General features: G+C 46.3%; 1 protein-coding gene across 2 annotated transcripts; it reads left to right on the top strand.

Annotated features, from left to right (window-relative positions):
• The first annotated feature begins 21,862 nt into the window (after positions 1–21,862).
• Positions 21,863–210,621, top strand: TIGAR (TP53 induced glycolysis regulatory phosphatase). 2 transcript variants are annotated; one of them, XM_069628301.1, is made up of 7 exons: positions 21,863–22,035; positions 122,923–122,960; positions 132,384–132,505; positions 176,288–176,365; positions 180,408–180,518; positions 190,334–190,543; positions 208,350–210,621. In XM_069628301.1, the coding sequence occupies exons 1-7, from the start codon at positions 22,004–22,006 to the stop codon at positions 208,395–208,397; spliced, it is 639 nt and encodes a 212-aa protein (XP_069484402.1). In that variant the 5' UTR covers positions 21,863–22,003; the 3' UTR covers positions 208,398–210,621. The 2 variants fall into 2 exon arrangements, with proteins under 2 accessions (XP_069484402.1, XP_069484401.1); XM_069628300.1 differs by lacking the exon at positions 208,350–210,621 and having other exon boundaries at positions 21,866–22,035; positions 190,334–197,556.
• Positions 210,622–288,358: the final 77,737 nt, after the last annotated feature.

The raw sequence follows: 288,358 nt of genomic DNA on the forward strand, positions 1-288,358 counted from the left end.
TATCACGCAAAACTCTCGAAGCGCAGGGATCCTCTGGCGCTGTTTAAACAGTTTCCTATACAAAGGAGTTAGATGTAAAGGTGGGAGGCAGAGTAGTATGTGCTCCCCTGCTTTATTCTGAGAGCTCTCCTGTCAACTTGCTCTCCTTAGCAAGTTGAACATGACGATCTCATTCACAGACAACAGCATTGTCTGTGCCACACCAGGAAGGTGCTCCATGAGGGCGATGCTTGGAGTACATGCCACATGACATAGTGGTACGAGGAATTCCCGTTGTCCAAGACATATTCATAGCAGTGCTTGTGCAAGTAGTGCCAAAAATTACCAAGGCTTGCTGGAGAGTGGCAACTTATTTAATTTTCCATCCTGTAGTGTCCCCAGAGTTAGCGGCAGGCACCATGCTGTCCCTAGATCAGCACGTTTTGGTGGAGTCAGCAAAAATAAGTGTTGTCCTCAGTAAAGACGGCCAGGGGTGCCAGTGGAGCACTGTACTGTGTATTGATCCCACTGTGCCCCTCAAATAATTGACAGATGCAGGACATTTTGAGGACAGTGTTGATGATAGGGAGATAATACTTGAGATTAGTATCCCCTGCGGTATCATGGTGCAGTATAGGAGAATGCAGAGCCCCCTACTAGCCATTGTCGCACCACCTCTCGTCATCCAGGGTGACTTAGAGCATGTACCAACACAAATATGGACAACTAACCAACACGATGTAGGGCTACTAAAAGACGTGACCCCAGTGCTGATCACACTAAAGAATGGAACAGTACTACCCTGAGTGAGACAATACCCACTATCAAGGGAGGCAGAAGAAGGGATAAAGGACACAATAAATGCTATACCGCGCCAAGGGATCGTAGTGCCCTCTACGTCACCATGCAACATGGCCATATACCTTGTCAAAAAGGCGACAGGTGTAATTGGAGTAATTGGAGAATGATCCAGGATCTCTGCCCACTTAATGACGTAATACGAAAAGAATGTCCTCTAGAACGGAACCCAGCCTTCATTTTTTGTGCATCCCCAAAAGAAGCGACACACTGCATGGTCGATTTACAGAACGCCTTCTTCTCAATACCATTGCACCCAAACTCACAGTACCTCACAGCATTTACACATGGTGGGAAGCACTATGAAGACAAGCGTTTTCCGCAGGGGTACTGTGAGAGGCCAAGCATATTTAAGAGATACTGCAGGAAGACTTAGGTAACATCCATGTGTGCAGCATGGTCATCCAGTATATGGACGAATTGCTAGTATGCAGTGACAGTGAGCAAAACTGTCGCAGGGATTCCATCACCCTGCTGCAACTGTTAGCCCGCAAGGGATATAAGGTTGACAAGGCCAAGCTCCAATACTGCCAGCTTGAGGTACTCTATTTAGGACAGCTCATTTCACCAGAAGGCAAGAGAATCATACCTGACAGAGCAGCAACATTGCGCGCCATGCCCAAGCCAGTTACAGTAAAAGACATGCAGAAATTTCTGGGGTTATGCAACTACTGCAGGACTTGGATTCTGGACTATGCAGCATACACAAGACCACTCTTACAGGCTCTCAAGGAAGCACAAAAAGGCAGCCATAAGCTAGAATGGACAGCAGACATGATCCAAAGTTGTAATGACCCAAAAGAAGTGATTTCCACAGCCCCAGTTCTCGCCACTCCAGAGTACATGCAGGAATTTTACATATTTTCACACTCAAATGGCACACTTATGACTGCAGTACTGACACAGAAGAGCATGATGGGCCATAAGCCACTGGCCTACTACAGTGGTACTCTAGATTCAGTGATGCAAGGACAGTTTGCATGCACACAAGCTCCTGCTACAGCTGCCTTTGCCATTGAGAAAAGCTCCACAATTGTGATGGAGTGCTCAGTAACATTGTACGTGTAGCACTCAGTATTTGCGATTTTAGAAAGATCGAAGCCCCCCCTCACCATCCAGACAGCATTGGCGTATGAGATTATCATCACAAGCCCAAATGTCCATGTTGTACGATGCAAAACAGTTAATCCTGCCACGTTTCTAACGGAAGCGTGCACGGGCAAAGATTTGGAACAACACGACTCCGCCACATATGAAGGAGAAGAGGATGACATACCCAAAGCCAAAGACAGTCCATTCTAAGAGTGTGGGGTGCTCTTAGTTGACGGGTCAGCAACAATTGACCAGGACACAGGACAAAGCCATACTGTGGTTGCAGTGGTGCGCTTTGAAGCGTTGGAGTATGAAACATTAGTAATTAAAAGACTACCTATACACTACTCAGCACAAGCAGCAGAGCTCATAGCGCTCATAGAAGCACTGCAGCCATCTATTCAGACTCAGCATATGCACCACAACGGTGCATGCTGGTCTCTAGCGCTGGAAAAGAAGGGGATTCTGACAAGCAGACAGTTCACCCGTGCAACATGCATTGATACTAAATGCCCTGGTTTCTGCCCTGACAGAGCCATCTCTAGTGGCAGTCATCAAATGCACCACCCATACCAATAGCAATTATGAAATTTCTTTGGGAAACGCAGCCGCAGATGCAGCAGCCAAAGCAGCAGCGTACTTCCCAGTGTCCATACCTGCTGAGTACGTTGTCACTACCATTTCAACAAGACTAGAGAAGGACCCATACACAACACTGCCCACAGCACAAATAATTGAGCTCCAATGTAGAGCACCACAAGAGGAGAAAGACATTTGGCTCAAGCGAGGGTGCATACAATCGCCAACTGATCTCCTATGGAGACAGCAATGCACAGGCAAAGCAGTAATGCCCATTGAACTACTGCACACAGCATTTGAGCAATTGCACTACCCCGCTCACAGTTCGAAGCAACACATTGCAGCAGACATCCAGGAGTACTGGTTCACACCGAACCTTCAGGAACACCTCGCAACGATGGTTGTACAGTACACAAAATGCCAAATATTCTGCACTGGCATGCTGCTCCGCACATTACGAGGGACCCTACCCTGCCCCATTGGGCCATTCCGCAAGCTCCATAATGACTAGTCAGAAATGGGGGAGAGCTGAAAAAGTGAGCTTGATATCTTATTGTAGTAGTGTGCCCCTTCTCCCAGTGGGTTTAGGCTGGCCCTTGTGCCCACCCAGAAGCAAAGTGTGCCGCAAAATTCCTGCTCTGTGAGATCTTTCCCCAATGGAGGGTTGCAATGTTTTGAGGTCCAACAATGGCACCAACTTTTTTAACAAGCTCTTCAAAGAAATCATGGCACTACCCTGCATCAAGCACCACATGTGCTCAATTTATCACCCCCAAACAAATGGCATTGTGGAATGAATCAACAGACTTCTCAAAAGCAAGCTTTCAAAACTTTGCACCACCCTAAAAAAGATTGGGCTCATTGTTTGCCATTGGCCCTGTTCAATTTGCAGACACAGCCAAGTAAAGACCACAACCTCTGACCACACGAAATAGTAACAGGCAGGCACATGCACACGGCCTTCTCCCCTGTCAGGAGGGCATCAGCTGCCCATAGAACTGCAGCAGTTCTAGACAAGGATTTCAAAGACTACTTGACGGATTCAAAAAGTGCAATCAAATGCATCTTGCGACAGATCCTCCAGATACTCTTCAAAACAGCACCGACAAACCTGCCCAAGACACGGCACCCACCCAACCATTGTTTCCGGGGGAGCTAGTATATGTTAGGAGCTTTGTGCACGGGTGGAACAACCCTAGGTTCCACAAGCTTTATGAAGTGGTGTTTTCCACCCCTCCTGCAGTAGAGGTGAAGGGGCTTCGCTATTGGATACACCTCTCGAGTTCTGCAAGGCACCACCAAATTCCACACCAGTGTCCTTGAAGAAATAAACTAGTCTACCTCACCATACTTAGCTTAATGCTGCCAATATAAGTGCATGTACAAGCTAACAAAAATGCATTGCTGCTAAAAGCATAAACTCTGTAAATTAAACAAACTCTCCCTCTCTTCGTCCTCCCTCTCCCTTCCCACTCTGCCCTCCCTTTTCCCCACCTGTTTTATTCCCATTACAGGAAGAAGAAAATGGAGTGTTCAACATCAAACTATTCATTGCATAGCAATAGAAACGTTATTAGTTCTACTAGATTGCATTCATATAGCTGCGACTTGCACTTTACCGCTATCCTTTTCACCATACTTGTGTTTTTGTTAGGAATTTATTGGGGTTCATCTTTTATCTGGGCAGGCCATCTAAAAGAGGGGGAGGGGGAACCTAACGAAAAGCACACATCTCCTTTACACCCCCCTGAATAAATGTACACCTTTCAATATAACCAAACTGCTAAACACAACTGTATATATGTACAATATGTACCAAACAAGTAGCACCACTGCCTGAATGAGCGTATGCATGAGTAAAATGTTTGAAATATTACTTCACATGAATAAAAACCTCCTTTGTAGTGTAAATAGTAGCAGTAGTATCAATGTTAGCCGTAGTATACCAGCAAGGACGTACATATCACACCATGATAGAATGAAAAGACAAGTGCGCAGGCCCAAATATGATGCATACCATGGTCTAGGCCTGGATGCTATTGCAGATATTTGTCATCCCGAGCACGCAAATAGTTGGTATTCTGACATGAGTGCGGTGGGAAGACAAACAACCAATAGCAGTTGCTATGTATGCTCATTGATACTGCATGCATCAGGGGTACCCAAGGTTTTAGTACCACAAAAAGTCCTAATTATAAAGGCACATGGCCTGGTTCATCTTGCACTATTGTAGGCTAAAAGGCACCTTCCAGACACACAGCTTGTCAATCCAGATGCCCTGAATTGCAAGAACAACCCGGCGAACATCAACTGCTTAAAACAGCTATATTTAGCAATTGACGGAGTGAAATATGTAAACAACAAGTGGCAAGAAACGATGCTCAGTTGCCGAGCTGAAGGCCTCCTGGGATGCGAAGAAACAAAACGGGGCATTTGTAGAAAGAACTTGTGAACAAATATGGACAGAGAACGTCACAAAACAGACATGTATTGCAGCAATGGAGTAGCCAGTGAAAGTGCACCGAGTGGAGAGCTATGAACTATGTTTCCACAGCAAAGGAACTGTCTTTGATGGCTCCAAGGAACGATGTAACAGAACATTATTGTTTCCAGATCTGAAGAGGGGCACGGCAGTACTGATGGACTGCTACTGGGTGTGTGGCCAACAAGCGTATCTACACCTCCCACCATCATGGAGGGGCTATTGTTTGCTGGCCTCTCTACACTCAGCGCTACTAGTAGTCTCAGAAGAACACCTAAAAGGGGGGCCAATGTCTAACGAAGCACCAACATTGTCCCCAAGGATCGCAGAACAAAACCCACTGCCACAACCACAATTTCGCATCCTGCCGGGGAAGAACCAACATGACCACCTGCGAATAAAAAAGAGAACATCGAACTGTCTATCCAAAGACTCATCAGCACTGCTTGGCAAAATTCCCAAAAGTGGTTTAGCTCAGCAGAAACTTTCTTTGCATCACTTTTGCTACCCGGCGTACAAGCACGAGCCAACGCCAAATGGCTGCAAATTGTGTGCTGGGAATTGGTCGAGTCGGCAAATGACAATGAGCAGGGGTTCGTGTTCACATTCAACCTTACATGGCTGTGCAGTAAACGTAGGATCAGCGGAGAAACCTGAATAGGCCCAAAGTCTCAGGGCAGATGAACCTACGCTGCTAATTCTCACAGAAACATCCCTTTGATATTCAACTGTTGCAATTACTTATTATCCCAGAGCGAATGCGCCATGAGACCACACCAGGCTCCTTGCGATGCACATTCATCGCAGCCAGGCCAGCAGCAGACTCCAACCCCCCCCAGCCCACCAGGAGTAATGGCACCCATCACTGACCCAGTCCAAGAACCCCTGCATTCCGCGATAGTGGGTGACCTCAGAACACCACCCATGAAATCAATGGTCATAAAAGATCTAAACGAACACGACCATTTCACCTTATTCCATAAATACACCCTTTGTAATACAAGGTACATGGAGGAATACATTATAGTTAAAAATGAGGGTGGAAGCCTTGGGTGTGGAGAGTGCAATATGAACCAAGCGAAGAATGTGTGGTCAGCATGAACGTGTTCCTCCCTCTGTGCCAGCCCCCAAGTTTCCCAGGTGCTGCCATAATGATTTAGAGGTATTATCTTGCAATAGCAACTTTGTAGTAGCAACAAGTGAAGCGCCTGACCTTCAGTCCTTGGAGAGATGAGCCCAGCTTACCCCATATGAAAGACAGATGGGCGAGACTGGAACCAATCGCAGCCTGTCATCCCCTATGAAACAGGCCCATGTGTAGGGTCTCACCAACCAACCATGCAGATGTTTACCATATGCTAATGATGCGTTGATGCCTTTTATTTATTTATGTACCCCTAGAAGGCTGAATGTTCTCGAGCACCAGGGATCTTTGCTTGCACTCTTACTTTTTGTACGATTAAAACGTTTTCTACTTGCAAGAAATCTCTTGGCCTTTTTTCGCTAGCAGGTTGTATTTTTTCTGGCATGAGCGTACAGGGGCGTGCCTTCAGTATCAGGAAGACAATATCCACCTGTATCATGTGCCAAGCAACAGGACAGGGGGATCCACCCCCACCTTTCTGCGCCTTGGAGCAAGGTCAGCAATGACTTTTGTTCCCTGTCCAATGGACAATACTTGATGTCCTTGTGCTCTACTTCTAAAGCTACTCTGAAGTAGAACCAGTACACTCTACTACTGAAGGGGCCATCATTCTTAAGCTTGAGAAGATACTAACAGCCTATGGGAGTCCCAGATGAGCTCAAGACACCCTTATAAGGGTGTGAATTCCAAGAGTACCTCAAGCGCCTAGGAGTCCATCAGCGAAAAATTACTCTGTGCCGGCCACATGCCAATTGTGTGCGGACCATGTATAAGGTAATCTGCATGGTTACCAGTCAAATGGTCGAAAACATTTGGTCGACAGACAATTTGGTCGACACCATTTGGTCGAATGCCAAATGGTCGAATTTTTTTTTTTTTTTTTTTTTACCCATTTTTTGGTTTTTTTTTGGGGGGGTCCCCCCCGAACCCCCTTTTTTTTCTTTTTTATTTTTTTTCCCCACACGAAAACCCACAAAACACATATATATATATAAAAAAAAAAATTCGACCATTTGGCATTCGACCAAATGGTGTCGACCAAATTGCAGTCGACCAGTTTGTTGTCGACCAGTTGACTGGACACCAATCTGCATCACCAAAGAATTCCAGCTGGACATAGGTTATTAAATCTATCTATTACACCACCCCACATATGTAGACAGAGTGCAGTTCAGTGGGATTACTCACAAACCACAGTGTTAGCACAGCCATCCCCACACTGTCAATATCTGATTGTTTTGCGCGAGAGACATGTGAATATTATTTGCCACTGCAAGGTTAAAAAGCTGTAAACCAGGAATAAAGACAATACCCCTGGCAATCCCTATTGGGGTACAGCACATGAATGCTACTTCCCCTGGTTCACAACTTGGAGCAAGTATCCTTGTCTGGCAACTGGAGATATTCCGATATGGGGGATTTTGATCTAGGAAGATAAGAGACACAATGATAAGTGTAGTCAGTTATGTCCTCGAAGTCCCCACTCCTCTTACCCTCACCTGTATATACTCATGAAAAAGGGTTGCGGACCAGACTTCAACTGGTAGGGAAAACTAGGTGGAAAACACAGTATCATTCTGACAAGGCATTAAAATGGAGGGGGGGGAATCAATAGGATAATCTCTCTGTGAGATTCAGAATCTCCTTCTGTGCCTAACTAAGAAATAATCCTTATAGAGTAGACAGGAATTCTCTGGTAGATTGAGCCTGGCAAAGAGTCAGGAAGTCTTCTTAACAGGGATGGCAGGATGCATCTGTTGATCAGACCCGCACCTGTGGATCCTGTTCTGCTTTATGCGGTGGTTGGGAAAGGCGCCTTTGTCTTTCTGGTGTAACTGACGCGCTTCTTTGCCTGGTGCTCCACTGCAGATGCCAACTTGGGGACAGGCATCAGGCAAAGGAACACTTCAGTCTCCTTGCATTGCTTGGACGCTTCTCACAGGGGATTCAGTGGGTGTTGTGGCCCGCAGTAGAAGGCCGGGGCATAACACACACGCTCATCCTGGGCTCCAACCGCTTGGTTACAGAAAGCTTGGATGCACAAAGTCGACAAGCAAATGATCACATGAGCATCGATCAATACCTACGAGAATCAGACATTGCAGTTGGAGGGTTAAAGTCCTCATAAAGAACTGTCATAATCGAGGAAAGTCAGACATATCATTTGGAGCAACCCGACTAATGGTAGTCCACTGTCAAGGGACACCAATAATGACAGACAATGTTCAGTGGGCCATTGCCCAAAATGCACTCCAACTCAAGAGTCTTGAAGCACCGTGGACAGAACCCAAAAGAAGAAACCCAAATACAGATGTTGGCGAACCAGATATGATGGAAAGTGCACGAACGTTTATCAAAACTTCAGCCCAGACATCATTAATGATAACAGCACAGAAAATAGCTGAAGAGAGCACACAGACAGAAACACCTATTCCACTGCAAGAAGACAACAGCAAATGCGAGCATCACCATCACCTCCAACGAGAGTGGTGACCCCAGGCCAAGCTAAAGGACTATGACCTCAGCCTCTTGCATAGCTGTCAACCTTTTCTGTGCCCAGGACAGGTGAAAAATGGAGATATGCATTTTGGCATGTGAGTGCCCTGTAATGTCCTGTTTCGATTGTTATGTTCGTGGGTTGCAACCCACGTGTAATGTCCCTTTTCTATTATCATGTTCGTGGCCCAGAACCCATGTGTTTGATTTGGGCGGGGTATCCCGCCATGCGCCAGTTTGCGCTGGACCAGTAAAGGTGTACAAGCTTCAGCCAATGGCTCTGAGTCTTATTTGCCTTCCAGCTTTATTTGTCTCATCAGAATTGCCTGTGTATATTTAACAATGGCCATGAGGCACCTGCTACACTGAGCAATCAACGCGAATCGAGCACGCCTTTGAAATTTCCGTGACTGAAACTTCAGACCGGCGGATCACACTGCCTACACAAGGCCCAGGACAACACGTGGCCGACCGTTTCACACGCCGCGGACGGAGAGCAAGCCGCATATACCTGCTAAATTGCACCGACGCAGTGGACAGTGCTGATCGCATACCACAGTGCAACACCACACGTACACAGCACAAGGTGCCTTGTACAACGCAGATCGTGTATCACTGTGTACAATCATACGCGCACCGTGCAAGAAGTCAAATATCAGATACAGGCCCTGCTTTCATGTGCGGGAACTGCACCGCCATGGAGGTATCATTAATACACAGGCACGGCTCTCATGTGCTTTGAATTGCACCGCCACAGAGGAAACATTTGTTTTACATGTGCAGCAGGCTTCATACTGGAACGCTACAAACAGCATGACCAAGTGCTGACATCACATCATTGCACCCAACATCAATCTACGTATGAGGAGAAGTCTTTCACACGCTGGCACATGTTCTCTCTCATCCGGCAGTGAGCACCAGGCTCCATACGTGCCAGGAAGGACCTGACTGTCATTCTGAGGCCACCCAGCCAACGATAACAGTGAACAGTAAGCAAATCAAGACAGTCTGCCACAGTAAAAGTTTTGAAAGCCCTGTGCCTCAGGCCTGTGCCCCCGGAAAAGCTCCTGCCACCATGTCTGGCAATGAGGCTGACAGGAGGCTGCAGAGCCCTCAATCCAGCGCCACACCTTGCCACCCCACGCCCAAAGAAGAAAGTGGCACTGTCTCTACAGCTGCAGGCCATGCAACATTTTGACATCTCTGACACCAGCAGTTTGGCACCCAGATGGGCCAGGTGGCTTAAAGAACTGCAAATCTATATTGATGCGACAGGAGTCAGAGAGGAACGGCATTTAAGAGGAGTACTAATTCACTTGCTTGGCCCGGTGGTGAGAGACATTGGGCCTCATTCCAAGTTTGGAGGTAAGTACCAGTCATTACCGGCATGGTGCAAATAGCGTGTCCGAGCTGGCAATAGACTGCTAAAAGCAGCCTATTACGGCTTCACGGGCACAAGATTTGCGCCATGCCGCAAAAGGGCTCCAAAAAGCCCTTACCGGCATGAAGCGCACCGAACATAACACTACCGGCATAGAGTAAAGCGGCAATAGCGGTGACTGTAAATAGCGGTGACCGTAATCAGTGGTGACCGCTATTTACAGTCACCGTTAAATAGCGGAACCGGAAACAGCATCATCGCACAGGAACTGGAAGGAGCACAGCGGCCATCTTTAAAAACACAATCCATTGCCATCCTCACCACACAGGACCCGGAGCCATTTTCTGATTGCAGACATCGACCATCAACACCAGCATCATGCCAAAAGCACCAAAAAAGGGAGCTGCCCGCCTCAGAAAGGAGCGCTTCAGCCCGGATGGGCTCCAGATGATGGTGGATACTCTCCACGAGCATTCAGACACCATTTTCAGCGGTGACATGCGGAGGGTGGCGGTAATTAAAAAAAAAGAGATCTGGGCCATGGTAGCACAACAGGTGAGCGCCGTGGGCAACACCCCCTGCACCACCAAGGACTGCCGAAAACGGTGGGACGACCTGCAGCTGAGGGTGCAGAGCATCTCTCGGCCAACAGAAGCCAGGCCCTGGAGACAGGAGGATGGCCAGGTTCCCCCATTAAATTGATGCTGTGGGAGGAGACGTGTGCGGCCATGATAGGCCCAGAAGCCATTGAAGGGGTTGGCGACATGCAGTGCGGGGCAACGTCATCCGTCGATGCAGGTGAGTGTCCAAAGTCAATAATGGCAATGCATTTGTTATGAAAGTCAATGCTAAGGGCTGGGCAAGGTGTCACGTCAATGTTGGCCAAACCCCTCCGCCCCACTTAAATCATGCCGAAACAAGTGAGACCCAGGCTAATGCCAGATGCAAGGGTGTAACCTATATGGCACATACCACACGAAGAGCCCCATTCCGTGAGGCACACAGGGCAGTTGATGTAAACAGTGTGCATGTGAGCCAGCACAGTACCTGGCCAACATGAGTGACCCAGACATATGCAACAAAGAAATCTCTTGTCGGATATGCAAAAACCAGATGGAAACAGAAAGTTTGTATCATTTTACAATGTCATGTCCCGCCCTTGACCAAGAAAGAATTGTATGTCGATCCTACTTTGAGTGCGTACATAAGACAATGAGCCTGGAACAAAGATGGGCCTGGATACTGGCAGGGACCGAGAAACTAATGATCTACATAATCTTTCACTTTTGGAAGAAGATTATGGAAAGAATTGAAACTGTGAACTGATTGAAATGTATAACTTAAATGTAAGAAGTTTGATAAGAAAAAATGAAAAGTTTAATTGAAACTGAAACATTTTTAAATAAAAAAAAAATTAAAAAAATATGCATGCATTTATCATCCAAGCATAGATCAATGTGCCGCTCACCACCCAAATGGCGACAACCCACTAGAATCCCATTGTGATATTGTAGGCATGTCCAAATGCTGACTCTCAAATCATCGCTCATGCCGTCTCTCTCTTCCATCCCCACGGGCAGCGAGCATGACAGTGAAGACAAGGGAAGCAACCGGCCCAGTACCTCCAGTGGCCAAGTCAGGGCCCGCGTCTACCTGCAAGCAGGAAGACACCGCAAGCCACACCACCGGCTCCAGCAAGGCCCATGGAGGGTGCACAACCCCCACCTCACCCCTACCCCACCCTGCACTGTAGCAGGACACATGCCCCACGCCGCACTCTGAGGAGTCCAGTGTGGCTGGGGAGATTGCAGCCATGGGCCCCCTCAATGTTCCCGACAGCCCCTCATCTATATGAGGAGCAACTGAGGAGGACACTGATGAGATTGTCCACACTCCTGATGCCCAAACCAACCCCCAGGTCTCAAACAGTGACTCTGGTGAGACTGATACACCAGGGCGTACAGGGCAAGGAGCTACACTGGAACATGCCAGTCCTGTATCCACTTCCCTTAGCGAAGCACCAGAAAGACATGCAAGCCAAATTCCCAGCGGGCCAACCACATCTGACACATCAGCCATTGATGCCGAGCGCTCTCAGCAGCTCACAGGCCTCATAAATGACCTCATCCGAGACAATCGGGAGGCCAGGGAGGAGTGGCAGAATGAACTTAGGGCACTGGGTGAGGTCATCACAGTCAGCACAAACCGGCTCTGCGAGGTCCTTGGCCGGATTGCAGATGCCCTGGAGGCAGCACCTCCTGCACGACAGCCCCAGCCGGAGGACACACGTCTCAATGCTCCTCCACCTAGACCAGCCCGCTCCGTCGCTCACAATGTACATCACGCCACCAGGACATGCCTCCCCCTGGCTCTGGGAGTGCACAGTGACAATGCTGACATAAACATGTGGTCCTTATGGGACTGGTGTGGGGTTGTTGTGGTGGGAGGGGGAGGGGGTGAGGGTGTGTTTGGGAGTTGTGGTGGGAGGGGAGTGAGGGTGTGTTTGGGAGTTGTGAGGAGAGGGTGAGGGGGGTGAGGGTGTGTTTGGGAGTTGTGGGGGGAGGAGGAGGGGGGTCAGGGTGTGTTTGGGAGTTGTGGGGGGAGGAGGAGGGTGGTGGAGGTTTTGTTTTTCACGTTTGAACCTTCTAATTCAATACACCGGTTGATCATCAAAAAAACAACAGAGTGGACATTCATCATTGCGCATGTGTCATTTAATGTTTCACAGTGCATAGTGTACATTTATCCCCACACCCAGTGCCCAATGTCCTGACATCCTCACACCCTCTGCTGACTTGTGTGTCAAAAATATTGTCCAATCAATGATTACTATTGTCCAATCAATGATTACCACACGGCACGCCCCTCCTGTGCATCGGCAACGTGATGCTGTCCTGCCACTTCTTTCTCCTCCTCCCCCTCATCATCATCAGGTGGTAGCAGCTCCATGTCAGGGGGAAGAGGTACGTTCCGACGGATGCACATATTGTGCAGCATTACACATGCCATGGTGATCTTGGCCACCTTCTCATGGCTGTAGATAAGTGACCCCCCGACCGGTTGAGGCAACAACATCGTGCCTTCAACAGGCCAAAGGTCTGCTCAATCACCACATGTGTAGGGGTATGGGAACGATTGTAGTCCTCCTCGTGCCTGTTCTGTGGGTTTCGGACAGGGGTCATGAGCCACGGCTTTAAGGGATAGCCACCATCACCTGCATGAGAGGGGAAAGTGTTTGTACATTCATGGCGGACAACTGTACTAGTCTTACATGGCAGCAGGTAATTTCTGCCCATACACACATGTCCCTGGATGCATTGGCCCCATTTCTAACCCCGCTATGTGTCCTGTGCAATGGGATTATGGAGTGGGTAGCATCCTCATTATGGGTTATGGTGTGCACTCACATCTTTTTGCACGTGCATCGTATATGCATGCAGCAGTGTTGGAGTGAAATCATTGATGTGTTGTGTTCTGTGAGATTTGGTAGTAGGGAGTGTTGGCTGTTGTCAGTAGCATATTCGTACCACGCTGTGGTATCCCTGTTGGGCTCAGTTCAATGCACTCCCAGGGATGATTCTCCGGTGTGATGATATGCTGGAGGCAGCGACATAGTGCATTTGCAGTGCATAGTGCTAGATGCCCTTACGATGTGTGAGGGCCGCCGATGAGTGGTGCATGTGTTGTGGGATGTGGCCTGTTCACCTGTTAGTCATGTAGTGTTAGGTGTCGGCCTTACTTCATCACTGTGGGATTTGGTAGTCATGTGCCCTTTCACTGGCTCTGGGGCACAGTGTTCGGTGAGGTGCACATCATGCACTGGCGTCAACATTTCCACCCAGGTGGAGTATGCATCTCCCCCCCCACTTCCGACCCAGGTGGAGTATGCATCCCCCCCCACTTCCCACCCAGGTGGAGTATGCATCTCCCTCCCCACTTCCCACCCAGGTGGAGTATGCATCTCCCCCCCCCCACTTACCACCCAGGTGGAGTATGCATCCCCCCCACTTCCCACCCAGGTGGAGTATGCATCTTCCCCCCACTTCCCACCCAGGTGGAGTATGCATCTCCCCTCCCACTTCCCACCCAGGTGGAGTATGCAGGCACCCACCTCACAACCCCGATGCACTGCCATGGCCCAGTCAGGCAACTCACCAAGCAGACAGGCACGTCGTCCAACATGTCGCTCCATATAGCGTGGTAGCGTGGAGTTCCGCAGGACCAAAGAGTCATGAGTTGATCCTGGATATGGGGCAAAGCAATGTCTGATGATCTTGCTCGCATTGCATACCATCTGCATGTTGATGGAGTGGTATTGCTTGCGGTTGCGATACGCCACCTCCATGGCATGCGGGACCACCAACTCCACGTGGGTGCAGTCAAGGGCACCTATACAATTTGGCATGCCTGCCAGTGCATGGAAGGCAACTTTTTTATCGAATATCTCCCGGGGAGTCCGTGGTAGGTATATGTAGTCCCTTGTGTGCTTGAGGAGGGCATCCAGCACTTTGGTCAGTATCCGGGAAAATAAGGTTTGTGATATGCCATGCATGTGACCCACTGTGTGCTGGTAGGTGCCTGTGGCAAGGAAGTGGAGCACAGACACTACCTTCAGTAGAGGGGGGATGGCGGTGCGTATTTCTATGAGGCTCACTATGTCGTTGTGTATCAGGTCCACTATGGTGGTGATCGTGTCACGGTCAAGCCGATACAGGGTGTGGATCTGCTCTGGTGTTAGGTTGAAGGGGGTGTCTCTTATGCGAGGGATTGGGGGCTGCCGGCGTGGTAACGGTGGCTGCACTGGTGGGGCATGCTGGGCCTGTCTCACCCTCCTTCTCCTCCTGTGTATCCTCTGTGGTGGGGGCAGTGGTTGTTGTTGTTGCTGTTGTTGTTGTTGTTGTTGCTGCTGCCTTGCAAGCAGGGCCTCCAGCTCCAGTAATGCTACTGCTATTGGTATCATCTTGGTGTGGGAGGGGGTGTGGTGTGTGGGTGTGCTCCTTTTGTGCTGTGCCAGACTCCATTGCCTCCACCTGTGCTGATTGTGTGCACCTGTGGCTCTTACAAACACTGCTCAGGGTTCTTAACACCTTCTCGGAGATGGCGGTAATTACTCCATGCCGGTATGGTACTTTTCGGGCTTCAGGAGGCCGTTATTTGCATGTCCCCATTATGTGGGATCAGCTCCGGTTTACAGCATGCCACTAATATCGGCATGGTGTATCGCGCGCGCGACCCTAGACCCTATTTACGGCATCGTACTTTACGGTGCCATAAATAGTGGTCTGGTTGGTCAGAACAGCCTGTAGCGGTAAGCGATGCCTGTAATCCTTTACCGGCATCGTTTTTCCCTTACCTTCAACCTCGGAATGACCCCCATTGTGTTCAAAATGCTAGAAAATAGTACCGCCATGTTTCAAGGGGTAATTGATTCACTGAATAATTACTTTGCGCCATTGCGGAACGTAGATTACAAGAGACATGTTTTTCATGCCACCACCCAAGATAAAGGAGAAAATATGGACAATTTTGTGATGAGATTATGAAAACGTGCCAAATATTGTGACTTTGACAGATATTCCATGGAAGAAGCACTCAATTTGCAGGCAATAGCAGGCTATGAGCCTCCCCAATTCCGTAAGAAATTGCTTCAAAAGAGCAGAACCCTGGAAGAAATTCTCCAGCTAGCGAGAGCAGACTCAGTGTTATCACTACAGACAGAATCACTTGGCAACATTGAAATTACACAGTACGCATCTTCAGCCACTGTGTGCCCCATTCGCACACCAGAAAATTCAGCAGAACAAAAACAATGCTACAGATGCGGGTAGAAGTTCCCACACGTCGGCCCATGCCCGGCCATAGGACACCACTGCGACAAATGCGGAGGTGAGAATCATTTACAGTCAATCTGCAGGAACATCAGATTCTTTCAACCAGTGGAAATCAGCAGAGAGTCTAGGACACAGGATGATCATTGCTCAAGGCTGGATAGCCCACAACACAATCCGCAGTGATCCCCCACCAATAGGAGGCGCAGCTCCCATAGCGACACACGTGAATCATCGCACAGAGACAGATGGCGCGAAGAGAAAAGAGATCGCTACAGGAGCAGGCAGGACTCGCAACGACGAGCCCTGAGACAAAAAGTTAGATAGTTGGAGGAATTTCCATGACGTCAACGAGACTTACACTCCTCCTCATTCAGTGGTGATGGAAAGTTAGGATACGTCCATGCCATAGGGAACAGCAATGCCACAGAATACAGCCCGACATTATTACTACAGCTAAATGGACAGAGCTGTGAATTTCTGATCGACACCGGAGCCACAGTAAATGTGATCAGCGAGGGCACCTACAAGTCCCTAGCAAGCAAGAAAGAATTAAGCAAAGCCGACACTCAGATCTACCCATATGGGTCGAACAAACCCCTCAAATGCCGAGGCATGTTTACAGCCACATGTCAATACAAGGACAAATGTCTGAAAGTTAAAATCTACATCATAAAAGGAGAAGTACCAGGAGGAAGCATACTGAGCTTCCGGTCAGCCATGCAGATGTGCCTCATACACATAATGTACCAGATCATGTCTGCATATACGACCAACCCGAAGGACATGATACCGAAAATGTTTCCATCGTTGTTCAAAGGAATGGGGAAACTCAAGGACAAACAGATCAAATTAAACATAAATATGCAAATACTACTGGTTGATGTTCTGCTCAACTTATGCTTAGTTCAAAATGGCGCGGGAGCACAATGCATTCTGGGAGTGCTCGGAGCCATGTTGGATATTTACTTCACTCCGCAGTGAAAGGCTGCACACATTTTGCTGAAGTGTTAGATTCACAGTGCTGAGACAAACATGTTTTTTTCAAACTTGGTATGCAGTCAAGGCCATTTCTGCTGGGAAAAGCTAAAGTTGTTTTGACTTGCTACTGTTCTCCGTGGAGCATGTTTTTTCTGAGTTTTAGAGCACGGAGGCACTGCATTCTTTGGGGGGGGGGGCTCTCGATTGACCCAGCTGGCAACCGACGGCTGTTCCTCAACTGCGCAGGTGCAATTCCAGAAGGTTCGAGAATTAACTCCTTTTTTTGGAGTGCCTATATAGGCGGAAACCTGGAGGGGTCAGATGAGACTTCAGCCAGAGAAGGAAGCTCCGTCTGGTCTTCCTGTGAGCTGTGGCACTCTCGTCCTGGCTGTCCTCGGGGTCTTCCAGCCGTAAATGGGCAAGATGAAGAATGATAATACGCTCACGTTGATGTATTCTTTCTTTGACTTCTTTACTTTTTCTGTGATCTATGTCCATGTTAGTTTTATAAGTTATTTCTATGTACTTGTAATCTTTGAATAAATAGCCGTAAAGAGCTGATTATCTTCTAAAGTGTGCGTGGCTGTAAGTTATTGTGTGTCTGTTTTTGGGTTGAAGTATTTGCTCTATAATTGCATTGGTGATTTATGGTAGTTCCGTGCACTTTTCAGAGGAGAGCAATACAGTTGATCAACACTACAGGGGCATCCCCCCTCAATATTTAGAGACATGTAGAAAATGAAATCCAGTCCCTGTTAGAACAAGACATAATTGAACCTGCATCAGGGCCCACCCCATGGGTGTGCCCCATCGTGCCTGTGCCCAATAAGGAGAACAATGCCAGCATACAGATGTGTGGACATGAGGGCCCTTAACGTGGCAATAGAAAGGGAACGTCATCTCGCACCCCGGATGATGGACATGATTTTCAAAATTAGACTTAAATAAGGGCTATCACTAGTTCCAACTAAACCCGTCCTCCAGATACAACACCACATTATCTATGCACCTAGGACTGTTCAGGTACAAAAGGCTTAGTTTCCGGGTATCATCAGCAGCTGAAATATTTCAAAATAAAATTCACCAGGTCATCAAGCATATTCCAAATTGTTTGAATTATAGTGATGACATCTTGATCTTCGGCACCACGCAGGAAATACACGATGACACCCTAAGGAGAGAATGCATTGCCTTTGAGGATGCTCATCTCACGCTGAACCCCGACAAATGTGAACTCAGTAAGTCGACTCTAAAATTCTTCGGACACATATTTTCAAGCATTGGCCTACAACCTGACCCCGAAAAGGTGCAAGCACTGGTAGAGGCTCCCACACCTAACTCAGTTTCCGCAGTACGATCATTGCTGGGAATGATGAGCTACTGTACACAATACATCCAAGACTTTGCGTCAGTGAGCACACCCCTTTGACTACTCACAGGGAAAAATCCAGAATTCTACTGGTCCCACGAATGTGAAGAAGCATTCCATGAAATCAAGAAAAGCATTGCGTCAACATCCTGCATGGCATACTATGACCCAGATCTCAACACAGAACTGACATTTGACGTCAATCCCTGTGGCTTAGGGGTAATATTAGCACAGACACAGCCAAGAGCCTCCCCTAACTCCCCGAGGCGCATTATAGCATACACGAGCCGCAGCCTCTCAGCAATCTAATGTGCATACTCATAACCGGAGAAGGAAAGCCTAGCGGTTGTATGGGCGTGTGAACACTACCACCTCTTCCTTTATGGATGCCCATTCACCATTATCACTGGCCACCAGGCCCTTGCCACAATCTATGGCAAACCAACAGCTAAGATGCCACCGTGCATCGCAAGGTCGGGGACTCAGGCTGCAAGAATACTCCTTCAAAATCATACATCACCTGGGGAAAGACAACAACCCAGCAGACTTCTTGTCCAGGCACCTGCTCCCAGCTCACGATGAGTGCCAGTCCATTAAAACAAACCAATACATACATTACTTAATAACCAACGCACTCCCCAAATCAATCACGAGTGCCCAAATGAACCCCTGAAAAAGGACCACCTACTCCTCAGAATACAGGAATGCCTGAAATCAGGTCAGTGGCATGTCAAGACCACTCAAGGACAACCCATGTTCCCAGAGGAAGAGAGACATTTTCACACTTTCAAACTAATCAGACACACTCTATCCATGTCTCCGGAAGGGTTCCTGCCGAAAGAAAACAGAATTGTCATCCCTGCAGATCTACAAGAGCAAGTGCTCACACTAGCACACTCGGGACACAGGGGAGTTGTGTCGACGAAATGACAACTTAGAACCAAGGTATGGTTTCCCCAGATGGACGAGAAAGTAGAACAGCTACTAGGCAAATGCATTGCGTGCAAGGCAGTCACCCCAGGTACCTTCCCACAGTCTCTCAAGATGTCATCAATACCAGCGCAGGTATGGAACAAAATGGTTGTGAACATTTTTGGTCCGCTGGCCAACGGCAAGTACATGCTTGTAATCATCGGCGAGCATCCAGATTCCCAGAGGTGCATCTCATTTACTCCACCGACGCCCATACTGGCCTTAGACAAGACATTTGCGGACTATTGAATTCCAACCATAGTGAAATCAGACAATGGTCCCCCTTTCAGCAGACATGACTTTGCCATGTTTGCAGAACATCTCAGCTTTCAACATCGCAAGATTTTGCCTCTGTCGCCACAGGCCAATGGAACAGTGGAGAGAGTCATGGGAACCTCAGACACACTCTCCAAGTCTGCTCCATTACCAATGGTTCCTTCATGCAGGCCATATGCACTCTATTAAGGGACTACAGAAACACACCACACAGCTCAACAGGAGCATGTCCCTCGGCTTTAATGTTTGGACGAGTGGTAAGAACCACACTGCCACATAATCCAAACAGCATTCTTCCTGACACTTATATCGACATGGCACGGTCAAAGGACAAGGAGAGCAAAGCAAAGATGAAGTAATATGCGGATCTAAGAAAAAAGGTAAAACCATGCAACATCCAGATAGGGGACCAAGTACTGGTAAAACAATCATAAAATGGCAAAGATGTTAATGCCTTCAAGCCTCAACCAATGACTGTGACACACATTCAAGGGTTCATGATAACTGCTGCCAGCCCCTAGGGCACCATCACACGGAACTCATCATTCCTCCAAAGTTTCAAAGGTGACAAAACCCAGCAGAGCACCCACCTCACTAAAGAAGAGGACTCTTCTGACCTGGACTCTGAGTACAGAGGAGAAGACAGAGATGCTGATGATAGCGCCAGTGACTGCACTGTTAGTGGCGCTCCACCCGCCGGCATTCCCTCACGAAGAGTGATATGCAAACTCTCAAGGTGGATAGAAGAAATGAACTAACGGACCCCAGGTCTTGTGTTAAGAAAGGGGGAGATGTAATGTCCTGTTTTGATTGTTATGTTCGTGGGTTGCAACCCACGTGTAATGTCCCCTTTCTATTATCATGTTCGTGGCCCAAAACCCACGTGTTTGATGTGGGCTGGGTTTCCCGCCATGTGCCGGTTCGCGCTTGACCAGTAACGTACAAGCTACAGCCAACAGCTCCAAGTCTTATTTGCCTTCCAGCTTTATTTGTCTCATCAGAATTGCCTGTGTATATCTAACAAGCCCATAGAATTCATACATGCCGACCCTCCAGATTTAGGTGGGAGACTACTGATTTTAAGATGAAAAGATTGCTATTTCTTTCTTACTCCCGCCTGAAATAACTAAAACCCCAATGCAATCCTATGGGGAAATTCCTGTCTCCCGCTTTCGGGAGAAGAATCTCCCTCCTAGGTGGTCGAGAATGTTGGCATGTATGGGAAATATATGGGCGGGTTATAAGTTTGGCAGGTGAGTGAACAAATGCCATGGCGGGTGACTCCCGCCAGAAGTGTGTGAGTTCAGAGGTCTTCTTTAGTTGTGAGTAAAGACCACCTGAAAAGATTACACACTAAACACTATCCACAAGGTACTTTTCATTTTTAGAGGGATGTTATATATGGTACGACGTTGTTTCATCGACAGTCGTTTTTTCTTTGGGTGTTTTTCCAAATACACTTTTGCCGAAAAAAATCAACATTGGGGGGGTGGGCAGATAAGGGTTAGGGGAGGTAGGAAACAGGTAAAAATAGGTGGGGGAGGTGGGACTTTTTTCAGTAACATGCATTTGTAAAAACACCTGTTGTAAAAACCATTATGCATAAGCAATTGAAAGGGCCTGGCTCCAGAGAGCAAACACACACATGCAACACCCACCTACAAGCAAGTGACGGTATAGTCACTGCGTGCTAAATAAAGAGGCATGCTACCACATGAACGGGAACACTCCGGCAGTGCAACCAGTGACATCGGCACACGGCTCAACTCACATGCTTTTGGCGGGTGTCACCCGCCACTTAGGCAGCTCTCTCACCTGCCAAGCTCCCTACACACCCATAGTAATCAATGGGCTTTCACCCGCCAAATACAAAATCGGGTGTTTTCACCTGCGCCAGGCCTATAACAGGTTGAGAGCTATGCATCAGTCTTCACACTTGCTATTTATGCAGTGCTCTTACCCATCCTGTATCACATGCAACATAACAAAAACGAACATTTGATTTCAAATTGTGTTTGATGTTCTGCAACAGAAAGAATTGACTCTAAAAATGTTCAACTCCGTGCATATACGAGTAAACAAATCAAGTGTGTGGGCTATTGTCTTCATTTAGAGAAGAAAAATCCTGTCACTTTTTGTTCCTCTCAAGATGCTGTTTATAAACGTGTTTCACATTTACTGGCACAAACATATTTCACTATATTACACGTAAAACCGCCAACCTCCAATTGTGAGTCAGAATAATATTGGTTAAAAAGTACAGAGCTCATTCAGAGCGCTCCAATCTGGCGCAGATAAAGGGAAACAAGCTTAAGCCGAGAAGGAAATCGACGACGCCCAATCAGATATTATCTTTTAGGGCACATTAGAGCCTGTTTCGAGCAGCCAATGAGGATGAAGTTAACATGCGCTCGGGGGAAGCGGCTTGCATGTGTAGTTTTCACTGGCAGGGCAGTAGTTCAGGGAAAGCTCTTTCTGTCTGGCTGCAGTGCGGCAGAAATCTGAGAAGCAGACAGACACACCAGAGGGGGATGCGGGACAAGTCTCCAGCACCTTTACAGGCACCATGGTCCGATTTGCGATAACCTTAGTCAGACAGTAAGTACGGAACCTTTACAAGTGACTCCGCAAGACAGGTCTTAAAGGTTAAAGGGCGGATTTAAGACCTGTGTAACGTCGAATTCTGCTCATCGTCGAAAAATGCTTAGGCTGCTACTGCGCATGCGTGAATTTCGATGGCAAAGCAAAATCCGACGGTACTGTAACGTCGGATTTTGCTTACCCGTCAGAAAATGTTTTCTGGTCTACGGGGCAGCGGGGCAGGGGCAGGTGCAGCGGGGCAAGGAGCAGGGGCAGCTGTACATTAACCCTATGTTTCCACAGGGCATATTATTTATTTTAACCCTATGTTGTGCAGGGCAGTGCATTAACCCGTCAGAAAATGCTTTCTGCTGTCAGAAAATGCTTTCTGGTCTATGGGGCAGCGGGGACAGGGGCAGGTGCAGTGGGGCAAGGAGCAGGGGCAGCTGTACATTAACCCTATTAACCCTATGTTTCCACAGGGCATATTATTTATTTTAACCCTATGTTGTGCAGGGCAGTGCATTAACCCGTCAGAAAATGCTTTCTGCTGTCAGAAAATGCTTTCTGGTCTATGGGGCAGCGGGGACAGGGGCAAGGGGCAGCTGTACTTTAACCCTATGTTTCCACAGGGCATATTTATTTTAACCCTATGTTGTGCAGGGCAGTGCATTAACCCGTCAGAAAATGCTTTCTGCTGTCAGAAAATGCTTTCTGGTCTACGGGGCAGCGGCAGGGGCAGCGGGGACAGGGGCAAGGGGCAGCTGTACATTAACCCTATGTTTCCACAGGGCATATTATTTATTTTAACCCTATGTTGTGCAGGGCAGTGCATTAACCCGTCAGAAAATGCTTTCTGCTATCAGAAAATGCTTTCTGGTCTACGGGGCAGGGGCAGCGGGGACAGGGGCAAGGGGCAGCTGTACATTAACCCTATTAACCCTATGTTTCCACAGGGCATATTATTTATTTTAACCCTATGTTGTGCAGGGCAGTGCATTAACCCGTCAGAAAATGCTTTCTGCTGTCAGAAAGTACTTTCTGGACTACGGGGCAGGGGCAGCGGGGACAGGGGCAAGGGGCAGCTGTACATTAACCCTAGGTTTCCACAGGGCATATTATTTATTTTAACCCTATGTTGTGCAGGGCAGTGCATTAACCCGTCAGAAAATGTTTTCTGCTGTCAGAAAATGCTTTCTGGTCTACGGGGCAGCGGCAGGGGCAGCGGGGACAGGGGCAAGGGGTAGCTGTACATTAACCCTATTAACCCTATGTTTCCACAGGGCATATTATTTATTTTAACCCTATGTTGTGCAGGGCAGTGCATTAACCAGTCAGAAAATGCTTTCTGCTGTCAGAAAATGCTTTCTGGTCTACGGGGCAGCGGCAGGGGCAGCGGGGACAGGGGCAAGGGGCAGCTGTACATTAACCCTATTAACCCTGTGTTTCCACAGGGCATATTATTTATTTTAACCCCATGTTGTGCAGGGCAGTGCATTAACCCGTCAGAAAATGTTTTCTGCTGTCAGAAAATGCTTTCTGGTCTACGGGGCAGCGGCAGGGGCAGCGGGGACAGGGGCAAGGGGCAGCTGTACATTAACCCTATTAACCCTATGCTTCCACAGGGCATATTATTTATTTTAACCCTATGTTGTGCAGGGCAGTGCATTAACCCGTCAGAAAATGCTTTCTGGTCTACGGGGCAGCGGGGCAGGGGCAGGTGCAGCGGGGCAGGGGCAGGTGCAGTGGGGCAAGGGGCAGGGGCAGCTGTACATTAACCCTATTAACCCTATGTTTGTTTCCACAGGGCATATTATTTATTTTAACCCTATGTTGTGCAGGGCAGTGCATTAACCCGTCAGAAAATGCTTTCTGCTGTCAGAAAATGCTTTCTGGACTACGGGGCAGGGGCAGCGGGGACAGGGGCAAGGGGCAGCTGTACATTAACCCTAGGTTTCCACAGGGCATATTCTTTATTTTAACCCTATGTTGTGCAGGGCAGTGCATTAACCTGTCAGAAAATGCTTTCTGCTGTCAGAAAATGCTTTCTGGTCTACGGGGCAGGGGCAGCGGGGACAGGGGCAAGGGGCAGCTGTACATTAACCCTATTAACCCTATTTTTCCACAGGGCATATTATTTATTTTAACCCTATGTTGTGCAGGGCAGTGCAGCCTAGCATTAACCAGTCAGAAAATGCTTGCAATGGCATTTTTTGACAGTGTTTTTTGTAGCCAACCATATGTTGTACGGAGCAGTCAGCATTAACCCTATGTTAGCAAGTTGTGTTATCAATTTTAAACCTGTGTTGTACAGGGCAGTGCAGCATTAACCCTATGGTGGCAATTTTGTACCCTATGTTACATCATTTATGGTGAGATTGCAAAATCAGACGGCAGCCTAAGCAAATTCTGACGGCACATAAAATGCAATTTTCTGCTGCCCTGCAAAGCCGCCTGGAGGAATTGTGCCAATATAACCCTATGGTGGCTTGGCGCCGTCCTTCCCGGGCAACTGGAGCTGTGCCTCAGCATTTTTAACCCCATGTTGCATCATTTCGCCAGCCTAAGCAAATTCTGGTGGCGAATCCGCTGTGGAATCGCAGGTATTGAGTCCTTTCATTTTTTCTTTTGTTCTTTTAGAGTATTAAGGCTGTTTTTGCTTAGAAGTTTACACATTTTACTGTTAATGTGATGATTGTTTTGCAAAGGTACATTTTAACCAAACACAATAAAAAATGTTTTTTTTTAAAAATGGAGTCTTTTCCTTTCCCCAGCTGTACAACCTGCAGGCTTGTCTGGGCCCATTTTTAATTCCAAGCCCCCCCCCCACCCCTTTTGGTGTTATCTATTGTGGCGGTTGCCCTCCCCGGGCTTTCATTTTGCCTTTAAAGTTTAGCCTCCCTGGTGATTTTATTCTGGTTCTGGGCCTCTCGGACCCCTCTAGCCTCATGGGGGGGGGGAGGAGGGGAAACCTCTTTATGTAATGTCTTTGAGGCCCGGTCTTGTGGTGATGAGGTGCTGGTGGGTCCCCCTCCTTCTCAACCGGGCCTCCTTTTGTGGGACCTATTTTCTGCAGCTACTTGGGGATTCTCTCCTCATGGAGGTCATGGGGCTATACCTGGCGGGTTGTCTCTCCTGAACCAGGTCTGCAGGGCCCCTAGTCCTTTACATCCCCCGCTTTTAGGGGGAAATGTCTCCCAGCGACCCCCCTGCCTGAGGTGTCCGCTTTGCCCCTCTTGATATTAGAGGCTTCATCTCCTGTGGTTGCCACAGTTTGTCTGGTTAGGCATGGCTGCCCCCACCTCCCTCCCCCCCGGATGCTCCACCTTAGCTCCTTTATCCTGCTCTGGGGAACCGTGGTGTCTGGCGTCACTCTTGTGGGCCCTTGATCGGATTTTGCCAGGGCCTCCACGGTGCGGTGCCTTGGCCCTTCCTGGCCTCAATCTTCTCCTGGATGGTTGGTGTGGTGGAGGTTGTGAGGTAGTCCTCTTTGTATAGCTGACTGCTCTGTGGTCCAGAGCCTCCTCCCTCCCTTGCTATGTCCTACGGTATCTTCCTCTGTGTGTTTGCATTAATAGAGGTGCCTCACCTGTTGCACTCGTCTGGGTTGCACTTGTCGGGATCCTTATGAGGCTCCACGGGTGCTCCTGCTATCCCCCTGTTGCTCTCCTCTATGCTTGCCCCTTCAAGGCTCCTGCTGTCCCCCTTGCTTTCCTCTACGCTGGCCCCTTTAAGGCTCCTGCTGTCCCCGTGTTGCTCTCCTCTACGCTTGCCCATTCAAGGCTCCTGCTGTCCCCCTGTTCTTCTCTACGCTTGCCCCTTCAAGGCTCCTGCTGTCCCCCTGTTGCTCTTATCTACGCTTGCCCCTTCCAGGCTCCTGCTGTCCCCCTGTTGCTCTCCTCTATGCTTGCCCCTTCAAGGCTCCTGCTATCCCCCTGTTGCTCTCCTCTATGCTTGCCCCTTCAAGGCTCCTGCTATCCCCCTGTTGCTTTCCTCTATGCTTGTCCCTTCAAGGCTCAGGGCTGGCTCCGGCTGCTTTCCCACTCATAAGGCACTGGATGGACAGAGAGGCTATTTGCAACAAAACTAGCTGCTTGGGTGCTGTAGGCAGATGAAAGTGTCTGAATTGCCTGGGCCTCCCTTTCACGGCCCGACAGAGGAGATGAGTAGTGCCTTTGAAGGGTTAGTCTTGCCCAAACTATGTAATGGGATGCTAATGAACCTGCTAATAAAACAACTACCCTTTTGTGAGGGTCCAATAATTATTGATATTGAGCATTGATTTCTAATACTTTAAGGAATGAAGCAAGCACACTGTGTTGTGATATGCACTTAGTTAGCAGGCCACACCATTTTTAAAATGTTCGTAGGTAGGCCACCCCCATCAGGTAGTAGACCATGGCCATCATGCAAGACACCCCCCCAAATGAGCCCCCACCACCTTACTTTCTTACCCCACTTAACGCCCTGGGAGTACTTGAAGCATATATCGGTAACATATAAAACATTCTTGCAGAGGGCTGGTTGTGGGTTCTCCGGATTCGAAGCACCAAACTCAACGCAGGTCTTGGATAGTCTTTCACTGAAGGAAAATCGTAAAGTACATGTACCCATAGTAAGTCTGCATAGCACCATGGATGACACAGTGACTGTGTAGACCTCTAATGATCTACCATCGCCAAAGCCTCAGATACCCATAACCTTACCTGCCATTGCCCCTCAAGGTAGGGGTATATTCAGTCTTGCCCCACAAGGGAGGAGTACACCCAATTTTGATCAATCCAAGCATTCGGCTCTCCTCCAAATGGCCGACCTTATGGCCAACATTGCTAAAGAGCTGCTACTTTCTAAGGACCCATTTGACCGTGGCTTTTTGTCGGGTGCATTAAACGATTGGGTAGCAGACCTATGGGTGCCGAAATTGAACTCTCCATCCCAGACACATGGGCATGCTAGCGCTGATGCTACAGGCAGCAAGGGTAAACACTGCCAGCCAAACTCTTTCACAAAGGGAAAGGACAGATCAAGCCCCTCAAACTGACCTCTGTATTGAGGAATCCCTGAGTTCTATCGGGCCAATATTGGCATGCAATGAAAAGGCAAAAATCCCTAGCGTAGACTTATTACAGGAAACTGTTCCTTCCTTATCTCTGCATGAGCTGAGTGCTGGCCATAAAGAGGTTAAACATCCCACAGTCATGAATGCCAAATTGAAAAGCACTTCCCTATGAAATCTGCCAGTAAAAAAAAAAAATAAAAAAATAAAAAAATCACATATGCCTAAGATAATGGACTCGAACACTCATGACTTTGTAATGGATCAAAGATATTTCATTATAACGAACATTCAGAAAACTAAAGAAAAAGAGCCCCAAGAAGCCCTGTGCAATAAGGTTCTCGCTTGGTTGTGCCACAGAACTGTCCCAGGAGTAGTCGGACTCAAGGACTTAATGATCATTCGGAGGATAGATCTGAGTGACTGGTGTCTGCTACCCAATTGTGACTGCATTTTGGTGGGCTGTGGGGCCAGCATCTTGCCTGCTTTTCTCAGACGATGCAAATATCTACCCAAAGGGACCTCAAACTGTAACATTATTCTTAGAATTTAGATCTTCAGAGAGTTTCTTATGGTTCTTCCTCTTCCTGATTATTGTTAACATGCTTACTCTGATTTTCTCAATACTTGAACTGCAGTTACTAAGTGGATGGTGATTGTTATGTCTTGCCCATTTTGCTCTTATCTTGTTATCGCCCCTTATATGTATTTATGTTGTTTGTCTTGTCTGCGCCCTTAAGCCTCCGGGTTCTCGGGTGCGCAATACAAATTCAATAAAGTAAAGTAAAAGTGCTCAAACACCGCCTGGGGACTGTATGGGAACCTGACGCATAAAGTGTTGCTAAGTATCACACACCAGGTGAAAAGTGCGGCTTCTCTCTCGTGCAATTATCGCACCATTGACGAGAAGTCCTGTCCCGCCTCCCCTCACTGAAACAATTACACTCATTCTGAAAACAACGCTACAACTGACTGCACACTACACATCCCATCTCGAAAAACCGCAGCTATCTGGACAATTGGAGACACTCACTGCCATCCTTGCATCCTTCAAGGACACATCATATGTGCCTGGCTGCTCCTCCTTTACCTGACAATCATTAACTGCTCACAGCAGGACACAACTGTATTAGTTCCGGAGGCAAGTGGCCTTCATAGACTCATAGTTGGCTAGCCCAACCCTCCGATTGGGTTTATAGCTCTTTGGTGACTATTAGCCAATTAGGAGGGCCGTTCTGTTTGGGATATGAGGCACACTGTGGCAAATCAACTTCCGGTGCACCAGTGGTGCAGAGATGAATATCGGTTTCTAAACCATCAAACAACCCCACAACCTGTAGTATACCATAAGGGATCTGAATAGATTGGAAACATAAGCAAATTATAAACCTTGTTCAATTTTGGTAACATGGACGGAGCGGCATGCTTATCTGTGAATAGTCGTGGATCGTTGGTTAGTTGCAACACAGCGATAATACAATTATTACCCAATGTCTTTGCTTTGGGTAATAATCGCTTCGTGAAAGCGAGGCGAGTGGAAAGCATCTAAAAGTTCCTCCGAGCCTGTTTTTGCCATTTAATTGTATTAATCTGTGCTCCGTGCCTCAGTGAATCCCTCTCCCTGCCTTCCCCACCAGCTTCCTCTTCCTGTTCCCCGCCCGTCTCCCAGCCCGCCCACCTCCCTGATTGGTCAGATCACTAGTCTTAACGGATATGAGTTTCTTGACCTACTATCCGCCAGTTGTCGCTGGTACCCCCGCCCTTATTTCCCTTGTCATCACTGTGTGCCCACAACCCCTTAGGTCCCAACGTTTCACTGTGTGCCCAGACTCCCTGGTTCACATCTCGTCACTGCCCCTCCAACAACCTCCGGTTCAGTGTGATGCTGCCAGCTTCTCGCCTGGTCCCCTAAGATATCGCCATTGACCCCATGCCCCTCTCGTGTCCCATGTTGTCGCTGTGTTCCCCCAGGCCCCTCTGGTCGGCCTTGATGTCGCTGTATACCCCCAGCCCCTCTGGTACTGTGATTTCTCTCTGTACCCTCTGGTCCCCTGCATGCTGTTGCGGTTTGCCCCCACCCCCGGTCCCCTGCGATGCCCCTGTGTACCCAACCCCTCTGGTCCTCGTTTACAGTTCCCAGGCATGCCCTCCTGTCTGTGCCCTAGCACCTGCACTGTCTAGGTGTCTCTAGACCGAGTGCAGTAGCTAGTCTTCACATTTGTGCTGTTCATGCCCTGTGGGAGTGTCTTTGCTTTCTCCCTCTTTCCCTCCCTTGTCATCGAATGCCTTTGAAGCGCATTGCGCTTAATCGCCGTGTGGATGGAACATCATATCATATCACTATGCTTACTCTCTACTCTACACATTACACAATTAGAGTGCACCTATACCCCTCAATCAATTCGGCCAAGCTGCTCACATATGACCACTACCCCACAAACACGTCATCACTCTAATAAAAAGCAGCTATATACCATTACAAACCGGCCTAGCTGCACATATAAGCATCCTACAGGCCTAACGCAGCCAGAACCCAGTCTGGGTGTACACCCACCAGACTGCACACATATCATCAACACCTCATACACCCCAGTCAAAAATGTCATAAAACGGATGCAAATTATATATACTGTATAGCTTATGAATTCGTTCTTTAGCACTACCAAGGAGTTCTCCAGGATGAAGTTTCAAGGCACAGCCAAATAGTTCCTACTGGATAGTATGTGATGTTCCATCCCACTCTGTTGCTCCTGTCAGCAAGCATAGATGTATAAGCCCCCATTTGCTTTATTGGCCCACATTCTGTATAGTTGAAGGCCATTTGAAGTTACGCTGATTTGAACAATGTTAACACAAAGAAGCAAAGTAGTAGAGAAGCAATCAAGTTTTACGCTGATCATTTTATTCTTTACAATGAAATATGTATTAACAGAAAATAAACTGCAAAAACCAGCAAGAACATTTATTTTTGGACAACTTCGAAACAATGGCACTCAGGAGGTTGGTGCGAAATTCAGGTCACCCACACAAGCCAACGTTGAATCCTCCAATGAGGATGACTTCTCTCTAAGTGTAAAGAGATGAAAAAGTAAGGCTCAAAGATTGGGATGCATACAATAGCCACCAAAATGTAACGTATGACAGCATGAACATATTAATCAATAATGTATTGGGTATTTATAATGCCCATATACAGCAAATGGTGCATCAAGGTACATATATTTATAATAGTAATGTGAAATTCAAAATTACAATGTACATGTCATCAGAGTGAACTGGACCTTCCAGCCCTCTAAGATGAGATAGCAATACCCTTGAGATAGATGGGGATGCAGAATTGTATTCAAACATCAATAATCGAAACAACTCAGGTAGTTGGCAAAAGTATAAGTGTTTTAATATCAATTATCTAAAACAGGAATGATAACGGACATCAGCAGATGTCTCTCATCACTATCTCAAAGCGTTTAATTAAAAAAATGACACCTTTATAGTAAATATTCGTCATTGATGACGTTAACCTGTGTATCACTCATGTCATCCTACGTGGGAAAACTTAAATACCTACGGGTGAATGCGATAGGGTCTAAACGAATCATCTAGGTATACTATCCATACTCGTTTGGGCAGTGAAATAAAGTGATAGGCTTCTTAACATCAGGTGGGGCAACTAAGCCCTTCCCTAAAATGTCACTATAAATGTCACTAAATATACAACGTCTAATTGGCTACACAACTATAGGACCCTTGATCATGCGGTCCTTTATCATCGGTAACTTTCCAACCTCTGTCAGTACCCTCCCAACCTATGTTAGCAGCTCTCAGGCTGAGCGTCCAGGTGCAGATAAGCTAGTCTTAAACACAGCTTCCCAACAATTAACATGTTCATCCATCATCACCTCAGTGGTCTGCTGTCAATTAGGGAGTTGAACTCGTCCTTGGAAATGTTCCTTGCTACTGAAGAATTGAGGGGAGTGAAGGCACACTCTGCCTTTGTGCGTAGGTGTGACCATCATGCTCTTCCGACTTCTTCTCCCCACGTGACTAAAGACCACGAAATTGAGCTTTCAGAATTCAGATTTTCCGGACTAATGTCCAGGAAAGTCATCATTGTATAAAAAATGTATATTTTATGCGGCTAGTAGTTTTGACCATTGTTCCTGAATACATATTCCTAAATTTCACAATTTGCATCACATTGTATCAAAAAACTCCCACTTGTGTACAATTCAACCAGTCTGTTACAAAAGGAATGAATTGCCATTTGCAACGGTGGGTCACTTTTTCATTGGTGCCTGAGACAATGTTATGCCCCAGGCCAACCTCGTGGCCAACCATGCTTGGATAGTGTCATACATTCTGTTGATGTAGCTTTAGTCTTGGTCATAAATCCCTGAGAGGGGAATGAGGATTTGGGTATCATCGGCATATTTGGTATAAAATATGTCCAGAGCGTGGTTTTGTATAAATGTTGTAAAATGTTGGGGAGACGCATGAGCCTTGAGGGACCCCGCAGGGAACTTGAGTTGGATGGGCAGCAGTGCTTCCAGCATAGACACTGTGTGCCTGCAAGAAATTAGGCAATCCATTTGGTGGACTTGGGTGAAATGTTGGCAGCTAAAGTGAGGTGGTGGCAGAGTGTTTGGTGGTTGACCAGGCCAAACGCTGCCGATGGATCGAGAAGGAGGAGGGCTAGGTTGCCAGTGTCGTGGATATCGTCGAGTTGGTTTTTCAGGTCAAGGAGGAAGTATTCTGTGCCATGGACAGGTCTGAAGCCTGACTGGTGAGGGCTGAGGATGTTGTGTTGTTTCAGGTAGGCTTGTATTTTAATGTATGATATGATATGGTATGGAATTCATAACGCGCCTATACACAAGTGTTTCTAGGCCAGACAAGACAAGGATGGGGAAACAGAGGGAGGACGAAACAACGATCTTACTAGGCCTTGTCATTTAGATCACGCAAGTGCAGGGAAGGGGATGTAATCAAAGGTGCAGCCAGCGGGTGGCTCAGTGCAGGTAATCAAAAGTGCAGCCAACGGGTGGCTCATAAGTGCAGAGCGAAGGGGATGTAGGGTTACAGATACAGACCCCAAGTGCTGGGGCAGCCAAAAGGCAGTGCAAGGTGCAACTGGACAGGCAGGGACCTGGGCCCAACTTCAGAGGGTGACCAGTGAAGCAGAAGCAAAGAGGAAGATCTTGAGTTGCTTCTGGGACCAGAGGTAGTTCTGCTCAAGTTTGAGAGAGGCAGGGAGGCTGTTCCAGAGGGAGGCCCCAGCCGAAGAAAGAGATCTGCCCCCAACTTTCTGCTTTGAAAAGCGACTGACCCTCAGAGAGTTGGAGGTGGATGAGCGGAGAGCTCGAGAAGGTACATGTTTAGGAAGAGAGAGTTGTAAGTAGTGCGGTCCCAGTCCCCAGAAAGACTTGTGGACAATGCAGAGGGTCTTGAACTTGATCCTTGCCACCATTGTGGGCAATGTAGGCAGCAATGGTAGATGAGTGTTCAAAATGGCTGCGCATCGACGCCATGTTATCCTGGCTCACATTTTACACACTAGCATTACAAAGCCGTGTCTCCAGGTGTCACAGGTCCTCTGTCTGTTACGCAGGGGCAGCACAAACTTGTGCATCCCCATAGGGTTATGGCACCTGCACTATAGTAGTACACAGGACACAGTAACCCCTCCGGGATAGAGGGTTAGGGTCTGTTGGATTGGATAGGCACAGGGAGGTAGGGTAACCGGAAAGAGAGTTAGGTAGAGGGTGTGGAAAGCAAGGGGGAAGTAGGGTAAGGAACAAGTTACTTACCTGTAACTGTTGTTCTCTGTCGTCGGGCTGGGAATCCTCGGGGAAAAAGAAAAAAAAGTTTCACTTTTGTTTATAAACTGTCTTTCTCCTATAAACCAATGTCTGAGCTATGGGTCATACTGCCACCAGCCAATGACTGCCCTCTCCCTAAACACCTCCTCTGGCAGCCATCCTCAGATTTGGTAGCACGTAAAGTGGCAGTATGACCAAGAAGAGCCCCAGAGGGGCAGGAGGGTTCACATGTGATTCAATGCCAGACCCATGCTGGAGAACAACAGTTACAGGTAAGTAACTTGTTCCTTCTCCAGCATGGGGTCTAGCATGCATTCACATGCACATGAATAAAGAATACATAGCCCGGGAGGATAGCTCAGCGGCAACGTGCGCGCCTTGGAAGCAAAACGATACGAAGCAACACAGGTTCGATTCCCGGGTCCGCGCTTAGAAACCTCTGGGTGTTTAAGCGCGTTATAAATACGCAACTAAGACAAAAAAGAAAAACAATTATGCAACCAAAAAAAAACAATTCCTGTAACAGCGCCTCGATGCCCGTGGGCTGTGTGAGTGCTTTAAAAATGGAAATAAATAAAATAGCAGTACATACATACAGGCAAGGCTCAACAGAAGGAATTACTCTTACCTCCTCACCTTCAAGCAACCAGGTTGCGTAGCACTGCTTGGCCGACTCTGTACTCCTCTCTGAAATCCCTGTCAATGCAGTAGAATTTCGTGAAGGTGTGGGTAGACCTCCACGTAGCAGCCCTGCAGAGGTCTAGCAGGGGCACAAAAGACAGGAACGCAGTCGTCGCAGCGATCGCTCTGGTGGAGTGGGCTCTCGGACGGCCAGCCAGCGGTTGGTTTGCCAACTAGTGACAATGGGAGATGGAAGCCTTGGACAAGGCCTTCCCATGGTTCACAGGACCAAAGTTAACAAAAAGCTGAGAAGCCATCCGGAAACTCTTCGTGCAGGCCACATAAAACTTCAGCCCTCGAGCCACATCCAGTGAGTGCAAAGTCTTTTAAGCTGGCAACGAAGGCGTCAGAAAAAACACAGGCAACACCAAGGGTTTGTTCACATGAAATTCGGATGGAAACTTGACCATGAAGTAGGGGTGCGTCCGCAGCACCACCCTCGTCTCGTGGAAAGTGAAATAAGGCTTTTTGCAGGACAGGGCATGGAACTCACCTACTCTCCTGGCAGAGGTAATGGCCACGAGTAAACCTGTCTTCCAAGAAGGAACTTGAGCAGAGCTTTATGCATAGGCTAGAAAGGGGCCCCGTGAGCCTAGTCTGCACCACGTTGTGTTCCCACACCGGGGCAGCGTCTTCACCGGCGGGAGCGATCGGAACAGTTCCCTAATGATCTCCATGACTAGATGGTGCGACCAAAGCAAAGACTGTCCTGGAGCCCTGTTGTAGCGGGAGATAGCCGCCAGATGCACCAGGATGGCGACGTGCGCCAGCCCTGACGTAGCCAACGACAAGTTGGAAGGACTTGTGGGCCGTGACCGTCAGAGGGTTAATCTTCTGTGATCAGCACCAGGTCGCGAAACGCTTCCATTTGTGTCTGTAACACTTCAGAGTCCACGACTCCCTGGCCTTGGCGAGGACCTCCCTGCAGTCCGCAGGCAGCTCCTAACCACCGAACTCGAATGCTGCAGAAGCCAGGGCTTCAGGTTCAGCGATCTTGGGTCGTGGTGCAGTATTGCGCCTCCTACCCTGGCGAGAAGATCCACGACCACTGGTAGCTTGACTGGAGGGGACGCGGACATGCTGAGAAGGTCCGGGTACCAGATTTGCTTCGGCCACACTGGTGCGACGAGGATCATCCTGAACCAGCACTGTTTGAGTTGACCGATGACTTGTAGTAGCAGCAGCAACTGAGGGAACGCATACAGGAACAGGCCTTCCCAAAGGGAAGGTGAATGCCTTCCCCATGCACCCCGGCTGGGGGAAGCTGATGTTGAACCTCCGGCACTCGGTGTTCATCGCCGTCGATAACAGATTGATGTGAGGACTGCCCCACCTGAGGAAGAAGTTGTCCACTTCACCCTGCAGAAGCTCCCACTCGTGGCAAGAGCGCAGCTCCCTGCTGAGGGAGTCGTCAATGTTTTTGACTCCCGCCAGGTGAAAAGGAAGGAATACGTTACTTACCTGTAACTGTTGTTCTCCAGCATGGGCCTGGCATGGATTCACATGCTCATGAATATTCCCTGTCATCAGGCTGGGAATCCTCGGTAAAGAAAAAACCAGTATCAGTTTAGTTTCTGATCTGTCTTTCGTAGTAATAACCAATCACTGATCTCTGTGTCATACTGACCACAGCCAATGACTGCCCTCTCCCTAAGCCCCGCCTCTGGCAGCCATCCTCAGATTTGGTAGCACGTAAAGTGGCAGTATGACCAAGTGAAGAGCCGCAGAGGGGAAGGCGGGAGGGTTCGCATGTGAATCCATGCCAGACCCATGCTGGAGAACAACAGTTTCAGGTAAGTAACTTGTTCCTTCTCCAGCATGGGGTCTGGCATGGATTCACATGCTCATGAATAAAGAATACATAGCAGTACACATGCACAACCACGGGAGGTGGCAAAAAAGGCTCAACATTAAGCAATACAACAACTCAACATTAAGCATCTCTTACCTCCTCACAAGGCTCACCTCAGGCGAACAGGTTGCGCAGCACTGCTTGGCCGACCCTGGACTCCTCCCTGGAATCCCGATCGACGCAGTAGAATCTTGTGAAGGTGTGCGTCGACCTCCACGTAGCAGCCCTGCAGATGTCCAGCAGGGGCACACCAGACAGGAACGCCGTGGTAGCAGCGATCGCTCTGGTCGAATGGGCTCTCGGGCGGCCTGGCAGCGGTCGGATTGCCAACCGGTGGCAGTGCATGATGCAGCCGGAGAGCCATCTGGAAATGGAAGACTTCGAGAGAGCCTTCCCCTGGTTCACAGTCCCAAAATTCACAAACAGCTGTGACGTCTTCCGAAAACTCTTTGTGCGGTCCATGTAGAACTTCAGCGCTCTAGCCACATCTAGCGAGTGCAAAGTCCTCTCAGCCGGCGACGAAGGCGACGGGAAGAACACTGGCAACACCAAGGGCTCGTTGAGGTGGAAGTCCGATGGCACATTGGGCATGAAGGAGGGGTGCGTCCGCAGCACCACCCACGTGTCGTGAAAAGTTAAGTATGGAGGCTTGCAGGATAGGGCCTGGATCTCTCCCACTCATCGTGCAGAGGTGATGGCCACGAGAAAAGCAGTTTTCCACGACAGGAACTTCAGCGGTGCCGAATGCAAAGGTTCAAATGGGGCACCCATGAGCCTAGCCAGCATTACATTAAGCTCCCAAGCCGGGGCAGGCGCCTTCACCGACGGGAACGATCTGAAAAGTCCTTTCATAAATTCCTTTACAAGACGATGCGACCATAGGGGCGCCCGTCCCATCGTCCTGGTATATCTTGAGATGGCAGCCAGGTGTATTTTGATGGAGGCGTGGGCCAATCCCGCCTTGGCCAACGACCGCAGGTACGGCAGCACTTGAGGGGCCGTAATCCGTAGAGGGTTGATCTTCTGTGCCTGGCATCAGACAGAGAACCTCTTCCACTTATGTCCGTAACACTTGAGAGTTGAGGACGCCCTGGCTTTTGCGAGAACCTCTCTGCAGTCAGCCGGGATATCGTACCCCCCAAACTCTAGTGCCGCAGGAGCCAGGCCTGCAAGTTCAGAGACGCCGGGTCGTGGTGTTGGATGGCGCCTCCTTCTCTGGAGAGAAGATCCGGGTCCGCCGGTAGCTTGATGGACGGGGACGTTGACAAGTCCAGAAGTTCCCGGAACCAGATCTGCCTCGGCCACGCCGGTGCGACGAGGATCATCCTGCACCGGGACCTCTTGAGCTGGTTGATTAGTCGAAGCAGCAACGGAAACGGAGGGAACGCGTACAGGTATAATCCGTCCCAGGGGAACGAGAACGCATCGCCCATGCTTCTCGGCTGGGGGAACCTGCTGGCGAACCTCTGACACTTTGAGTTCGTCGCTGTTGCGAACAGGTTGATCTGGGGTTTGCCCCATCGTCGGAAGAGTCGGTCCACCTGATCCTGGCGCAGTTCCCACTCGTGACACGCGCGCAGCTCCCTGCTGAGCGAGTCGGCGATGGTGTTTCTTTCTCCCGCCAGGTGGAAGGGAACCAGGAACATCCCCATGGCTACCGCCCAGTGCCACAGATCCTGTGCTTCCTTGGAAAGGGCTGGGGATCTGGTGCCTCCCTGCTTCCGTATGTAAAACATCGTCGTGGTGTTGTCCGTGAAGATCCTCACCACCTTGCCTTTGAGGGACGGGAGGAACGATCTGAGAGCCCAGAACACGCTCGAAGCTCCAGGATGTTGATGTGCAGAGACTTCTCCTCCGGAAGCCAGAGGCCTCTTGCGTGGAGATCTCCTGTGTGGGCGCCCCAGCCTTCCAGTGAGGCATCCGTAGTCACCGTCACCTGGTACGACGGCGTCTGGAAGTCCGTGCCCGCCGTGAGGTGAGCTCGAGAGCCCCACCATTGAATCGCCCACCGGAACGCTTCGTTGAGAGGGATCCTGTCTTCGAAGGTGCCCGTCGCCTGCATCCAACGGGCGTCGAGGAATTCTTGAAGCGGGCGCATCCGTAATCTGCAAAGGCGCACGAGATAGATGCAAGAGGACATCATCCCCAGGAGAGAATTGATGGACCTTACCCTGGCCACGTCCGTGGCTAACAGGCGTTGCACCTTGCCCAGAATGGTCTTTGTCCGTTCCTCCGACGGTGCCGCCAGGCGCCTCACTGTATCGAGCTTCGCTCCCAGAAACAGGGCCACCTGCGACGGAATCAGGTGAGACTTCGGGTAATTTATGGCAAATCCCAGTTCTGTGAGTAGCCGGACGGTGCTCGCAGTGTGTCCGACGGCGAGTTCCCTTGTCTTTGCGCGGATGAGCCAGTCGTCCAGGTAGGGGTAGACGTGAATCCCCTGCAGACGCAGCCGTGCAGCCACCGGCGCCAGGCACTTGGTAAAGACCCTGGGCGCCGACTTCAATCCGAACGGCAGAGCTTTGAATTGGTAGTGGCGTCCCTGGACGACGAACCTGAGAAACTTCCGGTGACTTTTTAGGATGGAAACGTGAAGTACGCATCCTCCAGGTCCAGCGACGATAGGAAGTCGCCTTCCTCCAGCTGCCCCAACACGTGTTGTAGAGTGACCATCCTGAACTTTTGTGACCTGATGTATTTGTTCAAACGACGAAGGTCCAGGATGGGGCGCCAGCTGCCTGTCTTCTTTCTGACGAGGAAGTACCTTGAGTACACTCCGGAGCCCCGGAGTCTCTTGGGGACGAGCTCGATGACGCCTTTTCTGAGCATCGCTCGTACTTCCAACAGGAGTTGTTGAACATGAATCTCCTTCCTGGCCACAGGTGGAAAATGGGGGCACTTCCTCAGTAATTCGATAGAGTGTCCTCTTGCCAGGGTATCCAACACCCAACGGTCGGTGTAGATGGTCTCCCACACGCCGACGAACTTCATCAGCCGGCCTCCCACCGGGGTGTTTCGGTGGGGGCCCGACACCACGGCCGGTTCAATCTTGCTTGGAGGTGGTGGCCTTACCGGCCTGGCCTCCCTGCTGACGGCGGCGGGACCCTCCCTGCTTGCCGCCACCCCTGTATGCTTCTTGAGACGAGGAGCGTGCCGCTTGGCGGTAGGACGATGAGCCACCGCTGGATCCCTTGGAAGCCCCTTGTCTGCCTCCGGCGCTCCGAAAGGGCCGTCGCTGCTGGAGGGTTCCTAGAGCTCGGGCCGTCTCCGTGTCAGTCTTTATGGCCTGGAGCGATTCGTCCACAGCCTTGCCGAACAAGTTGTTGCCGTCGAACGGCATGTCCAAAACTCTCGTCTGGACGTCTTGACGGAAATCAGTTGCTCGGAGCCAACCTCGTCGTCGCAGGCAAACCCTGTTGCCTAGCTGGTGAAAACCGGTATCGGCGATGTCTCTCGCCACCGTTATGGCGTTGTCAGACGCCACCTCGCCTTCTTGAAGTATTTCCAGGGCCTCGGCCCTCTTGTCGTCCGGCAGGAAGTCCAAAATGGGGGCCAGTTTAAACCATAGTTCTCTGTCGTAATGGGCGACGATATCAAGGGCTTTGGCCGCCTTGATTGTCGTCGCCGCCGAGATAATCCGTCGTCCCATGACGTCTAATTTCTTTCCCTCGCCGTCCGGTGGGGAATTTGCTGTTGAGGCTCCTGAGCCTGCGTCCTTCGTAGCCGCCACCGAGACAACATAGTCTGGCATTGGCTGGGCCCTGAGACACAGGGGAGCTGTGTCGGGGACCCGATACTTTTTCTCGTATCGGTCCCGTTTGGCCGGTGCTGTGGAGGGGTTCTTCAGCACTGATAGGCCTTCCTCCCAGATGTCGTCGATCAGGGGCACCGCGATGACTGATTTTCTCTTGGCCTCCCTGCGCTAAAGGAAACCTTCCTTTTTGCGTTCTTCTGGGCAGAGTTGGAACAACTCCAACGCCCTGGATATCATGGCATGGAACGAGCCAATTTCGTCGGGCGGGGAGGCCCATGGGGCGGGAGACGGAAGGTCTGTTCCGTCGTCTACACCGTCGTCGTCGGAGCCCGTCGTCGTGCCTACCACATCGTCGTCACCCGGTTTGGGAGAGGATGAGGAGGGGACCGTAGGTCTTGCGGGAGCGACGGGAGGAGAGGGATGGATCCGTCGTCGCTTGTTCAGAGGGCTTTCTGACGGGCCAGGTTGGGGTTCCTCCGGCCTGGGCCGTGGTAATCTCGTTCTGATCTCAGAGCATAGGGACTGGATCGCCAACAAGATGGCCGCCGAGCTATCCGGAGGCTCGGGTTCCGGCTGCACTGGACGGGAGGGCTGTTCATCCTCGTCGTCCTCATCCTCCTCGATTACGTCCAGGGGATCCTCCTCACGGGATCGAACCTTCTCGAAGCGAGCTTCGAGGGTTTTCACAACCTCAGTCAGTTCCTCCTCTGAGGCTGATTCCGAGCTCGAGATGTCCACCGTGCCCCGCCCCCTTTTTTGTCACGGGGGTCTTGACAAAGGGTTGAAAAGAGGATTCCCTCCTTGGTGGCAGGGAAACTCTGGTTCCGGAGGTGGCCTCCGTCGGCGGGGTCTCTGCCGGCATGGCCAGAGTCGCTGCAATCGCCTCGATAGAGGTCTTAGCTTGGTGGGTAGGGGCCTTGACCACCCTAGGCGCGACTGGGGCCTTCTCCTTGGGGGGAGGGTCAACGCCTCGAACCCCCTCATCCGAGCTCGGACGGGGCTTCTCCCGAAGCTTACCCGGAGCCTCAGACTTTCTCTTCCCCGAACCAGAGCGCTGACTCGTGGTTGACGGTACCGGGGAGGAAGCGCCCTGCTTGGCGACCAAAGAGCCCGACCTTTCGGCGCTCCCGGAGCCCGCGGACTCGCGGTGCTTGGCCTGGTGTTGGGCCCCCGTCGCCGGGGCGCCCGCACAGGACTTAGAAGCCCGCTCGGACCCTTTTCTTCTTCTCTCCAGCCTTCTCCAACCAGCTGGCAAGGCGGGATCGACGGTCTTTCATGGTCCGCTCCGACATGTTCTTACAGAACTCAGTCCTTCTCTACATGCGTCTTATCCCCGTGGAGGCAGTAGAGGCACCTCGAATGTTCGTCTTCTTTAAAGACATTTTGCAACCCGCATCCAGGGCAGTTCCGAAACAGCTTGGATCTGGGCGACGAACCCTTGTCCTGGGCCATGTCCAAGTAGGCCACAAGTCTTCTAGAATGTTCCAAGAAGTAGATTCGATGAAGTCTTCACCCTTGAGGGGCGTAGAAGTTCCGAAACGGATCCCCGTTAACGGAAGAATGAAACAGTGGAGCTTGAGGCTCGAACCGGAAAAAATGAGACAAGTCTCTTGAAAAAGCGCAAAAAAGTAGCAAAAAACCTCGAGAGCTATGCACGAGGACTCCCAACACAAGAACGTGCGGTAAAAATCTGAGGATGGCTGCCAGAGGCGGGGCTTAGGGAGAGGGCAGTCATTGGCTGTGGTCAGTATGACACAGAGATCAGTGATTGGTTATTACTACGAAAGACAGATCAGAAACTAAACTGATACTGGTTTTTTCTTTACCGAGGATTCCCAGCCTGATGACGGGGAATATTCATGAGCATGTGAATCCATGCCAGACCCCATACTGGAGAAGTAACTTGTTTCTTCTCCAGCATGGGGTCTGCCATGGATTCACATGCTCATGAATACAAGAATACATAGCAGTACACACATGCACAACCACAGGAGGTGGCAAGGCTCAACATTAAGCATTTCAACAACTCAACATTAAGCATCTCTTACCTCTTCACCAGGCTCACCTTCAAGCGAACAGGTTGCGCAATCCCGGTCGACGCAGTAGAATCTTGTGAAGGTGTGCCTCGACCTCCACGTAGCAGCCCTGCAGATGTACAGCAGGGGCACACCAGACGGGAAAGCCGTGGTAGCAGCGATCGCTCTGGTTGAATGGGCTCTCGGACGGCCGCGCAACGGTCGGTTTGCCAACTGGTGACAGTGCATGATGCAGCCGGAGAGCCATCTGGAAATGAAAGCCTTCAAGAGGGCCTTCCCTTGGTTCACAGGGCCAAAGTTCACAAACAGCTGTGACGTCTTCCAAAGACTCTTCGTGCGGTCCACGTAGAACTTCAGCGCTCTAGACACATCCAGCGAGTGCAAAGTCCTCTCAGCCGGCGACGAAGGCGACGGGAAGAAAACAGGTAACACCAAGGGCTCGTTGAGATGGAAGTCCGACGGCACCTTGGGCATGAAGGAGAGGTGCGTCCTCAGCACTACCCTAGTCTCGTGGAATGTCAGATATGGAGGTTTACAGGAGAGGGCCTGGATCTCTCCCACTCGTCGTACGGAGGTGATGGCCACAAGAAACGCCGTCTTCCACGATAGGAACTTCAACGGTGCCGAATGCAAAGGCTCGAATGGCAGACCCAGGAGCCTGGTCAGCACCACGTTGAGCTTCCACACCAGGGTCAGAGCCTTCACTGACGGGAACAAGCGGAACAGTCCTTTCATGAACTCCTTCACCAGGCGATGAGACCACAGCGACGACAACCCCAGAGTTCTGGTGTAGCGGGAGATCGCCGCTAGATGGATTTTGATGGAGGCATGAGCCAGCCCTGCCTTGGCCAGCGACAGCAAGTACGGCAGCACTTGAGGGGCCATAATCCGCAGAGGGTTGATCTTCTGTGCACGGCACCAGACAGAGAACCTCTTCCATTTATGTCCATAGCACGTAAGAGTCGAGGACGCCCTGGCCTTTGCAAGCACCTCCTTGCAGTCCGCCGGGATATCGTACCCTCAGAACTCTAGTGCTGCAGGAGCCAGGCCTGCAGGTTCAGCGATCCTGGGTCGTGATGTCGAATGGCACATCCTTCCCTGGCGAGAAGATCCGCATCCGTCGGCAGTTTGACTGGGGGGGGACGCTGACATGTCCAGAAGGTCCAGGAACCAAATCTGCCTCGGCCACGCCGGTGCGATGAGGGTCATCCTGCACCAGGACCGTCTGAGTTGACTGATGAATCGCAGCAGCAACGACAATGGTGGGAACGCATACAGGAACAGGCCGTCCCAGGGGAATGAGAAGGCATCGCCCATGCTCCCCGGCCGGGGAAACCTGCTGGCGAACATCTGGCACTTGGTGTTCGTCGCCTTCGCAAATAGATCGATCTGGGGACCATCGTCGGAATAGGAGATCCACTTGATCCTGCCAAAGCTCCCACTCGTGGCACAAGCGCAGCTCCCTGCTGAGTGAGTCGGCGATGGTGTTCTTTATTCCTGCCAGATGGAAGGGTACCAGGAACATCCCTTGGGCAACGGTCCAGTGCCACAGATCCTGCGCTTCCTTGGATAGGGTCGGGGATCTGGTGCCCCCCTGCTTCCTGATGTAGAACATCGTGGTGGTGTTGACGGTGAAGACCCTTACCACTTTGCCCTTGGGGGACGGAAGGAACGACCTGAGGGCCCAGAACACGGCTCGGTGCTCCAGGATGTTGATGTATAGTGACCTCTCCTCCGGGAGCCAAAGGCATCTCTGGTGTGCGCTCCCCATCCTTATAGGGAGGCATCCGTCGTCACAGTTTCCTGATGTGCCGGGGTCTAGAAGTTCATGCCCGCTGCTAGATGCGCGCGGTTTCCCCACCACCGGATCGCTTGGCGGAAAATCTCATTGAGGGAGATCCTGTCTTCGAAGCTGCCCGCCGCTTGCATCCAACGGGCGTCAAGGAACTCCTGCAGTAGCTGCATCCGCAACTTGCACAGACGCACGAGGTAGATGCACAACGACATCATGCCGAGCAGGGACTTGATGGACCTCACCCAGGCCACTTCCATGGTCAACAGTCGTTCTACCTTGCCTATGATGGCTTTCGTCCTCTCCTCCGACGGTGAAGCCAACTGTGCCACTGTGTCGAGTCTGGCTCCCAGGAACAGGGCGTCTTGCGACGGTACCAAGTGGGACTTTGCAAAGTTGATCGAGAATCCCAGTTCTGTGAGCAGGCGGACGGTCTTCGCTGTGTGATCGAGTTCTCTTGACTTTGCTCGGATGAGCCAATCGTCCAGATAGGGGTATACGTGGATCCCCTGCAGCCGCGCCGCCACCGGTGACAGGCACTTAGTGAAGACCCTTGGCGCCGACTTCAACCCGAAGGGCAGGGCCTTGAACTGGTAGTGCCGCACTTGTAAGAACTTTCGATGTCCTTTTCGTATGGGGATGTGGAAGTAAGCATCCTCCAAGTCCAGCGATGACAGGAAGTCGCCTTCCTCCAATTGTCCCAGCACGTGCTGAAGGGTGACCATCCGGAACTTCTGGGACTTGATGTATTTGTTGAGGCGGCGCAGGTCTAGGATGGGCCGCCAGCCGCCGGTCTTCTTTCGAACAAGGAAGTACCGCGAGTATACTCCGGAGCCCCGGAGCCTCTTTGGGAAGAGTTCTATTGCGCCCTTTCTCAGCATTACTCGTGCCTCCAGAAGCAGCTGTGGCACATGGTTTTCCTTCCTGGCCACAGGTGGGAAACGGGGACACTTTCTTTGGAACTCCAGGGAGTGCCTGTTGGCCAGCACCCAACGGTCGGTGGAGATGGACTCCCACACGCTGATGAATTTCGCCAGCCGGCCTCCCACCGGGGTGCTCGGGTGGGGGCCCGGCGTCACGGCCGGTTCAGTCTTGTTTTCTCATCCTCTCCTGTCTGCATTTCCTCAGCTGTGTTGCTGTCCTCTGTATTACCTGGAACTTGCATATCCTGATGGTCTGCAGCTGTGCTATCCTGCTGAGTCACTTTGTCTCTAAATAGCTTTATATGATTAATATTAATCATTTTCCTCAAGTCTTGTCCTTCCATTGTTGTTAGGTACACTTTCTTTCCCTCCAAAGACCTAATTATGTAAGGTCCAAGGCACTTAGTTTCCAGTACACCACCTTTGCGACTTTTATTCCTGGCATTCAATAAAAGTACCTTGTCACCAACCTTCACAGGCATATTTCTGCTCCTCTTTAAAACTCTTTTCTTATAAGTGTCCTGTTGAGTACGTTGGGCAACACCAACATTCTCTGCTACTCTTGCTCTAGTTTCCTTTCTTTTTACATCTTACTCTTCTTTGCCTTTAACGTAATCACTCTCTTCTGCCATTATAATCTGATCCAGCTTAAAATAAAGTATTGTTACACAACTTATTTAGTACTTTACGTCAATAGTTAATGATGTATAATAAAGACATGCTACAAATGGCAAGGTTATTTGATGCAACAGCCCAGATTAGGCTCACTGCCCGGGACGGGTACAGTGAAATCAGCAGTCTCGCTGAAGCCAAATCAAAGCAAATGTGCTGCACTTGACCCACTGCCAGCATTACTTCAATGAGTCCCATATATGTGCTCGTGGTGCAGCCATTCGCACTGCCACTGTACGCCTGATCTTGTCCTACCAAACTTGCAAGGAACTTCTCACTTTGTAAAGTACAAAGGTGATACATAGCACCCCAGAAGAGAAGGATGACAGTAAATTAATGCAACACCAATGCTTTAACCTGGATGCCCTACAAACATTCTTTTGAATTTTGTTCTCATTTACGATTAACACCCATATCGTTTTAATGTTAATGTTCAATTTGGAAGTCTTACTCCAATATAACAGAAGTATTAGGTCAAAAGTGGTTGAGGGTGGGGAAGGGAATCGCCTTGCAAGGGATGGTGGGCTGGGGAATATGTAAAACTATGATATTTTCAAAAGGCACCACAAAATAAAGCCGGGACTTAAAGGTTTTTTTGTGTTCACTATTTAAAATGCGGTACTGTGACATAGAACTAATCACAGGACATGGTACAAGTTTTTGCACAATAGGTTTCAATACAACATGGTTCTACTTACAGCGTAAGTGACAGGCAATTCACATGGAAACACTGCTTCGCGCCCATACATTAGTTGAAAAGGAGTGAAATTGGTGGAGCTGTGCTTCTTGCTTCGCAACGAGAAAAGGATGGGTAACAGAAATTGGTTCCAATTATTCTGCTTCTCATTCACTACCTTTAGGAGAGCCCTTCGGTGGAAATGAAAAGAAAACATTTCAACATGGTTTTAATATTTGCATTTTTTTTTTCTTGTTGTACGACACATGCAGTATTCACTACAGTAAAAACATTGAAAAATGTTCACTCCCTTCCATGTTCGATGAGCACTAAAGAAAGACACAGGCATCCCCAGTGAGACAGAATAAATGTTCCTTACACAGACATCACTGTAAGAGAATTAATGAAATACTTCCACAATAACTAGCTAACCACTGCAGTGAGAGGTCCACATCATTCTCACCCCACACTGCCATCTGACCCAAACCAATTCTTGACCTAAACTCCTCATTGTACCTTGCCCTTGCAAAACCCACAACTAAGAAAGGTTTACCTATGTATACTGTTTGACCATCTAGTCATCTCACAGGAGCCATGGAGCTCTGGCTATCCTGCGTTACTGCTTTTCTCTCTGGTTGGGGAGGGGTAACCCCACCATGTCACACCCCATGACCACCACTGGCCGCTATGTTGTTTTGCCTTCCTAAGGGTGAAATGGTTGCGAAACAACAATGGGGAACGTATATTAGATATTCCAAACAGACCAGAGATTACCTTTTGATGTTGTGGTTAGTTTTCTCATCCAATCCATTGGTCTGGGGGTGATGGGCTGCTGCCACGCTGCGTTCTATTTGTAAGCTTTTACATAAATCAATATTTAACTGCAATGGAAACAGAGGTCCATGGCATAGTTAATGTTAAGTGCTGTTTGGTTCAACTGTGCACAATGGAGTTAAAAAAAAACTAAAAAACTCCTGTACATTTGTGATATCAAATCTTTTATACAAATAAAAAAAAAATGGATTCCACTGGATGGACTCCTAATACACAAATGGGAATGGGGAAGGGCCATGGTTCAATGGGGAATTACCGCCCCGCCAACCTTGGAATGGGGTGGTAATTCCCCATTGAACCATGGCGGACCCGTTACAACACCGGCACCAACCATGGTGCTAATAGCGCCATGGTTTAGCGCCGGTGTTGTAATGAGGGCCAATATGTCTATCTGGTACTACCAAACCGGTTCATACACTGCTTACCCGATTTACAAATTCTGTCCCTTGATCCGACAAAATCCTTTGTGGGCAACCTTGCTCATATATCATGGTAAAAAGATTTTTCGCTACCTCCACCGCAGACTTTGATTGCAAAGGATACGCATACACCCATTTTGAATAATAATCAGTAGCAGTCAAGATGTACTGATAGCCTTCAGATGTACGTGGGAGGGGACCAAGCAGATCAATCCCAACCAGTTCCCAGGTTTTGGAAACCTACATTTGGGAAAAACATAAATGCAATCAGCAGATTTCATGATGCAGATGACACAAAAAGTGTAGGATGCTTTCGTTGCATTGAAATGTTTGAGACATCTTTGCTAATCTGTATTTAAGAAACTCTGTTCATTAAAATGCAGCACATCAATGATATGGGCCCCAAGGTAATAACCGTTAAAGAGTGGAATTGAAACTGCATAATTGAATTGAAGCTGCATAATAACAAGATGGACACAAGTTAGGTGTAGAAAGCAAATTTAAAGATTTTAAAAAACGCTGCAAGAGACATGCGACTGAAAGATGGATAGCTCTCCAAATCGTTCAGAAGAACACATTATTAAACTTCGTAAAGGAGATGGAGGAACACCATAGGAGAAACATAGACAAGTAGAAAGATACTAACTGGGGTAGCAAAAGAGGGGGGCATCAAACAGGAAGGGGAGACAGAATAAGAGAATAGCGCAAGAGAGATAAATATTAGTACCAAAAAGGAGGGAGCCACAAAACACGAGGGACATAAAGACCAAGAGAGGTTTGGAGGGAGAGGCAGACTAGAAGAGAGATACAACATAGGACAGAGTAGCAGGGAAGAACCACAATAGGTGGGAGAGACAGAAATACAGAACCACAGGTACGGATGACGACTAAAGTAAAGGGGGATACTGCTACCATTAATATTGTTAAAAAGTAATTCTTTGGAGGTTAGTCCATCTTTTTTTTTTACATGACTTTACCTTAATGCTGTGTAGGACAGGATCCACATTGAAGATGTCACTACCTTTCTGGCATTCTTCACAAGTAGATACCTTGGATGAAAGGGTAAAGTTACTTCTCCACTAAAGAGCTATAGATGGAAAAGGTAGGCGAAAAGTTGCTGGTGTACTTCCACTCTCTATTTTTGTACTAATATGCATTCACTGAAACCTTGATATTTCCTTTTCCATATATTCTAGTACATTAATGTATGCACCCTACATACTAACCAAATCAGTATTAAACGTAAGCGCAATGCACTGCTACTTCACTATCCACAAAACACTACAAGATTAACTCATAAGTGTCAGACTTACAACGTAAAGTCTATGTGTATATGCACGTCATAAAATAATAGTAACAAAACACTTACCCATTCATCAATATGATTGGACATGCCTAGCCAATAAAAACGAGAAGACAAGGCGTTTCTCGTTTTCACCATGCCTGTGTGGCCACCAGATCCTAAAGCATGAACTTCTCTAAATACTTTCATTGCTTCTGCTAGGCTAGTCACAACTTTCTGCATCCTGCCTTTCGATGATCGGTACAGACTCCCATCTAAGTACAGAATAAAAGGTATTAAAGCGATGAAAGAGTAGCCAAGAAATACATTTTTTGATGGTGCCTTCAACTGAAACATTGTGCATCATAAAATTACTCAAGTTCACGTGCTACAATCAATATCTTTTTGCCAGTGACATTCTCAGGCAGACTTAAATGTACTCGATGTTGTCCTAGTCTAAAAAATGGCTGCAAACAAGATGGTTGCCTGATTTCTCCGGCCCCTGTGCTGCATAAGTGAGGAGTAATAGGGGAGTAGTTGAGCCACTACCTTGGTGGTTTGGCCATTAGGCCCGAATCTTCCAAAATGGGTGGCCGAATGCCGCAAGAAGAAAAAGGGAGGTAGGGAAACAAGAAGGGTGGAGGAGGGAAGGTGGGACAAAAGAGGGAAAGAAGGAACAAAAAAGGGAACGAGGGCCAAAAAGGGAAAGAGTTGGACAAGGGGAGCAGAAAGAAGGGTGCAGGGGTGGAGCTACATGCAGTACATCATCACAAATGGATCGGAGGAAAATACTGTTTGCGATCACAGGAGTAGGGGGGCTTCCACGATGGGACAATAGTTAATTGGAAGGTAGCGACATTGAACATGAAGGGGCTAAACTCCACAAACAAAAGATCTCTCACTGGGAAGATACTGCTGAAAGTCAAACTAGCAGTGCTATTCCCCTCAGGAAACACACTATAGAAAGAGGATGGAATACAGTCTAAAAAGGTAAGAGGTGGGAGAAACTTACTGGGCCTGCCCATTGGGGATGAGGGGAGGGGAGAAATCAAAATGTGCTATAATATGTTGAATACAACAGTAACGTGTTGTGAAGATGTAAACACTTACACACATAAAAATATCTAAAAAAATACAGTTAGGATTACCTGCATTTGTCCAGCCTAATACCACTATTAAACAGATGCCAGGTGTGTTTTTTTTCAACATTTCACTTGCCTTTGCAAAAACACGTTTTACTAGATACTTTAAGGATGTTACATATGTTATTTGCTTATCACAAGAAATCCCAAAATAGTCCACTTGCAACACATGATCACTCTTTCAGTACTCATATTGGTGCCACACATGCACAGTATGAAGGCAAACATTTCCAATTACTTACTTAAACACATAGGGCCTCATTAGGAGTTTGCCGATAAGCGTAAGTAAAATTGGAACTCACCCTGAATTGTGAACACGCAAATATACCCACCTTTTACAAAGAAATTGGATGCATAACGTTTCAGGTTCAACCTTTGTGGGCCTGTAAAACCATCTGGAAAAACTTTGCGACTAAGGAAGTTCAAAACGTCTCCTATTTTTGCTTCAAAGTTTACAAAGCTGTAAAACAATTGCCAGGGTGTCACATCACTTTAAAAAGTGTCTGCATGCAGTTAAAACAATGCCATCACAGAAATTAAATTAGGTCAGAAAAACAATCCAAAGCCGGGATATTTTTCTCAATTGCTATTAGTATGATATGATATGGCATTTATAATGCGCAACGAGCCAAGGGAGGGAAAGGGAAGACAGAGACAACGATCCTAGTAGGCCAGGTGAGATTGAGATCGCACAAGTGCAGGGAAGGGGGGAAAAGGGGAGAAGTGCAGAGGAAAAGGGGAGGGGGCAATGCAGAGCACAGGATAACAAAAAAGATACATAAGACCATAAATAAGGACAATAAATTAGTGGAAGTGTCGCCAGCTGGTAGCAAGTGCAAAGGTACGTGCAGACATCAGATGTCAAGTGGCAGTAGGGCTACAGAAACAGTCTGAATGCAAGGGTTGCCAGGGGGCAGTACAGGTATGCAACTGGTCGCGAGGGAACATGGGCACCGGATCATAAGGTAGCCAGGTAACCAGTGCAGTTTCAGATTCAACCAGCACATCAGCAGGAACAGGAGGAGAAAAAGCAGAAGCAAAGGGGAAGGTGTTGAGGAGCTCCCGAACCCGGAGATGGTTCTTCTCAAGTTTCAGATAGGCTATTCCAGAGGGATGCCCCAGCAGAAGAAAAATATCTACCACCAACTCACTGCCTGTAGAATCGACTAACCCTGAGGGTGTTGGACGAGGATGAGCGAAGAGCTCGAGAAGGAAGATATTTAGGAAGAGAGAATTTAAGGTATTGACGTCCCAGGCCCCAGAAGGCCTTGTGAACAATGCAGAGGGTTTAAAACGTTATCCTCGCCGCCACTGGGAGCCCGTGCAGACATTTCAGTCCTGGAGAGATACGATCCCTGGGCTTGAGGCCAAGGACAAGTCTTGCAGTCCTGTTTTGGATGAGTTGCAGAGAGTAGAAGCAGGCAAATTTAGAAAGAGGCTGTTGCAGTAGTCCCGCCTAGAGAGAACCAGAGCTCTGGAAACAGTGAGATTCTGGGGGAAGGAGAAGAAAGGAAGAGTACATCTGAGAAGGTGCGGCTGTAATAATCATAATAATCATATAATTATGAGTTCTGCAAGCATCACCAGCCCATCAACAGCACAGGGGTAGAGCGTTAAGGCCCTTGATTAACTCAAGCATGTAAGTCATATACCAGGGTGTTACCAGCCTCTGAAGCCCTCTGAACATGAAAGTATTGCTAAATTTCACTAACTAATTCAATATTAGTAAATGTTCCCTGATCTGTCATTGCCCTGTATATAAGTGGTTTACTCCCTGTGCACACTACCTATTGCATTACTGTATTACATATGTGCTGCCAAGGCATACCTCTGGTGTACAGTCTCTACGTTCTGGCATCTTGCTCCGGAAGCTGGCTGGTTTTCTTCCAGGGTCGGGACAGAGAACTGAGGCTGCAGATCATTCTCTGAACTAGCACAGACATTTTGGAGACTGCCCTGGTCTGTAAGAAGAAATGAATGAAGAGTTACATTAACACTTTCATTCCCAACAAGACCATTTGTATAGTTTTTGAAATACCAAAATAAATGCAGCAATTAATAAAGACATTACACAACAGAATATGTGTCAAGGCCAGTGTCAGGTTGGAGAGCTTGGGAACCGCTGCAGCAATGATACAAGGGATGGCAACATTTGGCTTGATAATGTCCCCTCATCCCCTCTCCACGGCAAGCTGGTTTGATTAACTTGCCTGCCAGATCCCTGTATCGCACTAAAAAAGCATCCATAACATTCCACCTCATAGTAATGACTCGGATTCATCCACACTCACCACGCCTACTTACATGGTACATGGTAGGTATGCATTTCTTAAACATAAAAGATCATGAACACTGCACAAAGCAATAGCTTCGCTCAGACATCTGTCACTGATCATTAGCACTACAATTCAGCTAAATGAAAACATCATTAAATATCGTTAAATATCAGTGCATTTAGCAGCCTGTTAAGAGTGTGGGAAAGCTTACTGGCGGTGTTATTAGCATCCGAGGTCCCCTGCATTAGGCTCTGCTGAAACGACATCCTTGCACAAGATAAATACAGGAACGATCTCACTTCTTGCTATTTCTTCACTCACACTCTCTGTTGAACTGGGGAAATAATTCGATTAACACAAAGTACAAAAGACAGAAGTACAACACCAGAGTAAGTTAAAACAAATTCCCACAGTCAAAAGTCCTCTCCCGTTATGTGGTCTCTGGTTCTTTTTTTTTTTAGAATCCTGAAAATGGAAATACCCAAGTCTCATAACTGAGCATGTGGTCATGATATGATATATGATATGGCATTCATGACGCACCTATACACAGGTGTTTCAAGGAGTGACGAGACAAGGGAAGGGAACTGAGGGAAGACAGACAACGATCCTCCTAGGGCAAGTGTCATTCAGATCGCGCAAGTGCATGGGAAGGAGCGGGTTGAGAAGTGCAGGGTGGGAAGGGGGAAGAGGACAGTGCAGCACATGGAATAAGAAATAATAATAGGTATATGTACGGCCAGCAGGTGGCAAGTGGAAGGGTAAGTGCAGACAACAGGTGTCAAGTGCTGGTAGTGGGACTGTTGGGATACAGAAACAGAGATCAGAGGGCGGCCAGGCAACCAGTGGAAAGTTAGTGTCAGCCAGGAAGTCAGCAAGGGAGAGGAGATGAAAAGGCAGAACCAATGTGACAATGTCAAATGTTCAATCTCAGAGTCCCTGTGATGGGTTGAAGGTCAAACTGTTGACATGGAATGTACGGGAATTAAACAATCACATGAAAGTTAAGAAAACCGGCAATTATATTGCCAGGCATAATCCCCAAATACTAATGCTGCAAGAAACCCATAGAGTGGGAACGAGTAACGCTCACATACTGCCTAAGTGGGGTCCTAGATGCATTGGAGAAAACATACACAAGCACGCAAGATAAGGAATTACTGGCTGACATGCACACACACCTTCAGGAATTTGATACATTGGCCATAAGGGAGGTCCGATACGTGGCAGCTATACGAGCACGCAGATAAGGGGAGGGTAACAAGGCTGGTAGAACGCTTTCCAATTTACTTAAGCTTAACAAACCACCTTCTCCAGCATGGGGTCTGGCATGGATTCACATGCTCACAAATATTCCCCGTCGTCCAGCCGGGAATCCTCGGTATAGAAAAAAATCAGTATCAGTTTTGTTTCTGATCTGTCTTTCTTAGTAGTAACCAATCACTGGTCTCTGGGTCATACTGCCCCCAGCCAATGACTGCCCTCTCCCTAAGCCCCGCCTCTGGCAGCCATCCTCAGATTTTTACCGCACGTTCAAGTGTTGGGAGTCCTCGTGCTGTAGCTCTCGAGCTTTTGCTTCGTTTTTGCATTTTTTCAGGAGATTTTTCTCATTTTTCAGTTAAATAGAACCTAAAGCTCCACCGTTTCTACATCCCATCAACGGGGATCCGTTTCATAGTTTTCTACGCCCCTCAAGGGTGAAGATTTTGTCGAGTTACGCTTTTGGAGGATTCCAGAAGTTCCGAGGCCTACCCCGGACATGGCCCAGGAGAAAGGAAGCTCGACGCCCGGGACGCTGTTCAAGACCTGCCCTGAATGCCAGCTTCAGAATGTTTTCAAGGAGGACGAGCATTCGTTATGCCTCTGCTGTCTCCATGAGGACAAGACGCACACGGAGAAGGACTGTGCGTTTTGTGGGAACATGTCAGAGCAGACCATGAAGGATCGCCACCTCCGTCTCGCCAACTTGCTGGAAGGGAAGAGCCCGTCAGGCGAGAAGAAGAAAAAGAAGTCTGAGCGGTCTTCTAAGTCCTCTGAGGGTGCCCCGGCGACGGGGGCCCAACAAAAGGCTAAGCACCGCGAGTCCGCGAGCAACGGGAGCGCCGAACGACCGGCCTGCAGCCCCTGGCCCGGGCCGCCTTGGAGCCTCCACCACTCCGCATTAGAGCTTCTCCCTCCGGCGAGGGTCGGGGACGGCGCCGGGGCTCCCCGGCACCACCGCCGGGCTTTCGGGGGGCCGGTTAACCCACTCGTCCCTCTACTACTGTTGGAAGTAAGGGCGATGCTCAAGGACGGTGCCATCAAGCTCGTCCCAAAGAGGCTTCGGGGCTCCGGAGTTTACTCAAGGTACTTCCTCGTAAAAAATAAGACAGGAGGATGGCGCCCCATCCTGGACCTGCGGCGACTGAACAAGTACATCAAGGCACAGAAGTTCTGTATGGTCACCCTCCAACACGTGCTGGGACAGCTGGAGGAGGGCGATTTCCTGTCATCGTTGGACTAGGTGGATGCGTACTTCCACATCCCCATTCTAAAAAGACACAAGAAGTTCCTCAGGTTCGTGGTCCAAGGGCGGCACTACCAGTTCAAGGCCCTACCGTTCGGATTGAAGTCGGCACCCAGGGTGTTCACCAAGTGCCTCGAACCGGTGGCGGCACGGCTTCGCCTACAGGGGATCCACGTCTACCCCTACCTGGACGACTGGCTCATCCGGGCAAGGACAAGGGAGCTCGCCGTGGAGCACACTGCGAAGACCGTCCAGCTTCTCACGGACCTGGGATTCTCCATCAACTTTCCAAAATCCAACCTGGTTCGGTCGCAAGTCGCCCTGTTTCTGGGAGCCAAGCTCGACACAGTGGCGCGGCTGGCCTCGCCGTCGGAGGAAAGGACCAGGACCATTCTGGGCAAGGTGCAGCGTCTGCTGGCCACGGACATGGCCAGGGTAAGATCTATCAAGTCCCTCCTCGGGATGATGTCCTCCTGCATTTATCTGGTGCACCTTTGCAGGCTTCGGATGTGCCCCTTACAATAGTTCCTTGACGCCCGCTGGGTCCAGTCGACAGGCAGCTTCGAGGACAGGATCCCTCTCAACGAGACGTTCCGTCGGGTGATCCAGTGGTGGGGTACCCGCTCCCATCTGTCGGCGGGCACGGACTTTCAGACCCCAGCTCACCAGGTGACGGTGACGACGGACGCCTCCCTGGAGGGTTGGGGAGCGCACTCCGGAGATCTTCACGTGAGAGGCCTTTGGCTCCCGGAGGAGAAGTCACTCCACATCAACATCTTGGAGCTCCGCGCAATGTTCTGGGCCCTCAGGTCCTTTCTTCCGTCCCTCAAGGGCAAGGTGGTGAGGATCTTCACCGACAACACCACCACAATGTTCTACATCCGGAAGCAGGGCGGAACCAGGTCCCTATCCAAGGAAGCCCAGGATCTGTGGCATTGGGCCGTCGCCCAACGGATGTTTCTGGTGCCTCTTCATCTGGCAGGAATAAAAAACACGATCGCCGACTCACTCAGCAGGGAGCTGCGCTCGTGCCACGAGTGGGAACTACACCAGGATCATGTGGATCGGCTATTCCGACGATGGGGCGAACCCCAAATCGATCTCTTCGCGACGGCAACAAATTCCAAGTGCCAGAGGTTCGCCAGCAGGTTACCCCAGCCGAGGAGCATGGGCGATGCTTTCTCGTTCCCCTGGGACGGCCTATTTCTTTATGCGTTCCCTCCGCTGCCATTGCTGCTCCGGCTCATCAACCAGCTCAAGAGGTCCCAGTGCAGGATGATCCTCGTCGCACCGGCGTGGCCGAGACAGATCTGGTTCCCGGACCTTCTGAACTTGTCAACGTCCACACCAGTCAAGCTGCCGACAGACGCAAACCTTCTCTCCACCCTACACAGCTGGGATAAGGCTATCCGTAGCAGAGGGGTCAAACTAGGTCTGGGCCCACTATCCCCTATCACGCATAATCCAGATTTCTCACCTGGCCTTCACAAAAGATTCTGGGACGGCTGGAACGAAGCAGACACATTGTCCCTAAAAGATATGTATCAGGACGACGCCCCACTCACCTTCGAAAGATGTAAAAATAAATTTGGCCTTGTCGAAAACCACAGATTCACATATACTCAATTGCGTCACTGGATCTCACACCCAGAGGTAAAAAGAGCAGGGTTACGACCCCCGGTAGGCCTAGAACTAACAATACGGGAGGGCACACATGAAAAAGGGATCACTAGACTATACAAGCTACTGGATAAGGCGCAAACAGACGACTCCCTCCAGTACATGAAAACATTTCTACCGTTGAAAGTCGCCCAAATACATGCCAAATCAGAACTGGAATTAATTTTGCAACAGAGTCCAACGGGAGGATTCTTTGTATGGTTTCATTGATAGAAAATGTTGCCAGTCCAGGGCAACTGCCTGAAGGTGGGCAACCATGGGGACAGGGGCAACAAGGACCGAGATGGGTAACACATGGGAGGAGAGGGTGCAGGGTGGGAGAACAGTGATGGGTAACGCAAGGCAGCAGGGGGTGGGTAACACATGGGAGGAGAGGGTGCATGAAGGTGGGCAACCCTGGAGACAGGGGCAACAAGTTCAGAGATGGGTAACACATGGGAGGAGAGGGTGCATGAAGGTGGGCAGCCATGGAGACAGGGGCAACAAGGTCAGGGATGGTTAACACATGGGAGAAGAGGGTGTATGAAGGTGGGAAACCACGGAGAGAGTGCAACAAGGACAGAGATGGGTAACACATGGGAGGAGAGGGTGCATGAAGGTGGGCAACCATGGAGACAGGGGCAACAAGGTCAGAGGGTGGCTAACACATGGGAGGAGAGGGTGCATGAAAGTGGGCAGCCATGGAGACAGGGGCAACAAGGTCAGAGGGTGGGTAACGCATGGGAAGAGAGGGTGCATGAAGGTGGGAAACCACGGAGAGAGGGCAACAAGGACAGAGATGGGTAACACATGGGAGGAGAGGGTGCATGAAGGTGGGCAACCATGGAGACAGGGGCAACAAGGTCAGAGGGTGGCTAACACATGGGAGGAGAGGGTGCATGAAGGTGGGCAACCATGGAGACAGGGACAACAAGGTCAGAGATGGTTAACACATGGGAAGAGAGGGTGCATGAAGGTGGGAAACCACAGAGAGAGGGCAACAAGGACAGAGATGGGTAACACATGGGAGGAGAGGGTGCATGAAGGTGGGCAACCATGGAGACAGGGGCAACAAGGTCAGAGGGTGGCTAACACATAGGAGTAGAGGGTGTACGAAAGTGGGCAACCATGGAGACAGGGACAACAAGGTCAGAGATGGTTAACACATGGGAAGAGAGGGTGCATGAAGGTGGGAAACCACAGAGAGAGGGCAACAAGGACAGAGATGGGTAACACATGGGAGGAGAGGGTGCATGAAGGTGGGCAACCATGGAGACAGGGGCAACAAGGTCAGAGGGTGGGTAACACATGGGAGAAGAGGGTGCATGAATGTGGGCAACCTTGGAGAGAGGGCAACAAGTTCAGAGATGGGTAACACATGGGAGGAGAGGGTACATGAAGGTGGGCAACCATGGAGACCGGGACAACAAGGTCAGAGATGGTTAACACATGGGAAGAGAGGGTGCATGAAGGCGGGAAACCACGGAGAGAGGGCAACAAGGACAGAGATGGGTAACACATGGGAGGAGAGGGTGTATGAAGGTGGGCAACCATGGAGACAGGGGCAACAAGGTCAGAGGGTGAGTAACACATGGGAGGAGAGGGTGCATGAAGGTGGGCAACCATGGAGACAGGGACAACAAGGTCAGAGATGGTTAACACATGGGAAGAGAGGGTGCATGAAGGTGGGAAACCACAGAGAGAGGGCAACAAGGGCAGAGATGGGTAACACATGGGAGGAGAGGGTGCATGAAGGTGGGCAACCATGGAGACAGGGGCAACAAGGTCAGAGGGTGGGTAACACATGGGAGGAGAGGGTGCATGAAGGTGGGCAACCATGGAGACAGGGACAACAAGGTCAGAGATGGTTAACACATGGGAAGAGAGGGTGCATGAAGGTGGGAAACCACGGAGAGAGGGCAACAAGGACAGAGATGGGTAACACATGGGAGGAGAGGGTGCATGAAGGTGGGCAACCATGGAGACAGGGGCAACAAGGTCAGAGGGTGGGTAACACATGGGAGGAGAGGGTGCATGAAGGTGGGCAACCATGGAGACAGGGACAACAAGGTCAGAGATGGTTAACACATGGGAAGAGAGGGTGCATGAAGGTGGGAAACCACGGAGAGAGGGCAACAAGGACAGAGATGGGTAACACATGGGAGGAGAGGGTGCATGAAGGTGGGCAACCATGGAGACAGGGGCAACAAGGTCAGAGGGTGGGTAACACATGGGAGGAGAGGGTGCATGAAGGTGGGCAACCATGGAGACAGGGACAACAAGGTCAGAGATGGTTAACACATGGGAAGAGAGGGTGCATGAAGGTGGGAAACCACGGAGAGAGGGCAACAAGGACAGAGATGGGTAACACATGGGAGGAGAGGGTGCATGAAGGTGGGCAACCATGGAGACAGGGACAACAAGGTCAGAGATGGTTAACACATGGGAAGAGAGGGTGCATGAAGGTGGGAAACCACGGAGAGAGGGCAACAAGGACAGAGATGGGTAACACATGGGAAGAGAGGGTGCATGAAGGTGGGAAACCACAGAGAGAGGGCAACAAGGACAGAGATGGGTAACACATGGGAGGAGAGGGTGCATGAAGGTGGGAAACCACGGAGAGAGGGCAACAAGGACAGAGATGGGTAACACATGGGAAGAGAGGGTGCATGAAGGTGGGAAACCACAGAGAGAGGGCAACAAGGACAGAGATGGGTAACACATGGGAGGAGAGGGTGCATGAAGGTGGGCAACCATGGAGACAGGGACAACAAGGTCAGAGATGGTTAACACATGGGAAGAGAGGGTGAATGAAGGTGGGAAACCACGGAGAGAGGGCAACAAGGACAGAGATGGGTAACACATGGGAGGAGAGGGTGCATGAAGGTGGGCAACCATGGAGACAGGGGCAACAAGGTCAGAGGGTGGCTAACACATGGGAGGAGAGGGTGCATGAAAGTGGGCAACCATGGAGACAGGGACAACAAGGTCAGAGATGGTTAACACATGGGAAGAGAGGGTGCATGAAGGTGGGAAACCACGGAGAGAGGGCAACAAGGACAGAGATGGGTAACACATGGGAGGAGAGGGTGTATGAAGGTGGGCAACCATGGAGACAGGGACAACAAGGTCAGAGATGGTTAACACATGGGAAGAGAGGGTGCATGAAGGTGGGAAACCACGGAGAGAGGGCAACAAGGACAGAGATGGGTAACACATGGGAGGAGAGGGTGCATGAAGGTGGGCAACCATGGAGACAGGGGCAACAAGGTCAGAGGGTGGCTAACACATGGGAGGAGAGGGTGCATGAAAGTGGGCAACCATGGAGACAGGGAAATCGAGGTCAGAGATGGTTAACACATGGGAAGAGAGGGTGCATGAAGTGGGAAACCACGGAGAGAGGGCAACAAGGACAGAGATGGGTAACACATGGGAGGAGAGGGTGTATGAAGGTGTGCAACAATGGAGACAGGGGCAACAAGGACAGAGATGGGTAACACATGGGAGGAGAGGGTGCATGAAGGTGGGCAACCATGGAGACAGGGGCAACAAGGTCAGAGATGGTTAACACATGGGAAGAGAGTTGTGTCAAATGAGCAGACTTTTAAATATGCTTGCCCGAGTCCTGCACCATCTGGTATGCTCCCTTTTGTCTACCACCCCTTCCACTCAAATGGCCCACGTAAGAAGAAAGATCAAGGAATGGGCTAAACGATGCCACCAGCATGGGAGGAGGCAAACTTCACAGAAGACAGTACAGTAATGTAGGAGATATTAGATGATTTGACCAGGATCACTGTATTGTCTGCTGGCAAAGCCAGGATACAGGCATGAATGCTTTGGTTCCAAATTTGGATACTTATTCATTTCTTTGACTGACAGTGTATGCTCATCGTTGGAGGTGATTGCCAGAGTTTTACAACACCCCATTTGAACAAACCCATTTCTAGACCTTCACCATAAGGATGACATGTTCATTTTTATAGCAACCCCTATCTGGTGCAAGCACGTTGCTCATAATAAGAACTTTTGCTCTGCAAGACCAAGTATATGCAGAGGCATGTTTACATAGGAAAGGCTCAGCCAGCCTTACAGGAATGTGCTATTCTAATCTTGCAAAGGAACACATATCTCTGCAATGAGTGTTCACACACTGAGCCAACTTCTTAACCATTGTGACACTGAATTTACCAATATGCATTTCAAATTTGGCTATTGTACCAGATAGACATAATTACCACAGGAGTAAAGAATGCTAGAGGAGTTGTGCAGCAAGGAACAAACACACAAAATACATATACCACAGTGAACACAGAAAGCATCACATGATGAATTGATCGAGGCAGAATGTACTTGCCAAAACAGACAAGCAATAGGTTTAGAGCCTCAGCACCATGCCATAAAATATCCTTATGTGTGCTATTTAAATCTGGTGAACAAAGGAATCTTACTTATTTAGATCAGGCAGTCTTGTGGGGGCCCCCTCCAAGGTGGGGGCTCTGGGCAAGTGCCCCTTTTGCCCTCCCATAAAAACGTCTCTGAGTGCAGGCCAGCAGGGAACATAGTTCCACTCCCTTAAACAGCAGGTGCAAGTATTTGGTGGTGATTATTGTGTAGGGGAGGAGACGTGATGATGATGGGGTTTGTGGGGAGTGGGTGCAGGCCAGCTGGAACATAGTTCGACTGCCTTAAACAGCAGGTGAAAGTGTTTGGTGGTGTGTACGTGGCTAGCACATTTGATTGCTGGCTAAAACCTAACAAATAGATGTCTTAAGGGGCTCAGACATTCTGCTTCCTAGTGGGTGAAACATTTAAGAAACACAAGGTCTATTTTCAATTTCTACAAATAAAAGATTGATATTTATGTCAATCAATAGAATTTGTCTCACATGAAGCCAATTTCGGCACAATTTCCAATCTGCCCCTGGGGCATCCAAAACACCACTGGTAGCCTTTTTTTTGTTTTTAAAAAGAACAGTAAAGCCATCAACAAACACATTGGTTAAAGGAGAGTTCCGGGACTTTTTTTTTATTGTCCCTACGGTTCGGCCATGTGTTTTTAAGCATAAATCGGTAGATCGTAGAAAACTTTCCTATGGACCATACCCGACTTTTCGTCCATTAACGCACTCGAAATCAGCCGCCATTTTCTGATAATCCTATCACTTGCCGCATCGCCCTGGCTCACCTGCTTTTGCGGCACTAAATCAAATCCCCCGCCCCTGAAACAGACTTTATCAAAACATTCATATTCCCCGCCTCTATCCGTGACGTGACTGTGCTGCGTAGGCAAACGCGCCCAGGCGTCTTCTACGCGACTCCACACAGAACCCGGAAACCAACACAGATCAGCTCACAACACAGCGCGCCACAATTCGCAATATGAAACTGTACTTTTAAATCAAACCGCAAGATTGTAAATTTGGTAAAGTACATTTATTTGACATCAAATGTTTAGAGAATATTCAGCGATTTTCTTTTTTATTTGCTCTCGATCCAAAATAGTTCGTTTCGAGGCACGCGATGTTCCTTTGCTGTACACAGGGTCTTAGATCATCTCACAATACAGCGCCACAATTCGGAATATCAAACTGTGGTTAAAAAGCAAACTGCAAGATTGTACATTTGGCAAAGTACATTTATTGGACATCAAATGTTTATAGAATATTCAGCGATTTTCATTTTTATTTGCTCTCGATCCAAAATAGTTCGTCTTGAGGCAAGCGATGTTCGTGTGCAGTAAACAGGGTGTTGGTTTACGATAAAATAAGCTCTTCGGTCGCACTGATAATCGCATGGCTGTTCCAACAACGAGGCACTAGGCCACCACAACGGTCTGTATGTTGCATCTAGCCGTTAGTACCGCGTAAGGGCATACTTGTACTTGGCGATCGTCCCATAAAATGGTCAGGGTGGTAACGTTGTTCACGCGGAGAAGCAACTGGCGGTTAAAGAAGCCGTCCGCCGGTGTCTGGTACTCGTGACACATGCAGTAATGCATGATGTACCTGTTTGAAAAACATAAACAATGAAATTAGTCTCACCATCAGATCTTTATTAAAATTATTCATTTTATATATTCGGTCGGGAAATTATTTCATAGCTAGGACAGTGCAACTGGGTTTTAAACGTCAAGGGGGGGCTGTAGGATACTGAGACAGTCCCCCAGTGCAGGGGTTGACAGGGAGTGCAGGTGGAGAGTGGAAGGGCCCAGGACCGAGATCGCAGACAGTGGACCAGTTGTAGCAGGGGAGAGGGAGAGAGAAAGCAGAAGCAAAGGTTTTGAGGTGCTTCCGTAAAAGTAGACGGTTCTCCCCAAGATAGTGCGCGGTACAAAACAACATGCCACATAGAACGAACAAGTACAACTTAACCCGTCTTTAAAGCTACTGTATAGTAATTAAATTGCGGTATAAACTCATCTAAAGAGTTACTTACATTATATTTGCATTTTCCATTGCGTCTGTGCGTAGGGCAGCCCCGAAATACCACTCCTTCTATGCCGACGTTATTTCTTCTAATGAACGAACATGAAATGGCTTTCGTTTCTGAAATTATATTCATTATCGTTTCTTACGTGGTCCAGGCCTGTCAAGGTCAAAATACAATAGAACCTTATTCTGAGTCGTGGGCCATTCTGGCACCCGAGAAAAAATCAAAGCAGCTGACCTTCACTTTGAACGAGCACACATTCCTAGTTCGCTACATTCAGTGTAAGGCATTCTCACAGGACTTGAAATTTACACTCCATCTTTGCATTTTGTCTGCGTGCTTTGCAGCCACACAGAACCATAAATACGGAGAGATTCTATATTTATTGAAAAATGATTTATATTACTGTTTGGTTTAATTTAATGCGCAAATGAACAAGGTTGGATAGATACACATATTCAATGGGCCTGCGACATGAGGAGACTTGAGAGAACAGACAATCAAATTACAATCATTTAAACCGTGATGTGTATTTCTCAATGAGTTCTTCTTTAGGTGGACATGGAACAGATGCAATGTTGGGTGGCAATGCAGTTGTCCCCTGCACAGGTTCGTTCACAACTCCATTTATGTGCCTATCTAGGACGTCAACAATAAGTTTCTCAATAAACTCATATTGCATATCCTCAAACACTGGTTTGATCACCCATTGTTTACTTCTTTTAGTGAAGGCCTTATTGTAGCGAAGCGTCCCTAAAGTTCCGGTCGTCCTACTTTGTTGACGGCCAACATTATGGTTATGTGCCAAGACCGCTAAAAGAGTCCGATTTATCATGCCCTCCATGCCAAAATGCAATCGTTTTGGCCTGTACTTGAGGCACATATTGTGGAACACCTCCAAATCTCCTGTGTGGCAGAATTCCGTGAGTCCCCTCAAAGCTTTTGTTATAGTTTTATCAAATACAATCTTTTCAATGGCTTTGTGAGTGGGTGATGAAGGAATCAACCACTTCTTCTTCCGTGCCTCCTCTGTGGACAAATGGCCATGTTCACAATTGTGGAAATGTTGGTTCGTGTTCCATCGGTGAACGTTTGTACAGCGTGGCATTACTGACCGCCATTTTTCCAGTAGAATTTCCAACGACCCTCCACATGTTTTTGAGCTCCACCAAAGATGGTTGCTGATTGACTTGGACCACTGTGAAATACCTTGCAATTCTTTTTTTTTACCTGCAGCCGACAATTTTTTATTGATTGATTTTGCAAGATGCCAAACGTCAAATTGGTGATTTATATTTTTGTACTGTTCTCTCATTGTCTTGGCAATTGAAACATGTCTGTCCGTGGCTATCAGGTCGATCACCATTCCCCGCGATTGTAGTTCTTGCAATGATGCTACAAAGCCAACTTTCTCCATGGCCACTGAGGATGTACTTTGTGACACCTGCACGACCACCGAACTCACAATTTTCTTACTTTCCATGTCCTGAAAGTGGTAGGTGCAGTACTTGGCTGAAAATCCTGGGCTGTCGCACTGTCCATCACCGGCTAGCCTGAACCGTTTGCCCGCGAATGTACTATCAATAGACATTTTTTCCATTCTCCAAGCTTCGCTAATGGCTGGAAATAGATAATCGGTTTGGTATTTGTAGAACTGAGTTTTCGCAATGAAATGGATTCCCACAAACTGAAAGAAAGACTAATTTTTTAAAACTTGAACCACTAAAAAGTGCAGCCGCTGCACAAAGTAGATTGCCTGCTGGCAGTTGTCCCAGCATAGGTTGTGCAGACCATGTGAAAGGATGATATTTTGTACAGGTGGAATGTATTTTAAGGTTAGTGCCTCGAATTGCACGAGTCACATTAATCAATGGCTCCCCACATACTTCCCCACCAACCAAATGCCCACATTTCATCCGAATAATAATATCAATCAAACAACTATCGAATACAATGAATTTGGCCTCTTTCCTTATACTGTCACTCTGCATCCCAGCTGGTTCGGCCTGTAACGTTGAGGACATGTCACTCACATGAAAGGTAGAATCTCTGATATCGTCTTCCGCTATGTTCAGTGATATTGATGGTGTTTCATTGTCGCCTACTTCATTCTCTTCCATTGCAACATCTGTTCCTTCTCCGGCGATGGGTGAATAAAACAATTTCTTCAACTTTCTCGCGGTCTTAGTTTTTGCAGGTGTGGATTCTGTGAATTGATCTCCGACTGCATCCGAACTACCAGGAGGACATTCACTATCAATGGCTGGTGGTGGTATAGCTCCGTTGTCAATCACTTCATATTCTTCCCATTGGCACGATGCTTCTCCAGTCTCAAGTCCCTGCCAAAAGGTTTGACAAGCAACATCTCTCGTTCGCTTCACTGTCTGTGTAGATCTAGTTCGTACACCCACTCACAACTAGAGGACAGATTGGAAAAGGGGTGTTCAGTTTAAACACAACTTACAGTATTGAACTATTAACAGTGAAAAACAACATAATATAGTGACCAGGACACTAACCTTCTTTTGCTTTCTTTTCTTTGAAACTTTCTTGCCTCGAACTTCAACATCAGGACGCTGTTGCTCCGACTCGTGTGTATATGTCTCCACTTCCTCTTGCGCTGCAACGACTATGTTTTCCTGATAAGCACATCCATCACGCACTGACGCTCCATCGACTCCCTGAAACATAGAACTTTCATTAGTATGTATAATAATATCGAAAACACAAAATGTACTTGGGGACCAATACCCACGTACATCTCAATAGCAAAACACGAATGAACGCTTTGTGTAGAACATTCAAACGACAATTATTCACGCATTGTTGATCTAGTTAGATGGAACTGTCAAGATCCATACCTCGGGCTCCTCATAGACTTCCATTGATGATATTATTGAAGATGATGCTTCAGTGACTCCCTGAAACACAGTAATTGCATTAGTATGGTTTTCTATTTTGATAAAAAGAACATAAAGTGTGTGCAGGCGTCAACGGCTCATCTAAATAGACCTGCACAAATGATCAGTTGTCTAAAATAAATAATGGATATCTAAATATGATTCGATTTGCTCGATCGTTGGAAGTGTCACCACCCAGAAATCTGCATCAACTACTAGGGGTGATGTTCTTGTAGAAGAAGCTCCGTCATCTCCCTGAAACATAGTACTTGCGTTAATAAAGAAGGAAGTATAGCGGATGTAATCACGTCATATGATCTCGCTTGATCGAGCTGTCAGTATCCATACCTCGAAATGCATAAGAACATCAAGGGACGATGTAACTGCGGTGCACACTTCTGCAAGCTGTTGCGCCGACCCGTAACTGCACGCTCCCCCTTCTTCTTGGACTAATGCTCCATCGACTCCCTGAAACATAGGACTTTCATTAGTAATGAACACAATATTGAAAAAAGAAGACACATACGAGGGCGACGACAGAAGGACATATCAATGGCTAAAAACGAAAGAAACATTGTGTGTAACAATCACGCTACAAGAATGCAAGATCTGATGATCTCCATCGATGGAACTGTCCTGAAACGTACCTCGAGCATCTGAGTGACATCAACGGTAGTCGTCAATACGTTGGACTCCTCAGCATCTCCCTGAAAGACAGTACTTGAATTATTTTGGATAACAATAATTATAACTGAAAACAAAGACTAGAGGACGAGTACAAGGGTGTACCATTAGGTAAAATAATTACACGATAAATTAAAACTATTGATTTACATGCCTAAAACAAGTCAATGGCAGAATAGCTAAGTAAGATTACCCGATAGGCGCTTGAAGTGGCTGATGACTGCAATAACGACACGGATGGAGAATCTTTCGCCTTCATATTGAGTGGATACATAAATGGGGAAATTATTGTTAGCTAATGCTACACACTACCGCAAGGCCGAGAGATAAATACGTAAACTTGACTCACCAGTGGAGGGATGTGGACGAATAGAGTGGGAATAGCAGTTGAGAGCAATTTTCGCCTCGCTCGCGGTGTGTTCTTCTTTATTAGCAATGATGTGGAGTACATGTCAGAGGTAAAGTGCCTGCTGCAGATGCGGTATCGATCACCCCTCTTGTCCGCAAAGACTTCTAGGACTCTACTTTCAAGCTCAGAGGGTGGATATCCGCAATATCGGACCCATTCTCTTATCTGATCTATTGTCTTAGGGAAAACATGCATTATAGTACCTTCAGATTTATTATGGGTCTTCGAAGGGCAACCGCCAATGGAACAGGCAGGCATTGTGGAAAGTTCTGAAAAGTAAAGATCAACAATTCTCTATGAATACCAATGTGTTAAAAAATTAAATGACACATAAAAGGTTCAATGCAAGGTATGTTTTGGTTCTTGGAACTATACACGTTATTCACATGCGGATAAGTATTTGAATAACTTTAAAAAAATAGAAAAATAATTTGACTAAACTCAGAACATGTGACTAGTTCCTTGCATGTACTGTCTTGAACGAAAAGAAATTGGACGCAAAATGAGTATGGTACATGGCCTTACCTTGACGAGCAAACAGTTAGATGCAGGGATCAGAGTAGTTTCTTGTCGAAGAACAGGGAGCAGTTCACAGGTTGCAAACTGACGAGTTTCCTCGAAGTGGTCACGGAAGTTCACAGAGACGAAGAGCAGATAACCAGCACCTTCACGGGTTGACTAGCAAAGTGCAAAGAAGTTCTCATTATAAATATGAAGTGGGTTATAAAGAATTCGAAACAGGGGTGTGTTTGTGAATGAATGACGTGTATGAATCACGTCCAGCGTGAGGGGGGATGCTTGGCAGGAGACACGGGGTCTGGCGGTAGACATGGGAACAACAACCCATGCTCTATAGACCACTTTGAAGTGTACATGGTCTTTGGCACCTCTTGGCATTTATCGCTCCCTGACAGCTCCACTTGCCAGCGCAAGTACCCCGGTGCGAACTGCCTTTGATAGGGCGGGGGGTGGATTGGGGCGGTGGTCGTGCAGACAAGACACAGGAAGACTCGTGAATGGAGACACACTTATGTGGATTGCAGGGGGCCGTCCAGCGTGAGGGGGGATGCTTGGCAGGAGACACGGGGTCTGGCGGTAGACATGGGAACAACAACCCATGCTCTATAGACCACTTTGAAGTGTACATGGTCTTTGGCACCTCTTGGCCTTTATCGCTCCCTGACAGCTCCACTTGCCAGCGCAAGTACCCCGGTGCGAACTGCCTTTGATAGGGCGGGGGGTGGATTGGGGCGGTGGTCGTGCAGACAAGACACAGGAAGACTCGTGAATGGAGACACACTTATGTGGATTGCAGGGGGCCGTCCAGCGTGAGGGGGGATGCTTGGCAGGAGACACGGGGTCTGGCGGTAGACATGGGAACAACAACCCATGCTCTATAGACCACTTTGAAGTGTACATGGTCTTTGGCACCTCTTGGCCTTTATCGCTCCCTGACAGCTCCACTTGCCAGCGCAAGTACCCCGGTGCGAACTGCCTTTGATAGGGCGGGGGGTGGATTGGGGCGGTGGTCGTGCAGACAAGACACAGGAAGACTCGTGAATGGAGACACACTTATGTGGATTGCAGGGGGCCGTCCAGCGTGAGGGGGGATGCTTGGCAGGAGACACGGGGTCTGGCGGTAGACATGGGAACAACAACCCATGCTCTATAGACCACTTTGAAGTGTACATGGTCTTTGGCACCTCTTGGCCTTTATCGCTCTCTGACAGCTCCACTTGCCAGCGCAAGTACCCCGGTGCGAACTGCCTTTGATAGGGCGGGGGGTGGATTGGGGCGGTGGTCGTGCAGACAAGACACAGGAAGACTCGTGAATGGAGACACACTTATGGGGATTGCAGGGGGCCGTCCAGCGTGAGGGGGGATGCTTGGCAGGAGACACGGGGTCTGGCGGTAGACATGGGAACAACAACCCATGCTCTATAGACCACTTTGAAGTGTACATGGTCTTTGGCACCTCTTGGCCTTTATCGCTCCCTGACAGCTCCACTTGCCAGCGCAAGTACCCCGGTGCGAACTGCCTTTGATAGGGCGGGGGGTGGATTGGGGCGGTGGTCGTGCAGACAAGACTCGTTTGCCGTAGGGCCTCACCAAGGAGAGGCCATCTAACTGCATGTAAGAGGCAGGCTGCAGGATCTAGTACATGGAAGGCAGGGGGGTGAGTTTATAAATACCTCAGCCTCCCAGGAGAATATATGGGTGCAGTTCACCCTGGAGACCCTGAACAAAGTGGTGTGGTAAGTATTTTTGGGGGAGGAGGCAAGGCCGGGAGGCTTGATGCCAACCCGCAAAATAACATATGTATGTCTGCTGCATATGGGTTCAACGGTTATGTGGATTGAAGGTGGGCGGCCAGCGTGAGGGAGGATGCTGGCCGGAGACATGTGGTGTGACAAGACAAGGCACAGGAAGACTATTCAATGGAGACACACTAGATTCATTTAAAAAATCAAAACAACCATTGTTAAAATATATGTTGGGTTTTATTTTAGATCTTAATTTCAATTGAGCATAAATAATAAACATTACACATTGTAAAGTTGCGGTTGCAGCACATCCCGGGAAAAGCCGCGGTATTGTCCACTGTCGCTGGGGAAATGTTGTCTAATGGCAAGTACCGCACAGGCAGGTATTACTCTCCGAACGCGGTGTCCGAGCCTCCCGTGAAGCCACCAAGTGAAGCAACGATAGGCCACCAGCCTGTACCACCTGTGAAAATGAAAGATGCAAACTGTATTAAAATGACAACTTTCTTATCACTGTCGATTCAGGTACAAAAATGTCATTCTGCTTTGAAAAAAATTCTATCTAGAAAATGCACAACATGGAACCAATTTACATGCATTCGAATGATATGTAGATGTAGTTTTATATGTGGGAGACGACCATGAAATAGTAGTGGCATCACTGACATCACAACCAGAGTATACTTACTCGTTACTCGGATTACGCGGACGAACAGTGCCGCAAAGTTCGTGCATAAGCACCATCATCATCCTCAACACTGTCCGTGAGAGGCAGGCTTCCCTGAACTCTGGCAGCTCGGTGATGCATTGCGGACTTGGCTCGCCTTCCGAAATGTAGGCCAAGCACCCGGAATTTTCACGGCAGCAGCAGTTCTCCTCCTCAGTTGGCATTAGCTCGCACCGATTGCACGTGCACCAGGTGGAGACGCCGTCCATGCGACATGGTCCAGGCTCTTCATCCGTTGACTGGTCCTCCCAACTGCCGTCCGAATCCCCATCGTTTTCGCGTGCTTGCCTTTCCAGTAGTTCTTCCTCGGTGTACTCGGGCTCGTACATATACGGCATTATTGTAGCCATTGTGTGGTAAAGAAAGTAAAATAATTTATAGCGGTGGTACTGGTATCTGTCCACACGGGCTACAATCAACGAAGGTAGCTGACCAGAGCACAGAAACGAGTCACAGAATACTCAAAGTAACACAGCGAGAGTAATGGAATCGAAAATCTGCTGCTGTGTGTTGTGAAACGGTGTGTTTATACTTATTGAGGAAAGAGGCGTCCTGCCGTTTCCATGGCGACACTTCATTAGCTGAGGCGCAGCGATTGTTGACACGAAACGTGCTTTGGCGTTGGGAAATGGGCGGTACGCGTCTGCTGATGTCAGGCTCAGGGGCGGGGGATTTGATTTAGTGCCGCAAAAGCAGGTGAGCCAGGGCGATGCGGCAAGTGATAGGATTATCATAAAATGGCGGCTGATTTCGAGTGCGTTAATGGACGAAAAGTCGGGTAAGGTCCATAGGAAAGTTTTCTATGATCTACCGAGTTATGCTTAAAAACACATGGCCGAACCGTAGGGACAATAAAAAAAAAAGTCCCGGAACTCTCCTTTAACAACCAGCTTTCTTGCAATACACATATTTCTGCCAGATGATCCAGTCCTTCCTTGCTGTTTGTAAAGTGTCTGTCCCCCCTAGCATTACAGAAAGTTATAGTAATTAATCAGGGTTTGGCCATGTGTTTAGATTGCAAAATCAATGGAAGCCAAGTCCATTTGACCGCCTGCTGATTACACTTTACAACCATCAGATCTTACTTTGAACTGACTACTTTCCACCCAACGTTTGTGCTTGTCACCTTTACAATTTCGAAAGCTGTTTTAGGAAGCTTTCTTTTGCATATTCACTTTGGGTGGCCCCGCTTAGTTCATACCCCAAATTCAAAAGACTCATCACATGCGAGTATACCAGGTTAGTTACAACAGCAGATGTACCACCTTTTATAATTTCGACATACTTAAAGTCCTGTAAAGCTAGCATATGTAGCATGGCAATCATCGAAAATAAGTGTAAAATATGTGAAGGACTGATTTGAACAGTTATCAACCGTTGAAAAAAGATCTACTATAAAACAGCAGGTGCAAATGTGTGGAAGATAGGGTGCAGCAGGGAGCAGGAGCGTGGCAGCATAATATTGTAATAAAAAGGAAAGGGAAGCAGGACATAAAGAACATAGGGAAAGGTGCAGCAGGGAACATAGACATAAACAGCAGGTGCAAGTGTTTGGGTGCAGCAGGGAGCAGCATAATATTGTAATAAAAAGGAAAGGGAAGCAGGACGTAAAGAACATAGGGAAAGGTGCAGCAGGGAACACAGACATAAACAGCAGGTGCAAGTGTTTGGAGGAGAGGGTGCAGCAGGGGGAAGCATAATATTGTAATAAAAATGAAAGGCAAGCAGGACATAAAGAACATAGGGAAAGGTGCAGCAGGGAACATAGACATAAACAGCAGGTGCAAGTGTTTGGAGGAGAGGGTGCAGCAGGGGGAAGCATAATATTGTAATAAAAATGAAAGGCAAGCAGGACGTAAAGAACATAGGGAAAGGTGCAGCAGGAAACAGACATAAACAGCAGGTGCAAGTGTTTGAAGGAGAGGGTGCAGCAGGGGGAAGCATAATATTGTAATAAAAATGAAAGGGAAACAGGACGTAAAGAACATAGGGAAAGGTGCAGCAGACATAAACAGCAGGTGCAATTGTTTGGAGGAGATGGTGCAGCAGGGAGCAGCATAATATTGTAATAATAAGGAAAGGGAAGCAGGACGTAAAGAACGTAGGGAAAGGTGCATGCTCACTTACCTTCAGTGTTCACTGAAAACACAACGGTGCAAACAAATGGGACCCGACCCTTCTATATATACACTATGGTCGGGGTGGGGCGGGGTGATGCTCGGCATATTTAAAAAATGCCCTTCAGTGGTTGGGGAGATGGCATTTTCAAAAAATGCCCTTCAGTGGCACTTGGGGGGGGCGGAGGGGTCGCGGAGCGGGCTGGGCGGAGGGGGCGCAGAGCGGGCTTCAATGAAGCAGTGAGGATGGCATTTTCAAAAAATGCCCTTCAGTGGTTGGTGGCGCTTAGGAGGGGCGGAGGGGCCGCGGAGCGGGCTTCAGTGACGCAGGCATGGTTGCAGCGCTTGGGGTGGTTCGGGGGCCGCACTGTATTTATTTAAACGTAACCGTTTGGGGCCGGGGGCGTGTAGAATTCTTCACAACTCACCCGTCGAAAAATGCTTTCCTGACAGTCGTTACTGCGCATGCGCACCAACACAGCACATGCGCAGTAGCACCCTAAGCATTTTTCGACGGATGAGCAGATTTCGACGTTACACCGGCATACCCACCCCCCCCCCTCCCAAGTCCAAAGCAGAGTATGTATTTTCACCACCTGTCGGGATATCCTAGAATATTGTCAATGGAAAAGAATAAGACTGCCAAGAAAACCCAGGACGTTCTCATACATTGACCTTTCTAGCGCCTGAGTGACATTGCACTAAGCTGTGGGCGCTAGACGGTTGGAGGTGTCACGTTGGAGTACACGCTTAGTTTAAAACTGAGGGCCATTCTTAATACTGGTAGTCCAAATGAAGCGTTTCTCGCCAGCAAGGCAGGCATCATGCTAGTGACACCCGAAGAAGCTATACGCACGGGTGATTCGCTTTGCTTTTAAGGGTCCGTGAGACTGAAACGTGAATTCGGTGAATTGTGCGTTTATGTTTTGTTTTATTTGTGTGTAGTGCATGGGCATCGGTTAGCAGTAAATTAGGATGGGGGTCAGGTTCTGTCCCTCTGAGGCAGAATCCAGCCCAACTTGAACTGCTCGCTGCCTATGCACTGATATGCAGCCATATTACAAGAATCAAACTTGAAACAGCGAGATGAGTGATTTGAGGGTTTGGCTTGTACGCCACCAAATCATCCCGTGTTTCATTGTTAATTCTACAAAATATCAGCCATAAGGTTCTTGCACATAAAGGCATTGTGGAAGGGAAGACTGCTGTTTTTTTTTCAAATTGCTGATGAAAAGACTTGGCATACACGCTGGCAAGTGTGCACGCTACCAGTGCGAATAATGCATATTTTTTTTTCTTGAGCTTTTGTTTAAAATCTCTCTATATTGATGGCGATAACACTGGGATAGCCGGGGACTTGAATATTCCTCTTGATACTATATTATACTAATCGATAAGTGGATAAACACCACGTTTATTAACTAGAACATCAATTAAGTGGATGAGTAGGATCTTAGACCTCTGCACGAATGCTTTTTCAGAATCCTGCTATTCCTGATGAGCAAGACCCTTGTACCATTGGTACATAAGACCATGAATAATGTAACAATCGCAGGCTATGTCCATTTAGAGCTACCTCCTTAATGGCAAACAAAAGGCCTCAGACAAAGAGGAGGTCCTTTCACAAGTACTTATTAGTTCAGAGATTATGCAGGAAACAATGGAACAAAATCTTCATGGCAACCAGGGTGGCATGTCATGGGACTCACTGAAAGCATATCTTAGAGCCGGAGTCTGCGACCTGTGGCTCTTTGGGTGTGTTGGTGGACTACGACTCCCATGATCCCTCGCCATTCAATTATTGTTAGGGCTGATGGGAGTTATAGTCCAAAAGGTCTGACGAGCCAAAAGGTTGAAGACCCCTGTTTTATCTCATGAGCCAGTACATTGAAGCCGCACAAATATCTCTTGTTTACAAGAGAAGATTAAGCCCTACAGAGATGGGGTGTATCAGCCACTTTTACTCCTTTAAATAATGGCAAATACCTAAAAAAAAAATATAAAAATGGGTAGTAAAAATACTCCCAACAAAAAGGGAACCAGAGGTAGAGGCTTTCACCCTGCTTTCACACACAGCTCTAGGGATACGTTTGAATCAGTGGTGCCACAGGAAGAAACTACTATATATTTTAATGTGCATGAATAACTAGGTGCACATAAATATTTATTATAAAAACATTTCTGTTATGTAGTTAAAACATAATTTTACTCGCTTACAAAATACTCGCATTGGGAATGGGACTTTTTTCTTCTCCCTAAAATATATAATTTCATTCCCAACTTCAAGTTGTAAAATACTCCAAGTTTAAATTCTTATCTGGAGGTCTGAGAAGACTCAAGAGTTTAACGAGCGCATACTGACATGACTCTTTTGAAGGCAATCTAAGTTGCTTAATCAGAAGATGTGATTTTGTATTGAATTTCTAGAGCGCACTAAAACCACAAGTGGTTTTGTCCCACTACTCTAGAATCAGCAAAAATGCACGTAAAGCCATGGAAAAGCAAACTTGAAAATCCAGGTCTTCAGTTTGCATCAAAACGTGCAGACGTAAGTGCCATTATCATCTCCATTAGACGATAGTTCCTCTGCTTTGTGGTAAGAATTGAGAATTCACACTATCCGCCATCCTACTGCGAGCCAGGTGGAATCTGAGCACCATCAGGGAATCTTGGCTAGAAGACCACAAGACTCTTCATAGAATGTAAAGCTTGGATAGAAAATGGGGCCCGATTTTGGCTAAGCAACATAGAGAATGCGTAGGGATTAACCATAATCGATTGCTTATTGCACAGTCTGTGAAGTCTGAGTTGTGTGCAGGGAGCGGCCGAGTTCCATTGGTGATCTGGCAGCCCCAAGGTGAAGTGACCTGGCACTATCCAGCCACAACTATATTAAAGTGGAAGACATTATAATAACTTATTCTGGCCGCTACTGTTGAAATTGGAAAGATCTGACCTCAAACCCGATGTGGGTAAAAACGAAAGGCTGATCTCTGGTTAATTTGGGGGTAGTCAGAGTTCTGAGTTTCATCGAACCTAAACCCAAGGTTTTTAACATTAGACATCAGGGTCTGGTGGCGGCACCATAAAAGAGCGACAGAACTGGGAACCTCCGATTAAGACATCAATGCCAAACACCATAAACTTGTTTAAGGAGAGAGTTATTACTCCACTAACTCACTATTTCTGACATACACCATTTTGAACTGGGAGCCAACGGCCCCCGCTCCCTGCCAAGACAGATGATAGGTAGGGTTCGTCTTCATAAGTACTGAAAGAAAATCTAACTGAGGCCACCACTAAAACCAGCGGCTGCACGCAAACATTTAAGATCGCTGGGGAAATGGAATTCCCCAGTGAACCTCTCTTGCCAAGGGCAAGGGATTGGCAAAAAAATGGAATAATGAAACAGATTATGTGCGGTCTGTTAAAGACGATTGCCAGGCCGGAACACAGTTCCTGTTAACTCGCAACAAAAAGATTACTCAAGAAAATGTTGTCGTCGGCGTGTTGAAGGCAGCTGACCGGTCAAGTATAACCAAGCCCCTGACACCGCCTCCATCCATCCCCATCTGATTTATCGTCCCACACTGTCACTTGTACAGATTATGTCCCACGATGAGAGCAGAAACCTGTCTGAGACTACTTGATGCAAAAGCATTCCTCATTGTTCCATGCTGTATTTCTGCAGGCCAGTTTTGCTAAAACCTGCCTTACCACACCTACGTTCGGCACTGTGGCAATACATCATGCTTTCTTGCACTACTCCCACGGGTACCTTAATGTAGACACCCCAGGTCGATAAAAGGGTGAGCCTCCACCTGTGTGGGGTACCTCCCATCAACCCCTGTTCTGTCTTTGCTCCTGTGAAGAGTGGGGGACCCGCCCATCTTCCCACCTCCCCCTTCAGCGTTCACCACCCACGCCCTTCTCGTTAATGGTGCTTGCTGTCTCAGGCCTGTGGTCTGGCCGCACCCGTTTCCTGATCCAATGTGATGCATGCAGGATTAGCAAACACATGCGCTAAAATATTGATAGACTACCATCCAGCAAAGATGGTTTGCTGGAAATGGATATTTAGAAAAAGTGGGTTATTCCTATTTATTCAAGAAATTGGGACAAAGCAGGCAAAAGGAGGCAGGCCTGTGGTTTGAAAGATGATCCAGCCTAGGCTTAGTTAAAAGAGGCCCAATGATATCCACCTTCTGAGCTTCGTGGACCTGACCGTGCAACTTGGAGTTCATGATCGTAACTAGCTTCTTAGAAACCACTGTAGGGTAGGATTTATAAGAATCCCTACGTGACGGGGATCCAGATTCAGATTCAAGTTATCTGGACGTTGTAGCAGATCGTAATAGGAAATTGCTAAGAAAAAAATCACAGTATGGGGGAAATGCTTCGAGGTCAGGGTGGACTTGGACTCAGTTTGAAGAGGCAGAGTTCGGAGGCAAGTTGTTCACACGGTTCCATTGAGGATGCATGTGTTCACCTTTGTTCGAAAAGAGTTCCTTTCTTAGGCTAGCTTCAAGCGCCGTACTGTTGACTAGTGCCAATATTAAGCTGCTACGATTGCTACTTTTTATACTTGTTTTTTTTTTTATAGGGCGCGTGCTTCCACAGAATAGGAGCTGAACAGCGGCAGAAACTTTACGTCAGATGTTGCCAACAACCGTTTCAAGATGGAGGGTGTATTTATTATCAAATCTGAGCTGTTAGAATTGCTACATAGAATACCACAATTGCATATGAAAAGATATGCCCTGGTGACCATTTCAAATAATGGGCTATGGGATTAATCAAGATCATGAGTAGTTTTACTCCTGAGTTATAAAATAATTTCCATCAGTGGATATAACTACAATCCTGGCAACTGGCGTTTCTGAATCAAGTAGCAAAATATTGCAGAACTTGTAATGTGTAGTACCATGGGTGATGAACACTGGACTTCGAGACAACAGAACTGATATTAAACAGTATGTACTCCTGTAATGCTATTAAAAGTCGATGCGGTGGGAGGAATAAATTATCAAACGGAATAGTGCACTAGAAAAGATGGCGTCTTGGTTACCAGGCACACAGCAAACATCCTTGCTGAAAGGCCCGCAACGTGGTAACACTGGGACAAACGCACAAGAAAATTCCATTGCACGTGGACATAAGGTAAAAAGCACAAGTATTTTAGGAAACTGTGCACAGGAAGGATGATCTATTCTGAATGTGATTACATTTTAAAAGAATGCAATTGAAACAACTAAAGGAAGTGAAAGTGGAGGGTAAATGATATTCGTTAAAATTGATGACCATGTATGAAGCCTGCTCAAAGTTTACCAGTACACATTATGGGTTAACCGTTGAGTTAAACTCTAAGAGATCTGGCACCCTCCATGAGTTTTACACACATAAATATTTGACCATGGTAAAAGAAATCACAATAGAATTAAAAAAAAAAAAAGTTCCTATGTAATACCCCTAATCAGCAAGATTAATGCTGTATCCAAGAGTGGCCACTAATGGTAGCTGATGAGAATAACCTCATGGCTGATGAACGCTGGAAATGTCCTCCAGCTATTTGGCCAGAGGTATATGAATTCAGAGTGCAATTATTGCTGGACTTGTGTAAGGAGTATAGTTTGCATCCTCAAATGGTTTATTTTTCCGTTGAAAAGCCATGAATGTTTTATTTGAACATTGCCTATTTCCGTCCATGTTGGATTAACACAATTTGAGCTAATGGATGAACAAAACGGCTACCAAGACTTGGCTCTTTCATCTTCTTTCAGCCCAAAAGGGTCCATAATAAAAACAAATGTACACTAACTCCTTCATTGCTATTACTAGTATCATTGTCTCAGACAAAGTTCACATGCTCGCCGTCATCTTTACCCCCAACCTAGCCAGGGCTCTTTGCATCAATTTTCTTGTAAGTAGCAGTAATTATTTTTTAATCTTATGGATTCGGCTTGGGCCTTTCTTATCAGAACATCACTGTGCAATCTTTACTCGTACTATCGTTTGTGCCAAGATGGATTACTTTATACATTTATTTGAGGGTGCTTTTCAAATCCAGGTTTTTTTTTGTGGCAGCCAAGATTGTCACATCTCCTCCAAGGCAAGTAACGACTCGAACACCAAAGTAATCCAAAAAGGTGCGTACACCAAGCAGGAAGTAACAGTTTTATTTAGGCCCAGACGCAGTTGATGGCACGGTTCAAAAAGCACAGTGAAACAGAACTGAGTGAAGAGAGCTGTTGACGCCGCTGTTGGGCCCATTCCGCTGCGGCTAAGTTCTCCTGGGAACAGCCGACTTGCAACATTTCTCCAGCACGCTGCTGCAGCTGCACGCTTGAGAAATTCATGTTTGCTCGGGGCACAAGGCATGTGGCTGCGAGAAGACACATGTTTTACTTAGTGACCTATACTACAAAAATGGCTGCTAGTTTGTTCATATTGTGCTACAATACCACTTCTACCCACTACTCCTGCCCCATACCCCACTTAGTGCTCCCAATCCCTACTCTTCCACACAGACTTCTCTGGCTGCACCTGCACACACGGTGCATATGTTGCGCAGCTGTCCTCACCTCTAGGAGTGCCCAGTCCCTTCCCTGCTGCATCCCCATCATCAGTCACGTAATTGATAGGTGTGCCCCTTTCACAGCATAGGATTTGCACCTTTACCGCAAGGCTATCAACCCACATTTCTGTAAATGAATCAAATTCAAGCTGATGACACTTGTTCCTAAGGGCCAGTTCGACAAATCCCCACTCTAACTGAATGACCGGGTTGCCTTGTATTCTCTGGCCCGTTCTCTTCGATCCAGTGATTAGGGCACCTTGGCTCTCCAGTTCAGGGGATTTCGGGCCATAGCCAGATATTTCCAGGTCCAAGCAGTGCAGGCCTGAAACCCTGTCCCTGAGGAAATGCACTTGACATGGATTTTATGCGTTTTAGATACAAATGAAACTTTTTTTTCTAGATGGATGGCCAATTGCTGTAATCCTCAGTCGTTGCCGGAGTGGTTGCAAGTGCTGTACAATTGAAGGGGAAACATATATACTGGTATCAGTGGAGACATTTTGTTATGGCCAGTCTTTTTTGGGGATATACGAACAGTGACCATCCTCCAATCCAGTGTAAAAGATATTGGAAATAGGGGGTAAAATATGACTTCTTTTAAAAGTAGACCATCAAGTTATGTGAGCCATCCAAAGAAATCAATGATCAGAAAAAGTCTTGGATGCCATGGATTTTTCAAAGTTTGATTATATGTGCGATTGTATTAGTGCCCTAGGCGGTGAAAAAACCCAGTAAGGTTGATTGGTTGAAGGGATGTGACTCCAGAGTTAAGCTAATAATAAAACACGTGAAAGGGAATCTGTTGCGTAATGGGGTTAACCTTGAACCAAAAAGATCACACCAGGGGAGTTGATGTAATAAAGGAGTACGCTTAAGGAGGATGGAATTAAATGCTTAAATGGGACAGATTTATACAATCAACAATGCCTGTTAAAAATGTACTGTTTGATCCGAGTATGAGCCTTAAATTAAATGAAGTATAATGGAATGGTACAAAATGACTCGGGAATGAAATGAATTGGGAATGTTTTAAATTAAATTGTTAATCAAACTGTATGATGTATTTATATTTAAATGAAATAGGGTATTGTTCATGTCTGTAGCTTTGTCTGAATGTTTGGGATAAACGTGTTGCTTTGTATATTTGATGTTAAACGGATTATTTAAATATGTTATTTATATAGGTGAAATAATGTATAAATTGTAAAGTTTTGATAGAACTATATACAATAAATGCATTTAACAATCATGCTAAATCACTCCTAATTAAAACCTTGAGACATGCAAGGAAAGATCCTTCAGAGATCCCAGAACCTATCAAGGTGGCACATTTAAACATCCTAGGATAGACTGGAAAACCATAAATGGAGGATTAGAAGAAGATAAACAGAGAACATTGCATGAGCCACAAAGTGGAGGAAACGCCTGAAGGCTATAGATCACTCACCACCTAAAATCATGGAATCCCACTCTAAACTTAAAACGAAGGACTAAATACAAATTCTCAAGATGAGTTGGGGGGGGGGGGGTTGGGGGGGGTGTAAATGAAACCCAGTAAAGCAGTGGGACAGATTAATTTACAGTAACTTTAATGAAAAAGAAATCCTCAATATTGGTGAGTGAAATTGACTCTGGTTTGTAACCTATAATATTCTTTGAAATTATTCATAGCTTCTGGAAAGGGGGCATTATGATTCCTATTTTTAAATCTCGAAGTGGGCAGTACCCCAACTTCCACATGATGGCACCTTAGAGGCCTTTATCTAAAATCATTACAAAACCTCGAATGGGGTTATTTAAGTAAAAGAAATGGCCTGAGAAAAAGTAATCATACCTGTAAACCATATCGGTTTTTGTAAAAGGTGCTTCCATGTTTAAGATTTTAGTAAGAATAAATTATTACTAAAAATAAAACGGGGGAAAATAACTTTGATTTTCTATATTTCTGAAGGCTTTGATGTTAACCGAAATCCACTTCGGCAGAAGTTATCCCCTTAGTGGATTTCATAGACCTTATTAGCCTTCAGAATATAACTGCATTTTAACCACTGGACCAGGTTTGTTATATGTGCAAAGGAGTTTTTATCAGCTAACAGTTTAATTTAATATGGTCTACAGTAGAGTTTAATTTTGGTGCCCTTTTTGTATAATGTTTATCCTGCAGATTTGCTTAGGGGTATGGTATGGCATGAAAAATAATCCACCTAGGAAAAATCAGTCTTCTCTAGCTGTCGTGTGCAAACAAGACTGTGGTAACTGATTTTATAGTTTTGCAGTACTCTCTATTAGTTGTGATAGTTAAAATACCAGCGTAAGGCAGTGCTACATTTTAATGGTAGACTGAATAAAAAAGGGTTTGTGAATAAGCGGAGACACATAGGGCCCTCTCAAAATTCTATTAACATTTGATTCGAGTAACGGATTTGACCGAAATTTCTAAAGTGATTAAAAGTCTTCACCCCCTACCCCCGCAGACAAATTTCATAAGATTTGTCAAAAAATAAGTTAAGTATCAATTTCTTTGCGTCCTAATTCTCAGTAATTTTCCCATAGACAAAAAGGGTCAACCTTTTTCCAAGCGCACAGCCCAAACCGCTGGACGGATTTGGATCAGGCCTGGAATAACTTGGGCATGAAACATTCAAGAGTGCTTTGCTTGGTTTGGGGTTATTCTCTGCAGTAGATTAGACTGAGCAAGGGGTGCCACCCACCCAAACAAAAAGATCTCCGATGGTGTATTGCAGGATGATGGTTTTCAGAAATGAAACCACTGCAATCTTGTTTTTCTCTCGCTGCGATAGATATTCGTGGCTATAGCCGAGGATATGGGGAAACTGAAACAGAGTAAAAAGCTATTTGCAGATCAAGAAACCTGGAAATGCCATCAGGCTAGAGGTGGGTGGGGGGGGGGCCTAGAGGGCACCAAGTGAAATGTTGCAGTTGGTGGGTGTTTATGGACTGAGTTTGCAGCACAAACCATTCCATATCCTCCTCTATAGCCTCGACTAGCTGACATCTCAAAGTAAACTGCGTCACAGAAAACAGTGTGTGTTGTGGGGAGGAAGGCAGAGGGCCGGGGAGGTGAGGAGGCCATCTGAGGGCAAGCTGGCACAGATGAGATGAGGGGGAAACTTGATGAGGTGCTGGGGGAGGGAAGCATTATTTGTTTTGCCCCGTTTTGCCGAGATTCACAGCTACAAAGCACTATGGATAACCGTGGGTATGTGTAGCTTGGTATCCGTGGTTACATTTCAAACCTTTTTTTTTGTAAAGATATTTTTATAGCTATAGTGACGTTGGCAGTGAAAAATCACTGGCCATGGCCTCCCATCCATGCAGTAACGGTTACATGTAATAATGTCCCGCAAAAATGTCACAAGAAAATTGTTTTTTTGTAGGGACATTACATTTAACATGTGGGGGACACTGCTGCAACCCTGACCCCATATATATGGTCGTCATATATAATGTTGCCCCAAACATTTCCCGACAACATTATGTATGGGGACAATATTGCATGATACTGCAGTAACCAGGACCGACTCTGCTTCGCAACAAATTGAGGAAGGGGCCAGTGTCCTCAGGCTATGTTGCCATATAAATGAGCAAAACTTACAAGACCATTTGTAGGAATGAGCTGGCCCTTTCCTTGCTTTGAAGCTAAGCAGGGCCAGCCCTCTTTGAAGCTAAGCAGGGTCAATCTCGATTACTGCATGGATGGGTGACCACTTTATTTATTTTAAACCGTGCTACAGTTGCACTCTGAGACAATTGTTTGCCTTTTGCTGAATTGCATTCTGGTATTTGTAGTCTCACAGTGAAGATGGGGGAATAATGCCACAATTGTACACTTTTGCCTAACCTATTTCTATAAGGTTTTATAGATTTGGTGATACTATGATCTGTATACTTTTCAAGTTAGCTTTATAACGCAGAGCATTGTTGAAAGCCAGACATGGGGACAGGAGGAGTGAGGATGGGAAATGATTAGAGGGCAGGTAAGCCATGAGTATTTGCCTACGGTGTGGCAAGATAGTTTGCAATCCTGGACACTGGTGCAGTTATTTTCCCGATTGTGGCTGCTTTTCAGGGCACCAGTAAAGGACACATATTGGTGTACAGCGAAGCTTTTTTTCAGATGTTGGATGCAACCCCTTGGGTTTTTTGAGGTTTGTAAGCTTGCTGAAGTATTTGGATACCAGAATTTTACTCGGGTTGTCATGTTCCCATTGCAGACGCTTAACCGCTTGTAGGTGCAACACTTGTTTCGTGTTGGGATTTTGGTTTCCATGGAATATTTAACTTCAGATTGCTGGGTTTAAAAGGTGAGCACCTTTTACACTTGTCAGCATATTTATTGGAAGATTTCCCCTCTCAGGTTATTTTTATGGTGTTCATTACTTTTTTTAAACATCCAATGCTTTTTTGTTTTGGGCCCTTTCTTCTAAGGAGAAGGTCAATTGAACTACATTTGTATATTTCACTTTAAAATATACGGTCACTTACTGTGCGTATATTCATGGGTGCCAGCTTTTGATTTTCGCTATGGGGCAAATATTCCGTGAGCATATGTTTTTCTTGCAGCTGATCATTTTTACCCTTCACAACAGTCACCAAGAGACCGACCATAAAACAAGGGGCTTGTAGCACGCTGCTTAACCAAGTGTGTGATACTCGACAGATAATTTAATCGCACAGGGCATTAACTAAAATTAACTAAAAACATTGAGTTCTCGAGGCCTGCAATCTTTTATACATAATACAAAAAATAGATATTTTTCCAGCTACAGTGACATCAAGGGTGAAACATCAGTGGTGAACTGGGTCTCCCATCCATGTAGTAAGCTTCAAAGTGAGGAAAAGGACCTCCCCGTCATGCCAGTGTGCCTAATAAGTGAGGCAAAGTTACAAGACCACTTGGAGCAACGTGGTCTGAAGGGGCTGGCCCCTTCATCACTTTGAAGCTAAGCAGTACTGTGCGTATATTCATGGGTAAACCTAATAAAGTATATAAAGGTAGAGCAATTACAGATTATAATGTGGAGCAGTTGATCAAACAGATGTGAAATAATGTTAATTGGATATAAAAGCATGAATAAAAATAGTAGAACAAGTGCAATAATACAAAACGTAGTACAGTATTAGTTAATTTAGACACTCCAAGAGTAAGGCAATAACTAAAATAGTGACTACCCTATATGAGTCTAGGAAAAACTCTTCTAAATGGAGATCTTCTTGGTTTTCATATGGACATATGTTTTTTATAGTCTCCAATCTTATGTCTGAGGCACTATGCTCAATATTCAGTGCTGATAGCCTAAATCCTTTGGTTTAGGCTCTTTCTCGACATGTTTCTGTTCATTATCCTTAAATGGTGAACATTCCTCAGGAGATTTATTGATGTCACTACTGATGACTGGACTTTTGCAATCTTGGTCCGGTCACTCATTCAATAAACAATTGGTACCAAAAACTGCTCTCAACAGTGCAGGCTGTGGGGAAAAACAACATACAGCAGTGCTATTTGTACATAATAAAGAATTGGAGATGTTAATTCATCTCCATGCCACAATACAGTATATTATTTATCTTAGTTGGCAATTGGGGGTATTGGTAGAGTGTGACAGGGCCAAGATTGTAACAGTCCAGTTATCAGTAGTGACCACATCGAAAAATCTCCTAAGGAATGTTCACCATTTAAGGAAAATGAACAAACATGTTGAGAGAGCCAAAACCAAAGGATTTAGGCTATATGCGCTGAATATTGAGCATAATGCTTCAGACATAAGATTGGAGAATATTAAAAGCATATCTCCCCATAAAAACCAAGAAGACCAATATTTAGAAGTTTTCCTAAACTCATATAGACTAGAGTCACTATTTTAGTTATTGCCTTACACTTGGAGTAGGAGTGTCTAAATTAACTACTAACATTATTGTACTGTTTTGTATTGTACTTTTTCTACTATTTTTATTCCGTTTTTATATGTAATAAAACATTATTTCACAACTGTTTGAACTGCTCCAGATTATAAGCTGTAATTGCTCTTCCTTTATTCACCTTAATAGATTTTCCCACCGTGAATAGTTAGAGATCACATGTTGTAGCGTAACGGTTGCGACCCGGATATCCCTCGCTTACCAATGTATATTCATGTGTGCCAGCTTTTGATTTTCACTATGGGTGTAGAAAGTACCTGGGCATATGTTATTCTTGTAGCCAGTCATTTTATTTCCCATTTCTGTGCTGCTTAAATGTGGTTAGTTGGGGTTGTGCGATGTAGCGCAAGTCACCAAGAGGCCGGCCATAAAACAAGGGGCTTGGAGCATGGGACTGGACATTTCAGCATGGCCAGTTAGGCGCATGCGTTTATGACTCTACCTTTTCGCCACAGGTTCTGTTTGGGCGTGCCAAGTTAGACGCAGCCAGTTGAGCGCAGGGACCTCTTCGCGCAGGGATGTTTTGGTGCAAGAGGTCGCAATTGGCATACACCTGCAGGCACTTTGCATTTTGTAATATGGATTAAAAGCTAAAATACTGCCACATTATAAAACGGAATGTAACGTGTATTACACCGTCCCCGGGCAACATTATTAAACTGAAAAAAGAAATAAAAACACATTTGCGCTGAACACTGCCTTCGAGAGCCCTAGCCTGCAGGAGTTTGAGACGCAGCACTAACCATTATGCTACAATGATATTGTTTGGATTCTCACAAGTTTCATACTTGGCCTTTTACAATTGGGCAAATTAAATTGTAGGCCAAGTATGAAATGTATGCACCTTAAAGCACTAAGCCATTGTGGCATAGTGGTTGAATGCTGGTCCTTGAACTCTGGCAGACCAGGGATCAAGACTGTTTTTATTTTTTTATTTGAAACATTATAGTTCGGTAAACGTGCTGTATTCTGGACTATGTAGTCCCAACAGGCATGCCTTTGATCCATGCAGCCTCCTTCATGGAAACGTTACCCAATCACTGCATTTTCTTTTTTGGTCACATACATGGAGATACCAGTGCAATGCCATAGGGGGAATATGCTGCTATACGGGACTGGGTCTCCAACCCTTTTGAATATTCTGGACCAAGCTTTTACCATATTCCCCACAGGGTCAATGTCTGGTGTCCCTGTAAGACTTTGCGAATACTAACAATCAGATGTCGGTGGGGAGGCTGGTTCTCTCGGTCAGTAAACCAGAATCTCGCAAATTGGGCGTGTGCTAGTTCGATATCCAGCGCTGTGAGGCCTCTAGTATCGTACTGTTCCGACATTTTCGGCCAACTCATTATGCTTACCCCGCCTCTCCTAACAAAAGTCGACATCATTGACCGAGTTTTTGTAAAGAAGGCCCTCCATGAACCATATCGGTATATTGAAAAATAAGTATATCTGTTTAGGCACCACTATCATTATCAGCAATGCTATGCGGCTGTCCCACTCGCCTGTGTCTCTGCAGGAGCGATGGACGAGCCTCCCTTGACCCAGAGTCTTCACTTCCCCTGTTTCACCAGGGGGAATACCTTGATCTTTAGTAGGAGGTGCACTCCATCCTGCATTCGCAGGAGCGCGATTCACTCATGTGATTGGTGCCAATGTCTGTAGGCTGAGTTCAGATGCCAAACGCTGTTTTATGCCTTCACAGCGAGGCCGAGTGTTCAAAGCGTCAGTTTCTTCACTGGCTAGAAAGTCGTTCCCACAAGTGCACGTTGCGCTGAGAATGTTAAGAGTGTGTCCGTTTTGTCTTTGTTTGCCGGTATTTTTGTAGGCGAGTGGCGCTGCGTGTAGAAGCTAGCTGCTGGTAGGTTTGCGCAGTGCCTTCAATTCGAGCGTGCCTGGTAATGTCTCTCCCTTTCCCTTGCAGGAGAAATTATGTGGTATAGCGCCTTGAGTCTGGGTTTAGCGCTACGGGAAACTTGGTGGTTGGGTAAGTATACACAGAGGCTTTTGGTAAGTATGCACCGCAAGCGCAGTGAAATAAGTGTCCGCGTTATTGGGTCGAGCGCAATGAATAATGTCTCTTATTTCTTTTGCAGGGGTTTGTGCGCTCGTACAACTGACCTGGATTGCAGCATCGCTGGAAGATTCGGTGAGTATGTGCAGCGTTCCTAATGTGCGCGTGTTAACGCAGTTCTTTATTCTTACAGGTGCCGGTGTAGAAATCCTCTCTTGACTGGAGATGGCTGCGGCGTGGAGTAAGAATGGAGGCTCTTCCGGAGCGGGTAAGCAGAAGCAGGATGATCCGGAGCAGGTAAGCAGAAGCAGGATGATCCGGAGCAGGTAAGCAGAAGCAGGATGATCCGGAGCGGGTAAGCAGAACCTGGCTGATCAGAGCACGCAAGTGTGTTGCTGATACAGCTCACAGTAAGCAACATGAAGCACTGGAAGAATCTTAGGTGTGGCTTATATAGCCAGCCACACCCATACACTAGAGCACTCATGAATCATCATGCACTTCCTGTTTGGCAACAGGAAGTGGTAACCAGGAAGTTACTACTAACACTAGGAAGGAATTAAAGGAGGGATTTGCTATGGGTTCTTTGTGTGCCTATGCCAGGCCTGCCAAGCCTCCACCCAGCTTGCCCCAACTACCTGCCTGATTCCCATGACAGTCTTCCCCCTCAAGACCCCTCCCAATGGTGTATACGAGGGTTTTGGTTTCTCAGGATGGTCCTGATGGAATTTCCGCACCAATCGGGTGGCATGCACGTGTGTGCTGGGTTCTCAGGATCTTTCCCGGGGTCCGTACCCCTTCCAGTCAGGGTCTTTCATACTTGTTTGGAATCTAATATGTTCTTGACCTCATATTCTGGTGCTTCTTCACCCACTTGTATGGGTGCGGGAGGTGTGGAAGTTTGGGTTCCTGGGTGTGCTGGTTTTAATAGTGACACGTGAAATACGGGAAGTATACGCATATGTTGAGGTAATGCCAGTCTCATGGCTGCTGAATTAATTACTTTTTCAATTGTATACGGGCCGATGTATCTAGATTTTTTGGGACCCTTTAAAGCAATGTGTCTAGTTGCCAGCCAGACCGAGTCTCCCACTTGATAGTCTGGGGCTTTTTGTCGATGGCGATCAGCGTTTCTTTTCAGTGTTTCTTTGGCTTGCTGTAGGTTCCTGCTGGCTTCTCTGGCAGCTTTCGTGATGCTGGCATGTAGATTCTTTACTGCGGGCATTTCAATGTTTTCTGGCAGTAAAGAAGGGTGTTGCTTGGGTTGATGAATGTGTTGAGTTGTTGTAGGCATACTCCACCATCCATAGAATTTCTGTCCAGCTTTGGCTTGTTTGGTGTAATAGACAGCGCAAATACTGTTCCATGGTCTGGTTTGTGCGCTTGGTTTGGCCGTCCGTTTGAGGGTGGTGACTAGAAGACAGACAGACTTGTGCCCTGGCAAGAGTAGAATATTTTTTCCAAAAACGAGGTACAAATTGGCTGCCTCTGTCAGAAATGATTACGGTAGGGAATCCATGTAACTTGACAATTCGGTCTAGAAAAACCTGCGCCAGGGTCTGAGCTGAGGGAATACCTTTTAGAGCTATGAAATGGGCCATTTTGGAGAAGAGGTCCACTACTACGAGGATGGTATTATAACCTGAGTTGGGAGGTGTGATGCTGGAAATGCATCGGAGGGACAGGGCCTCCATATCTTTGTCATTTACTGCCTTTTTATCGTGTGTTCTGTCGTGTTTTCCGCGCAGGAGTTCATGTGGGACTCCTGGCGGTGCAGCTCTCTCTTTTGGTTTGGTGAACAGACCCATGGGATACCCTAATGGCACCCATGGGTGGGGGGTACAACCCTGTGCCCCTAGTGTATGTCTTTGGGCACTGTGGGTGGCCCGCAGAGCAGGGTATGGGCTGGTGGCAGCTCCATGCTGAATTTGACAGGTGCTCAGAGTATCCTCCATTTTGGGATACCCCGGCCCTGCCATTGGAATCAGTTGATTCCTGATGGAAAACAAGATGGCCCCTGTGGCCTCATGCTTTCTATTGCCTGTTACCTTGTTTTCCCAAAGTCCTGGGAAGCCCTGACTATGTCCTTTCCCCCTGACTGGCTGTTGGGTGGAAGTTCCATATATGGTGTTGTGAAGTCCAAGTCCAGACTGGCTGGATCCTTCCCTGTGACTGTATGTTGTGGGTACGCCCTGTGGGTGGGACCTGGGTGAATGGAGTGTGTGACCAATATGCACTTCTTGTTGTGGCTGACTGGTTTCTGGTATGAGAGACGAAGACTGAGACAGCCCTGCCCGAAACTGGCCTGAATGCAGTGTGTAGTGTTGAATGGCTGGGAACTTGTCCCAATCCACATTCCTTGTTGTGAGTGTCTGAGAGGGAGGAGGAAGGCCTGAATGCACTGTGTGCCTGATTGGCTGACTGACTGCATGAATGCCCTTCTGTATGATTGGCTGTTGAGAGTGACCCAGCAGTGTGGATGAGAGACAGGATATTATATCTGGGGACCTCTCACCACTGGAAATTGTTCAGAAGCTGTGTCTACACTTGAAGAGTAAGTGGAACTGCTGATCCTCGACGCCCAGCTGGATGAAGACTTGCTGTTGCATTTGCTCTGACCTGATCTGAAAGCTGCCGAATTCGTCAAAGTCTGATCCGAGAGAGGACCTGGTAAGGCACCCTCTTCCCGTGCTCCGAGGGACCATCGAGCACCGCTAACCTTTGCCGAAGCTCCCTGGAAGTCAGACCCTTGAAAGGCTGCCGACCCGAGACTGGACCACTGAGGAGAACGAAGTGAAGCACCCGGACTTCGCCGCCGTCGAAGTCCATTGCCGTCGACCAGGGTTCACAGGTTTGTGTAACCGCTGGAGGCCCATCGAAGTTGGGTTGCCCCAGAAGAGGGGACCGCTTGACGCCGTGCCGCCGATGACCGGAGCCGCCCGCTCCTTTGCCTAAAAACATTTGAATCGAACGACTCCCTGGTCCGCAACGTCGGAGAAAGTAAAGGCCGCCGATGCGCAGAGGAGAATCCGCCAGTGGGTTTCCCGCCACCCAGAGACCACAAAGATTTTGACTCGACGCCCTTGCTGGGCCACAGTTCTTCAGAAACTCTTTGCGGTCCTGAACAATCAATTGCCATGGTGCCCCGCACACCTCCTCCTCGCAGGACGTCGCCGCCGAGCACTGCCTGGATCAACGTCGTGGTCTCGGCACCCTCAAACTTCTCATCGTCGACGACAAGTTCACCGTCTTCGATGCCTCTTGACGATCCGTGGCTCCTGCTTTAAAGGGAGTCACTCAAGAAGGATCCGTCGACGCTTCTTCGAAGAACTCTACTCCACCAGGTACATTGGGGGGGGGGGTAAAAAACATTGTAGGAGGAAATAAGACTATTGAGCAATATATGGACTGGGCTTGTGCTATGTCTTTATTTTACAGGTTGCCCAGGTGGGGGGAATCTCCACACAGAACTGCGCTTAAAGGTAGAGACCAGTACTCTGCCTATTGTGTCAACCATCTTGCTTTCCTTCCTACCTCTATTGCTGGTTTTCTCGTTATTGATCTGTGTGACATTTTAACCGTAGTTGATGCACTTCAATGAGATTTGATAATATTGGTGGTACCACTTTAGAATTGTATATATTTGCCATTGTTGATTTCCGAGTACACAGTGCGTTATTGTGATAGTGTACATACCTATGAATATTAATTATATAAAGACTGTTTTCAGTAATACAGTGTGTGGACATTCCTTTGTGGGGGTTCGGGGACTACACTGTACTTAAGAACCAGCCTGCATCACCTCCTGAGATGCTAGGCCTTGATTGCTCGTCCATTGCTACCGAATAGAGAATCTTGGCTGGGGTCCTCTGTGCCTCTCCTCTACCATATAGAAAGCAGGAGTACAGACACCCCCTAACAGTATTTTTACAGGAGGTAAGTCAGTGACGAAGTCCATTGATACTGTGTGCCAGGGCGTTGGTGGAATGGTGATTGGCTGAAGGAGGCCGGCTGGTTTTTGCCTGGATGTTTTGTATTGTGCACACACCTCACAGGTGCTAATGTAGGTGGCAATATCCTCTCGCCAAGTTGGCCACCAATAAGATTTGCTTACTTTCTTCATGGTTTTGGCTATACCCGGATGGGCTTCTAAAAGCGAGTCGTGGAAGTCTGATATGATTGCTTTTTGCAGATCCTTAGTTGCAACGTAGAGGCGTTTTTGGTAGTATGGTAGTTTGTCTTGAATGGTTAAATCGGGCTGTGGGTGTTGCAGTATTGGGGCTGAGGTGAATTTTTCCTTGAGAGCTCAGAAAGCTTCTTCCGCTGCTGGTGTCCATTCGAAACTTTCGGTGTTTGCGCAGCAAGGACGTTATTGGATGTACAATATGTGAGAATCCTGGTATGGAGCGTCGATAAATGTTTGCAAACCCTAGGAAACTCTGTACTCCCTTTACAGACTTGGGTGAGGACCAAGTGAGGATTGCCTCCACTTTTCTATTGTCCATCTTGATCCCCTGCTGTGTCAGTACATATTCCAGAAATTCCACCTCAGTGACGTGGAAGGAGCATTTTTCTAGCTTTGCGTACAGTTGGTTTCTCGCAGTTTGCGGAGTACAGCTCGCACGTGGGTTACGTGTTCTTGGGGAGTGGTGGAGTAGATCAGAATGTCATTGATGTAGACGACTGCGCAGACATCGAGGATTTGCCGTAACTCCTCATTCATAAAATGCTGAAAAGCAGCCGGGGCATTGCAAAGCCGAAAGGGCATGACCTGGTATTCATACAAGCCATAGCGGGTACGGAACGCAGTCTTCCACTCATCCCCTTTCTTCATGCATACCAGGTATATGCGTCGCGTAAGTCTAGCTTGGTGAAAATCTTTGCTTGTCTCACCTGGTCTATGAGTACTGGTATCGGAGGTAACGGGTACTTATTTTTTATGGTGACTTGTTTAGGGCCCAGTAATCAATACACGTTCTTAAGTCCCCCTCTTTCTGCGGTACGAAGAGGAGTGGGCAGGCGGCTGGTGACTTAGATGGTCTAATTAAGCCATTGGCCAAGTATTGATCCAAGTAGGTCCGTAGATGAGCTTTTTCTTCCTCGAGTAATGCATAAATGCGGCTGCACGGTACTTGTGCCCCTGGTTGCAGGTCGATCTGGCAGTCGTAAACTCGATGTGGTGGTAGTATATTAGCTTGCTCCTTCGCGAACACATCCTGGAACTCATGGTATTCCTCTGGTAAAGTGCCCACCAAGCCTAAAGCTAACAATGGGCTTCCTTGGATCCCTTTGTTGTCGTAACAAGAGGCGCATTCCGTGGAAAAGAGTAGGTTCGAGCTCGCCAATCTATCTTTGGGTTGTGCGTCTCTAGCCACGGTATCCCAAGAATCTGCTGGAATTGGGATGCAGCGATAAGGTCGAATCTAATACTTTCCTGTGGCCATCTTGGCAGATTAAGGTGATGGTGGAAGTACACTGTGTTACTGGTCCCGAAAAGAGTTGTGTGCCATCCACAGCTGTCACGCTTTCTACGGTATCCTTACGGTGGAATGCCAATCCCAAGGTCATTGCAGTGTTTATGTCCAGGTAGTTCCCAATAGCCCCACTGTCTATGAAAGCCTTGAGGGCATGCATTCGGATGGGCTCTGAAGGGTCTACCAAAACCACAGGAATACTGAAATGTGAGATCTGAGGGCTCCGTTCCTGGCTCGACAGACCAACCTCTACATCTGCCGGGTGTTGGAGTTTTCCGCTACCGCACGTGTCTTCCCATCTAGTACCCCCATTGTCTTCCGTGGGGGTTTCACTGTGCAGTTCCGGAGGAAGTGACCAGATTGGCCGCAATATAAGCAAAGTTTTTCCTGACACCTCCGTTCACTCTCTGCCTTGGTGAGTGGTCCCCTGAGAACACCCAATTGCATGGGCTCTGAGTGTGATTCTGAAGCCTGTTGATGGGACGCTTCCTTTGGTCGGACATGCACTGGTCTATGCTCTGATCTGGTTCGATCGACCTTGCGATCCTGTAACCGGTGGTCTAGTTGCATAGTTAGGTCGATGTATTCACTGCAGTTTTAGGGAGGATTAACTACTTGCGCCAAGACATCTTTTAATTCTCCTCTGTCCTTGATGAAATAACGTTATTCGTTTCTCCTCTGACCAACCTGATTCGGCTATTAAGCAATTGAATGTGGTGACGTATGAGATAAGATCCTGACCACCCTATCGCAGAGAGAGTAGCTCATCATCCAGGGCCTGACCTCGAGTCCGATGGGCAAATAGTTTTTCCAGTTCACGCTGAAAACCTGGGTAATTTCTCAGTCAAGGGTCGTATCTAAGCACTAACGGGATGGACAGTCCGCTGCGTGCCTTCCTAAATAGGAGAGGACGAAAGCTACTTTTAGCTTGGTCGTTCAGAAAAGTGTCTGGTTTGCATATGAAATGTAGCCGGCATTGATTCATGAACGTTCCAAATTTCTTGGGATTCCCAGAGAAGCGTTCCGTGGGTGCTAAAGGAATGTTGCCTGGAAGCAATAGGTGTGGCTACAGGTGCCACAGTAGGCTGCCCATGAGGAACTCCACCTGGTAGGGGTGCTAGACCAGCTTGGGTCTGTAAGAGCTGTCTTGCCAAATCGTCTGTTTTGTCCCTGTTGACTACCAGTTCACGCCTTAAGGCATTTGTCTCAGAGCGGGCTGCATGCACTTCGGCCCGAAGTTCACCTAACAATAGGGAAAGCTGGTCTACCTCGGAGGTTTCCATCACTTGGACAGAGGTATTGAGGATGGCTTCGTGTTCTGTCACACTCACCTGTGTCTCACTGCAGGAGCGATGGACGAGCCTCCCTTGACCCCGAGTCTTCACTTCCCCTGTTTCACCCAGAGGAATACCTTGATCTTTAGTAGGGTGTGCACTCCATCCTGCATTCGCAGGGGCGCGATTCACTCATGTGATTGGTGCCAATGTCTGTAGGCTGAGTTCAGCTGCCAAACGCTGTTTTATGCCTTCACAGCGAGGCCGAGTGTTCAAAGCGCCAGTTTCTTCACTGGCTAGAAAGTCCTTCCCACAAGTGAACGTTGCGCGGAGAATGTTGAGTGTCCAAAATTGTCTGTATTGTCTTTGCCGGTATTTTTATGGGCGAGTAGCGCTGCGTATAGAAGCTAGCTGCTGGTAGGTTTGTGCAGCGCCTTCAATTCGAGCGCGCCTGGTAATGTCTCTCCCTTTCCCTTGCAGCAGAAATGATGTGGTATAGCGCCTCGAGTCTGGGTTTAGCGCTACGGGAGACTTGGTGGTTGGGTAAGTATACACTGAGGCTTTTGGTAAGTATGCACCGCGAGCACAGTGAAATAAGTGTCTGCGTTTTTGGGGCGAGCGCAGTGAATAATGTCTCTTCTTTCTTTTGCAGGGGTTTGTGCGCTCGTACAACTGACCTGGATTGCAGCGTCGCGGGAAGATTCGGTGAGTATGCGCAGCGTTACTGATGTACGCGTGTTAACGCAGTTCTTCTTTATTCTTACAGGTGCCGGTGCAGAAATCCCCTCTTGACTGGAAATAGCTGCAGCGTGGAGTAAGAACGGAGGTTCTTCCGGCACAGGTAAGCTGAAGCAGAATGATATGCAGCGGGTAAGCAGAAGCTGGCTGATCTAGAGCACAGCAAGTGTGTTGCTGATACAGCTCACAGTAAGCAACACGAAGCACTGGAAGAATCTTGGGTGTGGCTTATATAGCCAGCCACATCCAAACACTAGAGAGCTCATGAATCATTATGCAACAGGAAGTGGTAACCAGGAAGTTACTACAAACACTAGGAAGGAATTAAAGGAGGGATTTGCTCTGGGTTGTGTGCCTATGCCAGGCCTGCCAAGCCTCCACCCAGCTTGCCCCAACTACCTGCTGATACCCATGACAGCGGCCGTATGTTGTTACTGGCAGGTTGTTGCATAGTTCGATTTTGGTTTCGAAATGGCTCATAATTGGTTGTATACAGGGTTTGGCAGTCGGTTGCCACTTTCACCCCGCGATATCTGGCCCTATTCGGAGACTGGCAGAAGCCCATTATTGGTCCCATATTGGTCGCTCCTCGTGTTAGTGGTATAAGCTCAGATTTGGTGGGGTTAATTCTGTATCCCGAGTACATGGCGAATTCATACGGGCTAGGTTGATCCCGGGGTCTTAAATGTATAGAAGTGTTGTCAGCGTATAGTGATATGAGTTGGGGGGGGGGGCTTATCTGTACCCTCCAGAGTGTTTCCGATGTATCAGAGCCATAAATTCAATGGTGAGGGGAAAAATAAGGGGAGATGGGGGGCAGCCTTGCCGTGTTCCCCTGCGAAGAGGGAACCCGGGTGGGCGGGTGTGATTTGTCCTGACGGCTGCACAGGGGTCCTTGTACAATAATTGGATGTAACTCAGGAACTGGGGCCCAATCCTAAACCGACCCAGGACAGCAAACCTGTATTTCCATGACACTGAGTCAAACGCTTTCTCAGCATCAAGGGAGGCTGCGATCACCTTGGCCTTGGGTTGCAGCTGGGATATTATTGCAAATAACCTGTATAAATTCAGGGAAGTGGATCTGGCTGGGATGAATCCCGATTGGTTGGGGTGTACAAGATGATTCAAATGAGGTATTATCCGGTTTGGTATGGCCTTGGCAAATACTTTTGTGTCTGAATTAATTGGAGAGAGTGGGCAATAGGATTAGGGCATTTGTGGGGGTTTGTTAGGTTTGACTGAGATGACTGCCTCCCTTAATGATGGAGGGAGCTTCCCAGCAATGGTTGCCTCTTCCCATAGTGCCAATAGTTTAGGGGCAAGTTCTGTTAGGTAAGATTTGTAGAAGTCAATAGGGAGGCCGTCCGGCTCTGTGGCCTTTCCTGTAGTGAGGTTGAGGTCTTTAATCACCTGCCCTATCTCTTCAGCGGTCAGAGAGGGTTCAAGTATAGCTCTGGTTTCGGACGAGAGCCTGGGAAGAGGGACCGAATCAACACATATGGTGAGCTCGTCCTCAACAGTGTCTGCGTTGTCGTACAGCTTTGTACTCCATGAACACCCTGTTAATCTTTCTCCCTGTGCATGTTTTCCCATCCGTTCCACACACACACACTTGATTGGCTGCATGTAATTTTCAGATTTGATCAGTCTGGAAAGAGATCTACTGACTTTGTCTCCTTCCCCGTATCTCTGGGCCCTAGTCGGGTTGGTAATATACAGGACTTCATGGTCTGCCAGTCTGTGGAATTTGTCTAATTGTGTACAGAGTAAGGCTAAAGACGTTTCTTTGGGTATTAATGCATATGTGATCTCCAGTGACCGTAGCTGAGTCTGTCGTTGTAATTCTAATAATACCGGGAATTATCCAATATGGTGCGGGGAAAGATGGAGCAGTGTACGGGACATAATCTGGAGAGTATAGCCAGTATTCTATGCGTGAGCAAGAGCCCAGAACCGAAGAGTAGAAAGTATACTCCTCCAACCGGGGATGTGTCTTCCTCCAGGCGTCGCTGAGGGGTAAATAATTCATGCATTGAAGGATTGCATGTGCTGCTATGCGTACGGAGGAGTCCTGGAGGTTCTGTCCAATCATGGGTTAAGTATGGCATTTAAGTCCCCGCCCCATAGTGTCCTAGTGGGGATATTGGCTTGATTATTTTAAGGTAGAATCGGGGTCATTCATGTTCAGGCCATATGTATTGATCAGGATGGTGGAATGTCCATGTATGGTACCCCATACAATCACATATCTCCCCATTGTGTCACTCTTTGATCTAGTTATCTGGAAGCCCTGGGTTTGGTGAATTAGGGTCACTACCCCCTTGATTGCGATGAGTAGTCTGTGCCCAATCTCTCTGGCCCCCAGCTGCGGGCAAAAGCATCCACTACTTTGTGTAGGGCATGGGTTTCCTATAGCATCAGCATCTGAATGTTGTGTTTTAGCATAGGCTTTTATTTTGCGCACCTTGATGGGGCTGCTCACACCCCGGCCGTTACATGTACGCAGTCTATTTGGGGGTTCAGGTCTAGCCATAGTCTATGTGGGTGCTGTTTCTCTGTGTAGAACCAATCGAGTACCAAAAGAATGTAGTTCTCCATGCCTGATAGTCATATTTTCTATTTTTTAAATCCTCAACTCCCCCCCCCCCCCCCCCCCACCCGAGAGCATCAAACGTTCAACAGGTTCGAACCACACTTTAAGGTTTGGTTGAACTAAGAGGGCCTTTTTTGTTATCGCTTTGAAAATTGTTGCTCACTGGACATCGGAAAACAAGCGACTGGTCGTCGCTAATGTCAGCCATTGTCTGGTGGAATCGGGATATTCTGGTCAATCTAGGCATCTTCCCGGGTTTCAAAAAAGTGAGCTCTGCCGGCATGTTGCACCATGAGCTTGGCTGGAAACAACATGGCATATGGAATTTTTCTTTCCCTGAGGGCTTTCTTGACTTGGTCGAAGTTGCGTCTAGCCGCCTGTACTCCAGTGGACAAGTCTGCGTATATGTGGATTGAGGCTGAATCATATTGCAGGGTACCCTTTTCACATGCCAGCCAGAGGATTTGGTCCGGTAGTTAAGTAGCCTGGCGTGATTATGTGTGGTGGGGCCCCTGGTTTGGGAGGTGGGGCCAGGGAATCTGTGGCTGGCTCGCTTAACCAGGAAGTGGGGTGAAAATTGTGCATCCGGAAATATAGCTCGTAGTGCCTCTTCGAGAAAAGTTTCCATAGGGATGTTGAGGGGTCTCTCGGCCACACACACCACTCTAATGTTGTTTCGGCGGGATCGGGTTTTGAAATCTTCACATTACACTGACCACCTTTAAATCTTTCTTAATTTTCGCAATGTCATTTCCGTGCGTAGTGACTCTGTCCTCTAGCTGCCCCACCCGTTTTTTTGCTGTGGTTATCTGGCTGCTTTCCTTCTAAATATCCAATCTTAGTGAAGATATTATAGTGCCTATGTCCATTTTGGTGTTTACTGCCGTAAACCCGGCCTACATTGCCTCCATGTAGGGGTCCATGGTATTTTCAGTGGGTGTTTGTGCACCCATGGGGGGGTCCTGGGAGAAGGCAGTCTTCTTTAGGTCGTAGCATGTTTGTAAATGCATCAATGGGCCCTTTTTACCACCCTTCGGGCCTCTGCGGGTCATATTTGGTAGTATGCCACTGGAGTGTTGCAGTGTTTTTCCAGAGCAGGTGGTGGGATTACCCTTGTCTCTCATGTATGGTGCCCTCAATTGTGGGGTTGTTCGTTCCAAATTTCAGGGTTGTCACTGTCTCATGCATGCAATGCTTTTAGGGCTGTATAAGGTTCTCCCTTCCTGGTGTCAGCGTTTGATCTGCCTCACGTGCTGAGTCGCTGCGTTGGATTACCTCTACATGCCCCTGCTTGGCGCTGTGTGAGTTCCCAGCTACTCGGGTCTGCCGCCTGGTATGGCCCTGGGGTTCATCTCGGGCTCTGCACATTTCCCTGGTGGCTTTAGGACTAGGGGGTGTGTCCATACCTGCTGCAGTCCTCCCCCAGCCTGTGGGTGTTGTCGCTTCTCCCCAGCCGTTTTCCAGTGGATGGCAGTGATGGTGGATAGGGTGGCCAGTGCGGATGTTCCCGTGACCCAGGGGAACCCCAGAGAGTTGCGTGTCCTGTGTGGGGCCGTTGGCAAATGTGCCTCATAATATTCGTTCCGGTGCGGCGCGTTGCCTCCCCGCCGCCCGGGTTTAGCTGGTAGCTTTGGGCGCGCAGCTGCTCTCTTGGTGATGCTGCAGTATTTTACTGTGTTCTGGGGATCGTTGCACTTCCAAGGTTGGAGGAATGGCAGTATGAGTGTTCTGACGCCCACCACTCACAGACTCGGTATTCTGCGGTCCTTTACTGTGCAGGATTTATTACCCAGGATCTTGTGCAGTGCGTAGCTCGACAGGCAGGTAGTCATTCTCGTTGGTGCACAACAGCGCCTCCATAACTGCATGATTTTAAGAAGGTATTTTGAGCTGCACTACCAATGGGTTAATAATAGTTGCATGTCTTCCAATGCACGTGAGCCAGTGCAAAAAAGACTTCCTTTGCAGCTCAGGTGAGGGGCTTACCACACAGTCCCATTATTCCCTTTAATATATTGCACTACTTTTAGACTTTGAAAACGACAGGGACAAGTAGACATCACTCCTCTCATCCCCTTATTCTCACTTTCCCCAGCCCAAACATATTTTACTCCACCCTCCCCCTCGACACCTTCCCCTGATTCTACACTATGTTCCTCCTACCTTCAATAACTTACTGCGATTCAACCTGAACAAATAGAGGTGCAGGAGCAATTGTGAATATAGCCAAGTTACAATCTTGTATATATTGTGTTATGCCACACGACCCTTGTTATTTGTAAGATGATCATTATGATTTCCTTTTTACTTTGCATTTTGGGACTTGTGGTACAGGACACTTGATGGACAAAACCAAACTGCAAAAACTGGATGGGCATCTTATGAATTACGTGGAGACACACTTGCACTGCATACATACACGGGTGCACACGCACTAACACTCGACTTTACGGAGCAATTGCACACTGCACGCACAATCCCTTACAAAAAACTTCACAGCATGTATTTCACAGCATGTACACACACATTGCATGGACACCCTCTCAGATGACATGCACACCCTCACACCCTCACACCACACATTCCCCCTTACACTCCACATATATTCAAAAAAAGAAAGGACTACACCGTTGCTGGGCAACATTATAAAACAGAAATAATGAAATTTAAAAAATCACATTTATGCTGAACTCTCATCAGAAAACACTGGCCTGAAGGAGTTTGAGACGCAGTACATAACCATTATGCTACAATTATGTTATTGTTTGGATTCTCACAAGTTTCATACCTAGCCTTTTTATCATTGAGCATATTAAATTATAGGCTAAGTAAGAAATATATGCAGCATGAAGCACCAAAATGTATGGCCTTGAACTCTGGCAGACCAGAGTTCAAGCCTGTATTTTTAAAAACATTTTTATTACTTTTTTTATTTTTAAACACCGTTTTAATTAAAAGACAAGCAACGCAACTGGGAGGTGATGAGGTTCTGTGATCTTATTTGGCATTAGGGCGTTTAGACGTGGCTGCAAGGTCCGCCTCGTCCAAACATCCATCGCTCCAAAATAACAGCGCCGGAATAGCTTTTGTGACAAAGGTTGTGGCCAAATGGGCACTGCAGCAGAATGGCCACACCATATCCGGCTGCGCCAAAATGATGGTGCTGAAAAGCAGTTTACTGCTTGGAGCACGCTGCTTAAATGAAGTGTGTGCTCCATGGCAAATCTAATCTCACTGCGCATTGCCTGAAAACTTTTTCAAAGCCTGCAATTCGAACATCACGGCTAGTGGTCTGGTAGCGTTTTAAAATGGACAGTGAACATGGCAAAAGGATGTGCCCACTGCCCATGGCCGAAGTTCCCAGGTCTGGAATCATTCATAAAAAATCTATGGAATAACAAAACATTGTAACAAAACCTTTTCACATTCACAGAAAAACATTAGTTGCAGGGACGTTAAGGTGAGAATTTAACACAACAAATCCCCTGAAATTCAGCTAAAGCCACCTTAACTCTGTGCTCCCTGTTGAACAGCCTATGACCACAATGATGACATCACAGGTCACATCATTGATGACCTCACTAATTAAATTACAAAAGTAACTGCCATTAATCGTGGCCTTCAGCCATGGTCAGTGTGCCTGGCCAACATGAATGGGTACTAGTCATGGCCTTCAGCTACGGACAATGGTCACAACCTTTAACTATTTGCACCAAATATTTTAAAACACAAACGGGCTACCAACTGTAGATTTTGGCGTTTACCAGTAGATACAGCTTTCAACCTTCCACTGTATATTATATACAGTGATCAGGCACTAGCCATGGACTTTAGAACAATACTCGCTACAACCTTTGACCGTGCCCCCTATGTATTCTCTCATATATATATCGGCCGTACCCACTTTGTATTATACAGCTCTAACCAGCCACTAGCTATGGCCTTTGGGCGTGCCCACTCTATTATATACACTAACCAGCCATGGCCTTCAACACAATACTAGGCACCTGCCATGGCCTTTGGCTGTGCCAACTGTAAATTCTACCACATTATTGGGCACTAGCTATGGCCTTTAGCCCTGGCCACTGACTACAGCTTTCAACGTTGCCCACTGTATATTTTAAAACGGTGATGGGCTACTAGGCATAGCATTTAAACAATGCATATTGGTATTTCTTTTATTTTAATTACATTTTTTTAACACTAATCAACTACTAGCTATGGCCTTTAGTGCTGGCCAGTGACCCCAGCCTTTGTCATGGCCAAGTCCACGGGCTAAATTGTTAAGGTAATCAAGATTTTCATGAGCTAACCTATTGATGTTTTTACAAAAAAAGAAAATGTTTAACCTTTCAATCTACATATATCGGAATACAATGGCGTGATTTGCAAGGACAAGACAAGTAGTGCAATACTATCAAGCTGTATATTTTTTTTATACATTTATAGTGAAAAAGGGAGATAAAAGCAGAGATAAAAGGAATAGGAAAAAAAGAAACCATCTTAGCAATGTCATAGAAGGGGTTAGAAATAATAAAGGAACACTAATGGTTAAAGAATCATGCAGCTCATATTAAAACAATCCCCCCTTCGCAAATGGGATCAGATTAATGTTAAACCTAAAACTGGCAGTTCTTAAAATGTCAGCATTGCCAATATGACTGTAATACGATGTCCACTAAAAAACTCCTAATATTTCAGGTGTTAAAATGTTCAAATCATCAAACGAGTGCTAGAAATGCAATTTCTGCAGTAAATGCTAGCTATTTAGTTAAAATATGCTTTAATATTTCTGGTTCGGAAATGTCCAATGACGACCGGCTCCGTCTACCGGTCAGCTTTTAGCCTGGGTCCTATATGATTTCTCGTGGGCCATAAATCAACCCTGAATCGAAGGTACATCGTTCTATTTTTAGGAGCAGGACTTTTAAGAGATCTGATTTGTTCAAGGGTTTTAAAATTAAGTGCCCATTCTTGGAAGCTTTTATACTTTTGAGACAAATTGCCACGTCGTTTGCCAGTCATATCACCAGTTTGTTTTTTGCTTTTGTCGGATTGTTTGTTAATAAATCTGGTAAAATGTCTGCAACCTTCATGTATTTACTGGCTAAACATAACCAAGGGGAAAAAGAATTATCAGTGTTGGGAATCGTTAATTTTGCTATAATTGATAATGGGGACTCTGACTGAGCTAGCATGACATTTCCTATATAAGATTTTCCAAATGACAATACTACTGAGTGATCCCATTTCATACCTTAGAATTTCCATTGGTTGGCTAGATGGTAACACCAAAACCTTTTTTCCAGAATAGACCTCCCAGTGTTTTGTCCCTTTTATAGATTCTACTGCATATGTGAGAATTGGTGACACTTTTTGTTTATAGTAGATTAATACAGGTTTATGGGAACATTTTCCACATTTTCCATAAAACATCTAATAAAGCTATGGACCGATCATTTTGTTGGATGTTGGTGATCGCCTTTTTTAAAAATGGGGATGATTACAGATGTTTTCCAGGTAGGCAGTATTTGTCATTTATGTAATGCATTTGAAAATATATTGTGTAGAATATCTGCCCCAATGTCACGTTGCGCCTTAGGGGCCCTGGAGCCACTTAATTTAGCTATTTGTAGGAGGATGTCCTCTCGATCAAAGCTGAGGGTTGGGTCTCCCAGATGCCCATTTGGGTAACCAGATTATTACCATATATACCATACAACTCTTCATAATAATTGATTGAGCTAGATTCCTGCACTGCATTGGTTTGGATGGGATGCTGGTTATGATGCAAGGCACTATTTAACATTGCCCAACACTATTGTTGGACACAATGGTTTTGAGCATGTGCTCACCATCTTTCTGCAACATTGAGTGCTTGATGAGATTTCTGCCAGTTAGGATATTGAGTCTTACATTTCTGGGCAAAAGGCAATCTTACAGCTATTTCATAATGTGCAATTGCCCACAGTTTTTTCTGAAGATTTTTTTGTTTGCTTAATTCAGTATCAAAGATGTATTTATGCCTAAAGCATGGTTTTGGATTAAGTGATGGACATACCCTGAATAAACTCATAATTGCAACATAGCGACACTCCAAGTCAGTTAATTCGGCATTGAGTATTACATTCCGATCCAACACATGTGTATTAAGAAGGGAGGAATATCTCCTTTTAGGGTCCCATTTGATCAACTAGATCTCTTTCATGAGAGCCAGCCATTTATTTGGCAGTTTCAGTAAAATTTGTCATCTAAAACTGAATACAGTTGACATTCAAATCGCCTGCAATTAGTACATGTAAAATCAGCATTTCTCTGCCAACCAGATCCAACATATCAGATACGCCTTTAAGAAATAAGTGGTCAGGTTTAGCTGCATGATTCCAGTAGATGTTAAGAAGAGCCATGTCGCCAAATGTCGTTTTCTACTTTACCAGTTTGCTATACGGGTTAGGGGAAGCCCACGGAATTTAAAGTAAATTGAAGTTCAGCCTTCACCACCACTAGGAGGCCTGCTGAGGGACGGCACATAGATCCTCTGATGGCGGGCAATAAAGATAAAGCATGGCCTTCCCACACAGGGGCGTCCAAGAGCCAGTTTCTTGCAACATAACCATATAGGAGGATTTGAAGGATAACACCTTAATGATATAGATGGGCTCTCGCCTGCCACAACATATTCCCAATTACACCTGATTGAAACCATAATTTTACAAGACTAATATCTGCTATCTATAAACTCAAATTGGGAGATATCATAGGATTGTATTTCTTCTAGAATGTGTACATCACTGAAGACCTTGAGAATGCTTGATCTATTCAAAACATATTGTGGCAATGGGTTAGGTCTACATTGTAAAATCGGCATATGATCATTTTTTACATTGAAAAGTGAGTTCGATCTTATTACAGGAATGAATGTACTTTCTGTTCTGCCAAAAATGGCTTCCCTTTGTTTATTACAGCATTTAAGTCCATGCTTGTTTGAGTTTTATTAGTGTGATGTGAATTTAAATAGTCTACATAAAATGTCTTGAAGGCAACTGGAGCTTGACAGTTTCTCTCTATTTCATTCTTTGCTCTAATGTTGTAACACAGGATTTATTTTACCATAATTTGAGATAGTTCATCTTGTCTTCTTTGTTAAATCGATATTGAATTTTAGGTTGACTAGCAGTAGAAGGGGTTCACTATTAATAGTGGCCAGTTGTTCTAATTTCTCAGCTGCTTCAATAAGATCATCTAATTGATTGATATTTTATTTCTATCGCGCTCGTACACAAGTGTTTCAGAGCGCGACAAGGCAAGGGAGGGGAACAGTGGAGAACAAAACAGCGATTTTACTAGGCCCAATGACTTTGAGAACACGCAAGTGCATGGGAGAGGGGGGAGGGGAAAAGTGCGTGGAAGGGGGAGAGGTGGAAAGTGCGAAGCAGAGGAGAAACAGATAAATAACAAAAAATAAATAATAAAGGCAACAAACAGTGGTAATGCAGCCAGCAATTTGCAAGTGCTAGGTTTAAGGCAGCAGACAGGGTAGGTCCGATAAGTGCAGGAAGAAAAAAGGGGGGCTGTATCTAGTGGTAGCTCTTCTACTAGACGTGCAGAATCGTAGTTTGTCCGGAGATGTTAGGATTCATATCCATTTCCTTGAGACTGCTGGCGTACTTTTTGGTGGCAGTTTTTGGTTCATGGATTTATTTTTTTTGTATAGGTTTTTGCATACTTTTTAAACATGTTATTTTGGCTGTCAAAAGTAGGTTTTGTAAACCTTCAAATTAAGATCATCTTCTACCCCAGTGATATCATTTGTTAACTGGGAGTTTGATGTGTGAACATGAATAACTTTGTCAATTGATTTATAGGGCGCAATACTCTTTTGACGGGGAATTCGGCAAGTAGGAGGAGCAAAACACGTTCTTATTCTAAAAGGTTATTATGTAACTCATTAGTAATTGATTAAGCGGGTATGGAGTCGTTTTTACCAAACCTGTGCTCCATAAAGCTTTATCAAATCAGTTTGATAAAGTCAATTTGTCCAATATTTTATATAATTTAGCCAAAGACAGTAAAGCTGTGCTCATGGCTGTTAAAGTAACCTCTACCAATGTCTATCTTATGGTTCGCCAGCCTCCGTGGAGCGGGATTGGCGTAAGAGGCCAATGAACATGTAGATGAGTCTAAGGAATTCTCGCAAAGTATGGGTGATTGGGAAAGATCGAGATGCCTGACAGGTGTAATGATATTCCGCAAGTTCGGAGTTTGGGTATCTGGTACTAAGATTACCCCAGTAGCAACTTGGTCTGCTGGAATGTTACAGGAGGTTCCTCTTCATACCTTGAATTATTTGGGTTACTGGGTGATGCAGAAGCAGAATAAGCTATAGGTAGGAGGGTGTTGGATTTAGCGTTCGTTTCATGTACGGTTGATAGAAGATTGTTCTATTGCACGAGCGTGGGATACAACAGAGTTTAAAATAGAGCTGACTATTACGGGGATGTTGGGCGTAAGAGCAGTGATTTTAGATTGTTCAGTAGAAACCTTTATATTTGGTGTGGGGCAATTGACAATTTCACTGTGTTATTGTAAACTAATAGGGAATTGTTCCACAGACGTCAGGGCCTTTGTCGTCAGGTTGTCCGATATCTCACATCTATCGGTAGTGATTTGCCTTCCGAATTGCTCTGCAATTGTGGATTCACCTGGATTGCACCTGTAGCCACAGTTCTCTTTTCAGGGCTCTTGAAACTACAAAAGTTCCTGATCTGTTAATGACCTGGCTCTTACATTTTTCAACGTTCGAGCGTAGGGCATCATTAATCGTAGATCCCTTTGAGGGCATTGCTGTTTTTAGGTTTTTAGAGTGTATAAATAACTATACTGTACTGTGGACCACCCTCCACGCACTCAAAACAACAAAGTGATACAAACAAATTAGGACTTGCAGTAGACAGCTGGCTCAAAGGGCCAGATCCACAGTCGCCAGCCGCAGGCTCCCCACACACACACCAAACAGCAAGGTGATGCAACCAAATTGATTCCACAAAAAAATGGCTGGCTCAAAGGCCCAAACCCACAGTCCCCAGCCGTATATTTGGTAACAAAGATTAACACCGATTCTAATAAATAAAGATTAATTGATATCTGACCCAGCAGGCGGGTGGTTCAACGGAATTATCCTGCAGTCACAGCAGGGCCGTTTGGTAAAGGGAGCTCAAATGGATGTTATGCAGACTGGTTTGAAAACGACCAATATAACACAAGTTCAATCAGTTTATAGTTGGGGAAAGTTTGCTGAAGTTGGTCGTTTCAATGTGCTAAGCATATAGCGTTGTTTCAGCAAAATCAAATTAACAAGGTAAGGTCGAGCAGAGTAAAATGTCCTCCGTTCCGCCTGCGACTGGCTCAAAGGTATGGAATCGCAATCGCCAGCTGTCTGTCTGATCAGTAGGGCTTACGGAAACCAAGGAGCTAGTGGTTCAAAGGGCCTAGCCTGCAAACACCGACAACCCAATTACTGAAGGCAGCTTAATAGATCACAGAGGAAGTTATTTGAAGCAGCCAGTCGTGGTGAAGAGCACCACGGTCAGGTGTCAACCTGATTATTGGGCATTAAGTCAATGCACGTGTAAGTGCACAGTCGCAGATGTTTGTTCAAAAGGCAATGTTAGTTACCCGGAGCGAGGAACTCAAGCATTCAAAGGCAGTTACTAGGAAAAGGTTGCTGATGGGAATATAGCACCGAGTGCACTTTCTGATAGCAGTTGGAGTAAACAAACCGGCGGCTCAAAGGCATGAGCCTGCAGTCACCGCCGAATAAATATAATATTTTGCTTCTTGTTCTGCAGTAAGCGAAATCGAGCAAATTAAACATGGTTTTAAAAATACTCAACATAACGTGTAGGGGTGCCACGTCTGCGCACCAAACACTTTGCTCCACACTTAGCACGAGCCCGTGATTTTATAGGGAGGTACTTCCTTAAAGGGCAAGCATATGATGGAATAAAGTTAATCCCAGCAGATAGAACGCAATTCAAAATTCGAAGCCAAAGTATTGCACACAAGTAGTCTGTGATCCAGCTCCTCACTAAACAATTTGCTCCACACTTCGCGTTATGTCCAATTCCATTATTGATGTAATACATACCATATAATTAGTGATATGATCTGTGATGTCATCATTGTGGTCATAGGCTGAGCAACAGGGGGCGCGAAGTAAAGGTGGCTTTAGCTTTTGTTGCATTAAGTTCTCACCTTAACATCCCTGCAACTAAAGTTTTTTTTACCTTGAATATATATTATTGGCAAACACATTCTTATGTGAAAAATACGTTTTTATTTCTTACTATATTTTGAAATATGAAGGAAACGTGCTACAAACTTGTGGATGCCGTTGGTTACAGTATATGGCCAGAAGACAGTCCAATTACTTGCTTATGAAATGGTCAAGTTATTCAATGAGGGAGGGGTGGGTAAGTCAAGTTGAAAGATGTTTGTCTTAGTGCAATGAGGTTATGGATACGTTTTAAAATTGGAGCAGCTGTAGTGAAATTGTGGTGGCTATGAAGTATGCCTCTTCGTGGATATTAAACAGACTATATGAATATGTGCGAAGTGATTTAGGGATGCAGATTTGGTTAGAGAAAACTTCACTACTGCGGGACTTGAGGGCTTCGAAGCTCGGATTCCTGATGAGTTTTCTGGATATCCCTCTTTAATATTCATGAGCAAATATTTGCATACATTTAGAATCATTGTATGCAAATGTTCTCATGAATACAACCCAGCATGGATCCATCGATTTGGACAACCATTGTGAAAACTCCGATGGATCCCCGTGCAATTACCAGATTCTTACTGGAAGAAGCTAGTCCAACTACAACAAAAATGGCTGTGAGGCCGAAAAATACCTTTTGTTGGGAATGAAGAAAATGTGGGCACCTAAGGGAAGGGTGGATCTACTTATCTCAACTAACTACATAACATTAAGGAATGGCTCTGCCTGAGGCCTGGCAATAGGCGAAGCATGCCTACCTACAAATACCTGTGCATAATCACTTGAGTCCAGCTTGGTAGTTGTGAAGAAGACCGGTGGGGGGTGTCTGTACTTCTGCTCTCTATATGGTAGAAGAGAGGCACAGAAGACCCCAGCCAAGACTCTCTATTACGGTAGCAATGGTCGAGCAATCAAGGCCTAGCTTCTCAGGAGGTGATGCAGGCTGGTTCTTAAGTACAGTGTAGTCCCCAAGCTCCCACAAAGGAATGTCCACACACTGTATTGGTTAGAACACAGTCTTTATATAATCAATATTCAAGGTTATGTACACTTGTCATAATAACTCACTTTGTACTCAGGAAAATCAACAACGGCAAATATATACAATTCTAAAGTGGTACCACCCTTTGTATTAGATCTCATTAAAGTGCATGAACAATACTGTAACAATGTCACACAGATCAATAGAGTGAAACCAGCAATAGAGAGAGGAGAGAAAATAAGATGGTTGAGCAATAGGCAGAATACTGGCCCCTACCACTAGGCACAGTTCTGTGTGGAGATCCCCCCACCTGGGCAACCTGTAAAAAATAAAGATATAGCACAAGCCCAGTCCATATATTGTTCTGAAAGTCTTATTCCCTCCTATAATGTTTTTACCCCCCCAATGTACCTGGTGGAGTCGAGTTCTTCGAAGAGGCGTCGACAGATCCTTCTTGAGCGACCCCCTTTCAAGCGGGAGTCACGGATCGTCGAGAAGCGTCGAGGAACTCGGTGTTCGGCGACGGGGAATCGACGGCCCTTCTTGAATGCCTTCCCTTTCAAGCGGGAGACACGGGGCGTCGAACGTCCGTCGACGAACAGGGTAGAACGGCGTCGATGAGGCGGCAGCTTCGTCCGAGCGGTGCTCGTCGGCGTCGGAGCGTCGGCGTCCGGCAAGGCAGAGGCGTGCGGGGCACCTCGGTGACAATAGTTCTGGACCGCAAAGATTGTGGAGACAGAGGCCCAGCAAGGGTGTCGAGTCGTTCGAGTCTTTGTGGTCTTCGGGTGGCGGGAAACCCACCGGTAGGTTTCTCCTCGGCGCGTTGGTCGTCCACGACTTTCTCCGGCAGGATAAAGCGGTCGATGGAGCGGACGAGGGAGTCCTTTAATTCGAATGTTCTTAGGCAAAGGAGCGGACGGCTCCGGTCGTCGGCGGCACGGCGTCAAGTGGTTCCCACGGCTGGGCAACACAACTTCGACGGGCCTCCAGCGGTTACACAAACCTGCGAACTCTGGTCGACGGCAATGGACTTCGACGGCGTCGATGTCCGGGTGCTTCACTTCGATCTCCTCGGCGGTCCCGTCTCGGGTCGACAGCCTTTCGAGGGTCTGTCTTCCAGGGCGCTTCGGCGAAGATGGAGCGGTACTCGATGGTCCCTCGGAGCACGGGAAGAGGGCGCCTTACCAGGTCCTCTCTCGGGTCAGCCTTCGACGATTTCGGCAGCCTTCGGATCGGTCGAAGCAAATGCCACAGCAAGTCTTCTTCTTCCAGCTGGACGTCGAGGATCAGCAGTTCCAGTTACTCTTAGAGTGGAGACTCAGCTCCAGGATGTTTCTGAACGTTCCTGAACCATTACCAGTAGTGAGAGGTCCCCAGATATACTATTCTGCCTCTCATCCACACAGCTGGCACACACTCAGCAGCCAATCATACAGAAGGGCATTCATGCAGTCAGTCAGCCAATCAGGCACACAGTGCATTCAGGCCACACTCCTCCCTTTCAGACACTCACAACAAGGAATGTGGATTGGGACAAGTACCCAGCCACTCAACACTACACACTGCATTCAGGCCAGTTTCGGGCAGGGCTGTCTCAGTCTTTGTCTCTCATGCCAGAAACCAGACAACCACAACAAGGAGTGTATATTGGTCACACACTCCATTCACCCAGGTCCCACCCACAGGAGGTACCCACAACATACAGTCACTGGGAAGGCTCCAGTCAGTCTAGCTGGGCCTTCACAACAACACCATATATGGAACTTCCACCCAACAGCCAGTCAGGGGGAAGGGACAGAGTCAGGGCTTCCCAGGACTTTGGGAAAACAAGATAACAGGCAATAGAAAGCAAGAGGCCACAGGGGCCATCTTGTTTTCTATCAGGAATCAACTGATCCCAATGGCAGGGCCTGGGTATCCCAAAATGGAGGACACCCAGAGCACCTGTCAAATTCAGCATGGAGCTGCCACCAGCTCATACCCTGCTCTGGGGCCGCACACAGTTGCACAAAACATACACTAGGGGCACAGGGTTGTACCCCTACCAATGGGTGCCATAAGGGTATCCCATGGGTCTGTTCACCAAAGCAAAAGAGAGAGCTGCACTGCCAGGAGTCCCACATGGACTCCTGGGCAGAAAACATGACAGAACACACGATAAAAAGCAGTAAAGGACAAGGATTCAGAGGCCCTGTCCCTCTGATGCATTTCCAGCATCACAGTAGTGAGTATGAAAAGGCCTCTTAACTGCTTTGTGTCAGCAGAGAGCTGCTTTGTGAGGGCAGAGTGGCAAGCGCTAACAAACGCTTGTAAAGAAACACATTGTGACATGACTCTGCAATCCAAAGCCCTAAAATTAAGCCCAGTCGTAAATATAAGTTTCAGCCATTGCGGATGGAAGGGTCTGACATCAATCCTTGGGAAAGAGCGAAACTGACCTAATGAAATAACTTATACAGAAGATCATTTGCACATGGAAAGTAGAGGGAAGGATCCAGACAGACATTACTAGGCACAGATATGCTAGACCGTTGCTGGGATCAGCCGGAGCACTTTGTAGTAAGGTTACTATTTCCCCCTGCACACCCCTCTGCCCCCAACAAGCAATGTAACGAGATAGGAGGAGAGAGAGAACATTTTTACAAATTTACAAATTGTGGCGCAGGGAGCTGGGGACATGTCTGCAATAAAGGAAAAGTGGTATGTAAGTCCTGGCCAGGTCTTGTCTGTTTCCTTTACAGAACTACCTGCCAAGTCAGCGCTACAAGAACCAGGATTGAAGCCACAAGATAAATGTGGGGCTCCGCGCATCACTCGTCAATCACAATAGGTCATTGCGAGACAGCAACCCATTGCTACTGAAGAACAGGACAGGTGACCACGGGACCAATGGTAAATTGGGCAGGGATGGTGTAGGTTTGGTTGGGCTAGACCAATCCCAGCCACACAGAAGATGGACAAATGTTTTTCAGGTGAGGCCATAGGTGGAGTTGGTGGACCAAAATAACGGGTGGTGGATGGGGAGTTGGGGGGGGGGTGTGGAGTGTTGCGAGGACTGTAGCGGTGTTGGTAGAGTGTGCAGGTACATTTTTTGTCTAGCCTATTAGATGGCGCTGAAAGCGCTACCTTTAAGCCAAAACTATTGTCATTAAATAAGTGCTTTAATATAAGAATTTTTAAATATGGGCTTTTGAAAGAGCCTGTAATGCTTTTCCACATTTCAGGTGGGATACACAGTTGTTAGGTTATTGAATCCCTCCCATTCCCTGCCCCTAGCCATGCTAATCCCTATGACTAATCACACCCGTTCCTGCCCATCTCAGAACTCTTTGAGCTCTTCCATGGAGGCAGCCATCTTGGATTACTGTCCCTCAGGAAGCTTTCTGGAAACAATCCGATGCCATCTTTGAATAGGAAAGATACCGTGCATCTTCCAAATAAAATGATACATTGAATCATGAGACTATAATCTTTAAAAAAATATTTAATGTAATTTGCAATACTTTCAACAGCAGTAATTCTGTCCTTTCTGCGTCTTCATTTCCTTGCTTTTTTAAATATAGCTAGGGCTGTTGTTCGTCCATTTTAATTGCATCCATGTCTTACAACATAAAAACAGCGATGTTGTGATACATGTAGTCTAGTGCTTGAACCTTTACTGGCTCAATGATTGCCTCTGTTAGCTGAGAAGGGTCACGCAGATGCTTGTCCCGCAATCCAACTGGTTGTGCTAGGCTTCACACACACATTTTCTGGCTCACTCCATCTCTATTTTTTTCCTTTGATCCATTCTCTTTCCGTTGTTTTCCTTGCCGGTTGCTGTAAAGTGTTTAAATAAGAAGCTTGCAATAAAACATGAAACCCCACAGTGCTCATGTCGGAGGGAATCTCGGAGTATTTATCCTAAAAATAGGTAAAACAAAGTTTCTGTCATACTATTTTTGGTTCACATAAGTATTTATATATTTGTCATTTCAGTTTACAATGTGAGTTGTGTACAAAATCCTGCGAACCCGGAGGACAGTGTTCAAAATCCGTGTGCACTGTCCTCTGTGTGTTCGCGGGATTGTGTTCGCCTACAGTATTTCATGCTCCCTACTGCCAGCATATGCCGCGTGTCAGACAGCGGAAGCTAGCGATCGAAAGTGTGAGCAAAATCTTGCGAACACACAGAGGACAGTGCTCGCAGATTTTGTGCCCTATCCTCTGTGTGTAAATAGTAAAATACGCTAAGAATAGTCGAAAAGACTTTAATTTCTATTAAGTGCGTAATGCTCATGCACAATCAGGCAGTCATATTATATTGACTGTATTGTACCAAGTGTTTGTTCAATATGTGTAAGCATGATGAGAGTAGTGGCATATTGTTAGTTCAGTGGCTTTCCTACTGCCTTGATGATCTCGGTTCAATTTGTAATTCCTGGACAGCCTTTTCTATGTTGGCTCATAATATATGAATGTATGAAACCTATTTTACAGTGAACAAATGTTTTTAAAATTCATTAAGTAACTTCAAAATGAAATAGATTAAAATATGTCAGATGAGAAAATGGCACCATTCACCATTTCATATAGTTCAGAGACAGCCATCTGGAATTTACATCCAGCCTAGTGGGGTTATTACATTGTCTATTACTATTCCTTTCTTTGAAACATGGAAGTCTAAATATATCAACTGAAAAAGACGGTGAAGGAGATAGATATCTATCTCTAAATGATCCGACCGCAAGGCTGTCGGGACTACACTGCACTGATGATCCCTAATAAGGGTGACACCAGGTATGTAGTTGCCCTGACAACCTTGCAAAATGTCTGTCTTGGGTTAAGCTATGTATAAAATAGCACTGCAGAGAAAAAGGTTTGCATTTGGGCTAATGTGCATACCCACAATGCCTTGCTGTTGTGGCTCAGAGCTGGAGGTGTACCTCCACCAATGGCTGCTATAGGCGCTGTGGAGTGTGTGATTCTGCTCAAATGGATTTCCTACTTTCTGGATCCTCCTGCTGTGATGTCTTTGCAGAGGATTATTTAAATTATAATCAACTGCGTTGATATCCCAACAGGGCAAATGGCATTTCCACTGCCAGGCATTGTGTTTTTTTGTTTTTGTTTTCTCTTTTGCGTAGCTGTGCATTGAGATGATTTATAAATGGAAGCATTTATATATTTATGTGCGTACAGCTTACTATGGTTTGTGTAGTATGCAAGCCATCTTTTATAAACATATACATAGAAATATGTATGTTACATATTTCTATGTTTATAAAAGATGGATTGCATACTACACAAACCATAGTAAAGTACGCATACAAATATATAAAATGTTTGGTACCTTAATATGGGTTGTGCATGTTTTTAAGGTCGCGCCCATCCCACAAGCCACGCCCCGATTTCTTACCCCAGGTCCTGATTGTGCTATTGTTGCGTCCTCTTCAAGGCCCCCTTCTGTGGGCAGAGCTCCCAACCCCCCCCCCCCCATCTTCTCGGAGCGAGGTGTTTGCAGGGGGAGTGATAAGAGGGTCGTCCAGACAGCACAAGCGCATGTACCCGTTCTTGTGCTCAGCAACCAGCGCATTGTCTAGCATCACTTTATTAATATAATCTGACATCTGCTTGGCCCCCTGGAGCCCTCTCGGCCATAACATGAAAATACTAGGCTGTCCCTTGGTATATGGGCCTGTATCCTCGGCAATGTGCGCTATTCGACCCAAGCAATATAATGTAGGGTCAACAGGTCACGCTTCACGTGGTTGTTGACATTACATTTCGCTATAATTCTGTTAAACGCCCAAATTAAAATTAAAGTCCCTGCAAAACAAACGGAACAAAAACAATCCATCTGATTTATTTCCATGCGATAGCACAAGTTGGGAGGAGACTGACCAATATACCGGAGAACAGAGTTGACATCATCTTAAACGTTTTTGCATGAACAAATTATGTTCACTCTTGGAGACCCTTGTTGAAAGTTGGCCTACTTATGGCGGGTGATTGCAGACTGTTTTCCACATATTCATTTTCATTAAGCACAACTCTTCAACTATCCACTAGAGGGCGGTGCGAAACCAAATGATGCTATTAAATGTTATTCCTTTCCTAGCAATGAGATTACCAGCATGAGATTCAATTCCCATTGCCATTTTAGCGATTCAATCGTTCAATTCCTTTTTATTCTTCATAACTAACAATCTTTGCTTTTTGTTCAGGTTCTCACATTAATATCAAATGTCAAAAAACTCAAGCCAGCACCTCCAGCCTACAAATCCACCATCAGCACTGCCATAGATACCATCGCCCCTCTACAAAAGAAAAAATCTAAAAATACCAAACACTGAAATACCTGGTTCTCAGCAGAACTAAAAGAATTACGAACCAAAAAACACAAAGCCCTAAACCTATGGCAAAGCGCGCCCAACGCATCCTCGCTATCCTCCTACAAATCACTGCCACCCAATACAAATCCGCGTCCTACAATGAAAGAATCTCCAACGCCTCCTCTGAATCCAAAGAGCTTTTCGCCATCTTCAAGGAACTATCCACACCGGCTACTAAGTCGCAAGAGATTGTTAAGGACCAAGCTTGGCGTAACACCATACAGTCCGCCCTCATAAACAAAAAAATTGAACTCCTCCAAGCAAAAATCATAGACCACCACAAAAATCTCACTCAATCTCACTCAAGCACAACCTATCAGCATCCCACACGGAAACTGTGACTGAGAACACAAAGACTAAGCTCTTTACTCCTTTCAAATTTAGAGAAGTTTCAGAAAAAGAGGTAGTAGACATCGTCAACAGAATCAAACCTTCTAATTGTAAAGGCAACGCCTGCCCCGCTAAACTAGTTAAAGACTGCGTAGAAACACTAGCACCATTTCTTAAAACCTTCATCAATGCGTCCTTCAACTCAAACTCAGTCCCAACCAGCCTAAAAGAAGCCTGGGGGTGCCCTCTTCTCAAAAAACCCACTCTAGATCCCGAAAACGCCAACAACTATAGACCCATCACAACCGTTCCCTTCCTGCTCAAGATCCTCGACAAAGTTGCTTATACACAAATACAGGAATACCTGGAAGAAAACCGCATCTTAGGAAAAAGACAATCGGGATTCCGCCCGGGGCATGGGACCGAATCAGCCCCATTAGACCTCAAAATCCAACTAACTGACATCATGGACAAAGGCAAACCGGCACTCTTGCTCCTGCTAGACTTATCTGCCGCCTTTGACCTGGTCAATCACGATATTCTAGGCACGCAACTCAAAAATGAAGCCCACTTCTCGCCAGAAGCCATCTCTTGGGTCAAATCATTCCTCGAGGGACGACTTATGAAAGTCTTTTTTCAAGCGCTACCCCCACCACCATCCACTGTGGCGTCCCACAAGGGTCCTGCACTGCACCCACCCTATACAACCTCTTCACCCTCCCACTGTTCAATGACTTGGACCGTCGCCACATAGCATACACCAATTATGCTGACGACACGCAAGTCCTGCTCCCTCTCACAGGGGTCTATGAACAAGACGCAGCAGCACTAACCAAGATCTATACAGCCATCCAAACCTGGATGGCAGCCAACGGCCTCTGCCTAAACGGGGACAAAACAGAAATCCTACTAGTTGGCACCAAAGAAACACTAAAGAAAACTCCCACCGCAGTACAAATCCTTTAACATAGATAACTCTACCATCACAGTCTCCACTGCAGTAAAAACGCTAGGAGTATACCTTGACTCCACTCTCTCCATGACACGGCAAGTCAATGCCATAGCCTCCTCTGCCACACTCACCACGAAGATAATCAACGCTGTTAAACCCTTCCTATCCACTAAAAACTGCCTAGCCATAGCTAGAGCCACAGTAGGTACCAAATTGGACTATTGCAATGCTCTCTTCCTGGGCAGGTCTGCACAAAACCTAAAAAAAATGCAAGTCACACAAAACAATGCTCTAAGAGCAGCCCTAAGCATCCATAAAAGGGAGCACATCACCCAAGCCAGGAAAGAAGCCCACTGGCTACCAATAAAAGAGTGGATACTATTTAAATCCATGGCCATCACCCACAGATGCCTCTCAGCCAAGGCTCCGCCCTATCTTTCTGAAAGAATCACCCTTAACACATCTATTAGACCCACAAGGTCACACATGACCAACCAGACCTACGTACCGACATTCAAAAGAAGCAAAGCCGGGGGGGCTAGCTTCCAACACTTAGCACCCACAAACTGGAACGCTCTCCCCACAGCGCTCAGGAACGAAAACTCTTACCATGTCTTCCGCAGACTACTCAAAACCACGCTGTTTAACTAACTCCACCCCACGTCCTAACTGTTTTTTCACAACTGTATATAAATAAGCACAACTGTATATAAACATGCATATATGTTCAGCAATGTATCTATATCCAAACCATGTTTGCCTGTAAGAAGTAAGAATGCTTTCAGCGCCACAATGCCCCTGGGCAGATGTGCGCTATACAAATCCAAATAAATAAATAAAATATTTTGCACTGTTCCCCTTTAGCTGGCTTTAAACTGTACGCATTTTGGAAATCCATTCCTTGAATATGCTTTATTATCGAAGTAGTTGTAGTCTAGATTGTAAACCTAGCACCCAAGATCTGTGGTTCCCAATCAGCCTATCTCGGGTTCTGCATCCGCCAGCTTTTTTCACCCAAAAGATCCATTTTTCGAGGGCACTGTTTCTGATGCCCAGTTTCATCTGCATTCCTTATGCTTGTAGAAGTTCCAATGCCAACCTGAGTTGTATTGTTTACAATGTTCAATCATATGGCAATACTGATGCCCCCACCCTTTCCCCCCCGCCCCCAAAACCCCCTTTCATCACTCTTAAAACGTTCATCGCCTTGCTGGCAAGAGACCCCTTTGGCACATTGGACATCCATACTTTTATTCAAGCACGTTTTTTGGTTTTGTTTTGGCAGTCCACTCTTAATCCCTCTATTGGCTTGTCCAGCTACAGAAGCCACCAGCTACACTTAATGATGCGAATCAGATATGGGGGTGCGACGAGTTAATGGGTACGCTTAAAGTGTCTGAGGTGGCATCGGGTTTTCTTTGCTATGGCCCAGCATTCACCACTCCCCACCAGTTGTTTGGGCAGATATTTGCCAAATGCTCTACAAGTTATCCCCTCCCCGCTTTAAGGTTGCGGGGCTCACCCTGGAGTTTAGTGGCGTTTAGTGCTTCTGGTATTCTATACACCAGTACCTCTTTCTAGGTTAAGTACATTTAACACCTGACCTCTTGACAAGAGAATATATAAGCGGTCATAATTATGCCATACCACAAAATGGGTGCAAGCCATATCTACAAATATGGTCCACTGATCTAAAGGTGGGTCCCAGAACAAAAGTGATTCTGCTGTACCACATTATGGATCTCCAAACCCCTGCCCACAAAGCGACTGATCAAATTTGGGTTTCATATGCTGCCATTTTGAGACAGGCTCTGCCCCCCTAACCCCTGCCTCCTTCCCCCATGGCCACTATATGGACTCTAGGACAGGACGAGTCCGTTCAGGTTCTGGTCCCTTCAGCCGAGGGAACTTTAGTGCAGAGTAGCAGGTCCAGGTCCTTAGCAAGAGTAGCCACCCGCCCCCATTCCCCCTTGGAGTGGGTAGGGAGCAGAGCTAGACTACGCCGCCTTCATCTTAATGGATTAGGGCTTTGAAAAGTTAAATGCTCCCAGAAATGGTCCAAATGAATTCTTCCTTAAGTGTTTGTCTGAAAGTGAATTGGAGAAGGAGTAGGAGACTCCCTCTTTAAAGTAATGGGTAATTGGACAAAAGCAATCCTGCCTTAAGGGGTCCAATCCCTGTCATTCAGACAAGTGTTCTTTTCCTTCTGACATCACACCCAAAGTGCTTTGTGCTAAACGAAGTGGAGGGGAAAGGGAGAAGTAGAGAGTAACACGATTGTGCAATCTTTCTCCAGCTATCCCGAGCTTCCTCTGTCTACACAAACTTTGCCCTCTTCCTTTGTTCATGGCATCAAAGACTCAATTTTGGTTTGTTATGCACCCGGCTGTGTGAGCCTAGACCTCTTGAAATCCTTGTGTCCTTTTGATTCCAGTTTCCCAGGACCACTCATGCTGGGAGGCTGTTCTGTTGGAGAAAGGTGTAACTAGACCTCACAAAGGATCGAAGGAGAGTCCTGGCCATGCATTCTCCTGCCATGTCACTTGGCAGGGCCAGGCTGTCTGAATCCACATACCCTTCCACAAATGAGCTGGGCTGACTGTGCTGATGCATTTATGATAACAATTTGAAGTTTATGATATGAAAGGTTATTTATAACGCGCTTAGTACCCAGAGGTTTCTAAGCATGGACCCAGGGATCGAACCTGTGTTGCTCAGTGTCGTCTTGCTTCCAAGGCGAGCACGTTGCCCCTTGAGCTATCCTCCTGAGCTTTAATAAGTATAAGAGACTAGCCGCCATACCGTAAACTCTAATATGACTTGTATTTAAAGTTTACAACTGCTGCCTGGATAGCAACTTCCATAGTGGTGAGGTTTGAGAGCGGAAGTACATATCTTAATTGCAACCCCTGCGCTAAAGTGACTTGGCTGTCACAAAGCTGAGGGCACCTGTGAAGCCTAAACCTGCTCGGTGCCACTGGAAAGCAGGCACTGTAGATCAGAATACTGTTTCAGCAGGGCACATGTATACACAATGGTTTTGGCATGGAGTTTTCTGAGAGAGGTGTTCTGATCAGCAGATCACTCTTTTCGAGACGGAATTACCCACATAATTTTATTCTTGATACAAATAAAAAATGCCAGTGCTCCTACACCCTTGTCAGATGGCAAACCTTCACACGCCCACCCCCAGCCAAAAAGATGTAACCTTCTAAAGTCTGGTTCATACTTTTAGTGAAAATATTTACTGAGGCCAGCTTCCTTGGAGTCCTACGGCACAAGTTGTGTTTGAGGTCTATGCCGAATCCCTGTAGGGATATGACCCAATGCAATAACTTGAGATTCTGGCCATGCATGGTCATAAGCCACCCAAGAGGTTTGTGGTCTGTTTGTACAGTGAAGTGAGACCCAAAAATCTAGGATTATGTTGTGTACCACCCAAACAACTGCAAATGCCTCCTTTCAATTGTGCCCCAGTTGCGATCTCACTTGGTCAAGTGGGTACTTGGGTCCGCATGAGGTTGTTCTATCCCATCAGAGTTCAGTTGTGCACACATTCCAAATTCACAAGCATTTATTCTGGATAGTGAATTCCTGCCCATAATCCGGGATCTTGAGAACTGGTGCCTGGCACAATGCATCTTTCAAACTCTGGAAGAATGTCTGACAGGTGTAATGGAGTAGTATTGGGTTATATATGTGAACAATTGGGAGGCCCTGTTTTGATGGGCCCAAAATATACATACTTTACTTAATAATATTTATAATGTGCAACCAGAGACCCGGAGGCTTAAGGGCACACACTTAAAACAATAAATAAAAAAACATACATACAAAAAGACAAGAGGGGAAATAGTTAAAAACCACAGCATAGGCAAGGATGCAGAGTATTCCCTCATCATTACTACATACTGCAGTAAGACAGTAATTCCTGGCTTATCCTCCAATGCTGTCACAGGGATAGGAGACAATGAAAGCTACAAGCTGACCGATTCACTAACGTAAATGTTGTAACCATACATGTGCATCCACTAGATATGAAGCGCATATGCACTCAACATGAAGAAAACACTAGGTCAAATATGCGTTTATACATGAAGAATATTAACATTGCGACCATAAAGATATGAAGAATATTAACATAATCAATATGTTGGCCAAACGCAACACAAACGGTACACTAGTAGAACTCAATGACATAGAAACGCAATAGTAATGGGCAGCCATCTTTTCTAAAATGGACCCCAGCATGTTTCCGAGCTCTCAAGAACATCCAGGCTTCAGAAAACTTAAAGGCTAAATTCACAGAAACCTATGCAAACTCGAAAGGCTCAACAAGCACAAAATATAGTTAAATGCCCGAAACTTCAAGCTTGAAATGCGAGGAAATGATTCTCCCATGGGAGGAGGGGTTTGTCCAGAACACCATGTGCATAGGCTCTGGCAGTAAAATGTAATGCAGAATAAGAATTAAATGGCCGAAAATACAAATCTCAACAATAGTTTTTATAACTAGACTTGACACTAAGTAAGAGAAAATATAGGGAGGGACAAGAGAACTAATCTGAGATCAATGGAATGATGTTCTAGTGTCTGTTCGGCTTTGGGTTCCCGGGCCTTGCCTCCCGTTATCTTCAAGGCACATAGAATCCAGTTGAAACTTGTATTTATAGTCATTTTGTATATTTGCCTGCCAAAGCTTCACTAAGAGCTTTTTTTTTGATGGTCAGCACATGGTCATGTCAGAAGTGGGTGGGTTTTCATTTCAGGAAATGTTTTCCCAGTAAGGGAAGGACAATGTATTTAATCCATAAGGGCCTGAGGAAGTGCCAGATCGGCTTTTGGGACCTGCCCCAAATGTAACAAATGAGGATTATGCTTATAAGTGTGTCATTGTATAAAAATGAAAGCCTGTCATGGGCAGTATTGAGAACCTTTTTAGTAATGCTTCTCCCAGCTGCTGGGGTTCAATAAATGTCGGTTTTCTGCACGGTACCTACGTATCCATAGAGTATTTTTTATCAGGTTATATCTGCAAATGGATCCACCTTTACACAGGTTACAATCCAGGTGAACTTCTTCTGCAACCTTTTCGAGGTGACCTTGTTGTGGGATAGGGCAAGTGCCCCATACCTCTTGATAAAAGGACTTTAATCAGGCCCAGGAAGGTTCTCGCTTGAGTCTGGGTAGTGGGGATGGCCCAATCCATTACTGACTAGACTTTGACATGGTGAGGCTCTTTCTTGCCGCCACCCACTTGGTGTTCCAAGAAAGTCAGTTCCCTTTGCCATCTGGCACTTGGAGGCCTTGCTATTCGAGCCAGCCTTCTGCATGGCTTGAAGCAACGGTTTCAGATGGGGATGGATGGTCTTGCCAGGTATGACTGAAAAAAATGCAACAACCTGAATGTAGGCAATTAAGTGTTCTAGTCATCATAGTACCATGTTTAACATCCTCTGAAAGGTGGTGGGTCCTTTCTTTAACCCAAAGACCACAACATTACACTGACAGTGCCTTTGTGGAGTGGAAACTGTTGACCTCTCCTTCGCTTGACCAGTTAGGCTGACCTCCTAGTACCCTGCTGTGAGGCCAAAGGTGCTCATGAATTTGGCAGTGCCTACTTTGTCAATTGGTTTGTCTGCCCTTGTTTTGAGGTGTGCATCCGTTTTGGTGACAGAATTGAGCCCTCTGTGTAGTGCTCAAAAGCAGACTTCAATTCTCTCGCTGCAGGACCTTTTCGGGACCAGCACCACTGGGCTGACCATAGGGCTGCAGGGTGACTCAATAACTCCCAAGTCCAATGTTTATTGGCATTTTCCTCCTGGTTGGTGTCCTTGACCTTGTCGGACACCCTGTGAATGCTACTCTTCACTAGCTTGCTTTTCCCAGTATCGATGTCATGGATGCACCAATCAATCTTTCCTGGACTCGGTGAGAATAAACCTGCAAATTGGCCTAGTAGATGCTGGAAGAGTGGGGGCACCCATAGCAGGAGATTGGGATGTCAGGGTTGCCTACAGTGGAGAACCAAAACCTGGGATGGAGGCACAGTGGTTTCAGACCTCAAAGATCTACCAGAACAAAGTTGCTTGTCCTCAGCTAGAGGTTCTACTCGGGCTGACATTTGCCAAGACAGTGCAACTATCCCACTATGTGAAACTGCCTAAGCAGGAAGGTACTATTAAGCAATAACAGTTATCACGCAAGATGTGTGCATTGCAAATATTGGTCACTAGTGTGCCCTCATGACAGATGTTTGAAGGGGAATAGCATATGCTGTTCCTGTGGGTGCAATGGCTGTGATCTGTCCTATATCCTTTGGTCGAGAGTCCAAGAGTTCTGGATTGAGGTCGAGAGCCTCTTGAGTTAAATCCTGGTGTTGAAAGTGGAGCCAAATGCCTCAGGGTAAGAAAATATTGCTTGGTGAGCAATGTCCAGCTCCTAATTACTGATTGGTTGAAGTATATTAGGTGGCCATGAAAAAGGTAATGCAGTTAGATTTGCTGTCCATGAACCTAATACATTTCTAGATTTGGTGAGGTGGCTCCCTGGAAGGGACATTGGATGCATTAATGGTAGTTGGTTCAGAGGACAGACCACTTTGCGAACAGAATGGGCAAGAAGCTTGTGCCCCCCAACCCCTCCTGCCCACACCCCAATTTGGCTTTTTTTCTCAAAGTATTTCTTGTGTGGATTATGTCCTTGGAGAACCAAGCACCGTATTCTAGTATTGTCTACGCTGTTTTGTGAAATGTGAATCCAGAATTTAAAAAGAGGGTATTTTCAAATATAATTTAGTTTTTAGTGTGACTGACAACTTCCTAAGGTCCTAAGCGTACATTAATATTTTCCCTGAAAGCTCTGATAAGGTCCTACACAAGTGTGACTCTGTGGTCTATTAAAGACGTGCTTCTAAAATAACATTTGATCTGAACGTTTTTTAATTTCTAAAGACTTTAATTGTCTCTGAACCTATTCTTGTTACAATAACCTAATCGGGCCATAACGTGGTTAAGACTATTTGTATCCCCGTCGTTGTAAAATGCTTTGTTTTTTGTCCCTAGCTACTGTAGTAGTTTCTAACCAGTAGTCCTACTGTTTCTGGAATTGTCTTTGCCTGAAAGCTTTTGAAATGTGCTTGTTTCTGTTAATGTTCATGTTTAACTATGTGCCCGGACAATCTACCAAAGCGGAGCTAAAGATATCCTACCCTATGAATCGTCTGTCTGCAGTAGGGTGATAATAGAAGTTTGGTTCTGCTGCTTTAGTAACCTTTTTCTTGTTGTCATGGTGACTTCTGGAAGGCAAGGGGCTAGGCCCCCAAAGACAACAGGAGCCAATGACTGGAGCATGCACTGCAGTGCTGGTCCCGGAGGTAGTACACTGAGAATCCCACTGGGTGTCCATCAAATCCCAAGCCTCATATGTTGCGTACCACACAGCTGCCAAGAACCCCAGCCCCCTTTCGTGCGCTCCAAGAAAAAGTGACTTGCATTCAGAAAACGGAAGAATAATTTGCGTAAGTGGCCAGTGAGCAGGGCTTCACAACACACCTTTCCCAGCAAACCTGGTCGTTACCTTTTTTAAACTGACATGCACCCAAATAAAGTTTGAAACGTATCCCTGGGACTGAAAGGGAGAACACCTGGTCAAGACAGCCAAGGAGAAGAGCACCTGAACAGAGAGACCCGAGTTCACCCCCCCTCCACCCCCACCACAGTGCAACTATGTGGTGCCATCGTGAAGTTGAATGGCAATGGATGCAAGATTGCCTGACTCAAAAATGGCGGAGTGTGCTTTTGACCTATTGATAAACAACCTGCACCCCTGCCTGCTACTCGAGCACATACACGTGTGGAACTGGTAGTGCAATGTGGGGCCCGTCAATGGGCCCATTTCCAGTTGTCACACGGGTGCTCTAGAGTGAAGGGGGAAGTGGGAGGTAGACCGACGGAGTGGCTGGGTGGGGGAGGGAATATAAGTACTTTGGGATCCAACTTTTCTGAAGAGTGGGGCACTGGACCCCCTTCAATCGACGTAAGGTAACTTGAGAAAGTGGTGCCTGGTAGCTTACTGTCCTGGAGGGCCAATGCAACAACATGCCATTCAATAACGACCTCGGAGCAAGATAGAAGTGCTTGAGGGCACTATAGAATCCCACTGACTGTAAGTGACTGTTGGCCCTATGCAGAATTATCACCCTAACGTAGAAAGGGAGGGATGGGTTCAGGCATACAGCCTAAAGTAAGTAGGGCAACCAGGTAACATCACTTGCTTTTCTATCAGACCACTGTTTCTCTATACACACATTCCCATTTCAACTGGCCTGGAGTCCCCTGCGTATCCTTGGCCGTCATACTGGCGTTTGCACCACTCATGGGGTCCTATGTATTGCTTAGCCAAATATATAACATTGTTAGATAACATTAACATTTTTTGCATTGATTTGTTTCTATTTTGTTGCAGTGGAGAAACAAGATACAACAAGGAAAGACTTCTACAAGGTTGGTTTAATATCTTCTTTCCAGTACTAAAATGATGTTGTTTGAATCATTCGGGGCTTTCTTCTGGTTCCTTCTGTGTTTTGGTCCCTACCTCATGCCATAGACCATTAGTTTGTTTGATTTTTTATGAGCCTTTTTGCTATGAATTGGTGTCTGACTTAGCCCAAGACTTGCTGCTGAGCAGATACAAGGCACCCCTCACTTCTGTGTCGCTGAGTGAAAGATCTGCTTCCCTCACACACGTCTGAAAAGGACAACCACTGCAAACCTCGGTGTCTGCCTCACGCACCCTCGGCCAGGCAGCTTCCATGCATCATACTTGCCTGTTGTCATTCATGATCCTAAGAGGACCTGCTGTAATTACAGAAACGTGGTTCATGGACACTCTTTATACTTCCCTTTTACAAGATGCCATCATGTTACCCCAGGCAATTCCAAAATAGGAAGGGGCAAAGAAAGGCATGCCATGGTCTACAAATTCCACTAATGAACTATCACATGGAAAATCCCCATGCAGAACCTAGGAGCTGTATGGGCTCTGCTCATCAATGTCCCATTGACTGTTCATAAGCTGGGGTAAATCTTGATTTCATATTGCAAGCTACTAGCCAGGAATATAAATTGCACGCCCTCTCAATTTTCCAAATACATGCAGCACACAATTTTCTTCTTGCCAAGAGTCAATCACTAACCACTGCACATTTTGAGAGCTGTTAATGAGAGCCGGCTACCTTCCTCAAAACACATTCTATGCAGCTTTTGCCCCTTAACACCCGCATATTTATTTCAAACCTCTCTGACCGAGAACCCCATCCATCTCTGACCTACAGGCTGTTTTCGTCTCTCCAATAAGGACTGTGGACTGATTGGCACCAAATGAGAAACCGCCCAAAGCACTGTAGATGTGCCATCTGTTGACTTTGGGCAAAACTGTACAGTAGTTTTGCAGTAACTTGACCGAGAAGGGGATGTCACCAGACTCAACATTTTTTTAATGTTGATCCCGCAAAGCTTTTAAGAAATGAAAATGTACAATTATTTTTGTTTTGTTTGTTTATCCTCTATGCTAGTGATTACCTTGTTAATCCTGCGGAACGCTGATCAAAGTGCTCAAAATGTTTGGAGAAGGGCAAAGGGGTGGTTTCATATGTCCTTTTTAGTTAATTTCAAATGAATTGATATGTAATAAAGTAAAAAGGGAGGGACAACTTTATAATCCAGTTCTTAAAATTATGTAGAATGAAAACAATGCGAGTATCCGCCCTGTAGTCTTCTAGCGATTAATAACTGAATTGTAAAATTCCCAAAAGTACATATGGTCACTGTGATTGGATGCTGCCTGTCGGATGTGAAACCCTTAGCTTTTCTGGTATCTAATGTTAAAAGGAGGCAGGTAATTATGTCCCTGAAAGGGGGGTCTGCCAATTTAGCCCCCGCCCTGTCATAATGCACCATGCCATAGTTCTAATGCGCACATGTGCCTTGCTGTAACCAGTCTTATGACCGCTAGTCCCCCAGCTTTGCATTGGCACCAAGCAAGTTCAAATGCCACCTGTGCATCCCTGACAACTGCTAGGATGCAGTTGCTCCATGCAGTGGTATATTTTTAATCTTCTGCACCTTGGTTCTAAATTGTAATAATTGTATTACCCTTGTTTTGGGACATGTCAGGTAAATGGCTCTGGTGTTAGTCCGTTCTCTGGTGTGTCGTGTGAAAGTTATTGTTGTAAAGAGGGGGGAGGTGGCAGTAGTTTTGAATGTCCTACATGGTAGGATTGGGAAAAGGTGTTGAAAGAAGGGGGATATTACATCTCACCCGTCGGTGTGCCACTCCCATTCCCTGAGGACCTCCATACAGCTGATCCTCCCTCACTGATCCACCCCCAGGAACTGGATCCAATAGCGATGGCCGTGTCCTGGCCTCCTCGATGGCAGTCCCCGGGGACTAGCTAGGGAGACGCCTACAGATTTTTCACACAACCCAGCAATTTGTTATCACACCAGTGTTTGCTCTGTGAGCAGGGTTTCAGTATGTCGATGACTGATGTACATTGGTGTCTAGGCTTACTATCTCGACAACAGCCATGACTACCCTGTATACTACCCCTTTTGATTCTCCAGCAGGAAGAATTGCCTTACTCTCAAGTCACAGCTCCTCAAAACATGAGCCAAATGGGAGTAGGGGAAGAGGGGTTCATGGGCCTCTTGTTTTATTTCAAGAAAGATGCCATCCCTCATCTCCTAGGCCATGAGCCCAGGTGATCAGCTTTGTAGTTAACCTTGTGCAATGTCTTGTGTCTGGGAATATGCGTAAGGAGTGAGGCAGGTGTCTTATCTTTTCTTCGCTAATGAATCGACCGTGTTTTGCAATTATGGGTCTCGTGGGAGAGAACCACTTTTGGATTTCTTTATTGGATTTTTTTTTTATTTTTATTGGTGTCTTTTCCTCAACGTGCAGATCCTCCCTAATTTCTTATTTACCTGTACGTTTTCTTCGTGTTGAACGTACCTGTGCTTCATGTCTATTGGATTCATATGTATGTTTCTATCGTCTATCTGGCTAGTCTCATCATCTTTAGCTCACATTGTGTTCATCAATTGCTTCACTTGTGTGGGATATGGGCGGTATGGTTGCCTCGTGAATAACGATTTTCACCTTTGTGTTATGAAAGTAAGAGTGCTGTAAATCCATTTTTTTGCTTCTGTGCTTGTTTTAAATTGTTTGGGTCATTTCATCCTGTTCGCTTTCCCCAAACATCCTTTTATAATAGTTGTGTGTTCTTTAGTAGTTTCATTTCAGTGCATTTAAACTTTTTCATCCTTCTGCTTTCTGCTATCGGCAGAGTTTTTTTTTTTCTGTCTATTGCGCACAAATGCCTCGCGGGTCACCTGATCTCCCTGTGATGCATTTATGTGCCAGCAGACTCGCCTGTGCAGAGGGCACGTCTGATGCCCCCCAAAGATGCACAAATGCAAGCCCTTCTGCCCGCTAGTGTACCAGCTGGGCTCTGGGCGACTCTTTATCGCCCTTAGCTAGTTTTCCGGGGAAGGTGTCTGTCTCGTAATGAATTTGTGGTATTGGACCCTCCTGAGACCTCTTTTCCTGCTGGTAATTCCTTTGAGACTCCAATCAGTCCTATCAGCGTAGAAAAACGTTTGCATTGCTTACTTGTCAATGCCCGCTCCCTTGTTGCTCACCACAGGTCGTATTATGACTTATTGACCGAGCATTTACCTGACTTGTCGTGGTGTCAGACCTGGCTGAGGGACTCCTGTGGTTCCGAAATGGTGGAAATACTACCAGACTACAAATTACATGGTCTTAACCAGCTGTCTAACCACCCTGGTGGTGGTTGCACTTATTTAGAAGTCAGAGTTGAGGTTAGCCCCCCACCCTCTGGTGCACTCCAAGATGGAGGCTCTTCTTGCTTGTTGGACCATTGCTGCCTCTTTTACTAGGCATATTTAGGTTGATCAGCCCTCTCGCTTGGATTCATCCTTCTATGACCTATTTGCAGAACTGATAGCTGACCTTCAAATTAAGTTTTCAAAACTACTGATTGTAGGTGATTTTAATCTTCAATATAATTGTGCTCCTGACTTGGCTACTGCTCCTTTCATTGAGGCTATGAGAAGTTTAAACTGCGTGCAGCTGGTTCATGAACCTACTCACCGTTTGGGTAACATCCTAGATCTTGTTTTTTCTTATCCACTGGTCTGGGTTTTTCCATTTCTGCCAATCTTATGGTCAGATCATATGGTGTTTCCCTTTTCTGGTCAGGTTGCAATTGTCTGCTCTACCACCAGTTTTCCTAACACCTTAAAGATAATTGCTGTTCAGTTGAGAAGGATATTACCTCTACTATCATTAAAGAATGTGGCAATCTCCTATACTGACACGGGTCCTTCTGGCTTCGCTTATCTGAATGCCCCTTTGCGGTCCTGTAAGGCGCATAGCCGTCCTTCAGCATCCTGGTTTAAAGATCATTTGAGATCCCTCTGGCTACTGCGCCGTCAAGCCAAGCGTAAATGGCACTCGTCCTATTGTTCGGCTGATGAGCTATTTTATCAGCATTTTACGAAGACAATCGAGCCATTTTCACAGCGAAGTGGTCCTTCACAGAAAAGGTTGAGGGTGCTCTTAATCAACCCAAGGCGCTTTTTACCTTGGTTTGCACACTGTTGTCCAGTGACTATGCCGTTGCAGGGATGGTCCCCTTTCAGGCCTTAAGCGATTCTCTCGCAAACTTTTTTTAAAATTCAGAATATCACATATATTCGCGCTAACATTTCCACTTCAGACTTGAGGCCGGCTCTGAGGCCTTGATCCTGTCCCCCTGGGACTGTTAAAGATTATTATGCCTGAAATTGCTTCTTGGGTTACCCAAACTGTTATCTCCTCCTGGAACACCGGACAGATTCTATCAAAGCGCAAACGTGCCTTGATTGTCCCGCTTTTGAAAAAGCCCACTCTTGATCCTTGTGTTCCGGGTAACTTTTGTGTCTCTTCTTTCTTCCTCTATGAAGCTTTTGGAGTCAATGGTTTCCCCTTGGTTGAGCTCATTTTCTGGAGGACTCCCATTTCTTTGACTCATTCCAATCTGGGTTCCGTCCAGGGAGGATCACAGAGAATGTTTTTGTCTCTGTTGTGAAGAAGGCATGGTATCGAGCAGTAGACATAGACACCATGGATACAAGTTTTGAAAATGTATTCACACTTTTGATCGGGACCGTAGAATTCCTAACTGGCCCTAACTCTAAAATGGGAGTCATCTCAACCATTAAACAATAACAAATACGTCCAAGTCAGTCTGGTCAAAATAAAAAGGCCTATACTTAGAAAACCTAACCTTGCCCATCTTCTTAGAATTACAAAGATCTTTACAAAATTAAAATAATGTCTCCAAAAGGAAATGTCAGTATGGCTTCAGCACCAACTCCCTTCCCCAGGTCCAATCCCACGGGGTGTAGAGTTTCTCAAAAAACAAAGGATGGGTGGAGGGCACAGTTCTCAGTCTTTGGCTTACTGGTACAATTCAACAGTTCAATCTTAGGCTTTCAATTGCTGGTAGTTCAATCATTTCTTTTAGGCTTTGCCCACCTTGCCATCAATACTCAGTTCATATATTCTCATTTTCTCACAGTTCTGCACCGCCTTCCCTCTGCTGGGCTCGAATCTGCCTCATCTGTTGGAGTTCCCGTCCCCACATTTTATCTCGTATATCTTTTCACTGTCAAAGAATTTACGTAGACCTCTGCATGACCACTTCGGCATCTCTTTAAACAATTCTTCAATTCACAATCCCGCCTTGTGGCGCCAATACTTCTTGGTACTTATGATTTACTTATGATTCTCACTCTTTAGTCTGCCTTCTTGGCCTTTTCAGAAGTTAATGTTTAATAGCAATACCTCCTTGGTATTTGTAGTTCTTATTCTCGTTTAGTTTCAAAGTTCATATTCGGCACCAATTGCCTCTTGGTACTTGTACTTGATACTTGTAATATAAGAACTTTGGAAAAAGGCCAAGAAGGCAAGAGAAAGAGAATAAGAACTACAAATAGGAATTTGTAGTTTTATTCTCTTTCTCTTGCCTTCTTGGCCTTTTTCCAAAGTTCTTATATTGTACTTTTGCCCTCTTGGCATATTTCACAGTTCACAAATGCCACTTTACTCTTATTCAACTTTCTTTCCTTATCGCAGTTCCCTTTTGATCTCCGCTTGTAATATCTTTCAAAATTCAGAACATTTTGCAGAGACTTTTGAATGTGCGACTTCATCTCGCAGGACCACTCTGCTACTTTGTATCCTTGTCTTTCAACACTTGTTCTCTTCATCTGTGTTTTTTATTGGCACAAGCGCAACTTTCAAATTACTGTCACTTTCCCTTTAACATCAACCAGACTTTAGTTTCCCTTAATAACTCACCGACTATGCTAATTGGGTTTCTGTCATCTCTTTCCTGCAGCTCAAGGCCCTTAACAACGCCTCTTTTGCTCCTCCCCAACCCCGCCTTTCACCCCAGAGCGTCACAGGCTGCTTTCTGGCAACTTGAAGGTTTGTTTCCTCTGCTCGCTCTGCTTTGCTCTTCAAATGCTTACGGACTCCCGAAAGCATGAAATCTTGACTGGCTTTCTCTTGATCCTCTCAACTGTCGCTCTAACGGTTGTCCTTTCACCTTCTCTTCCGAGGCTGATGCGAACCAGGCTGTAGATGTTCCTTCTCGTACCCTTTTATCTTCACTGGGAGTGTTAATAAGTGGCAGGTGTACATTGTTAGAGCTATGTGCCTGGCCTCATTATAGGGATAGGGCCAATGCAAGTCATGGGAGGTAATCTTTCTAACCTCATCTCTTATCTTCCTTGGTGCAATACATTCCTCAAGGTGAAATGGGGAGGAATTATGGGAGTTGTTGTTTCCCGTAAAGTAAGCAGAGCTGGGGGTTATATGGGTTGTGGAAAAAGGGATACCATGTCTAACCATTGAGTGCTCCTCCCCCCACTCCCCCAAGGACCCCATACCCAGGTGATCCTCCCTCGCTTGTCCACCCCCAGAGTCAGGATCCAAACTCAATGGCCTTTCCCAGGCCACCTAAGTATGGGATCCCTGGGGACTAGGTTGTGAAACATGCTCTGGATGATCTTGTCTGTTTGGCGACCAAGGTGGGGTGGGTGCGCTTATTCTTTTATCTCTTAGTGACCTTTGACATGGTCGACCATACCATCTTGTTGGACTGTCTTTCTGCTGTGGGACACTCGGGCCCTGTCCTCTTATGGTTAGTCTTTTTATTCAGGTAGAGATCCAAGTCTCTCTCCCTATCCCCCTCTCTCCCACTTTTGATTTTAATGTATACAAGCAGCTTCTTGTTGGTCTTGTCCACTCCCATGGCCTCTGTTGCGACTTCTTACGCTGATGATACCCAGAATATTGTTGGGCTTAATCTGGTGGAACCTAACACTGCATCTCAGTTTAGGGGTTGCTAGGAGGCTGTGGGTCAGTGGGTGAGCCACAACTAGCTAAAGTTGAATGGGGACAAGACAGAGGTCCTGGTGGTTGGTCCTACTTCTACTTCTACTTCCTCAATTTGGACTCTGCTCTTCTGACCCCTCTCATTTTCCTGTTGCTGTTACAGATTTGGGTGTGAAAATCTCTTCCACCCTATCGATGGAGGCTTGTTGCTGCCATCTGTCAGGCTCAGCGATTCTATCTTAAGATCTTGCAAAAGGTTTGACCTTTTTTACCTTCATCAGTGCATGCTCGTGTTGTGGTTTTCCTGCTTCTGGGTCAGATTAACTACTGCAATTTGCTATATCTCGCCCAGCCCAACTATCTCATTCAAAACAAAGGAGGGGTCTGGGACTCTCTCTCTACCAGTACGAACACAGCCCAATGACCTGTTCTTGGGTGAATAACCCCTGGGAGAGACTCTACCAAGTCTTTAGCTCACTGGGCAGGACAAAGACTGAAATGCGGGGACCTTTCTTCTCTGTGAAAAGAACAGTGAGCTAAAGACTTGGTTGAGACTCTCCCAGCTGCCATCCACCCATGAACAAGTCAATGGGCTGTGTTCGTGCTGGTAGAGTCCCCCCCCCCTCTGTTTTACAACTCATTTGTTGACTTCAGCTTTTACAAAATCTGGCGGCGAGAGTAGCTACTGGTACTCCCTTTGGGTCACATATTTCACTTGCGTTATTTGCACTGGCTTCCAGTTTGGAAGCATATTGAATTCAAGGCTCTTTGTCCACTGGTTCTTTTATGGTTAAGTTGCGAAGTATTTGCAGGAGAAATTCCGGCTTGCCCGCTTCATTCTGTTGTCTTATCCATATCCCTCTGATGCGGTTGTTCAGAATGGGTGGCTGAACTTCTCTGTATTCAGGATGACGTGTCATGAAGAAGTTCACTTGTTAGAACTGATATTTGACCCCTTACAGCAGGCTTGTGCTGTACTAATCCCCTGAGGCCTTTTGCCTTTAAAAGTTAGAGAAACACTTTTTGACCCCTGTTGGGAGTGCAGTTCATTTCCAAGTCCTTTGGAATAGAGGTGAAGACTGAAGGCATCAGAAGCAGAGGAGAGCGTTGTCCTGTAAACATCCCCAGGGAACAGAGGAGGTGAACTGCTGTGGACCAAGGCCTGCTTCGCTTCACTTAAACCGGGCTCCTCTTCTGCAGTTGAAGGATCCCCTGCGTGTGCCAGCCATGAAGGACTCTCCTTATCCTGGAGACCCTGGACTGTGCCTTCCATCAACACAGAAGTCAAAGGAACCACTATGGACCTGATTTACACATTGAATTGCTAGTGAGCTATGTTGGCTTGGACATCACATGCCTATTCCAAGCTTAATCATCCCGCTGTTGATTGTAAACAGTATCTGGTCATTGCATCGAATGCCATTCCATCTAAATTTTTCCATCTAGAAAATGTCCATCTAATGCATATTTTTGGGGGGTAAAATGTAAATTTTTGTTCAGGTGCATTTTAAAGGGTTAAAAAACGGGTTTGGCCCCCCACCCCCAAAATAAAAGAAAGGGAAAAAAAATGCATAGGATGGAACATTTTTAGATGGAAACATTTCGGTGGAATGGCATTAGATGCAAGCGCGCTCGATGCAAAGACCATAAACCATTGTGAACTGCATCATGTGTTGGACCAGTCGCCCAGTTCACCCACTTGACACGATTTAGCCTCTAGAACAAGACCAAAAGGTATTTGGAGAGTTCTATCCTAATGAACCAACAAATTGACTTTTAAGACCCCGTTCTCTGCCTTCTAAAGATATATCTTGAACATTGAACATTGACTTTGTTGCCCAATCAGATTGCCTGAACACCCTTGCTCATCACTCTGTTCTTTCACTGAAGCTGCCGTTCTGTTTCTTCACAGGGATGGGTATTTCTTAATATTTTCAGATTAGTTTGCATTTTATTGTTCGATTTAAAGGATCTATATTTTATACAAAACCTTGTTTGGCCCTTTTATGTCAGAACCATTGTACTTCTCTTGTCAACTCGCCCTCCTTGAACATATAGCCTGCCCTCGGCCTGCGCTACTATACAAGGTGAATGAGGTTTTCCTTTTTGAACTGTGCCCGTTTCACTTTTATGATTGGATCACTGCTTGTTTAGAGGTGGTGTGCTGCTGAATAGGTGACTTGGCGTGATTAAGTTGCGTATTTTTGTGTTAATACCGAATGCCAACGCATGTAAAATCAAATGCATATATTTGTATGGCTTCAGCCATCTTTAAGTTCAAAGTAGTTCAGGTAGTCTCAGTCCAAGCAGACTCTAAGCTACAAGCAGGAGCAAAATGGGTTCTGGCGCCTACTTCCTGCAAACCCTGCTCATGGCCACATCTTCATCTCTATTGAGGTGCTGCGCTGTGAATTTTGCTGCTGTATCACATGGAGTCTGTTTTTTGTTTTCTGCAGGGCAAGGCATCGATGAGCCGCTGTCTGAGACTGGTTTCAGGCAGGCTGATGCTGCTGGCAGGTTTCTCAGCAATGTTGTGTTTACACATGTTTTTGCAAGTGACCTCATCCGTGCAAAGCAGGCAAGTATTTCCTTCTAGCTATGTATTCTTTTGAAATTGGTTAACTGGAATAACAGCTCTGATTACTGAACACCGAGGGTTTCCTAATCTCTCCACCCTTGTTTTTGAGGATGCAATGTACTGAAATATTGCATCTGGCAAACATCAATAAAATGTTTTCTCTGCGTGCTTGTTGATGGGCACTGTTTAAGAATGAATAGGGTTTGAAATATAGAGGGGGCGTCAGTATTTACAGCATTTGTTTGCGTTGTGTGCTCGTTGAGATGTGGTTGGTAAGTTGGTAATATTACTTTTATTAGGATCCATGGAGAAGAATTCAGATTTTCCCTACTATCGTAACAGAAAGTCATAATTCTATTAAAGACACAAAGGCGAAGGAATCTGCTCGAACTCTACTCTTTAATTTTCGAGCAGGTTCTTTACAAAACACTGTTAACGCACAAAACAAGGTAAACTACCATATTCGTGAACAACCATTCCTTTAGTGGTTTAAACTTGCTAGGGTGATAAAAGTCCATGAGACCCTACCATCCAATCTCATTCCATCTGCAGCTATACCATTCCTTACTGGCTAACTCTTTCCTCTTTCTTTGCTGCTTCAGCTGCAGATAAGTGGCATTTTACTTTCTCTCATGTATGGTGTCTGTGAGCGATATTGCTTTAAAAGTAATTTTTTGGCCAGAGAGCAAGGGTTTCACTAGAGGTGCTGCAGCGGCACTGCACTCGCGAGGCAGGACATTTCAATGTCAAGGCAACTCTGCGCAATGGGGCATCTGGCTCCGGCATTCCGTTCATTGACACAGTCGGGGGCAGACTATGCAGAAGCCTGTAGGCAAGCTCGATGGGATCTCGGGTTCCGGCACTTGCCTGCACTCTTTGAACGCCCCCAGTCACAAACAGGCAGCATCATACCGACAATTGCAGCCCAGCACCGGTGACCTGTGCACAGGGGGTTTTGTCCCCCCCCCAACTTCTGTTGCATGCCCTTTTGACCCCCCTTCTTTTGGAGGGAGGACGGGGGATGCAAACTCCAATTATCTAATTGGACAGCGCAAGCCCAGCTAGGGTGCCCAGCAAGGCTTGCACTGTCTATTACATAATGCTGAGATGCCTGGCATCCACGCTGCAACACATTCAAGGCCGGGATGCCCTGCATGGCTCAGTCCCTCACCCTGGCTGGCCTGACTCAAAGTCAGCAGCCAGGGTGCTGAACTGGGTGTTGCAGGGCCCGGCACCTGTGCTGCCACGCTAACAGTAGCACTTCCAGGGGCCGCTGCACAGAGAATCACTTTCCGGTTTTCTGTTTGTGACACACACAGACAGGAACTAGGAAGCTCATTCAGCGTGCTGGTTTCTGTATGGAGGTGTGTGAGTGCGCAGAGTATTGGTCGGTTCAACATGAGCCGTGGCCCGAGCGGCATTTCAAAGCAGAGCAGAGGTACTTTTATTTTTTTTTAATGATTTTTTAATTGTGTATGTTTGTTGGGGGGGCTGGGCTGCGGGTTGGCCCTAGTGAGGGCGTGTCACATTTGGACAATGTGAGCAGAATTCACAGTACACATTAAGGCCCCAGGTATGAACATACTAACAATAACAAATGGTGCATTTTCTGTGGCAAGTGACAGCTCTGCAACGCCTCTAAAATTTGTCTTACCACTTTTCAGATGATACTAAAGCACCACCATCCTAACTTCAAAATGAAGTTGGCGGAAGGTACGTCCTCCCCAAGTAGAGTGGAAACAGTCGAGCTGAGAAAACCTGTGACCCAAAACTGTCGTATTCTGCAAATTCTGTGACATGAATTGGAGTGCTATATGCCTTCCAGACATGGTGAACATTTGTTCAGCAGTTTTTGCTCTAAATGCGCAGAAGGAACCGTATGGGATTTTGTTAAAAGCACACTTTTAGGAGCCCTGTATAACCTTTTCCCCTGCCGCCAAAAATAATCTTCACCAAACTGGTAAAAGTATTTCAAGTTTTGCAGACACTTTTTCAGGACGGTTTGGTGCAAATTAGTAAATGGGTGTCATGGTTCAGGTTACAGGCCACCAAAAACTGCTTCACTTACAATGCTTATACTCCCCTGCTTAGTTTGGTAAGTGTGGGGGGAGCAACAAAATGCAGTGTGTGGAATTCCACATGGTCTCATTGGCGCCCCCAAATGCCCCCCCCCCCCCCATCTACTTTTTTTGTATCATTAGTGGAAGATGGCATTTTAACACACACACAAAAAACTGCAGTATCATTCCAGATGCAGGAAATTCGCCTATTGAAGATCTGCCTAAGGAAGCCCTCTGAGGCAAAATACATACAAACTTCCTAATTATTATATGGATTGCACCAACAGAAGTGACTTCATAGAAAAGTACAATGTAAGGCGTATCATCAGTCTTTGATACTTGGAGGCTCCATGGAAGTGACTTTAGAATAAGTTGCCATACATAAGCGAAGTGAGAAATAACCTTGTGGTGCAAAATACCTAAATTGTGTTATGTGGAGCAACTCTATAATCATTAGGCTTTTCCATTATAATACCATGATACATTAATATAAGCTTTGAAGTGAATTGGAGTCACTTGCATAGCTGCAGATAAGGCACAATGTGATTAATTAATTTGCTCAGGATCACACACTTGGTCAAATGGTGGAACTGGGATGTGGACAATTTAAGTGACTGCACTTCTTTCCAGGTTTAGTTGATATAGATATTAAGGTTTTGCTTTACATTTCATGTGCTTAAATAATTATTTATAGCAATGCCTTGCAAGCAAACCACATTACATAATGAACAACCCTTTCATAGTAAACTAACCATACACTATACACGTTGTCATAGAAATATGTTGAGCAATAGGAGTATGGCTTTAGTTTTATTCTCACCATTCTGCATGCAAAGTCACAATAGCATCATGCCGATTAATGTGAGCCTAACAAAGCATGCAACATTATGCACCCTGCTCTCTTCTGATCACTCCCTCCCATTCACATTTCTAAAGGGACAAAAGTCCCTGCTAATAGCACCCCCCTTACCCAAATCAGTGCCTAATGGCTCACATTGTAATGCTCTGTTACAGAGCAATGTAAGGACCCTCTGCTGCCCGGAGCTCCTGCGACATTGTCCTGGCAGCAGGACACCGCTACCGTTCGGAACAGGTAAGGTGTACTGCTGCCAGGACAATGAGCGTGCTGAGCAGAAATTGCTCAGCACAAATGATCCTGCCAGTGGGACAACTTTGCCGTTGGGCGCCCTCTTTGATGTACCTAATGTGACAGGTGTCCCCATGACAAATGAGCCACGGGGGGATTTTTGCACCCCCCCCTTCGCCTCTCCAAGCTTGTTACTCCACTTCTTGGAGCCAATTGAACACATGAAAACATACCTTAATTTTAATTAGATGTGTTTTACAAGATTCTATCAACACGCACACATATAAGGTGCTGTGCAGAACCCAAGTTTGGAGATATATGGCATTTAAAAATTGATACCAAGCATACTTGGTCACCCACTGCATTAACCGATGGCTTCTGTCTTTGAATGAAAGGAACAATAAAGGGAATTGCTGACGTTCCAGTGAATCTGTTCCTTTCGTCCATGGCTTTTTAGTTCAGCTAGGTCAAGTCAACTTAGCCCAAAATTTCAGGGATCAGGGGGTGATAGTCTGGTCTGCTCAATGTACGTTGTGCCACTGTTTCCATGTGTTATTGTATATGTACATATAAATGTTGTGTGCACACAGTCTATGTCAATGGAGGTACTGGGTGCATTTGTGTGTGAGTGAGAGTGTATGCAAGCATGTGTGTGTTGACTTTTGTGTCTGAATGAATGATAATGCATTGTTTGCATGTTCTATTGGAATTAAGTTTGTGAATGTTATGTTGTGTCACTGGGTGCATGGAAGGCCCGCTGAAGATGTGTGGGGGCCCAATTGAATTTTAAAGATAGGCCACCAGTCTTATGAAAGTTATAACAGTTATAACAGAGCGTCAGCATCTTGTGGTGTAGTCTAGTGTTATCCCTCAGGAATTTAGGTTGTTTGACCGAGGTACAAAATCACGGCAAAATTGTCTGTAGTCATTTTCGCTACGAATACGTTCTTACCTCGGTATAAAAAACCAAACCCATGTCCCCCCAAACCGCCAGTACACCCATAACCCCCCTACTTACCTTTTCTCCATGTGCCGCCTCTCCTGCACCCTGCAGGGTACCTTTTTATTCTTTTATTTTGTTGGGTCCTCTGCCACCAATGTTGAGGAAGCGGGGGACACCCCTGCAACCGCTGAAACCAAAAATACCTCCCCTTGGGAGCGGGGGACACCCCTGCAGCCCCAGCTTTTCATGTTCTGTATCTTCGGCTTCAAACTAATGGTGGTGACCGAATTCAGTCACATCTACCATTCAACCACATTTTTTTCAATCAATTTGGCAGAACCATCTGCCCTCCCTCCACCCCACCCCTGTCCCCCAACATTTTCAGCAAAGTTACTCCACTGCAGCTAGCTCTGCACTCAAGCGAAACGCTTGTGCTCTGACCAAAAAATTACTTTTAAAGTTATAACGCTCACACTTTCTAACGCACACACATAAAATGTATGAGAGAATGTAACATGCCACTTATCTATGGTGACCAGCAGTGGAGTATATTTGCTGAAAATGGTGGGGGGGACATGACATGACGTGAAGAAAAAGGGGCCCCGGCCAAATGAAGGGGGACAACATTGTGTGCCATGAAAGTTGGGGGGACAAACACCCCTGTGTCCTCCCCCCCTCTAAAATTACGCCCATGGTGACCAGATTACAAAAGTAAAAAACTGGGACAGGGCAACTAACATAAAAGTACCACTAACTCTTGAAAGTGGCTGTCCAGGCACTGCACTTCAGTAGAGGTGTGGAAGTGTGACTGTTCAAATAAACACATTATAATTAATTTATCACAAACTTAAACTATCTTAAGTTGTAAAATGCAGCATTTCTTATGTGTCAGATTGTGCATTCATGCCCGTCAGCTATAAAGACTACTACCAAAAAAATGGGACCACTGCAGTTTCCAATGGAAACCATAATCTTGCGAAAGGGGGACAGAGCACCAAAAACCGGGACGTCTGGTCACCCTACACACATCTGCTGCTCAAGCAGCAAAGAAGGCGGAAGAGAGTTAGCCAGCCAGGAATGGTATAGCTGCAGATGGACTGGGATTGGATGGCAGTGTCACATGGATATTTTTTCACGTTACCTACAACGTTTAAACTTGAAAAAGAATGGTAGTTTATGGACTTTGTAGTTTTTCTTGTTTAACAATGTTTTGTAAATAAGCTGCTCGACAATTAAAGAGTAGTTTGAGCATAATCCGATCCCCTGGTCTTGACATAGAATCCTGCTTCAGAGTCTATTCATAATAATGAAATCATCTTGAGTAGCAAGCACTTCAGGGAGTATCATTATGATAAATGCACAGTGGCTCCCAAATTATCCTCTAGAATTCGTCTTTTCCACTCGAAGGCAACGTTTACAATGTAACGGCAATAGATCAATGACTGTTTTCATTTTAGGATGCATTCTGTCTGAAAGTAAATGCAGGACCACATTGTATCACTGCCCTGCGCAGTCGACAGTAGAACTGGAATTGACATTTCTACCTAGGGCGCTCTCGCTCTCTTGGACAGTCACCCTGTCCCTCACTTTCATATAAGGACCTACCCTACCCCACTCTCTATCTTACCCCCACTCTCTACCTTACCCCCACTCTCTACCCGTACCCCACTCTCTACCTCCTACCCCCACTCTCTAACTCTACCCCACCCACCCTACCCCACTCTCTACTCCTATCCCCACTCTCTACCGCACCCACCCTATCTCCACTCGCTACTTCTAGAACTACCCACCATACCCCCACTCATTACCTCTACCCCCACTCTCTACCCCCACCCACTCTCTACCCCCACCCACTCTCTACCTCTACCCCCACTCTCTCTACTGCACCCACCCTACCCCCACTCTCTACCCCTACCCTACCCACCCTACCCCCGCTCTCTACCCCTACCCTACCCCCGCTCTCTACCCCTACCCCACCCCCTACCCCCGCTCTCTACCCCTACCCCACCCACCCTACCCCCGCTCTCTCTACCCCTACCCCACCCACCCTACCCCCGCTCTCTCTACCCCTACCCCACCCACCCTACGCCCGCTCTCTCTACCCCTACCCCACCCACCCTACCCCCGCTCTCTCTATCCCTACCCCACCCACCCTACCCCCGCTCTCTATCCCTACCCCACCCACCCTACTCCCGCTCTCTCTACCCCTACCCCACCCACCCTACTCCCGCTCTCTACCCACCCACCCTACCCCCACTCTCTACCCCACCAACCCTACCCTACCCCCACTCTCTACCTCACCCACCCTACCCGCACTCTTTACCTCTACCCCCACTCTTTACCTCTACCCCACCCACCCTACCCCCGCTCTTTACCTCTACCCCCTAACCCCTCTCTCGACCCCACCCCCCACCCCCGCTCTCTCGACCCCGCTCTCTCGACCCCACCCCCCACCCCACCCCCGCTCTCTCGACCCCATCCCCCCACCCCACCCCCGCTCTCTCGACCCCACCCCGGCTCTCTCGACCCCACCCCCCACCCCACCCCCGCTCTCTCGACCCCATCCCCCCACCCCACCCCCGCTCTCTCGACCCCACCCCGGCTCTCTCGACCCCATCCCCCCACCCCACCCCCGCTCACTCGACCCCAACCGCTCACTCGACCCCACCCACCCCACCCCCGCTCACTCGACAAAACCCACCCACCCCACCCTACCCCCGCTTGTGCAATTTCTGGTAATTAAGCAAGCTGAAGCCCCTTTCCTAGGACTTCTCAAATCTTTGTTTTTATCACATTTTAAAGATTTAATAGTCGGGTCAAAGGAATGGATATAGGATTTGGGCTTGTACTTAGTATGAAAGTGTTGTAGAGTAGAGTGAACTATCCCAGAGCAGATTATCTCCATATTAACAGTCTATATAGTCTGGTTTTTTATGGTATCCTCTATATGCTTCGATACATATGCAGAAAATTGGTGGAATAAGTTTGTATTCCATCTGAGTGATATCAGAGGGCGGTCCATCTGTAGGTGGACTATAGATAGACCTAACGGTAAAAGGGTGCAATCAGCTTGAGTGAAAGGTATAACTGAGCATGATCGCCATAGATGATTAGACTAATGTCTAACGGTGATGCTAGCTGCGTAATGTGATGGGAGAGGAATATGTAGTCGATCGTTGAGGAGATATCCCCTCTACTCCACATCGCGCGGTCACCACGATCAGTGCATCACATCAATGTCCCAATCTTCAAAGTATGAGTTTCAAAGGGAACCCCTCTTTCTCATTAAGTGTTTACCTTTTTTTAGTTGCTCTTTCAGGCCAATGCGACAGTCTGAGTTAAAGTCTCCCGCTAGAAGAATATCACAATCACCCAATTTTATCATGGCTGTCTCGAAACATTGATCTAACTCATTCAACATGGTTTCCTGCGGTATTTGCAGGGTTCCAGTATAATCTTATAGCTAAGATCGATTTGCATTTCTTTTTAGAAAATGTCAGAGCAATCGCTAAGATTTTCGATGTTTCCCATAGTAATTTTCGAGTCAATTCCATATGCATTATTTATTATGTTCGCTAATCCTCCAGATGGACGTCCCAATGTTGAACGTTTTGCTAGGGAGCAATATGTGGTGAAGCCCTCAATAATAAAAGGCTCTAATTTCATTGTTTCTTGAAGTAGAATTATAGTGGGATAATCTACAGGAGATAGAGTGCTAAACCAAGTGAAAAAATTGTGAAAGCCGCATGAATTCCACGATAGTATTTCTAGGATACCTGTTTTCGGTGGCTATTGTTGGTTGATGTTTGTGTAGTTAAGAGTGACTTTAGCATGGGCTCAAGCCATGCAATGTGTTTATTTTCACCTAAAAGGGTCAAGAAGTCATCAGTGAGAAAACGTTTAGCAACATGGGCTACATTCACCGCATTATTGGATTCTGCGTCTTTCCTGGTATCTGGGGGAATATAGGTGAGGTAATCTTCGGCAATATGTTCATTCGGGAAGGTAGAAAGGGTGAGACCGTGGTCTCGAATTTCTGCTCTGCATGACTAAATAAATTTGAGTATGTGTTCCGAAGACAAGTAACAAATTGAATGATTGTTATTTACCTTTGCAAGCGAGACTCTGAGAATATCCTCAGATTTCAAGTTTCTTAGTTTAACAATATGAGAGAATAGTCTCAGCAAATTAGTGATTTAAAGGAAGAGATTGCGGTCACGAGTAGGCGGTTCAAAGCCGATAATATGATGCATGTCCTCGGGAGATTGGGCTACTGGATGTGGGGATTGAGACATTCTCATTTCCTATGAGGAGCATCATTGGATCAGGTATTAGTTTTTTGGATCATAGAGGAGACGGCTACGGAGATCGCCTGTGTAGAAATTTTCAAAGAAAGGGGTTGTCTAGTTGTACCAGTAGCCGTTTCTCCGTCTTGAATAACTTTACTCCGTGCCATTCTTTCAAGGACGAGGGATTATTTATTTGTAACTCAGGATGTGGAGTTTTAGGTGGGGAAGTAACTGTTAAGGGTTGCAAAGGACGTTTGGATGGAAGGAGCTTTGCAATCACCTCAGCAGTGATTTCCCCATTTTCAATTGCTTTTCTCAGGGATGCTAGAATTGATTCACCGACGTCATCTTTTGGACATGTTGTATCCATCAGTGGAAGCCACCTAGAAAAACTTGTCCCATGCGAAGGAAAATAAGGTGTATTCCACGATAGTTGGACATAAGGTGGAGATATCAGAATTTACTTTTTTCTCCACCGATTTCAACATCAGTGCTTCATCTGGTAAAAATTGGACTTTACTTCTTCTGTTAATGACCATTGAAGCGAGCTTTTCAGTTAGAGGAGGTATTATACTCCTCTTTAAGTCTGTAGTGCAGACTGCACTATGTTTTTTTTCGCTTGCGGACTTTGAGTTTATGTGACCACATGCACTATAAGTGATGGAATTTGAGGACTCGGATCACTTCGCTGAGGATCGTGTAAAGTGCAACGTCTTCCACTTACTGGAAAGTAGGCACTTAGATTTGATTTTATTGCTTTTAGCAGTAATTCACCAAGTCAGTTTTGGGTTGTTTAATTCTAGAACATGATTTGTGTGTTTGTGTAGCACTAGGTTGTTCTAGTGGAATCTTTCCTATACATGAATACTTTTTAGAGGAAATTGAGTTATTTGTAGAGGGCTGTGCAATAGGAGTGCATTTTGCTGGGAGTAACATATCCTGGCTCTTTACAGAGCTGTTCAACATCAATGGGGTCGTCCTCAATCGTTACCACTTCAGTCTCACTAACAGGAACCCCTGAAGGAGTAGTTTTGGCATCACTTGGTAGTTTATTTTCAGAATGAGCTGTATTTTTTATTCTGAAGTGCCTCCTTTCGCCTTTTTGCATAGCGTTTTACAGCCCGTAAATGAATTTCTTTTGGCACTTCTCGAGAGAAACCCATTATTTGCTTCAGGTTCACAAAGAATCTGCTCCTCATTTTTTTGGTTTTCCATGGCTTTAATAGTATTGAAGGACTGTCTGGAGGGTCAATGTCGTCTTGAGAAGACGGGAGTGGTTGCATTGAAGGCCGCTTTTAGCTCATCTATGGCTCAAATTTTCCAACTCCACCGTGACAGGACACTCGCAAGAGTTCGATTTCGTGGGAGGTGGAATTAAAGCAGATGGGGCTGCAAATGGCATAATTGTATCTTCTTCCCCAGGTAGGAAATTATATTGTTATGCCTTATGATCACTGGATCGATAGTTGGTATGGATTTTCTTTTTTTAAAATTGTTTGTGCATCATCATTATTTCCCATCCTAGTATGTAACCTCCGATCCATTTTAGAACCCGTCTGTCTCATCGTGGATTTTATTTCATGCAGTTCTAAGTGAGAGAGATCGTGTCCCTTATCCAAGAGATCGAGTATTTTGATTATGACTGGGAATGTATGTGGTGCTCTCCCCTCTATAATGTCCTGTTGAGAAGAGTGCATGGAATCTTCGTAGTCAGAATGGGTCTTTTGAGGGTGACTGGACTCTGGGGAGAGCTCAGCATCTAGGGGAAATGATTCCTTATTTATGTCAGTTTCCTCGTATGTATGATTAGACTCGACTGGAGTCTTAAATGGTTGCTTACTGGGGTGATATCTCTGTTCCAAGTAACGTGAGACTAATGGAGTAAACATCCCAAATCGATTTGCTCACTTTTGAATCGAGAATTGCCATTTTACTCGTACTATCTTTAAAGGATTCTCGAATTTGCGCGTTTGATTTTCCCTCAATTTCAGCATTCATTTTCAAAGCAGGTTCTGTATGTATCTGGGCAGTGTGCATAGAAGATAGATGGATAGAAGGGCTACGTCTAGTAAAGGAGGTGCCGTTGCAGTCGGCTCGACATAGCAGGATTTTCCTGCACAAAGCATTGAATCAATACTCATGCTTGTAATTGGTGGAGCAGCAATTTCCATCTTACGACTGCGTAGCCCAGTCGCCATACAGTTGTTAGATCAAACGTAATCTCTCAGGAGAGTTGTATGTAGTAATTTAGTTAGCCTCTGATGTCTGTACTAATGGTTAACCGAGAATTAACACGGCATCAGAAAATGATTAGAAATGCTAAACAAACAGTGAAGGAAACATTAATGCTTACTTTCAGTGTGAAGCAGCACACAGGTGTGTTCCGTTTGGTATCGTAGTTGAATGGGAAATGCAATGATAGGAGACGGGAAATGGAGTAACATGCCGCTCTCTCAGCGAGCCAGCGAACAGCAAACGGTGCTACTTGGAGTGCGTACTTAATGCGCGTGCAAATGCACGGTGGTTAGGAAGACTTCCGGGTGGAGGGGGGCGGGGCCACCTATACAAGTATAAAAAAGGCAATATATCAATGATATATACTTAGAAAATGATGTTAGCTTTGCTATATATACTTGTTAGTGTATAAGATGTACCAAGAAAGTCCAGGAAGTATCCAATTAAATCCAATGCAGGTACGACGTCTTGCAGGGCGGAGTGGAGTTCCAGTAAACAGCGCTACTTAGAGCTCGTACTGAATGTATGTGTTTAGGCAAGTGGACATATTTGTAAATATAGATTAAAAAGTGCTTCACCAAATAGCACTGTCACTGTACCAAGGACATATTGGTGGCTGATGCAGTGTCCCGTTTTGTGTCCTTCTCCTCCCCACTCTCCTCACCAGATCGGTAATCCTCCAATTCTTCTGTATTGAGATGCCGACGTGAGCAGAAATCTCTCTTCGTGGTTGAAGATGCTTGTCTACCACGAGAGGAAGCCACAGTGAATGCTTGAAACAAGCAGTCCTGGGACTCCTCTCCCGTAGCAGGCGACAAGGGAAAAAGCCTTGATGGCAGAAAAAACCCTTGAAAGGAACGAAGCCAAGCCGGAGTCTTCCAAGGAGATAATACGGAACGTCGTCTGTGGATTAAGGAGAGTAGGTATCCGACTACTGCGGATTGGAGGAGGAAGACGACAGCTGATGATGGCAGAAACAAGGCAGGAAACGCCTCGTAAGAATGAGTAGTGAGAGAGACTCGAGCCGGCGGCGAGAGAGAGCCGCGAAAGCTGAAAGAAAGTGAAGCAAAGGAGAGAAGAGAGAGAGAGAGAGAGAGGAAGAAGCCTCGCTCGGAACTAGGAGAGGCGAAAGGAAAGGTACGGACCAAGCCGCAATAAGGGAAATACTAGCGTTTTCACCCAAAGCAGGAAACAAAACACTATGGGGGTTGCAACGCAGCGATCGCCGGGAGTGAGAGACTGAAATACCTCCCGGCGGCCGCCATGTTGCCGGAGAACTAGACCGCGGCTGCACGTAAGCGAAAGCAACGTGCTGGAACTACGGTCAGCGCCGGAGCCTCCAATGCGGAAGTACCCGCCAATCGGCCCGGCCGCGTATGACAGTATGCCCCCTCACAAAGCGAACCCCCCCAGGCTTTCCCGGAAAACACCGATGAAACCCAGTCAACAACCGGGGAGCATGAATGTGGGAGACTGGTTCCCAAGAGTCCTCCGACTCCGGGTAACCCTTCCACGAGACCAAGTATTCCAATCGTCCCCTGTAGTATCTGGAGTCACGAATGGCCGAAACTTCGTATTCCTTCGTACTTCCCGAACTTTGGACTTGCAAACGGGGAAGAGATCTTAGGTGAGGATCCGGAACAAAAGGTTTGAGAAGGGAGGAGTGAAAAACAGGATGAATGCGACTGAGAGCGGGAGGCAATTTCAATCTGAAAGCGACAGGGTTGATCTTAGATAGGATAGAAAAAGGTTCCAAAAAGCGAGGAGAAAGTTTGGAAGGGTGAACCCATCGAGGCAGAAATTTAGTAGAGAGCCACACCTTGTCTCCCTCCTTCCAATCGGGACAGTCCTGCCTACGTTTATCCGCCTGTTCCTTGTTCCGGCTTCTGCTCCTTTCGAGACTGAACTCTGCAATCCTATGCGCCTCCGCAATGGACTGAAGCACTGCTTCCGCAGTGGGAGAGTTTGTAGGAGCTGAAATCACGGGAAAAATGGTTCAAGGATGCACTCCATACGTGCAAAAAAAAGGAGTAAGACCTATCGCGGAATGTGTAGAATTGTTATACGTAAATTCCGTATACGTAAATTACGTAACAACGACACCCAGTTGTCTTGGTGTCGGTTGGTATAACATCTCAGATATTGCTCCAAGGTGGCATTCAGTCGTTCTGTCTGGCCATTCGACTGAGGGTGGAAACCAGATGATAGTGCTCTCTCCATGCCCACTCTAGTACACAAAGCCTTCCAGAAGTTTGAAATGAACTGACTACCTCGATCGGAAATGATCTTGTCAGGCAAGCCATGTAGTCGAAAAACATCTCGTGTGAAGGTCTCCGCCATCTGAGTGGCGGTAGGTAAGCCAGGTAGCGGGGAAAAATGTGCCAATTTAGTGAAAGTATCTATCGTCACCATAATGCAAGTGCAGGATTCAGACTTTGGTAGATCCACAATGAAATCGGTAGAAATGAGACCCCAAGGGCGTGTAGGCATCTCGGGTTGAGTAAGCAAACCTAAGGGCTTGCCCGATGGATATTTAGCTCTGGCACATATTGGACAGGCCTTGATGTAATCCTTAACCTCTCCTTTCAATTCAGGCCAGAAGAACCTTCTTGCGATAAGTTCAGTAGTGTTCTGCACTCCTCTATGGCCCGAGGTAAGTGGATCATGGCCCAAATGAATGATCTTCTTACGCCAAGGGCCTTCTGGAATGTACAGTCGGTTCTCGTAAAACACTAAACCTTCCTTCTCGGTATATTTTCCTCCTCGTAGCTTAGAAAGTTTCATCCTTTCGGAAGCCAACGCGGTCTTCACTTCTTGAAAGAAAACGTTGACCAGTCCCAAGATCTTGTTTCTTCTGAACATAGTTTCTTGAGAATGAGGGGTATAGTCTCCAGGAACCTCCTTCCTTGATAAGGCATCTGCGACTTTATTTGAGGAACCTGGTAGATAGGTAATATGAAAGTCGTATTGGGCGAAAAAATAAGCCCATCGGGCTTGCCTTGAATTAACACACTCCATGTTTTGTAATGCCTTGAGATTCTTATGGTCTGTCCTAATGAGAAAAGGATGACGCGCACCCATCAGTAAATGTCGCCAATCCTCACAGGCCAGCTTCATGGCGAGTAGTTCCTTCTCTAAAACCGAATAGTTCAGTTGGCTGGGAGACAAAGTCTTTGAGAGATAGGCTACTGGATGTTCCATACCATCGTAGGTTTGTAAAAGAACTGCCCCTATAGCCAAGGCAGAGGCATCAGTCTCCACGATGAACTGTCGGTTTTGATCCGGATGTCGAAGAATCGGAGCGGAACAGAACAATCTTTTTAAGTTCCTAAAACCCTGTTCAGCTTCGGGTGACCATAGGAAAGGCCCTAAATCTTTCCTTAAGAGTCGCGTAATGGGAAGTACTATCTCTGAGAAGTTTGGAATGAACCTCCTGTAGAAATTAGCGAGACCCAAAAATCTCTGTACCTCCTTTACACTGTCCGGGGAGGACTAATCGAGTAAAGCAGCGACCTTGCCTGAATCCATGGAAATTCCTTCTTCCGAGAGAACGTATCCGAGGTAGTGAACAGAGGGGACTGCAAAAACGCACTTCTCGGGTTTGACCAGAAGTTTATAACGTTGTAGACGCTCCAGCACTTGAGTCACATGAATGATATGGGATTCCAAATCGGATGAGTAAATCAAAATATCGTCCAAGTGGATGATGACAGTAACCAGTAACAGATCGGAAAATAAACGATCCATGAATCGCTGAAAAATGGCCGGGGCATTCACTAATCCGAACGGCATTACTTTGTATTCGTATAATCCGAACGGGGTGCGAAAGGCCGTCTTCCATTCATCTCCCTTGGCAATGCGGAGCAAATGGTATGCGTTCCGAAGGTCCAGTTTAGTAAAAATACGGGCCCCCTGTACGGCCTCTATGATCTCAGATATGAGCGGCATGGGATAGCGGTCTCTGATTGTAACCTTATTTAGTCCTCTGTAATCAATGCAAGGACGCAAATCGGTGGAGTCCCTCTTTCTTATGAAAAACAATGAAGCTCCTGCCGGAGACTTGGAAGGTTGGATAAGGCCGTTTTGCAAATTGGTATCCAAGTAGTTCCTTAATACCTGTCTCTCGGTTTGGGTTAAGGAAAACATCCTGCCGAAAGGAACTAAAGCATTAGGTTCCAGCTCTAAAGAGCAATCTTCAGGCCTGTGTGGGGGTAGATCCGCAGGTATAGTCTCCTTGAAGACCTCCTGATAGGGTAAACAATAATGCGGTAATACGTGAATTCCCACATGATCACTTGTTAACACCTTCGAAGTCAGGGACTCCCCATGGAATGGTCCTGAGAGGCAATGTTGTCTGCAGTACAGAGAAGAAAAACTCAACTGATTGCTTGTCCAGTTTACCTGAGGGTTGTGTTTGCGAAGCCTGGTAACTCCTAAAATTATAGGAAAGTGCGCTGCTCGAATGACGTCGAATTTTAGCACTTCTCTATGTTGGAAGATGGTAACTCCTAGTTCTTCCGTGGTATGGGTTATCAGACCCGACGAGAGGGGCGATCCGTCCACACCCTCTACCTTTTGATCCTCTTTGCGGGCTACTCTGTGAAGGCCCACCTTCTCTGCCCAAAGAGTGTCCACAAAGTTTCCGGCCGCCCCACAATCCAGGAGGGCCAGGGCATCTATAGACGTTCCCCGGGATTCAATTTGTACAGGAATAACCATCACCCTGGAATCCTCCAAAGTGTTGGGAGCTGAAATGGAGAGAGAGACATAGGGACTAAATGGGTTGCAAGTTGATCCTCGGAACCAAGTCCCTACTGGCGCCGAGGAAGTTCGTTTCCCTGTGACCTGGTTGGAACCACCTGTCAATCTTTGAGCTGGTGCTGCTCAGACCCACAATAGGCACACAGTCCCTTTTCCTTTCTCCTTCTTCGCTCAGCAAATGAAAGCGGACCCCTGGTAGCTCCGATCTGCATTGGCTCTTCGAGGGAGTGGGAGGAGGCGTGAGAAGAGGACGTAGAAGTATTGGATGTATGAGGGCTTGTTGATACACAATGTTTGCGGCGTTCTGCTCGGCGTTCTTGAAGACGATATTCAATCTGCAATGTGGAGGATAGCAGATCAGCGAAAGTCGGTGGGCGAGAGGACCGGGCAAGCTCGTCCTTAATCTCTTCTCTTAGGCCCCTTCTGAATATGGTGTACTGGGCTTGTTCCGGCCAACCTGCTCCTGCCGCCAGAGTCTTGAATCGGGTTATATAGGTTAGAACATCTGAGGACCCTTGTCGCACATCCAACAAATCCTCGCATGCAGTGAAGGTTAGTTCCGGTCTCTCAAACGTCTGTTGCAGCAAGGCTTGAAACCCGGCAAAGTCATGTTATATGGGGTTAGCACTGATCACCAATGGCGTGGCCCAAGAAAGGGCGTTACCAGTCATATTTGAGATCAAAAAGCCTACCTTGGATTGGTCGGTGGCAAAGGAACGAGGCCGAAATGTAAAGTACACTACCCAAGCCTCCATGAATTCTTTTATCTTCTTTGGTGAACCATCAAACTTCCCCGAAGGAAGCGACATTATCGGCAGTTCAGCAGGCGAAACCTCCCGAGTCGTGGCAAGCTGGCGTAGAACCACGTTTTCAGCTTTAACCGTCTGTAATTCTTGTGACAGGCCCTGAACCGATATTCCAGAGTTCCTGGATCTGTTCTTCGGCTGACATTGTGTTCTCCTGGCGTTGCAAACTGTCCCGTTTTGTGTCCTTCTCCTCCCCACTCTCCTCACCAGATCGGTAATCCTCCAATTCTTCTGTATTGAGATGCCGACGTGAGCAGAAATCTCTCTTCGTGGTTGAAGATGCTTGTCTACCACGAGAGGAAGCCACAGTGAATGCTTGAAACAAGCAGTCCTGGGACTCCTCTCCCGTAGCAGGCGACAAGGGAAAAAGCCTTGATGGCAGAAAAAACCCTTGAAAGGAACGAAGCCAAGCCGGAGTCTTCCAAGGAGATAATACGGAACGTCGTCTGTGGATTAAGGAGAGTAGGTATCCGACTACTGCGGATTGGAGGAGGAAGACGACAGCTGATGATGGCAGAAACAAGGCAGGAAACGCCTCGTAAGAATGAGTAGTGAGAGAGACTCGAGCCGGCGGCGAGAGAGAGCCGCGAAAGCTGAAAGAAAGTGAAGCAAAGGAGAGAAGAGAGAGAGAGAGAGAGGAAGAAGCCTCGCTCGGAACTAGGAGAGGCGAAAGGAAAGGTACGGACCAAGCCGCGATAAGGGAAATACTAGCGTTCTCACCCAAAGCAGGAAACAAAACACTATGGGGGTTGCAACGCAGCGATCGCCGGGAGTGAGAGACTGAAATACCTCCCGGCGGCCGCCATGTTGCCGGAGAACTAGACCGCGGCTGCACGTAAGCAAAAGCAACGTGCTGGAACTACGGTCAGTGCCGGAGCCTCCAATGCGGAAGTACCCGCCAATCGGCCCGGCCGCGTATGGCATGCAGGCCCATTTGTGGTCGCTTGATGTATTGGTTAACATATAAAACTGGTTGGTGGTGGGGTAGGAGCTGTAAAGATTAAGTTGAGATGGCAAATTACATGAAATGCATCTTGAAGCAAATCAATGTTGCAATATTCTCAATTTTGTGGGTAGATTGTTCCAGTGACTAGGGACCAGAAGTGTGAAGGTGGCAGCAGAGGATTGATGGTTGACCATTACATTGAAGAGGGCTTAGGACCGTAGAGTTCAAAGGCTTGAGTAGGAGGGGGAAGATTCATCAAGGTTTGAGGGGTTGCATACGGATTGATTTATAAACCAGAAGAGAGGATTTGGCTTGCTTCTCTTGTGAAGGTATTGTGCAGAGTTGGAAGAGACTCCTGAGGAGTTGCAGAGGGCATGGGTAGCAAATTCAGAACCTTTTAGAAAGAAGCAGAAGCGGAGATATGAGCAATACCAAAATACTCATCTGCACTGTGGTTTTCAGTGTGCTGGATTCCAGTGAATGTTAAGATGATGATGGCTTTACGGATGATCGTGAGGTTAATTCTGGGTGCTGCAGCATCAAGGTTATGAATTGCTATAGTTTGGGGGTTGCTTGGTTCATGTGTCCATGTGTGTGGAACTATGCATGTAAATATAAACACCCATTGGCGTGAGTGTTAGACGTGTGTTTGCAAATGCATGTCTCAATGTGCATGGATGTTTGTATGTGTGCATGTGGGAGTACCAGATTGTGTGTTCATGCTCGTATGTGTGCGAGTGAGTTTGGTGGGGGTTGTTTGATAGTGCATATTTGCATATGATACACGGGCATAGCCTGGCTTGATCTAGCGTCCAATGGGATACCTGGCCATATCATGGGACAAAAGTACACAGCCCTACAGAAGAGCAGCATCTTGTACCCGTCTATTTTACTTCATTAAACAAAAATTACTCCCACCAAAAATTAGGAAACCTAGAACACTCAGAAATCTGCCCCCTGCTTCCACCCATACAGCGACATGTATATTTTGAATTGTTACCAACAGAGCTGTACCACGTTAAGGAGCTATAATACAACTTTCAAAAATAGGGAGCAAAGTATTACCACTTCAAAATGTTACCTGAAGCCCATCTGTGGATATTTCTGAATAGATCAAGCGTGGTCTGTTGCCTTCAAAGACATCCTTGCACTAGAGAAACTGAAATCCAGCATACAGTAAACCTATCTCACTGAAACTTGGCCATTTGTTTGACTACTGAGGGAATTACCATTTTATAAGCTTTCTAAATAGAATATGGGTGGCGTTGAGATTAGATTCTCAGAATGTGTGTTCTTCCCTTTTGTCGCTTCGCAGCCCTTTCCATTAGCAATGTAAAATAATCCTTTTATAAAGTTTGCACTTCCTGCAACAGGAAATTCCATTGAAAGGACACGCACATGGTGTGCAATCACTATCTGCCAAGGGATTACCCTGAGAAAAGCTGCAAGTCCTAACAACTTTTTTAAAGGACCGCCGAACCAAATGCTGGGCTGCCCACGCCATGCAGGCTGAGGCCTCCATAGACATGGCGGGGGGAATTCAGCGAGGGCAGCATCGACTTACTTTGTGACACAGAAGGCGACCAGGGTTCGATGGACCCCACTTGTGTGTCCCTTGCTCCAATAAGTAGGCCAGCGGCCCTGCGACGGAGACCTCACCGGGCGGTTCGGGCATTCTCACTTCCGGCCACACAAAGCACATAACACTGTCTAAAGCTATGTGGTGTCAAAGATGTCCTCCAAGTCCGCTCTGTCCTCTGGGCCATCGCACTCGCCATATGACAGGCCTCTGATACAGCTGCAGAAAGCAGTTTCAGACACAGCGGGTAAAAGGCCTTCCTTTCACGCGCTGAAGTGCATGCTTCGACCCCCGTCCCCTCATCGAAAATTAGGGAACTTATCAAAAAACACGTCCCTGTCACCCTATTACTGTCAAAGACATTGAAAACAGTCCAATCTCCGATGCCTCTACCGTCCAAGACACCTACCTCCCAAGATGGTGGCCTTTCTACCTCTGTAGATACACTTTCAGGGGTCATGACACACCTACCCCTCAGTATTTCCCAAATCAACTGAGTGGACCCCAGAAAGCTTTGATCGAATTATGAGGAAAATGTCCAGCTTAGTAGACAAGGACCTTGAGGAACTTAGAAATCTCCAGGGCCCTACAACAAAGGGAATGTCCAGGCATGAATCATGTGCTAAAAGGCCACGTCTGGACGTTTCACAGCCCAGCACTTCCACCCAGCCCCAGGTCACCTCCAGGTATCGTGATCCCTCTCAAGACCTCCACTTTACAGATCCCCTCAGGGTCTCAGGACCCAGGATCTCGGGGAGATCATGGAGACCAAGATGACCAGGGCCAATATTATGATGGCGATGACATCTAAGTCATCCAGTCACCAGACCATCAAGACCAGCCAGTAGCTGACTCGCCAGTCGACAACCTATTTCAACATAATGATCTCCTTCTTAAGGCTGCTCAATGTTTTAAAATGGACACCCAGGAGGCCCAAGTTGACAAGGACTTTGTGGAGGACATTCTGGGTGACACAAAATCTGACACTCAATTTATCCCCCCTCTTACAATCCATCCATCCAGAGGAGTATCCAGCCTTCTCTTCTGACCCCAAACCTCACGAGAGCGGTAAACCCTTGTATCACAAAATTATTCAGGCCAGTACCTACAGAGACCCCCTGTACTGTACATCAGGAGTCAGCTTAAACCTGATTTATTTGTTGTTACAACTACAAGGAAAAGGGCAGGCATCCTGATGGCCTCTGCAGAGGCCCTCTAGTTAAACAAAGCAAAAACAGCTACACCTTTTGGCAGAAAGATGGGTTCCTCGGCTGCCTACCAAACCACAATCACCAAAAATACCACCGTCCTGCTAGCTATATTTGCCATAAGTCGGGCGAACTGGAACAACAAATTGAAGCAGTACCAGAACCTCTGAAGTCACAACTTCTGAAAACTGTCTGAAGGCAAGCAAGTATCCCATTGCATCTTAAAAGCATCTTAAAAAATGCTGCAGACGATGCAGGCTGCATCATAGTTGAGGGCACCCTAATTAAACACCATACCTGGCTTAGGCAGTCCAGTTTCAAATTAGAAACGCATGGCACGTTGCTCAACATGCCCATCTAGCCTAATTCCCTGTTCGGCAAGGCAGTGGAAGATGCCCTGAAAAGTGCCAAGGAAGAATGATGCCCTCAAATCTCTTTGACAACTAACCAACAAGCCGTTTGTCCAAAGGGTGTCTTGCAATACAAGAAGGTTCTGTGGGCAGGGCCCTCAACGCTTCTCTGGTTACAGCCAGGGTAACCAGTCACCATCGTGGGGCAGCTCACAGGGACAATCCTCATAGAATTTTCAGAGTGGAGCCAGTGGCTCCACCCCGCCCAAACAATGACGTCCCGTGCCATGTCCCCTCCCATGCCACTCCAGTAGGATGCATCTCACAATTCACCCACGCATGGGAGGAGATCACGTCAGACAAATGGGTGTTGTCCACTGTGGCGGCGGATATTGCATAGAATTTCTACAAAAGCCATCCAACCACCCACCAAGACACAGGAAAATGACATCGGTAGAAAGTCACATTATTGGAGGAAGTGAAAGCCCTGCTGGAAAAAACCGCCCTAGAGATCATCCCAGCAAACCAGGAAATTTATTTAACTTACTTCCTTGTGCCAAAGAAAGACCTAACTATGCACCCGATGCTAGTTCCGCGTCCAGTGAACACATATGTCATGCCTCAAAAACTTTGCATGACAACGCTTCAGGAGGTAATTCCCCTCTTAAAACAGACAGCATTTGTGCTTCCAAATGGCAGGAGAACACTACCAGTTGAAAGTGCTCCCTTTCGGCATAGCCTCAGCCCTAAGGGAGTTCACAAAGGTGCTAGCGGTAGTGGTGGCGCACCTACGCCAACAGTCAATTCCAGTGCACCCTTATTTGGAAGACTGGCTAATAGCAGGGTAATCCCCTCAAATTTGCAAATACAACACCCAAAGAACAATCAACCTTCTGTCCAATTGGGATTCTCTATCATCGAGAGATAAATCTGACTCCCAGTCAAACAAACAATTCCTGGGGTGCATCATCCAAACAAGGGAGGGGCTTGTCTTCCCCTCAAAACATACTTTCACAAATACCTCACTATCTAGCCGGTCGCCAGATAACCGTATGCAAGGCGATGCGACTGCTGGGTTAGGATGATATCATGCGTTTATCTAGTCCCAAGCGCGCGACTGCGCATGCACCTAATGCAGTAGTAGTTAGCAAAAAAATGGTCTCAGGCAAGCGGTCAGTGGGACGTTCTAGTGGTTGTTTTGCTAACCTTAGTACAGGTTCTTCGCTGGTGGTTATGGGACAACCGGCTAAAAGGAAAAACCGTTTCGCAAATCCACCAGTTCAAGCGATACTAACTACAGACGCCTCATTCTCCGGATGGGGAGCCCATTACCTTCAGCACAAAACCCATGGCCTATGGACGCACACCATGGCCCAAAACCACATCAACCTCCTAGGTCTCCTGGCAGTTCGCAAGGCTCTACATGCTTTTCAGCAGCACCTAGTAAATCAAACAGTGCAAGTCCTCACAGACGGCACCACTGCCATGTTTTACATAAACAAACAAGGGGGGCACACACTCCAAATCTGTCCAGGCTATCCCAAAAAATATGGAAGTGGGCACTCAAGCAGAACATGTTCCTAGTCTCTCAACACATTCCAGGGGAACTCAATGCTCTAGCTGACTCTCTAAGCAGAAATCTTCTGCCATAAGAATAAGAGTGGCAAATCAACAGAGATATTCTAAACAAAATCTTTTCCCAGTGTGTTATCCTCCCTTACACTTGTTCACCACAAGCCAAAATGCACATTGCCTAGACTTCGCTTCCAGGTTTCCCCAACCAAGATCCAAGGGGAACGGCAACAGGAACATCCTGATGGCTCCAGTGTAGGCAAGACAACCTTGGCTTCCACATCTGATCAAACAGGCGATGTGCAAACCATTCAAGCGTCTGTGCATGTCCAACTTGCTGTCACAACACTAGGGGACTACACTCCATCCACATCCTCAGTCTATGAACTTGGCATCCTGGCTCCTGAAAAGTTTGGTCACTTAAATCTTCCTCAAAGGTGTATGGATATCCCGAAAGAGGCACGAAAACCCAACACCAGACACTGTTACTTCAACAAGTGGAAGATGTTTGTGGTATGGTGCAGATTAGTCCTTAAATCCAATTGAATGTTCAACATTCTACACTACATGCTTTATCTGCTAGACTCTGGCCTAGTATTTAACTCCATCAAAGAACACCTAGCAGCCTTGTCCGCATACACCACTTCGCAGATCAAGGTGTCTTGGTGGAGTTCCTGTTGTCAATGGTTTCTCATTTCTGACCGTCCACCAGGTTGGGACTTTAACGTTGTGCTCTCAAAACTCATGGGTCTGGCCTTTGAGCCTATGCACGAGGCCAGCCTAAAACACTTAATATACAAAACCGCCTTTCTGGTAGCCATTCCCTCGATAAGACTAGTCGGTGAGCTTAAAAGCATTATCTGTACAAGGCCCTTTCTTTGTAATCCACAAGGACAAGGTGGTCCTTGGAACACATCATAGGTTTTCATGAATGGAAATCCCTGAGTCAGGTTCATTCTTGTAAATACAATGTTCACTGGGTTATTGTACTTCACCCCGCCTTGCCGGCACCCCTCCGCCGGGTTCACGTTTGCCAGCTACACAATTCACTTTGCTTTATCAAAAATGCAGGATTCACTTCCCTTAGCTTTTACGGGTCAAAGAGTTTTGATTGTACAAGGGGTTTTACTCAAGCCATGTATGACCACTTTGACCTCTTAACATCGGGCTCTCCTAGGGCCTCCTGATATCTGTAGTTTTAACAAAAGGGGACCAACCAGAGTCTTTCGAATGAGCGCCCATGTGGTGCCGGACCACTCTAAAGTTCAGTAACGCACAAGTTCTTTGTTCATATGTTCTTTCAATTCATATCCCGTTGCCGCTTGCAACCGTCGCTCAACACAGCTCGGTCTACTATCGGTTCTCTCTCCGACTCAACGGCTATGCTGAACTCCTTGGCACTTCTTGTCTCTGAATTCAAGGACAGTATTACGGTAGCAAGCGCCTCTCACCGCCTTGTTCATCGATGTGCGAGGGTCTGTGCACTGTTTACGCTAGCTGTAGTTCACGGTCTTCATGGAGGCTTTTTGGGTCTGGGTTGAAAAGGGCAAGGGCACTTCTTTCTCCTCCTCCTTGAACTCCCGTCCTGGAACAGCCGTATCCTTGTGCGGTTTGCCTTGCTCAAAGTGTGCTCTCGTGCTCCATCTTTTATCCTTGTGGGGAAGGGAAAGGGCCGTCTGGTGTGTGTAGTTATTGTCAATTGCCTGACCCTTGTGTTGGGACATGTCAGGTAAACGGCCCTGGTGTTAGTCTGTTGTCCTTCATGGTGCAAGAAAGTGTTAATGTCGGAAGGAGGGTGGGGGGAGTCGAACTTCTGAATATGGATGGGGAAAGGTGTTATAAGGAAGGGGGTACCGCGTCTCACCTGTTGGTGTCCCACTTCCACTCCTCGAGGACCACCCAGCCAGGTGGTGATCCCGCACTGGTCTACCCCCAAGAACTGGACCTAATGGCGATCGCTGTGTCCTTGCCACCTGGATGACAGATCCCCGGGTACTAGCTGGTGAGACGCCTTCAGGTTTCTCACAGCATAGACCACATGATATTAGGACTACAGAAAGCATTACAAAAGATAGTGAGGGCACAACTAGTGGCGATAGTGGTGGTGTTGTGGGTAATCTGAAATTGGGGGTACATACGTAGAGTTAACTTGATAGGGGAACATGTCTACGGGTGATCAATATGGAAAAGTGCAGAATATGGCATACCTTTGAGAGGTCTAGGACAGGGGTCAAAATTTCAAGTTGCAAGCTACAAGCCAGCCATAAGGAGTCTCTGGCCACCTCCATTCTACACACAGCACACCATTTGTTCCTCGCCAATAGTTCATTATCACTAGCTAATGGCTTATGGTGAGTGCACATTTTGAGCCCTGGTGGTTTAGGCCCTATATTTTACATCTTTCACCTCAGGGAACACCTTTGGTTTTGGTTTTAACCAAGGTTTGAAGTCCTTCAAGTTGGGAGCCGCGGAGCGGCTCGCTAATGGCAAGAGTGTGTTGGTTGGGTTGGGTGGGGTGGGGAAAGCCATGACCACTTTGCAAGGGGACTGCATGGTATTAATTTGAAGAATCCCATTTGTTACTGAATCGGAATTGAAAACGCTAAAGAATTCCCTACTGAGAGAGTGTGTTTTAAAAGTAGTCCCATTAAGTTTCCGCCACAGACTTCCCGAGGATCTTGATGGCATATAGTCACTTAGGCCTGTCTAATGTCTACAGAAAAGGTTGACATCCCTGGCAAATGATAAGAAATCTGGTAGAAACCTTGTGAGCAGAAAGGGGAATATGTTGCCAGTGTTTTTTTTAAACTCGGTTTAATGTGGTGATTAATGTTTAAGTGGTGAAGACACTGCTTGGACAGCAAATTCTATAAATCTCACTTATTTTCTGTCTTGGCGCAGCTGAATGATCAAACATTCTCTCGGGTCAAACAATCCAGCTATAGTTTATCTTGTAAGAGAGCAGTGAAGTTGCATAGCGTATTTCTGGTTTAGATTCTAACCTGCTTGATTCCGACTGGTTCACCAATGTTGCCCAGTTCGACCCATTGTTCCATGATGCATGGTCACAGAATCCTACTACTCAACATGGGTTCCAAATTTTATATGTTTTGGCACGACCATCGGTTAGGAGAGCCAAATGTCAGTTTGTCTTGATGGATCTCAAATTCCTTAGAGGTAATCTACTGATAATACCCAAATAATAAGGATTTTAGGGAAATTGAAATTGGGAGCAATGTTTAATGTTTTAACTGTGTTGGAGCGTATAAGCGTTAATCAACCCTCAATTCCCATAAATGTATATTTTTAATATTTTGCATAATTTGTCCAGTCGGAAAAACCCATTTTCTCTTGGGCAAGGATTTTAATGCTCGTGTGGGAGAATTATGATCAACCAGATTATATTGTGAATGATTTGCAAGGCTGGGGGATACCAGCTTTTTGTTTCCAATTCTTTCTTCTCTACTAGCCAAGTGTCACAGATGACTGAAATGCCACTCCAACTCCCAGAGGACTCTAGGGCTATCACACTATTCGCACCAATACGCTGGCCTGGGAGCTGACCGAGAGGCACACCCATTCACAGAGAGCCGGCCTCACACCAGGGTGTGCATTTCTAAAGGTCCTTTGATCCTATTGAGCAAGAGACCGTGTGTAGCTAGGATAGCCAGAGAGGGGTCTTTACAGTCTTTGGAAGATTCCGCCATTTTGATTCTCTCAGCCTTGCTTTCGCTTTCCTGTTCCCTCCACTTCCTCTGGAGCAAAGCACTTTGGGTTTGACATCATAAGGGAAAAGTTGAAACGTTTCAAGAGCAGGGATTGAATCCCTAAAGCATGCTACCTTTAGTTCAATAACTTGGGGACTTTTGCCTCTAAAAGAAGGGATCTCCCACCACTTTTGAATCATTGGGACTCATCTTGACCCTTCCTGAGGATTTCGTTGGACCCTGCTGAGAGAGCAGTCCTTTCTAAGTCCTCCAGTTGTGGGGTGAAGGCAGATGTTAACCATCCCTAGGAACCATTCTGGGTGAAGACTGCTTTTGAACCAGAAGCCTGCCTCTCTGCCAGCCTATGCCTAGGACCTCACCATGCTGCAGGTCCCCTGAAGGTGTGTGTGCCAGCCTCCCCCATGTTCGGCAGCCGAGAACGGACTGACATTGGCTCTGGAGACCCTGGAGTGGGACTTGCAGCACCTGGAATCCAGAACAGCCGAGATCCCTGTTGTCAACGATGACCTGCTCCGAACTGTGATTCGAGCATAACTTGGCGCCGAGTGATCCAGCAGGACCTGTCCACTCTGCCCATGGGCGTCCATTGTTCTTCGAACAGCCATCCGCTGTTTGACCTCATTCGCTGCTGCACCGCGCCAGCAGAAGCGGCACGTTGCCCCGGCTCAAACTACGAAGTACTGCTGCATTGCCTTGCCCGAAACACCAGGTTCTTCATTGCTGCTCCTGTGAGTCGACCGACCCGACGCTGGTGTGCTGGTGTTCCCCGAGCTGTGACCTCTGAGCCTTGGCATGGTACCAGCCTGACTGCCGTCGATTATTATTATTTTTTTAAAACTTCTGAATGGGACCTGCTAACCACCCGATCCGCACTAGCTCGAGTAGATGCTTCAAGACTGCAGCTCCCCTTTTGTTCAACCCGCCTCAGTGCCAGCTTGCTGCTGTGCCATCGCAACTAAGCTGACGCTGTGATCGAAGGTGAGCAGCATGGTTCGACACTGTCAAACCCCCTAGACATTTTCGGAAGGTATTTGACTGATAATCTTCTCCCCCACCCCCCAAACGGGGTAAAGATATCTCTTGACTGTGCCTGTTTTACCTTTATGATTGTGTTTGGCTCTTGGTTTGTAGAAGTGTGAGGACTGAGTGGGCGTTTTAACCTTGTACTCCTGCAGGTCCAAAGTCGATTTGGCTCCCTTCCTACACTCTTTCACGCACGCACAGTACTCACTAACCAATGCCTCACCTGCTCCAAAAATGCCTCCACAATGTTCTCCTCTGTCATTCCTCCTGCTGGTCTTTTGGTCCTCCACCTCCTGTGGCCTCTCCTGTACAACCCAAACTTTATTTCCTTGGGGTTTCTCTCCCTGCTTATCCTCCAATGTGTGGTCTGCCACTATCCATCAGGCCCTGTATTCTCCGCCCGGGGGGTGTTTGAGACAAAGAGAGTTTATCCCTGCCATTTTCCTGTGTGCAGGCTGACCTTAAGGCTGTAATAGCATCCTGTCTTATACATTGCCCAAGTTCATTAATTGGGGTTTGAGGAGAATCCTGAGGGTCCCCCACTAAAAATCCCTGACTAGAGTCTCTTCCCAGGTGGCCAGGAGAGGGCAGATGCTTCCTGATCCCAATCCTGGGGGTGGTGTACTGCGGGAGGTGTACTGCGGGAGGATCGCCTGGTGGAGACGAGGCCCAGGGCCGTTGAGAGATTTCATAAGGTGAGACATAGTATTTTTCCTTGGATACTCTTAAGACCATTCCAAGAGGTTATAGCCTGTTGCCATTGTGATGGAGTTTAACCTATTGTTAAAACTAAGCTAATAAAACATAGGATTAAAACAACTAAATCTATCATATCCCCAGAATAATATTTTATCCCTAAATGTCCTCCTCAATATCAAAGGCACACTATAGAGAATAATGAAAGTGTTACACCTGCTATCTATACCCACAATCCCTCTCTTAACAACATCTGGGGACGTAAAATCACTGTTTAAAATAGTAAAGAATTGAGAATTGAATTTCTCTAAAATTGATTACAGGTCCCAGATTCCCTCCGGCACTGTGACGAAGAAAAGGGCGGAAGAGTCCTGTAGAGGTAATGGACAGACAGACGGCCTAACAGCCTTTGGCAGGGTCAGGCATTTAACACTAAGGGCTTGCTCCTGAAGCCGATTGCACCACCTGAAGCATAAAAGGCTGCAGCAGGAAGGAGCAGTACAAAGATGCTGGAGCAGGAGCTGAAAGGGCGGTGGTGGCAGCAGCAGCAGTAGAAGCGGAGAACAAAGCTGGCAGTTCACTAGGAAGTGTGACCACAGAAGACACGCCAGGACGAGAGAAGGGCCGATTTAACCTGCAGGTTCTGAGTGGATCCTGTGCTCACAAACCTTGTTTGGCTGTGGCTGCATTGGAAGAGACTGGGAGAAACTAGCAGTCGTTCCAGGTATGCCTAATTGCCGTGAATGTAGAGTTGAAGTAGTGCATGCATCCGAGACCCGTGTGCAGAAGCAAGCCGAGGGATGCTGTAGAAAAGAAGACTCACCATTGTCGAGGCTGGATCCGAGGCACCCGTGCTGCAGAGGGGTGTGTATCCCAAAAGTGCCTGTAGCAGTAGTAGCAGGAGAAAGAAAGTCAGGAAGTGAAAGCAGCCCGCAACCATTGTGACTTTGGTGCCAGTGAGTAAAGCTCCGCACTCCAAATCACAAACTCCTTGCCGGTAACTGTAATCAGCTGATTGAATACTTGTATATAATCACGTGTTCATTCAGCACCTTTCTTTTCCCATCGTTGCATTTAAACTATCAAGTGGTTGCATATCTCCTATTAAGAGGGAGAGTGTTGCCGGTATTCATTAAAGAAGACCCTCTGCATCACTCACAAGGCTTTCTGAGGCCTGGGACCAGCTACATCCAACTCTCTCTCTCTCCCTAAATACACCCTGCTAGAGCCCTTCGGTCTTCAAGCTCCAACTCTCTCTGGTGATCAGACTCTTTTCTAAGAAGAGAGTGGGGGGGCGTAGATCTCTCTCCTCTGCAGGAGCCTCCTTCTGGAATGGTCTCCCTTCCCCTCTCAGGCTTGAACTGTATATTCTTAAGTTCCGGAAGCTCCTCAAGACCCTCCCTTTCTCTTCTTCCCTCTCCTCCCTCCCCTGCTAACACCTCCGTCTGCTGCAGTGACTGGCTGCCTGGTTTCCTCTTGAGTTCTCCTGGTCTGAAGGCCCCCTATGCCCAGTCCACCCTCCTCGCACTTAGCATGTGGACCCCTGCACCCCATGCAATCCCAGGCACTTGCCCTCCTGATCTCCCCTGCCACTGGCCCTGCTCCTGTGACCCTCTTTCTCACCCCTCCTCTGTATCCCTTTTTCACTGGCACTCTATCCTCTTTACCCTGCACTTCCCACCCTAGCACTGTTTTTTTTTTTTGCACTGAACGGCACTGCCCCCCCCCACCATATCCCCCTTGTACTACTTGTCATTTCCCTTGCACGATCCGAATAAGGCATAGTAGGACCGTTCTTGTTATCCTTCTCTTGTCCGCCCCCCCACCCCCACACTTTTTGTCTTGTGGCGCCTTTTGTTGTAACAATTTGTTGGATATGTGCCTCACAAATATCTAACAAATAAGTAGCAACTGACTGTTACAAGACTATTTAACATCAAAGAAAGGTTGCGTGTAAGAAACTGTTTCCCGATCCACGTTAAAGCAGAACCCTGAACAAACAAAAGGGAATGCAAGACTTTGTGGAAGGTCCTCATCAAAAAGAGATTGTGTGTACCTAAATTGGTTTCTATGGTGAAACCTGACTCTTGTAACATTCAGAACAATTATTTAGTAGTTGTAGAAGCTGCTGAAGTCACGAGAATAATTAGCATTACCCAATCCAGTGGACAGATCCTTTCTAAGGTGAAACCAGCCCAATAAGATTTAAACACAAATGTTTTGAAGTTGTTGAAGCTGTTATAAACCCAGAGTTCTCTGATATAAGGGTGAATAGTGGCAATACAGCTTTGAGGTAACTACTGGAAACAAGGTGTGCATAAAGCTTGGTAAGGAAGCTGGGTGCTTGCTTGAAGAAGAGGGCCAATATCCAAGGCTGCACCTCTCGGGCCACTAACAACACGGTTGAACATTTGGAAATCTGCAAGGAACTCGACAACCCTACTGTAGTCTCCATTTCTTCTCTGCCTTCCCTGGCCCTCAGAACTGCATTGGCCACTCACTTCATCACTAAAACTCAGGACATCCTTTCCTCCCTCTCCTCTACCTCACTCCCTCATCTGCTCTCAGGCCTCCCTTGGCCCTCCTACTCTCCTCTTTCTCTCCGATACCACCTGATGAGGTTACTAGACAAGTCCACTCCATGAAAGTCTCATCCAAACGGGTGCTCCCCTGCTCCTCTAGAACTATCAAGGACAACATTGTCTCCCTTGCTCCATCCTTGGCTGATTCCTGCAATCACTCCTTTGCCACTGGATCCTTCCCCTCACTCCTCAAGTGTTCCCTTGTGCACCCTTTCCTGAAAACTGCACACCTGAACACCCGTGAAGACTTGCACTCTAATCTCGATTCAAACTCTCCTTCCGTTCTCATCCTCCTTGACCTTTCCTCTGCATTTGATATTGTCAATACTTTGCTCCTCTTCTCCTATCTCCTCCTCACCTGATTCTTCCCGTGTCTCCTCCAACTTTACTGCTGCCTTCTTCTTCTTTGTCCTTCTGCTTTCCACTGGCCTTTTCTCCTTTTTCTGACGTAAGTAAGAACATGCTCCCTCGGTGGCCACCTTGATCTGGATGTTTTACAGATCTTGGGGATACCCGAGGAGCACGCCCTTCGTGCTGGGAAAAAGCCCAAAGGCAAAAACCCCTGATAGATGTTTGCCGTCCGTCTTCAGATGTGGTGAATGCTTGATAGTATCTCCCAGTTGTCCTTGAGGTAGGATACCAGGAAAGTGTCCAAAGATTCTTACGATACTATACTGGAGGGCGGAGCTGTAGAAATCCAACTAGCTCCAGAAGTTCTAACAAAACGGCAAGGAACCGGAACACCGGTATAGGAAGAGGGAGGTAAGAATACGGACGGACAGAAAGGAGAAAGAAATAGAAAAAAGTAGAAAGTCTCACGATACTCATTAAGGCGGCAATGATATAGAGCAGGAGAGGCTGAGAGGGGTAGCCGAGATAGACACTTAAATGGAAATAGCGGCAGCCACAAAAGATGGTTAACGCTACGTGTATGAAAGAACAGCGAAACAGAACTAACCGTTACCTTACCTGTAAGCACCTACCGTGAGGAAATAAAGGAGAAATAAACACAGAAAGGTGGGAAGGAAAGGATAAGCAGAGGATATGCTCTGAACAGCGAGTCGCTCAGGGAAAGAGACTGGCAGCGAACGTAACAAAATTGGTACAATACGCCGAGCACCAGAATGCGTTGTAGATAAAAACTAGACCGTCAACCTGGAACTATCAGATCCATGTTAGTAGTATTTCCATCGGTGCAAGAACTTCCAGGGCTGGTGCATGACAGATATGGTGAATCATGCCAACCTTATAAATTGTCTCTGTGATACCCTGGAATCGTAGACCTGGCTCTGAACTGGTTGACCTCCTTCTTAGCTGACCACCTTCCCAGGTTAAACTGGGTCTTTTCCCTCCATCTCACTCTCCACCTGCAGTGTTCCTCTGGGGCTCTATCCTCTCGCCTTGGCTTTTCAGCATCTATTTTGCCCATTTGATCTCCACCTTCTCGCCTAACTTCCAATGTTATGCGAATGACCAAAAGCTCTCTGCCTCCTCCTCTTTCTCGCTTTCCTGACTGCCTCTCTGCTATTCGGGCATGGTGCACTGCTAACAATCTCTGCCTTAATGCCAGTAAGACAGAGATCCTTCTCATTGGGACCCCTCCTTGCCTACCTCCCACACTCTGCCACACTCCATGGGTCCCCTCCCCTCACCCTCTTGTGAGGCATAAAACATTGGTGTTGTCTTTGACTCCTCTCTTTCTCTCCTGACATTACAGACCTTGCCAAGAAAGCCCACGTTCAACTTCAAGAGCAGAAAGAAGCAGGAAAACTCTTTCCCCTGGACCAGAGTAGTATTGTACCACACAAGTCCGGAAAGAAAATGTCCAGAGAGCAAGACTAGGTTACTTACAAAAATGTATCAAATTTTGATTTAGTGTGATACAAAAAAATGTACAAAATAGTCTATTAATGACACAATACTTTAGAGAACATTATATTACATAACACGACAACATGTATAAACATAATACATGGCTAAAAATAGTCCATCTGCAAAACCAATCCTAGTGCAGCATTCAAACCATACATCATTCATAGTGACATTCATCCAAACAACAATAGCTAAAAATAACAGTTGTATAACAATCGGAAGTGAGGTATACAATCTGCACATCCCATCTGATTATTTTAATATTTAGAAATTGAATAACATACAATAGGAAAAATTAGAACTGTCTATCACAAGGTTGGATCTGAAAAGAAAGTTGTTGTGTAGATCACATCCCTGTAGGAAAAAACTCAACCAGTTTCGACGAAGAATATTCGTATATTGCACAATGTCTTCATCAGGAGATATGAGGCGAAAGACTGCAAGAGAAGAGCATTACTACATAAATATGCGGCAGTGCCCCATCTCATAGACAAAACCCAACGATTACAAATATATTGTATAACCACCATGTGCCGCCTATTACAGACCAGTGAAGTGAAACGATTTGGTGTTGGGGAAGTCGAGCAGAGTCAAGAAAATGTCCCCAGTAGCAGAGATATATTTAGAAACCGCAGACGCAGAGGAACCATCCCCATGGAGTGTGCAAAAGGGCAAAAGTCGGAGACACCATAAAAGAGCCAAAAAGAAGAGCCACAAGCGCCCAAAGAATTGAAGTGGCTAAAAATGCACTAAATAGGGTCCCAAAAGGAAAGCAAGCAAATTAATAATGAGCCAAACTGACCTTGTATGCTAAGCCAATCACATACACGATGGAAGAGAAGGGTCAATGAGCTGAAATGTGGCCCGACATGAGCCTGCAGGTATTGATGCGCTGAAAAAGAGTATAACCACATATGAGGTCAGAAGGAATACTGCATAGAACAAGAGAAGCCTACTGTAAAGGAACAGATTATCACCTGCAATTAGAGGAAAGCTGTTATCAGTAGCACCCTACAATGGTGTATATGATGAGGTTGCCTCCTGGATGGCGGATGCAGCCGAGGAAGTTGTGTCGGCAAAAAATGCTAGATGAGCTATTGAACAAATAGTAGTATTAACTCGAAACATATCCACAGAAGTGAGGCAGAAACCATTGTACTGTAGGCATGAGCACTAGAAGCATAAAAATTACAGGAGCACTCCTGCAGCAAAGGCAGGTGTCCACGTTGTGGTCTTACAAGCCAAGCAACCATGTATCTATGTACTGACTAAATGAAGCAGTATGTCACAAAGGTGCCAACCCCGCCGAACATGCCACAGAGACCGTAAGCCTCAGAACGGAGCTGCAGGAGGCATGTAAAATACTAGGGTACAATATCAGATCTAGCGGGCAATGGAAAAAGCCCTCAAAATGCTGGCGTGTTCAGCCTATGGGCTGCACATAGTGTGAACAGTAAAATAAAATAAAATGACCAGCGGCGGTCCCACGGCCCCCCGAACTTACTTGGTAGTTGGTCCATGAACGAAGAGGGCCGCTGTAATGAATATAAACAGCCCACTCGCGGAGCAAGGCACAGTCACCGCGTTACGTTGTAAACAAGAACGCTGATGCACTAAATAGGTTTCTACTCGTGACGGGAGTCACGTGAAGGAGACGCATTGCTTGGCCGTGCTAGACCACGTGAAGGTATGTGGTCTACACGTAGGGGGCTCAGGGCAGCCCAGCATGGAAGAAGAAAGGAGACTAGAATCGAGCTCCGACCACTCCGTGAGGAGCGGATACCACAACAGCCACGACTCGGTGCAAAATATGAGCAATTGACTGCAGATCTAAGGCAGCTGCCAAAATAGAAAAAACTAAATTGCAAATGCAAATGTTGCACAAGCCAGCCCCATCATATTTTAAATTGGGAATGAAGTTCCCCAATTAAATTGATGGCACCACAAAAGGAAAAAGATGCCAATGCGTGAATCCAAAAATCAGAAATCAAGTCAATCGGGCAGACATGATGCCTGATATCTGCCAAGAGTAAAAAAGGAAGGAAAGTAAACCGCCTAAATCGGTGTAAACTGATCATATAAGCCAGGTACATATAGATGGAAAATATTGCCCTGGGCCTACCAGCATACACCTAAAACTAGAAGTAACAGCTACACAAGTAAACATACAATCTAGTGTGTATCGGCAATAGAGACATCTAAAAGCCAACTGCACAATTGAAGGCTAGTGCTCGATGCACTCCTATGCCAAAAAAGCAGTTGACGAAAAAGAAAGAGAGAAGAGGACTGTCTAACTCCCTTTATGGAGAGTCCTTAGTTTGAAAATCCACATTTGTTCTTTGTATGCCAGTTTGTTGGTGGTTTGCACGTGACCACTTGCTGTAATTTTTTCAATGCAAAACCATCTTAATCAGTCTGCATCATGCCCCCTCTCTAAAAAATGGGCCACCAATGGGGCAGTAAGACAGCGCATCCTGATCTTAGAACGATGTTTGTTGTTGCGCAAATGTATCTCCCCGGAGGTCTTGCCTATATAAAACAAGTTACACGGGCACTGAATGGCATACACCACGTTCTTACTTTTGCAAGTGGTGAACGTGCGCAAGTCCCATCTTATGCCTTCACTAACAAAATGTATGGTCTTTTTAGAAAATCTGCAGCCCATACAGGTAGTGTAAGCATAATGCCCTACCACTGGTTGGAAGTTGACATCCCTAACCAAATTACGTTGTAATGGTGATCTATTGGCTCGGGTAAGCTTCTGTGCCAAACTCTTACCTTTTCTAAACGCAAAGAGAGGTTTTTTCAAGTGGATTTCAGCAGAATTCAAAATACTCCAATTCTTAAGGATATTCCCCTTAATAGACTCACTAAATTTGCAAAATGTAGAGCCACAATGGGTTCTCTTTCTGTGTTTTTAGGTTGTGCAATAAGAAGGGCATCCCAGTTGGTATATCGCACTCTTTTTCTAGAGTGTTTGATACGTATTTTGGTTATCCCCAAAGTAGCAATCTAGCTTGTAATATGTCTGCATGTTTATTGAAATGAGAAATATTGATGCAATTGCATCGTAGCCGTAGGAACATGCCATATGGCAAATTGCGCAGTAGACTCTTTGGGTGTTGGCTCTTAAATTGCAGTGTAGTGTTACGTTTTGTCGGTTTTCTATACAATTCTGTATGTAGGCATCCTTCATCAACAAAGATGGATAAGTCAAGAAAGGCAATCCTGGAGGTGGAAAACTCAAAAGTGAATTTTAGGTTGGGATCCACCTGATTGAGCCAAACCATAAATCTGTCCAAGGTGGCGGAGTCACCTTACCAAAGCATCAAAATGTCGTCTATGTAAAGACGGTACAATTTGATGTATTTGGCAAAGGGATTGGTGACATTAAGTACATGATTTTCCTCAAACAAAAACATGAAAATGATGGCCAGATTCAGGGCATAAGTACAGCCCATCGTTGTACCCTCGGTTTGCAAATAGTAAGTATCCTTGAACTTAAAGAAGCTGTTGGACAAAACCAGTTCAGCACAATTAGTAAGAAATTTGGTTGGGACAGTATGAGGGAGAGGCCGTTTATCTAACATAATGCGGAGACTAGAGACAGCTTTATCCTGAGGGATGTTGGTATAAAGCGCCTCGATGTCTAGAGAGACCAGAATTTGTGTGGAAGCATCAAAGGGACGTGCTTCAACCAGATTGATAACATCCCTGGTGTCCAGAAGGAACGTGGAGGTGGCCATAGCTAATGGTTTGATGAAAGTGTGTATATATTTAGACAAAGATTCTAAAATAGAACTGCACCCAGAAAGGATGGGCCGACCTGGAGGCCTCCAAAATATCCTTATGGACTTTCGGGATGATATAATAAGAGAGGAATCCTCTCTTCCGAAAAGTTAATGAAGTCATATTCCTTAGAGGACAAGAAGCCTTCACGAAGTCCACTTTCACTCAGTGCCATTATCTTCTTTTTTCTAGATGAGGAAGGGTCGCTAGCAATTTTTTTTATAGTGGCCTGGTATGTTAAGAAGTCTAAGGGCCTCTTTATCGTAAAGCTCTGCATCCCATACTACTATCCCCCTGCCTTTGTCGGCAGCTTTTATGACTATGGTGGGATCTTGAGCTAGGGAGTCAATTGCGTGAAATTCCGCAAGTTCTAAGTTGGGTCCAGTATTATTTCTAGAGTGTGCCAGACATTTATCTAACTCCTTCAACACAATAGTTTCAAAAGTTAAGACTTCGGGTGGAAGATCAGCTGAACTCGGTGTGAAGGCCGAGGGTTTGGATAGACCCAAGATGTTATGGTCTTCGCAGATGTTCTCTTTATCAGCAAAGAACACTTTCAATCTAATTTTTCTCAAAAATTGTTGAATCTCGCTGGTAAGGTGCATCACACTGGGCATTTGTGTGGGGACAAACGAAAGGCCTTGTTTTAGTATGGCTAATTCTGGTTCTGACAGGGCCCGGGATGATAGATTAAAGATCGGTAGCACCTCATTTACGACCTGTATGACCGGTTGCGGGAAAGTCCCGATGCCCTTGGCCCTGTGGAGGGGCATTCTGTATTTGCATGTCTGTAAGGGCCTCTGCTCTGCTGGACATTTCTGCGGCCACTGGGGCCGCCCCTTCCTCAACAAGGGCGAGTCCCTAAATTTGAATTGGTTGAATTTTCATTATCTGAACTGTTTGAAGAAGTATCAGAAAAGGTGACGCCCCGCCTCCTACCAGCTCCTCCAGGCTGGTTACCATATTGTTTCCAAAAAGCTTGAGGATTAAAATCTTCCGCCAGATATGGATATACAATCTCCTTTTTGAACATAGAAATATCCTTTTTAAGTTTACTTGTCTTTTTTTCTATGGTTAAATTTTTAAACTCCAAGAAAGATTTTTCAAGTTGTTCAAGTTTTTGTTTGGCTTCAATAAAAAGAGAATTAGCCAAGAATGCCTTTTCTTGTTGGAGTACAGTTTCCATAATTTTCTGACTCGCTCTGTGGGCAGTGGTAATGGTGGGAACTAATAAATCGAGGCTACACTTGGTAGCCACTTGGCTAAAGGCCACTTTATATTCCATATCATCCAAGAATAAGCAAGGGGTGATCTTAACCTGTAGTCCTTGCGGGATGATGCTAGACTTAAGCTATTCCTTCAACACATGACCATGCATTTCCGTACAAAATTGTTTCTTTTTAAGTCTAAGGACTGCATCACCCGAAGTATTATTATCCTGAGTCGGTAACTGGAGATTTTCAAAAAACGAAGGGCCCTCAATCAGTTCTGCTATTTGGGCTTCAGTGAACGAAATGGTGTCTGACTCTGTCATGGTGCACTCACTCCCAGAATGGCAAACCTGCGTCTGGCAAATCCCGCAAGCACCAAAAAGAAAGAAGAAAGTAGGTTCCCAAGGAAAGGGATATGATTAAATAACAAGCAGGACTAACCTGCATGTTATCTGCACCTCCTCAGAGGCATTATCCCTTTCCTCGCTTTCCCCCCCAGAACCTCAATGTCTCCAGAGCTCTGGTCCTATCCAGGCTGGACTACTGCAAAAGCCTCTTTCTCAATCTACCTAGCTTCTCCCATCGCCTCCTTCAACTAATACAGAATAGGACTGCAAGACTTATCCTTGGCCTCAAGCCCAAGGGCTGCATCTCTCACGCCCTAAAATCTCTCCACTGGCCCCTGGTTGCTGTTTATATCAAATTCAAGATCCTCTGCATCATCCACAAGGCTTTCTGGGCCATGGGACCCCAGTACTTTCAACTCTTTCCCTAAATACCTGCTTGCCCTTTGGTCTTCTAGCTTCAACTCTCTGCAGATCAGACATTTTTTCCAAGCGGAGAGTTGAGGGGACTGTCTACAACGATCTACAACTTGCTCTCACTAAATACTCTCCCTCCAGATCTTGACGCTCCTCCTGCATCAACTCTGTGTCAAGCGATTTGCTAAACAGAGAGCTGGTTGCCAATCTTTCCTCTGCAGGCTCCCTCCTATTGAACAGCCTCCCCTTCCTCTTTGTCTTGAGCTGGATCTCCTTAAATCCATAAGATCTTAGACTTTCCTTTTCATCTCTTCCTTCCCTTCCGCCCCCCTCTGCTAATCCCACAGTTGCTGCAATTGGTAACCAAGGCCTTTGTGTCCTTCTGGGCCCTGGCCTCCCACACTCTATCGCCTTCAGCCTCCGCCCTCTAAAAGCACTTGCCTTGGCAACCACTGGCCTGCACCAATTTATTGGCAGCTGACGACTCCCTAGCACTTCCTTCACCTTGCACTTTCAGCTGCTTGCTCCCTAGCACTTCCCTCCTGGCACACCTAGCACTTCACGCCACTCCCTCATCCCTTCCCTTCTCTCTGCACTTGCATGTCTGAATACTCACAAGGCCTAGTAGGTCCGCCCCTATCCTTCATTGTTTTAATCGTTTTCATTCCCATGTTCCCTCCCTGTTGTGGGTGCTTTGAAACAACATTTACTTGTTGTATAAGCGCATTACAAATGCACAATAAATACTAACAAATAAAGATGGTGCCTCCCTCTGAAATGGCCTCCCTGCCCCTCTTGGACTTGAGCCAAATCACCTTAAGTTCGGGAAGCTTCTCAAGACCTTACTTTTCTCATCCTCATTCCACCTGCTAATCTCCCCATATGCCCCTTGACTGGCTGCCTGGTACCTTCATATTCTTCAGGGCACCAGGCCTCCTTGTCCAGTCTCCCCTGACCCCCTCCCTCACAATCTGCACTTGCCCTTCCGGGCCCCCTTCCCTTGCTCTAGTTTGGCTGTGCCTGCACACCTTGAGCCCTTGAAGCGCCCTACCTCACACTTAGCTTGTGGACCTTCTCTCCCCTGTACTCTCTGCATTCCCCTGACTCGTCCCACTGGCATTCACTTCTTACGGGCCCTTCCGCCCTGACTGGCACTCTCCCCTGGCCAACCCCCACTCCCGCATCTCTCCCGCACTTCTTGTTTACTGCACAAATAGAATGTCACAAGGCCTAGTAATACCATTGTTGTCTTCCCGGACCACTGCTCTTTGTCTTGTAGCGCCGCTTGAAACACATTGTTATGCAGTATAATGCGCCTATACACAATCTGTGATGCTGAGACTGTTCTAACTGAGAGAGAGAAGCAGGCTAGAAGCCAAGACAGATTTTTCTGATAGCTGTAAGAAAGACCGAAGAGGCAAAAAGGCTGCCCTTTCTTATGGCCTAGGAAAGAAGGGTATCTGGCCTGCCTCTAGAGGTTGAAGAGTCTTGTATAAGTTGCCTAATAAAAGTATCAAGTTGTAGCAGAAGCAGTAGAACTGTGGTTGTCTATACTTCTATCAGAACACTTCTATTTGAATGTAGTTGAAGCAGTAGTAGACTGTCGGTAAGGAGTCTTCTTGCACAGTATAATTTTCAGAAGGGAGTTGCCAAGGGGGACGCAACCCCCTTAGAAGAAGTATCCTTCTAGTTCTATTAAAGGTGCTACAGAGGTTACAAAAGAATTGTTGTTCGAGCAGAAGTGGTACTTTTGTTTTGAACGTTATCCATTCTATCTTGGAAGGAGGTTTATCCAGGATTACCATTGGTGCTGTTTTCTTTGTGGAACTTGGAAAGGGAACTTTTCAACAAACTAAGAAGGAACAGTTACCAGTGGATTTTTGTTTGTGTGGTCTTTTGTTTGTTTAGAACTGATTTAAGATTTTATTTTTCTTTGGGAGAAATTGACTTTGGACATTCCTGGGGAATGAGACCTACCCAGGAAAGTAGAAGTCATCCAAGACACTGGTTATTTGGTAATTTTGCATGCGTTTTTTATGCTTTGTTTTGTTTAGTGTGAGGGCCAGTTTTGTGAATGCTAATAGATCCCTTCCCACTAGGTAGCGAATTCCATGGTAGAGTAGGCCTAGTTAGGTTTTCTTTGCATTTTCTGTTGGAAATAAAATGTCAAATACTGAACTACAAGCAGTTGTCTGCCTCGCATTACTGACCCTCACAGGATCCTGGATAAGTTCCCGCTGGTCTATGGGCCGACGTGCTGTGTATGGCTTAGGAAGCTGATGCATGGTATCTGCAGCTCCGGTCTCTGTTATCTTTTTCACGGCACTGCCAGCATAGCACTTGCATACATCTTTGTCTGTAGAAACCGGGTCTCTCTCCAGAGTTTCCACCAGAACATTTGCCAGTCTCCGTGCGGGGCACCAATGCTTCTCTTCCTCACTGGTGGTCCATTTCTTTCTCCATTCCGTTTTTGAAATTGGAGAAAACTCTGTCAGCATTTTGGGTCACAGGCATGGGATGATGCAATTCGGTCCTGCATAAAAACAGCCTGGTTCTTGTTGGGGAGGGGGAACAGGAATTGGTGCCCTCTCATCTGCCACTGTCCACCTCTGGAGTAGGGCTGGCTCTGGATTTTCTCCCTGGTAGGCCTCCCACCCCACGCTGAGCGTGGTTCCCATCCCCTGTTGATGATCCCAGGGCACTGGCCTTGTCACCCAATGTAAACGTTTACTGACCTGCTTTGATTTAATGCTTTGTATTATAGATGACCACATGTTATAAACTGGCAAAAGAGGCTTACTTAAATTGCACCTGAATATTTTATGTTTTAGAATGGTCATGTGGTAAGATTGGTGGAGAGTTAGATCTAATAATAGTTGGGCAACATTGGAGTGAAATACAACATGCTCACTGCTGCCAACAACTGATGACTCCCAAAGCTCCAACAGCCCATATCTGCCTTTACTGGGCAGAGCTGATACAACATTAAATCCTATAATTGTGTGCTCTTGGCAGATACTCTCTAAATATAAATCATATCTGGTTATCTCATTGTGTTCTCTGAAAATCCAATTATACTGGCCAAACAGTTGTCATTTTATTGTCAACTGGTTTCGAGTGACCTACCTTTCAAGCCCTTCATTATGCTGAACTGCGTTTCACCCTAAAACAGATGGGTTGGTCTCTGCCCCAGCAAAAGCCATGGTCTTTTCTGAGCAAGGGTTGTCGCCTCGCAGGAAGGCAGAAACTGCCCAGAGGGGATAGCGAGAGGTCCAGTGCTTCAAAGGACCAGCTCTGCCAGGTCAAAGGAAATCTTACCAAAGTGGTAATTAGCAGAGACTTTCATGTAGGCAGGAAGGAGGAGGGGTGGAGTAGCCAGGAGAAAATAATCTGCCCACAGAAGGGTCCCACCATCTTTGATTCTCCCAGGGCTCCCAGCGTTCCAGTATCACTCACACCCACCCCCCTGCTTCTTGGAGACAAAGCACTCTAGACATGACCTCACAGGCAGAAGATTCTGAAACAGTAGACCGGATTGGACCCCATCAGCAATCTTCTACAGCAGATTGATTCTCTTCTAGCCTTCTCTATTTAAAGGAGTGAGACCCCATCATTGGGTTCCATGTCAAAGTCAGTTAGAAATACAGTCTGTTCCAAAGCCATCTTCCATAGAGGTGAAGACTCCCAATACAAGTCCACATCCATTTGGCTAGCTAATGAACAGTATCCAGTGAATACGATTAAGCAAGGAGAGGTTCCAGAGGTCTGGCCCTGTGCCCTATACAAGCAGCCAACAGTGAAACGGTGCGTGGGTGTTTGGAGTGAGAGGAGCAGTACTGAGTGTTGTGGAGATGAGTGCAGGAGGACAGGCTTTTGGAGCTGCAGGCATGCTATAAGCCTGACTGGAGATTTAAAAAGGGCAGAGGCGCAAGCATTTGGCAGAGCATCAAGGAGGAGCATAAATGGTATTTAAGCCGCCATGCATGCACACCAAGAAGCTCACGTGGAGGGCAGGAGAAGCAATGCCTTCATGCAGAGAGCACACCATGGAAGGTGGTGCACACAGAAATGCAAGGAAGAGCACACTCATCTGCTAGTACACAGGGCACACCATAAACCGTGTTGGCCTCTTGCAAACCCCAGGACGTAATAAGAAAGCAAGCAGAAGTCCGACACTGCAACACGAGGACTGTGCATGAAAAAGCGGTCGGTAGAAGCGCACAAATCTCCATCTGGACAGGCCAGCACCAAAAGGTCAGTCCTTTTTCGCCATTGATAAAAGGAGGTTCTGCAGGCACAGATGATGCAGGACGAGGCAGGTAGAAAAGCACGAATTTGTATTCTGCATGTGCTACAGGTTCTAGTAGCACACCCAGCAACCATCTTTAGTCAAAAACAGCTTAGGCGCCAAGTGGCTTTCACTGAACATTCACGCATCATCAATCATCCAGGATTCTGCGAGCTGTCATTCTCACACACACAGCAACATTCTAATACCATGCATGGATGACCAGCAGGATTAATCTCGCAGGACTGCTTAACTATGCATATCATCCAATGCAAGCCACTGCATAGTATTACCAAATGCACGATTTCAGTACTACACTTTGCGTTTGTGTATCAAATTAACTTTTTGCTCCGAACGGGATGAAAGCGACTGAACAGCCATGCATCATGAAATGAACGCACAACTGAAAAAGAATGGGGAGTAGGACGGACCGGAGTTGAGGGCAGAGGAGAAGATGGGCGTCTGAATGGGAAGGGTGGTTTTGAGACCTGAAATGCACCCATCACGATGGAGGGTCAAGGTCGAGAGGAGGGAGAAGTGTCCGACTTAATCGAACCATCGAGGGTGTAGAACACGTCATGCATAAAGGAATAGGGCTAAATGCAGAATCCAGGCCGCCTACGGGTCAGAGGGCTCGCACTTCCCTTGGAGGAAATCGTGGGGGCGCTAATTGCTATACTCTAGAATGTTCCACAGAGAAAGGGATAGGAATCCCACTTAGAACAGCGGGGGTAGGAAATGTATTGCCACTAACATAACTGTACTAAAAATTCTGCCTTCTGAATACACCCCTCAAACTCTGCACTAAACACCACCTTACCTCTACAGCACCACAAACCGCACGTACTTAACAATGAAAAAAAACTCACATAATCTGGCCCAACACAACATGGCGCCCACCAACCAAAAATCACACTTGCCCTAAGTGAAGGGTGTATCCGAACTGAAGCTGCCAACAGCACGTCACAGCTCTCTAGCTCTTTTCCTGCTCAATCCTACTAATCCACCCCCACCCTCCTTGCATTACAGATCCGCAAGAGCGCCAAGCGACCACGCAGGTGGCAACAGTGTGCAGTATAAGAACCTTTAACATAACCTATGCCATACAGTTTTTCGTGCATGTTCACACGTTGTGCTTGTTGTTGTGCAGTTTTACCATATCCAGTGCAATGTGCAAATGCTAATATCACGTGTTTATTACAAGTGGCTTGTGTTGCTTGATTGTAATGAGGGCCAAAGTCTGGAATCGTGGAGAATAAATACCAGACTACTTTAAACCTAGGAATACATTGGAACACATTAAGAACTATTTAAAAACCGATGCGATTGCCCATATACAGAATATGGGAAGGATGCAAAGCATTTGCAGACATAGAAGTCTGGAAGAAGGTTTAAAAGGGGCAAGTGGAGGCTTCCAGCAACCCCTGCTCAAGTAGCTTTGAATGGGGTAAAACTGCCCACAGACATGGCGATTGTATTCGGGTCCCATCTGCTCATCAGTGGGCAGGGCTGGTTGGGAGCTGTGCTCCTCCTACTTTTTAAAAAGAATTGTTTCTTTTTTAGTGTAATGAAGTGTTTACTGTTCCTATACTTTTTATTTTTTTAAAGAAACCGTTCCGGAATGTTTTCGTTTTAAAATAAGTGTAGGAAGAAGTTGAAACGTGCACTTTCAGTGCCCTGCACCGACGTTCCCTTAAACAGCAGGCGCATGTGTCTGGGGGTTTCAATTGTGTGTGGGAGGGGGCGTGGTGATGGGGGTGTTTGTGGGGAACAGAGTTCCACTACTTCTTTCCGTACACTTCGACCAATGCTGCTGATCGAATGTCCTACAAAAGCCCCAAGCCCCTTGACATCGTTTATTTTTGTTCTTTTTTTTAATGAGATACCCAGCCCGACTATTCTTAGCATGTGACCCAACTGTGTTAAATATAACTGTACCTTACTGTGCTAAAATGGATGACTGCCATCATAACCAGTATGTTCTTGTCATTTTTAGACGGCAGCTACCATTGTAGGTGAAAACAGGCTGTGCAAGGACATCAAAATCCACTTTGACGCACGACTTCGAGAACGAGTGAGTAGTCTAACCATAGCATTTATGCAGAGACGATCGTAGTCCTTTGTCTCTTATCATTTCTGCGTATCTCTCAAATGGTTTCCTTCATTTATTTGCGTCCACTCAATCGCAAATGGGCTCGGTGCACTGCTTGTACGTTTGCAGCTATCCTCACATGCGGTAAGGTAATGTGTGCTGGCAACAAGGACTGAATTAGACGCCGACATGTATTTAGTCTGAGATGACATTTGAAAGCAAGTTTTTTTTTAAAAGTCTGGTTCTTTTTCCATAATATTGACCTTGAATAGAGTTTCTTCAGTGACTGCCTGGCAAGAGCCCTCTCTGCGTGTTTTCAGCCGTATTTCCAATCCAGAGAAAATCCTGCAAAAAATAACCTGCGAGGATGTCCTTCATATGCACTGTTTTGAGTCCCCTGCGACATGGGAGTGTCTCTCGCGAGCCTGAACAAATCCCTTCACTGTCTTAATCCGGTGGCAAAGATGGGATATGAGCCTAAACACTTTGCATCAACAATTACGAAATTGGTTGCCCAATAACTTCACTGATTTACGTTTTATGCTCTTCCTTGAGTTTTGGGTACCAATCTTGTTTGTAGGAACTGAGCTTTGCCTGAACCATACTGAAGCCATGTTAGTTTTGATCGCTGTCGCTCTATGGGGCAGGTCTTTTGTTTTGTAACACAGTAGATATTACTATCACCAAAGGATATTGGCACCCGCGGCGGGGGAGCCAAGCCTAGATCGTGGGCTGAATTCCACGGTATAAGCCTGCGTTCCAAGCAAACTGATCGCTGCTCCCCCGCCTTCCATCTTTCCTCATCTAGCTACTATTCCCTTCCCTCCCCACTGACTTTAGTCTTTTGGCGGCAGCATAACCGCAGCCGCTCCAGCCTCCCGTGTTGCCATAGCAATCGAAGAGGGGCTCTGAATGGAGCCCCTTGTTCCAGCTCCACAGTGGCCATCTTGAGTATGTTTTTGTATGAATGAACGGGGCGCCCCATGCGCGTCTTGGTCTTTCATATAAAATGCATTCCTGTCAGCACCCCAGGTTTCCGGATTGGGCATCTGAGGTGCTAATAGCAATAACACCCAAACAGGTGGTACCCCATCATTCAGGCCCTTGGACCCCGGTCCATTACCACCCGATCCGGCCCGGGTGTTATTGCTTAAATGCATTCAAATTTATCAACCTCAGAGACAGGAAAAGACGACTAGCTATTAATGGTACTGTCAATTTGCATTCAGTTGTTGCTTGTGATGGTGCTGCATTTGCTTTTTTTGTAAGATCTAATTTTGCTTATTTGCACTGCTACAAGATATACCCAAACAATCTATCCATCTATAAATAAAACGCTTAGGTATGTATCCGTACTGGGCTGATGCCATTTATCAGTGTTCGGTTCCCTCTGCTGTCCAAGTGGCAAAGCGCACCTCTGTGTGCCTTTCCAATTCAACAACCGCTATAATTTTAACAAACAGAATGAGCACGGTTCTATGTGGTCACCTTCACCTTCCACTATGTCAAAACATTCCGAATAATTTCAAGTTGCTTCTTTTCACCCCCGCAGGGCACAATGGTTCCAGTGTCAACGGACAGTTCATTACCGACTCGATGTTTGTCTCTAAAGAGCAAAACGCTGTAGGATGAATGCCTCCTCAAAAGCTAAAACAGAAAGTAGGGGGTGCAATTATGCTACTTCGCACTCTTATGCCATCACAGGGACTCTGCAATGGAACGAACAATTGTGCGTCTACATACACATCAGAGAAGCCTGTGTAATCAATGGCATTTAGATACTGTTCTTATACCCTGCATACTTCTCATTTAATCTGATACAAATAGGCCTTTCAAATTCAAAAGCAGACCGGTACCTATACGTTTAGCCTTTTCAATGACATTAATAAGTCACAGGGATCTAAGCTCCCTTCCTGGAAGCGATCAGTGGTAATTCCAATATTGAAGAAGGGGGGGCAAAAAGTAACCTATGAATTACAGGACGATCTTGACCTTTAAGATATGCGAGCACGTTGTACGGCTAGTTAATTTGTAAAAATCATAGGAGCAAAGCTTTTCCACATTTATAAACATTATGATCATCAATGAATTCACATAAATGTATTGCTCTATTACCCAAAATGAAGAAAAACATGGTGCAATTATAATTGGTTATTTATAACGTGCTTAATACTCAGAGGTTTCTTTCCGGTATCGAACCTCTGCTGCTCCGCATCGTCTTGTTTACAAGGTGAGCACGTTGCCCCTGAACTATCCTCCCGGCAAGAGGGTGAAGAGTTTGGAATTATCTTCTGTCAATCCTATGAAAGCATGCCCCTGTCCCCAAGCACTCCTATAGCACTAGTCCTGCCATCCCAATCTAGATCTTCAAGTTCTCCATAAAGAAAAGAGCCATTACGAAGTACAAACTGATATAACTTTTTAGCCTCAGCCCATATCTATGTCTCAAAGACCATGAGAATACTAGCCGTTAGGAGAAATGGTTTGATCCATGTTGACCTTAGTTCTGTGTGGCATATGCATGAATAAGGAACATGGTCTCCAAAGAAACTCCCATCACAAGGACAACAGCGCCCTCTCTTCAACCTTTACACATCCACCTGCTGAAGTTTTTTAGGGCAATGGCTAAAGGTGGAATTTCATATACAATTGATCATGTTCACATCATAAATATGGTCTATGTTCAACTCTTGCCCTTCGACACAGCTCAACCTTCATTATAGGGATACTCCTGGGCTCTCTACAGCTCCCTTGGCCAAAAGATATTCTTGCTATTCCCGGACCAGATTTTTCAATGTAGCAACAATAGTTCTAGTACTTCACTCTGAGAAGGACCAAATATTACCCATCTTCAGGTTTCAGAGCAAACACTGCAGCTGTAAGCTTGTAACTTGTGGTCCTATTTCGTGAAGTTGTGTTTTAAGTTTTAATATAAAGAGTAATCCGTGAATGAGAACCTAATTTAAAAGAGGGCAGGTATTTAACATTACTAGATTTCCTATATTCTAGACACGTATACAAAAAAGGATGTTGGAAGTCAAGATCAGAAGCCGTTTAAGAAGCATTTTATAAGCAGGCCTTAACTCTGTTATGTTTGCATAGCACCATAGTTCACTACTATGCAGAGCATAACTCTATAAGCCTCCAGGAGAGCTTTGTGCGAGTGGTGTCCATATTTTCAACTAACGCAGCATATTGCACCTAACTTCTAATGTATTAGCATAGCAATGATTATACCAGGGCAACTAAGATCCTGATGACGTAAGTTGTACACCTTGAGATGATCAATTAAGTAACAACTTCTAGGAGGTTCCTCGACCCCCAGCAATTGTTTTTTGCCTTGGCAGTCTGCTGGTGCGCCGTGTTAGATTTGTTTTGGAAATATAATTTAACTGGGCCATCGCTAAGGCCTGGCTCAGGATGTGGTGACCATTTTTCATGCATGCAAGTATCACAGCATTCCTCATCAACCACAGACTTGGTATGCCTGCTTTCCCATCTCTGGTATGCTGGCACACACCTGTAAATAATTAATCCTTGGACTAGTACACTATGGGTGCAAAGAGCACCACTGGAAGTGAAATACAAAGTACCTACCAAATATGCTGAACTTGGGATCACGAGCATGCGGTCTAGGCTGAGATATGACTCCTACTGAGATTTAAAGAGAAAGTACATTGTTGGATCCTCCTTTTTGCTGTTGACATTCCTTGATCGTATTTTATGAAACTTGCAAGAAAAGGCCATTGCACATCCAACAAATTGTTTGGTGAATTTGATAGTTTGGTCCAGATGTGTCATGGTAACTGTCAACCATAGCATTTGCCTATTAACTTTAGCTTGCAACCTCAACTGCAAAGGCGCTATTGTGCTCTAATCGGGGCATTTGCGGGTGTGTTTAACTCTTGCTGTTATGGTTCATAGTGCAATTGCTATTAGCACTTAGGTTGGAGCATAGCAGTATAAAAGGTAATGAATGATTATCATCCCCTAATATAAATCAATTTTACACTTTATTCTCTAGAAATATGGTGTTGCGGAAGGAAAGCCACTGAGTGAATTAAAGACCAGGGCAAAGGCTGCTGGACAGCAGTGTCCAAAATATACCCCGCCAGGAGGGGAAACACTGGAGGAGGTGAGTTTATTTTTTTTTAAATTTATTTTAAAAAATATATTTTTTGCTTGTACACATTTTATTTGACTTCCAATGTCCATGTACCCTTTCAAAGGTCATCTCTTTGATACTAATATTGTAAAGTTTTTCTTTCTCTTTGTACTATTCTACAAAACGAATGCATGACTTCATTACCTAACGATTTACGTTAAGGTGTTATAATGACATATGAACTGTACGAGTCCTTGGAATGCATATACAATAAAATAATGGGTACAATCCCAATTAGAACATACTACACAATCGGTGGCATGAGGGGTGGAGGACCGCATTGAGTGCCTTTCTTGTCTGTCCTGTTCATCACCATTGGAAGAGGCAACTTGCATTACATTGTTTATGAACGTCTGCATGCCTGATACCAGCCGCCATCCTTTATCAAGCAGTTATCGTATTCCATGAACGTCTGCATGTCTAATTCCAGCCACCATCCTTTATCAAGCCGTTACCGTATTTTAGCATCCATGAACGTCTGCATGCCTAATTCCAGGCAGTTACCCTATTTTACCAACCTGGGCGAGGGGCACGGGCTACATTCTATCTGTCTGTGTTCTTGTATTGCGCCCCTAATCCTGAGGCCTCAGGGCGCACACAGGAGAGGGGGGGAAAAAACAGAAAACATAAAATTCAAGAGAGACATGATAGGAGGGCAATAATCATCCTACAAGCAAGCAAAAAGGAAGAAACCATGTGATGTGACACAGAGATGGCAATGTAGGAGTGAATATCAGTAGCATAAGGAGAGGGAGAATTAGCCATGGCCTATATCGAAAAAGAGTTTTTAGTTTTTTCTTAAAGACAATTAAGGAACTGATGTCAGCCAAATATTTTGGCATGGAGTTCCGTAGGGCAGGAGCCTAGGAATTGAAACCAGCTGCTCCAAATCTCTTCAGAATTGACAGGGGTTGAACCAAAGAGATATTGCCATTCGATTGTAATAAACTACCAATGGGTTTCTTTTTTAACCTAGCAAATGACGGGGCCTTGCCATGCAGGCATTTGTACACAATGGACAGCCCCTTATGCTGCAGCCGCTGGTGAACAGGCAGCCAGTGCAGGCTGCGCCTAGCCTCAGAGACGTGCATATTGCGCTTGAGTCCAAGCACAGCTCGCACTGTGCTATTCTAATCACCTGCAGTGTTCTAATATTACCCTGGGATGTGCCAATCAAGAGGCTGTTGCAGTAATCCAGCTTGCAGTTCACAATCACAGCTGCATCAATGTAAGATTTTCTCTAGACAGAAAGGGCTGAATCTGCCAAAGGAGCTGGTTGTAAAAGTAGCAAGCAGACTTAAGATAGTTGGTCTGCCGAGTGAAAGACAGTTGAGGGTTGAAAAAGACCCAAAGAGTTTTTACAGTTTTTGAGACGTGAATAACATGCTGACCAATCAGAAAGTTATCGTATTTCATATCCAGCTTCATTAGCGGCTGCTGAGTGCCCAAAATAAGCAGCTCAGTTTTGGCATTATTAGGAGCCAAGGAATTAAAATCCATCCAATTCTGGATTTCTGCAAAGATGTGATTGGTACGCGCTAGATCTTTTTGATACTCAACAGTGAGTTTGATAACAATCTGCGTGTCGTCGGCATAATTGGCAAAATATATGCCCATGGCCGACAGGAGAGCACAGAGGAGACGTGAGTAGATATTACAAAGTAAGGGTGAAAGGCACGACCCTTGAGGAACACCACATAAGTGTAGAGGCAATGGAAAACATGTTGTCCTTAGTTACACTCATATTTGGACCCGGAAAGGATTTAAACCATGCCATCGCTTCTTTAGTACGTTTGCCAACTGACATTAACCGCTCTGCCAAAAGTTGATGATCAACAGGATCGAACACGGCGGACAGATCCAAAAGCAACAGCAAAGCCGCATTCACTAGTAGAAGCCAGTGTTTGAACACCCTGAGCGTCCCTTGCTGAAGCAGCTAATCCCAGATCGGGCTCCTCCTGCCCCCTGAGCCTCACAAGCATCTCCAATTGCCTATGTGTGCACTTAAGTGGGTGCCTAAGACTTAAACCCCACCCAAAAGTAATAAAATGTACCTTTTCTTATACGGATAGCCGCCTCTGTGCTAAAGGCATCATTCTCATCAACACAGAAAAGGGTCTTTCTGGAGAGCCGAGCTGCTATGTAGATTCAAAACTATGCATTCTTTCTTTTCAGACACACCTGCACACCTTCAGCTGCTTTTTCCACTGCAAAGACCTAGAAGAATGCTGGTGCATAGTGCATCAGAAAAAATGCAAAGCACATGAAAAAGCTATTTGCAGTATGGCATTGTGGAAATGAATACTGGGATGCATTTATTTCATAAGCAGTTTGCTTGTACATTTCATACACCTATGGAGCCACCTTTCCCAAGAGCTATAATCTCATAAATAATTAGCATTTTCTCATGGCTCCTCACTTCCAATGTTTGATTTTACATCAACGAAATGGAACGGATACAAAGAATTTATAAACTCAATGTGATGTCTTCTTTTTGTAAAAATTGATAAATTCAATTAAACCAAATTAAAAAAAAATAGTTGTAAATTCACCTCTATTACTGATTTGGGCTCAACTATAATGGAACGCTTACTTACCCACAAATCATTTTGAAACACAGTAGGGGAATTCATGTCCATCATACTTCAAGACCCTCCAAGTCAAACCAAATGGTCTTTACAGAATTTAGGCTTATCATTGCCCATTGATCCAAATTCACAATTCCCAACACTACTTTGATGCGCCTCTCCTACTTGTAGATAGAAAAACAGTTATTTTTTACCGACTTCACATGACATTTAATTATGCTCTCTATCCAGGCTTTACCACCATTTTCTATAAACTTTATCATTAGATTATTAGATACTTTTTATCTTTAAAGCATTAAAAGCCCTACTTTTTTTTTCTTTTTATAACATGTTCTGTGTACAAGATGAGGGAAAAAATCTAATCCCACTGTTTTCGTACCTTTTTAATAATGCCACATTCTCGGGGTATTGCCAAATGGTAATCTAGGGACATTACCACCTCATAGTGGCCCAAAGAGGGGGCATGGGGGTTATTGGTATTAGAACATTCTCCCAAGCCGAGTAGAATGTTCTGTTTAAAATAAGGATAGACAAAAGTAGGGCATTTAAATGTTGGGAAAGTAGACTTGTACTAGCCGTTACAGCCCCTGCCAACCCATTGTCCCATATTGTTCAATCACACATATTGTGGGATTAACCGTACCGTTAAGGGAGCTGTGTTGATATGACAAAGTTAATGCTGAGCTAAACCCTGAAAAGACCAAATGTATGAACTTTGAATCGAATAGAACTCCTACATGTAGCTTACTCTTACCGGTTGGTCCCATAGGACTGGTTAGTAGTTATAAGTACTTGGGTACGCAGTTGGTAATGGGGAAAATAAAAATGCTGACCTAATTCAGAGTAAACAGACTAGAGCTAAAACAATAATTGCAATGATTAAATCATTCGCCTAGCGGATGACTGGGTACACGCTCAGGGGGTTATTCTTGGCGTACTAGCAGGCAATGGTTCCGGCTATAATGTATGGCCTAGAAGCAAGTTCTATCATCGAACTGAAATGGTTGGGTCCTTGAGGCAAAATCTGGAAGAACATTTTGGGCCTAGCGCAAAGCGTCCCTATAGAGGCCATAAGACTAGAATCTGGCCTCGTCGAGAATGGTGAGGCTTAGAGGCCTTTGATATGTATAAATGCTTGCAAAAACCCCAGTTGCAAGTTCCTGGCATTGCGTAGCGAATATCTGAGCCAAACTAAAGTCAAACATTTTTTGTGACTTTGAGGACATTTATACACAAGTATATGCGACAGATTGGGTGCCTGACTGGGAAAGCGAATACAGTATTTTGTGCAACTTGTTTAAAAAGACATTTTTATTACAGTATTGGCAAAAATATCACGAGCACATTGCAAAATTGAAAACCTGTACAGAGTTCAACAGAAATGCTAGTACGCTTATGTGTACTTGGAGGTCTTACCCGCGCGTTCACTTCGAAGATTCATATTTCTGATGCATTTGAATTTATTACCCACTTTGTCTATGATGGGACCTTGATTAGGGATTGCAATCTTGGAACCTGTTGATTATGTAAGGATACCACTGAACTGGGAACTGGGAGAAACCAAAAGGTGTTTCAATTGCTAGTCCCCGGGGATCTCTCTCTCAGGTGGCCACGGCACGGCCATCGACCTTTGGATCCAGACCCTAGGGGTGACCAGTGCAGGAGGATCACTTGGGTGGGGTGGGGGAGGTCTTTGTAGAGTGGGGGTGAGGTAACCAATGGTGAGATGTGGTATTCCCCCCCTTTCTCGTACCCCTACCCCATCCTATTTTATAGGATTCCCCAACGTCCCAATTCCCCTTGTGTCTACCCCCCCCCCCCCCTCCAATTCCCCTTTCTACACAAACACTTGGCCGAGGAGGAGGGCGGCTGAGGGTAAAAAGGATAACACTTACATATCTCATTGGACATGTCCCGCTAACCAGGTCAGGCAAAGTCAGACATTTAACTTTAATCACCTACATCTGATACCCATTAGCTCTCCTACACGGATAAAAGGCGGAAACCTAGAGACGCGCTCTAAGCAAGGTGGAACATGAGAAGGAGCAGATATTCTGGTGTGAAGGCAAACCCACTAGAGCAGTACGACCGATCGAGGTACTAGAGCAAAGGGTAGAGAGAGAGATGTACAGATTTATGCAGGTCAAGAAAATACCATAATAGTTAAGAGTTGGAGAGGCCCAGTTAGTAAAAGGCTGGAGGTGCACCAAGAGGTGAAAAGGGGGGGAGAAGAGTTGGATAATTTGAATGGAAAAGCTCAATATTAGAGGGAATTGAAGAGGAGGAGAAGGTTCTTCCCAGAATATGAAGTAAGAGTCATGTTGCTTGAGTAAGGAGGCTGGGGAAGCAGAGTGCGGGTTGTGGCGCTGGGTAGCTGGTGCATGGCACAGGCGTGAGGTGTTGTCCTGTGACCAAAGAGGAAGTGTATTATCGAGGGGGAGGGGAGTAAGCCAAGGATGAACCCAGTGCCCTGTGAAGAGGGTCAGTGGATGCCATGGAGGGCGGTCTATGGGATGGTGTAGGTGGTGTATCTGTCTAAGCGGTGCGTACTGCAGTGGCGATCAGATGAGTTTGAGCGCCAACGGTGCCCTAATGGTTGTGGTTTCCCTCTGGAATTGGCTCGGAGATGGCCTGTTGGCAGTGATTAGGCCTGGAGGAGCAAGGGTGCTGGAGCAGAAGGCGCTCATGGCTGTGTCACATGCTCAGGTGGTCTAATGTGCATGCACCAGAATCGAAGTGAATGCAGAGGCCATGTGGTAACGGTGGGCACCATTTTCATTTTATTATGTAACAGGAGGCTTGTGTCCCTGAGTATCTGGTCTGGCCCGAAGGCTGGGTGCATGATGCATGCTGGAAGTGGCCTAGGTACGGGTCGACGTGCGGTTGGCAGGTGGTGTGGCCATGGTAAGGAGACCCGTTGCCAGGGTTTGATCTGTGGATACTCAGAAGTCAGGGATTCTGTTCCACTTTGTTATAAAACAGCAAAGTGAACGAACTCGGAAATGTGCAATGGTCAAGATTAACCCCAGCAAAGGAGGAAGTGAAAAGGTGAATGCTTTAAGTGAAGGATTTCTTTAACTTTTGTGCTTGTGGTATGGAGCTACCAAGAGACACTAGGGTAAATAACATAAAGGCAGAGCTGGAGTGAAAGTCGAAATGTTCCTGCAGAGGTCTATAGTAAGATCCTCGCACATTCGAAAGTCTTTGACGTCAGTGATGGGACCGAGCAAGACTGAGGGAAACCTGGAATGTGAAATAAGTTGGGGGAAGGGAACCCCTAACAAATGTGAATAAAGCTTGGGGAAGGGGAACCTCTGCAAGTGCTTTGATTGCGAGGTCCGAGCCCGGCTGAGGGAGATGTATGTGAACATCTGTTGAACTGTGAAAGAACTTGTGGAAATCCAGAAATGACTTTAACGTGGAAGGCCAGTCGGGCCTCGACCCATGTTTTGAACTGCCTTTTTTAGATAACCTGAGCCAGAGTGTGTCCTGTTACTGGGGGCTGCCTTACTCCCTGCTGTCCAACTTGGGGAAGAGAGCTGACTCAGCCACCTTGATCCTTTGTTATAACACTGATTTTCCTTTGCATACATATTCTCCCCCCTTACACACTTTTTGTATAAGAGATAGGGCAGGCATTAGGTTTTGTTAGTATAGGCCATTTTGATTTGACAAATACTGACTAGGACAGTGTTTTATTTGATGGTAGAGACTACTCCCATCATAGCTATAGGACAAAAAATGAGTTTTTCCAAACACCAAGAATTTAATAAAGGTTTTGAAACTTGTAACTCTTGTGTCCGTGCCATACATTTCTCCCTTGCAAAACGAACGGGCATGTTATGACTAGCTGCGATAAACTCCAGACAATGTATATAGACTGCTACCATGGAGGTTCGTACGTGAACCAGAATGGATTAAGAGTGATCGTTTCTGAAGTGGGTGTATTGATGGAAAAGTGTTGTCCTTAAATATAGTGCTTCATAACATATGGAGACGGGTAGAACATGTTTTGGAGGAGTTAAAGGTCTGATGTTAATGAAGAATGAATGTGGAAATGACAGATAAGAGGCAATGTTTAATAGCATATTGAAACCAGTATATAATGGCATTTTTTTGTGAATTGATGTAACATGGTGCATATGAAAGTGTATTTAATTGATTTTAAGAACTTAATGGTTATACACTTAAACACCGTTTTTATTGTGAAGATTTTGTAAACTATGCGAAAAGTTCATATTTGAACTAGGCACAAAAAGTAAAAGCAAAATAAATGACTAGCTTTTATAGCCTCTGCCATCCCATTGTCTAAAATTGAAATTCCAATGTTCCAGTGTTCTATTAGACTATGCTTCAGGGACCTGATTTATGGGCCTTGAAGACAGAGTTAAAGGCCTGAGCGCAGTGAAGCCATTGAACAAGGTTTATGGGCCCGTAACGCCCAGTTGGGCCAGCAGGCTGGGTCTACAAATCTATTATCTGCCTTGTATGTTTCATGTAAAGGACAGATGGCACAAAGGGTGGGTGCAAGTAATGCCTTACGTTGGCCTAAATAACAGGCATTTTGCATTCTCTACTTCATGTGGTGTGGGGGGGGGACACTGTCCACTCTGCATTTGACGTGGCCTGCTGATGAATTTGAAATATGCCTCATTCGTGGGTAATTGGCTTGGGGAACGTAATCGGGACCACTTGGCAATACATTGTGTGCCTGGATGCTTGTGGTGAATTGGATGAGGGTATGCTCCTTTCTGCTGGTAGAATAGTAACGTGGCATTCTGAACAATCTGCGGACTCTTGAGCCTGCAGATTGAATTTTCATTTGGCATTCTCATTGAGCAAAGGGTTCTAATTAAGCATTCTAGGCCTAGCCTGAGGGCCATACTGGGAGTTATGGGACCCGGAGACCGAGTTAAAGGAGCGAGAGGACGGGGTCTTTTAAAAACATTATGTTCCTGTTGAAAATGCTAGGTGCTCCCTGACAGCCCAGCCTGTTTCCTGCAACCTCCACAGACAGATTCTTGTCTCTAACTTCCCTTCTGGTCCCCCATTAAAAAAACAGCCCTTTTATAACTGAAACATAATAACATTACAGCTATGTTCTGGCCCAAAAGAGTTTTGGTGGTTGCATGGAATTGTCAGGGTTACTAGTAAGCGCGTAACAACGGTGTGGCCCGGGTGAGAAGAGGAATGTTTGGGGCGGCGGGCTTCTCAGTGCGGCAATCCCCTGATGAGAGCGAGAGCCACACTGAAAGCCTTACCCATGGTCGGGACCAGAGGTGTTGCATAGGTCCACCTCTCAATGTCTGCAATTTACAAGCCTTATATTGGAATTCCACACCAATACGGGCTGGTATGGCCCAGAAATAGGCAAATGACGGAGGGACATGTCACTCCCTAGAACATGCTGACAATAGCAAAGAGAAATAGATAGTATTAGGCATTTGCCTCTGGTGTCCATTCCCCGAGCGAAGTGATGGTCCTGCTCTTTTGTATCCACAGTGGCCAAGATGGAACAGATCTGAGCGCCTTTGCTTATAATTCTAATGCAATAAACTCTGAGATGTTTTATTGTGATTTTATTTGCTTACCTTTTTAAAATGTGTAGCCATATTTATATTCAACTAGCAAAAAGTACCCTTTCTCAATGGACATGACAACATTCGTACATTCTTGAAAATCAGTGATCCTCTAGGTCGCTGTCTCGATTCGCTTATCGCTTGATGGGCTTTGCACTCTGAAGTAAACTGCACTGAGAATGGGTGCGTGTTGCTGGCTAACTTACCCCGCAGCAGAGGTCGGTGGAGGGGAGGAGAGAGATGGTGTGCTGCTGCATACTGGGACCTTCTGTGCCCTCTCCCCACCTGTCGCATCACCCTGGAATAGTACAGTGCAAATATTTCGGAAACCGTGCATCCTAGGGCCTTGAAAGTTGGTTTTTGAGGGACCTTGAGTTTTGTTCCTAGTGGCCAACAGTCCTTCCACGACCACATTGATGTTTTGCCAATTTCAGGCAACCGTCTCATATGTCAAGGTCTTGAAATCCGGTGAAAGGGGTGTCCAAATGCCATGTACCAAGTAATGTCCGGAGGGTCCTAACCGGGAACTATGCAGCATTTGGTGCAGATTGGTGAATCGGTGTGGAATTGTAAAAGGAACAATGCTTTGCCAAGCCACAAACCCTCACATGTTCACTTTTTTAAATATAGATTAATGGTGGTCTTCGCCCCAAGTGTCCCAACTACTGTACACACCATTTTGGAAATCGGGGGTCCATGAACGGGTGAGGTAACCAAATTGCACATGACAAAAATCTATAAGTACTTAAACAATATTTCCACAGGACCATGATTCAGCAGTCAGATGGATGTTAGGTTGGGTACCCATTTAAGCAGGTAGTGAATAGAATGCCATAAAAGCCTTGTAGATTTCCGCAGTTGTCGTTTGTACATGTTTTCTACAGTCCCTTGCCTGTTGTTCAGCTTTCTGTTGGCTGCTCCAAGTATTGCAAGTGGCCCAGCTGTTTCTCCCTTAATAATGTCCGATTCTGGGGGTGGGAGGATTTCAGTCCAATGAGTAGAATTGATGAACTCTGAACAAGCTCGGTACGCCCTGGGGAAGACCCAACATTGATCATCTATCTTTGGAACCATGTACAGGACTATGGTGTACTTTTTCTTTGCATATTGTATGTTGTATTAGCATGGCAGTTGTGCTTCTGGACTGTTTGGGGGTAATTTCGACACAATAGTTCCAACAAATTAAACACTGATCCCTCCCCCCCCCCGTTATGGAAAATGAGGCATATACCGCCTATACACCTCCTGTCGCAACGGCTTCCTGATCTCCTCCCTTTCGTATGCCGCCCTCTTCGTCAGTGGTTACTCATTCCCTATGTTCTGATCCCCTCTACTGTCCCTGCACCCATCCTGCCTGTCAAATCCACTTTCCTGCTTGGATGACTTGTACTAGCTGCTTGCTAGGGTATATTAAGATCTTAACAATTAAGAAACCACATAAGCCTAGAATATGTTGTAGAGTAGGAGAAGGAGCTTTACAATTGGAAAAAGACTAGCGGTAGTGAGAGTCTGGGTCTGGTAAAAATGTGCAACCTATGCAAAAAAATGTTCAGCCATTGATAAATATGATAGTTTTAAAGCTGTGGCATTTTATTTCCACTATTTGTTTTCTCCCTAGGTGAGAGCACGTGCAAAGGATTTCTTTGAGTTCCTGTGCCAGCTCACTATAGAGGAGAAGTGTCAGAGAGAAGAAGCTGGCTTTGAGTTTGGAAATGGATATGAGAGTTCCCTTGTATCCACTTTCTCTTCGGTGAATCACTGTAATGGGCCCGATTCCCATTCCGATCTGGACAGCACTGACGTAATGCTCGATGCAAACATACTGTTGGTGAGTCACGGGGCTTACATGAGGAACTGGATCAAGTACTTTCTGGAAGACCTTCAGTGTGCTGTGCCTCCAACTTTCAAGAAGTCCCGTGAACTCTCAGTCAGCCCAAATACCGGCATCAGTCACTTTATTGTGAGCCTTGAGCGAGGAGCAACCGTCCAGCCACAGATCACTTGCATTTGCATCAATAGGCATGACCACTTGTTAGATCTGACTGAGGAAGCCTGCGGTGAAGTGAGGGGTCTGTAGACGCACAGCACTTTCCCGGGTTGCTGTTAATAGATCTATGCATTATGAGGCATTAGTACCTGGCGAGGGCCAATGAGCTTGTAAAAAGCAAGCTCATTGGCTCTCGCCATGGCATTACCTGCCCGACGAGGCTCCGGTGACGGCCGCGTCCTGGGATTATTTTCCGCAAGGGGCTGCTATGGAAAGGGAGAAAGGACTACGTGTAGTCCCTTCTCCCTGATCCATGGCAGCCATTATTTTTGCTTTTTTTTTTTCTTCTCAAGTCGCGAAACGGTTGCAGCACCATTTCTCAAATTGAGAAAAATTGCTATTAGTACCCTGGTACGCCGTGCCGGGGTACTAATAGTAATATAACCCTCAGAGTGGGGGTATTACTAGTCGGGTAATGCCCCTGGGGCTACATCAAAGCCCTTGCTGCTCTCGGGCTTCTAACTATGGCCCTAGGGCATTATCCTACTAGTAATGCCCCCTCTCCTCTGGTTATATTGCCGAAGAATGATGCTTTCGTATGACCACTAAAGGAGTTCATAGCCGATAAACAATAAGTACTCTGATAAGATTCTACTTGTGTGTAGTATGTATTCTGATTCAAGCAAATTGTTCAATGGGTTTTTCACGCAGTTTTCTTTTTGGGGGCGCTGAAACCTTTAATGTACCTGTTTATGAATTGAGATGGGTGAGTGTTGGCTAACCAAGACCTTTGCGGTCTTATTTGGCGACTGCCTTACCTTACGTTTTGGTGTGTTAACAAATATTATTATATATTGTGGCACACCTACAATTTGCTTTGGCTCATACAAAGGCAACACTACAGAAGACTGTGATAAAGTAACACTGTGAATACTTCTTTGCTGCCTGCGGGAGGCAGATGCCTCCAACTGAGGCCTTACTAATGCAGGATATAGACATTACCTGGGATGTTCTCAAATGTTTCATTTTGTTCAGTATCATGGACATTGTCTTATGGTCATTGGAGGGTTCTATGCTATTAGATCGCAAGTTTTTGCAGAATCCGAATATTTTTTGCTGAAAAAACAAATAGAATATTTTTCAGATATATTTGGGGGTGTTCCCCCAACCCTTCCCTATTCCCCATACCACCACCCTCTGAACCCCCCCAATATATTTCGACAGAGTTTTTTCAGCCAACAATATTCGTCAAACTCTGCTGGGGAAAAAAAAGCTTGGCGATGTAACAACGTTGCACCCATTAGAGTAAGACAAATGATCTGACCTGTATGATTTATTTTTAGTCCTTTAAATGCCTTCTGCTGCCAGTGCCCTACAGTTCATCCCTCTTCTCAGCTAAAGAGGGTAGAGATTGATCCTTGTGGACTGGCATACCATACGGTGCCCTAAGCATTGGTAGATGCAGGGTATATAAAGAGGAAGAGGCCCAGGTCTGTGCAAGAGACCTACTGTATGCGATGTCTCCTTGCCGTATCCACTAGCATTGCTAATAACTGATTTCCATATCTGCATTAAATTTGCCCAAGATAGTCCCATGCTTTAAAATGAAATGTAGCCTGGGGACTAAGGGCATCAGCGATGCCATACACAAGAGTGTGGCCTCTTGCTATCCATGGGCCTCACTACTACCTCTAGGACCACTGAAGATGGCCCACCACAGTAACTGCATGTCGGGCTCCTTTTGGTTTCAAAGGGTTTCTAGTTGGAAATTGAGAACTCATGAAGTCTCTACCAACTCCACCTTAGGATGAGCCTGTAGCCTGTGTATCTGCAGGGAAAGTTGCTTCCTGTTTGGGATCCCTAAGAGCTTGCCTCAGTTGCAGATATGCAATAGCAACACACTTCGACTCACTCATCCCATGTACTGTGAATGCTGCCCCGGGTATGCATAGAAGCAAAAGTCTTGATGGGTATTTACTATATGTTTTGATGTTTAATCCTATCTCTTGGTTTATTTATTAATTTCAGTCCTTTTTCTCCCATGCTTCATTAACTTAATCCAAATGTCCTTTTCCAGTGTTTCGTCATGGTGTGTATTGCCTGCAATGCAATATATGCAGCGCGTATTTATTGGGGACCTCTTACGCCAGTCGTAAGAATAAAAGACACACTCACTCGTTGTGCGCATGAGCAAACCTGTAGATTGCTTTGATGTCATCCGATCAGTATTCCACTAGTCGTTTTATACCTACTGTGTATGGACCCCATGCTTGTCTCCTGTTGTGTGCCAGAACAGGGCATGTTAAAGGAAGTGTCTTCACAGCAGCAGGCACTGCAGAAAACAGTTTGTTTTGTTTTTGTTCTAAAACGGAAGAGCCTTATTTTGTTCGATTTTTAAATTACTTTTGTCTCACTGAAAATACATGCGTTGATAGCACACCTGTATTATTCGGAGAAACCGCATAATTTAGCATATTTAGCATATTAACATGCGATTTTGACTACACAGCAAGAAATGTTTAGGACCTATTTTGTGATAAATATCCAGCAATTTTGGCAATCTGGTATTCATAATATTTATTTAAATTGTACGTCTATTTTTATTTCTCAAACCGCAGTCGGTTCAAAACCCATATTTAAAAGGGTATTGAGGGGAGCTGATGTCACTGATGTGAATTATTTTCCAATGGACAGCTTAGTCTATCGGTCAGTGTAGAGCCACTGCTCTTCAAGTATTGCAATCACTTGAAATGATCCAAAACCAGCATGTCATTTACCTCTATGCATTGGTGCACACTGTGAGCGGGGCTATGCAGGGAGCAGCTCTGAAGCAAGCCAAACCTTTTTGTTTAATCGGCTTCTGTGAGCCAATGTATAATAATTCCCCTTACAGAAAAGTTACTGGGTGTTCGGTTAGTTGCATCATGCAGACAGTAGCTTTTTTAAACCCATTACTTCTGCAAGCGAAATCCTTTTAATTGCTCTATGAAATGGGGGGGAAAAATCTTCATGAATTCTCCACCTACTGAATGATGTATGTATGGATTTACTGAAATCCACCAAATAGAATGCAAACACCTTTCTGATGCCAGTTTCTTTTCTGGGTGGAAACCATATGTGCCATTCTAAACCAAGCTTAGCTATATACTATAAAAAGTAAATGTCAACCTTTTTGAAAAAGACAGTTGTGAATTGACGGCAAAACTTATGTGTGTATATATACACCCACCCACCAATGTTAAGCTGTTGTTCTCCTGAATTAAGGATTTGAAGCATTATTAATGCTACATTAACATGTACTGTAAAAAAAAATACACAACGGGCAACCCGTATTATAATCCAATAATGCTATTTTGCGATTTGGATGACAGTTGCAAACCACTTGGACTCTTGGTTTATGATGTCTCCTGAGAGCCCCAATAGCATTATTGGACCACAATAAAGGGATAAAATATACCAGAAAGAAAGAAGGGACTGCAGGCAATATGAACAGCTCTCAATTCTGCCTTCGCTGAAGATATTTTTAAGCTTTTTGGGAGCATATGTATAGACTGTGTGATCTGCTTTAGAAAGTTGTTCTTCGTCACCTGGTGTAGCTTAAAATGGTGGAGAAGACGCCATGAACTTTACAGTAGCTCATCCTGAAAGGAGGTGATCGTAACGTTCTTGCAGTATTCGTACTCCTAGAGCACATATTCTTTGGTGTTTAACTGTGAGGCCTGTGCAAAGGGCGAGTCTGAGTAACTATTGTAGGTGGAAAATGGGAGTAAGTGAAGTGACGCGAGAGCTGGAGAGCTTCAAAGTCTGAGCTACCCATGTCCTGTTACAAACCATGCCTTTAAGAGAGCTTGAGCGGGTTGCCTAGTCTTGGCTGCACAGGAGAGGAGATCCTTGCCAGTTGGAGTAATCCTCGATCAGGAAATGGTGCGGAACCTGGGACTGTGGGAGTAGCCTGTCCCTGCCTGATTGGTTTCAGAGGAACCGAATTACAAAAGTAATGGTCCATCGTGGTAATGAAGAAACCTTTGATGGATTAAACCACTCGTCTGCCTTGACCTCATGGACAAGGAACAGCACTCTACACTAAGGCCTGCACTAGTAAGCCCATTCGAGTTTGGGTTTGTGCATGTTTCCCACAAAATGAACTTGTTGACCTCCTGAAAAGCTTTTCCTTCACAAACACTTGGTTTGTATGCCTGTTCTGATGGTCGGTTTGTCTTCAACAGTTGGCACCATGATGCCTGCAGGTGACCGAGCGCTCTTAAATCCTATGCAAACGTGAACACAAACCTATTCATTGCCCTCTAAAAGTGAAAAGGGACGTGTCCTCTAAGTCCTTGGCAGATCACTGTTGTAGACCTCATTAAAGGCAGCATCACTTTCATGCGGTGCTAAGGGTGATTTTAACCAGCGCTGATCCTACATAGAGCTCTGTTCTTTGTCCGATGAGACCAAAGATTAAGCAATAAACGTAACCTTTTTTGGGTGTTTTCTAAGCTGCCCTTGAATGGAGAGAGCACAAGGACCATCAAAGGGGTTGAGTTTACACATGATCCAGCCATAGATGTTTTGTCCTATGACTCCCATGATCCATCACTATTCACTATGCTGGGTAGGGCTGTTGGAGGTGCGGGGGGTGGGGTGGGGGTGGGTTGTAGGCCAAATCATCTGGAGGGCTGCAGTCTATGCACCTGTGGGCTATAGAAGTAATATGTACCCCCATTGTGGTTTTGGCATCAAGCATACCTTGAGCACTAAAGGATCCAGTGCTGAGTTTAAAGTGAACAGGTTATTCTTCTCAAATGTTAATGGATGTGTCACAACGGTGTTAAAATTCTTAATAGCGTTTGTACGGCCAAACACTTATGTCAGTAACACTAATACAGACTTGGACATGGGTACAAACTTTGAGGGTGCCTCACCTATGGATATAGGATTGAGGTATTAGACAAAACTAGAACTCCTAAGATGTCTCAACAAGTTAAACACTGGCTGCTGAGCTATTTTTGCAACCTGCAGGCCACAGCTTTGAAGCACTGCATGGCTGTCTCAGACCACAGCACCATCAGGTTGATAAAAGGAGTACCATACATTTGGGTAATAGTTGCAACTGGAGTTGGCCGCACCACGAAATGGCAACATTTTGATTATGTACATTTCGAGTAGGAACAGAGCAGCCCACACTTCGGTCACCAATGTATTTTATACCAGCTTTCTTAAATGGAGACCAGATCCACCTTTTTATTTGGCCGTCTCAATTTGCAGGTGTTTTGCATTTCTCCAGTCCGCAATTGCTCGGTAAGTAGTTGACCTCCGTAATCTGAGTATAGAAACATTATTGCCTATAAAATGGTTTCACTGCTGCTGCTACACTTTCCTAGTAGCAGTGATGGATCAAGAGAAGCTGCAAAGAATAAACGTAGGCAAGATAATCAAGAAGTTGAGTAATTGCTACAGATTGGGTTATTTGGGAATATCTGCTCCACCCCCTCGTGTCGAGTCTTCGAAGGATGGAGAAAATGTTCATGCTCTTATAGCTGGGTCTGTGACGTTAGATGCCGAGATCCTCATCAGACACATTACCCCTTGGGCTTTCTCACCTGGCTACGTGCAGAATCTCTGAGAACGGATGTCTAAAATCTAGTGGTTTTAAATGGTTTAACTATGATCTATTGTGTTGTAGCTTCTGAAGGTCTTCCAGATCCCGCTGTGTTCATACTGCACCCTTTGCAACCTCTGAATCACAGGTTAGAATTCTGGTGGGTGAGTTTTAACATACTGACTCTGTTATGTTCCAGCTTCAGGTACTTCCAAGAATGTATGCACTAGTTAAAAATGTTTGAGGGTCAATGAGAAATCCGAGTAGATGCTGCATAGGCTGTTTTTATTTTTTAACTTTTACAGTTGTTAATCTATGTATCCCAGAATTCACCTCAAATGTATACCTGTAAACCGTCACCATGCTTATATTTTAATTTCTCAAAATGTATTTTTGTTGTGTTGGCGATTTTTGTAATTACCAGTATTCCCGTTTTTGGAGCACTGCTATTTTGGAAATGCTCATATACCCTTAGATGACCAATGCATGTCTTAAATGGAACAGCACTTTGATATCTTCCAAAGATTATCAGTGAAGGGGTCAGGATGGGTCTGATAACTGAATTGTGAATTTACAATCCAGACTCCGAGTGAGTAGTCCAGGTTTGGTTGACGAAATCCCTGGCAAGGAGGTCCAAAACAGACTTTGGGTTTCCGTGTTTGACAAAGCTGGTTGTAATCTCTACACATTTCCTGCTATCCTCCAGTAAACAGCACTGCTCCCACCTCTTCTGTCTTAAGTCACTGTCTCATAAACTCAAAACAAAAAAAGTTCCTTCCTGCCCGTAAGCAAGAAAGCATGTCCTCCCACAAAAGGTCTCTAGTAAGGTAAATCTTCTCCAAAGCTTTACTTCCATTCGGCGGAAAATCACAAGCCACAAACTTTCGCGCTGAAGTAATGCTCACCTTCTTTAAGAAATCTGATCTGAAGGTTTACTGCTGATGCTCCTGTGCATGTTCCAGTCTTGGCTAAAATATACTGCATTGTGCTACACGTGCCAGATATCGGCAAACTATAATTACGTGAAGCTGATAACACCCTGTGAGTTGTCTAGGATCACTTGCAATGTTCAGCAAGTCCTACAGACTTTGGGACTTTTAGTTGTATCTTCTGTACCTATAACAATGTGTTCATGTAAACATTAATGTCTCATAGATAATATTGGCTCACCAAAGAGCATTGAAGGGTACATTTGGAAAACCAATTGAAGGCATTATCATATAGTTGTCTTAAAATAAATTATTGGTAAATTCTGTTGCAGTGCTGATTTTTCTCCTTATGATCGATGTTCTATGTACCTTACTTGGCGGTCGTGCCCGAAGTGACAATTGCATGTATGTTAATAGTACAATATGACTGACTGGTGCAAAAAAAGTGAGGGGCAATGTAAGGATCTGGGCTAAGCGGTATCAATCATCGCAAGGTTCGTCTCTTGTTTGGAAATCGTGGCTGGGTGAGTTCAGGCAAGTATACTGTTGTCCAAGGATACATTACATAGTTAGCTAAGTAAGTCGAGGTGTAGGAGATTCCTTTTATGAAATATACGTACTGTACAGTGCCATCACAATTTGATCGGTCTGCTTTTCTCATAAAAACCTATATATGCTTAAGTTAATCCACCTGAACCAGGGCTTGCATGGAAAATAGTTCATCAGATTTCAAATGTATTCTCTTGCAGGTGCATAGGCCCTGTTTGGGACACCACACGTACTCTCATCAGCCTTTGGTCATTAGCCTGCTTCCAATTAGACCCACTTCTTTCCAGCATCATACCTCACCCGCCGTGATGCACACGGCTGGCGCCCATCACAAAGCCAGTCATGGGTGGTTCTTTATCATTCAGTCAGGCGGTGTACCACGTGCACAATGCCCCGGCATTCCAGAGTACACCTGGCATCCTCCGGCCCTCCTACTCTTCAGAACCTGTATGGAAACTACAACTTGCCACTGTTAGGTTAGTTAACAAAGCAATTTTTGGTTATCCCTTTGTGTGTGTTGACAAAATGGTAATTAGGGTATTTGGCGTCTTTTGATGACACGGCCAAGCAAATGCTTTATTCCACCAGCTGACTGATCACCGAACTAAATCTATTCCGTGTGATAAAATGATCCTCATTACATTCTCAGACTCATTTCATTTGTTGTCTAGAGCTGTGTTTGCTATAACCTGGCAAATCAAACTGTGCTAACAAACCTATTCCAGAGATTCAGTACTTCATAGGATTATAGTACCCTGGCTGCATGTTCTGCTTCTGCAGTTACTCCATTACACACCCAGGTCATTTCACCATCACACTTGTTTGGCTGCCTGCTAAGCTCCTGCATCACCTGTGAACCCATATGAAAGGCAGATTAACTCCAGGAAATGTAACCATAACCTCTCAACCCTAGATTGCATTCACAAAACATCCTCTTGAATGTTTGTTCTCCCACAGCTTTAGAAGTTTCTCAACAAGCGTATATCCGCTCAGGTCTGTGAATCAAACAAGGTTAAGCATCACCCCTTCACGGCATACTCCATTTTATCTATGTTCCCATCTGATCCCACAGTTCACGAAGACCCATAACAACATGCTAAGGAAACGCAAGGACAGCTGAGTTTTTGAAAGGAAGAAGGGAGAAGTAAAAAGATGAAGGCTGCCTTAGCCACGCCTTCAGATCAGTCACCCAGGGACTCTAAAGGAATTCCCCTCCCTCCCCTCAAAAGACTAACAACTGTCATCACCAGATACCTCTTGAAGCACCCACCTGAACCGAGGATTAGGACCAGACCACAGACAGAATAATTGCAGGGATAAATAAGCAATGTCTACTACTCCATTAGTTACTAGACGACCAACACCGAGCAGTACAACCTCACAGAGATGACAGAGAAAAGAGCCACCCCCGAAAAAGTACCTACTAAGCCTCTTTGGATCTGAAATCTTTATCATGAAAGCAATCGGGCACAACACACCAGCACTCGTTCAACCTACCTGGCACACCACAGAATGTTCAGTCGCCGTCTACAGAGTGCTGTGCCGGAAACCCGTGGCATAAAAGCGTACTGTGCTTTGCCCCAGGCTTCCAGCGCCATGCTCTGTAGAGCATAGAAGTAACACAGAAGCAGGGGGCCAGATGACGTAGCACGGAACAAGTAAGTGTGGGAGTGGTCAGGGGTACCGTATAGCAGCTAGGTGATTCAGGGTGTGATTCCCTGGCAGGGAGAGGACAGTGCACAAAAGCTTGCACCATGAGGACAGCTGCCTTTTGTGCTGCAATCCTGTGTTCGATATTTTATGCGCGGCCTATAGACATAGAACCAGAAAGATGGGTACAAGGTGCCTCTTACTGCCTGTGGTAAAGCTGGGTCTGTGCCAAATCTCTTCTTCTTACCACAAAGCCATCTGTGAAGATAAGTGTGCCTATTTTGCACACCAGGTTGAGGTTTCTCTTAATCAGCCTAGAGAACATTTTGGAATGGTGTGTGCTTTGTCCTCCCCTTCTCTGGAGTCTATTCCATCCGCTGGGTCTCTGTGACTCCCCGTTTGTATACTAATAATTCAGAATGTTTGTGCTGGTATTTGTGCTTTGGGGCTACAGATTGCTGAGCCAATTAGTCTGGCCCCTTACTCGTGGTCTTCATTCCCTGTCTTTACCCCACAGGATATTATTACTGCTAAGCTTAAATCTTCTTCCACTGATCCCATCCCTCTTTCTGTGTTGAAAAGAGTTGTGACTTTAGTTCCCCCGCTAGTTATACAGACTGTTTTTGCTCTGGGTCTATCCCTGATGTTTGGAAGCATGCCTTAGTTATCCCTCTTTAGAAGAAACCCTCTTTGAATTTTCTGATGAAGTTGTTGAAATCTCTAGGGGGTTCTTTTATAGGCTCTTTTTTTAGAGTACTCTTCCTTCTTTGACCCTTCTTAGTCCGGTTTTCGACCAGGTCATGGCACTGAGGGAGTGCTGGTCGCAGTTGTTGATGGTTGCGCCTGTAGGACCAGGGTGGCATGAGAGTATTCATTCTGCTTGACATCTCCGCCGCCTTTGACCCCATCGATCATGAAATCCTGCTTGTACGTCTTGCTGATGCTGGCCTCTCTGGAGCCGTTCTATCATGGTTTAGTTCTTTTCTATTTGACCAGACTCAATCTATTTCTCTTCCCCCCTCTTCTCTGACTTGTGGAGTCCCTCCAGGTTCTGCCATTTCACTGGTCTTGTTTAACATTCAGTCTCTAACCAAGCTCATCCTCTCCCACGGCTTCCTATCCAATTCCTAGGCACATGACACACAAATCATTGTGCGCCTTGACCTCTCTGGCTGAGACTGCGTCTAGGCTTAAAGCGTGCTTGGCAGTCGTGGGTGAATAGATGTGCAATTATTGGCTCAAGCTGAATGGTGATCAGACGGAGGTGTTAGTGGTGGGCCCTTCTTCGGGCATGGCTCTCTGGACTCCTCTCTTCTGGGCTCCTTCTCTTGGCCTTTTTCCTACCCCTGTATTGGCTGTGAAGGACCTGAGGGTACGCATTCCAGCTTCCCTTTCCGCTGATAATCCGATTAGTGCAGTGCGCCATAAAGGTTATTTCCAGTTCAAGATTTTGCATACAGCCCTTCCATGTATTCCGGCATAGTCTAGGGTGCTGGTGGTTGCTTCCCTTGTTCTGTCTTCACTAGGTTATTGTATCCCTCTTTATTTGGCACAGCCTGCCCATCTGACTCGGGGTCTTTAGTTTAAGTTTCTGCAGCCAGAGCTCAGGCTCTTCACTCCGCCGATGCCCGTTTTGCCCCGATTCCCTGTCACATATTGCTGTATCGGAGGTTGAACGTTTTCTGTAGCAGCTGCTTAACTTTGGAATTCCCTCACCCTGATACTTCGTACTACTGAGACTAACTTGTCATTTAGGCAGTCAATGAAGTCTTATCTGTTTTAATTGCCTTAGACTTTTCTGGTTGTTGTCCTCCCCTATTCTGCTGTTAGCGTCAAGATGCCCCTGGGCAAATGCTGCGCTTTATAAATTCTTTATAACATAATGATGTCATTGATAACACGCCTGTACACAAGTGTTTCCAGGCGCAACAAGACAGAGGGATGACAGACAAATGATCTTTCTAGGTCTTGTGTCATTCAGATTGTGCAAGTGCAACAATGTAAAGTTCAGGGGGAAGGAAGGAGGGGGCGTGCCAGGCAGAGGGAAGGCGGTGGGGGGGGGCAGTGCAGCCAGGGCAGCGCGGCTCTGGGTAAGTGGAAGGACCAGGAGACTGGGTAATGGGGTTACAGCCCTTAAGTGCGCGGTAGGCGCAGAGCTAGTGTAGGGGAGACTGTCCATGGTGGAACCTGGTACCCAGTAGACTCTGGGTAGCCAAGCAACCAGTTGGCGCAGAAGACTGGTGGGTCAGCAGGGGACAGAGAAAATGCAGAGGAGAAACGGAAGGTCTTCAGCTGCTTCCGGAACTTCAGCTGGTCTGACTGAAGTTTGAGAGTGGCAGGGCGGCACCTGCAGATGAGATCGATCTACCCCCTCTCTCTGTCTAGCGAAGCATCTGACTCTCATAGATTGAGGTAGCTGAGAGAAGGGCTCAAGAAGGAAGGTATTTTAGAAGAGAAAGTTGGATTTGGTGCAGGCCCATCCCCAGAAAGCCTTGTGGATGATGTAGAGGGGCTTGAACTTGATCCATGCAGCCACTGGGAGTCAGTGAAGAGATGGCAGGGCTGGAGGGATACGGTCCTTGAGAGATACGTGGCTTGAGGCCAAGGACAAGTCTTGCAGTCCTGTTCTAGATTAGTTGCAGAGTACGGAGATTAGAGAAAGGCAGATTGAGAAAGAGGCTGTTGCAGTAATCTAGCCTAGAGAGAACCAGGGCTCTGGAGACAGTGAGCTTCTGGAGGAAGTGAGAAAAGGAAGAATATCTCTCAGGTGGTGCAGCTCGTAGTGGCCCTTCTTGGCATGGTCTGTGATGTGAGGAGAGAGTGGAGTTGAAGATTACTCCAAGGTTTTTGCCTCACATGAAGGCAAAGGTAGAGGGCCCAAGAGAGGGGAAAGCGGGAGCAGGGGTCCCAATGAGAAGGATCTCTCTTTTACTGGCATAATACAACATGCCTCCTGATCAATGCATGCTATAGATCTAAACACTCCTTTGACATCCAAGGATCAAATTGATCTACTTTTCATCACTGGAACTTGGCTCTGACCATTGGGTTCCAAGAGCATATGTGCAAATCGTACCAATAGGACAGCGGGGGGTGCGTTTGGGGGGGGAGGGGGTTTGTTGGTACACAGAGACTCAGTCATAGCCTCAGTGCCCCTGTTGACAGCATTATGCATTGTTGCCTCTTATCTGCTCCACCTCCCATACCTCATCACTAAGCGTCCTTCTCATTTGCCAATTGCCTTCAAGAAACCCAAACTTAACATACAAACTCAGTGATACAGCAACCCGGTCTCTGGTTCATCAATATCTAAATATAGTTGGTGATTTCAACATCTGGGTTGGAAAGAAGACCACCCTGCCACAATCTCTTGCAGCAAATCTTACTACACTACATCCCAAACAAATGTGTCACACTCAATAGCTCAGCACACTCTGGATGGCATCTTCTGCAAAGGAAATGGTCACTTGTTTTTTTGCTCTCCAGTACACCTTCCCTGGGGAGAGCACGTATCCATACCTTTTACAATAATCAGAGGCGCAACCCCTTTCTATTGAACTATCCAAATGGGCCCTTACAATAATCGGGCCCTGGGAAGACCTCCAAACCGACACTGCTAGAAATACTAGAAGCAAACAAACTGACATCCCCTATAGATTACCAGCAACACCAGACGAGCAACTCTACACCATCCATGCCTGAATTATTTCCGCCTCGAAAAAAACCCTTTAGAAAATTGCAGAAGTAGAAACTGGCAAAATGGTTTCACCCACTAAACGAACTGAAAAAGGAAATTCATAATTTGGAGACAATCTGGAGGAAAAACAACTTGCAAACAAATTCTGCTTAACAGTTATCCTTATGTAGCCCGTGGTCCAAATGGGGCTGACTAGAAAGGGCTACCTGATAGACACCAAGGTGTCATTAAAATACTTTATTTTATATAATGTGTGTGTGTGTATCAGTGTATTGAATAGTCAGTCCATCCCACCATGGGGCCGGTTGGAATGTTAAAAATAAATAAATAAATAAAAAATAATAAATGGAACTCCCCTGCCTAAGAACGGGTTTTAAAGAAGAAAGTCGTAGAAACAGTTGGAAGAGAGGAGAAGAAAAGGGAGAGCAGGAGAAAGCAACTGGGGGTAAAAGACAAAATAAAATACTTTGGTGGGCCACAGCTTTGAATGGCCCCCAGACATTCTTGGCACCGGGATGTTTGAGTGGGTGACCTGGCATGTGAACCATGGTGCTGGACTGCTTGCACTGGAGTAGCCTGCTAACCCACAGGGCCATGTTGGGGGTGATGACCGTCTGGGTGGCAGACTGGAGGGGCCCAGTGACATCAAAGGGCCTGGGCAGCTTTTGCAGGGCTCCCTCGGCTGAGGATTGAAGAGCTGCCTAGTCCTGGTGGCATCTGGCCTGAACCGGGCAACCCAGCAGTGTCCCTTATCGGTCCACCTCGTGGCCAGCGAGGCGGCCTCTATTGAGAAGTTTTCCCAGGCTGCATCTGTCGGGCAGCCCAGGAAGTTAAGAGTGGAGGAGGAAGTCCAACCTGCCCTCAGTGGGCAGGGAGGTAAAGAAAACTCTGGGCTGCCTTAGCAACGGCCCTGGTGAAGAGCAGCTATAGGCTGCACCTGCAGGCCAGGTGAATAGATAAGTCCTGAGCCGCTCTGTTATTGTGGCACGGGTGAAGACTATGAGCCGGAGCATGGCAGTGAATATGATGGCGCCCCTATAGCAATGGGGCCGCCGCCTGTATCCAACATGGTGCCGTAATGGGTGACAGTGAGGGTGGCGGCAGGGATGCTGCCTGAAGTAAAGATGGCACACGGCACAAATTTGCAGGGCTCCCCCAGTCTAAGTGGCTGCGGGTGCGGTGGCAAGTGCCCCCCCCATGCTATGGTGGACTAGAAAGTGGCTGCAGATCATGGTCGTAATGTCAGGTAGCCCCTCCAGACCACAGGGCTGCTGAGAAGGTCCAGCGTTGTCTTTGGAAGGCGAGGGTCACAAGCAGTGTATTCGGGTGACCCCATGGGGTGGATGGGGCCACACAGAAAAAAAAACGCTGTGGGGGACATGCCCCAAACTCCAGCTGGGACAACTTTCTCGGTCTTTAGCCTCAAAGCCATCACGAGACTCCACCAAAAGATAGACCTAAGAAGGTGCTGTAAGGTTGTTACCTACTTCATCAATCACCTCTATTGTGACAATATGGTAACCTATCAGTATTTGTTTGTTGTATATTTGTGAATATATTTAAGTGTACAATAAAGATTAGGTAGGGAAATGTTACGTGAGGAAGGGACTGTTCTAGGCGATATTAAGTAAGTTAAAAGTGAAGTGGGCTGTATGTTTAGTATGTATAAGTGTGCTGGGGGAAAGACTTTAGAGAGGGTAAGGACCCTGGTGTGAGGTAGAGGAGGAAAGTGGCAGCCTGCCTGATGTTGCCTGGGAGTGTGACCACCCACCAATGCCATCCTCTGGCCTCTCATCTGTGGGTGTTACCAGGGATTAGGCAGGGTGTCAGTTGCTCCCTATGGGTCTCCCTATGACCACTCCAAGGATGGGCGGGCTGACAGAGCAGATGCCCATTTAGATGAAACTCACACCAGGGGAATGTTAGAAAGGGAATAGGAATGTCTAATGGAGGTTACTTGTTTTTTCTCTTTTTCTAAATAAATAGAAGGGTCCCTGTTGGGATCCCTTTAATTTGATGTCGGTGTCCAGTTAAATAAGATAAGAACGCCGGGTGTGGCCCATCTCCTGTTATCAGCAATTATTTTCATTTTTACAGGTGCAGTGTCCCTCCCTAAAATGCTGGCCTGGTGTGTGAGCGTGACGGTTCCCATATGGACTGCATCTTATCTATGGCAACGGAGGTGCACTTGCCCCAGACCGGGGCCGGAAATCAGGGCTACAATTATGTTGCAGAAGTCATCAATGCCAAGAAAGCACACTATTCTCGGTGGATAGAATCTGCACAACACAGCCAAGGGGACGTTTTTAAGATTATCCAATAATTCCAAAACCTATCCAACACATCCCCTACTCCAACTCAAGAACTTTCATCTAGTTGATGCACATTTCAACAACCAAAAAGATGCTCTATAGCTACTCGCTCAGTATCCTTCTTCCCTTTTTATCTGCAGATGAACTTCTCACCATCAGTGACGCCTTCAACCCAACCTGATCTCTGGGAGATCTGTGTCTTCACAACTTAATTATGAAACATTAAATAGATGCCTATTTTCCTACCCTTCCTTTATGATTCCAGCGATGCTGGTAGTGTCACACATACAATAAAATCTGCATATATCGGACTACCATTCGGAAAGACCTCAACTGATCCTGCTATCTGCAGCCTCATCTCAAACACCCCTTTCATCAGAAGACTTCTGGAAAAATGAATATACAGTCAACATTGGGATTTCATGGAAACCTCCCGGATGAGGCTCAACATTGCCACCATCAGTCATGAGGACTTTCTAAAGTGACTGGGAGTAATTGGAATAAAATAAAAATAATCTCTATGCTGGATCACCACCTTCCTTGCTCAGTAGGACAGCAGCACTATCATTGCACCCTACAAATCCCAGCCAGGACCACTGACCTACAGAGCACTCAAAGGATCCACACAATCACCTCTTTTCAACATCTCTATGACAATCCTACTGGACCTCATCAATTACTCTGGCATCCATGTTACAACTTTGCAACCAAAACACAATCCACAAACTTCAGAGGAATCCATCAAATCCTCAAGATATAAAAGCATGCAGTGTATAAGTGAATGCATGGATAACAACCAACCGACTAAAATTCTACCCGACCAAAGCAAAACTGATGCTCTGCGATCCACCTCCATCTAACACCACCCAGTTCCCTGGCCAGACCAGATGGGCCTATGCCCAATACTGTCCTCCATGGTAAGGAATCGTGGAACCAAAATCAACAATACTCTCATATTTGAACCATTGCTGAGTCATTGCCAGTTACTGCTTTTTTCCAACTCCACACACCTCCACATTGTGACTTTGCAAACACCCTTTATCTCAGACTCCTGGACTACCTCATGAGAAAACTACAAAGAGTACAAAATGCAGTGGCCAGACTAAGCCTCAGGATGAAAAGGTTTTAACACTTCTCTCCAGCGCTATGCACACTAAATTGGATCCCTGTCAAAACACGAATGCATTTCAAAACCCTGTGCATCGCCCACTCTTTCAGAAGGAGGTTCCATCCCTACATACCTTTGAGGACACAGGGGTCCATTAACACTGAATTAGTTGTAGACCCTAAATGTTGTAATAGGAAATGACATACAGGAACTTCATCCTCTTCACTGGCCACAAAACTCACTATGAAACACCCTACCTAAACATCTTTAGAGGAAAGAGACCCCCATGATGTTTAGCAAACCATAAAAAGACATGGCTCTTCTGAATTGGAAAAACAGCAATGAACTAAGGGTGGTTCTACATGGTTTTATTGAAGTAAATTGCTCACTTCCATTTCATTTTAAACTGGGGGTCTCCTCCCTATTGCCCCTACTACTACCCCTTCCCCCCAGGCACTCCAACCCTTTAAAATATATACATTTACTTCCACATGAAGAGATTCTGTTGAAGTAAACTACCATGGAGTAATTTACTTCAATAAAATCATGGTATATGCTAAGAGCTACATAACTACCCAATCCTTCACCATGCCTAGTAGGTGGACAAGGTGTCTCGCAAAACAATCTAATTTGTTAGACCAATCTACTATAAAGCCCCTCTGCAAACGATGCTCACAACCCTCTTATATTACCTAAAAGGTATATGGTTGTTATATCAATTCACCTAGCCATGTGAACTGTTGGAGACCTCAACTCCAGCACCCATTAGGTTGTGGATACTCGTACCTCGCTACTTTCGACCAGATCTCTATCAATCCAGTCAAGGGCTCTCCAACCAAGACCCAGGGACCGATCAAACCCCACCTTGTTCATTCCTCAGCTAACTCCTCACTATTAAAGTGTCAACCTTACACCTCACTCCCCATCACGTCAAATTACTCCCTCAGTCTAATGTACTAAACACACCCATACCCTACTCTTGTCAACAATCCTAATGATAGTTGCTTATGGGTAACCTGCCCCAGTATATACCCCAATCTATGAAAACCGTTTCCATATCAGTACACAGGTAACAAGTACCATTGTTAATCTTCAGGCACAGTGAGGTAACATTGGAGACTGCATCAGTTAAACCTTTGAGCATGTTTTTGTATTTCCAAATTGTATACCAGCCATGAGGCCTTAGCTTCGGCATTGGAACCTCACAACAAATGCCCTGACGCTACATAGAGGCTGCAAAAAACTTTTTTAGACCCTGTAATTATAATAGAAATGGTCCCTTTTTCCCCCACCAAGCATGTGTTTACAAACCTCTTCAATACACCGTTTAAAATAACATCAGCGATTTTATGAAACTATAAGGGCATACCTTAAGACTGCTTGACCTAACTTAATGTTTACATGTGAAAATAATCTTGTTTTTCTCCTTTTTCTGTTAAATGCAACTCTCAGAATATGTACTATTTTCAATCCTTTGCATCTCCTATTTCCAGGATTGTTAATGGCCATTTAGATAACGAAGCAATTCCATTCTCACATTCAGTTCATTCTGTTCCTCCAGCCAATTAAATGTTCTGTTTTATTCGTTCTGGGGATGATCTGTGCTGTGCCTTTATTTTAAAAATCATTTCACTCTGCAATGTTTGATGAAGAGATCTGTGGGACTTGGTAAGCTAATGTTTTGTTCCATTTCTGCATAGATTTTCCAGTTAGTCCAATAAAAGGAAGCAAAATCTGCAACTTGTGTGATTTTAAAACTGCACTAACTTGGCATCTAACATTTCTTTGCACTCTCTTTTCCAGGAAAGCTATAATGCCTTGGGTACCAGTTTCCTCGTGGACAAGGCCTAATCACCTCCAGATATGATCCAAACTTGGCTATAATCCGTTTGGAACATTGGTTCCTCTTCTTGACAGATTTCAAAATTCTGGCTCTCATTACCTCTGTACTTCTACTTTTATAAAGGGAATTATTCGCACACTATGCGCCTCATAGGTATGGTGGTATAACACCAAACAGTAATACTGTTACCAGCACTTGGTCTGCTGGAATTACCGGCAGATTCCAAGTGCCAGTGAGAGCAGTTACTCCCCATTGCATAGAGTCCCATAGGACTCCTTGGGCGAAGTTGCTTGCAATACAGGCAGTTTTTGATGGTGGGGTGCCGGAATTACCTCCAGCTCCGAGCTGGAGGTAATTGCGTCCACCTCACTACCAAACTTGGAGTATGCCAGTCCGGAAACAAGCCAGTAAACTGAATTATCAGGCATGTTAATTCCAGACCGGCATACTTGTAATGAGGTCCTATGTCATCATTAACTCTCACCTTTTGTTTTTTCAATCTTTTCATTGGCCTGCTTAACAGGCAGACACTCCCAGAGAATACACCCCTTAATTGTCATAGGTTGCTCATATTTCTAAACATGTGGAAAGGTGGGGCTTTATGCTCTTTACACATTTGAATTAAAAATCCTATTTTATTCCATATCTCATAGCAACATGACCGATCGATGAAATACATATTTCTGGATTGCCATGGTCCCCTCTAGCTGGATTTTTAAATGGTTTTTTGTCCTGTAAAATGTGTCCCTTGAGATGAGTCCATATGAGTGCAAAGCATCTCATTAATCAGGTTTCTTCAGAAGATGGCCTTTGTTATGGAACATTTAATTATTTATTTGATGGCTTTAAATATATATTTGTCTGTTTTCTCATGATGGCCAAGCTAATCTCTGGAATTCCACCCTACTTCCTTTAAACCATCTTACAAACTCGTATTGGCGCAGCCAACTCAGAAAATTATATGTTTTCCTATAAATTAAAGGTTTGTTTGCATCTTTAGTGTTGACAGTGCAGAAGCCCTTCTGTATAAATACCTTACGGTAATTTCTTTCCTTTGCATTGCAATTTATACACCATCATGTTTCCGTTTATCCACATTTAAGTACAGAAGTGCTCCATTTGAAACACACCATTTAAACTTGTAAAAGCAAACTCTTGTCATTTTATAAGTGCACTTACAGTATTTTTCAGACATATTCTGATTGTGTTGTTCATTCAACTTTGCTGACTATTGGAAAAAGAAAGATCTTGCACTTTCATTCATGAAACTGTAGATTAAAGCACTCAACCTGAGCACACCTTAGGTGCACCGGTGACCCATAGCGAGGCCAAGAGCATGAAGGTTCTGGAAGACCAGGTGGATTTAGGGCAAAGTTCAGAGGTGGGCGGAAGTAAGAGAATGTGCAGCCTCACCAAGGGACAGAGAACCTATGACCGGGATCGTCATGAGAGGAGTGTTTGTGGACCAGGATCCTAGATCATGGAGGTGGCAGTGCAGCCAGAACCTAGTCCGCACCCCCACCCTGGAAGTGCGACGCCATCCACAGGAAAAGGCTCCACGGACACTTATAACCACAGCCTGAAGGCAAAGAACATGGCAATTTAATAAACTGTGGATTAGTTACAATAAGAGCACAACTCAAGAACTATGACTATTTGAGTTTTTGCAGACAACATTGGAGAGACTGTACCTTTTTAATCTGTTACAAGCTCATTTTGGTCTTGTTTCAGAGGAAATCAGACTGCTTGTAACATTGCCCTTTGCTGAACAGAAGCAAATTTGATTTATTACTTCTTATAGACACTCCCACTATTAATTTTCGTCACCACCATCATCTTTGTTTTCTCCTCAAGAAAACTCCCATTTTGCTTTACCCTGGTCTTGTATTGCATACCCGCATGGCACACTCTGTAACATCTCCTAGTCGCCCACTCTCTTCTCCTACAAGCCAACCTCTTCTTCTCCTTTCTTTTAACCTCCAGCATCTCCTTTGTTCTCTACTTGGGATCTCTCCAGACTCCTACACTTGTCTGCTGACTTGTACTTTCTTTTTTTTAAAACTTTTATTTTTGATTTACATATCACAGCTGTTCCATATTTCAATTGGTTAAAAGGCATACAGTGTTTGAAGGCACTACAATTCCATGCCCGGGTCTGAACAATGATCTGGTTTAGTTACACATTATCAGAGTTCTCTGCGTCAGAGAGATATCCATGCAAATATGTTCTAAATAACATCCAAATGTGTTTTGGCCTATTTGTAGTGGGTGTCATTCTTATATAGTTTTCTTCACATTCATTAACGTATGTTAATTCTTTGAGTAAATGCTCTATGCGTGGGGCATGAATGCTTTTCCATGCTTGAAGAATACATTTCTTTGCTGCCACACATGCAACATTGAACAGTCTTCTAGTATTCTCCGTTACCTTCCCTATATCCCCAAACAAGTATTTGTGGGGTGTGAGGTGAGCTGGGATTTGTTATTTCCTATAATATTCCCGCTACCTCCCGCCAGAACGCGTTGAAATCGGAGGACATGTCGAGTACATATGAAATGCATCTGCCCCGGGACTTCCGCATTTCTGACAGCTTCCAGATATTGTGTCATGGAATTTTGCCATTTTAATTGGGTTACAATGGAGTCTATTTAGTACTTTAAACTGTATCAGCCTGAGACCGGCATTCAATGAAACCTTTTTTAGATAGAAGGCAGTACCTTGTCCATTTCCCTTCTTCTATAGTTATGCGCATGTCCGTTTCCCAAGAAGTTTGGATGTTATTCAATGGTTGTGATTGAGTTTGTATTATGTTGTACAACTTTGATATACCTGTGCCGGTTTGTGAGTATAGTGACTGGAAACATGGATGCGAGGGTGGCTCATCGGGCAATGTTGGCCATTGTTTCTTAAATGCGGATTTCATGCGGTGGTATTGTAGGGTACTTAACTGTTCCCCCCCCACCCCTCCACCATGTCTGCAAAGTCCTCTGGCGTGACGAACCTCCCATTCGGGAACATGTTTATCATTTTAATCTCATATTCCGGGACCCATGTCTTGTGTATGCTAATATTTTATGTGGGTTTAATGCCTGGGAAGTTCCATAGCGGGGCCTGTGAGTCATAAGGCGCGTCTATTTGTAATCTTTTACAGATCGCGGCCCAAGCTGCGATCATGGAGGTTGCCGGATCGAATCTGCAGTCATCTCTGAGTTTTCGTAAATATTATGGAGCGCAGGCCGGTCTGCCGCACCGAGTGTCGCTCGATGGAGACGTGGTGTACTGTCTGTTGGGTCTTGCCAGTATTTGGCGTATTGTGCTTGAGCCACGAGGTAATACAGCTCGAAGTCAGGTGTAGCTATGCCTCCCATTTCATAAGGTTCCACCAGTTTCTTCCATTTCATTCTATTCGCTCCGCCGTTCCATATGAATGTTGTCACCATGGATCGTACGTTATCAAAGAAAGGTTTGCCTGGCCATATTGGAACATTGCTGAACCCTTATAAGAGCTTGGGAAGGACTACCATCTTAAGTACCGCGATACGGCCGATGAGTGATAAAGGGAGCTTAGCCCCTATTTGTAGTTTGGCATGGATTACCTGTAGCTGGGTTTCGTAATTGTCAATTTATAGGGACGTTCTGTCTCTAGATACAAGAATTCTGAGATATCTAATATTGTCAGGGGACCATTTAAGGTTGTATATATGAGTGGGGCAGGTGGAAGCGGGTGTCGGTGGAAAAATCTCAGATTTTGTAGTATTTATTTTGTAGCCCGAGCGTACAGTGAATTTCTCCATGACTTCAAGCCTGGGAGCAAGATTCTTTTCTGGTTCGTGTATGTATAGCAATGTGTCGTCCGCATAGAACGATATGGATTGGGTGATTCCAGCCATCCTTCTGCCCTCTGTTTCTGCTCTTGTCTGACCGACGCGGCTACTGGTTCTATAGTGAGGGCAAAAAGGATGGGAGAGCAGGGACAACCTTGCCTTGTGCCTCTGCCAAGTCTGAAGCTATTGGAAAGAGTGCGGTTTGTAAGGACCTTGGCTTTTGGGAAGGCATATAAAAGTTTGACACACTGTATGAAGTATGGGACTAATCCGAATTTTTCTAGGACTGCAAACCGGTATGCCCAGGAGACCGAGTCGAAAGCCTTCTCGGCGTCCTGTGATACAGCGACTGCCTGCGCATCAGGTTTAATTCTGCACCATGACTCCAAACAGTCTGCGCAAGTTTAAGGCTGTGGATCTTGTTGGGATGAAGCCACATTGGTCGGGGTGTATCAAGGTAGCCATCTTGGGTAGCAACCTAGTTGCGAGTACTTTTGCACTCATTTTAGCATCTGTGTTGATTAATGAAAGAGGACGATAGGAGGACATTTCATGGGAAGGGCGTCTAGGTTTTAACAATACACTGATGCTGGCCTCTGTCATTGTGTCCGGGAGTGAGCTGCACCTCATTGCTTCCTCTCATGCAAGAGTTAATACTGTGAAGAGTATCGTGGAGTATTCCTTGTATAGCTCTGTACCCAATCCGTCCGGTCCTGGGGTTTTCCCAGACGCAAGTGATTTGATCGCTTCAGTGATCTCTTCACTGGTTATCTGTTGTTCGAGGACCAGGGTATCGTCTAGTGAAAGCCTGGGGAGTGTGACATTGTCTAGGTAACACCTCAGGTCTGCATCAACACATGTGGTTTGCATATAAATCATTATAAAATGTTGTGAATTCGGCATTTATCTCTTCTTCTCCATTTACAACCTCCCCGGCTCCTGTCATAATACTTGTGATAGGGGTTTAGTTTTATTAGTTTTTAGTAAGCATGCTAGTAGGTGTCCTGCTTTACCTTCCCCATACCTGCGCGCCCTGACTGGTATAGCCATGTATTTTTGTTCATTTATTGCCAGTTCGTTACATTTTTGAAGATATGTGTTGATTTCAGCTAATGTCTTTTTGTCATGTGTTGCGCTGTAATCTTTCTCGAGTGTTTTCAGCTATTACTCAGTTTCTGTTAATTCAGTTCCAATTGTCTTTAGAAGTCCAGTTATTTTAGACATTATATTTCCCCTTATCCACACCTTGAAGATTTCCCATATAGTTGACCATTTGTCCACTGAGTCTGTGTTCAGCTGGAAGAATTCTTCCATTTCAATATGTAGTGACTCCACCACATTCGGGTCTTTAAGGATATTTGGGGGCATTCTTCATCACCTCACTGGGGGCCTCATATTCTGGATCATAACTTCAATGATAACTGGGGAATGGTCTGCTAGTGTACAGGGGAGTATGTCACATTGCTTCACTGAATTGGCCAATGGGAGGAGATAAACCAGTAGTCTATCCTCGACTCTGTATCATGTACGGATGATATAGAACGTATACTGTCTTTCCAACGGGTGTAACCCCCTCCAGGCATCTACAAGGGCTAATTGTACCAAGCTTGGTGTAAAACGGTGGCGGATCTAGTGAGGTTTCTTTATTTATCAGAGGATCTGTTCAGGGAAACATTGGGTATAGTGTTGAAGTCTTCCCCCCCATAACACACATGTGCTCGCTACTGGGCAGATTTCAGCAATCACACTTACATAAAAGTCGGGGTCGTCTGTGTTTGGTCCGTAAGTATTAACTATGATCAATTTCTCCCCTGGCATACTGCCCCATTCGATCACATATCTACCCTGTGGATCAATTTTACTCTTCTCGGTAATAAAGCCCAGAGAAGGGTAATGTGCGCTGAATATTCAGTGTAATGTCTATTGCTACCCCATTGTCGCAGAATACTATTGTTAACATTCTGTAGTGCATGTGTTTCTTGCAGCATAGCTATGTGCGGACAGTGTCTGTTGATATAAGCCCCGACTGTGCTGGTTTTTGATCTATTGTTCAGCCTATGGACATTCCACATAAGCAGTTTAAGCTTCAGCCCTGTATCTGGACTTGTATTTTGTGTCATTTAATCATGATCAAGTAATACGTTAAAGAAGGAGCTATTTCCTTGTATAGTACAGCTTGTGATAGTGTGATCACAACTTTTAAACATTTCAAACATGTCAACTTTGACTCCTGGTGCCCAACCGGAGATCTATCAGGAAGTCCAATTAGTCTCTCAACTGGAGGGCATGGTTCTGTATGTCTCATGCCTGCAATTCTTTTCCCCAACGAACAACAACACATTACTCTGTGCCCACACCATCAACCCAACATGATGATGACCCTTAGTGCTAACTTGTGGATCTTCCCAGGGGGGGAAGGGTTGCGGCCACAGCCTCTGTAGTCGAGCGCGTCTCATCCGGCCCAAACTCAATTTTTAGGAACTGCGCCCTCTAGTCACCATTGTTACACAGTTAAGTTAATAAAGGATATTGTGGAGTTGCCTTCAATCATTGGGGTTCCTCATCTCTCCCATCGGTTGCTGTAGGCCGTTTTGATTGTGGTTGCCTCTTCCAGGAGCGAGTGGGATAGAGGCCTCCACATAGGCCGTTGCAGCAGCAGGAGTTTTGACGAAGTGTGCACGTCCACCGTGTTGTATTCGCAGTTTTGCAGGGAACAACGGGGCGTAGGGGACTCTCCTCAGTCTGAGTTGACATTTGATCATCTCATATGATTGTCTTTGGGTTTGGACTCCCGCCGTGAAGTCGGGGTAGATGTGGATGTTGTTGTTGCCGTGTTGCAGGGGGCCCATTTCTCTAGCTAATTTTAGTGCAGCATCTCTGTCTCTGTAGTTGAGTAGTTTAGCAATGACTGTGCGAGGAGGGGTACCCGGTTTAGGCACCGGAGCTAGGGTGCGGTGTGCCCTTTCAACCAAAAAGTGTGGAGAGAAGGAGTTTTCACCGAACAGGGATTTCAACAGGGATTCGATGTGCAATTCCATTGGGCCCTTGCAGAAGGACTTGGAGAGCCCAACAATCTGTATGTTATTGCGGCGCGACCTGGATTCCAGGTCATTGCACTTGCCCCAGAGTTTAGTCATCTCTCCTTTCAGAAGTGTTATATCGTGGGTATTTTGGTGAATTGAGTGTTCGTTAGAGCTGATCCTGTTTTCATCTTCTGTGATTCTGGCACTTTCTTTATCGACACAGGCTTTAAGTGAGCCGATTGTTGAAACGATATCGTCCAGTTTACCCTGACCGGCATGAATCAGTTTTGCATTGTGGCAAGGAGATGGTCGAATTTAGGGTCAACTGTGGCTGCTGAGCTGGTGCAGCTGGTAGATCTGGGATGTCAGTTGAGGTCTGGGAGCTTGTGTAAGAATTCATCGGGCCCGTCTTCCTGTTTTTTACAATGGTTTTTCCAGGCATTTCAAGAGTGTCAATATTGTGTGGCACCGTCTGGCTGGGGTGTCAGGTCAGCTCGATCTGTTCTAGGATCAAATTTGCCAGAATCGGGATCTACACAAGTGTGGGCCAGGGATGCGGTGATGTTAGGAGAGACTGTATCGGAATGTTGTTTGTCTCCTTATCTTCAATGAATAGGTCCCCCAGTTGCCGCCCTTCCCCAGTGTGATGTGCCTAGTATTTAATTTCAAACTATGAATGCTTGCAGATATCAACTTGGATTATTTCTGGAGATTTAGTTCCTGTTAGACGTCAATGTTGTTGTCCCGTTTATTTCGTGTGTCGTCTGGTTGTTTCCAAGAATGGACTGTGCCCTTCCATGTATTTTCCCCTCCTCAATCTATGTTCCAATAAGGATAAACAATACCCACGTGTGGGGCCTTCCTATGCCGTGTTGTATTCAGTTACCGGCTCGTGTTAGAGCAGAGATGTGTCAGGCTTGAGTAAGGTGTGGGTGGTGAACAGACCAGTGGGGGGCAGATCCGAGGGCAATTTTTTGTTGATTATGCCAGTTGCTTATCACGGTGTCTGGTAGTCTACGAGAGGTCTGTGACTTATTGGCATGCATTGGCGTGCAGAGGGCCATCACTGCGTGATGTGCCTGTTACATTCAGCGCACGTGTATTAAGTCCTTCTGAGACCCCGCTGCTGAGTTTATTAACTGCTTGTCGATTGTCCCATTGGGGCACTACTGTAGTATTAAGGAGGTCCTCGGGGTGGTCGGGGCCTATAATGTGGTGTTGCCTGGCAGGGGAGGGTGAGGTCCCACCTTGTTCTGGTGGGGGCAGGCGGTGTCCTGAAAATCTGCCCTCCCCCCTCAAATGCACACCGGTTAGTGGGGGGCTGCGAGGTTCCCGGCGGGCCCACGCATCGCCCCGTCCAGGGCCACCGTCACCCGGAGCAGGAGCTCTGGATCGGTACGTGCTTTTGTGGATTCGGGGAAAATGGGGAGGGTGGCGGTGTCCTTACCAGGAGGTCCGGTCGCGCGGGTCGCTCCCTAGTTGCCCTGCTTCTCTGTTTGTTCCTCGGCCAGGTTCAGAAGTTCTTCTCTGTCCCTCGGCAGACTCCGATCAAGGGAACAGCAGTGGTGGCTGATCTGCATTGCAGCAGTCAGACGGCGGTAATGCAGACACCTCCCACGTCAGGGCCTGCGTGTATCTCTGGAGCCGCGGTCTCCATGTGAGGATTCCTGGTTATCTGTGTTGGCTCGCCGTTCCTCTCCCAAACCCTCACGCAGAGTTTGTTTGATATGTCTCCTATTTTTTCCGTTGTTTATCTCGGGGGGGGGGGGGGCAGGGGGTTGTGCGGAGGCAGCGCTGCAGGTTTCGGTGGTGCGGAGGGTGCAGGTGCTGGATATTTTTTTTTAAAGGATTTCTGCCTGAGAGGAGCTCAGCTCTTAGGCTGCCATCTTCATTGCGCAACAGCGCCCCCCTGCCGACTTGTACTTACTTTGCAGGGACTATGCCCTCTCCTTTTAAGGCCCTCTGGCTGAATGGAATAATTGTTTAAGATGTGCTTGGACTGTTTGAATTTGTAGGGGACATTCTGCTCACTTTGTGGTCTCCTCTTCCTGCTTACTCAGCTCCACAAACCAAGCTGATATGTGGGTCCTGTCCCATCTTTGTTCTGATTTTCACTTTTGTGTTGTCAGCTCTCTGGATCTGAGAGGGGTGGTTCGAGTTTTTGAAGACATTGAGTACCAATGTTTGCAAAAAATGTTCTCCAGGCAGGGCTTGCAAACGACAGTCGGTAGTGCTTGGTCATGTATTCCCTCCCTTGGGGGTATGCTCTATTTCTCCGGCTCTCGTAAAGGGGCAATGCACATTGTTACTCTGTCTTGCTCCTGGGGAAGTTTAAGGTGGACCAGGCGTGACTAAACAATACTAGTGCTCTATAGGAGTACCAAAAAGAGTAGCATATGAAACATCTATTCAGCCCTGCATTACTACTAAATCAGCATTGATCCCAATTATAAAGTTTAAATGGGGACAGCCCAAAAGCTATACCTTCTCTGCCTCTTGTGGTAATGTAGTCCAAGGGCCAGCTATACTCTCCGGGAAGGGTGTGAGCTAGCAAAGAAGCCTCCAAAGAACAATAGAACTGTGATGCCAACATTAAAATGCCCAAACGAGCTTCATTGAAAAATAGAAGTCTTGCATCGAACTAAAAATATAAGTAGCAATTAGGACACATTAACCCTCTCCTGTAAAGGAAGACAGAATATGCTGAGTTTGAAATGAAAGGCGGCATCCTGGGTCTCCAGTAATGTGTAGCCAAGTAAATTGCCACTTCAGCAAATGTTTAGGTATTGTATTTAAAAAGGTAAGGAGTGGGGTCTTAAATGGCACTAGTGTACTTTAAAGGATACCATTGGGCAGTACTGCAAAGTAAGCCCAAAAACCCACAGCTAGTAAAAATCAATCCAGGCAGCAAAAATTAGTGCATTTCGAGAATAACACAATGATATTACGTGCAGTTTCAGTTGGGAATAAAAGACCAGCTTTATTCAGAGCATCATCATTAAATGGACGTATATATTGAAAAGAAGACATGACATGATTTTGATATTGTTTCAACCACAAATAAATCCTTGCAAATTGATTGGTTCACAATTTAAATCCCTATATAAGTCTATACATGAATGTGCCCTATCGGCTTAAACCTTCTCCTTGTGACCAGACCAGTAGCATTCCTCTAATCATGACCTAATTTCCAAATTAGGTGTAGTCCCACGTTTTCATTGGGTGACACTGGTGATGCAATTTGTTACTCGCAAACCCCTTAGGGTGCATTTGTAAAACACGTCTTCATGAAACGCATATTTTACTGTACAAAATGTACTACATAATTTGGAAGTAAACAAGCCGCACTTTATTACAGAAAAATTCTCAGAGATCATGGCTGGGACCCATGTGTGTTTACATCAACCATAATATGTTAACCATGACCTTGACCCTAGCAGCCCTGTCGACCCGCTAGCTGCCTGTCTGGCCTACTAGCTGTGTGAGCTGTTCCTTGGTTAGACTACAATGTCCATCCGGACAGTCTAATGCTCAAGCCTGGGCTACGTTTCCACCCAATGGGTAACCCAAGGGCCCTCCGTCCTTGCCTGCTTGGCCTATTGGACGCAAAAGAACCCCTCCACCCACAACCCTGGTCTAAAATCATAGTTCATCAAGTTCAACATTTTGGTCATGGTCTGAACATTTCCATAATCCATTGTGTAAATTCCCGTCAATGGTGCCAAAAAATGTGATGTGCAAATAACACAGTATAATTACACACACCAATCTTCAGAACACTATTGTAAAATGATGGATACCCCAGTTCATGGCTAAATCAACACTGCAAACATAAGGGCTTAGGAGGGTGGGCAATCTACTTCTGGGGCACAGACTGCGGGAAAGATAATGCATCTGCAGCTCAGCACCTTTTTATGAGGTGTGCCTCCGGATGCAGGTAAGCACAGACCCTAAACTTCGGTTGCTGCACCCCTTCCCATTACCCACCCCCAGAAGTTTGTTACAGCAACCAAGGGGCTCCACCACAGCCCATAAGGCAGCCCATAATGGCACTGCTCATGAAGCGCCATGGCAGCGCCTCCATGGGGGGAGCACTTATAATGCCCTTGTCTTCATTAATCACACATTATACTATACACAATGTACTACATCATTTGGAAGTAAACCGCCCACACTTTATTACAGAAATATTCTCAGGGATCATGACGGGTGCCCACGTGTTTTTAACATTGACCATAATCGGTTACCATAACCTTGACCCTAGCAGCCCTGCCAACCCATTAGCTCCCTGTTTGGCCTACTAGCTGTCTAAGCTGTTCCAGTGTTAGTCAGCGGGACAGTCAACAGCTAAGCCTGGGCTATATATTCACTCAACTTGCAACCTGGGGGGCCACCACCACCATCTTTTCCTGCTTTGCCTATTGGACATGAGTGGAGCCCTCAACCCAGGTAGCAAAATCATAGTTCATCAAGTTCATCATTTTGGTCATGGTCTGAACAGTTCCATAATCCATTCTGTAGGTCCCCATCAACAGCACCACAGTGCTTGTGGGCTACTGTCCAACAGCCCTCCCCATTGATACACATGCCCCTGTGTATACCTCCCAGCAAACATGAATGAACATGTTCATCCCCTCATCGCACACATATACCACATCTCTGTGGAAAACTCTGAGGAGGAGCGCTTTACAGACCATGCCTAAAAGTGTACCATCCCTGAGAGCAAGTGAGCTTCAATAATTCAATGTTCAGTTTCTTCACTGCAGTGTTCATGGCCAAAGGGTGTCTGTGCTTGCCCCAATACTGTCCTGGGATCATCTCGAACTACAATACATTAGTGTCCTTCAAGTAACATGCCAGAAAGATTAATTAATCCAACAGAAATTCCTTAACAAGCCCCTCCCAACCCATACGTGCCATGATCTTGCCACCCATGTGGAGTATTAAAAGATGCTGGTGAGTAAAATGTAAAATTGTGTGCTGTGTGTCTCAACAAGGCGGCAGGGAGAGAGACTGCCATCTGACCTTAGGAGCCCAGATGAAGGGTGTGCTTACCATGCTGCAACCCCCTCCCGGTTCTTTATTATACATTTAATCTTATATCACAATCAAACAATGTGTGTATTGATGAAATATGTGCCTGACCCAGATATACTTCCAATGTCCCGAAAAACCAACATGTCTAATCGGGACAGCTATTGCATTGTACAGATATACAGTCCGAAACGTATGGGACATATGAGGGCGGTTCCCAGAGACACAGAACCTGCCCCATCCACAGGGGCAACCCGGGGTACCAGCCCACTGTCCCAGATGGTTGGCCTCCAACACAGGTGACCACACCCTAACCCACAACCAGAGAAAAGCACCACAACTACAAAATCCAACACATTATGGTATTATGAGTTATTGATTTTTTTTTATTGGGCATTTGTAAGTTGCTTATATTTCAAGAACATTGTGTCTCAAAGCGCCCACAAGGCAAAGGCAACATGAGAAACCTAGGACAACCGAATGTACCAAATACAGAAATAAGCAGTCCTACTAGGCCTTCTGAACATTTGGATTGTGCATTTGCAGAGAGAAGGGACAGGAGAAAGGGCTAAGTGGTCTCGTTGGTTGATGGTGTCCTCCTCCCAGATGGGGCTCTTCACCTGCGTATTGCTCCAATAGCAATTGCGCTCTGTTTCACTACCCCTTTTTAGTCTATCACCTCTCCCCTGTAATCTGCCTCCACTTCCCCCTGGTACCGACTCACTGCCACTACGGCTCTATTTGCTACTTCTCCACCTCCGTCTCTCTCTTTGATGTAGCACCTCTTCTATTTTATCGCCGGCATTGTCACTAGAAATAGTAACAGGCCTGAAGTACTGCTTTGAATACTTGGCTATTCTTTCCTCCATACTTGGCTTCATCATCACACTACCTCTAATAGGGTTCGAATTGCAGAAGTACATGTAACCATAGAGAATGTCTGAATTGGATTCCAGTCTTCCTCTTGAAATGCTTGGGGGTCCTCTGGGTTTTGGGAGGAATTTTATTATGGTAACTAATAGGGACTAGACACTGAATGGTCACATAGCTATCTTTTATTGTAAACAATGTTTAATTGTTGAAGTGTTTTTTTCAATTCTAAATAAATATTAAATAGTGAATAACAGTCACACTAACTATTGTCATAGGGTATATTTGTTTTCCCAGGACAATTTATAAAATGACTTTCTAGGTGGCCAGCCATAGACACAAGGATCTGTCATTGGTGTTCTTGTTCTCGAAAACACTGCTACAGTTTGAGGAGTCAACTCCCCCAAAAACCTTTGTAGGACCATTACTTCTAAGAATCATCCGCTTACTGTAGGTCAGATCAATCTAGCGATTACCACAGGGTGAACTATTGGCCACCATGATCCTCGACCAATGCCGCTACAAAATTGTACACGTGGACAGGCCGCCCGCGCAATGTCACAATAAATTGCTCATCCTGGCAAGTGGGCCAAAATTTATAAGAAGCCCTTCTCCCGGGAAAATCCCCTCAAGCATCCTTAGTTCAAAATCCATTGGGCTTCACCTTCCTCTGCTTATTTCCAGCCAGATCTTCTAGCTTTAGTATGTGTCCACAGGGTTAACGCTTGGTCACCTGGATGGTCGACCAATGCCGCCACGAAACTGAATGCCTGCACATGCAAAGTCACAAATTGCCTCCAACCACATCTTTAAGCTTTGATAGGCATCCGCTCAATAGACTAAATACCACCACAGGGGTTTGTCATGGCCAGCCCTCGAGAGCTATCCTGAGCCACCATGTCCCACTAATCAATCACATGGTGCGCAAAGAAAGCTTCAAAATTACCATTTGCCGGCAACTACTCAAAACCTGCCTCGGCGCAGCAGTAAGGAAGACACTCGCGGTCCATACTCCCTATTTGAAAGGTGAAACAAACTCTAGATGCAGCAGGCTATTACCTCCCTTGCCCCGCCAGGTAGAGCAGTCACTGCTTAAAATACATGTCGGTGCTAACTGCTGGGCTAAGAAAATTGGCTGTCCAACGGCTGCCAATATTGCCTTGAGCTTCCAGGATTACTGTACAACTCTCTCCCCCCCCCCCACCTCCATCAGGAAGGATGCATAATGGTACGAAAACTACAGCATGCTTATTGACAAACTCTCCTAAAACACATATGTTCTACCTTCCTGCCGATCTGGGGCTAGCTGCTTGAGAAAGTTAACTAGAACTGGGAACATTCATCCCCCGGTCTGGCTGCGCAGGGATAAGAACACTTCTGCTAGCTCGATAACAGCGAGTACCCTCCTTGCTGCATCGGGTGGATTGACTAATGTGTTGCACTGCTCTCATTGCATAGGGAGATGTAACTATGCACTAAAGAATGTGCCTCTACAGCCAGACGAAGATTCTTCTGGTGCCTTCTGCAATTAATCATAGTCAACAGTGGTGGAAATGGAGAAAAAATGAAGTAGGACCTGACAACGGCTGGAGGCGGAGTTTGGAGGAGGAGGTGGAGGTTGAGTTCAGAGGAGGCGGAGGTAGCAGTTGAACTCTGATAAAAGGAAATGTTTGTAATAATAGTTTAAAAATGCTGCAATTTCTTTCTTGGCTTAAAAAGTACACAAACCATAGTAAGATACGTACACAAATATATAAATATAAGGATTTATATATTTGTGTGCGTACCTTACTATGGTTTTACATCTTTCTGAGCAGAGCATGTACCGTCCGTGTCAAAATGTATTTTGACATCCCCCAAAACTACAAATATCAGAATTCATTTTGGAAAGGCAATGATCACCGAGCCCGCGAATCTTGGGGCTCGGTGATCATTGCATTTTGTAATGGATTCTGCTCTGTGCACACAGTGCGCTTTCAGCTCTGTCACAGGGTATAAGACCCTTGGTCAACCTGGCGGCTCGCCTTGGTGATCTAATCTGCTCTGTGTGCACAGGTTGTGCACAGTGCGCTCGCACAGAGAAGATTAGATCACCAAGGCGAGCCCCCAGGTTAACCAAAGGTTTGCTTTGGCTCCTGCTGTAACATAGGTAGGGGGGCGGAGACAGAAGCGCACTCATGGCGTCAATGTGCTGATCCAGCCCCCCCACCCCCTACTGTAGTGCGCCAAGTGGTTTTGGTTGTGGCTGGGGCAGAGGCAAGCTGGATCTAGAGATCTGATACTGGATCTCAGATCCGGAGAGAGCAGGCCCATTGGACAGTGCTGATAGTCCCTGATGGACCCAGGGATGGGTAAAATGCAAGACGATCAATTATGGTAAATGGCATGTGATCTTTCATTGCAATGAGGCATGCTTCTGCTGCAGAACTTACTGCAATGATGTAAAAGGAAATTAGCTGCCAGTTTTTGATTGAATTTTGGGATTTGAACAAGAAATGTGCCATCACCGTTTGAGTCGATGGCACCTCAAATATGCCTACACACAGACGGGGTAGATTTAGCAATGGAGGATGCTCTTCATGCCCAAGCCAGAAATGAGGGGCCAAATAGTCTATGGAAAGTTGTGTCCACCGTCTCTTTAGCAAATGATGTAAACAGAAGTTCGCCAAACATACCAGGCATGCGCACCCATAAGCATAACATCACACCCTGCTATGAAAAACTTGCAATTTGGGTCCAGGTGCATAACAAGAAGTGTGCAATTGTTCTGGCCCCTCCTGGTGAACACTTACTCCATACACCATCCTGTGGCGCGGCGGAACAAACCCTCGCCTCTTGCACATGCCTAAGCAGCCTACTGCTGCCATTTGGCTAAACCGTAAATGCCAAGAAAGAATGACGGTTGATGTTTAAAAAAACAAAAAACAAAAAAAAAATGTGTTTTTACTCCGACTGGTGTAAGTATTGCAGGAACAACATGCAAGGCAGGCTCTGTTGAGTAAAAGAAAAAGCAAACACATAAGCATTTAAGTTATAGCCATCAAAACCATACCTTCTACTATGACTAACCCAATTACTCCTTTGCCATGAGTGGCACCTTAAAGTTACAAGGCTTGTTCCGTGTAAGCGAATCGGCAAACGTGTTGCTATCTATGCTACAGGCCGAAAACCTTTGTCATTACCCAATCAAAATGTTCCCAATATCCTAGTAAGCGGTGAGCACTCAAAGCTGGACTCAATCCGAATCTGTAACCACTTATTCAGAATCCTTGCCAAAACGGGAGAGAAAGGCATTGTGGCCACATCCTGGTTTGTTTACCAGACCTCGTATTCCGTCTGATGTAGGTTTGCACATTAATGGGATCACAAACGCGTAACACCCTGTTCCCCATTTACTGCTGTGCGCAGTTGCATATCTCTCCCTAAATGACCACTTGCCTGCTAACCTGGCGGTTTGCCAAAAAATACCTGTTCGTGCCCAGACATACCAACACTGGAATAGGCCAGCAACAACCCCACAGCATGGAAAGGGCAACCATGGGGCACGTCAGAGACCAATACCAGCCTTTACCCCAATTCCAGGTCCATAAATTGTCCTTATCAACTGTAAATAGGGCAATAACACCTATAGTCAAGATGGCGCTAAGCAGCTACAATCTTTCAGAGTACATCAATATCCCACACCTCAGGGTCCATTGAGCTCAATAACATTGACGGAATCAGGCCGACCTTCGCTGAGAAACGGTCACCGGTTCTAATACTGACGGTGGCCTGTAAACCTGAGCGTACGGGTCCTACTCATTGAGCAATTCGTCAAATCGTAGCAAACAAGCAGCCATACCACCGCACTCGGTCTGGGTGCCTCCCTGACCAATGATGATTGATGGGTTATGCGCAGAGGCTGCATGTTTGTAAACCTAAGACCAGCCTCAAAGTCAGGGACGTCATTTCATCAAAATGCCTGGGGTAGTGTAATTGACATGTCACAACGCTTGAACCTCTGATGACATCACCGGAAGTGATGTAATTTGACCACCCACTGTATGACATCACAGGAAGTGATGGCAAACTAACTTCAGATTGTTTTAGATGCATCTAGCACCCGTGTTTCCAGGTGTTCTCCTTTCTGCCAGATATAAGAGCCGAGGCACAGAGGGAGGCATGATTTGTCCATGATTATTATTGGGTAATGTCATTTTCCAGATTCGACATGGGGTCGATATATAAGAAAAACATACATAATGCAGTATTTGTAACAGGGTAACCGAAATCTCTAACGCAGGCTACAGCTAGTGTATGAAACATCTATAGATCAATGGACCCCGAAGTACGTGTTATCTGTGGTGCTGCTGTGTTAAAGAAGCCAAAAAAGCACTAACTTGGGGAGGCGTGCAGTGCTGTTTACTCAGGAGATAAATGCTGCACGATCAAGGCCTGAAAATTAAATCAGTGACCGGGATTTAGTATCAACAAAATTCTGTGGGTATGAATGTATCTATGAGTCAGCTTCCACTACAATAGAAGAAACCTATTAGACTGGTCTGCGTGCACAGAGGAGTGCACCTGATGATGTTACCTTTGCTTGAGAATAATACCTGGGAAAAGTTCTTTCAATATACCAACGACCCACCATCATTTTTATTATTTTATTATCTAAGCGTAATACTGGGTGCCAGAGGACTTAAAAAAAACACGCACGAGTTGCTTCACACATGGGGACTCATTGGCAGAGTTCAAGGCGGGCACTGCACACTACCCCTTTGTCAGACCCAGTAGTGCCCAATGGTGTAGCACAAAATTTGGCAGCTCCCCTGCTAGCCATGATGTGGGGGGCCCCCCCGCAAGCACCTTAACAGGCATAGCGCAATGTCCATGATGATTATGCCACTGCAGGGCCATGCACTACTGCAAGTGAAAAATGTAAATCTGTTTTTCAATCGAAGCTTAAATCTTTAACATAACATAGAGCGAAGGGGGCGTTATCTGGTGAGTTGTTTTTTAGGAGGGTGACCATATTTGCCACAAGTATGTGATTGCCTCCGAGTTTAGCGAGGGAGCACAACTAACGAAAATGGGTTTTGGTAGGTTCCGGGGTATTTTTCTCTCTCCCCAGAGTAAATGTTTTGAGTAATGGGTTAAAATGGTGCATTACAAAGCACACTTTCTGGGAAAATGTGTGTAAAAGGCCAACAATTTGGGTAAAAGGCCAACAATCGGGTTTGTAAAGTGTAGGGTAAATCATGAACAAAAGTACAATAGATACAAGTCACCAAAAGTGCACAGGGCATTTGTCAATGCATTATCACGCCGGTCCCTGCAGTATATGCCAGCATAAAAAAACATTTTCATGCTGGCTGTGCCAAAACATTTCCATGGTGACTCCACCAACATATCACATTTTTCTATAGTAGTATTACTGGCACTGGGCCCAAAACTGGCTCTGCCAATATATGCTGGTACTGATATGTAAGATCATAGTCACGTTGGTTTGGACATTAAAAGTGACATGTCACAATATGAAAACCTGTCCAGATTGGTTCCAATGTAAGCCACTATAGACCCATGAGAACGCTTATCTTGCTTGATTCATCCCAAATGCTCAGTTAATACAAAAGGTCATGCTACAGTGAAGAATATACAGCATGCTACACCAAAACATCAGTCTAGCAAGGTAACACTACTTTTCATGCTTGCTTTTTTAATTTTTTTTTTAAAGATGCCGAGTAATAAATGTCATGCCACATTAAGCAATGGCTAGACTGACTGCACCAAAATGCCAGTCTATCCAGTGAATGGCACACATGAACGTGTCTTTGCCCAAAAATACCAGTAAAACATGCACCGTCAATAAAAGATGTGGCAAAAATGCTGCAGTGATCCCCAGTCTCCCAGGCCTTTACACATACATGCATCCCCTTTCACCCACCAGTCACTCACCCATACATCTCCTCTCACATTCACTCACACTGGATTCACCACACAGGCACACACCAAACCCCACCTAGACCTTTAAAACCCACACTACTACATGTATGCTCATTCACCCACCATTCACTCAGTCACACCTTTTCTTACATGCACGCATTGCGTTCTCTACACAGGCACACCAACCCACCCAGAACATTAAAAAAACACCATCACAATCGTACTCCTTCACCCACCAATAATTCGCTCGTATACCTTTGCTTACCTCCACTGATTGCATTCACTACACAGGCACACACTCACCAACCCAGAACATTCAAAAACACACATCACTTCTCATTCACCCACCAGTCACATACATACATGTGACTTGCACTTTACACATACAAAACAGACATTGGGCCTCATTCCGAGTATGGCGGTAAGGGATAGCGGCCACCGATAACGAGACCGGTGGCGGTGATCCCTTACCGCCATACTCCGAGTTCCCTTTGCGCCCTCGCCCTTAACGCCTGCTTTGAGCAGGTGTTAAAGTCGAGGGCGCAAAGGGGCCTCCAAGCCAATAACGGTGACCGTAATGAACGGTCACCGTTATTTGCATCTTCCCCATTCCCATTGAGCCCTATGGGGGCTCATTTGGGAATGGGGAAGAGACTTGGTGAATGGGGAATTACCGCCCCGCCAACCTTGGAATGGGGCGGTAATTCCGCCATCCACCAAGGCGCTGCCGGTCCGGGTACGGCGTCAACCAAGGCGTTAATAGCGCCATTGGTTAGCGCTGTACTCAGAATGAGGCCCATTATATTACAAAAAAAGCCTTCTTACCTTTTTCTTGCAGCTTTGGTCTGTCCTTCCAGGCCACCTCAGCTCCTCCGTGATGGTCACAAACAGGAACCAGGAAGCTGCAAGACCTTCCTGGTTCCTGTATGTGAGCTGCAAGGACGCCAAGGGAGAAGGGGTTGGATCTGAATGTGGCATGTGCCACATGTCACATCAGCTCCAACCCCTCCTGAGTGCCTCCCCGGCCCCGCCTTCACCCTCATGGGTGAGGACTGGCCCGGGGGACCCACCAGACCTGGTGTGGCGTGGTCCCCAGCGCCAGAGGAGGGCTTGCTACACCAGGAGCACCAGCTTTTTTTGTGTGCAAAATAATAAACATTTCTTTTATTTTTTTAATTTATTATTAATATATTTTTTTTTAGTTGTGGTCGTTAGGGAGTCCTCAGCGGTTGCACCTGTAACTGGAAATGGCTGGAAAATCAGAAAGGAGAGTCTGCAGCCGGAAAGGGAGTAGGCAGCCAGTAAGGGGCTTGCCCCCTCCAGGTATTTAAAGGTGATCCACCTCTGCAGGACCCTCTTTTCCGTTTTTGCGGACCTGAGATGGAAGGACAGCATTTTCCTCCCATCTACCCGACAATGAAGGATCTTAGGAGCAATGGCAGGTACCACTATCATGTTGATGCAACTACTGCAGTTGCAGGGGCATTATGCAAGTGACCAGTTGGACTTAAAAGATCATGAAGTGAGCTTGCCAATAATCAGGAGGGGTATTCGTCTCTCCCGTGGTGTGCCTCCCTCTGAGGCCCAGGAACTCCTGCAAGGGGGCAGACAGTGCAATGAGACTTTTGGCTGGGGAGCTTTGGCCTAATACAATATGGAGATGATTGATTCGAGGGGGAAGTAAGAAAAGTTTAAAGGGATAGCCCAGTAAAAATTTTTATTTTAAAAATAGATAGGCAACATTAAAAAAATAATACTAGCACTTTTTTTTAAAAAACTTCCTATGTAAAATTTTGAGCTATTCAAGCTCAAAATTCGCAAAAGCAAGCACATGGGCGCATCCATTTTGTGAAATGGATGCCTGCCTGTGCTGGCTTTTGCTTTTGCGGCACTAATGAAGGAAAAGCCAGCCAGCTGTAGTAAACAAAAGCTACCGCTGGGTGGCTTTTCCTTCATTGGTGCCGGGACTCGGAGGACGCGGACCGGAGACCAGAGCAGGAAAGCTGCAGCTGAATCTCGGTAAGTGCTATTTATTTTTAAAAACAAATAAGCACTAGCTGGTTTTTTTTCTAAGTTTTCCGGGCTGGAGGAGCCCGGAAAACTTAGAAATAAAACCGCAGCTTTAAAAACATTGTATTTATGTTTGCGGTCGTTTTTGAAGCGACCGCAAACATAAATACAACGTTGTGTTTGAAAACGCTGCGGTTTTATTTCTCGGAGGAGCCTCAGAAACTCGGAAAGAAAAACCGCAGCGTTTTCAAACACAACCGCGTTGTGTTTCTGCCTGCCGTGGCTATCCCCCAGGGGAGCACCGGAGACCCAAAGTGAAAGCCAAGGCAGGCAGAAACACAACACGGTTGTGTTTACATGCCGCAGTGTTTCTTCCTACAGCTGATTTCCCATTTGGGTCTCTCGGGCTCCCCACGGGGGGCCCGAGAGCCCTAAATGGGAAATGCTAAATGCTGCAGCGTTTCTGCCTAAATCTGCCTTCCCATTTGGGCTCTCGGGCCCCCCGTGGGGAGCCCGAGAGCCCCAAATGGGAAAGCAGATTTAGGCAGAAATACCCTGAAGCTCTGCTTTTCGACTGCTCAGCATGCATCCTAACTGTTTGAACACCACCCCATCCGTGCCCCCTTGTGACTGTCTTTTTTTAATATAATGGTTTTGTAGCTGGTGAGAAACCAGGTAATTCAAGGATGTAACTCGAGCAAGTTGCGGAGGCAGATGCTGCGGGAACCCGGAATGACGCTGGCCCAAATTCTGGACACCAACAGGGTACATGAACTCGCAGAAAGCAGGGGGGCAAAGATGGACGCGGCCGTCAGGCCAGGTAAATGTGAAGAAGTTTTCACCATAGGGAGATCCACCTCATCGAAGTCTCGGTGGAGCCAAAAGCGACAGGACACATCCCCCACCCAGGGCACGCCTGTAGCATGTCAATACTGCGGATACGATCTCCCGCACGCGGAAGACTACCCTGCAAAGTCAAGAGTGTGTGGCAGGTGCAACACACCGGGTCATTACGACAGAATGTGTAGGGCTGCATTGCCAGTAACGACCCACAGGGGCCTGGCGAGGGTGAGCAGTGGCAACTTCGGGAGACCACGGAACGTGGCCACAGTAGAACAGGACGTACAGAGACTCAACCTGGCTGAAGAGGAAGAAGAAGATGAGGAGATTTTCTTCATCTCCAATTTAGCAACAGGAGCCAGGAAAAGAAGGCAACCCACCTGTGTGGTAGACATTAAAGGCATCCCCATACCAGTCTTAATAGACACGGGTGTGTCGGTGTGCATACTAGCCACAGAACATTACAAGGCCCTCCCTGGCCCATCGGAGCTTGAAAACTCAAAGGCAAGAATTTACATGTTCGGAGATAACACTACGTTACCGATCTAAGGTGTCTTCGTCGCACCAGTTGCCCATGGCCCCAACGCGATCAAAGCTCGATTTTATGTGACGGATGTCAGGCCCCATTCTCAAAGTGTTCTCAAAGTTGGACCTACGTTCCGGGTACCACCAACTTGAACTACACCCGGAATCACGGTACATCACGACCTTCGCAATCGACAAGGGGTTATATCAGTTTAAGAGACTGAGTTTCGGCATATCGTCTGCCGCTGAAGTGTTTTCAAATCACTATCAGGGGAGCACCCGCTGGCTTAAAAGGGGTCCTCAATATGAGTGACGACATTCTAGTCTTTGCGTCGTCTGAAATGGAGCACATGAAGAGGTTGGAATTGACCCTACAAAGGCTGAGCAAACTGGGTTTGACACTGCACCGAAGCAAATGCGAGTTCTTTAAAGACCGCATAGAATTTTTTTGATTTGTTTTTCATGCAGGGGGAATCTCATCCGACCCAGAGAAGGTCCGCGGCATACGCGAGGCAACGGCCCCAGAGTCACCAGCAGAAGTATGCAGCTTCCTCGGCATGGTGAATTACTGTGGCCGATTTATCAAGGGACTGGCGTCACTCTCCAAACCCCTCCGAGCGCTGACAAAAAATGATGTGCCCTGGACATGGGGAAGGATGAACAGAAGGCGTTCAAGGACATCAAATCAGCGCTATCGGATCAGGACACCATGGCTTACTTTTATCCGGCCACCGAGTCCGAGATAGCGATGGATGCCAGTCCCGTGGGCCTGGGGGCCGTATTGCTACAGGCAGGCACACAAGGCAGCATGCGCCCCATCGCCTAGGGAAGTGCCCGCAATTTTATGGGGATGTCGGCACTTCCGCCTTTACATTCTTGGCAAACCTGTGGTGGTGGTCACCGATCATAAGCCCTTGATCCCCATTATGAACGGGGCACCCTGGAAGCCTCCCCCATGCATCGAACGCTGGATGCTGTCACTCATCGAGTACGGGGTGAGACTAAAGTACAGGCCGGGGACCAACAACACCGCCGATTACCTGTCTCGACATCTGAACCAAGGACGGGAGCAAGGCCAAGGGGAGGTCGTAGCGTGTCAAGAAATCTTTCATAATGTTGTGTAAGTGGCCATGCCCGTGGCGCAGGCCCGTCAGGACATCGTGGAGGCAGCCAACGAAGATGAAGTGTTCCAGGTCATTTAGACAGCCAAAGGAAGCGGGGAATGGAAGGAGGTTCTCAACAATAATGCAAGGCGAGAACGAAGAGCGCAACGGGACTTGCAAGCGTTGTGGAAGGTGAGACATGGACTATCGATCTCAGAGGAGGGTCTGCTCCTACGGGCCGACAGATAGTGATCCCCAAAGCACTGGTGCAAAAGGTGCTTGAGCTGGCACACACAGGACACCAGGGATGTGCCAAAACTAAGGCTAGGTTGCGGCCGAAAGTGTGGGTCCCGGACCTGGAAGAGAGAGTGGATGAGCATGTGCGGAGATGCCTGATGTGTTAAGAAGCAAGTCTGGCCGAAAGGGCACCTCCCCATCAGGTCCATGGAGAGGAGCGAGCAACCATGGGGAACGGTCCATGCGGACTTTGGCTCGACAGGCAGAGGAATGTAGTTTCTGGCCGTCATAGATCAGTGGTCAAGATACCCGGAAGTAGAACTGGTGGAGTCCACCGCATCTGACCACACCATCCTGGCGCTTTCGAAAATGTTTGCGACCCATGGGTTTCTGACGGTCCTATGCTCAGACAATGGGTCACCGTTCCAAGGAAGTCAATTTGCAAAGTACATGGAGGAAAGGGGAATTCAGCACAGAAAGGTGACACCACTCTGGCCCCGGGCGAATGGAGAAGTGGAGTGATTTATGAGGACTTTAAACAAGACATTAAGGATCTCTGCAAACGGGGGAGGGGAAATAAGGAGAAACCTATTCGAGTTCCTACGAGAATACAGAACGACCCCCACCAGTCCACTGGGGTTTCCGCAGCGGAGGCTTTATTTCGACAATGTCCAAGAGGCCTCATCCCCGAACTTGAAGGCAGAGCACCGGGAGTGGTAGATGATGTGCAGGTGAAACAGGAAAGGATGGCCAGGAACGAGAAGGAGAGTGAGAGAAGACACCTACAGGGGAAGAATGTGGCAGTGGGTGACACCGTGCTGGTCAAGAACCGTCACCCGGAGGGGAAAATGTCACTCCCCTACGAGCCGAAACCCTTGAGAGTAACACATGTGAGAGGGTCCATGGTGACAGCGGCCAACGAGCGAGGAGCTGTAACCAGGAACAAGTCGTTCTTCAAGAAGGTCGACTCGAGTCCAGCGGGTGAACCACCGGAGGGGATCTCTCAAACAGGGGTGATGGACAATCCACAAGAGGCAGCGGAGCCGGAGGTGCATGGACCGGATGAGGAAGCACCACTGCCGACCTTCGGGAGTAGCAGTTGGTACCCGAGCAGACAGGGTAGGAAACCCAGGGCTCGAATTAAGGATTATGTCATGGACTCAGAGAACTGAGCCGGCAGCAGCCGAAGTTGGGCGACTCACGTTGAGTCAGTTATGTTATTTAACAGTTGTTTTCTGTTATAGAGAAAAGGAGGGATGTTACGTAGTGAGAAGCATGTACGCATGCGTGAGCCTAGTTTGGGCTCAAGCATGCGCTGTTCAAATAAACGTGTCCCGAATGGCAGTTGACGCCGGGAGCTTGCCACAAACAGACGCGTCTCCAGTTGTCTCTGTGTGTGCGTGTGTGCTGCGTGTGTGAGACGGCCCAAGGTACTCCCGACCCCATAATACAGCCCTTAAACATAATGGACCATTCTTTTTTGAGGCAAAATTTAAATATTAAAGAGCACAGGAAAATATTCTTGGATTCTAGACTGACCCCAATGTAGGCCGACATTGAGACCGGAAATCATGGCCGCCGGATCCGCTGGTTGGGACCCACCTCACCACGCCACACAGCAATATGCTGGAGGCCTTGGACGCAACCCACAAATAAAATCCTTCACCAATTTGTTCAACCCTTCTGGACCCGGCGATCAGCAGCACCTGGCATCCCAGACTGTCTCTTAGCCAATTACTAACCATGCCCGACCCTGCTTAACTTCCTAGATCAGGAGAATTCTGGAAGATCCAGGCCTAGACAAAGGCACGACTGTGTCGGATTGCCCCATGGCTTGATACGTTCACTGGATAGGACCCTGCGTGAGAATTAGGCCGCAACTCCATTGACGGTCTCTAACCTAGGGACCGGTGAAAAATACTTCCCTGTGCACCCCGCCCACACTGACACGTTGTGCCAAACACTATACGCTACTAACGCCGGGCATGAAATTATCGCTGACCCCTAACGTGAAAAAACTCTCGTTGTGGACTGACTTCATAGCACTTATGCCAGCACCCACAGTCGGTTACTTTTAAATATCTGGAGCGAAAAGCAGTGAATCTGTCTGCTTGGCACGTGCTAATTGTTTGGTCCCCAAAGACAACGATGGACCACTGAGCACTGCCTACTACACGGGACGCTAAGCGTGGGACACAACACGATCTTGCAATGTTCTTTTGAGGCATGGATGGCGAGAAAGACGATGCAGCTGCAGCTCAACACCTTTTTATGAGGCGGCCCACCAGATGCAGGTAAAGACAGACCCTCACCTTCTGTCGCTTCTCCCCTTCCCGTTGTCCGCCCAGAAGTTTGTTACAGTAACCAAGGGGTCCCACCATGAACCACGAAGCAGCCCATAATGGCGCTGCTCATGTAGGGCCATGGCGGCGCCTCCATCTCCAGTGGTTGTGGTGTTTCATGGTGTGCTTCACCCCTTATTCTTGACCAATCTCAGTGCGGTCCTGACAGTGTGACATTTCAGAAATAAATACCTCATCCTTTTCCCATGCGACCAGAATTGTTGGCATCCCCTGATGGTTGTCCTGCTTGCAGCAGCACAACTAGCAGTTTAATGTGCAACTTCTCATCGTACACATGTGGCACCATCTTCCTTCTCATGCAAATCAGTTACCACATGATGAACACTACTCAACACTGCTTGTTCCGGGAATGGGTTCTTTGATGTGTGTATGCTTTTAGTTTGCTTTGGATTTTCAGAACAGCATTAATTGGGGAGTGGGGGGCGAGGCCAGGCGTGTTTCTCTCCCCACCTCTTCATATGCCTTTATTTCATCCCCTTCCTTGCTCATATACTTGTTTCCTTCTGCAGTCCTGTTTCCTAGATCCACTATCTGCCTAAAGCTTTATTGTAAGTGACCATTTTACGCCAGGGGGGCAGTGTGTTCACAATCCAATCTGTTCTCGCTGGCCCTAAATTAGCAGTAGCATGTTCTCACCATCCTGTGTCCTTCACCTGCTTAAACATTTGCTCTAAGTATTGTATTGGTGTACCTTGTGCGAGGCCTGAGAACTAGCTGTGATCTTCCCTCCTGACCAATCCCTGCACAACCTTACACCCGGTCTTCGAAGGGCAGTGGCCTTGTTCGTGCATCATCTAAAGTGGACATGTGAGGAAAAATCCATGTGCTTCTGTGGCTTAAAAATTCTAAATGGCCCAGTAAATTGCTTCTTTGATGGGGCCTATATTTATGTATGTACAACCTTAATTCGTATACAATGAATGGGCGGTAAAACAGATTTGTACTGAGCTTTGTAGCTACTACCTGTGACATTAATAAAAGAAAGATTTTCCACTACTCATGGTGCCCTTTGCACCTTTCTCTGCTTATACATGTGTGTCAAACCTAATGCACTACTGCATAATATTTGTCTACTGGATTATGCCACATGGGCTAAATTCTCAATGTGTTTTTCTACTATATGTTGCTACATTTCTTTATGGAATGTTCTCAGAAACGTATCTCTTGCCCTTGCTGCTCCTATAGAGTAGGAAGGTTGTACCTGTAACTAAGGCACTGGCATTTGAATAGGCCTATAGTCCATTCTACAGGGATTTATTTAATTTGTACTTCCTCTCACATTTAGGGTTTTGGAATTGCATTCCAACAGTACCTCTACATAAACATTTTCAGCTTACTCTTGGATCTCAACAGTGTCTAAACCTGCTTCTAGGCTATTTGCCGCAGTTCAAGACAGAATCAAGATGAGTCTGTAATAACTAGGGAAGTCCGCTCTCAATGAAGTTAAGTCCTTTAGCTTTTATAGTCTTCTCCTTGTAAGCTAGTGCGTGGAAACACTGGCGTCCCATCCAGCCAGTTTCATCCTTCACCATCACTCTCCAACGGCTCCCCCAGAACCTTCGTACAGCATTCCTTCTCAACATTCCAGCACTCTAATTGCACGCACGCATCATAACACGTCTCCCCCGTAAGAACCGAAAAAATAGAGATGCCTAGCAAAACCAACTGATACTGTACCAACTGCTGACTCAATTTAAAGCATACCCCTAATAACACTTCATGCTGACTCAATTTAAAGCATAAGCATACTCCTAATAACACTTCATAACACTCTTTCACCCCGTTGGCACTAACCTTAACCAATGAAACAACTAAACCCAGTGTGGACAACACTACTTAACCAACCACCTGCCAACAATGTGTGGCCACCACGCTATCAACAGGTACAGCAACACCCTAAAGAGTTACTCCACACAAGGTAAGCTAACTGGACACAAATCAAAGTCCATATCAATAAGAAACCACTGTATGAAAACAAAAACTACTCCTTGTCACCAATGACAGGTACACAAAGTATCTCCACAACTACACACCAGTCCCCTGATACACAACCAACCAACCAACCGGGCATCAACCTACGAGAAGGAAAAACAATAAAACGAACAACCACCGTCCTGAGCTGCCCCTCAGGACTGGACCTACCACGTCCACTACTCAGTCAAAAGACAACTCACAAGGTCAAATGACAACTTACCTAACTTCCCGAATCCTCAGTGCACTAACATCCTTATGCCCCGAGCTGCCCCCCGGAGCCTCGGGCCTGCCACGCCCAAGCACAAACCAGCCCTGACCAGGGCAACAACAAGCACAACACCAGGTAAGATGCCTAGTCCAACCACTAAGGGACAAACCTAAGATAGCAAACAACAACTGGTATAAAAATCACGTACCATACAACCCTACATAAACAGATGTGACCCCTAGTCACTGCCACCACAACAACTCCACATCTCCTTGTGACCCCCGGTCACTGTCACCACTCCACATGTGACCCCTAGTCACTGCCACCACAACAGCACACACCTCCTTGTGACCCCAGGTCACTGCCATCTCACTAAACGTGACCCAAATCACCGCCACTACAACTGCTTCACACCTCCATGTGACCCCAGGTCACTGCCACCTCGCCGCACGTGACCCCTAGTCACTGCCACCACGTAACATGAATCAACATAAGACTTAGAAGAACACATAGGACCCGGCCGGAACCCTAGTGCGCCTCCTAGTGAATGGAACATTTATCACCCTACTGAGCGCCTACAAACGGCGGTGATTAAATACCCACCATCCATAACTGTGCACCCAGATGCGCTCACCACACACATGTATTATTGTAGGGCTGACTACACTGGCGAACCAGCACACAATCCCGGAATTTGAAGAAACCCCTTCCCTAATCTGCCCTCACACGGCAACATTAGTAAACACTTAAAGGGAGAAATAAGAATAAAACCCACCCTAAAGTCCGTCCCGCATGCGGGCACCAAAATCCGTTACACATATTTCCACATACCTGCAAGAAAAACCTGTTAACATACACATTTGCAAGGAAAGTTAATGAGAGTCCTCCACCACCCTCAAGTCCGTCCCGCAAACGGGCACTAAAATTCGTTATACTTATTTCCCCATACCTGCAAGAAAAACCTGCTAACATACACATTTGCAAGGAAAGTTAATGAGAGTCCTCCACCACCCTCAAGTCCGTCCCGCACACAGGCACCAAAATTCGTTACACATATTTCCCAATATCTGCAAGAAAAACCCGTTAACCATTAATAAAATGCTATTACAGCATGACGTTGCAACGTACACACACACAGGCCACAACATAAACATTCAACCACACTCGAACCAACCGGCCCAACACCATGTACACTGAGGCCACCAAATACATACTACAAGCATACCGGCCTCACCAGACTCACACAGAAATCAGTCCTCTGACAGGGTAAGATTGTACATGCAGGCATAACAATTACAAAGGTCAGGATCAAACTCTTTAAGAGCGGCAAATAGATCAAAACAACTTTTGCAGAACGTCCTATCCCAAATAATTTCTCCCAGGCAGACTGCGCATGAAGCGAGACACGGCCTCTTAGCCTGGATCTGCGAACTCTGCAAGTGGCTCTCCTCCTTTTTCCGTTTGGAGAGTTTGTCACCTTCAGGTGCACAAAAACACACGCCACTCTGACTCTCTGACGGTAGTGCAGTACTTACAAGTTCTCCTGCATTAAGCCCTAACATCAATGACTCACCGTTCTGGCCAATCATTCGTGGCACAACCGCAAAACAGTCAGCAATGGAACCTAACGTAGATGTACTGGGCTCCACTTCTGTGCGACGGTCCATTCCTTTGCGTCTTACGCAGCACGCCACGCTGCGTTCACTTCCAGAACCCTGTAGCTTCCCCCCAACGGCAGCCGACATCATCAGTGCACTCGTCGGCCCCAAGGGAGCAACATACGAATCAGGGGAAACTCCAAACGCAAGTTCCGCCATGGCTGCCACGTTTACAAATGCACGCACAGCAAACCCCCACACACTTACAGGGCTCGACCTGCTCCAGTACCTCGGAAACTGTACCTGGAGGTCTCCACTGACACCGGCCCCAGGCGCAATAAGGCCCACTACGGTGCCGCCCAGTCCTCCACCAGACTCCGATTCCGACGACGGGCCCAGTCGAAATCGGGCCCACTGCGGCGCCGCACAATTCCTAGCACGGAGCAAGGTCCTGGCGAGCCGCCCATGGAACACATATGACGCTGGCCCCAGGCACGATCATGCCCACTACAGCGCCACCATGGATTGCCAGAGAGGACACCGCCGGCTCTCCAGACTTTAGATGTTCTCACGGGGCAGGGTCTCCGAACAACCCTGGACCCTCCCCGCTACTGATGCTGGGCCTGGACAGCAACCAAGCCGCTACAGCACCGTTCAACGACTTTTACGATGGCAGCCCTCACTCCAGCCTAAGGGCTGCCGGATGGGACGATGCTTGGAAGGCGATGTCTTCACGCTTTCAGCCACCCCCTCCACGGCAGCAATCCCATCCTCGTTGCCAGTGTAATAATTGAGGAGGTTTGCTCTCAATTAAGGTAAGTCCTTTAGCTTTTATTGTCATCTCCTTGTAAGCTAGTGCGTGGAAACACCGGCGTCCCATCCAGCCAGTTTCATCCTTCACCGTCACTCTCCAACGGCTCCCCCAGAACCTTCATACAGCATTCCTTCTCAACATTCCAGCACTCTAATTGCACCCACGCATCATAACAGAGTCTAATCGGGCTTGCCAATGGGTGGAATTAGTGTGAGAGACGAGGCGAGTTGGCATTCAAGATGATTACTTGCACTTGGTTGAGTTGGCTTGAGACAGATCGAAGAGTGGGTCAAAGATTCGAATTGTGTAGAATGAAAAGGGCAACTCTGGAGTCCTGCAGCGGCCTGAAATGACTTGAACACCATTGGGTCGGCTGAAAGAGTGAATCGAGGCAGAAACTGAGTCCAGAGCATTGTCTTCGCTTCTTGGTTTGCTGTACAGTGTCTCCAAGGATAAGTTGAGTCCTTCTGCTGTTCCAATCCAGGAAGGTTGCCAGAGAGGACTTATGGAGGGTGTCACCTCCAGTGAGAATAGTTCTGATTACCAGTGTCCAAGCAGCAGGCAGACCTTGGACAAACAGTTCACCTGAAATGGTCCTGTGAGCTAGGGGAGGGGAAGGGCTTGCTCCTTCCTTGGAATGCTTTATCTTCACATATATGGCAAAGGACTGATGGCATCAATAGTGTTCCAGGTAGAACCTTCTTCTGATGTCTAGAGAAAGGTCAGGTAAAGTGGGAGTTCACTCTCACATTTATTCAATCTGTAACAGCAGATTGGTGCATTTTAAGCGTTCTGTAAGAGACAATACTGCCTACTGTTATCAGTGTCTTTGCCTCGTGACGCCAGTCTCAGAGTGCTTTATCTGCAGGAATTGGGGAGGGGGAACAGGACACGAGATTCCAAGATGATGGAATCCTTTTCTGGACTGTAACTCCTTCCACCCGCTTGCCTGTCTGCCCTACATCAGAGGCCCCAGTAATTACAACCCTTGTCTGACCTCCCTATTGGCATGGCAAGGCTATCCTTTGAAGCACAGGGCCCCTCCTTACTCGCTGGGGTATATCCTGTCCTCTGGGGAATGTGACAAGCCTTTCTCAGAGTTAAAAGGGGCCTCAATGCTAAACCCACATAGTTTGTTTTGGGTGAATCCCAGTCCCAGACAGCAGATAGACAAAGGCTCTTCCCATTGTATTAGTTACTAGAAACCAGACTAACCATAAAATGACATCAAAAGGTTTTGGCGAGTCAATTATATATTCTGCGGAGCCACTATGTCAAACCAAAAATGGCTTATATTTATTTACTAATCAAACTGTTATTATGCCCTGGGCTACACAGTTATATTTAATTTAGATGGGGGTGCCTATGAGAAATGTGAAGGGTACAAATAGCAACAGCAAGGGTTTCAGCCTGTTTTACATAAAATCAAAGGGCATTTTGGGAGCATAAACATGGCCCTGGATATTTACATTAGACAAGTCTGTGATAAAAGGGATGTTTGCTTGAAACACTAAGTACATAATACACAGTGGGCTTGGTGCGCATTTCATATTTCATGACACCCACCCCAACCTTAAAATGCTGTTCGCATTGGAGCATATATACTGATTCAGACAACCTCAGAATTTGGATGTGAGGCTAAAATGGCTACAATCATTCATTTTATCAGAGTCCAAAAGCCATCCTGAATCAGGTCTCGGAAGACGTGTGGCTGTGCACATGCTCTGTTCCCAATGCACCGACACCCTAAAATAATGTAATATATGATTGTTCTATGTTTTGATAATGTGCTTTGTGGTGTCAAACACGAGTAACGTATTTACGACTAAAATATGTGTAGAACGTGATCATAAGAAATGTACATTTTAATTTTAATTTTAAAAAGAGCCAGTAGACCGCTGATTTTGCACAACCTCACTTCTCGCTTCACACCAGCACCTACGTAGCCTGCAGCATTCAAGCCTCCAAGAGACCATGAGCCACTTCTACCATCCACAATTGCCGCAATGCAACACAGGTAAGCCCAGCTGGGCTTTCTCAGAATGAACTGTGCTCCTTTGTGCCACAACGACTTTTGCTCCAGCCAATCTCTACATTTTCACGTGGGTCTCATTGGCAATCTTCATTTGGGCTCTGCCCGCTTTATTTCTCATTGCTGCATTATGATCATAGGAGCCCAGTGGGGCTGTTGTATCTTGTATTTCCATATCATCTACAACATGGCTGACGCCATGTTCCACAAAGGAGTGCCTCGCCCGCCTTGCCTCTGCCGTGATTGCTAATTCCTGCAGCCTTAAGGCCAATCAGAGAGCCGACAGGCTGAGCCGGCCTCCCGACAAAGGCCCAACACGAAGGCCCATGTCTGGCCTGTCGGGATGTGCCACAGTGCTGCATCGTATTGCACCCCTCTTTGAGCACTCTGCATGAGTTTTTTAATCCAGCAGGTAAGCGTTGCCCATCAGTGCTTTCTCACTGTGCCCATTTGTTTTCTCACTGCATTTGGCAGTCTGCTACCCTTTCCCCTCTCCCCCCCTTGTGTGCATACCTATGTCCTCTTTTGCTCCTGCTGCTACACTATCAAGCCTCCAGCAGTCTCATACTAACTCTGAACTCTGAGTTTGTGGGACTTTTAACACTCTGCGCTCTTGCTGCATGCTGCATGCTGTGGACTGTGTGCCTCCCACCTGTGCCAGGCTCTCACATTTGCCCACTTCTGTCTCAGACACTGACGGCAACCTTCCTACTTTGCCTACCTCCACTGAGATTTCTTTGTGTGAATTTGAGTCCAGTGAACTCCTACCTGTTTGCCTTTGCTTTTTCAATTCTACTTGCATGCCCATTTCCTCCTCGTATCCCTGTATTGTGATGATCTGACTTTTCAATCTGCATTCTTTATGTGAGCAATTGTTAGTCTAATTTTGAATTTCGAATCCAGATGTGTTCACCACTCCATCTGCATTTTGTATGTGAGCAATTTTTATTCTAATTTGATTGGTCATCTACTACTGTATTACTTGATTATCTGATCTGTGCTGCAATGTTTATCTTAAATGTGTGTTTTCTGTAATTCTTGTGACCTGACTTACTGTATTTCTGTTTCTTCGCCCCCACACTGGCTGCAAGGTCGCCTGGTGAATTCCTCTTGCACAGTGCAGTCTCTCCTCCTGACCCTCTCGTTCACATCAGAATTGTCCCTGGACCTAATATGATAGCAACCTCGTCTGTTTCCTCCACCCTCCGATTACTGTGTTTTTCCTCCCCACCACCTCTCCAGCACTATCTGAAATGTCATCAGGCCTAGTATGATAGTCGCTTGTTTTGTTCCTCCCCTCCCTTTCTGCACCCCTCTCCCTCACCTTTTGTTTTCTCCGGCTCTACCAGAAATGTAGTCGCCTGTCTGTTTCCATTTCCTTCCCACTCTCCCCCTCCCTTCCTTATCTATGTCTTAGCTCTTGCACTATCTGAAATGTCGTCAGGCCGAGTACGATAGTTAATTTCACATCCTTACTGTTCATGGCCTGTAAGAATGTGGTTGTATTTTCCCTTGTTCCCTCCCTTGCCTTGAAGCGCTTTGAAACACATTGTGTATAGGCGCTATATGAATAAACAATCATATCATATCACACCCCCCTTACTCATAGTGCATTCTCTCCTATCTACACTAACGGCTACTATTGTCACCTATCCTACATCTCTCTCGAAATCTGGAAGGATAAAGTTTAAACAAGTACTCCTGGCCTCCAGCCCAGGCCTTTGGATTGCTGATACTTACGTCAATGCTTCCTCCAGACAGACTCTCACTGATAGCCTCTTCACTGTCCTTTCACCTGACCTATGAACTCTCCTTTTGATCTCTATCCTCTCCCATTGTTTCTCCCCACCCATTAACGGTGGAACCAGGTGGGAAGTCCTCTTGTCATACTTCTCATCTTCTAGGTGCATCATTAATGTCTATAAAAAATGCACTATCATGGGCAAGGTCTCTCAGCCTCAACTACTCCTTCTGGATAGGAGTCACCCATCTCTCATTAACTTCCTCCCCTCTCCTGCCACCCCACCATCTGCCATCCCTTTGCCTCTCCCCCAGCATGTGCCACGTGGAAAGGATCTTGTACCCCACCTTGGAAGACCTTTAAAGGAGGCAATCAGCTTCGCTTAGCTACACTCAACTCCTGCTATGCTGTTAAACACTCCTCTGATATGTGACCCCCTTGAAGACTCCTTGAAAACCTCGACATGGTTCAATGCCAGCTCTGTTACTGCTCTTGACACACTCCTTCCTGAGGCTACAAGATCCTTTCCAAGCCCAGGACTCACTGTTCTGGAGAATGAGTTGCCCTTGTCTTCCCTGAATGGATCCCTGCCTAATATGATTCCCACTCACCCCTACTCTTCCCTTGAGTGCCTTGTCTGTAGGCTGGGTGTCTCACCCATCCTCTCCCTCACTCTCGCCACTATCTACAGGCCCCCTGGACCTACAACCTTTCCTCTCTGAATGGGCTGACCTCTCCTCCTCTCTTCTGACCTCCACACCCCAACTTTTCTTCCTTGGTGACTTTAAAATTCATCTAGACTCTCCGGATGCGGCCACTGTTTCTTTCTGCGACCTTTGTGACTCTCTTTCCCTCTCAATTCTTGTCTTTGGCCCGACCAACTCTGCTGTACACACCCTGGATGCTCTCATCTCAGCAGACATGAAGCGCTAACAACTTCTCTCTCCTGGTCTGATCACTCTATTCTCGCCTCCCATTTTGAGCTCCCTGGCACCCTGGCATTGCTTCTGCCCGCACTGCCAGTCTCTATATGTGAGTGCAGGGTGGGTGAAATGACCCTGTGCCTTCTGCTAAATTGTGAAGGTGCGGCATGCACACAATCATACACAGTACAATTTTTTTATGTCTAAAACATTCCATTAAAATCGCTAAATAAGGAGTTAATAGGAGGGACCAGAAAGAGTCTAAAAAGGTTAAGATCTTCCACTTGAACTATACTAGCAGAGAGATAATCCTAATTCAAATTGAATTAAAACCATCGGTACACAATTCGGAAGTCCTAACCCTTTTTCCCAAAGCTTGCCTTCTACTTCAGTGATCATAGATTAAGCACATGTATGGAGGATCTCCAAGCCATAAAGCATATATGGAATTATTTTATCTTTATAAAACCTTATGAAAGGGATCACTGAAACTCTGCAGTATTTTACATTTGTTCGCTTCTTTTGGTGAATCATGGCTGATGCTTTTACCATAAGCCGCTTCTGTAGATTTTGTTTGTTTGGACTAGACTTCAAATCAAAACCAAAATATTGAATTTGTCTTACTGGTTTAATAATAGCATTGTTTATCTGCCAAGTAAATTTGTATGATGTATTAGGATTAGGACAAAATCTAATAATCTTGGACCGACTTGAGTTCATCTGCAGCTCGTTGGCTTCTGCGTAGTGACTGATAGAGCCAACTAGCCGCTGGAGGCCCAGTTGGGTATCATAAAAAAAAACGAAATCATCTGCATATGCAAGCCAGTACATATTAATTTAATTTATTTTAGGAGCAACACATGAAGCATGGGACAAAGCTGAACCAATGTCTGATATACAAATTAAAAAGGCAGGGGGCATAAACACACCCTTGACGTAAACCTCTGTATGTATAAATATCCTTTGAAAGTGACCCCTGCTAGTCTAACCCAACCTGCAAATCGCTTTCTCAATGTAAATGTCTAAGTATAGTAAGTAGGGAGTTAGGAACGTTCCAACTATCCAGATCTTCATTAAACATTTGGGAGAATCTTAAGCAAATTTGAGATGATTATTGAAGGAAAGGGGAAACATACACAAACTAAATTGAAAGGCCTCACAAAGGGAGAGAAAGGGTAACGGAAGGGAGATATAGGTGTGATACTGGAAAGTGGTTAGCAGTGGATATGCCATCCTGTGCCTCTAAGAATGTTAACCAAATGAGACAACACGTTAATCTCCACACTAAGACATTTCAATGGATTGATGAACCCATTGCAGAGATTTATGTGTAACCTTCCATTCCCAGGCCTGAATCTGGGTAAGAACAATTCGTCCTTCAGAATTTGATAACATTTGTGAAGTTGGAGTGGGAAATTCTAGGATTTCATGTCCGTCTAGCGGAGTCAGTTACATGTAAAGCGTGCTTGGGTCTGCTTTTCATCAGAGGTCGATATATTGAGTAGTGCTGAGCTTTGTAATATTGTTATTTTTGTTAATAGCTTTATTCAGAACATTTTCCATAACACTGTCACAGGTTCAAATCAAAACCATGAAGTTGCTGCACATTTCGTACCAAGTATTCACAACACCCCAAAGGGGCGGTGCTCAACAACATTTTTCCGTAATTGTAAAATTGCAATTAAACAAAGACCTTACAGTAAAATGTACCTACATTAAAAAACGCAAACAATTTTGAACATGCACACAAGTGCCCGAACAATAGGACAATAAATGTAAATACTACATTTAATGACCAGTTTCATATATTATTCCAAACGATAAAGTGCTCAGCATAATTTGCATAGTGATAAAATGTCAATTCATCCAAGACCATACAATAAAATTCAAAAAGTGTGATAATCATTTCATATCTATACACTGGGGTAAGCAAATGTGATGAGCAAAAGGATTTCCTCAATTTTTCATGGGGGCTGTGGTATGTGAGGAAAGATACAACAGGAAAAAGCGTACATATACCACTAGCTACCCACCTCTAACACACCAAAGGAAGGCTACTTGTCAGAAATTAACCTCACAGTAGGAATTTCATAGGATTATATCTCCCACCATAGACAGAGTGATGTATTTAGCATATTTTAATCATTATATCAAACACAACATAATAAAATGACATAAAAAACCTATTTCCAGCGTTCGTCATTTGTAGAAACAAAAATGACCGAGAAAAAAGCAAACACCAAGACATTTGCAGTATACAATTTGCGTGATGTTAGTAATGGTGTGTTTTGATCGCATTTCAATTATACAACAACATGGTATAATAGCGTCAACACTTAAATATGTTTCTGGGGAGAAGGACAACACTGTTGCAGTTTAAAGCTCATCAGTCAAGTCCCAAGCCCCGTCTTCAGGACGCGATAGGTTAAAGAAACAAGTTACACTGGCAACATGGCGCCTATGTGTCAGTGTAAAGACCTAAAAAGATAAATGAAAATGTTTTACTCAAACTGATAAAAACTGTGATGATGGTGTGTATATGCATACCAAACAAGTAGCCAAGTTGCTAACCTTAGAATGATTTCCGCGGAGTGGGCTGCAGAGTGGTAGTGCAGACTGTGCAGACCGGAGTCTTTCCACAGTGGACACTGTTTACCCAGCTTTCCCAACTTTTTCAACCCTTCAAAAAGCCTCTTCAGCCGCGGAGCGGCCGCGGAGTGGGCTGCAGAGTGGTAGTGCAGACTGTGCAGACCGGAGTCTTTCCACAGTGGACACTGTTTACCCAGCTTTCCCAACTTTTTCAACCCTTCAAAAAGCCTCTTCAGCCGCGGAGCGGCCGCGGAGTGGGCTGCAGAGTGGTAGTGCAGACTGTGCAGACCGGAGTCTTTCCACAGTGGACACTGTTTACCCAGCTTTCCCAACTTTTTCAACCCTTCAAAAAGCCTCTTCAGCCGCGGAGCGGCCGCGGAGTGGGCTGCAGAGTGGTAGTGCAGACTGTGCAGACCGGAGTCTTTCCACAGTGGACACTGTTTACCCAGCTTTCCCAACTTTTTCAACCCTTCAAAAAGCCTCTTCAGCCGCGGAGCGGCCGCGGAGTGGGCTGCAGAGTGGTAGTGCAGACTGTGCAGACCGGAGTCTTTCCACAGTGGACACTGTTTACCCAGCTTTCCCAACTTTTTCAACCCTTCAAAAAGCCTCTTCAGCCGCGGAGCGGCCGCGGAGTGGGCTGCAGAGTGGTAGTGCAGACTGTGCAGACCGGAGTCTTTCCACAGTGGACACTGTTTACCCAGCTTTCCCAACTTTTTCAACCCTTCAAAAAGCCTCTTCAGCCGCGGAGCGGCCGCGGAGTGGGCTGCAGAGTGGTAGTGCAGACTGTGCAGACCGGAGTCTTTCCACAGTGGACACTGTTTACCCAGCTTTCCCAACTTTTTCAACCCTTCAAAAAGCCTCTTCAGCCGCGGAGCGGCCGCGGAGTGGGCTGCAGAGTGGTAGTGCAGACTGTGCAGACCGGAGTCTTTCCACAGTGGACACTGTTTACCCAGCTTTCCCAACTTTTTCAACCCTTCAAAAAGCCTCTTCAGCCGCGGAGCGGCCGCGGAGTGGGCTGCAGAGTGGTAGTGCAGACTGTGCAGACCGGAGTCTTTCCACAGTGGACACTGTTTACCCAGCTTTCCCAACTTTTTCAACCCTTCAAAAAGCCTCTTCAGCCGCGGAGCGGCCGCGGAGTGGGCTGCAGAGTGGTAGTGCAGACTGTGCAGACCGGAGTCTTTCCACAGTGGACACTGTTTACCCAGCTTTCCCAACTTTTTCAACCCTTCAAAAAGCCTCTTCAGCCGCGGAGCGGCCGCGGAGTGGGCTGCAGAGTGGTAGTGCAGACTGTGCAGACCGGAGTCTTTCCACAGTGGACACTGTTTACCCAGCTTTCCCAACTTTTTCAACCCTTCAAAAAGCCTCTTCAGCCGCGGAGCGGCCGCGGAGTGGGCTGCAGAGTGGTAGTGCAGACTGTGCAGACCGGAGTCTTTCCACAGTGGACACTGTTTACCCAGCTTTCCCAACTTTTTCAACCCTTCAAAAAGCCTCTTCAGCCGCGGAGCGGCCGCGGAGTGGGCTGCAGAGTGGTAGTGCAGACTGTGCAGACCGGAGTCTTTCCACAGTGGACACTGTTTACCCAGCTTTCCCAACTTTTTCAACCCTTCAAAAAGCCTCTTCAGCCGCGGAGCGGCCGCGGAGTGGGCTGCAGAGTGGTAGTGCAGACTGTGCAGACCGGAGTCTTTCCACAGTGGACACTGTTTACCCAGCTTTCCCAACTTTTTCAACCCTTCAAAAAGCCTCTTCAGCCGCGGAGCGGCCGCGGAGTGGGCTGCAGAGTGGTAGTGCAGACTGTGCAGACCGGAGTCTTTCCACAGTGGACACTGTTTACCCAGCTTTCCCAACTTTTTCAACCCTTCAAAAAGCCTCTTCAGCCGCGGAGCGGCCGCGGAGTGGGCTGCAGAGTGGTAGTGCAGACTGTGCAGACCGGAGTCTTTCCACAGTGGACACTGTTTACCCAGCTTTCCCAACTTTTTCAACCCTTCAAAAAGCCTCTTCAGCCGCGGAGCGGCCGCGGAGTGGGCTGCAGAGTGGTAGTGCAGACTGTGCAGACCGTGCCATGGCCGTGACACCGGTCTCCTCCGCAGACTGCCTAGCCAGTATGAGCAACTATAACGAGGAGGCGGATATCGCTGCCCTGAGGACTTCTCCACTCATGGAAAACTTACAACAGCGACCGCGGGCCTCGGCCTCAGCCATAGACTCAACTTCGTGGCCTGGAACGTCTCCATTGAACAGCCCTAGACCGGGCACAGGTACGGCACCTCCCCCACTTGTGTGTGTGTCTCCTATTACCCGATCTATTACCCGACCTGCGTCTGTGTCTGAGTCTTTAACCCCTCCCTCTTGTTTTTCTGTTTTGCTTTCCCTTCCCCCCCCTTCCCTTTCCTCCGATCCTTCCCCTCCACTGCCATTTTCCTTACCCGTTCTTCTTCCCCCTCCCCTTCACATCCCCCGTACCTCTGTGCCGGCGGGCTTGGAGGCAGAACCCACTCGTCGCGTTCTCCGTCCACTGAAGGAAACGCCAGTGGGGAGAACGAGTTCGAAGAAGAAGGGCGAAAAGCAACCAGTGCCGAAACGGGTGCCGAAAAGGACAATAACTTCATCCCAGCAGGATACGCTCGAGGAAAATAACGCAAAAAGTGCGAGACTGTCGCACAATCAGAACAACAGCAACATACTCGCCGATGCCGACATCGCTGTGACATCTCCTGCAACGGCACCGGCTCTAAGAGAGAATCCACTCCACCAGACGACAGATTCTCCCATTCGAGAAGAGGTCAGATTGCAAACAAACGAACGGCCATGCTGCGAAAGTACGCATTTGCAGGACTTGAACATGGTGACACAGGTGGATTGTGCCCACCAAAAAGAAAGCACCTCCGAACCTGAAACATCTAAGCAAAAGTCCATCAAAAGAACGGGTCAATCGCCCGTAAGTACAGAAACATACAAGCCGAAATGTAAATCACCTTCAAAGATGGACGGCGAGGAATTAGTTTGTGCCGCCCAAATACATACGGCTAAAAACCTGGCAACGCGGGAACGTACCGTAGAGGATAATACTTTAAAACTACACGATGTAAATAGTATGATCAAAGAGCCTAAATGGAGAAGCCAGCCTCAAAACCCAGCTGTTCTGGACGCCACATCTTGCAAATTGAAAGAAGTGATTGAAGTCTTAACAGACTCAATCACCCCAAACGGGAACATCGAAATACCAGAGGTAATATGCCCTCAAATGGTAATTTTGCCGAAAAAGAGAAAAGAAAAGCAAGGATGTCAAAACGATGATCAACTTAAAATACCTTCACTGACGTCAAGGAAAAGCCAGCGATACACTCACAACAAGGTCAGAAGGGGACAGACCTCCAGAACAAAGGTCCCCCTAAATAAGAAAATGGGCCCAACGAATGGACAAACTAAGCCTTGTACAATGTCACTTCTAAACGACTTCTTTAAGAAAAAAATGGAAAGGGGAATTCATCTCCAGCAAGATCTGTCGGACAACGAAATGTTAGAAAGCCTTACTCACTTAGAGACAGAAACAACAAGGGTAAGAGCCACCCCCGAGGACCCACTGGAAAACTTAGGCCTCCTGGGAAACACTGCAACCAGGATCGAAACAACGGGTGTCTCACCCCTCAGATGGCACTACTCGAACAAAGCTACATCTTTAAATACAAATGATGCACAGCAAGACGGGCCAGGTGTTAAGCCCAGTCAAGAAAGACTGCTCGACAATATTGAAGAGGAAAACATAAGTTTCGAAGGCAGGGGGCAGGCTCAACAATTAAGTACTAATTTGACGGAGACCTCATTTAACCAAAGTTGTCACACCATGGAGCAAAAAAACACTGTGACGAATAGAGGCGGAAGTCCTAAACAGCACCATGTCTCTTTACAACCACTTAGACTAAAAAACTTAGACCAGATCAACGTGACGAATTCAAGCACTCCCATCAAGGGAACGTCTCCTGAACCAACAGAAACAGTTCCAACGATTACTATGCCTACCGTAACGGGTAGTTCAAGTAAAACTGCGCACGTTTCTCTACAGTACCCGGACCACCAGAAGTTGGACTTACCTTCCATAATGTCAACAGTAACAGTGGCACTGGCCCCGTTCTCCAAGCTCTACGAGAGCATTAATGACACACTTCGAGACCAGGTGACCATGCTATCTATAATGCAATCGAAACTGCAATATTTAGAAGGGTTTATTTTGGGATGTCAAGGATCGAAAGACAGAGATAGAACACACGAGAAAAGTCATCCCGAATGTGACCCTCCGAACCGTTTGACAGAGGAATATCTGCTCGTCGAGGAAAGTACCAAACGACAGCTACAACATCCGAAGGGTACCGCAGCTACTTTGTTCACCACTCCAAACGAATCTGATAGAGCGTTAACCACACAAGATACTGAAATCAAGACCTCAGTCAGCAACTCGGCGAATGAACCTTTGGACGCCATCATAGCCATACTGGAGGAAGACGACGTCCGTGCGGCGCTCAGTCAATTCGTTGCTGCAGAATCAGGGGTGGAACAAGCTCCCAATCCCTTCTCTTATATAAAAAGAGTAGAAAGTACAACAAAATCCAACAAAGGTTCGGGAAAGAACATTAAGAAATTCACGTATGGAATATTCAACCAGCAAAAATCCATAGTGAGTCAAACTCCTTCTAGGAGTGCCAAGTCCCAAGTTCAAAACACACCTTCCACAGAGAGGGCGAAGAAAAAAGACGCTCCTCTTAAAACAAAAGAAACGAAAAATATACATCAGAAACATACGATGGAAAAAGGACCAGCTTGTCCAAAAGAAACCGTGCCCGTTCTTATGGTTGAAGACGGGTCGGATTGGAGTATACAAACAATTGACGAACCTGGACATGAAAACCGTCCAAAAAAACAAGCAAAGAGAAAAGCAATTGAATCAACTCTTGAAACTTCAAATAGCGAACCATCAAAGAAAGTCCTAATCGTTGACAATTCCGTTTCGTCGCCAAAGCCCTCGAGGAAAACCAACAACTCGCAAAAATTAGAGTTAGAGAGAAATTCAAAGTCGAGGATAAACATTATGGCTGAGAAAAGATCGGACCCAAAACGCAGTGAAAGCCCAAACATTTGGAAAAGGAATAAACCCCGGAAGGCATCTCCTCCTCTGCGGAAACAGGAGATCAGATCTGACCTGAGAAAGAGCCCCAAATTCCTAAGAGAAAAAGAACAAAAAAAAATCTCAGACTCATACTTACGCTTCATTTCGGATGAAAACGAGAAGAGAAAAGAGGAGAGAAGATCCGCCATAGAAAGCACGCAGAAAAGCGCAGCAAAGCGTATTGTCAGCGATTTTACTGTCAGGTTGAAAAACATCAACCCAGAACATGACGACCTGATCATGAATAGAACGAACATTATCAGAATCCTAAGCAAAAATACCAATTTGAAAAACATTCAAAATAAAGATCTATGGATAGTCGAACCTAGTACATCAGGCCGAACAGACTATTCATACATACACCTTGATTCTGAGAGTATTAAGATGCGCCTACTGAAAGAAGCGAATAACCTTCTGGCAGGGGGTTTCGAATTACTGGACATTGGGAACTCAAACACTGAAACAGAGAAAAAAGTTAAACCCCGTGGAGAAGTAAATAATGGGAAGGAACTTGCTCAACCGAACAGGGAAAATCGTGTCCGCTATATTAGCCGGATGCCTCATGCCTGCCCTGAGCAGAAAATACAATCTACAAGTAAACAGAGAACTCAGAGGTCTAACCGAGAGGAGAACGGAAAAACGGGGAGAAACTATGTAGCAGAAAACAACCAAGAACCGTCCCAGGGGCGAGGCCAAAGATATCACGATCGACCAAGAAATGACCCGATACTGAGGAGCCGTGAAACATCTAGGGAGAACAAAAACAGGGCGCGGACCTGGCAAAAACCTGAGACCAACCGTAGGCAAAACCATTAGCAACGATGGTTGGGACAGAAATGCGGCCCCGAAACACCCAAGAAGAAGATCTCAGATAAGATCACGGATCTACTTCAACCATTAAGACTGGGATGTTGGAACACAAGGGGTTTTACGCACCTTACTAAAAGGACTGACGTTAACCTGGGCACTTTTGACGTCCTTTGCCTCCAAGAGACGTGGCTGACTGCCAAGCCGCAATTGGATGGTTACGAACTTATCTTCAAGAGCGCTAGGAAAGGAGAAACAGGGCGCCCATCTGCGGGACTCATAATTGCAATCAAAATTGGAACAGGACTTGAAGTTCATGAAATTTCGTCGCCACTGCACTGGATCCAAGCTGTAATCTTGACAAGAAAGTCTTCAGCCAACGAACATCAAGGGATAACGCTGCTCTTAATAAACGTTTATTGGAACCCGGTGATGACAACAAATGAAGACTTTATCAAAGAACTTCATAGTCTTTGGGAAGAAACCCAAACAAACTGGCCGGACCATAGTAGTATCATCAATGGAGATTTCAACGCAACCTGCGACGGGATCGATATGTTTTCTAAGCAGTCGAGTCTAAAGACCCCAGCACGGGAAAGAGGGATTCTCCTCGATAAATTAATGGCTGACAGAGATATGCATAATCTCCACTGGACTCGCTCAAAATTAAACTTGGAGATCCCGTCATGGCAAAGGGGTGACCAAAAAGGGACAATAGATCATATCTTTGTATCAAGAGAAATTCTGCCAAAGATCCACTCTTTCAAGGTAAGGCGCACAGAGTTCAGTGACCACAACCTCTTAATCCTAGAAGGTTGGTCATCAAGATCGAATCTAATTAAGAGCTCCTTGCCGCTTGAGCCTTCAGAGAGAGGTAAAAGAGTGAAGATCTCACAAAAGGGATTACAGCAACTTGAAGCGCAATACGTAAGACCTGGAACCAAAAGTCCGACGCAAGGGCTGAGGGATGAGAATGTTTTGGACTACACGCCCCTGTTAACTAGATTCCAGATGGATCCAACCAAAACAGCTAAATCACAGACTGGGCATCGACATTCTTATAACAAGGACCTGGTAACGAAAAGGTTGGAACATAGAAGATTGAAGAAACATTACCAGAAGTTTCCTTCAACTGATAATAAGGCACAATGGTCAAAGGCTGTGCAAGAATATAGAAGTTGGTTACTTCACTACCGCCACAAACTGTATTCGAACGACTCAGAACAAATGCTGATGGCAGTTTGTGGAAACAAACCAAAAGAATTCTGGAACCTGATCAAGGGGACCCAAAGCAGCGCCAATGATAACATCCAGAACAACGTGGGAGAAGCAAACTGGATTGAGCATTTTTCCAAACTATTTGCTCCAATTACAGACGAGAATGACCCCTACTCGCCGATTAGGAAAAGTCGCCCCAGGGACACAACGTGGAATATTCCTGTTGACAAAGAATTAATTCTGAACAAGCTCACAAAATTGAACAACTCCAGGGCGCCGGGACCTGACGGCATTAGCAACCTAGAACTTAAAAAACATCCAGAGCTATGGGCAAGCTTCATGAGCAAGCTCTTCACAAATTGTAACCAGTCAAAAGATATCCCACCAACATGGAAAAAGGCGAACATTGTCCCGATCTTTAAGAGAGGCGCAACTGACGATCCGAACCATTACAGGCCGATCGCTCTTTTGGACGTAATGGGAAAAGTGTTTGCGTCCTTTGTATTGGATGACTTTCAACAATGGGTCCATTCCTCTAAATCTATGGACCCTTTTCAGAACGGCTTTGTTAGGAATTCAGGGACAACCACAAATATCCTGCTCATGAGCGCCCTGAAAGCGAAAGCGCTACAAGGAGACCTGCCGATCTTTGTCGTATTCATTGACCTGGTACAAGCATTTGACCAGGTCAATAGACAACGTCTTTGGTCGAAATTAGAGGCAAAAGGGTGCCCGGCCTCAACTTTAGACCCTATAAAGGCCCTGCATCAAGGAACCTCTATCCAAGTTCGGCTCAGTGCCGAAGGAATTTTATCTGAAAAGATTGCGACAGCTAGAGGAGTGAAACAGGGCTGCCCTCTGGCACCCTCTCTATACAATGCATACATCGCAGACTATGGGGAATCAAGTCTGGCAATCAGACATTTCCCACCAGAACTGGGCGGAGAGAAGATTAACCGTCTACTATACGCTGACGATATTATCCTGATGGATATGACGCCCATTGGTCTTCAGCGTCAGTTAGACAACTTGGTAGTATATATGTCAAAAAACAACCTGCGGTTAAACAATGAAAAAACCAAAGTACTTGTCCTGGGGAAGCCATCTAAAAAGATCCTAAAATGTTCCTGGCACTGTGAAGGCAGGAAACTGGAAACAGTACATGCTTTCAAATACCTGGGAATCACAATCAGCAACGAGAAAAATGAAAAGACCATGCTAAATGCACTTTGGACAAAATTGAAGAACCTTACAGCCCAAGCAAAGGCAGTGGACAGAAGGCATGGCCGCTACTCGTTAATCCCCACTCTGAGGTTCTATAAGGCTAAGGTGGTACCAGCATTGATATACGGCACAGATGCTATGCCTTCGATCCCGAACTCAATTTGGGTGAAATACGAAGGCTACTTCTGGCGAAGTGTCCTGGGTTTAGCGTCATCAACCCCCATGGCATTAATAAGGAGGGAACTCTGTATTTCATCACTCCTGGCAGTCAAGATGAGAGCATCAATGATGCTCTACCGTAAAGTTATTAATAACCCAGAAGCACGAGTGCTGGTCCTTATCCGCAAAGAATTGACAGAAGGAGTCAATCGGATGCTTGCGGAATGGGAACAAGCAAATCTAGCCCTCCTGAAAGAACTGGACTTACCGTTGGAAACTTTAATTCAAAACCCAAACAGAGCGGTGGCAAAATTGTTCGAAGCGGATTGGATCCACACACAAGAACTGGCAACCGACCACTCATTAACAAGCAATCTGCCGAACGCTCCCATGAAGCTAAATGCAGTTCGAGGATATCTCCACAAATTCCCGGATAAGAACCTCAGTCGCCTATTTTTACGATTTAAATTGAACCAACTGAAAACCAATGAGATCTTGGCAATTCGTAAACAAGTGCAAACGAATCTATGTCGGTTCTGCAAATCAACTGAACACATAGAAACTTTAAAACATCTAATAATGGATTGCACAGGCTTGGTGACTGAAAGATTCTGCTTCCTGATGGACCCATTGAAGTACTATCAAACATTAGACCGGGAAAATCTTTGGTCATTATTGAACAATGGGAACAATAAAAGATGCGTGATAGGCGTAAGCTTGTTTCTCAAATCACTGAACTTACAATGAGGGAAGATTGTAAAGATGGGTATACCGCATTCAAACGGAGAACCACGTTGGGATTTCTTGATCCTACATATGAACAGAGACTTATTATTATCATTACTATCAAACAAGAGACTTGGCGAAGGGAATTAGGATTTGGAACTAACACATAAAGATTAACGGAGTCGAGGCCCTCTCATAAACTGTAAACAGGAGTTTACCTACAGCTTTCTGTTTTGTAAAAATTGTAATACAATTAAATCAAAATAATAAAAAAAAAAAAAAAAAAGAATGATTTCTTGTGGTGTGATGGGCAAAACAATTGCGTGAATCAATTTAATTGAGGCGGCAGACCAGTCCGTCTTAGGAATTCAGGCTGTAAATCAATACGTGAATTATTTAGGTTTTTGTTGAAACAAGTAACATATTGAGCAAACAATAGTCGCATTTGGATATATAAATAAATCATATTTATCACTTAATGTATAAGGCAAGGATTTTAGTTTCAAGTCCTGCAGAGGAATATCAATAGTGAACCGAGTTTCTATGGTATTCCGGACACTACATGTCCCATAATGCATCATGGAATCTACAAACAAATCAAAAAGCCTTTCAATTTTACATGGTTTCACATGCTTTTCATTTCTTTCAAGCATATAAATGGCAATGAGTAACACTTACTTGGCCATGATGATCCCAAAGGCTGTCTTGTATAAGTATATATTGGATTAGTTATTTTGAACCGCTCGCGTATGCCGCGTGTCAGTGAATAGCTCTGTGTGGGGGACAAAGACACCAGAGAGTGCAATTAGACTCTCTGTTCGTTTTAAGACAGCAGCCGAATGTGGCATGAAGTACAAAGCAGGCTTACCTGTCGTGTACACGCTCACCTTCACAGAATCGCTTTACACCGTGGTTTCAATAGTGAAATGCCGGTATCAGCGACTTGATTTTTGTTTCAAGTCCTGCAGAGGAATATCAGTAGTGAACCGAGTTTCTATGGTATTCCGGGCACTACATGTCCCATAATGCATCATGGAATCTACAAACCATGCAAAAAAGCCTTTCAGTTTCACGTGGTTTCACATGGTTTTCGTTTCTTTCAGGCATATAAATGGCAGAGAGTAACATTTACTTGGTCATCATGATCCCAAAATCTGTCTTGTATTAATATATCTTGGGTTAGTTATTTAGAACCGCTCGCGTCTGCCGCGTGTCAGCGAATAGCTCTGTGTGGGGGGCAAAGACACCAGAGAGTGCAATTAGACTCTCTGTTCGTTTTTAGGCAGCAGACAAATATGGCATGAAGTATAAAACAGGCTTACCTATCGTGTGCAGGCTCGCCTTCACAGAATCGCTTTACACCGTGGTTTCAGTGGTGAAATACCGGTATAAGCAAAATGTCATTCATTGACATCAACAGAGGACTACCAAGTCCAATCCTTCAGTGTATGTAATAGAGGAAGGACTTTCATAACAGTCATAACAACATCTCATTTTGTATTGTTTCTACAGAAATGTGTATGCATATTGTATTGTAACAATGTAAGGATTCCTAGATATATGGATTAATCAGCATTTTCTTAAATGATCGGTTAGAACCCTTAGGCATGTCAAATATATCATATTGACATTCTTCCGATTCATCCCCAAGGTAAACTGCTTTGAAGTGGTTCTACCAGCTTCAGTGGTTCTACAAACAGTGATGTTTGTAGTGGAAAGAGGGTGACCCTCTTCCCCCCCACCCTCAATGTATGGGGGTGCTCATGTAGCCCTCCCTGGGGGCAGATTGCTGCTGCAATCTGCCCCTAGGAAGGGGTACATGAGCAGCCCGCATCCATTGAGGGTGGGGGAGAGGGTCACCCCCTTTCCATTCCAAACTTCCATGGTGGTTTAGTGTGGCCCCCACCCCCACAGCTGCTCATGTACCCCTTCCTAGGGGCAGATGGGCTACATGTGATACCCCCATCCATTGAGGGTGTGGGGAGGGGGCCACCAGAGAACTTTGCAATGGAAAGGGGGTGCCCCCAACCCCCTGGTGTCAGATGGGCACAGTATGTGCCCACCTGCTCCTAGGGAAGGGGCAAACAGACAAAATAAACAAGGTGTGGGGGTGGGGTCCACACTAAGCCACCATGGAAGTTTGCAATGGAAAGGGTGGTGGCCCTCTTCCCCCCATCCCAAATGGATGGGGGGGCATCTAATGTAGCTCTCCTTGGGGGCAGATTTCTTGTGCAATCTGCCCCTAGGAAGGGGTACCTGATCTGCAATCTGCACCCAGGGAGAGCTACATGAGATGACCCCCATCCATTTGTGGTGGGGGGAAGAAGGCCACCAGCGAACTTTGCAGTGGCAAGGTGGAGCCCCCCCCCCCCGAATTCCCTGGAGGCAGATGGGAACATCAATGTGCCCATCTGCCGCTAGGGCAGGGGCAAAACAAAATAATAATTAAAATAAATAGGTGGGGTTGTGGGGGTGATGGTCACTAGACCACCAGGCATGGCTTGAAAGGGGGGCAGTGATCGGCGCGTGATAGTTATGATTTGTTTCTGCTGGTCTGACCATAGGTAATTCATGTTTTTGTTTCATTTACAGGTTTGTTTACGCGCAGAGCTGCAACGTTATGCGAGTTGTTTTTTTATTCTACGGTTAGGGCCCATTGTCAGTGGGGTGGGTGGGACTAGGGCTGGATTGTTGGTTGTGTGAGCAGGAGTGGGCAGTCTGGGGAGATATTTTGGTGTGCTGGCATACAATTGCAGGGTCTGGCCACAAATTGCCCCCCATGCAAGCAGAACATTGGTGGTTCCCTGGGAGTAGCTGTCTCCCATGTGGGTTGACCGTCCGCAAGCTCAGGCTGCTCCTCTGGCTGTGCTGCATTACAGATTTCATCTGCGGGGAGGAATTGGGACCCTGCCGGGGCTCCCTGGGACTGCCGTTGTGCTTGGGAATGGTAGACCCATATGGAAAACGAATGTCCAAGGCCAGGACATCACCTCTAACCGTCCTGGAGTTCTGGCTGGGCTGCGTTATAGCTTTTCCACACCAGGTGGCCCTGGCAGTGTGCCAATCCCTCCCTGTCAGTGTTTTTTTAATAGCAATCTTCTAAGAGTTATTTGATGCTGAAATAAAAATGTCTTAACAGGTCTGCCTTCAGCCACTTTATTTATAAGCACTATGAGTGTACTTCACCGAAGTCCTGTTAAAAAGAAGCATTGTCAAAGTCAACCATTTTGGCTTGTCTAAGTATTAGGCATTTGCTAGTCACTGCTATTATATTCCCAGGTACTCGCACCATTCTGCAACTGCTACTGTTGATGGCCAGGTAATACCACGACAGCAGAGCCTGGCAAAGCAAGTGCCTTTCCTATGCCTACACAAAAGCCCAAACTGTTGGCATTGCCAGCGAATAGTTGTTACAATGCTCTCATTAGGACTATTCTAGTGCATCAACCACCTTAAAGGGGGAATGCTATTGACTACTGGCAGCAGATATTCCCAGCTGTGGCCGGATAACATGATGGATATCTTTAAAGAATCCAATTATGTACATAAAGCATTAAAACAAGTATTGCATCACTATACATGTTTGTTCCAGATGTATTGTACACCACAGAAAGTTAACCAGTAGGATTCATGTGGCCAGCCCTCTGGCTCCCGTTGTGGGGTCTTCGATGCTGGAATGGATCACCGTGTTTCATTATTGGACACTGAGAAGATGTTCCAGAACAATGTAGCTTCAGAAATAGGCCGATATTGAAATGTAATTTGATTCTGAATGGAGAAGGAAGTCGCCTGCGGAGCGGCGGACGCTCGATTAGGTTGCAAATCATTTTGTAAATAACTCAAGCCATTGTTGTAGGTAGAATTTAAGTTTCCATTTTGGAAAAAGCTTTGTTGCTCAATGGAGCTCACAGTGGTTTGATGACGAGGACGATTTTTTGCAGAAGCAGCTGAAGAAATCATTTTGAGAGCACATGTATTACTTTTTCAGCCTATCGTAGCAAAGTATGTATTTAAGCTGAAACTGCCATATTTTAAGTTTCCTCTCTTTGGTTGTATCCGGATCCGCTTCATAATGTTGCAATTAATCCTGGCACAGGCTAGACAGAGGAAAGAAGGTTCGTTTCTTCTTAAACTTGCAGTATAAATAAATAAATAATTACATGCTGTAAGGGGGGAAAAGGCAAAACCATACAGTATTCATGCATTGAGTCGGATATGTGAATATGGTGTGTCATTCCCACTGACCAAAAGGTACAATGTGCACGCCACGTTCATTAAGTATTCATATTCGATCAACAGGAAGCCCAATTGAAAAATGAAATATCTTTTTTGTTCTCTTTGATCTGTGTTAAGCAGGTGTCTGTTCGCCCACCTGGCGTCACACGAGTGTATTAGAGGGATAGTTATTGCACAGTGGAAGTAAAGGTGACATAACTCCCCAATTCTGAATGCCTGGCGTGCCTCGCCTGTTCTACAGCAAACGTTATGGGACATCCCATACACTAGCAGCCCTTGTCCTTAGCTGTGCACAAAAAACCTTGTGTTGGCAAGCTCGTCATTAGCTGCAATTCATGGTAATGTAGAGTATTAGGGAAGATTTTGGGCGGGCGTGCCAAGAGGGAGGTTCTGTGATGCAGCCTGTAAATATCCATGGCTAAAAACCACTGAGCTAAAGTCAGAAAGAGAAATTGAAGATCTTAGGGTGTGAAAGCCAAACAGTTGGTTGTCAGCAATGCATAGATCGGAGAGGAGCCAAAACGAACCCCACAGATTTATCTGAAGACTTTCACAATAAAATGCACTCATCAGACCTTGAATGACCCTTCCAATACTTCAGGCAGGTGGCAAGACTTGCCCGAGAACAATGTAAGGAGTATGAATGAATGTAAGGAAATGGGCCACCACCTATGTCTTGCAATATCTAGATGTTCATAATTGGTGGCAGATGACACCAGCATCCTCGGTTGGGTGTCCCCTGAGCACCCCTTGGTTACAGATGTCAAATGTCTTTGAGGGATCCAACAACTTTTAGAAGCATGAACACATAATCCAGCAAAGAAAAAACATTGTCGTTGGCGTGCGTGGTGGCTGCCTCTGTACTGCATCCAAGAAACAACCAAGATTGACAAGAAGACAGCCAATGCGCCCAACCTCATACCCACTCAGCTAAAGAGGAAGAACTTTCTCTATCGTCTTGCCCCAAAAAGCAGAATGTTAACAAGGTGATAATTATTCAGGGTAACTACTAGATCCAAGTTGCTCACAATCTAGGAGGCAGATTTTCTGGGTTTTGTAATGCTGTCATAAAGAAAGGAATTCAATGTTGGCACGGGGGAAGGGTGCTCAGCCAATCAGATGGCTGGAACAGTGGATGAGAATACACATTCACCGCCTACTGTATCCAGTCACCCAAGGACATTCCATGGGTGGTGGCCTCTTTTTTTCTTTCTTTTTTTCTCTTTTTTTATGTGGGGAGGCAACAGGGAGCCTCTCTTTGTTGCCATCCCCAAAACAAACTATACCCCTTCCCCACTCTCTCCCTCCCCACTTACCTGCTGGACTGGAGCTTTGTGCTCCTGTCCCGGTGCTCTTCCCGCTCCCGCCTGCTGCCATAGATATGGAAGAGGGACTTAGTCCCTTTCCCCTACGGCAACCAACTTTTTTTTTCTCCTCAGGAGTTTGGTGTTGCTTGTGCAAACTCCCAAGGGAAAAAATAAATGTGCACCCGGATAAGCCCTGGGGTGAGAATGGCTTTCACCCCCACAAGGCTTTGGCTGCTACCGGCCATGTCCGCCACCCACAGCGGGGGTGAAAGCCATATTAATCTGGATTCCCCCATTATTTGATCGGCTAATTTAGTTTTATAGAAAGTTCTGTGGTTACTTAATCAAGCATTCATCGAGGAAGATGGTGTTAAAACCATGTCTATTCAGCTATATGAGATTGACCCCAGGGGTTTGGCATAAGTAGATACACGAGTAGTGCAAAAGCTCTTGAGAGTACAGTACATGAGCTGAAGGTGATTAGTCCCATTTGACAAGATAGCGCTATGCCTTGAAAGACTTCCCTATTTTTTGCCAAACGTGTTGATGATGTATGCACTACAGTAGCTAAACAGTTCATCTAGGTTAATCTAAAAGCAGGTCTGGAGCAGATTGGCAACGGACCTTTGTCTAGCACAGTGTTTCCCAAAGTGTAGCTCGGGAGCAACATGTTGCTTGCGGCACCCTAAATTGTTGCTCGCCAGTTGCTCTGGGTGATGAGGCCTAGAAGGGGTGCTGAAGGGATGAGGTAGCAGTATAGCCAAGTCAGAGTCCTGGACTGTGCGCAAATGTTTGCCAATGAGCCTGCTGTGGTTCCAGCTGGCTTATTTTTATGCAAGATTTGTTGCCACCATGCAAATCATTTTTCGGTCAATGTCCTTATTTATTATAGCAGTGTCATTGTTAAAACCCTGTCATCTTCAGATACTTTGCTCAGCTGACAAATGTATCAATGAGCGAAATAATGGAACCATGTATGTGTTCTGGGGAAAATGGTCATATTCTGTTCCTTTGTACAGCTAGTAGGAGCATAATGAAGAAATAAGTGGCATTCATGCCCAACTTTCCTCTACTAAATCACTTGCATTACTATTTTTTGTACAAGTGAGGTTCGTGTTTGATGCCACTGTGCATTATATTTATCAGAAATATTAAGTTTAGTGTCACCTATATTTATTATTGCATAGTGTTCTAGTGGAAAAATGGTCATCGTTTGATACTCTGCCCATCTAGCATGCATGTGGGTAATGGGCAGATAAGGTAAATGCATGCCACATTTTTCATAATTAATTTTTCTTTTATAAAAATCTGATTAAGTTGCTGTTAATAAGCTTAAATGAACGTGCCAATTAATTAATTCAAATACTTTGTTAACACCAATACACTTTGCTCAAAGTTTTGACCAATACTTCCACTAAGTCTTGTATAAAATCCCTTTTGGGCAGAGAAAAGAGGCTCCAAATTCTTCAGAAAAGTATTATATTTATTCCTAACCACTTTTTCACCAATGTAACAGGCATCAGGAGCTTTAAAATGCTCTATTTGCCATTACATGCCAAATAATACGTAGGAGGTAACCGCCAAAGCACCATTGAAGTTATCTCTAAAGCCTACCATGTAATGACCAGCATTACTCAATCAATATTTATTTAATCGTATTTCTCCATTAAGTTAACAACGTTTAAAAACATGTATCATGTTTCATTAAATTCATATAGAACAAACGCAAAATAAAAAAACAGCTTTCACAATATTCAAACAAGCCATCTTTAAAACCCTGATCATTACAATTAATTCTATAAAACATAGCTCCAATGCATGTGCAAGCTTATGCAAAACAGAGAAGCAATGACTAATTAACTGAAAATCAACCAAATATTCATCGACTCCTATTTTACAGCCACACTTTGTGCTTCCTCCTGCACACCTTCTTAATTTATTGAGTGATGGTTAAATGTAAACATACCAGTAGCATCAGCCTCCTTCATTCTTGGGATCTTATTTCACAGATTTCTCTTTGCCATCTTATATGTGTACGTGAGTATGCATATAAAGCAAAAGAGGGCAGCCTGTGCACATTTTGGAAATCCTCTTCTCCCCCTACGGACCAGCTCTTGCTGTAAGAGCTATTTTCAGTTGACTTAATGTGCCAAATTCAGTTACATCTCACCCCCTTTCCAAATGGACAGTGCCCTACAACTCCAGTATCAGAAGTATGCTTCTTTACCAGGGTAGGCTGCAATCGAACCTACACTGAAATTCACTTTATGATTAGCAGTAAATCCAAGATGTGCTTTTAAAAGATAACTTAAAAATCTTAACTGGCCCGACTCCTTCAAACTAAACACCCCCAATTCAGCTCATAAGGTGTTACCAGGTGTATCTGCAGGGAGACCTGCATTTTGGCACAAGAATTTTCTTTTGCCACCCCTCCAAGGCATGACAGTTTGAACCACCCTAGAATTTGCTGCCATAAAAATCATGGAACAAACCTTTGCCTTTTATACCTCCAGTCACTTGTCCAATCAGAAAGAGACAAACTTGAAATAAAAATGTTATAAGCCCTTTAATCCTCAATGATGCCTTTTCAGCTGTCTTCTTAAAATGATTGGCCCAACCACCGCTCTTTGAGAAGTTTAGGTTCAAATAAAAATTAGACTGCCCCCTCATCTCTACAATAATTTCTAACTTAGCTTTCACCCTTTTCCCGAAAACCATTTTTTTTTATCACATTTAATTTCAAACTATAGTTCCCAAAATTGTCATTTGTGTTTAGCAGGGCCTGTTGGAGACCTGCCAGGGAGAAGTCAAAAATATCTGCGTCTTTGGCATAAAGAAGCATGCTATAAAATATACCCTTCAGAGAGGGTGGATTAACTTTCCCAAATGAAGTACTAGATTCACCATCTGAAAGGAATTAATTGTGGCCAACTGACATCCCTGCTTTTCACATTTATTGGTGGGGAAAAACAATGCAGAGTTCCCCCATCTTGTATATCGGACAGACGCTGAGATGTCTGTGTATCACAGTTGGATATGATTTCATAAACCATTAGAGACCCCAATAAAATGTAAATTATGCCACACAATGTTTCTATCAATAAAATGCTTTCTCTGAAAAAAGCCAAAAATAATATCGCTCCCTTAACCTTACCATATTTCTCCATGATGGTGCTCAGAGCAAAGAAAGCAGTGGTCCACTGTATTAAGCCCTCCCCAAAAACCTGTTTGGGAGGGCTTCAAGATATTGTAACTTTGAGTCCACTCCTCCTGTCTGAGCAACAAACATTTGGATAATATCTTACTGGCAATGTTGAGTAAGGAAATCGGTCTATAACTAAGGGGGTGGGGCTGGTGGTCTAAGGACCACTTGTCCAAGCAAGGAGATGGTATAATGCCTGTCTCAACAACTGCTCTAAACATAAAACAATGGTGTGTCCTTCGAAAAAAGCAACTATTGTTTCTCAAACTTTAATTTAATTTATTTTGTTGTCTTTTAGCAATTTTTATATGTCATTTTAAAACTATAAATCTGACTAGCCATGTACACACCACTCATTAAACCATGGAGATTCTACATTCTGCATCAAACAATGGGGCATCTCTTTCTATAACCTGGTCCTCCTGAACTTCGGGATGCTGTTTGCCAATAGCTCTGTCCCAGAGAGTTTCCACTAAAGACTCGAACAAACGGACACTTTCCTTTTTGGCCTCTGAACTGTTTAACAGTTTTAAGAGAATATCTTAATTTCTTGTGAATTAGTAATTCTTTCTAATGCCTCCTTGTCGAGCTTAGGCACCGCCAACCAGCCCCTCTGGCTGTCAGACATCTTCTTCGTGGTGCCTACCCTGGCCATTGGAAAATTAATTCAAAAGGATAGTGTTCACACTTTGTTCAATCAGAAATTAACATTTCATAACATTCCTGAAGGAAAAACACAGTAATCGATGAATGTGGAACAGTATTTTTTGATCCGAAGATCCCAGAAAATCCCTGGGCAGTATCACAAAGTACACCTGAAAATCAATGCTCCATTTGTAACCAATTTTTCTGTCCAAACAGCTGCACTAAATTTCTGAAAAATATTTTGCTCGAGAACCTTTTCTCTTTGTAATCATCTGCTGAAATGACAGCATAATTTTGCATTATTACCCCCAGGCAAGTGTTGGTGGCACGCTACTTGTTGCATGCCCCCTTTTCAAGAACACAGCGAAGCTACACAATAGCATTTGAATTTCAAGCAGCAAGATCTTCAACGTTCCAAAATCGCGGATTGGTTTGAAATCGATGAGATGGCCCTCTGCCGTATCTGATTCTACTCTGCTGCATGCTGATTGGCCCACCTACTGCTCTTGTAGCCAATCATAGCACCGGCAGGCGTAAGCCGGCCCTTTCCTCAAGAAGGCCCTGCTCTCAAAGGTCCCTGCTGGTGCCTGTCCGTGGCGGCAGTTCTCTGCCACGCCGTTTGCATCCGGTTACACCGCCCAGCATTCAGTAAGTTACTATGAAACCTACCGCTCCGCATAAGACTTTATTCCAACCCGTTATATGAACCCAATCTTGGTGCGTATTTGTGCAACTACCCTTAACCGACGCTCTGCCAAACTCCGTCCCCAATACAAGAGCATCAAGTCAACATACTTCCATGCGTAACCGCACAAACGATCCACGAAACTCACCCACCTGTGACCTGCACATTATACTAGTGTATAATCACCCAAACATCGCAATGTTTATTCATGCGTAACTGCCCAAATGTTTGCATATAATGCACATTTGCCTCTGTCTAATACATTCATGCGCCCTATCAATGTATCTCATGGTATAGCCCAAAAGTTCTGGTAAATGCATTCACATGCCCTTTCAATGTATTTTCTGGTATAGCCCAAATGTTCCTTACCAATGTATTTTATGGTATAGCTCAAATGTTCTGCTGAATGCATTCACATGCCCTTTCAATGCATTTTATGTATAGCCCAAATGCTCTGCTAAAAGTATTCACTTGTGACCACGCCTATGCTTGGCCAATATACCAATGCCCAATGGTACTGTACCTGCGCAATAATATACGCATGCGCGCACTACTGCTTCTTTGGCCTTGACACCCTGACCAATCGCCTGACTGCATGTAGTTATACACACATACCTAGCCTACTGCCAACAAACTAATAATCCCTTCTTTCAGACTACACCGACATTGCCCAAACAGAAGCATTGTTCACTACCCACCCGACATGCCGCCTACCTCGAGCCAAGGCATGCTATGTCACCTCGACAACCACAACTGCACACTTACCAATATCCTCACAATGGCAACTCACCTACCTGATTCACACTCCGTACCACTGACCCGCTTTCTGCCACCCCTCCACACAACCATCTCAGACGACCGCCTGACTCTGAAAGACCAGGAACACAAACATGGTCATCAACCTATGACGCAGACCTTCTTGCCCAAACTAGAGACCTCACTGATTAGCCATGCTCAGACACACCTACTAGGCAAACATAAACCTACACCACACGTAGCACTACTATCACAAACCATTATACCCACCCTCACATGGAGAAATACACATCTCACCTCAAGAACCCTTCCTCCCACTTTCAAAGGTTTCCACTATCCATATCCCACAGTTACCAAACATAACACAAAATCGGCCACTTGGAAAGCTACACCAATAATTTGGACTTCCTAGCCTTCACTGAAACTTGCGCCATTAAGCAGCCAGACCCTCACTCTCACTGGCCACCTGTGATAACTACACTATCTCCAGATCAGACAGACAGGGTGCCAAAGGTGGAGGAGTGGCCTTCATCGCCAAAAAACGCCTTCTAATAAGAGAAATCCCCCATCAAGCATTTCACTCTGGAGAATTACTCTCCATTAAATTGTCACTAACCCACGTCGGTAAAGTGACCATCCATCTAATTAATAGACCCCCCGAAGGAGCAATCCTAACATTTGAAGAAGACGTAGCTCAACTTCTATCTACAAATACAAAGCCATCTTCACAAATAATCTTGCTAGGCGACCTAAACATGGGCCTCAACGACCCAATGACGACCATGAAAGGTACCCTCCACTTACAACAATAGAATCACCAATGCCAACTCTGGCACCAAAGACGTATTTATGATACTACGAGAGCTTGAGTAGCCAGTACCTCCACAAGAAGTATGCCATAAAGACACAGCCTGGTGCACAGACATACAAAATGCCCTTCTCGGCAAAATTGCCACACTCCAAACTAAAATTGAACTAAAGAAAATGTATCTCACACACAACCCACCAACCCATATCCCTATATGCTCGGCACAGAACTCAAACTCTCACTTCAACTTTGCTCTAGTCTCCTCAACAGAAGTTCTGAATATCATCAGTAGTCTTAAACCCTGTAGATGTCAAGGTGACACATGCCCAGCTCCCTTTGTTAAAGAATGCGCATCTGAATTAACACCCTTCATTACATCATTAATTAACGGCTCCTTCAACACTAACATTGCTCCCTCCAACCTCAAAGACGAATGGGTACTTCCGCTATTAAAGAAATCCACCCTTGACCCAAACATCCCGACAAATTACCGACCCATAACAACGGTCCCATTCCTCCTCAAAATACTGGACCGAGCGGCATACCTGCAGATCCAAAAACACCTTCAATCCAGTAACCTTCTCGGTCTCTGCCAATCAGGCTTTCGGTCAGGACACGGTACCGAAACAGCCCTGCTAGATCTAAACATTCTAATGGATGAATTCAATGAAAACGACAAATTAGCACTCCTCCTCCTACTCGACTTATCTGCGGCCTTTGACTTAGTGGACCACAGTATACTCTGTAACCATCTAGCCACAGCAGCCCACTTCTCCACCATTGCCATACTCTGGACACAATCCTTCCTCTCTAATAGAACCATGAGAGTATTCTCTCCGTCTGCATCAGTACCCCCAGCCGCAATCCCATGAGGAGTGCCACAAGGTTCTTGTGTTTTGCCCACGCTATACAATATATTCACTAAACCTCTCTTTGACCGCCTCAATGACCAACTATGCGGATAACACCCAAATCCTCATACCCCTGACAGGCTCCTACAACAATGATACGAAATCATTAAATCAAATTTAGCAAACTATTCAGGCATGGATGGCCCAACTTGGCCTCTGCCTTAACAATGAAAAGACAGAGCGCCTCCCCATCGGCTTTCAACTCCGACAAAAAAACTTGACGATTCATGATAGACGGCATTAACATCAAAGTTTCAAAGGAAGTAAAAATACTAGGTATCTATCTTGACTCTATACTCACGCTGATGAGACAGGTATACACTACAGCCTCGGTAGCGGCTTACAGAGCCAAGCTCCTCAATGCATCTAGATCCTTCCTCTCCCCAGCCAGCTGTACCACCCTAGCCAGAGCCCTCATTCTATCCAGATTGGATTACTGCAATGCCCTCTACATCGGGAATAACAAACACTATCTAAAGAAATGACAGCTAATTAAAAATAATGCACTTAGAGCTGCTTTGACTATCCCCAAGAGTAATCACATCAGCGAAACCAGGCGCTCTGTCCATTGGTTGCCAGTACAAGACTGCATCCTCTTCAAAACACTCTCCTTAACACATAAATGCATCCCGCAATCTGCCCGTAAATACCTCGTAAATAAATGTGCACTGAACAACCCCAATAGACCTACGCGCAGCGCTTACACGCACCTACTCTCCATTCCCAGATACAAACGTCAGAAAGCCGGTGGCGACAGCTTCCCAGGGCTAGCGGCCAAACACTGGAATGCTCTCCCATCAGTACTAAGTTCAGAAACCTCACTCTGGATCTTCAGAGGAAATCTGAAAACCTGACTATTTACATTAGCACATGGCATCTAACCTATCTGACTCATCTACCCTCTTGACCCCCTCCGCTCTCACTTTGCGCACAGCTTCTTGCCTCCCTCCTCTACATCTAGTCTATTGTAAATAACGATTTGTAATTAGTTGTATGTAATCGAATGATAACACTGAGAATGCACAATCATGTATTCTACTACCCGAATGTAACGAAAAAAGATGTTTGCTACATAATGAGAGCACAGTGTATGTATGTAACTGTCAAGATTTTCAACGCCCAGATGTCCCAGGGTTAGGCATGCTTTACAAATGCCAAAACAAATAAATACAACCTAAAACCCCTGGAAATGTTTATTTAGTCCTACTATATTTTTCAACTTGACATCTCCTCCTGACCACTCAATGTGCTCAACATGTCATGTAAACTACCTAATGGCAAATGTAGTTTAAGGTCTTGCAAATTTCCTTTACTAGAATTGTACGTGGTCCAGATAACTACTAAGTCCAGCAAATTAAATTGTTCTATAAGCAGTTTTAAGTCTATTACATTTCTTATGTGTTGCAACCATTTGCCCGCCAACTGAGCACTGATATGTTCCATCGAAGAATTGATGCTGCTCACTATTTCATTTGATATGCACATTTTGCTCTTTGCACACAAAAGGGTTGGGGCCCCTGGACTGTAGCACAAGGTTGCCAGCCATTAAAATGGCCTTGAGTGCTTAGAAATCAATAAAAGTAATCTTTGAAATGATGTTCTGGCATTCTACTGACGATATGTTGCTGCTTTTCATTGTAAGTTGCGTGTCACCGGATAATACACATCAGTAACATTAACGAATTTAACGGTGTAAAAAGTAAGGAGTAGTTGTGTGCAAGAGGGATGCAGGAAATGGGAGATGTGCATGAGGGAAGAGTCCGGAAGGAGGGAAAACATTAACCCGCCAACAGCAGGTCAGTGGGAGGGTCGTCAGGATTTCCACCTACATCCTCCGAATTGACGCTTTGAACTCTTGTTGTGGGGTTAGTTATATTTCCTTTTGTAACTTGCAAAAGGGCGGGGTCTGTCGCATAGTGATCGAGAGAGTTCCAGAAGCTTGCAGCATAGACAGAAAAGGCACTGCCGCCTCTCTGTTTACTTTTTAGCTATCAGGTGGCACAGGGCAAAACTATTGCATTAGTGTACAGCTCGGAGGGGAATGGTACACAAAGTTTGCAGGTGGTGTTTGGCTTTTTACACACCCATTGACTGCCCAGAGGCATGGTAATACCCATGGACCTTTCCACGCCCTTTCTGGCCATCCCCACCAAAACACATCTTCCTGGGATCTCGGTGGGCTAGCGTCATCATCAGCCTTCGTGCTCAAAGTGCCTGCCAGTATTATTTCAAAGCTGTCTTCTGAGAGATGATGGCTTCATTGGAGCTGTAAACGTGCTACGAGTGTAATCAAAATGCCTTTAGCCCCTTGATGTATAAGCAGTATGGTGTTCTTCACTGAAGTTCTAATAAAACAAGCATTGGCAAAGCCAACAGTTTTGGTTTGCCTAGTTATTAGATAAGCATTTGCCAGGCACTGCTATTATATGCCCAGGAATGTGCGCCATTGTGCACCTGCTGACATTAGGTGCCTGTTAGGCATTTGCCAGGCACTGCCGTAACTGTACTAACAGGCAACTAATGTTATCAGGTGCACAATGGCTCAAATTCCTGGGCATATAATAGCACTGCCTGGCAAATGCCTCTCTCGTGCCTGTGCATTTCCAGTGTTTGTCTAATTGGTCAATAATTGTTTTTTTTTCGTTTGAGGATTGCAGGGGTACTTGGGGCTCCCACATGAGACAATGTGTACGTCTGTGATGTAGGAGATAAGGGGCAAATAACATTTGGATTCCCCAAGAACCCAAATGAACACATTCTTCGTTGGAAGCCAGGAAATGACTATGAGATACCTCCTAACAAAGTCGTATTCCTCTAACATGGCTCGTTTTCGAGAAGCCGGGGTGTTTCCCATTCATCAGCGATTGGCTACGTCAAAGGAACATATGCATGGTTTTTTCATCCGATTCCGCCAAGAGGCCAGCAAAACTATTTATGTTAAGACGTCTCCAGTCATGTAAACACTCGTCTTGGAAATAAACCAGCTGTTTTCTTTGTGTGAAATTAATTGAATGCAAGAGTAGTACAACAGTTTGTCTATGACAATGTAGGTGCTACCCAGATCCGTCTGGCATCCTCTTCCCGTAAGTGGGTATGCGTTTTTCTCATTTGCAACCCACCACCTTTTTATTTCAATGATTTTATGTTTCAACTCAGAATAGCTGTAGCAATATTACTAAGTACACTACAACCGGTACTACACTACATTCATTATTGGAATTTGGAAGATGTGATTTTGTGTAATAATGATTGGATTATTTAGCTATAATCCTAATGATTTAGTCCGACTCTTTCACGTCACAGTATTTACCATGGAGGCTCTGCCTCTGCTCCAGGAAGATCCCAAGGTTTTCTTTCTTGCCCCATCCCTCCCACGGACATATAACTTCCTCCTTCCCACAATCCATCAGATTAATTCCTTAGCTGAGCTATCAAACCCTCGCTATTCCCGGGAGGGTGCAGTGGGTCAACAGACCTATGATGAGGAAGAGTAAGACCAGGAGTTATGAGGAATGCCAGTAAGCAAACTGATAATTACCTCCACGCCCATCCTCCTCGTCCCAGTACTTACCTTTGAGGGCTATCCAAGCTTATCTGAATTGGAGGTCGACTAAAACAAACCCCTCTGGCACAACCAGCTTGCAGCACCCTCCTCACATTTTGTTTTATTTCGAGACTCTGAAATCACCACCAATTAGAGGTGGACCTAGGTTCTTCACATTCAATGTGTACTGTCGGACAAAGGTACCCGCGCTTACCCAAGGGACAGCCCTGCAGATGTTTTCTAATGACACACCCTTTATGCATGCCAACCTGCTGCCACGTCCCTTTCGTATCCACCCAAAATGGCCGGGGTTAATGCTGATCCACCCTCTCATATGCCATGAAAGATACCTTCCTTCCTACACCCCGAATGCGAATGTCACTAACAGGTTGTCAGTCCTTCTGATCAGTTCAGTTTCTTGCAGGATTTCCAGTATTGGCCTCTTGGTGTCTAGGTAGTGTCTATCCACAAACAGAGTAATCATGAGTTCTGAAAAATCGCTGGGAGCACTGCCTCCTGATTTCTGTTGAATTTCGAAACCACTTTTGCGATAAAGGCTGGATCACATGTCAGAAGGAGTGCACCCGACCGCATTGTCAAACACGCAGGTCCACACAAAAGGGCGCCTTTACTACGCAGCCTCCTAGCCAAAGTGATCACGACCAGGAATGTGGTTTTCAGAGTTATCCGCATCATGTTCATTGAGTCCAAAGACTCAAATGGGGCCCTTTGTAAAAGCTGCAACATCTTAAGAAGTGCCATGGGTGATCCTCTGATGATTCAGCCTGTTCAGAGATTGCAAGGCTGTTGAGCATCATTGCCACTAACTTGTTTCCTTCTGCGGTGGTGTGCCAATGCTCTCTGAGGGCTTTTTTTGCTGCACACTGAGCCCTCAAGGATGATGTCACTTAATCCTCCAGAGCCCCTTCATGGAGAAATTGTAGAATGCTTGGGAACCCACGGTCTGGGAGATTCTTTCTGCCACACTAGGCCACAAAACATACCCAGGGGCGATCATAGGATTTCAGAGTGGAGAAACTTCTGGTCCTTGGGCCTTTCTCTCTGTAACCTGTATTTGTATTTTTATTGTTTTATATAGCGCCTTAATCCAAGGCGGTTTAACTTGGGCTGATTGAGGCAATCTTTGCAACCCCCACCTCTCAACTGCCACACTGACCAATGAATCATTTGATTTGATTTTAATTTATATAGCATTATAGGGCAAAGCGCTTTACAGCAATAAAATAAACAGTACAATTCTTGAAAAATAAAATAAAAAAACACAAATTAATGGGAAAGCAAGTGATGGACATAGAAGGAAATAAGAGAGAAAGATAGGGAGGGGCAAGATCCTAGAGGAATTTAAAGACAAAACTAAGAAAATGAAATAGCAAACATGACTCAAAGGGAACCCAGTATAGTGAGGCAAGAGCAGGGGCAATGGAGTTGCGAGAGGATGGAGAAGAGAGGAGACATATAGATGAGTTATTGATGGAGCAGATGGGAGAGATTAGTAACATAAAGGCAAAGGAGAAGGGAGGAACAGGAGAGGCGGGAGAAAATAAGAGCAATAACATGTTGTGGCAGTAAAGGAGAGAAAAGGTCTAGCTTTTCGATTTTGAAAAAGCTGAAACCGAGAGGAGCGGGAAAGAGCAGAGGTATAACAGGAGAAAGGGAGAAGAGTCCAGAACAACACCACGATTCTGGAGAGAGAGAGAAATGGGGAGCGAAGAAGGGGCAAAGAGGAAGGGATAGGAGGGTGCACAGTGATGAAAGGGAAGAAGGGGACTTCAGTCTTGGAGGGATGTAGATGGAGGCAGTGGGCCAACACCCAAGACTGAATAGTGAGAAGGCAAGAAGTAAGAGTAGAGTGAATAGATGAAGAAAATGAGCAATAAGAAAGAATGAACTGCATATCATCAGCCTAAAGAGGATGGGAAAGACTAAAGGAGGAAATGTGTGAGGCAAGAGCCTTGGTCTAAAGAGAGAAGAGCAGAGGACCCAGGGCTGAACCCTGAGATACACCATACTGGAGAGTTTAGGCTACCCCAGGATACCAATAGGTGCCATTAGAGAGATACGAGTGAAACCAATTTAGAATACCATGGAGACCAAGAGCGGAAAGAGATTGAAGAAGCAGAAAGTGATTAACTGTGTCAAAAGTGGCAGACAGATCAAATAGAACCAGGAAAGATGATTGCTTTGCGTGATGAGCGGATGGGAGAGCATTACAAACAGGGGCAAGAGCCATTTCCCTGGAGTGGAGAGGACGAAAACCAGATTGATGGAAAGGAAGGAGGGAGGCAGTGTTAACTTGAGCAGACACTTGAGAATAGACGATCCACTTGAGAAGAAGGTAGGTATTAACGAAATAGTCCAGTAGTTAGAAGGGAGAAAAGGCTCCAAAAAAGGTCTTTTTTAAGGATAGGGAGAAAAGAGGCATGCTTACATGAGAAAGGAAAGTTAGAAGACTGAAGAGAAAGTTTAAAAAAAGGGCCTGGTACGAATTAAGGAAGGGATAGACTTTGGGAGGAAGGAAGCGGAACAGAGGGAGAGGCTGTAGTGTGGGCTTTGGAAAGAAAGCAAGCGATGCCAGTGAGAAGGCAAAAGAAAGACTGAAGAGGGACAAGATTTGGAATGGGAGAGGGTGGGAAAGAGGAAGATGAGACAATAGATGAATGAAGAAGGGTGACATTAAAATAAAAGTAAGAGGCAAGGTCGGTGGCCCAAGAGGGATGAGGATATTGAAGGATAAGGGGGGGTAGGAGTAGAGTCAAGAAGATTCATTTAGAATTGTTGTTTTGTGAGAAGAGCAGCATCAAAATCAGAATGGGGAGAAGAAAGATTAAGAAAGTCAGAAGGAGAAGGAGATTTCCTCCAGTGGCATTCAGCCCGACACATGGAACGACCCAAAGAACGGGGAGCTGCAGTAGGCCACGGTTGAGGTGGCTTAAGTGAAGGAGAAAAAGAGGAAGAAGGATGAAGAAGGATAAAGAGTTACGAGTGTTGAGGATAGGAGTTGATAGCAGAGAGTTGAATGTGTCAACAGAGAAGGATGAAAGATCAGCTAGCGAAGGAAGGGAAAGATGTTATGGAAGAAACAAATATGCAAGTGTCGAAACATTGGCGGTCACAATGGACGAATGAAGGGTATTGCACGAAAACATCAAGCACAAACACCATGAGGCAGAAAACGAATTTTTTAAATCAAATGTTATCACAGTTCTTTGAAAAAATAGAGGGAGTGTTGGATTACGGTATTAATTAAAGTAAGGGGATGTGGGGAGGCTGCAGGTGGTCTCCCCCTTCATTTGTTTTGATGGACTGTGCAACATTCGAATAACAAACAAAATTAGATGTTTGGTGACTCATAACATTTTCATTATTTATTTATTTTTTTTAACTTTATTTAATGCTTGTGGTACATGACATTGCACTTCTTTGCCACTGCGCATGCAATGTTAAAGAGCCTCCTTATCACCTCTGATTGCTTACCAATATCCCCAAATAGATATTTTGGTGGTGTGAGGTCTGCAGGTATCTGAGTCACCTCCTCTAGGATATTTGCAACCTCTCCCTAGAAAGCGTGCACATGAGGACAACTCCAATACATATGAATCGAATCAGCCCGATGCACCCCACATTTTGGACATGTACCAGGACCATTATTTGTAAACTTTGCAACCTTAAGGGGGGTATAGTGCAGCTTATTTAGCATCTTAAACTGAATCAACCGAAGGCCGGCGTTCATAGATACCTTCTTGGTCATTTCACAGTACCTCTCCCAGTTTCTGTCTGTTATGTCTTCACCCAGGTCCATTTCCCAGGAGGACTTAAGTGTGCTTAACCTTGGAGTATTGGCCTGCACAGAGGACCGAAATGCTGGTTCCAGCTCGGGTTGCAAGGGTCAGCAGGCATGGGTGTGGTGGGGGTTCATCTGGGAACATCGGCCACCGGGCCTTATAGGCCAGTATCATTCTATGATATTGCAAAATCATCAATTAGTCTCTTCCCATCCCTGTTTTGAAGTCCTCCAATGTTATAAATTTACCATTAGGAAATATGTCCTTAATTTTAAATTCCTCGTCCGGATCCCATTTGTTTTGTAGATTTGGGTCATATGTGGGTGCTATGCCTGGGAAGTTCCAAAGCGGGGCCTCGGCGTAGTAAGGTGCCTTCACCCCAAGTCTCTGGAAGAGTTTGAACCATGCCTGTGCTGTCATGCTAACCGGGTCAAATGGGCATTCATCCCTGTGCTTAACTTTAAAGATGACTGACCTTATGTCGGTCGGGCGCGCTGCATGTTTTTCAAGACAGATGTGGGGCGAGGTGTCGTGTTCGTCATACCAATGCTTAACAACTTGGGCCTGTGCAACCAGATAATACAATTCGAAGTCAGGAGCTGCTATGCCGCCCCTCTTGTATGGTTCCACCATTTTCTCCCATTTCAGCCTGGCCACCCCCCCCACACCAGATAAATTCAACCGCCATTGATCGAAGGGTATCAAAAAACCGCCTACCAGGCCAGATCGGGATGTTAGTGAATATGTACAGTAGCTTAGGGAGGATGACCATTTTCAGTACGGCAACTCGACCTATAAGTGAAATGGGGAGTTTAGCCCAAAATCGGAGCCTAGTGGCAATCGTAGTTAGTAGGGAGTCATGGTTATTCAAAAATAGGGATGTTCTGTCACCCGAGACGATAACCCCCAGGTATCTTATCTTGTCTGGGGACCACTGTAGACCGTGCGTGTTGTTTGGGCATCAGGTGGCAGGGGTAAGGGGGAATATTTCAGATTTAGATTGATTAGTCTTGTATCCCGAGTATACTGCGAATTTGTGTACTTCTTCCATCACTGGGCCCAAGTGTATGTCAGGTTCACGGACGTACAAGAGAGTGTCATCCGCATACAGGGATATAGATTGGGTCAGGCCCGCCATCCATATACCCCTCTGTTCCTGATGTTCTCTAATTGCAGCAGCAACTGGTTCCATGGTCAGGGCAAATAATATGGGGGAGAATGGGCAACCCTGTCTGGTGCCCCTCTTCAACACAAACCAATCTGACATAGTGTGGTTAGTCAACACCCTGGCTCCCGGGTTAGTGTACAACACCTTGACATAATTCTGGAAGCTCGGGGCCAGTCCGAATTTATTCAGCACCATGAACAGGTATGTCCATGTCACAGAGTCAAACGCCTTTTTCGGCATCTAGGGACACAGCAACTGCCTGAGCCTCCGGCTTGATCTGGGCCATTACCCCAAACAGCCTACGTAAATTAAGAACTGTAGATCTAGTGGGGATGAACCCGCATTGGTCGGGGTGTACCAATACTAGCATGTGTGGCAGGAGTCTATTGGCCAAAATCTTCGCAAATATCTTAGCATCACAATTTATAAGGGATAGGGGTCTATATGAGGACATATCATTGGGGGGACGCCTGGCTTAGGAAGCACTGTGATTATAGCCTCTCTCATAGATGGTGACAACGTCCCTACCTCTGGGGCCTCCTCCCACATGGACAGTAATATCGGGGCAAGCTCGTCACTCAGTTCCTTGTACAATTCGATTCCCAGACCGTCTGAGCCAGGGGCCTTTCCATTGGCTAATGATTTGATTGCTTCCCTGATTTCCTCAATCGTAAGGGGTTGATCTAACAGTAACTTATTTTCAGCAATCAACTTTGGAAGCGGGATACTGTCTAAGTATATTTCAATGTCATTGTTTTTTTTTTATCATTATTAGCATAGAGTTCTTTATAAAAAAGGGAAAACTCCCTATTAATACCCTCCTCGCTAGTTTGCACTGTGCCATTGCTAGCCACTATGCTAGAGATCAATGTGCGGCCTCTATCAGCTTTCAGCAGGTTAGCTAGGGTGCGCCCCGCCTTGCTTCCTTCTCCATATAGGCGTTCCCTGGTCGGAGTAGCCATATAAAGCAATTCCCTGTTAGCTAGTTTATTGAAGTTTTGTAGATTACTATTAATGTCCGCCAGGGTGTTGTCTTCGTGTAAGGATGTATACCGTTGCTCTAGCTCCCCCAACCGTTTCTCAACCTCTGCCAATACCTTCCTGACCGCTTACAATAGCCCAGTGGATTTAGAAATCAGGATACCGCGCATCCAGGCCTTAAAAGTTTCCATAATGTCGCAGGGCTGTTCACTGACTCCTTATTGGTTTCGAAAAAGAATTCTACCTCGGTATGCAATTCCTCTACCACTGCAGGGTCCTTTAAAATGTCGGAGTGCATCCTCCATCTTCTGGGCGGGGTTCTAAGGTTTCCTAGTGTGACATCTAACCCAACGGGGGAGTGATCCTATAGGGTGCGAGGAAACATCTCACATCCCTTGATTTGGTGCAGGAGAGGGGCCGACACCAGCCAATAGTCGATGCGGGACTCAGTGTCATGTACTGAAGAATAAAAGGAATACTGTCTCTTATGGGGATGCAATGCTCTCCAGGCATCTACCAGCTGCAGTTGCAAAATTATTTGTTGTAGAGTGTGCGCCGTTTTTGTGGGGTTCCTGTGTGTGGAGGCGGAGCGATCTAGTTCTGTATCTAAGATGGTGTTAAAATCTCCTCCCCACAATATTCGCTCCCTCCCACACGCACCAATTTCATTCAGCACATTTGTGTAAAAATCAGGGTCGTCTATATTTGGGCCATACATATTTATCAATAGCAATTCTTCCCCCATGATGTCGCCCCAGACCATAACATAGCGACCTGTCGGGTCTATCTTACTCCTTACCAACGGGAACCCAACTGATGGGTGAATCAGGGTCAATACCCCTCTAGCCTGCGAAGAGTATTCCGTGCAGTACCTGTGCGTTCCCCACCCTTTCAAGAACTCGGCATTAACCTTCTGCAGCGCATGTGTTTCACATAAGCTCCCACTTTACTCAATTTGGCTCGATTGTTCAGCCCCCGGACATTCCAAGTAAGAAGTTTCAATTTAAGCCCTTGGGCCATGTTAATAGAATTAGCCATGTCTGTATACCCAATTGGCATGTTTTACCTTGCTGTTATTTAGGAGAGTTCCATGTGCTGCAATGTCACCACGCTTTTTAACTTGTGAGACTCCTCCAACTGAGTCCCAGTTCCTAAACTTCCCCCCCTCCCCCCCACCTTGCTCAATCTTACAACATTTTAGTCCCCCACCCACATTATCAACCCCAACATGACAATGCTGCCCCACAACAAACAATCCCTGAAACATGTGGAACTTTCCTGAGGGTCACTAATCGCAGCCATCTGGCTCGATCTAAACTGAGGGTCACAGCCCGGAAAACAACATTTTTGTTCAGTTCGTCACCAATGCGTAACTTCCAATTTCTTTATTTTCTCACCATATGGCAGTTGGTTGAATTTTAGCCTTCCCTTCTGCTCTGTCGGGTCTCGCCTCTCACCCCTTGGTTATGAATTCGCATTTTGATCTACCCCTCGGTCTCCGGTGGGTAACGGAATGGAAGACTCCACGTATGACAAAGCATCTGTGGGGTTCTCAAAGAAGTGGGCCCGTCCTCCATGTTGTATTCTCATTTTCGCTAGAAAGATAAGGGCATAGGGCACATTTCGCATACGTAGCTGTCTTTTCACCCCTTCATATGATCTCCTTTGCATTTGCACGCTAGTCGAGAAGTCCAGATATATGTGGATTGTGTTCTCTTCATAACGTAGGGTACCTTTTTCTCTCGACAGCTGGAGTATAGTGTCCCTATCACGATAATTTAGGAGGCGTGCAATTATAGTTCGAGGAGGGGCTCCTGGTTTTGGGAGCGGTGCCAGGGTGCGATGGGCTCTTTCGACCAGAAAGTGATCCGAAAATGAGTCGGCACCTAGGATGTCCTTCAGCAAGGCCTCAACCTGTTTCTCCATGGGGCCCTTTCCAAACTTTTCCGATACCCCAACAATCCGGATGTTGTTCCTCCGGGATCTTGATTCCAGGTCCTCACACTTGTTTTGGGTTTTATGCAATTCCGTTTGGAGGTGAGCTATATCCCGGCTGTGTTGCAGTATCGTGTCCTCACTTGCACTTATCCTATTTTCCGCCTCCGTGACACGAGTGCTTTCCTTTTCAACACGCGCCTTCAAGGATCCGATTGTCGCCACTATATCATCTAATTTGACGTTCATGGTCATGAATCCATTCTGCATCAGCGTTGCCAGGCGCTCCAGCGGGTCAGCCTCATGTCCATCTGGCAGGTGTACCTCCCCGCTAGCCGCCCCCTGCGGCTGCGAGCTAGTGAAAGTATCCATCGGGCCAATCTTTTTCCCACCTGCCCCCCTCTTCTCGGTGCGACCCATGTGGTGCGGCCTCCAGGAAAGGATGGACTGTGGTCTCCCACGTATCTTTTGCTCCGTGCCCCACTGTGTGGCACAGGTGTGGAGAAAGTGTGTCTTTTATATATTTGCCCCAAGTGCCAGACCGACAGCCAATGTGTAGGATTTAGGTGTACGACGTCCCGTTAATGGAGGCCTCCGTGGTTTCTACTCCGAGTCCCATGTCGCAGGGTTCGCCTGGGAGTCCCGCTATGCTCAAGCGTTAAGTTGCAGCTCTGCCGCGGCCCCACAGGCAGGGTTTGTGGTCACAGTTGATTTTTCCCCACTGAGGGATGTATGTCTCTCCCCTCGGATGTTGCTGGGTGGGACTTTATGTTCCCAGGGCGGTGCGGGGCGGCGATCCGGGGCAGCCCAGGGCGTTATAGGGTTATTGTCCTCCGTGCCAGTTGGGGTAAGCCACAGTAAGCCTGGGCTGTGGCCCCTGTTCCCTGTGTTGGGCCTCCCCGCATCGCGGTCAACACAGTCCTCCTCCCCTTCCCCCGACGCAGGGCTCTTCCCCCGCGGTTCGCAGCCACTTACTTGGTACTCACGGGGGGAGGGACAGGCCACGGCCCAACTCGCCCCGGGGCCGGTCCGCGTCCTCCGGCGAGGGCCACAATCCGCCCCCGGCCCCTCCGCGAGCGCCGCGAGTCGGGGACAGGGCCGTGCCACAGCCGTAAACCGCCGATCGGCAGAAGGTCGCCCAAGCGGAGCCGCGGGCAGCTTCGCGGCGAGTCCAAGGGCGGGAGTCAGGCCAAGTGGCCGTCACAGCTCCGCAGCCGCGCGGCAATTCCCGAGCTCCTCCAACCTCTCTCGTGTGGTCCAGTCACCCCGAGCGGGTCCCGGAGATTGTGCACAGGCAGGGAACTGGTTTCGTCGTCTCCGGGCGGCCACCACCTCAATCACTCTCTCCCTCGCGGGCACGATGTTGTGGGTCGTGCAGCACTCCTCCCCCACCGCAGCCTTCTATCTGGTGTCGGTGGAGCCCTCAGGCGGCTCTGCAGGCCTCTGTCAACCGCCGAATCTTCAAGACGGAATACCTCAGCACCCCGGCTACGATTTCGCAGTGTTACACCAGTATGCGCAGTGAAGCTTCTGCTGCTAGGAAGTGGCTTAATTTCAAGTTTGGGACGTTGCTGACCCGATTAATTATTAATAAGGATTTCTTCCGAGCTGGAGCTCCTGCGCTAGGCGGCCATCTTGGATGTGCGCAACAGCGCCCCCCAACATTTTCATTATTTTAACGTAGATCCGAATGAAGATGAGGAGGGAAGAGTTGAGGAGGGATTAGAAGGAATAAGTGAGAAGGAAAGGAAAGAGTGGTCAAACATGTAAACCAGAAGGGCCGAAACTGTTGTAAGGTCAAGAAGAGAAGATGAGGTCCAGAGATGAACCAGAAATGTGGGAAGGAAGTGTGGTAACAAGTACAAGATGACAGGAATAAGGAACAGCAGTGAAAAACGAGAATGGATTCTCAAATTACATCATAAGAGGAAGATTGAAGGGAGGAGGAAGTAAAGTCGAGGAAGACCGGAAAAGAATACAAACACCACCCCATTTGGCCTGAAGGAACAGGGGGTGTGAAAGAAGGAAGTAGAAGAGGAGAAAAGAGCAGCATGGATGACAAGGTTGGTTGGAGTGGTCCATATTTCAGTGAGACAAAGAAAATGAAGATTGAGATGAAGGAAAGTATCAAGCACACAGTGGGCTTTGTGGCAGATGGACTGCAGATTCCAAAGAACAAGATTAAATGGGGAGAGGGAAGAAGAAACAGAAAGATAGATGAAGTAATTGAAGTTACTCGAGGGGACGTGGGTGTGGAGAGTGGGAGAATAATGGGAAGTACAAAATAAGGGGATTGGAGATGGCCTGGCAGGGGAAACGGATAAGAAGAGAAAAGGGAGAAGAATATAGAAAAATAACTGAAGTAGTGTGAGTAAACAATCGCCACAAAGCTATTAAATAAACAAGAACCCAGAGATGAGGAGGGTGAGGGCACAGAAGTGGGTGGAAGATGGTGCCAGAGACTGAGCACCGAGGCCAAAGAGGTAGTGTGGCGATGAAAGCACAGCAGAAAAGAAAGAACAGACAGACATTTTAGATAGCAAAGAAGACAGTCAATAGTAAGAAAGTAAGGAGCTGCTTCCATCCGCAGATAGCAGAAGAATTGTCTGGACTTCGCCCTGGAAGTGTTCTTACAAGTTCTAGATCCTGGGTGGGGAGCGTGGCCAGCAGAAGCGTGGGAGCTGAGTTCTGCCCTGATTGGGAGGCAGGCCACAATGCCAGATGGAACACAGGCAGGCAGGCAGGCAGGCAGGCAGGCAGAGGATAGTAAGTTCTACAGCAGTAGCGTTGCAGACCAGTGTCTCAGACCAGATGGCAGAGGCACAATGAGCAGTTGTTAAGGCACAATCCACTCCCCAAATGGCCCGAAATCCACAGCTGCCAGCAGCAGGGGAGATTTGTCTGGCTTCGCCAGGGCATTGGCCTGGAAGTGATCTTAAAAGACCCAGGTCCTGTGTGTGGGGGGTATGGCCAGCAGAGGCTCAGGAGCCAATCTGATTGGGGGGCAAGCTGCGATGCCCAGATGGAAAACAGGCAGGCAGGCGGAAGATGGCAAGTTCTCCAGCATCGGGTCTGGGATGGATTTACATGCTCATGAAGATTCCCTGTAGTCAGGCTGGCAATCCTCAGTAAAAGAAAAAACAGTTTCACTTTCACTTTAAAACTGTATTTCTAAACCAATCACGGTCCTCTGTGTCATACTGCCCCATCCAATGACAGACCTCTCCCTAAGCTCTATCCCCGGTGGCCATCTTCAGATTTCTACTGCACACTTCAGTGTTGGGAGTCCTCACGTTACTCTCAGCTTTTTTGCACATTTTGGAATTTTTTCCGATAAAAAATTAACTACTTTTAACCGATTTTTGCTTATCGTTTTCGACCAAAGGACAGCTAACGACAGCGGAGCTCCGCTGCCAGCGAAGATCTTCATCTACCATTGGATTGTCCATCAAAGTTTCGAGAAGGCCTGGCCTTGGGCCTACTTCATGTCTTTTCAACCATGTCTGAGCAAAAGAAGTAAGGTAGAGCTCTTCAAACTGCACGAAGTGTGGATTAAGGAATGTGTTTGTAGAAGATCAACATCATAAATGTTTATTGCCTGCATCCGGACGACGATGAGGGGGGATGCGAGGTGTGTCGTGGTTTCTCAAAGAAAACCAGTAAAAGATTGTTACAGCAGGCTCGCAGTGTGGCTGGAATCGATAAATGCCTCTGGCTTGGCCTCCAGGAAGCATCATGTCTCACCTAGCATCAGCCGGTCCGAAGAGCGAACTCACTCTGGGATGAGGTTGAAATCCTTTGAGGACGCCCCACCTGCAGGTGTCCAATAGAAGACCAAGATCTGTGATGCTGGCTCTGCTGGGTTCGCCACTGATGCAGGTCCCAGAGTGCGATGTCATCGCCATCAGCCTCCACGATGAGCCTGCCGACTAAGGGGCCTTCTTCTTAGAGAAAGTCCCTTACCCCGTCCAAACTGAGACTTCTCAGCCTTCCAAGTCTACCGATTCGATGACAGCCCCGTCGACGAGGGCCTCAACGAGCACATCGTCGACGAAGGCGGCATTGTCTACCATGACAGCATTGAAGGAGGGCGGGTCCGTGAAAGTGGTGCCTACTACGTCTACCCCACATGTGGCCATACCTCTGAGGTGTGATACAGCTGCGGACGCAGCAATGAAGGCAGCAGGCACCCCGGGGACGGTGATAAGCCCTCCAACCGTATCGGGCCAAAAGCCTCCAGAGAAGGAAAGCTAGGAGCTCAAAGCACCCCGATGGAATCTCAACGGGATGCAATCCCACTTAATGCTCCAGAAGAAATGGTGCTGGTTTATTCAAGCTCTGACAACGGCAACAATGATTTGCCCAATGACTACTATACAGACCACGAAGCAGAAGAAACTGAGGGCGATGAGCATTCAACCCTTGCACGCAAAAGGAGGCGTGTCTGCCCAGACCCTATGCCACTGACTCCTTTCACCATTCAACCGAGGAATGTGTCGCTGGATATTTGGACAACTCTACACACTTGTCAGAGATCCAGCCCCCTGCATCGTGCCCTGCGCCACCACAGGACCCTCAGGAGCCTCTGAGGTTGAGTCCTCCTCATCGGAAGAGCAAGTCTGAGGGGGGGGTGCTGGTCCTCAAGGTCACCTGATCCCTTCTTCACCACCGCTGCGTCATGACCTAACTCCAACCGGAGCTCCAGCTCTGCACACAGATACAGGCACAGACACGGCTACTATAGCTACAGTCACTGACGAGGAAGATGACTTTGTGCCAGCTGATGGGGAAACACCTCAAGTGGATGACACTCAAAGGGCCTCCCTGCCGGACGAAGTTGGATCCTTTCATTCCATGATGTCACGGGGCTCTGAACTGTTTCAGTTAGTACCTGAGGAAACTAAGAAAGAAGGGTTCCTGTACCAGCAGCACAAGTCCAGAAGAAAGACCATCATGTCTGTTCCTTTCCTGGATGATATCTGGGAGGAGAGCCTGGTGCTAATGAAGAACCAGAGTACAGCCCTGCCAAAGCGTGACAGACTGGAGAAAAAGTATAGGGTACCAGATTCAGCTTCCAGGTTCTTAAGATCTCAGCCCTCGCCCGACTCGGTGGTCTCAGCCGAAGCCAGGAAAGCTTGGCGAACGCATCGACAACCGTGGTACTTTCAGACCAGGAGGAGAAGAAGCTGTATGCAAAGGGCAAGAAAATAATCTATACAGCAGCCTCTACCATTGAGGTGACAAATGCCCTAGCCATTTTGTCCTGATATGACTGAACTATGGTACAAGTTGGGACCTATCCTAGACTTCCTGCCCGAGGAGACGGTCGAGGCACTAGAACTGTTTCAAGAGGGGGAGGTGGCCTCAGACCATGTAAATTACAGTGGTGGTGGTGGACATCGCAGACACAGGTTTCTGCCAGATGGGGAACGGCATGTCCCTTCATCGACAAGGGTGGTTGAAGTTCACAAATTTCCACCAGGATGTGCAGGCTAAGGTGCAGGACATGCCTTTTCCGATGGTGAAAACCTTTTCGGCAAGGCAGCTGATGAGTATTTACAAGCCATAAAGACCCACACGGAGATGGTGCACTCCCTGGGAACCCTGCAACAATGTCGGCTGCCGTCCTTTCATCATCCAGAGGAAAGCCTGGAAGATCTTCCAAGGGATATACTACCCCGTTCTGACCGCCTTCGCGCTCTTCCTCTCAAGAAGCCTGCAGGGGGTGCTCTCTCAAGCCTACGGTAGTTGGGGACAGCATCTGTGGTGTCCATAGGCCAGGGCCCCAATCTCCAAGCAGGCCTGAACTGGCTGTGACCTCGGGCCCCCACTTATACACCCAGTGGGAGGCCAGCTGGCGACGTTCGTCAGAGCGTGGAAGAAGATCAACACTGACAGCTTGGTGCTGGATGCTCTCGAACAGGGGCACACCTTGGAGTTCCACTGCACGTGTGATTCCACTGGTGCCTCGACCAGGACAGCAGGGGCCACAACTTCTGCAAGAGGTGCGTGACATGTTACAGAAGGTGGCAATAGAACCTGTTCCGCAGCAACTCTGGTGCTCCGGAGTATATTCCATATATATCCACGTGTAGTGAACTGCCTGCCTTCACGTGTAACTCTTTCTCAGCTGTGTTACTACATTGACTTGATTCGCTTTAATAAGCTTCTTACTTGTGTTGGCATTCCACTTGCGCCTTCTTATTGTGCTACTGTAACGTCTGCTATTTAAATTTGAAAGTCTTTTGCCTTACCAATTGAGACGCTTTTGTAGTTCTTCTGAACTACATTACCCAGCGGACCCCTGTTATTTAGAGCCATCAGCGGTGCATCAGCGAGGCTGGTTATCGCCAAATAAAGGCTTTGCTTCCGTTGGTTCCATTCCCTCTCGCCTTAACGGTAAGACATTAAGATCTTTCCCCTTTCTGTTTAGTCTCCGACCTCTCTGTCTGTGTTAGCTCGTTCCACCATGTGCCCCAGGCCCAAGCAGAATGCTCATAGTGATGTTGTTTCATCTTGCACAAATTCACATCTGCTTAGCAAAGACACATCTAATCTCTTATTGGCCATGTCCCTGCTTAACACACAGTCGCTACTGCTTCACAGGATTGAAGTTGGTGACTTTCTCTCCAATGCAATCACAATGTGCTAGCCATAACTGAGTCTTGGCTCAATGATGCCATTTCAAATGAAGCTACTCTTGCTGTCCCACCTGGCTATGTACTGGTCAGGGAAGCCAGGAAAAATGTCAGAGGGTGTGGTGTCGGACTTCTCCTTAAAGACACCTTTCAGTACCATCTTTCACCCCATGAGTCTCCTGATGAATGCAAATCTTTAGTCCTTAAAATCAAGATCAGTGATAACACTACCCTCACTATTGTTGTTATTTACCGTCCACCTAATACTTTACCTCTCTTCAAGGAGCAGCTTTTGCATTTGCTTAGCGGAGCATCTAGCGATACCGCCCCAGTGGTGTTACTCATTGACTTCAATCTTGTCACGTCTTCCGCACAACCAAGTGCACCCCCTACAGGTACACGTCTCCACCCGCCTTCAGCCTCCATCCATCCCATCACCCGACACACACACCCAGGCACACGAACATCTTTACGTCCTCTCACCCTTAGTAGAGCACGGTATGATAGACCTGGCGTGTATCGCCCCTCCCGTCATTGGCAACTAAACTGGGGAATCCTGCTTGGTCACAACACCCGACGCCTTTCGCAGAGACCTGCACGTCACGGTTCATGTGATGTTCCCCGATACCATTCACGGAGACCGGCGCGTCACGGATCACGTGACGTTCCATCACGCATCAACGCTTCCGTGTTACGCATCACGTGACTTCTGCTATTGGTTAAATGCGTTCGGAAACACGGAAGCGTTGCTTCACAGCTGTTTCCTCCAGGATTGTGTGACGATTCGTTCTTCGTTTCGGATTTGGATTTCCTTCGCGACCACGTTTTGTTTTACGGACTGTCTTTGCCTGCGCCCTGAATCTGTTTTGGAACTTTGGACCTTTTGTTGCCAGACCACGGAATTGTCTTTTGGATACTCTACGGATTACGTTTTTGTCTTGGAACTTTGGCCATCGGCCCTTCGCTAGGTGTTTACCTGTCTGTGCCCCTGACTCCATCAAGCTATCCCGGTGGCTCACCTCTGCCATACCTCACTAGGAGAAGCTAGCCACGGATCATTGCCCGGGGTCCAGTCCTCCTCCCCATCTCTGGGTGACCTTTCAGTGCTCATAGGTAAGCAGTGCTTAGATACCTCTTCCTGTGTTCTTGTGTTGTTACATTCTGCCCTGTACATAAACATTTATTGCCTTACAGCGTTCAAGGGGTTCTTCTGGCTGTTCCCGAATCCAGGCCCGACAGACTACCACACCTGTGGCCTCATTGACCGCACAGGCAGTGTTTCTGGTATTGCCTGTGTGGTACTTGGGGACGGAGGTATTCATACTCTGCACGACCATCAAGTCCGTAACAAATCTATGGGCCAATGTGCCTGCAGACAGAACTGCCCAGTCTCTACTCAGCGCTCTTTCCACCATTGGTTACATACAACAGGTTAAGGAGCCCACTCATATAGCAGGACACATCCTGGATTGGGTTCTATTACACCAAATCCCCTCATCGACCCCAGTGGTGACCCGATGTCTGTGGTCTGATCATTCTGCACTGACCTTTACCATAAATCTTCCAGTGTTCTCTTTGAGAGTCGACTCCATCCCTAGGCAGTCCACTCAGCCTCGATCGTTCAAAAATCTTACACCACAAAAAATCTCCCATGAATTAACGAGTAGGTTGGATGACTTGGAGGACTACAATTGTTCCTCGGTTGTCCCTGGTCACATAAAAGCTACCTTAAACACCATCATCGAGGACTTTGCTCCCTTCACCACCAAGCTGGTGAAGCCAGAATCCCTGGATCAACATTGGTTCGATGAAAACATCCTCTCTCTTAGACACTGTAGGAGGTCAGCTGAGCATGAATGGCAGAAGCATCCGTCCCCAGCCCTCTTGGCCACCTACAAACTCGCTGTCAAGAATTTCAAAGTGGCAATCACTTTGGCAAAGTCAGCTTACTATCATAACAGGATAAATTGGGCCAAATCAAGCTCCAAGGAGCTGTTTGCCATTCTTCAGCAATTTAACACTGTGACTCACGCCAGGAATAACATTGTACAGGACTCTGCTTGGTGTCGGACCATCCACAATGTCTTCACAGCTAAAATTTCACAACATCTAGAGGCCAGTGTCTCACCAGTAGCAGAGGTTAAAAAGATCATCATGGATATGAAATCCACCACATGCAGGGGTGACATTTGTCCTTCTAGTCTTTTGGTTTGGTCCATTGATGCCATATGTCCCTGGATTTCCAAGTTTATAAACCAATCTTTTGCCGAGAGACAGGTACCCACCGACCTCAAGATCACCCCGTTGCTCAAAAAAGAAAATCTTGACCCCCTCCAGCCTAAGCACTATCGATCCATCACCAATGTGTCTTTCATTGTTAAAGTGATGGATTGGGTGGCATATCTTCAGTTCCAAAAATATATT

Source organism: Ambystoma mexicanum, chromosome 12, assembly GCF_040938575.1.
Source record: "Ambystoma mexicanum isolate Mex_15411 chromosome 12, UKY_AmexF1_1, whole genome shotgun sequence".
NCBI lineage: Eukaryota > Metazoa > Chordata > Amphibia > Caudata > Ambystomatidae > Ambystoma > Ambystoma mexicanum.

What these genes read in the sequence shown, in the direction of transcription:
- TIGAR (XM_069628300.1), top strand. Translation starts at nt 22,004, where the DNA reads ATGGTCCGATTTGCGATAACCTTAGTCAGACA. An exon ending in ACGCACGACTTCGAGAACGA is followed by an intron (nt 176,366 to 180,407) that starts GTGAGTAGTCTA and finishes TTTATTCTCTAG; the next exon opens with AAATATGGTGTTGCGGAAGG. An exon ending in GAGGGGAAACACTGGAGGAG is followed by an intron (nt 180,519 to 190,333) that starts GTGAGTTTATTT and finishes TTTTCTCCCTAG; the next exon opens with GTGAGAGCACGTGCAAAGGA.